Consider the following 284,311-nt stretch of genomic DNA (forward strand, 5'->3'; position numbering starts at 1 on the left):
TCACTGGTGCCTGTGAGCTGAGAAGTGCCAGTTAATGTACTGGCCTCCCTCGCCTCTCTGGGGGAGCCCCCGGCTCCCGGGCAGGGCAACAATGCTTCGGCCATGGGGCAGCAGGTGCTGCTGCCATGCAGGGCTCAATACACAGCTTGTGGGTGATTAGTGAAGGACAGGTTCTTGCTTTATTTTTTCTTTTTCTTTAAAATGTCCCCTTTCACCACAAAGGTTTAAAGCCAGTCCCGTTAACCCTTTTCAGCTGCCAGCTCTGTTAGCTGCAGTAGGACACAGTGGGGATCGCATCTCCTGCAGGGTCAGCAGGCACCCCACCTACCCCTTTTCTCACTCACACAGCTAAGGAAGGCTCAGATTGTCTCCTGAGGAAGAGGCAGCTGGCAGGAGCCTTGGGAGATGAGGACCAGCACAGGCCTGAGGCAGCCCATGGCCATGAACTAGGCTCTACCTGAGCCAAGGTGTGGGGGAGCATCCTGGTCACCAAGCCACCCTTCCCTGGTGCTGTCATCTATGCTGAGGGTCTGCTGTAAGGTAGGAGGACCATCGCTGTGTGCTCAGAGAAAAGGTGGGAAGGATGGTAAGGCTGATCTTGCTGGAAGAGGAGATTGGGTATGTCTGGTTGCATGTTTTTCATGGCAGTAAAAAAAGAAATGAGGGAGGTCCCCTGAGACAGGAGCCCAGGGCATCAGCAGGACCATGAACACTGGTCCTCATTGTCCCCTCTACGGTAAGCACAGCTTGCTCCCCCCTCCAGTCCCTCCTCCTCGCCAGGGCGGGCACCGTGGCCTCTCCATCCTGGTGGTTTCTTCCAGCCCTGTTGATGTTGTATTCTAGAGTGGTGTCGAAATGAGAGAGTGAAAGAAAAATGTTCATGTCAGAAGCGTTTCTGTGCTTTATGTACAATCAGTAGCGTTGCTACTCGCTTCTAAACCTTTTCTATCCTTTTGTGCTCAAAGCCATCATTAAAGCTTCCTGAGAAATTAGTCACTCTTCGGAACTTGTGCCTGGTCCAGGTTTTGCCTTTGGGTTTGGTTTTGCGAGCAGTCTGAGCCCTCCTCCCCCAAAAGGGCTGATTCAAAAGCAGCCGCTTCCTCCGTGACAAGGTGAAGCAGAGTCGCAGCCCGCGGGCGCGCCGGGCTCTGTGCGGCAGTCTGGACCGGGGCTCTTCACCACGCCGGTGTCGCGCCTGCTGCCGCCGTTAGGGTCAGCTTCCCCCAAGAGAAGAAGAAACGCCCCGGCCGGGCTGAGCTCTCCCCGTCGCCCCGGCGCTCTGCCCCTGGCTTCGTCCGCCGGGCGCGGGGGGCAGCGCGGCCGCACCCACGCGCAGCTGAGTTACAGCGCTGGCCGCGAGGAGCGCGCGAGGCCGGTGGCAGCGCGAGCGAGAGGAAGGTGAACTCGGCACCGAAACTCCGGCGCGGGAGAAGGCCTCGGCTGCGGGGAGAGCCGAGGCCGCCGTGCCGGTTCTCCCCTCCCGGCCGGAGCGCCGCGGTGCCGCGTTTCTCCTCCCACCGCGCCGCAGCCCCCCGCGGGGCCGCGGCGGCTCCCGCCGAGGGCCCCGGCGAGCGGCGCGGGCCCGGCTGGCTGCGCGCGGGGGCGGGGGCTGGAGCTGGGCCGCGGCGGCCGCGGGCGGGGGTTTTTGCGGAGCTTTCGGCACCACCCGCAGGGGCCGCGCGCCCACTCCGCCCCGCTCCCCGCGCGCGGAGGGCGCGTGAGCCGGCGGCGGGCGGCGATTGGCTGCGAGGCGCGCCCCGGGGGCCGCCGGGCCGCGGCCGCCCGCCGAGCGCCATTCACTGCGCTGCCCGCCCGCACGCGCCGAGCCTCATTCACAAAAAACTTCATTCATAAAAGCGGCGGCGGCGGCTCGGGCGCTGCGGGGCTGCTGCCCCGCGGCTCTGCGGGAAAGAGCGCCGTAGGCGCGGGGGCGTTCGGCTGTTTCTGCGTTATGGTGCCGGAGGACTTTCCAGCGGGAATCGGCGCGACTGTCGCCGCGAGCTGCCGGCGCTCCCCGGCCCTTTCGTTGCCACAGCCGCTCCGTGCCTGACCGCCGGCAGGAGCCCCGCAGCGCAGGGATGCACTTCTCCCTCTCCATCGGGGCCGCCGCCGATGGCAATGCAGAGAGCCGGGCGCCTGGCGGGGTTCGTGCCGCTCTGAAAATGCGGTTGAGCTTGTAGCTCTTCCCCGGCTTCGCGTGGAACATGCCTCCGCTTTCGCCGCAGCCGGGACGCCGCGGTTAACGGTGCTACAGCTGGGAGTCTCCAGAGCTGGGCGCGATTCAGTGCCCGGCTTGAGGCAGGATGAAGGCAGGTTTGGATAGCGGCTGTGCAGCTTAAGCTGCTCTACCGCTGATGTGCTTTCCTGTGTGCTGCTTTTATTACTGCTTACAAAATACCAGCTGTCCGTGCAGTTTTAAACCTCGTCTGCTGAAGAAAGTAAACCACTTGAGAGGGAGTCAGCAAAAATATCCTATAGGTTTCCGTTTTTAAAATTGTTTGACTTGCTTGATTTCCATATAATTTATCTACAAGAGCCGATTTATGCAAGACTATCCAGTTACAGAACTGCCAAGGCTATGAGAGAACGCAGCCAGCAGAGCCTTGGTGGACATATCCTGTATGTAGGGTTATTCAGATATCCAGGAATGCTGCACAGGGCTAAGTACAGCCGATTCAGGAATGATTCTATAACATCCCTAGATGAAGGTACGCAAAATACATCCTTAAACATCAAAGGTTCCTCCTCCTCTTCCCATTCTTCAACACCTAATTTACTGACAGAAGATGTCTCCTTGGGGCCACAGGACACCTGCACCACCCTGTGCACGCTGATCCCCCGGATGGCTAACATTAAACTTGCCAACCCATCGAATCTGCCGGGGCTGAAAAGCTTCTGCTTGGGAACGAAAGAGGTGCCAAGAATGAAACTCACGGAGTGCGTTACCATCCCGAGCAGCCCAACCTCACCTGAGATCAGCTGCCTCTCGGCTTCTTATCCACAGCCTGATCTGGACAAGCTGGCCTTAACCCCAAAGCTGGCGGGCGACTGTGCCGTGCGGGGAGCTGAGGAGGCCGCTCCTGCGGGTAGGCAGGACAGGAGCCTCCCACACAGCGGTGAAATTGTGGGGGAGCCGGGGACGACCTACGGCCTGCGGGTGAGTACTTGTTACAGGGTTTCCATTCTCTGACAAAGCAAACCACGCAGGTGGCTGCAGGGTGATTGCTGTGTTCCCGTTCCTGGAGCCGGTGCCCCAAAACCACTGACTTATCCCATATATTTCGCATCTCCTGACGTACATAGGGCTGTGGTGTCGAACTGAGGGAGTTAAAAGGACCACAGCTGTTCCCAGAAATAACATAACATCCGTTTCCAAAAGACTATCTCTAGACTCTCTGAGGAGTGCAGCTGAGCTGCAATTCAAACAGGGGTTGCTCTGGCCTGAAATGCAGGTTGGAGGGAGAAGGAGGCCGACTAAAAGGGCTTCGCATCCCTCACAGAGCAGCTCCCAAGCACTAGGTGCAAGCTGGCCCATGCTGCTGACATGCTTGTCACAGAGGGCGTGGGAGAGATGCTGGGACCGCTGCTGCTGCCCGGAGCACCTCTCCCCGCGCCTCCCGCCCTGGGCGGTGAGCGGGTAGGATGCAAAAGCTGTCCTCCTCCTTTGATGCTAATAGGTCTGTGTCTGATTTTCTTGGTAAAGATGATGTACGGAAAACCCTGCTTCTTTCTTCAGAAGACACCCTGAAATAGCCTGTCAGGATATTTTTCATGTTTTGGTGGGTGGGTTGGTGTGTATCGTCTTCTAATTAGCAGCAGAACACCATGCCTCCTGGGCTCGGTGCCTTCACTCCCTCCACCTCTGCCACACTTGGGACCTTTCTAATTTTCTCTTCCTCTCTAGACTTTACATTTCTGTGGCCAGATGTCACCATTTGCTAGCCGTTGCTTCCTTCTCTACGCTCTGAACCTCTAACCCTGTACATTTTAGTGCTTATGCAAAAACTGCCTGCTGCTTGCATTGGAAGGATCCAGTGCAGACCACGGGGAAATGTCAGAGAAAGCAATCTAAACATGCTTCGGAAATACTCATGTAATGGCCAACGGCTCCTGTAGCTCTTGCAGCCCTGACGTGCCTGTCCCTGACGTGCAAGGAGCAAGCTTTACAAGGGGTTATTAACCAGCATCTATTCCTCCTGGTGGGCTGCAGGCAGGATGCTAGGAGCGTGTGTGTGTGTCTAAGCTCTCGGTTTGGTGTACAGGAGGTATCAAAATGTGCCCTAAGGAGTAAAAAAGCCATAAGCCATGCAAAATTTGTGTCTCACATGTGATGTTTTGCAAGCAGGAAAGTCTAAAGAAAGGTGCAAGGCCAAGAAAAATCCATCAATCCCTTTCCAAATGCAGCAGGAGGGCAGGTGAGTCAGAGGGGAGAGGAGCAACAAGGGGAAATAGCCACGTTCACCTTTCCCCAAGCAGGAACGAGTTGCCTGCCTGGCGTCCAGCAGCGGTGCCACAGCTGGTTGGATGGAATGGTGGCTGAAAGGTGATGGTGTCCCAGCACGGCACTGGCTGCTGTGAGCGGAGCCGCAGGAGGCCCCAGGACGTTCTCCCAGGGTGCAGCAGGTGGAGGGAGGGGACACGCTATTTCATCGTGCTGATATGTGTCCTTTTATGTTTACATTTCTTTCAATGGTAGTACTAACGTGAACAGTTGAGGTTTTGATACCAGCAAGCTGCTCAGATAGATGAATGAGCATGCAGAGTGTGACTTACAGTGACAGTGCATGGGCCACCGCTGCTCCAGGTGCTACGCTTTCAGCCAGCCCAGCGGAAAGGCCTGCACTGGTGGATGGCGTCGTGATGCCCAGCGCCCGCCGCACGGGACCTGCCTCATCTGCTGCCGTTTGAGCAGCGCCCCGTGCGGCAGAGCTCGTGATTAAGGCTTTGAGGTACCTGTAAAGATTGAAATACTGAAATGCTAATGACAGAGGCAAACTTAAAGAATTCAGCTTCTGAGATGGGGAGGAGACGATGAAGCACAGGGGGAATTTCCTGGGTTTCTGTTGTGGCCCAGGGTTGAGAGAGGCACCGAGGTGTCACCCGCTGGGGAGCACATGAGCAAGAAAGTCAGAGAGCAAAGAACGAACAACTTGACAGAAAGGTTACGTGAAGCAGGGAAGCGCTCGCCCCCTCCTGCTGCTCCCCAGGTTGTATTTCCAGTATATTTTTCTGCTGGTCCTTCTGGAAGTCAGGGCATTTCATGGGGAATCTCTCTGCAGGGGGGTTGCTGGCGGGAGCCTCGCAGCGCAATGGGGAGACGTTGTTTCCCTGCATCTCTCCTGCATCTTCCGCTACCGTTGCTCCCGCGGCTGTGGCCCTGCAGGAGCCAGCCCCAGGAGAGCTGCAAGGGCATTGCTGATGTGCGTCAAAATGTGTCCTGGCCAAAACTCTTGGTGTTTGTTTTTTCAACCAGGCCCTTTAATAACAAGCAGGTTGGTAAATAAGCAGCCTGGGGGTTTTGGAGCCTCAGCATCAGAGCACGGGCAAGGAGCTCATTTCCCGCTGGGAAGCGGCCAGGGGCGCCGGGCTGCAGTGCGGCGGGAGTGTGGCACGGAGGGGTGGTCTCACCCGGAGGCAAAGCGGGGCCGGGAGGCTGAGGGGCCGGGCAGCTGCAGGAGCTGCTCCCAATCCTTACTCCAATCCTTACCCCATCCTCCCAATCCTTACCCTCTTTACCCTGGCCCTCGCCCTCCCTCCTGTGGCGTTCGGAGACATCCGCTATCCCCACGCAGCTTCTGGTGCCCTGTTAGGGTACCGGATCATTGGGCTCTCCCCAGAGGCCATTTTGGGAGGCAGGTCAGGTCCATGAGGAAGGTCAGGTCCATGTTACGGTGACTCCTGCTGCCGGAGATCTTTGGCCTTAAAAGCTTAATCGGAGTCTGAAGAGGATTTGGCATTTACGTGGCGAGGATCTGCAATTACTTTAGAAAGGCAATAAAATGGTGAAGGAATGAAGTGACTTAGGGCAGAAGCTGTCCCCTGTGGACTGGAGTGAGGCTGGAATTGTCTTTCTGGGGTTGCTTTAAGAAGAGGCCATGCCGGGCTCCTGGCGTCTCCCTGGGAGGTGGCTGCGGCTGCGTGTGGCTGGGGGTGACAGGTCACCTGTGTCGTGGCCATGTGTCACCTGGGCTCTGGTGAGGAAGCAGAGACCCATAACAGCACCCGTTCCCTCATGCGACCCACAAAGAGCCCAAGTATTACTCTTTTAATAGGAGCCTGGGCAGCTCTGATTCCCACGCTGTTATTTTTCAAAACATGCTTTGTACGCAGTTTGCTGCAGGATTTACAAGGTGGATATTTACCCTGTCCTTGTTCCTGTTCCGCCCGTTACGTGCCTTCCCACAACACAGCCCACCGGGAGCTGCGGCTGCCTCTGTACAGTGCCCACAGCGGCCGCGGCACTCGCGTCTCCCACCGGTGTTCATTATGGCTGCGACGAGGCTGAGGAACATTCCAAGAGGCGCTCGCCGTCCTTGCTCTTGCTCGTCGGGGCGTGCCAGGGACGTGGCTGCTCCTCAGCAGGAGCATAAGATACGGCGCTCAGCACTGATCCGCACCAGTGGCCCCTCTCAGACCAGTGAGAACCGGCAAGATGCTGCTACTGGTCCTAACATGGAGTAAGGCTCTGTGGCTGAGCTTCCATCGATAATGCACGAGTCTTTGAGAGGTGATGTTCACATTAGTAAATAAGTGTGCTATTTAAGTAAAATATGGAAGGGAAACGCTATTGCCAGATATTTTAAAGTATAATAATATTGTAGTGATATAATATGGTACAGGGTATTTGCAGCATCCTTTGTCATGAAGGATGGATATGTTGAAGTTTTACCAATATATAGTTTGGCAGATTGATACAGATATATATATTTATTCAGTTGCTAGTCTCTAGAGTAAAAGGAACTTGACTACTGCTAATGTAGGACTTCAGAACGGCGTGAAGAATGTCCTGACAGAGCGCACGGGGGCACCTGTCCCTGCACAGTCCTGCTTTCGTCCACGGAGGGTGCAACAGGGCGGCTTGGGGAACCTGCTCCCTGGCTCTGTGCGGGAGGGGGGTTCCGGGCAGCCCTTTGCCGGTCCCCAGAAGCTGCCAGTGCCCCTTCCGTGCTCAGGGCAGGGAAAGAATTGTGGCGTTTCAGCTGCAGCCACTTCCCTGGCACGCGGCACCCTGACACCACACCCGGAGAGCTGCTCTGCGTCGCCCACCGTAAATAAATACCTACACGTGCGCGTGCAGCTGGGGCCCTCGCAGGAAGGAGGTGGGCTCTGGCGATTCGTGGCCTCAGCGCCGCAGCTGTGGGTTGTGAGCCGGGGGCTCGGGGCTGCAGGGTGCTGGGGCGGCGCTTGCTCCCCCGAGCACGGGGGTTGTGGCAGCCCCGCAGCACCCGCTGGCGCGTGCCCCGTCCCACGGGGCTGCCCCTCTCCGCAGCCGGCACCGCCTCGGAGGCCGATGCTTTTCTCTGGGTAACTGCTTCTTAACAGAAACCCGCGTGTTTTTAGGCCATTTGCCTTGTCACAACCGGGAGCACGGGGACAGGGCAGTTTGACCCAATCCTGTTGGAGCCCTGGCCTGAGTGCTGCAGAAAGAGGATTTTCAGCACAAAACTATAAAGAAAAGGAAAATGTGTGTGTGTGTCTGTGTCATACACACGTGTGTGTGTCTATGTGTGTTTATGTAAATTTACAAACTTTTCTTTGTTTTTTTTTCTCAAAATTTATTTAAAAATTGAAAACCCATAAATGAAGGAATCACATTTGCCAGGAAAATTTCCATTTAGCAAAAGCCGTTCTTCGTCACAAAAAGCCACGGCTCGTTGCCCCTTGGGGAAGAGGCTGTGCTGCGTGGGCATGAGGAGCGGGAGAGGCCAAGGGCCTTTCTGTCCGTCTGCACCACTGCTGCTACTGGGAGTAAGATGAGAGCAGGGCAAGCACGTGAGGAGAGTTAGGCCAGCACTGACAAACCACTAGTGGAGGTTTTTTGTGCTTAATGGTTTTTAATGGTGAAGGTGTCCAGTCTGTTTTCCAGCCTGTTCCGCCTGGGTTTTGTGCTCTCTCGCACGTGCCCTGGGGGTACCCATGCCTGCCGTGGGCTGCCTTTGTCTCTCTGCTCCCCGCAGCGGGACACGGGAGAGCGGCTCCGCCGGCCTCGCTTTCCGCTGGGGAAGGGGTTGGTGTTTGCTGGAGGCAGCTGGCGCGGCTCAGGCTGAGGACTGAGCCGGTTGAATCTGCTCAGGGTGCAAACCCGGGTGAAAGCTCTTCCTTAGCAGCCCGACTGGCGGCTGCAAACGGCGTTTTGTAGCACCGACCCTAGTCTGGTAAAACGCTGCTGCGTGGTGCAGGACGAGCAGCCGAGCCGACCGCCTGCTCGGCAGCGTGGTGCAACCTGTGAGCCGACGGGAACGCGGCGCTGCTGCCCGGGTGGCTGCGGCGGTCTCCGCTTTCCAGGGGACGAGAGGTTTTTCAGCGCCAAAGTCACCGCAGGCAGCGTCTAAGGAAGGGCTGAGAAAACTTCCCCACCAAAATTACAGTGATCCTTCCCCGCATCCCTGGCTGGCTCCCGGCGCTGTCCGTGGAGGGAGGCTGGCGTTTCACCTTCCTGCCAGGGCAAAAGCGGGGGGATCTCAAATCAGCTGCTGCAACACGTGGGACTGTCCCCAAGCCCGGCAGCCTGCCACAGGGAGGGCAGCGCTGCGGCTCTTACTGGCAAAAGTGGTTTTTTCTCGGTGTAAAAAGCAAAGGCCTGTCTCCTTATACCTCCAGTGCCATCTCTCTGCCCCGTGCTGGTGGCTGCTGCTTGCTTCTGCCCAGCCCACCGCGGCTGTCGCAAGCTAGAGGCACGTTATTTAAGCAAATCAAAGTGAAGCTCTCCTGGTGCTCTGCAGCCACCTGCCCTGTGCGACAGAGAGGCACGGCCCTCCCGGCGGCAGCACCCACCCCGGGCAGCCCTTGCCTGCAAGGAAAGAGGGTGGTGGGAAGCTCAGAAGTGGTATTTGCCTCACTTCAAAAGCACCTTGTTAAAGCAGTGCTGGGAAGAGAAATGCTTCCACGGGAGTCAGCTCCCCGCCGTGCTCATGTGCACACAGCACTGCTGCTTGTGGAGGGTTTCTGCCCCGGCACCTGTGCTGTTTTTAGGGGATTTGAACCTAGTCTCACATATGTTTGGGCAGAGGCTGTTCAGCGGCAGCATGTTACCTGACTGCCTCTGCGAGCAAATCCTGTCCCTTGGATTCATTGTTAGTTGGCCGTGGGGTCTGTAGGAGCTGCTCTTGGCATTACGTGTGAATTAATGCCTGTTAACTAATAGGTAAAATTGCAAGGCTGCAGCTGTGGTGTTTAATTAGGAGCTCTGTGTGCCGCTCCCCGTATCACTCCTGCGGGTGAATCACTGGCTGTCGTTCAGGCTGGAGCGGGAGCCACTAACTGCGTTACGGCAGGGAATGAAATGAGACGTGGGTCTGGATTAGAGCGTGCCTGAAAAGCTTATTCACATGGGCCCTGCCTGGTGCCTTCGCATCTCCTCCCACACAGTCCCTCATCCTGTTTGCAGTCACTCTCCGTCATCTCTTGTTAATAGATGTGGAAAGACGTGTGCATCCCCAGTAAAAGCCCTCCTCCCCCCCACCTCCCTGCCATGCCGGTGGTGCGGGGGAACCGCGACCAGTCCCAGAGCACCCTTTGGGTTGAGACACCGAGAGATGAGGTGCGCCCGGTGCCGATGCCCTCCCCAGGGAGATGGGGAGCAGCTTTGCGCGCGTCGCCATCAGAGGAGCCGTCCCCTTTCCAGCAGAGGCCAGCCCGTCTCTCCTCTCCCTGGCGAGAGCTCTCCTTTCTGCTGCCGACACATCAGCGCGTTCAGCATACGCTTGTATTGGCGACGTCAAGTCTTTAGCGCTCGGCTTGTTTCAGTGTTGGCATTTTATTTTTCTCTAGGTAGCTGAATTCTGCAGTTATACTTGTGCTTGTTGCCCCGGGCTGGTTACAGCACCCTTGTGCCTCCGTCCAACTTCCCCTTAGCAGCTCAGTGAAGCCGTGCTGTGCTTCTCTTTGCGGGGCTTTGGAAGATGAACCCCCTTCCTTGGACACCACCTGTGAACCCTTGACACCGCTATCGCCATGTCCCAAGACCGCCTGGCAGAGGGCTTGGGCTCCTGGCGGGGCAGGTGGGTCTTGTCACACCGGGGCCACGCCGGGGCGAGGGCTGCACGCCGCTGTGGGTGGGCGCTGGCGGCGGCTGCCCTGCCGATGCTTCAGCGTAAGCCTCCCTGCAGCAGGAAGGCGGGAGCTGACCTCGAGCCAGCATCCCCAGACGAGCCCGCTGGCTCTTTGTGGGAGCTGCTGTTTGGCATACGCAGGACGGGGAGTCGGGGCACCACCTGAACTGGAGTCCGGGCACAGGAGAAGCCTCCGAGGCAGGCGCTGCCCTTGTCTCCTGCCTTCCCCTTTCCCTCCTACACTGGTCGTGCTGCTCGTTGGACTCTGCTATGGAGGGGTTAATGTCTTCCTTGTTTATTTATTAATTCTTTTTTCTTCCTCAGAGAGTGTCTTCTGTTTTCTTGAACAGGTTTCTGGTATCCCATTGTCCTTTTACGTGCTCTGTGGGCTTCTCCCCAGCTCTGTGATCCCAACTTCCTCTACCCCAGTCCCGCAGCGTCCCCCAGCCCAGCGCTCTGCGGGTTCTCTGTACCCTCCTACTGAGATGTGAAGGTTCAGCCATTACTGACTGTGCTGGTTTAGATAACCAACGGCAGCTAAAATAAAGGAGAGATGCAGTGAGGTGCCATGTTAATGCACTTCCCTACTCAGGCTTTTAAAGAAGAAAAAAAAAAAAAAAGGTCTTTTGTGAATCATTGATAAGTTCAGCTTCACTCAGGGTCACTTATGCAAAAACCTAATATTGATTTTTCATCTTTGCTTAGAGTAGCTTCCCACGCATCTGTTCAGGATGCAATGGGGACTCACTTAGCAGCAGATGACTCACCTACTCCTCTAAATCTTTCTTTTCTCAAGGATATAGGAGCAGCCAACCAGCTCACAGGGTGCTTGGCCTTATCCTGTGGGATCAGAGGTCTCCGCTGTGCTACGAGCTGGGGCTCCAGACGTATTTTCCATGTTTTCTTTGTTCCCATTAAGCAGGAATATCTTTAACAAGTAAGATAGCTGTCAGAGTCCTTTACAAAGTCATTAAATGTTCATTAGGGAAGCAGTTCTGCTAACCCTTCAGATTCTTATTGATGTCCTTCCAGGGCTCTGACCTAATTCTGGAGTTCTCCCAAGGGTTACATTGCTATCTGGAAAGAAACCAAAATAGGGATAATACAATTGTTGTGGAATCCCTGCTTGACTGCGCACATACGTTCTCTTTTTAATACACACATTCATTTCTGAAAGTCTCCAAAGCTGAACCAGATACCTAAATCTAACCCCCTCTGAGTGGCCCAAGCAGAAAAATCAATTCACAGGCAAAGCGAAGAAGAGGAGGTAAATACAGTTCCTTTCTCTGGACAGAGAGTGCTTCCTCCATCCATTCAGAACAAGAGGACAGAGCACGCACGTCCCTGCCTGGGATTTCCAGGCTGTCTGCTGTATCCCAGAGGCTTTGCCTGTCTGCAGGAGAGGTCTGCGCAGGCAGGCTGTCGCTGAAGCCCACAGGCGCTGTGTGAGCGCTGCTGGATGCTTCCGAAAGCCCTTTTCTCTCTGGGAGAGTTCGTTGTGGAACAAGGGATGCAAACTGGGAGACCCAGCCCTATGCCAGCCTTGTGAAATGGAGACGTCAGAGTGCTTCAACAGCAGAGAGATGGATATCGACAGAAATGCTGAAAGAATTAGTAAGATCTGTTTTGGGAGAGGTAAGCTCAGTGGATAGACTTGGCCTAGCGCACTTCATTGAGAGGAAAACATTCCATAGGTTTGTACAGAACATCAAAAGGAGTCTATGGGCTGACACGCCATCACAGTCTTGTGTTTCTGAAAATTAGTCCTGTGCAAATCCCAGACAAGTATAGAAAAGAAAAGCCCCCAGCTCTGCCTGATACAACAGAAGTATGGGAGTCAGCCTCTAATTTAAAGCAGGTCAGTTTATAGTGCAGGCTTTTAAGAGCTGTTGCTATGAGCTGGGATTGCAACTCTACCTCCTTCATCTTCTGCAGAGGTTATTTGTCATCAGATGTGCAGCAGCGTGGAGCCAGTGGTTTTCCTCGAGCCCAGAAATGCCTCCCGCTGCTCTGAAGGGACATTCAGCTCTTCTGCGCGGGGGCTCTGAGTGCGTCGGTCCTGTCTGGCTTCCAGGGCCCCTCTGCTCCCGGGGAGTTGCCCTCCAACATTCATGTGTTCCTCCCAGTGCAGTGCCACAGGCTAATTAGCGAGAATAAGCAGAATTGGAAAAAAGGAGTTACTGGATTTTGTGTCCCCAGAGGGCTTTACCTTTTTTTTTAATGCTGCCTTGTTGAAGCCACTGGCATCTTTATTGCTCTTCTCTACACTTTTCAGTAAAATGTGATCGCTTTGGGAAGCAGATTTAGGATGGTTGATTTGATTTTCCATTTAGGCTGTGGTTCTGCATACACTTGATGGACTGAAATCACATTTGCTTCCTTCTGTGATCCTCCTCTTACCTGTTGGCTAGCTATTAACAAAGCCCCCCTTTCTCCCTGTCTCTCTCTTTTCCCTAGTACATGGGCTGTATCGAAGTGCTGCAGTCCATGAGGTCCCTGGACTTCGGCACACGGACGCAAGTCACCAGGTAGGTGGAATCAGACTAAAATTCAGCCCAAGAATGAAACGGCTGAGCGCTAATTTCTGTATAAAGCCAAGGGTGCGTGCCAAGCTCCAAGACAATTTTGAATAGGCGTTTGCATGTTTTGTTTTGTTTTTCCCAAGCGATGATTTGAATTACTTGATCGTTACAATAGGCTATTTGCACTGGAAAATGAATTGTTTCAGCCACAGACCTAATTTCCCTCCCAGTTCTTGTTCTGGATGCAGACGGCCTCCCCCTGCAGCCGCAGCACTGTACGGACTCCCCAGCTAGCTGGGCACGGGCAGCAGCCGGGCCAGGCACGCCGGCTCAGCGCCGCGGGAGCAGCTCACCCAAGGCGCAGGGTGAGTTTGCCGGTGCTGCCGCAGCCGCGGGTGGCCGAGGGGGCGAGCCTGGCTGCTCGCGGGCCCCTCTGCCGCGCTGCTTCACGGCCGGCGCGGGGAGTGCCATCGGTCCCTCAACCTAGCAAGGTCGTCTGATGAATTTTTATCAGACGAGTGACATCGCTCGGCCCCACCTGCACCAAGGCCAGGCTCAGCTGGAAGCAGAGTCACAAGGAAAACATGTTGAAATACAACCATTTCCAGCTGGACTGCAGCACTAAGTTTGCAGGCTGCAAATCAGAAAAAGATGGATATTTTGCTCTCGGCTACAACTGAATGTGGTTTAAACGTGAAATATTTTGTGGTCTTTTGAAAAGCTTGCAACCTCTCTTGCAGATTGCTGCCCATCGCTGGGCGTACATGATTAACATATGCGCCCGTGGGGCTGTTGAAACGTCCTGTCAGGAGCAAAAAAGCCCAGTTTTATTTTTACCTTTATTCTTACAAGTCTGTCAGTACAGGAGCGTTTGGGTTTTCAAAATAAGCACCCTCTTTCCAGCTCAGAGTGCTGCATGCTGCTTGGATGCACTATGGTCCAGCAGCCAGGGCTAGTGCTCCGCCGGGCAGCCCCAGCAGCCACCCGGCATCCCAGCACCTCCAAAGGCTTTCTGGAGAGCTGGGTTGGTGCAGAGTGTTTTGGCCCAGCCTTGAACATGTTCCCTTCTCCCCTCAGCTATTTTTCTGGCATGGTTCATGCTGAGGGTGCCAGGAGGGTGGCTGAGGCTTCCTGTGTCTGCTCAACTCTTCCTTCCTGCCGGCGGATGATTTACAGATGCTCTTTTGCTTCCTCAAGTGTTTGTATGAAAGAAATCCTGGAGAAAGGAAAGGAACGTGAAGAGATAAGTGTTACAATTCTACCTATTGGCTCCCAGACTTATCAGCTAAAAGGAAGAAACTGAAAAACTGGAGTCCTTGAATGTCTATATACTGCACTCGAAAGCTGCCCGATTTGTTTTATATTCAAAATCAGTGGTTGTTGACATCGACAATCTGCGTAAGCGTGCACTCACCCAGTTCCTGCATGTGTATATGAAGAAGTACGTGAGATGGTACATATATATTCTCTCAGCCTAGTCGTTTATCGATCAAAAAGAGCCCCGTAGTACGCTTAACCCAAAGCAGTCCGCCCGGTGCCTTCAGACCAAGCCACTGTATTCAGCAGCCTCGGCCAGAGAGCGAGGTTGTCTCCTGTTGGCAAGACACAGAGTACGTATGCTGCTAGGCTTAGAAAACAGAGCTTTGGATGGTTTGGAAACTAATGAATATGAATTACTGTGTGACAAGAGCTTGCCAACTTAAATTTGGCCCAAATAGTGAGGTTTTGTTAACCAGAGCTATGTGAAAACTTAACAATGGAAATATTTCCATCACCTAAAAAAAATGCCACTGCTGACCTTAACGGGCTCTTTTGTGCATGAGAAATTCAAAACTTAAACTGTTTGCAAACCGAATACTGTAGTGCTGAGCTCATGCATGCAAACTTTAAAGTTCAATCGATTACAAGCTGACTGGAGTGAAGATAACATTGATGATCCCCTGATTGTTCTCCCGGGGGACCAAGTTTATAGACGGCATGTACAATGCACCAGCCGAGAAGCTGTTGGAAATGATCCCATTTTAATCATCTCTGTTATTTATACTGGGGGTAAAAAATATTTTTACTCCGATGGCATTTTACTGAACAGAGAGGCATCTTCTGTTTTAAAGTGATGTAGGAGGGGTCTCTAATTATGTCTGCTCCCTGCCTTGCTTTATGTGTATTTGCATTGTTAGTCTCCTGATCTCTAAAATTAAAGATATTATTTACCTATCTCACATGAATGTTGGAAAGATCAACAAACTCATGTTTGCCAAAGTGCCATAAGGAGTCAAAAGAGATCAGCGTGGAGGATTTATTTTCTAGTTTCTTGCTGGACTTGCATTTTCAGTTACTTAACAGCGAAAGGCAAAAGTGGCCTCTCCAGCACTATGAATGACCATGGGGTGCGGAGATGCTGTACGGTCATCGGGCCAAATGACTGCAGCGTAGCAAGGGAAGGGCCAGGCACTGAGGTGCGTTTTACCCTTGGCCCTCGGCGGCTGTGCTGTGAGGAGGTTGGCAGAGGAGATTTCGCTGCAGCGATTTTCTCTTCCAGCTCTCTGCTGTTGCCCACCTGTGACCCAACTCACACGCTCTTAGGACATCCCTCCCATTTTGCAGAAATCTGTGATCCCAAACTCCATGTAGACGACAAGAGTAACGTTAAGAAATAACAATAAGGGTAACAGGTTCCTCTGCTTGAGAGGCTTTGTATTTTTTTGAATGGTCACCCATAAATGTGCTGTGCTTGCTGTTCTTGATACACAACGTGTTTGGGCTGCTGCCCTTGTGCTGTGGCAGGTCCTGCCTTTGCTGGACGCTGATGTGCACTTGCCTTGTCCAGCCCTTCAGTTCTTTTCCTCTTACACGTCTCCCAGATCTGTTAAATCGAGCTTATTATTAGTCATTGTATTTGGGTATTTATGGGAAAAGGGATTCTGTATCTCAGATTGGGGCATTAACTTGCAGACTTGAACATGGTCAGGCAGTGAAGGGCGAAGGGCGTCTGAAACGCGCTGCTGGGGAGGGCTGGTGGAAGAAGGCTGACTTTGTTTGGAAGATTAATTTCAACTTTGTTGAGCCACACAATCCCTTTCTGTTAGATAGTGTAGGCAGAGCCCTAGATGCTTAAAAGCAAATCTTCAACAGCATGCTTACTTGCTGACATCAGCCCCTCTCTCGTCTTTTACTCTCGCCTGGGGGAACAATGAACAAAGCGGCTCACTGTTACTGCCAGCACGTCGCTCCCCTGCATGCCCTCGGAGGAGCGAGGAGGAGTATCTGCCGTGGGTTTCGCTCCAGAGGTACAGACCCAGAGAAAACCTGTAGACTGTACAGCTGAGCTGACCTAAAGGCTTATGGATGCCAAAAATGGGGCAGTCCTTGTCACTCCCTCCTGCCCCAGCGCTCGCTGAGCCCTTGCCAAGTGGCTGCTAACCCGGCGGGCCGAGGGAGCAGCGCCCTGCGGGGCTGACGGGCTGCACCAGACTTTTTTGGGAGAAAGCAAAAATTTTGCTGTGCCACTGGCTCCCGCAGCACTCAGCCGCGCGGGGGCCGTGGCAGCGTACCGGTTCAGTGCATCTCAGCCCGGGAGGTGGGGAGCTGCCTGCAGCCGTGTGCTCGGGAGCCTCGGTGTCCCAGCTGAAGAGGAATGGTCCTGCTTCCCAGTCCCACCTCCTAGGTCCCACAGAGGTGTCCAGCAGAGAAACCCCTGGGAAACTGCCGCTGCAATGGATGGGCATCTGCGGGGGCCAGGAGCGGGACCTCTGCCTCTGCGGTAGGTCTGCTGCTGGAGACAGCCTGGGGACCAAAGTGCTTCAGACTAATATTTTTCAGGATGGTGAAAAAAGCTGACCCAAATCTCTTCCATTCACGACGGAAAGTGAAAACTGTCAATGAAACAATGAGCAGTTTATGTAATCGTGTGGGCACCGCAGGACCGAAAGAGTGGCTCCACTTCAAATGGCAGAAGATGCCTGAGGAGTTGAGGAGCAAGGTTTTCTTTGCCTTAAACTGCAAGAACAATTTAAATCCCTCACAGCTCTTCCGATTTCATTCTGTGGCTCTCAGGGTTGAGAAGAGCTGCTGCAGAGTACGCAAGTGGAGTTATCTCATTTAGGGTGATTTAAAAGAAAAATAAAAAGAACCCTGAAGTCTTTTGCTTTGGGATGAATGACAAGGAGGAGAGAAAGAAAAAGCAGCAACATGACTGCAATAGCAAGGCCACATTTTCTGCTACTGCCTCAGATTTGGAAGACATCAAACAGACGTGCAAATGCCAGAACCCGTAAGGTTGCACATTCATCCGGGAACAAGGCGATTAACTGCGCAAGCTATGCACAGGTATCTGCCGTCCGGCAGATCTAAAAGCAGAGACTTGCCCGAGCAACTCTTGGAAAATGAATGGCTGTAAGAATGAATTAATAGCAGATTTCCAGGAAGAAAGCACAGATACAGTAAATCCTATTTCAGTTTATCGTGGACGTATCCACGGTTTCTTTTCTTCCTTATGTACGGTGCAGTTTCTAGTTCAGGTCCGCCTGCCCCGTGGCAATGACTGAAGGTTAGAAGCGTGCAGTTGCAGCAGCAAGGCGTTACCAAACTGCCGCTTTTCACACCTTTAAAATAATATTTGAGAAGGTTTGTTAGGTCACCTGGAAAACCACCCAGAGGTATGCAGCAAGAAACGTCTGTGGGAAGATGATTTCCCCTACCAAAGAGAGGTAATAGAGACTGTGAAGTAGAAATGATTTGCCTACTTTTTGGTTCCTGTTTGCTGGACAAGTTTTCTTCCATTGCTGGCAACTTTGCCTACAACTCCTTATTCTACATGGGCTGCCTGAAGTGTGCGAGGACTCATTTGTCACCAGAATAGACGACTCTCCTGTTTTTCCAATTTTTTTCTGTATCTGGTTTTCTTTCTAGGTAGAGCTAGACTTGAAGGCTCCAAGTAGCCTTAATGTCTTGGCTCTGATTTTAATTTCCTTTAATATTGAATGAGAAGATGAGCTCTCATTTTCCAAGCTGATTATTGTAATCTGCAAGATCATCCTGCAGGATGCCTTTCCCTTTTTTTTTTTTTTTATTATTTTGTTTTTAGTTTTGGCCTTTCTGCTAGCAACAGCTAAATAAAACAGGAGCCAAACAAGAAGGATATCAGGAATTTGCATCAAAAGCATATTTTCAGCTGTGTGAGGGGAAGTGCTTTGCTTTAAAAGGCTAAAAAAAAAAGGCAATGTTTAAAAGGCTGTGTTTCTGACCCACCTTGCCTAGCTCACGATGAGTCTCCTCTTCTTCCCTGCTATTTTCACTCAGAACTTACTAATTATGATTTTATTATTTTGCCACGGGTGAGTCTCCATTCGTTTGACAGTCTCCAGGCTGAGTTCCTCAGGATGGTCTCTGACATGAAGACTCGATGCAGCATCACGGATCTTCAGTGCTTTAAGCATGAAGCCCATCAGCGTAGCAGCCTCCGTGGGGCACTGAGCAGAGGGCAGCAGCGATGCTGCGGTTCACTGCTGCTGTGCTGGCTTTATGTGCGGTCTGGTCTGCTCCCCGGGCACGATGCAGGGTCGGGGGGGACCACGCTCCCTACCGCGGCACCTCTGCTTCGTGGGACATATCTGGCTGGAGCCTCTCGCTCTTCTGTGGTCCCCTGAGATCTTTTAGCCTTTCTGAACCAAAGCTTTCTCAGGAAATGAAGGCCGGTGGCATGTTCCTCCCACGCACATGCCAGGATCTGAAAACAGATAAACTTTCCTGACTAGCTCCTTTCCTAATTAGCTCTTCGGATAATAATACAATAACATAAACAAATAATTATAATAACTCCCTTCCGCTTAAGAACAAAACAAAACCCCAACCCTCGAAAGCCCAAGCCTGAATTCAGTTGTGAGAGAAAGGCTGAGGCTACAGCCGCAACATGAAATCCCCCAAGACGAGAACCGACACTGAGAGGGTGTGGGGGCCGGCGGCACAGCTCGCCCCGCAGCCCCGCGGCACAGGGCCAGGGCAGCTGGAGGGGTCGGGGGCTGTGGTTCGGACCGGGATGTCCAGGTGAGGTTGAGGAAACTTGCTAAGCACATCCCAGCCTAGTAAGTCACCAATTTTCCGTTGACTTCGAAGCCGTAAGTAGCGGTCAGGGAAAGCCGGCGGCTGCCAGCAGAAGGGTTTTTTCCAGCTGCTGTGCTAAGCTGCATCAGGGCAGCCAAGTGCTCCACCACATGTCCAAACCGGTCACCTGCCGGAGCATGTGTCAGAATTTTCTTTGTTCAAGTGTGGAGAACAAGCACAGCACACCACTCTGTTATATTAAGTGTGTAATTTAGTTGTCCTTGATATAGACCGATAAACACTGTGGGTGCTTTATGCCTTACCCTTCTGCTCCTCTAACTGAGGGGCGCCTGCAGAGAATAGCGGGTGGCTGGGAAAGGGCGTCTTACTTTGGGAAGTACCTGCCAGAGACGGTAAGAGAGGAACTGAGACCTCAGATTTGAAAAAGAACTGGAGAAGCTGATTACACTCCCTTTCTCCACCCCCACTTTTTTTTTTTTTTTCTTTTTTTTAAAAAAAGAAACCCCAAACACCAGAAGGGCAATCAGGGCACCCAGCTGGGCTCACTCTCAGCAAGAGACCTATTAACTGTACTGAGAAAAAGGATTTGAAGGCATTAGAATGTTTGAGTTTCTTGTGATCAGTTGATGTTTTTTTTTTAAAAAAACACATTTTCGTTAGGTGACTCTGATGTGTTTTATGAAGAAAAAGAGTCAACCCAAACCAGACTGCTGAATCGTTGTATTTTGTTAAATAGGAGTGTTTTTTTAATAGTGGGAGGAAAGAAGAAAGAAAAACAGCTGTGAAAGACCTTGCAGAAGTGTTTATAAGTGGGATGATAAAAATACATTGCAGGGTTGCTGGCCCTGTTACAGATGATGCGTGTGAAATGATCCAACAGTTTGTGCTGTGTTTTTCTATTTGCAGGGAAGCAATAAGCCGACTCTGTGAAGCTGTATCGGGTACCAATGGAGCTATAAAAAAGCGGAAGGTAAATGCTGTTTTAGCTGAACGATTAATTTTCTATACCTGCTTTTGATAAGCTGGATATGCGATTCCCTAACAGGTTTCAGTCCATGCGGCAGTTAGTGCACGTTAATCCATCTGAACTCGGTATAACATGAAAGAGTGCTTGCAGCAGGGTGTTTAGCCTGCTCGGTTTGGGGCTGAGGCTGTGCCATACCTTATTTTCTTCAGGATTAATGCTTTGCGCAGAGTTCCTGCTCCTACCAGCCTCTGAAGTGCTCAGTGCTTTCCAAGTTTTAGATTCTGGCTGGTAAAATGTAGGAAGCCCTTTTGATAGCAAAAGGGAGCTTGTTCCCCGGAGGATTACCTGGTTGTTATTTATATATAAAAAATTAAACAATGGCAGTGTTTAATGGGTCTATCATTTATTTAGTAACTGGCATGCAGTGAGGGGCAGTGTTAGTGGCTGCTGTTGGGTCTTCCCCAGTGGACGTTACTGATTTCTTTCTCTAACTGTGGGGCTCGGGAGGAATGAACATGCTCCTGAAAAATGAATACATGAGAGAATTTCTTGATTTACTTGGAAACTCTTCTTCCCTAGGAAAAGAAGCAGAGTTCGGCAGGAAAAATTACACCTTCTGAATTACTGAGCCAGCTATAACATTTAGCTCGCTGGGATCTTGCTTTAAAACTCTTTTCCCATTATTGACGTAAAAAACATGCCTGCAAGTATTGTATTCAAAACTGGTGTTTGTTAGAAGATCTGTTTGCATTTGATCAAGCCATTATCCTTTCTCCTTTGCAATTCTCAATAAGATATCGTAAAATCTCCTTGACTTTGATACGTTTCTGCCCCTGACAGACTCGGCTGACAGCCTCTTTTGTTTCTTTGTTCAAAGCCTCCAATGAAGTTTCTGTCTTCTGTACTTGGCAAAAGTAACCTCCAGTTTTCTGGCGTGAATATAAAGCTGACCATTTCAACCAGCAGCCTCACTTTGATTAATGTTGACACGCAGCAGGTAGGACACATCTGAATCGGTGTCCTTTTCTCCATACTACTGTATTCTTCTCCTTTCGTGGCTTCTGAAGGAAACGGCTGGGCGCTTCGCAGGGAAGTGGCACCCTTTAGTCTCCTGGTGTGTGCCTGGTAAAGCTGAATTACATGATGCCGCTGAATTTAAAAATGAGAGCACTTGGGAGGAATTGGACATGTGGCACATGTCCTTCTTGTTTATGATGGTGTCTTCCATGGGGAAAGATCCTTAAGCACTTGGCAAACTGTTTCTCTGTGTGTATCTGCCTGTACGGTGCCTAATAAACAAGGCGCTAGTGCTGACTGGAGTTTGTGAGAAGTCCTAGGGGAAAAAAATAGATATAAACAATGAGTCAGAGCTTGGCTTTGGTGTCGTCCAGAGCTATTTTACATCTGGGCAGTATATGTGCATAATCAGTTATACCATGCAAAACCTCTGGGCTCCATCGAGATGTGTTCCCGAGAGCCTGGATCTGCCCTGGAACTGGGGTGTGCTCCCTTCTTGGCAGTTGTGATGAGGAACTTTGTGCTGCTCACCTAACTCCTCCGTCAGCTGGTGGCTTCGGTTCGCAGCATGACCTCGCCTGGGGCCGGCAGCGGCTTTTGCTCTAAGCTGGAGCAGTGGAACATCAAGGAGGTAGTTTTGGCTCACTGGCTCTGAGGAATCATTGCGCTGAGCTGATGCCGTGCTGAGGATCAAGCAGCTCTTGGGGGGTTGCCTGCAGCACAGAGGTCTCCTGCCCCTCTGTGCTCGGAGGGGTAAGGGTTTATGGCACCAGGCTTCCCTTTCTTTCAGGTACAGCAGCAAAGGGCTTCCCTGCAGCAGGTGAAACTCTGGGGGTTGGCAGCTACAGTATGGCCCTTTTAATCCGTTCCTGTTTGCTGGCTGGACAGATCTCCTTCCAAGTGCATACATGGGTGTGCTGGGCACTGTCTTGAAATTCTTTCTAGGTCTCTCATTACTAGACCTTTGCAAATGGAAAATCCTATTTATTCTAGTCTTGACTGACACCATGTTCCATTGTGTGCACACCTGCATAATCTATTGTACTTGATTTTATAATAAAGAACAGTTTGTCTCCAGAGATGACGTAGTGTTTGAACCAAGAAAAGTTGATGCCTGATCTGGCTAGTGAAATTTCTACCAGGTAACAGTTTGGTGCTAGTGGTGAGAGAGAATATGATGAGAGTATCAGTGGGGGCCATTTGTAAAAACATCACCATTACATACGCCAGGCATTTAAATAAAATTGTTGGTAATTTTAAATGAGGTAATATCTCAAGACTTTGTAAATGCATCCAGTGCCTCCAGTTACTCCCCTCTCAAAGTCTCATTTAGCTTCGTACTGACCAGGTTAGAAGTTGATGGTTGAATTCATTCTGAAAACTCTTTAAGGAAGATTACTCAGGCATCTAGACATTACTAAACATGAATGGGTAGTCTCAAAAATATTCCTATTTTTATCTTCTTCCTTCACAAATGATATGTGCATGTATTAATGGATTGGGTTGTCATGAACTTAATTGCTTAATCTGTGAAGATATGTGCTCTGCTGTTTTCTAAATGTGTGGCACATGAGCATGTTTAACTAGTTTGTCATGCGTTTCAGATTATTGCCAACCATCACATGCAGTCCATCTCATTTGCTTCTGGAGGTGACCCAGTAAGTATTGATTTATAAGATATACTTCCACAGGTATAATGAAATTATTATGAGAATAAAAGTACCTGCAAATACTTTACTTCATGCCTTCCTACCCATAAGCACTAACAGACTACACTGCATTTCTGGATTATGACCAGTAATTTAAGAAAACTGGGGGACTGAGATTGGAAAGGAACCGTGAATAGAAACTCGGCATATCTTTGATAGATACGTATAGTTAACTTTCCTGTTGCCCATCAGTGAGCCTCAGTTCATTCAAAAGCCCTCAGGCTTGGGGATCTAAAAATGGGAACCTATTAACACAGGAATTGCATCAGTTCTGTGGTCCCTGTAATCCATTACCTGTCACAAAAGTGGTCAGCACTGGCACCTCTAAATTTTTAGATGAATTTTGAGTCAAACAAACAGCTCCTATGAGACAGATGTGGCATAGCTGCCTTCTTCCTGCAGATAGGGTTTTTTCTCCTAGTGTCATAGTCGTGAAGTCATTGATCTTTTCAAGCAAGAGGTTTCCATCCTCTTCTGAATACTTTATTGCAGTGATTGTAAGCAAGGAATTTGTCGTCCATAAACATGCCCTATTCCTTCATTGAATCTAAGCAAGCCCAGCCCTTGCCAGCGTTCTGAATTGCACACTGTGGTATGAAAATGGTATTTTTTTGAATCAGATTTGAATTTTTTGCCCTTCAATTTTGTTAAATGTCTGCCTGTTTCTTGTGTTACGAAACAGGGAAAAGAGAAAGCTCTGGGTCATGCTCTTGGTAACACCGGGGTGGAGGCCAGATCCAGCTTTGACTGGAAAATGACAGATCTGCCCCTTCGGATTTAGGAGCAGGCGAGGGAAAATAACTGGGAGCGGGCCCCGTGTGGCTGACACAACTTCTCTGGAGCGCCGTGTGGGTGCGGTAAGGGCGCAGCTGCGCTGCTCCGCGCAGAGGCGCTGCCGGCGCGCTGGAGCTGCCGGGGCCGGGCAGCGCGGGGCGGCAGTACGTGCCGTGTGGGCGGCTCGGTGCCGCCGGTCCCGCGCCCGGGGGTACCGGCCTGGTTCCGAAGTGCTACATCCTTACAGATCCCGTTGATAGCTTGAGGCGTTCTGAGAGTCTGAGGAGTTCAAGTTTCACCGCCGGGTGCCTGTGCTACCCTGCTACACCGTGCTGTACGATACAGTCCGTGGGCTTTGCAGACCCACATTTCCAGGTAGCTCCGAGTGCCGGCGCGCCGCCGTGCTGAGCATCACAGTGCTTCATTCCCCAGTTCCAGTTTTCTTGATAGTTAAACAATTTAAGTATGTCCTTAAGCTGTCTTGGTTTTGAAGTATGTACCATGTCCTAGATGCTGACTGTCTACTTTATGTAACATTTCCAGTTTGGAAAATTCAGGGATGTGTTTTCAGACCTCTGCTCAGTGAACTGGATGAGTAATTCTCCAGGGCTTGTCCACATTTTTCAGTGGGGTTTTTTTGTTTTTTTTTTTTAATATTATTATCCTGCTTTGGTCTCGTACAGTGATCCCATCAGACCTCACAGGCTACACAGGGCTGGGTTTGGTGAGTGCTTGATGGCAGGACCACCAGGAGCTGTGCTTGGACACAGATCTGCTGCAGGAAATGGGTTTGCTGGTGCAGCTGGTGACGCTTTCCTTACTCACAGAATATGTAAAATGGAGGTCTTGCTCAGTGGTGGTAACTATAAATCTACTGGCCTTTCACATAAGGGGCAATTTTAGCAGCTTGTTCAGGTAGTTTTTCTAAAATTCCCTTTACATTTAAAATGGGAGATGGTTTCCACAGGACATGCCTCTCCACCTGCCCCCATGTTGAGGGTCTACACGCAGTTCGGTGTTGCTCTGCACTGTTAAGGAGTAGCAATATTCTGCCCAAGAATAAAGCCTATTTGGGCTTTATTTTAAAGCAAAGTCGTCCATGCAAGTACATAAATATTACAAAGATATAAAAATAGCAGGTACTGCTCCAGTTACTTTAGTTTCTAGTTGCTCTCTAGATCTAATTATTTTTAAAGTGTATCCTAAAATATTTATGAACTTTAAGAAAAACCTGAGAGGAAGGAAATTGAGCCCACTAAATGCATAGGAAATATTTAGCTTGCTTTGTTTTAATGATATTAACTTTGGAGATTTAAAAAAAAATATCTAGGACAAGTTATGCTGGCCCTAAGATCTGCCTCTCGTGTCATTCTTTGTGAATTATTAAATGACTGTTCTTGTGCATATTGCAAATGGGGGCCTTGTTTCCTGCCAGCTGATTGCATCTGCCCTCAAGAGAGCCATGCCTTTAAGCTGCAAATTGCATTTTCCCCATCCCACCTTAAAGAGCCAAAATAACAAAATGCATCTTTAATTATTAAGAGAATGTTATTCATTACCTCACCATTTTTACTACAACACTGAATTATCACGCAGCTCTTTGCTTTTGCAGTATGCTAGAAATGTTAATTTTTTTATTCCAGTTCCTTTTTCAGTTTTCACTAGAAAAAGTGAGGATTATTTCAGTGTTGGCTGACAAGAGAATCTGAAACAGACAACTGATTATCCTGAGGTTGTCTGACCTCAGCAGCAGCCTTGAGGTGCAGAGTAATTTAACCTGATCATAGCTGGACTAAAATCAGGCAGCAGTGATTGAGATCAGATGCCTATTGTATTCTGCAATATTTTAAAGATCAACTTTTCTCTAAGACGCCTTCAAAACTCAATCTTCACGCTACAAATGGCAAATACTCTGACTTGCCCTTTGTAGTATTTTGGCAGTATTTTATCTTCCACTGATATTGATAAGGACTGTCCCAGCTAAAAGGTGTGACCGGCAGTCACGCAGCCCTAGTGCGCTACGCAGGGGAGGCTTCGAGCTCTGTGGGAGCAGCGGAAAAGAGCAGCATTGCTTGCTGGTGAGGCACCGGCTGTGTTTCTACTGCTGTTGCAGGGCTTGGAATTGAAAACACAGTTTATTGAAGACCCGAGGAATGCCAAATGGTCTAGTGCATTTATTACAAGAAAAAGATTCCATGACAATTGCTGTATCAATAGCCACCAGTGTGCCACTCATCCTTCCTTTAGCCAGCTTTGCTAGCAGCTCTGGTTGTTTTCCCTGAAAGAAGCATGCTTTTTAAAGCTAAAAATATATCTCTTTATACTCAGTTGCTTTGCTATGGTGGTAGCGTTGTTCATCATGATAAAGACATTTGTTGTTTTCTTTCTTATAGGATGCAAAAGACTACGTTGCCTATGTAGCAAAAGATCCTGTTAATCAGAGAGGTATGGAAACAATTCTCAGATTGTTATACGTGTTTATATGATTGCTTTATCTGTACCAAGGAATTGTTTGAGTTTAGCTGTTCAGTAGCTTTCTTATATTAAATATTCTGTACAATTCCTGACCTCCCTGTATGGATATGGGTGATGGTATGCAGGCTGTGGCTTTAAACATCATATTCTTTGTGCAACAAAGTGAGAATCTGCAGATCAGGCTAGAACTGTACTAGCTGCTGGCTCCAGGCAGGGGTAGGAGCCTTCCCAAGCCAGCCTGGCCTGGGGAGGAAGGGCAGAGCCTGGCAAGGGGGGCAGCTGCCCGGCTCTGGGACAACTTCCAGGGGAAAGGCAGTGAATAAACCTCCTCATCTAACCCAGACTCCCGGGAATGTTGCTGGAAGGCAGAGAGGGGTATATACTCGTACACTCGCAGGTGTGTGAGACCTTCTCTCCTCTGGAGGTTAACCCGGGGATAAGATCCCTTTCCATCACTCTTACTATCTGCCTGCAGTACAAGAAAGACTGGCCTTTGGCTGCTGCTTTCATGCCAGACTGCTCTCAGAGCAACACCGCTGATGGCTATGAAGTTGCTATAGTGGCAGCTCACGAAGAGAGCTCACTCTAAGGTGTGGCGGATGGCTCAGAAAATTGAGATGTTCTCTGGAGAAGCTGGGATGCAGCAGTTACAGCCTGGCCTGCCACCTCTCTGTGGCTCTATCACCGCTGTTTTGACTAACTTGGGGCATCTTGTGAGCTCATCAGTAAGTCCTGGTACTGATGCTGGGATGTGCAGAACTCCCGTACCCCGGCAGCCCGCAGGCAGGGCTGGCAGCCGGCCCCGCACCATGAGTGCTCCCTGATGGTGGCTCGCGGAGGGCAGAGCCGGCCCTGGGCACAGGGCACTCGCCGCTGGAGGGACTTTCCTGAGGTTGTGTGCGAGAACAAGGACTGGTGGCAGGAGCATGGTCTTGCCCTGAGGAAGCCCTGCCCCAGGCTGCCGGAGCCACCCATACTTGTGCTTTCATGCCGTTCCACATGAAAACCGCGCAGTGGCGGGGCTGGTTTTCTCCCCTGCTTCTGCTTACTGCCAGGCAGCGGGGGGAAAGGGGATACAGGAACAGTCCATGCTGGAAACATAAATGGAGAGTTTCTTTTATTGAGGTATAAGTTGATAGTATGATTTCAAAATACCTAGAGCAATTTCCTTAACACGTCAAAAATCTCAGTCTGTGTGATGTCCTAAAGCTATCTAGACGCATAATTTCATGCCCAGCTTTTCTGCTGTAAGCAATATAACTTGTGTCTCTCTCTTCTGTATGAAGTGCATTTACTTTAATTAAAGTAAGGTGTCTCTTTGCAGCATGCCACATACTGGAATGTCCCAATGGGATGGCACAGGAGGTGATAAACACCATAGGGCAGGCTTTTGAGCTCCGGTTCAAACAGTACCTGAGGAACCCATCTAGCCTCGTTACGTCTAATGAAAGGTCAGCACATTCTCAGTCACGTGAATGGTGGTTTCCTTCTCTTTAGTACTTTTCAGGAAAAATATACTCCAAAGAGTGATCCGTAAGATGTTTTGGATATGCTTTCTGGACATATGCTGCATGTACAAAGTATAATAGACTAAAATTAGCTTATTCCAGTAAACTCCATTGATTTCCATGACATTTGTGCAGGTGCGTAACACAGATTTTAGCTGTATTGTTCCTTAGCTAAAACAGCCTTAAGTCATGTAAGTTGAACAAATGTTCAAATTACTCTGCCCAAGTAAGTTCAGCTCTATAAATACTGCGCACTCACACACGCCGAGCTCAGGTCTGACCCATGCCAAGTTGCAGCTTGCTGCCGCTGTGGAAAATGTGTGGTGGGGCAAAAAAGCCATTGTAATTCACCTTTCTGCTGTTCTGCTCATGTCCTGGTAGCGGCCTCAGATTCCACCTGGTGTGACTTTTTTCAGTACATGAGGCTGATGTAACACAGCCACTGCTTGACATTTTAAAGTATGAAGCCCTGTCCTCTGCACGTGCTCAAAATATAGGGCCTGGATTAATTTCTGGACCGCAATCCCCCACTGCAATTACGCTTTTTCCATTGCACTGAGGACACTATTCTTGCTCTAATTTATGTCCCTCCTCACAGGTTAACCTTGCCTATTTTTCTCAGTCTTTTCTTTCCTGTGACGCCGAATTTGATTGCTTTCTACCTCCCACGAGTAGGTAAAGCCATAGCATCGCTTAACTGCGTCCTGAGCACCGGCAGCCGCTGTGCAGGCAGTGTTACTGGGACAGTGCCTGATGCAATGCAACAGAACTGGTTTTATTACATAACAGCAGTTTATATTTATTTCATTGTACATAGTGGTTCTTGCCATTCCACTGCTAATACTGGTCTGTTTTCCCTGGGGACAATAACCAGAGGAAGAGCCTTTCCTATGAAACTCTGCTAGGTTATGACACAAGTAAATCAGGGCAAGGAGAAATGGAAGAGGCTAATTAGATTCCCTCCTTGAGCCTAACCCACAGCCAGCCTCGGAGAACAGTCCTCAGGCAGAGAAATCGGATATTGCTGCGTGAATGAGTCAGTCACTTCCAAACCACTATGAATCACATAATCAAGTACTTGCACTGCCTATCACATAATCAACTACTTGAACTTTATCTTTTTCCTGCTGGAGGCTTTTTATCCAATTATATTCTTGTTAAACAGAGAACTAAGATTTGAGATGAGCTTTTTATTTCGGGACCGGAGACAGTGCAGGAAGCACCTAGCCGTTTTGCAGTGTATCAGCTGTACATTTAAACTATCATTATTCTGGTTTAGCTCAAGGAAAACATTGGGTGCTCTCCTTCCTGTCATTCACTGTTTTTTTTTCTGAAAAAAGCTGAAACAGAACAGTTTTTGATTGTGGTTTTTGATTGATTATGGTTATTAAAATCAGGGCACATTCCACTCAGGAAAAGTACTTTTTTTTTTTTTTAAGCAATATTTGATTTTCTAAAACAGTTGCAGACTTGTCTAACTAAATGCCATGAGGTTTTAATTTTCTCTTGTAAGTGTTTTGCCCCCAGCCCCCCAGCAACCTCTAGGTTTATACAGTTGAGACAAGCAGACAGAGGAATTGGTTTTATGGTCTACATTTTGGACACCTTAATGAACGATGCATTGGCACTCTTCTCTTAAACTTTCAGTAGGTGGCTCTTATATTTTCAAGTCAAAGAAAAGGGAGCTGGGCTGCCTGGTGCTAAGAAAATTACTGTACCTCCCTGCATCCCAAACTGTGATGGGTTCATTTTTAATTCAAGAAAAAGTAACTGGAAGGATAAACAGCCCTGAAAGTTCAGGCCCAAAGCCCTTTACAGCCTCCATATGGCTAATCTGTGTAGTGTGCGATGCACAAACACTGGGGACGTTTTCCTACACTAGAAAGCAGTTGATTACATCAGTTGCTTTTTTTTTTTTCTTCATATTTTTTCAGTGAGGCAGCAAATGCTAATGCGTCAGCTGGGAATTCACAGGAGAAGGAGGATCATGAATATTACAATGAAATTCCAGGGAAAGAGCCTCCCACTGGTGGAGTGTTAGACATGCGAATGAAAATGCAAACAGACCAAAGGGCTAACTGTCTTATACAATCCAAAAAACAGTATTGCTTGGTAAGTACATAATTTTCTGGGATAACTATTTGCTGCCTGTTATGGGACTGAATAATGAAGTGTTACTGTGGTGTAAAGCATGGCATTAACATCAGAACCGGGTCCTGATTATCTTGGGAAAGGGTTTTTTAGGCTAGATTTAATGATGCTTAGTACATAATTGAATCCCAAAGCACTTTCTGAATATTAACTGGTTTGTCCTCAGAGTACTTTTAGGAGACCAAGTAATATCCCCTTGTTCACTCGTTAGCTGTGAGAAGAAAATGGATACAGATTTAAATGGCTTGTCTGAGAGAACATCTGCAAAATCTGGGACCTCCTGGCTCCTGATTCTGTGATCTGATAAATATTTCATCCTGTCCATTATGCTCTACAACCTACGCATACCACATTAATTGATTGCAATATATGTACAACATTAATTACCCTTGGAGTGTTTCAAGAGGCTCTGTTAAATCAGCCACAGCAGCAAAAGATGCATCTATCTGTGGCTCTTGTCTGGGATGGTGGGGATTAAAAAAAAAATGATCAGTCAGGGAGTAAAACCAGCCGAGTTCAGACTGGCTGCACAGACTTCAAAGCCTGCTGTGGAAGTTCTTGGAAACACTGCCGTTTCCCCACCCTGGGAAGCAGGCACCACCGCTTTCCCCAGAGGGAGCGCACTCAGACGTGCCCACTGGAATCCAGTTGGTGCTGTCTAAAAAGTTGCTGCTCCCAAGTGTTACTTGTGTCTGGTGGCAACTGCTCCCAGGTTCCTGTGCTACTGCTCCGTCCATTTTTTGCTTTATTAAACTCAACCGTACTCCACATGTCGGCTCTGGGCCTGATGGTCTCTCTCTCCCCAACAGTTATCTAAAAATGTGTTTGACTATATCGTGAGTTTGCATTTGAAACTCGCCAGAGGCGTTGCAGGGAGTTACCCTACATGCAAATGCCTTTTTTCCATGGGGTGTTACTTGTTTTTCCTTTCAGTTCTGATGACCTTCTAGTGCTACTCACACAGCTTGGTGACCATTTCACTTTCAAACCATGATGTCTGTGGTTATTTCTCCTTGTTTTTATTGAAAGGAACATTTATAAGAAAATCTGAACTTTATTACCTAGGAGTTATACTGTATATATTAAACCTTAGATACATAACTGGGCAGTTAGCAGTCTCTGTGGGGTTGGAGTATGTCCAGACATGACGCCCTGTAGAAAGAAGAGTACCAGCATGGAATATTATTTGAGGAAATAGGAATTTTTTGGTGAAGAAGATATGTTTAGTTACCTGTATCCCAACTCACTGGTGCATGGATGTTTTAAAGTTACCTGAGGTTTCTAAGGGACTACTTTACATGACTGTTTTTACAATTTTTCTACAGACAGGCAGCCCGACATTCATCAATATATATGAAAATTGTCCAGAAGAAAACAAAACCGTGGGTATGTACTCTGTTTTTCTTCTCATGCATATGCAGAATTACCCAAGGCAGACTGCCTGGAAGAGCTACCCCTTGGCTTTCAATACAATGGTGAACAGGGTGAAAGTGGGTCATTTCTAGTTCCCTAGATGAAGGGCAGAAAAAAAGCCTTACAGCTTTTCTAAAGGCCGCTAATCTATCTTCATGTCTGCTGGCAGACTTACTCATTTTACTTGTCATGATACTGTACAGTAGCTCTTCGGTTTTTTCATTTTCTTTCATACTCTTTGTTGTTTTATTCCTTTTCATACCCTTTGAAAAATGAAGATACTTCGTTGCTTATCAGTCTCTGAAAATACCCCTTAGCCCTACAAGTGCTTGATGAGACCCAAACCATCAGCACTGGGTGGTTGTTCCAGCACAGCCTGTGCCCTTGGTTCCAGTGTCACTGGCTTAGTGTGACTGCCTTCCCCTGCCTTGGCTGGCTTTGTGCCCAAGATCAATTTGCCTTTAGCAAAACCTGCTCTCTGGGACCCTGGGAGATCAGCAGCCTCCATCTCTTTCTGGACTTCCCTTGCCACAGCTGATGCCCTGAGCACGCTTCCTCAGCTCATCTCTTTCATGGCACAAAAAGGTCCTTTTTGAATTCCCACCTGCACTGCTCTAAAGTGATCGATTACACTGCCTGCAGGGGATAGTTCAGTTTCTTGTGTTATTTCTGATTTAAGGAAACGAGAATCAAATGGTTTCTACAAAGAGTGGGTGAACAAATAAAAGAATGAATGAATAGGTCTATGAATAAAATGTTTGCTAAAGAGCAAAAATATGCGTGCTATTTGGCTAGCTGAAGTGCTATTATTTTCATAGGCTGCAGGGGATATTCTGTTAGCCTGTTCCTAGGCTTGGATCCTAACCTGACAGATGTGGCTTTGGATCTCCAGGCCAACCTCCTCTATCTTCCCTGCTCCACCAGAATAGCAAGATAGAGAATTGTTCAGCTTCCCACAAGCCTTTTTTGTGGTGCAGAGGGGAAGGAAAGGGTTTTGCAACAAACAACATATACAGCTTGTGTTTCTGTAGAGTCATATGTATTAATTTCTTTTCAGTCAGTGGAGGATTTGCTGCTGACATTGATTGAAGCAGAATTGAACCAGTGAGGAACATTTTTGAAAACTTTCATTCTAACTCCTTTCGGATAGTGTACCTTGTGCCTTCTAGACATAAGGGAAAATGAGTTCATCTGCCAATTTTTCTTTTCCTTCTGAATTACTTTAGTGGGATATATAAGAACAACAATGTTCCTATTTCAGCTTTTACGGTTATTTTACCTTGAGATTAAAAAAAAAAAAAAAAAGGAAATTGAGCATACTATATACTAATTGCAGGTAACTGTGGTGAAAGATCACAGAAGACAAAAAAAGAGGCAACACTATTGAAGGCTGCCTACAAAACAGATCTTTTTGATGATCCGTGTTACATCAACACACAGACCCTGCAGTCTGCAGTCTGTACAGCCCGCGGTACAGCAACAACACAGATCCATGGGAGCCCACTGCGTCAGGCCAGTAGGTTCCCATTGCAATACCGTATCTTTCTAAGCTTTGAAAAGAGGGGATCTTGTCATCTGTGTGCATGGAGAAAGATTTTGGTTTCCCCGCAAGAAACATAGAAAAGATGGGGAGAAGAAATCCTTCCTGGTTGTGTTTTGTTTTGTAGTTGAATTTAAGACAATGGGGATTAAAGAGTAAAAGTAGTGATGGTAAGCAAGCAGGGTAACCTTTTATCTTCTGTAGTTGATTGATGACAATAAATAGTGTTCCGCAGGTAATAATAAGCAAGTCTTTAAAATGATATAAAAGCTTGGGAAGGCACCATACCTCAAGGAAGAGGGTTCTCCTGTACGCTCACGATCTAACCACTCCAAGGTGGAAGTGGCTTCAGATGCCTTTGCTTCACAGGCAGTAGCAGGCAAGGTCAAAGTGGGATTGTTATGACCATCTTTTCTCAATTCTTGCATAAGTGACTATTGAATCTCATCCAGTAATTTCTAAATCAAACTGATCAGTACTATCTATTAAATGTATGTCAAATTAAGTCTTGATTTACAGACTCAAAGTGGTGGATATCCATTAGATGACTATATAGTTGCTACTGATTGTCCTCATTATTGAAAATACTTTATTTATTAGCTTTGCCTTTTATGACTTCCCACCAAGTGTTTTCTCTATCAGAGTTGGCTCCACACAAGAAAGTGGGCAAAGGACTGGAGAGAACCGCAGTAAAGGAAATCAGTGACCATTGAGATGTTTCCAACCCGGGGCTGTATTATGCACTAAAAGGAACTGGCTATATCCTGAGGAGCCTTAGGTTGCACAATTCCATTGAAGAAGTGGTATCCTCTTATTTTCCTTAGAAAAATCCTGCCTGTGAATCATTTGCAGTCTGACTGGCTATATCCCAAACCACCCAGTTTTGTTAGTACATTCAGTAATTGTTCATTTTTTTCACAGCAGATGCATCATGCTGTAGTCCTTCCCTTCTGGCTACGTTGGCCATGTTGTCTTACATTCCTGCACATAGCTGGATCCACTCAACATAACTCTCCCAATGATCCGTGACAATCTCTTCAGAGCTTGTTAAGGAAGAAGGAAAAACTAGATCTTAAAGTGGCTAAAAAAGAACAAAAATCTTGTTTTTACAGGGAAGGTTTGACTTTTTAATACAATCAAAGAAATACAAACCCAAAACAGTAGAGTATCTGAAAAATTCCCGTTTCCAATCCCTGTTGCCTAGTAACTCAAGGCTTTCCCATCTAAGGTATGGGAGGAGATTGTGTGATAATTTTACCTAATGCACTGAAAGGTTGTGAGCATTCATGTGTGCATGTTATTACAGTCTGTAAGGTTGGTTTGATCACAGCTTCAAGACTGAACCATTTGAATTTTTTTTAAAAGCTATAAAAAATACCGTCTCGCATCTTTCTAGGATGAAGTTCTAGGTGAAGTGTCCAATACATTCCCTTTCATTTAATTTTAGAGTTACCAGAAGCTGTTCAGCAGAGTGCCACAAGCAACACAGCTGGTCTTTGTGTTCTGCCACAAATAAAGCAACAGCTAAAGAATGAAGACTGTTACCATGGCAAATTAAACAGGAAAGCAGCAGAGAGCCTCTTAGTCAATGATGGGGATTTTCTGGTGCGAGAGAGCACAACGTCACCTGGTCAGTACGTCCTCAGTGGACTTCAGGGAGGGCAAGCAAAGCATCTGCTCTTGGTGGATCCTGAGGGCAAGGTATGAGCTTTTCATACACTGAAATTTCAGGGCTGCTCAGGTATTTCAGTCGAAATGCATTCCAGGAAGTGGAACCGATCTGATTCCATCTGGGTTAATTTAAATTTTGCCATTGACTTCAGTAGGTTTGAAAGTTCAATTCAAGAACCTCTAAGAACTGAAGTACCATGGAAATAGAAGTGAGGTACTTAAATATTGTTGTTAGTCTGGGTGGTGATAACTAGTGTATACACACCCTTTGAGTTGTTATTATATTGCTAGAAAAATAACCCTAATGTTGAAGAATTAATTTGATTAGTAACACACTTCTGGATACAGAAAAGGTAGAGCTGGTTTGTTGTCACTTCGATTCTGCTTGCTTCTGCTCAAGTCTAGAGGAGTATTCTTGAGTGACATCTCTTAGAGGAGAGAGTAAATCAGAGAAGTAATCATCAGTGGGATTTAGGGAAAAATGTATCTTCTGTGGAGAAAAAAAAAAAAAGGCTTACTTCATTCCCTGTAGCAGAATCAGCCCAGCTGTACATACAGTCTCTTTAACTTGGTCCTCTGCTTTTCATGTCGGCTAACAGCAAGTCAAAAGATAGGTCTGAATTACTGTCTACAGCCTAATGATCCTGCTCTAGTGAGTTGTGTGGCTTAGATGCCTTTTGACTTGAATGTGCTAGGCTCCTGTCCAACCAGTTATAAGCACAATCTAACTGTAAATATATTCTTCTGCTTCTCATTAGGTGAGAACCAAAGACCATATATTTGATAGCGTGGGTCATCTTATTCAGTATCACATGGAAAATAATTTGCCAATCATCTCTTCTGGAAGTGAAGTGAGCTTGAAGCAGCCTGTAAGGAAAGAAAGTAATGTGGGACACATGCAATATCACAAATAATCCCTTGGATCTCACAAATCCCAAGACAATTCATGTCTGAAACCTGAAAACTCTGTACCGAGAACTTTCTATTATGAAGACAATTCAAAAAAGTATAGACTGCACTTTCTGCTGCTGTTCCAGAAGCTACCCTTTTGTGTGTGTATGTATGAATATATGTATATGTGTATATCTATGTAGATCTATAGAGATCAACAAGCATAGTTATATAGATATATATAATCTTAACGAAATTACACCTTCAGAGTGTGAGATTCATTTGTGAGAAGGTATTTTAGACATGCACAAATGTCACTTCTGAGGTCATACTGAATCAGTAACTATTTAAAAGCACAATGAAACCTCTACATGCAAAAGCTCACTTGAACTAACTGCTGGAACATTAGTATGTGCCTTTTAGCATAGAAATATTGGAAACCAATATTATTTATACTGAATTAGTTTTGGGTGGTTAAACAAACATGTCTAAGCTTTTAACTATTTGCCAAAACAAATACAATTTGAATATTACTAAAAAATGTCATCTGCTTTCAATAGACACTAACAATTTCATTTTGCTTGTAACGGCACTTTACTAGCAAATAATGTTTGGCATGAATAGCATTCACAATACAGAAAGGTTGTCCAGTTTCTTAATAACTTTTTATCACTGTCTGACTACGCAAAGATTTGAGATTATGCAACATTTACAAAGTTGAAATGAATATATGTAATATAATTTTGGAATAGAACTTGTTAAAGGACAAGCATGCTAGATCCTAATATTTTTATCTTGCATATGATTTTACTATTATTACCAATTAATACTGGAGACATCTCTTTTTAATGGTAGGCTAAATATATTTTCATTGATTACATAGTTGTTTACAAAGTAGAGAAGCTGAACAAAACTAATGATACATTTTGAGAGAAAACTATTTAAAAGACTGTTTGAACTTTGCATGTGGTCTTATTCAGTGTTCTTTCCAAAACAAGATACGGTTTCCCCTTCTTCATGTAGAGTCCATTTGTTCCTAAACATGGAAAAAAATCTTTTAAAGGAAACCTATGAATTGTTTTGCCACAATAAATACTCTAAATATGAACAATCCTATATTCAGAGTGAACAGTGATTTCTTGGGTTTCCCGTTGAAGAAACAGTGATTTAATGGATGGAAGTGTTCACTGGAAGTGTTCAAAAAATGTGTGTATGTGGTGCTTTGGGACATGGCTTAGGGTGCATGGTGGTGTTGGGTTAATGGCTGGACCTGATGATCTCAAAAGTCCCTTCCAACGTTAATGATTCTGTGATTCTTTAATAAGTAACTGCAGAAAGGCAGGGGGGTGGGGGTTGGGGAATGAGCTGGTAGTCCAGGTGATGGCCTGAAAAAGTCATCCCTTTTAAGATAAGCAATGTCTTCTGGCATGAGCAGGGACATTATCTCTGTCTCCCAGCCCACCAGCTCAGTTCCATAAGGCAGACTATTGTTGTGGAGTTCAGCAGTTGCTGGAAGACTTTACTATACAAAATACATTCTGTTCTTTTGCCTGTGTTCCTGTTAAATGGGACACTATAGTAAGAGCTCTTTTATGTAGAAAACAAGAGGGGTCATATACACATAAAGTTATTGAAGACATAAGCTCTTTGGAGGGGAAAATATGAGGTAAAGAGCCACACAGAGCTGACTATAATTTTTTTTTCCTTATCCTCAGCTAATAGGCATAAAATGTATTTCATTCTTGATAATAACATGATTAAAATACTCAATTACATATACTGAAGCAGCGAGAAGCTTTAAAACATTAGCAGTTGATTTTCTTGCTAATAGTCTGGCATTATTGATACCTCAAGCCTTCAGACTAGAAGCTCAAGCTTACGTCTGTTCTATCCTATGCAAGGTTTTCACATGTGAAAAAGGCCTCCAGCAAGAGTTCATGCTCAAGCTTTGTGCCACTGCAAGGGTAGCTGGCAAGAAACTGTAACCAGAATATTAAATCCCTGCATAGTATCCTTTCTATTCTCACGTCTTACCAAACTTCATAACGTGCTTGACATGAGTTTATTGAGCAAACAATCAAGCAAAAATAGCTGCTACTTGTGGCATGTCAAGGGGAGAGAAAGACCTGCATAGGGTGGTTTTGATTATTGCATCAAACCTGGGTTTTATGACAGGTCATAGAAGGCAAATGAGCAGAACTCCATCTCTATTTTTAGTACAAATCAAAGCTACTCAGGACTAGAATAATAGTGTTTGGAGTTGTAGTAATATGAGATCAAATTTGTATGACTTTGCCAGTTAAGATACTGATTTGGGGACTTTCTTCACTTTACCAATGCATAAAAACATCCAGAGCCAGTGTGTGATGTTTGGATCACAGTATGTCACAGTCTAAGTCTCCCTCTTTGAATATCGCCAACTTAAAACAGAAGACCAAAATCTTTGTTTTGTTGCTCCTGCATGTTTTGTATGTGTCTGAAGCAAAACTGTGAAGGAAAAATGGAAGAAAAGGGAGATAATTGGGTGCTAGTGCAATAAACAAGTATCTCAAAATCTCTTGATGTAAGAGAAAGCAAATCCAACTAATTACAGGTACAATTCAGACACAACACATCCATGCATTACAGAAAACAGGCATTTTCCTAGAACAAATTACATCCAGTCGTCTGGAACTTGGTTTTTAATTTCTAATATTTGTATGCCTTCACATAGTTATTAATGCTGCCTTTAGCCTCTATGGACCAGCCATCTCCTGTAAAGTACACTATCATATCCCGTGTGGAAGTCTTAGAAGAAGTAACTATGCTTGCGTAAAGTTATCTGAATTTTGGGAAGTTTTCCAAAAATACTGTTCTTAAGAAAGTTAATATGAATTATCAGGCACATTTAGACTTTTTCTTTTTTAATATTTCATGCCTGTGAAAATGCTGGGGAGAATTGGTTAATCTATGTTCTAATGGTTACTAGAAACCCCTAGGAAAAATAGCAAATTTTGCCTATAATGTCACATTTACAAGGCATAGCATGTTCATTCTTCTTCAAAGCTCCTAGAAATTTCACTGAAACACGTAAACACATGTATCTGCTTGCTTCTATCAATAAAAATGTTATAAAAAATGACCCAAGCGCTTCTCTCCTACCACAGCTTCCATTTTCTGCTGCTAGGGCGGGCAGGCAGCATTATTACTGCTGGGGCCAAGTGTCACCAGATGGAGCTATTACATGTCTTCCTCATCTCTGAACAAACGTTCATTGTTTGAAAAACCTTTCTGATTTTTTTTTTTTTTTAATGTTTACTACAGGCAACTCTGTGGAAGAAGTTTGTTTGCTCAGAGAAACGTTTAATTTTTTACACAGATTAAAGCAAGCCCTTGAAGCACAGATGCTCCTTGAGCACTGGGCACCCTGAAGTAGGCCGCCCGCGTGTGGCCTGGCCACCTTCCTGTGCTCCCATGGGGCTTCACTAGGCAAAGGCCGAGTCCCCCTGAGGGGTTTCTCATGTGCAGCTCAGCCTGGGGCTTCGGGCATTGTGCGCCATCACCCCTCTGCCAGCATGGGTGCAGTGCGAGGATGAAGTGACAGGCCACATGCAGCTCCCTCTGGGGCGGCTCATGGGTGAGGAAAAGGGCTGTAACTCGTGACAATCCCCTCCAGTGATGGTGCTGCTCTAAAATGAGTTGCTTGTGCCGTCCTGTCAGCTTTCATCATGACGCTGTCGTAAGGTCCAGCCCCTAGTCACATGACGTCATCCCGTCGGGCTGTGACCTCACGAGGGCAGCTCTCCGACACCATCACGCGTTGCCAGGTAACCGCCACGTCTCGCTGCGAGATGGCGCCTCCGCCACCTGCGCCGAACCACCCCCTTCGCCCGCCCTGCGCGCGCACTCGGAACGTCGGGGAGACCCCGCCCCTCCACAACACGGCTACAGCCATTGGTCGACCGCTTAGCCAATCAGCTAGCCAGGCATATTCCCGCTGCCATGCGCGCCTGCTTTCGAACAGTCAGTGGAGGCGGGTTTGCAGCGCCGCCGAGCGCGACTAAGGCGGGGCGAGCGCGTTCCGCCCCAACGCTTTCATGCGCGGCGAGGAGATGCTGCGGCCGCCGGTTGGCGCCCGCAGCTGTCAGTCACGGCGGCGGGCGCCGGGGTCCGTTGTCATGCGGAAGAGCAGCGGGCGCGCCTTTGTTGTGCCTGGGGGAGGCGGGCAGCCGCGGCGCCCGGCGGCTCAGGTGAGTCTCGGTGCTCGGGATCGCGCTCTGCCTTCTCCTCCTCTTCCTGCCCCGCAGAGGCCGGGGCGAAGCTGCCGAAGGAGTCCCCGGCGGGAGGTGCTTCCCCGGCCGCTCTCTGAATAACGGCAGCAGTCGTCCCCGCCAGGTGTCAGCCCGGCGGGGGCGGCTGAGAAGCTCACCCCGCGCGCCCTGTGGCGACGCGCGCTCCTCGGTCTTCCTCCCCCCCCGCCCCGCTCTCCGTGACGGGTTGCGTGTCGTGCGGCTGAGAACCGGCCTGTGTCCTTCCGCCCGGATTCCGCAGCTCGTGGGGCTAGGAATGGCTTTACGGAAAGGGGAGGGGGCGAGCGGGCGGGAGTGTACCGCTGGTGCGGGTTTGGCGGAAGATGGCTGAGCTGCTTCAGCATTGTTCTGTGAGAGGGATTGCAGACGGTCACGCTGGCCTGGTATTTTAGAGGGTGCACCGAGACAGGTACTTGTGGTGTTAGGAGTCCTGCGGACTGTACTAGAGACTTTCCTTGAATATCAGCGGGCAAACAGGTCCTTTAGACGTAACGAAGTAAATGGCATTATGTCTTTTAACTTGGGAATAATGCTCTTGTAAAGCTTACTTTATACTGAGTGAAGACTTCAGCATGTGCTTCACCTGTGTGTGCAAAGAATGTGCCACTCTGTAAAATTTTCATCAATCATTTCCAGTTCATAACTGCCTGCCAGGAGTATCTTTTCATCAGGGAGTAACTTATTTTGCAACCAGATGTGGGCCAGCACTTACACACTGTAGCTTACTATGAACTCACTGCTCAGGGTAGACAAGTCCTTGGGAGAGTGAGTCTCCTCATTAAGCAGTTAAATCTGGAACAGACATGATACTTTTCCTATTTCTGTATTTTTCTTATCAGAGCTATTATCCAGATGCGCAAGCAACAGCGTACTTTCAGTATTTAGTACAAAATATAATTAGTTTCTAGAAATAAATGAAGCAAGATTTAAAAGTGCACATAACTGTCAACATGCGTCGCAGCATAGGTATACCATAGAGTGTTAGAATTTGAAGGAAATAATGTCTGGTTGTAACTGAACTTGAATAATTTCATAATGTCAGCATATGAAAAGCCCAAATAATTTGTTTTAAATGCTAAATTATTAGAAACAAGTAACACGGGATATACTGAGAAACAAAAGCTTAAGTGAACTATATAGATAATGTGCAATGTTTGTTTCAAAAAGTAGGTGGGGTTTTTTTGTGTGTCTGTGTGTAGCTACTTAATTCAGGAAGCAAGGGTGGTACTTATTGGTTCCCCCCACTTTTACTCATGTGTGATGTTTTCCTGTCTTGTGATAGGTTTTGCTGGATACTCAAAAACATTATTAGAAAACAATGTCCCTTGACTTTGATAGTGGAGCTCTACAAACTCAACATGAAGATGAAGACTATGACCAAGAGGATTATGCAAGAGAACAGGAGGTGAAAAAGAACAAGCTATTTAATCTGAACACTTCTGTATCTAGCTTCTTCCCATTTTTCTCTTTTAAGTGTGTTGTTTTTTTTTTAAAAAAGGTTTTATGCTGCCTTTGATAAGAGCAGAATAGAGTGCAGACTGTGATTTGTAAGAGTGGCATAAAAAGTAAAGAGAAGCTGACATCCTGCGTCTTAAGAGCCTTGCAATATCATATGTAGCACCTGGAAGACTGTTCACTGCTTGCCTGTGCAGTAGATCAAATTCAAAAGGCTGATGTCATCTATGTCTTCTATTTCTTGACAACTTTTTTACTTATTACGCATACTTAGAAAGCAAGAGCTCTCTTTCACTTGAAAATTTGGTTAGCTTAGGAAAGAATGAGGAGTAATTTATAATCTGTATTTTAAAATTTGGATTATAAATTACATACTTTAATCTCTAGAAAAATATACTCAAATGTCTTGGGGTTTTCTTTGGAGCTGAAATGCTTTGGTTGTTTCTGTTCTTTCTGTTTCATAAAGACAATTGACGAAACGTGTTTAATGTGCATGTGCATAGTGATTTCCTACAGGTTGATAAATCATGTTCATGTCAGGTGACCTCCCCAATATATACTTCAGGGATCACTCTCTAGAGTGTAGGTAAAGACAAATGTTAACAAAAATGTGTAGTAGAATAATATCTGTTCAACTTGGAAAGCTGCTATTTCAACCACTGTAGGGAATCTGATGTCTCTTCAATATTTATCTGGGTAGAAAGTTTTTGTGCTTGTGCAAGAGAGCAAGTAGTAAAATAGTTGTAGGGCTATGACAGTGAGTGAGTTAGAGAGTGCATAAATAGGGTTGTAAGTTCAGAGTGTTGAGGAGAACATCTTTTCTGAGAAGCTGGGGGACTGTTTAGCCTGGAGAAGAAAAGGCTTAGGGACAATCTCATCAATGTGTATAAATACCTGAAGGGAGGATGTAAAGACGATAGAGCTAGGCTTTTTTTAGTGGTGCCCAGTGACAGGACAAGAGGCAATGGGCACAAATGAAGCAGCCTCTTTGAAATAAGTGATAATTGTTGTAGGTCATGCACCTTTGAACTGGTGCAAGGTGGGGTTCACGTAACTACATGTTGTAGATATTTTGGTGGGATGTGACTTTTAGCCTGCTAAAAGGAGGCTGAAACAGGCTGTGCTGTGTTCCCAGGTTAAAACATAATCCAAGACTTTCTGCATTAGTTTAAGATTTCAGCCACAGCAAGTCAGGTGTTTTTGTCTTGAAAATTGGGGAGATCTACATGGTAGGAGATTACTTTGACACTAACTTAAGAATTGGGTAACCCTGACCCATATTTGGAGGCCTGTGCTAGCTAACCTGGTGGGCTGAGCTCCGTTTAAACACGAACTCTGGTGGTGACGTTCTGTGAACTGCATATGCGCTGTTTTCTCTTGACTTTAAGTTTCCAAAGCAGTGCAAGACCAGCAAAGCCTATGGTGCTTGAGTATGTCCTTGTTTGCAAGTAGGGCAAAGGAAAGGAGATCTTTAGGGAATGATGCTGCCTTTCCTTTCCTGCTTCATGGATCTGGGATATAATAAATGTAGAGAGTGCTCTAATGATAGGGAAGCTTCTTCATGTCACTAGTGAATTTCTAGGAACAAACCTTTGGTGCTCTGTTGGTCCGTGGACATTTAGAAAAGTTATCCTCCTTGCCTGTCCTTTGATCTTGGAGAGCATCTAAAATAACATTTGAGAAAACATGGTATCTTTAAGATAAATGTTTTGTAGATGATAGTTTTTGTTGTTTTTTTTTTTTAACAAAGACAAGCTACTACAGTTTTTTAGCATGGGGCAGCTAATGTTTCTGATCTTATTAACACATGCTTTGAGAGTTTGGAGAAAAACTTTGTTGGGGTTCAGAAACTGTAATGACTTTGAATATATTGTGTAGTTCTCAAGTTACTTAATAAAAAAAAGGAGTGCATAGCTCAGATATACAAGAAGCCCGGTATGTGGCCCCATATCAAAGCCTCTGAAAACTGGAAGAGGTGGTACATTCTATATGGGAATCATTACAACAAGCAAGTTCAGGAGTATTTTGATTGTGTGGGGTTGTTTGGGGTTTTTTTTTGTGTGTGGTGCTTTTTGTTTATTTGTTTGGGGTTTTTTGTGGCACAACTATATTTCCTGAATTAAAAGTGGTGGTATTTTTGTCTGTTCATGTCCAGTTGCTTGGTGACTTCATCTGAACACACGAGCAGAACACTAACCATTGCAGTGATGACTTCTTGCATCTAATAATACTGTTTGGCACGCCCTTATCTGGATTTCAATGCAGACTCCTCAGAAAGAGCATGTTTTGAATGTCCAGTACATCTCTTGCCTGGGGTTTAGGGAGGAGAAACCTTGGCATGATTAGTTTGCAAATCATTCTTCAGAAGTAGGCTGTCCTGGGACATGTCTATCTGGTGGCGTTTCCCTTAACCTTTTTTTTGGTGCAGCTCTTTTCTTAACAAGAGTTTACCAGAAAAATCGTTCCTTTGGTACTCTAGTCTGTTAAGCATTCTGTGGTGCAAGTCTCTGTGTGAATTCCAGTGTTGTGAACTTTTCAATGGAGGAAGTAAAACAGGTTTTTGTACAAGTGGCCTATTTTGCCTGTCTCTGTCTTTTTGGACTGAACTTGTATGCATTGTTTTAAAAAGCATATAATGACTGTTGGTTGTTCTGTTTCAGTTGCAACAACTATTGACAGACCTTCCCCATGATATGCTGGAGGACAGTGGAGACCAGCTCTCTAGCTATTCAGACTGTAGCATTCATGAGACTGAAGAGCAGTAAGACATTTTGTACCACTTCTTATTATTTATGTTGTGCTTTTGAGAATAGAGCAAAATCTAAGCTGATGAGGTGTATAAAAGCAACCCAAGTAAACGGGGACATGTAGTGCAGTTCACAGTACAGTTTGTGTTCCGTGAGAAACAAACTAGGTCCCACTTAAATTAACAAAGATGTGGCTTGTTTTGTTTTGTTTTTTCCTGAAGTTCTAAGTACATAGTTAAGCTGCTTGTCTTTCTCTAGATCACATGAGCCTGGGAAGCATGATGGAAGGTGGAATGATCATCCATTGATAAGTGATCATCAAAATGTAAGCTTGTATGAGCAGTGACGAACAAGCAGTTCTTACTGATTACGTAATAACATGCTAAATATTATTTATATTCATCAGAGAAATACTTTTCATGTAGGTGACATGTTTAGCTATTCATTTATTCATTTGAAGCATTACTAACTTGAGGGCTGGTAACACCAGAAAAAGGGGGGTGGGGTGGAGGGAAATCTGCGTTTTGAGAGCGTGATTTTAAACGTCTTATCGATTCATAGGGTTATGAACAAGGACAAAATCTGTACCCTGAACAATTCTTGCGTGACCAGCAAAATGATCATATTGAAAAACATGGAAAGAATTGGAATGGCCTACACAACGATGAAGAGAAGAAACATTTATACGATGTTAAAGAAGATTACTGCGGCCAGAATGGTCAAGAGGATCCTGATGATGTGTATCTTGGTAGAGATGGGCTTAATGCTCCAAGTTGCTACCAACAGAACAATGTGTTTCATCTTCCTGAAAACTTCAGGCCTTATGCAAATGGCCATAAACCAGAATTTAACAATCAGCAAAGTAAAATAATAAATTTTCAAGATGCTCCAACAGAACATCTTAAGGTACTTCAGAAGCTGATGCATTTTTCTGTGTCTTGGAAAATTTTCACAGGTCTTTAACCATTGGTAGTAAATGAATGTGATTTGCTTTAAGTGTATGCTTACTCTATTGTTGACACTTCACTGCTCTCCTAAAGTGGAAGCTTTCATGAAAATTTCTATCACACTCAAATGGTGTGCTGGATTGGACTCCAAAATGAAGAGCTACTTGAGCTCTTCTTAATGTCAACCTGTAAAATGAAAAATATTTTCATTGAACAAGACTACAGTTGTAGTTTTAATCTATTTCCTCTTATGTATATACTGTCACAACAGCAATTTGTTGCATCTGATGTTGTCAGTGGCCAATCACCAGAATCTTACAAAGTGACTTATAAACCATACCAAAATGGCATTCATCAAAAAATTCCAGTAATCCAAGAAGGAACCAGAAGAAATGAAGTGTTTGAAGATTTGCAAAATGAGTTCTTGGGCAAAGATGAAAGTAAGTGTTTGCTGTTTAGGCTTGGAATAAGCTTGTGTGAAAAGTCCACTGGAAATCAGAAACAGAAAACCTGTTGATTTCAGATGTTTTTTAGTAAGAGGACAACTAAGAGTACATTGATGTTTATGATCTTTTATTTTGCTCTAAGCTTACATTGGGATACCCTACTTTTTTTTTTTTTTTCCCCACTATCTAGAAATCAGGTTTTTTTGATCAGGGTATTTGAGTTTCAGGCTATTAAAAATGTAGTTTTGACTGGTAGGACTGAACAAAATTGTTGCTGATGGTTTGATCTCAAGTCTTGCTGGAGCTTTGTATTGTTTGTAATACTGGAAAATAGTGACTTGCTGTACCTTAGGAAACATACTTTGCTTTATGCCACATTGGACTTTTCTGTTAGGTATGTTTCAGACAGAACTACTTTGAAATGTTAGACACTTTGAAAATTATATTATAGTTGCCACAAGACTGTGTGTGAATTCACAGCATGCAAGCCTTTATCTGGGCTTGCTGTTAGGTTTGAATTGCATTGATAGTTCCTACAATTCTTCCACTGTTGCTACCAGAGCAACTTGGGTGATGTGAATCAAACATGGATTAAAAAATGATGTGATTTTGTGAACCAACAGTGGATTTGGCACTGTATGAAAGAAGTATGTTGGGGCAAGAATTACTTATGACCATGACTTACTTGGTTAGTTGACTGTGCTGACTTATCTGTATGCTATTTGAAATTTGGCAGATTCTTCAGAAAATATGCAGATTCTTCAACTTCAAGTTTTAAGTAAAGCAAGAGAAAGACAACTGGAAGAACTTAATGAAAAGCTAGAAAAGAGTGCACAGCAGATTAGGTATTTGAACCATCAGCTTTCAATGGTCAAAGGTAAAATGTTTTTTGTATGGATTTCTAATTCTTAAATTTTATTCGTATCTAGCAATGTTTTTATTCTGAAACTTTGATTTAAGTAGTGTCTCTGCAGGTATTGGTCATATTTATAAACTTGATTTGGCATTATGTGGACCTCACCCTCTCCCCACCAGCATTGTTTCAAAGAAAATTCTCTGGATTAGTGCCTGACTGCATAACTGTCTTAGCTTTTACTGCATTCTCAAAACGACCATTTTATTCCAGAGTCCCCATGTGCCAGGCATTAAAAATGTATAGAAAAGTGACAAGTTTGCTGAAGTAGTGTGTTAAAAGTAAAAAAAGAAATAAATTTAAAAAAAAAAACCACAAACAAACCCCACTAGGAGAACTGTACATCTATGGAAAAAAACCTTTTTTTTTTTTGGTGCTACCTGGTTTAACAAGCCATTTCCTGGACTGTATGAAGAGAGGACCTCTTCCAAAATGATCAAAGCTATAGTGGAGACTGGTGGTTGTTGTGATATCCCTTTTCTTATAGGAGCAAGCAAAAAAGAGTAATGAGCTTAGAGAATTAAGAATATAGATAGAATGCAAAAGGACCAAGGGAGAGAGAAAACTTCATCTGTCAACCATTTTGCTGTGTCTTGGCTGTTCTTCCAGGGGAATTATTTTGTTTGTCCCCTTAAGTGGTGTAAGGGATGATGCTAGTTCCTAGTGCTGACAGAACGGGGCTTGTTTCTGCTAGTGTTCTGAAGGTACAATGTATTGGAGTGCTTCCAGCTATTGGAGGGAGAAAGTGGTTACTGGATGGAGACTGACTGACTGTTTTTGCTCTGCTTGTTGCCCACAGTATGAGACACAGGGCTCATAGTGAATGGTTCTGAAGATCAGGGGTACTGAACAGTCATGTTCCATGAAGTTGTTGGGTGGCTGGCCATGTTTCTCACACAATTATTATGTCTCTCTCTTAAGATGAAAAGGATGGTTTGGTTGTTAGTCTCCATGAGTCTCAAAAACTCTATCAGAATGGAAAGGAACGGGAAGTGCAGCTTGAAGGTCAAATAAAGGCCCTTGAAACTCAAATTCAGACTCTTACTACCAATGAGGAGCAGGTACTATGAACATTTTAAAACTATTTATTGTGGAAGATCTCTATGTTATTTGTGGTGCATTTGCATTAAACATAGATGCTAGTCTCTTGAAACACTGTTGATGATCATTGCAGAAGCTGAATATACGATGAATGAATAAGATGCACTGACGGAAAATAGTTTGTATTAAAATCCAGGCATTGTCTGCACTCTTCTAGCAAGTCTTGCACAAAAAAATTGAACTGACATCTAGAATATTGGAGCAAAAGTAAAATATATGTAACCGGGAGCTACTCTAATACTGTTCCTACAGATACTGAAGAAATCCAAAGTGGCAGAGGTAGCCATGGAAAGCATGCAGAAGCAGCTGTTAGAACTTCAGCGATCAGATGCCCTTCAGCGAGCTAGAGAACAACATGAGGCCATTATTTCAGCACTCAAGCAGAAATATGAAAAGCAAGTATTATCATTAGAGCAGAAACTTGATACTACAAAATCTGCACTCCAAGAGCAGGTGAGAAATTATTGTACTGGAGTACTGTACTGGAGAGGCTGTAGAGCCCCCCATGTTTCCTAAACTGCCCTTCTTGACCTGTAATTCTAATAACTCCTTTTGGAAGCTGCTAAGTAAATGGAAGGGAAATTCTACATAAGTCTCAATAATATGAAGCCTATGTGGTATGTTTTTATAAACATCTCCAGGCAGCTGTGAGCTCAGATTGCATGTTTGTACATAGCGGATGCAGAGGAAGCAAGGATTCATTGTCTTACTTTCTCTCCTGAGCTTTTATTTTCTGCACAATCTTTTTTGAAAGAGTAGTGGCAAATAAATATGTGAAAGAAAAGAACTAATTGAGAAATTATGCTATACTTTTGCTGCAAGAAAACCTGTTTATTAAACAGTCTATTGCCAAGCTCTAGTCTCAAAACGATCAAGGACTCCTAACCACTGAATAGTCACTTTATTTTAGAAGTACACATTTAAAAGGGGCAGAAGGCTGGCTTTAAGATGAAGTTTGGTATGGATTGTGTCATGGTTATAGAGCTTACTAAAATTTTTCTACCTTATGTGTAATAAAAGCCCATGACACTATTAGAAGTATTGAAGTAATGTAGTCTAGGCAGGCCTTAATAAATTGTCCTCTTCTTTCACATAAAGGAAATAGAGTTAAATTTCTTTAGGTCTGTAATTCTTGTCTCAGCATAAATATGCATTAAAAATAAATTAGTTGTATGTTTGAAAGGGTAACTAGCACTTGCTTGTAAACAAGAATGCACTGCTAAATTTCTGTCTTGGTACCACGAAAAAGCTTGTACAGCTTTGTCTCTATTGCAAAAAAAAGGTTTGTTTTTTTTATGGTAGTATGTTTGGGGTATTTAGAGAGACGTCTGCTGAGAGAAAATAGAAAAGACATAAAGATGAGGTACTGTGCCTCCTAGATCTGTGTAGATAACTGTAAGCAATGCCATATGAAGGTCAACCTTGTATATCATGTGAAAAAAACCTAGAGCTCTTTTTTTACAGAGCACTGGCACATGCTAGCTTGGCTTAAGCTCACGAGTTAAACTCAGGCTTAATACAAATAATGTGAAGGCTTGATTTTTCTGTAACAGACTAACTGTTTGTGATTAATTACAGGGGATAATCTGACAGGCTGAAAACTAACTGCTCTAGGAAATACAAAACAACTCACATCCATGTATGTGTATATATGAGTGTACTTACTGCCGCCTAGTGAAAACTTAACTTTGATGTTGTAAGAGATGACTTGTCAGCCCAGGATAGCATTTGATCTGTGGTGGATTTAGCTAGCCTCTGCTCCTTTAGGTATCTGATGGATTCTTTTTCTCCTGTGCCTTGTATGTATTGACTTTTTCTATACCTGAAACTGTCCCAGGTGGCTAGATGTTTGTAACATGAGTAAAAATAATCTCTCTTCCTAGAAAGAGCTTTGCAAGAATCTAGGAGAGCATGTTAAACAACTTGAAAAAATGCTGGAAGAAACCAAATGCGAAAAAACTGAAATAATAAATCGACTGACAAGAAGCCTAGAAGAAAGCCAAAAGCAGTGTGCAAATTTATTGCAAACAGGTCAGCCTTCTAATACTACCATATCTTTCCTTGCAGAAACGGCTTCAGGTTTTTGAAGTATGAAATTGCACATCTGTGTTCCTATTGAAATGGAATCTACATCAAGCTAAATGGATACTAGACCATCTCTTATGCAATGCATTAGTCAGACTTAAATGAAGTTTAGTTAAGTCTAGACTGAAGTGTAGAAAACAATAACAATAAAATAAAAACCAAGCACTACCCCCACCCCCCAAAAAAAACCAAGCCAAAACATCCCCACCAAAACCCCAAACAACAGTGATTAAACTATTTTTAGATGTATTTTGTGCTTTGTAAACTTAGTTTTGGTCTAAATAACAGTCTTTGAGCACACTAATTTTTGTGTTAGGCATTTGACTTCAGTTACCATTTAAATTTACCATTTGTGGCTGGACGCTGGTTCTTGGAAACCTGCATCAGTAGGAATAGCACGTGAACTATTCTGCTCTTTGTGTTGATTTGTGCCTACCTTTACACATTGAAATCTTTTAATAGTAATGTATGTCTTTTCATAGAATCCAAACATCTTAACTATACGAAATGTCTGTCTTCCTGGATCCTAATTTATGAGTATGTTCTGTTTGAGAACTGTGGTAGTCTGGAAGAAAAATCTCTCTAGAGAGAGCCTAAATGTCAGGATAGAGAAGGAGAAAAACCTTATTCAATCTGTATTATGTAGTAAATACGTAGGATATTTGTGATAGGATATTTAAAGAGAGTGCAACTGACAAAACTGACTGAAGAAATGATGTGATTTTTCTGTGCTATATTCATCAAATCCCTTAAAGCAGTAATAAATTGGCAAACTGATAAAGCTAAACTTTTCACCTGGGGAGGTGGGGAAGGTAGCCTGTTTTCCAAGGTGGTCCTGTTTCTGCTAAACAACTGGCACAATCGCACAATGTCACTTTTTGCTTCTGGTGAGCTACAAGGAAAGCAAACATTTGGCACATCTTGCTCCTAATGATATTTATTTTAAAGCTACTATTAAAAAATCTTTAAAAAAAATAAAGCCACCATAGTTCCCAAACTTTAAAACAAACTGGAGTTTAAATTTGAGACCTGTAGTAACCTTTACCTGCTAAGTTCAGGCAGAAATATTCTTGCCTTCATTATTTGTTTTTCTATTAGTGATCTCAAGGAGATACAAAGAGAGAATAATGCCTTCACCAGAATCAACATTGCTCTTTTTACCAGTGATCTTTCTTCAGATTGCATATTATTTCTTGCATATTTGACTTGTTCTTTCTCTTCCTTTTCTTTCCTGCAATAGGCTCAATGCAGGAGACAAATCAGTTACGGTTTCAATTGCAACAAGCTCAATCTGCGCACATGATAAGCAATAACATGAACAAGGCTTTGCAGGTTGGTTAATTTTATTAAATATTTTACTGTTTTGATATTAGGAGGGCAGGCATTACGGCTAAGAGGTTGGTAGTTGAAGATCTTCATTTGTTGGGGAAATAAGCACATCTCCTTTCACTACTTCATGTCAGTGTTGCATGTTGGACTTTTTTTCTTCTTTTTTTCTTTTTTCCTCATTAAAACAGTAGGGTATCTGTATTGGCACAAATCTGGTATCATACATCTATCTAACCTGCTTATGGAAAAAGAAGAATGTAAATTATATGTGCTGGGAATCTCATAACTTAATTAGACTATAGGGATAGTTGGAGATAACTATGTTCTGAAATTTACCTTTTGTCAGCAAAGGGGAATGCTAGAGGGTCCTCTCTAAGATACAAGTGAAAGTCTGTGTTTCCCATTCAGCTCATATACTTGACATGAATGTATCATCTTGGAAACTATGAATCCTAATAAGTACTAGAGTAATAGTCTGTTTTTCCAGTTACGTACTTTTCTGTTGTCATCCATTTTACTACACAAGGGCAGCAGGAAAGAAGAGCAGCAAAAGAAATTATACTTAATTCATATATGAGCTGTAATAAGAACACGAGATTATACGAAGCAACAGAAAATGTTCCCTAACTAATTTGTAGTTTTAACATATGCTTTGCTAGAGGTATCAAAAATAATAGTATAAATAAAACTAATGCCAAATGATTCGAGTAAATACAGCTAAATTACAACTGCATTTAGAAAGAATAGCTCTGTGCATTTGTTTTCTTTGGAAGAGTTATCATGGGCATGATGTGTTTGGTTGGAGTCTCTCTGCTCAGCATAATTTTTTTTCTATCTTTTCCTTTAAGGAAGAACTAATGGAACTGAAGGAAGAAATAGCTTTGTATGAATCTGCTGCCAAGCTTGGAGTATTTTTGAATGATGTAGGTGGAGAGCTGCCTACGAACCTGGGTGATTCCTATGTAGATTTGGGAATTAAAAAAATCACCGTGAAGAAACCAAGGTTCTTCAGGTATTGAGTGATTCTTGCTGAAATAAAAATTTAAAATCCTCAAGAAATTAAACAAGTGATGTGTAAAAGATGGTCTTACTGCATGAACATATAGCTTTTTGGTAGCTATTTGAAATACTGCTTGTATTGCCAGGTAATCTGGGAAACGGGAAACTGAACTAATACAGTAAATTGAATGCCTCGTTGCTGCTTAATAAGTCTTCAGATTTTATAGGGACTATGTTGCTGTTCCTTGGATTGTATGGATTATATGCATGGATGCCGCCTTGCTCAAAGATTCCACAGTCATTTAATGCTAAAGCTGTCTTTTAAAACAACCAATTGAGTTGTCTGAAAATACCTCACATCATGTGAGAATGAATCTTTTGGGGAAACAGCTGAATGAACAAGTTTTTTCTGTACATTAATTGCAACTTGTTGAAAAAGCATATGGCTTTTGTATTCATGTTCTCTCATTCTTTTTACTGTTACTTCTCTGTACCTTTCAGAAATGTTTTTGCCTTTTAAATACTGAACTGGTTATGTCTTCCCTAATAGTGCAATACAGAACAGAGACGTGGATAAAGAGCTCTCTAAAGATGAAATTATCGTAGAATTAAAAGCTGAGCTGGAACGTTTATTGAGCAGTAATAAAATGAAGAGAAACCAGATTACTCAATTACAAAATGATCTTAAAGATTGTCAGAAGACATTAGAGGAATACAAGCAGTTGTTGAAAGCAGAAAAAGCTTCAAAAGAGTCAGAGGTTTGTTCTTTTACACTTTTTTTAAAAACTAGTGATGCACTGGATTTTGGTGAACGAAACCGACATTTAAACTTATGAAAATAGACCAAAGAATTTAATCACAGATGAGTATTCATAGTAACTAAGTAAATCTATCATTGATCTTAAGGGAAGTATTGTTGTTTGGGTGATACCTTGTTTTGTGTCTTTGGTGAAAAAAGAAACTGAGTAGTAGAACTTGGGCAACATACGTGTTATTAGGTGAGTTCTGGTATGATGGCTTCCTTGCTTGAGAGCACTTAATGGCCACTCTGCTTTTTTCAGAACTAAATTTCGTTGGAGGAAGTAGGTTTTCTTTAGCCAAAAAAACCTTGTAATTTCTCTGAGAAAGGTGATAGTATCATTAGGTTGTACAAATGGAACATTAAACACTGCCTTCAAGAGGGCCTTCACAATGTAATTTGATCAACAAGGAGTCTCTTTGTTATTGCATCTCTCTTCACCCCATTATTACCTTTCCTCTATAAATTGATCAGACCTATAACATCTGCTTTTGTAATGTATACATTGATCTGGATGTGGGATAGGAATATAATAGGCTTGAGAAGTGTGCTTTCTGTTGGATGATAGTCATTCAGCTTGCAAACGCGTCAGCTGCGTGCTTCTTTAAACCTTCATGATGCTATGAGTTTCAACAATTCATGTAGAATAACAGTGATGCTGTTATGCCTTGCACTGCAATGATTTATTTTGGTTTTTTTTCCCTCAGTACAATTTTGATTGGACAGCTTTTAACTTTTTTTAAGCATCAACTTCTAAATCATGTATATCTCGAAAGATATCATCTTAATTTTGTTTATTTTTAGCCTGTCAAAAATCTGAATGACATTTTGGTGCCCAGTCCTTCAGTTTCTGATAATCTTAAGGACGAAGTTCTGAGACTCAGAAAGGCTAATGAAACTTTGCTACATGAAGTTGAGGTGAGACAGAGATGCTGCTTATCACGACAAAAGAAACCCCCACAAACCACTCCCTGTGCTAAAACCTGCAATTAGAAAAGGTTCTTTACAACCCACCTATTACTTGACCCTTGTTTGTCCAGAACCATACTTCAACTATTGAAGAATTGAAGGAAAATGAGGAAAAACTGAAAAGCTTAAATCAAGATCTCTGTTGTCAGATGAGAAAGATGGTTCAGGATTTTGATCAGGATAAACAAGAAGCCATTGACAGGCAAGTCTGTTAAGTCTGTTTAGTTCTATTTGTGGACTTTTAGCCTGCATAATCTTGTACCAGCCACCTCGTACAAGGGGAGGTCAACATTATAAAGCTATTTCTTACTGAAGTTGAATGCTGTTTAAAAGGAGGGGGAGGAAAAACTAGGTAGTTTTTTCTGTTCTTGAAATTGTAGATGTGAAAGAACTTATCAGCAACATCATGAGGATACAAAAGCACGTTTTGAGAAAGACCTGATGGAGAGGTATGCTGCAGAAAAGCAGCAGCTTATTCAAACTTATGAAGAGACAATCTCGCAGTTAAAGTAAGACCACTTTTTCCACTTTTACTGAAACTTTCACATTTCCTGTCTGGCCTTCAGTGCTAGTTATGCTTTTTTTAAAACAGACTTGCTGTCCTGTGAGTGTAAAGACTAACTGATAATAAATGATCTGTCCTGTGAAGGGCTAACATAGAGGAACTGAACAGAGAGATGACTGCAGTGAAGGAATGTTACATTGGAGTCTGTGGGGAGAAGGACACCTTGGAAGCTACTTTAAGGCAGAAATTTGAGCAACATCAGCAGCTGAAAGAGGAGAAGGTACTAATGGAAATACCTATAGACAATACCATTTCAGACTGTTTTTTTTAAGATGCAATATGCATAAGTGTATTTAATTTCTTAGTTGTTTGGGGAAGATACTTGGAAGAGATGCAGCTATATAACAAAGTTAATACATGTGACCTGTGGGTTGTTAAATTAACCTGCTGTTGTGTCCTGCAGCTTAAAGTATTGCCGAGGTAGCCCCTTTCCAATAATTATTCACTTTCATGTAGTCAACTTTCATAATTTTGACTCTTGAGGACTGCTCAATCAGCAGTGTGAGGTTTTACATTCATGAGACACTTTCCAGAAAATTGAATGACAATACAAAATTTCTTCTCACTATATAAAACTGATGTGAATTTACTGTGTTTTTTTAAGTAATTCTATTGATTAAAAACTTTGCTTTTCTGAAGATATCAGTGTGAAATGACTAAAGCAAGTCAACTCTCTTGCTGAGCAAGTACAATAAAGAGGTGCAGCTCAAAGTGTGCTGGGAATAAAGATGCTTGATAAGAAAACTTATTCTAGAGCAGTAGTCTATAATAACCTCTGATACCATACCTTAAAACACCTCCTTTGGAGATCTGAATCTCTAGTCCAGGTGTCATCAGTAAGATCAGTGCACAGGCTCTTCAGAGTTAATCATATATCCCATGTGTTCTCATCACTTTGTACCAGGGCAGTTTGCTATGCTTTGGTGAATACTTTAATTTTTTTTTTCTTTGCTTAGCTCAAGAAACAGCTACTAGAAGAAAAAGAAGACTCTCTTAACCTTCTGAGGGCTAAGCTTGAAGAGGAACACAGCAATTCTATGATAGCAGCAAAGAGGCAGTGGCTGGAAGAAAAAGAACAGCAGGTTGAACAAGAAGTTGCATTAGCCAAAGTTCGCTGGGAGAAGGAAGAAAAAGAGGTGTGGAACTGCAAATTTTTTGGTTTTTTTGTTGGCTTGTTTATTTTCAGGAAGAGAACTTGTATGCAGATAGACTTCTGCACTGTTATTCTGACATTTGAGGTGGCTTATAAGGATCTGTCATTTTAGGAGCCTCTGAAGAAGTCAGTAGGTATTACAGATGCTTAAGATCATAGAATCATGGAATCTTTGGGTTGGAAAGGACCTTTTAAAGGTCATCTAGTCCACGTCCCCATGTAGTGAGCAGGGACTTCTTCAACTAGATCAGGTTGCTCAGAGCCCCGTCCAACCTGACCGTCAACATTTCCAGGGATGGGGCATCTACCACCTCTTTGGGCAACCTGGGCCAGTGTTTCCTGATTGTGAAAAATTTCTTCCTTACGTCTAGTTTAAATCCACCCTCTTTTAGTTTAAAACCATTACCCCTTGTCCTATTGCAGCAGGCCCTGCTAAAAAGTCTGTCTCCGTCTTTCTTATAAGCCCCCTTTAGGTACTGGAAGGCTGCAAGAAGGTCTCCCTGGAGCCTTCTCTTCTCCAGGCTGAACAACCCCAACTCTTTCAGCCTGTCTTCATAAACCCTAAACTTGTAAAGTAACATGCAGAATGTCCTAAATGTCACAGCTAGTAATATGCTGGAGTTTTCCACCCTGATCCCTGGGTGGGTGGTTATGCTTTCTATTGTTTCATTCAGTTATCACATGAAAGTCCTTTGTGTATCCTATCCCATAGAAGCAAGCTGTGATGAGTTACCAAACTCTCTCCTCTCGGAGCATGGTTTTGTTCTTTTCCTGTTAGGGCAGATTATTGGTGTAAACAGAGTTTTGTTTGTTAAATACCAGTGAAATTCTAGTTATTTGGACACTGGGGAGATTTTCTTAAAAAATATTTTTTTCCTTAGAATAAAGAACAAGTCCTTGCAAAAATAGGAAGAGAATGGCAAAGTAGGCTGGAAGAAACGAGAACAACTGTAGTTGAATGTAATGACTGCAGCAGCCAAACTGACCAAATAACAGTCGTGGATGAAGTTTCAACTAAAGAGTTAGAAGGGATTGTTGAAGACCAGAGGCTGCAGCTCCAGAAGGCTCTGAGAGAAAACATGGCCTCTGAAGAGGCCTTAAGAGAATTTGAAATAGAACTGGAAAACAAATACTGTAAAAAGCTTGCCAGCCAGGTAACAAATAGTTGTTCTGTCTGCCTGGAGCCTGTAAAACTGCCATGTGCAACTAAGTCACCAAAAAAAAAGTGTTCTCTTCCACTAACTTTCTCTTAAGCTCAGTAGTTATTTGCCATGTGAGAAATTTCTGAAGAAGCTGTAGCATGTAGCTTGTTTTTTCTGGCTGTTAGTTTTTCACACGGTTGGACAAGTTTTGCAGGAGTTTTGAACAGAACTGAGCAACACTGACTTAAATTTGTTTTTCTTAACAAAATGGTTAAAACAATGAATATTAATTTATATCTCATTTTTGCATCAAGAAATGCATTAGATGCTGCTGGTCTGATTCTTTTAATTTCTGTAAACATATGCAATCCAAACTGAAGTGTGTTCTTTCATTGCTATATAAAACTAATAATAAAAATGTATTTGGTGGTGGTGACTGAAGTAAGTTTTTTTTTTTTTTTTAACCTGCTTATCGGTAGATGCAGCTTTAACCCAAGCTCATGCCAGGTGGCTGCAAGAATTAACAGATCTCAAAGAGTACAAAGTAAATCTAAAGGTAGAACAAGAAAAATGGGAAAAAGAACACAAAGAGACTGCAGCAAAGCAGGTAGCCCAAAATACTCGTATATGTGTATTGATAAACAGTTCAGTTTTCCAGATCCCATATATGGGAGTAATGAATGTAGACATAGGCAGGGAATCATTAAGGGAAGATGTTTATAGTGTGCTCTGGTTCTGATCCATTTTTTTGCCTATCTAGGTTTATATTTTTATGAACTTGAAAATAATTTCCAATAGATTGGTAATGACCCAGGGTTATATTTTACATTTATATAAATTTATGTATATATTTATAATGACTGTGTTATGTATTCACCAGTTAGCCCTAGTTCTCTCAGCTGCTGAAGAGAAATGGAAGAAAGAATATGACAATACAGAGAAATCTGGACCAAGAATGAAAGAACTTGAAGAAAAGATAATTTCTCTCAAGAAGGAATTGGAGCTAAAAAAAGAAGAAATCCCTGCAGCTATCAAAGCAGAACTAGCAAAAGCCCGTGCTCAGTGGAACAAAGAAAAGCAAGAAGAAATCCTGCAGATACAAGAGCAAAATGAGAGAGACTACCGATCATTCTTAGACGAGCATAGAAACAGAATTAAAGAGGTACTTGCAACAGCAAAGGAGGATCTTGCAAAGCAGAAGAATGATTTCTCCATTCAGAAAGAGGCAGAAATAAAGATGTTACTAGACCAAAAGCGGCAAGAATGGGAGGCTCAGGAAACAAAGAGACTGCAGGATGAAATTATTCGGCATGAGGAGAAGACTCTGGTTGAGCTTGAGCACTTGTTGAGTGAAATCCATGAAGAACTAGTCAAGTGCACACACAAGCAGCATTCTTGGAAGGATAAGTGTTTTGATGCTCATGTTCAATTAAACCGTCAACGTAAAGACAAACTAAAGGCTTGCTTACAAAAGGCTTACACAACCACAGTTTACACAATTTTGGAGAAGAAAGAGCGAGAATGGAAAGAGGTAATATTTTTGTAAATTGTAACTGCCAACCAGAAAAGGGATTTGAGAAGTCAGACTCATACCTGTTTTCTCCCAATATAAGATATCCATGAAATCCTGAGAATTGGAGAATCCAACATTTGTGTTCATTGATAACAACAGTCCTTCAAAGCTGTGAGTGAGGGATAAATCTAGCATTAGCAAGCGAAGAGGGAAGGGATGGGTGTAGCTTTGACACCTTCAATCTTTAAAGAGAAAGCGAGGTTGGGAGTGTCGTTCTTTAATGCCAAGATTCATAAATTAAGGAGATGAATCAACCATCTTAAGTTTGGGAGCCTGTTGAAGGCTCCTTGTCACCTCTTAGGTGGGTTCTGTCATTAGGGCCCACCTTAGATTTTTTTTTTTTTTTTTGTATAGCTGCTTTTGTTTTTCTGAGAAATTTAGCAGTTTGTAATAGTGATTGTGGATTATACTACTTCCCCCCGCCCCCCCCCCCTACAAATAAAGATGAAAACAGTAAATCCTTTTTGCAAATGATCTGTAGTAGATCAATTTATTCAGTACTATCTCGGGAATAATAGTCTTGCTTAACTTGTATTGTGGCTCTAAGGAAATCCTTTTCAATGTGCCTGCCTAAATGAGGAAAGACATCCTACCTTCTCTTAGAGGATTCTAGAGGACAGTAGAATTCTGTACAAAAGCTTCTGTTATTTTGGCAGATTCCTCTTTTTGCAACGTTTATGTTTGTAGTAAGTTTTTGATTATGGGGAGTATCCTACCAGAAATGCCATTGCCACCCAGCATTTAGCAGCTGGGGAATTATCCAAGAATAGGATAGAGAAAGAAACTGGTTTTTTTTTAAGAAAAGGTGGGATGGGAGGAAGTAAGTATGAAGTGATTTCTCATGAAAATGTTCCCCACTTTTGTTTTGTTTTTAGTGGTAATATGTTTCTGCTCAGAAAGTGGCCCTTCAAAGTTTGCTTGTCATGAGTTATCTTCATGACAGGAAAGAGAATTGGAAGGTTTTTCTATGCCTGATGCATCTTCTGTAATAGATATGAATGTCTCTTGGTAAACTGCTTTTACTGTGCCTTTGAACTTCAAAACGTTGCTTGGTTTGAACCACCTTATCTAGTGAAGTCTTTGTAATTTTTTAGTAATGTCTTCTTTTGTTATGGTAGCATAACAATAAACAAAGGAGTTACATTTTTTCTAGGTGATGTTCCTGTCCCTCTACTACCCATATCTGTGCAGAAACTCTAAATGGGTCCAACCCCTTTTTCTGCTGGATATGCCTTTTAAAAAAGTTAGCTTCAACTATTCAACGACACTGTATAGTTCTGCAATGTTAAAGGCTACTGACATTTCCAAAATAAAACTCAAGATAGCCAGGTACTGCTGTTGCAGTGAATTGCACTAAGTAAAACTTCTATATGCTAGAATACACATTCTCCTTACAGTTTGAGCTTCAGTCTGCAGTTTTATTGCAGGTTTAAAGCACCTGCGTTACAATTACTAATGCTACTTGGTGGACAGGGTTGCTTGTTTTTTAGCACAACATGCTACTAATCTACTTCAAGATAGTGTGGAATACTTTTTCTGTTATGTGTTAGGTTTTCAGGAAGTGTTTTTTTCAATTGCAGAAATATGAAGAGCTAATGACTCATGTAAATAAAGAAGCATACTCTTGTCTGCAATGTGGTGAAGGAGAAACGGGGGACATGGCAAGACCTCCTGTGTACGATACTGGGCACCAAGCAGAAGCACAAAGGAGGCTAAGACCACAGCTGCCCTTGCAGGGGACTGGAACAGACAAAGGTATTGGGTTTGTTTTTAATCTGGCAAATTGTGTATGATCAAATTAAGCTTGTTAGTAGAGTCTTTAATAGCCGATGTCTTATTGATGACATGCAAAGTTAGTGAGTATTTGGGTGATAGAGGAAGATGCAGTTCTTCTGACTGTAAGGTTGCTTAATGTTGTGCAAGCTTGTACTATGTTAGTCACAAACCGTGCAACAAATGGTACTGGTCTTCAGCTTACTGATTTAATGCTAGGCTTTGAAGTTTAATTTTATTAAATGCTAGTAGCTTTCTGCTCTTCAAAGCTGTTCTCCAGGAGTAAAGAAACAGCTGCTATATCTGCTCTAGGTGTAAATACTCTTTGGGGGTTGTGGTCATGAATACAAATACCTTTTGTGTATAGCAGCTCATAGGCAAGTCAGTGTTGATCATGATGAGCAGGGTATGGTCTAAACTATGTCTTGTAAATGGATATACCAAATCAGAGCTTTTTAAAATTGAATTATACTACTTGCTCTTGATGTTAGACAAGAAAAGGAACTCTTCATTCATGTAAAAAATTGTTGTGTCAAGAATTATACTTCACCTGGTGTGGTACTTTTTTTTCTGATTCTTTTGATCAATAATGTAGTTAAAAAAATGAATCCCTGGGTGATGTTTCTCTTTTGCCTTTCCGTCCCTTACGCCTGCAGTATATACTTGAGCATTGTAGCTCTTCCCAAAACTGTCACATGTACTATAGCAAAGCTGGAGACAGTGTAGCTGGGGAAAAACTTCATGGGAGGCACAGAAATCTCTCTGGGACTTTCTGTTTAGTTTGAGCTCTTATGCAACCGAAAAACATAAAGTAAGAAAACCCAAGAGAGTCTTTGGCTTTATGCCTATAGTGTGGCTTGAATTCCTTCAACATCAAAATAACAAACCATCTATTAGCACAAAACAATACAAGCAGTACAGCTCTTCTGTCTCTAGAGCTCCCTGTCCTGGCTAGAGAGAGCAGCCGTTGCTCTCCTGGAAGTAGCCCAGTCTTTGTGAGTTTCTTGACTCAGCCGCATGTGAGGCTTCCCAGCTGGGAGAGTCTCCTTCAGCTGACTCCAAAAGATCCTGCTTGGTTGTTGGTGTTGGGTGTGTTTTGGTTTTGGGGTTTTTTTTGTTGTTGTTGTGGTTTTTTTCCAGTAACGAAAAAAATTCAACCAACAAGTCTCATATTGCTGACCGAAGATTCAAATCATCATGGGTGGGAGTGCATTGAGGCTGTGAGGGCTCAACAACTTGATAGATGCTGCTGCACCTTCTATAACAGGTTCCAGCTGCTTGTCATTATTTTAATTAGACTAAGGTGTGTTATGCTTTCCAGCAAGAGACTTAAGTAGAGCACTGGAAATAGTAAAGTTGGACTTGATTTCCCCCCCCCCCCCCCCGGCCCCGCCTTGGTCCCATGGTTGATGTATAACTTTTAGGAATTACTATTGCAGGTCAGAAATGTACAAAAAGGAACCTTGGGTCTCGGGTAGATTTTTGCTGCGAACACTGCTACCAGGAGCTTGAAAAAAGAGAGGCTGTGTGCCAGGACTTGAAAAGAGAGCTAGAGATAGCTCACAAAAATATTCAGCTTGCTGTGAAGGAACATGAAGCTAAGTCAGAGAAAATCCAAGGTTAGGATTGTTAGTGACCTAAAGAAAACTTGGAATGACTCTGCCTTGCTGGCTGCATAGGTCTTTTTCATCTGTTGCAACATTTAGTTTTCAGTGGATGGAATGGGTGTGTGTGCATACCTAAAATAACAAAACAAACCCCTCACAACAAAAAACCCCCACAAACTGACCTTCCCCCCCCTCCCAGAGACCTGCCCCCACCTTGGCTTTAAACATTACGTACTGCTTTAGTACTCTTTCATCTGTATCAGGAAAAGAATAGAGGAAAAAAAGAACAGAGGAAAACAAAAAAGTTTTCTTATACTTTCCTGCAGATAATAGATTGAAGCTGTAGTTCTGTTTGTTTTCTTTTGTAAACCTCGAAGTGGGTTTTAAGTAGGCTTTATTTAGTCTCTTTGCCTTTTTAAATCAAGATGTTTTTTCCTTTGTATCACTTTGAAACGAGAAATACAGGACAGATGACTGAGAAACGGTCTCTAGTTCTTAAATCTCTCTTTCCTATGTGACAGCTTTCTCTATCAATGATGGACATGAAATATCCATGCTGTTCTTAAAGGAGTCACTGAAAGGAAGGCTTCTGCCTCTAGTATGAAAGCTAATTCTGATGGGAAAAAAGATAGTGCAAATTAACTTGCTTGAGATTCCTCCATTGTAGGAGACTGCTTCTCATTCAGTAGTGGTGTTATCCAGTACTCTTGTTTAATGCACATGCCACTGGCTATGGGGTAGTGTTGTTTTGTTGTGATTGCCTTCTCTTTGCAGTACAGCATCTTATTTTGGCATTCTCCATATCCCTGTCACCACCTATGGACAGACTGATAGTGCTTAGTGGTAAAACCTTCCTGAGACTTGGCCATCAGTGGGGTGCATTTTTTTCCTTTTTCTTTTTTTTCTGTTTTTAATGGAAAGTCTCAGTTGCCTGCTCTAATAAATTTTGTGCTCAGTGAGGATGAGTAAAATGCTACATGTTTGTAAGGTTTTTGCCTGCTTGCAGATGTGTGAGCAAGACCAGATGGGTAAGTTGCATGGATTTGTGTAATATTATTTCTGTGCTATTTTGTCAACAACGATATAGCATGTAAACTTCCTTGGGGACTGGAGGAATGATTGAAGGATAATAGGAGGTTTGTTAATGAAAACAGGCTACTGCTGTCACCAAAGTCATCACAGATATAGCTCTCAACTGCTCAAAATGAGATATGGACCACAAATGAGGATCTCTGAAGGTCATGAACTGCTTCTCTCTGTATTCCAGGATGGCTGGTTGCTTTTTGCTTTTCTGCACATCATCTTAGAGAAGGAAGAACGCCAAACTTGGCTGTGTCTTTCCCAGGTCTCAGGTCCTCATATTCAATCCATGAAAGCCTTGATCCTTCCAGAAGGAAGACTTGTCTTTAAGACATGCCCTCCATTGTGTCATGACGGTCTTTGTTTTCTTTAGGCCATGGCTCATGTGAGAACTTCTGTGGCTGGGTATGGTGGAGGTATCTCCAGCATTCAATGTAGGTGTCCAGTTCATGTTGGTTTTCTTTCCTAAAATAGGAAAGCTAGTAATCTAATGTTGATTTTTACGGCTCTATCCAAGTTTATCCATCAGTTCTTCAAGTTGTGGTAAATACCTGTACCGTTTTTTAAAATAATCATTTGCTTAGGTTAGATTACATAGCTAATAAATAGGTTTTCAAGTTCTTTAACTTTAAAGTCCACAGGTGGACTATCTGTATGCCATGATCAACAGTCTTCAGTATCATCTTGACTTCCTACACTTTGGGCTTTTTCAGCTCCACTGTCTTCTCATTCTCTTTGGTGACTCATTATATATTTATACACTGCTTAGTAGTGTTGGGCAGACCTCAGCATAGAAGTCCAGCCTTCTTCTGTAATATTGGCTTTTGGCTATTAAAAAACACACAAAACAAAGCCAAAAAACCAACAACCACCAAGTTTTATCTTCTATGTCTCCACCTCAAAGAAGGCACAACTGCTAACCCACAAATTAATGATTCTTTTCCAGTGTTTGTCAGAACAATCCTTGTTACTTTTTTTAATTACACATCCTTTCTCTAAGTGTACTCGCGGTATCTCTAAAGCTTTGCCTCCAGCATAGTGTTAGTAATAGCATATGAAGACTTTAAGCTTATTTAGTTACTGCATGAGATTACTTTTATATTCAGGCTTCACTGAAGTGTATTGTGATTGATTCCTATGTACTTGTTACTGCAACAGCTATACATTAGCTGATGATGCTTTGTGACATTAGACTCTTATACCAGAGAGCAGTTTATGTAATAACTTCTGTTGAACTCAACTTGAATTTAGAGAAGTGCAGTGAATTATGGCTCATCGCTTTTTTTTTAATAGAAAATGAGAAGGTTCTAGAAGCTCTAACTGCAGAAAACTCTGAGATGAAGACTAAACTGAAAGAACTGGAAACATCACAAAGGTATGTAAAAAATGTAAACAAGCTGATTATTTTTTTTTTTTTAGTAAGATGTAAGTTGTTTTTCTTGTGCAGTGTGACTTAACATGCATTTTCAGGTCCCTGTCAAAGGGAGGCATCTCAAAACCTTGTCCATCCTCTGACTCCGTGAAAGGCCTGGAAGAAATGCGTGCCCAGTACATTAAAGCTGTGAGCAAGATTAAGAGTAAGTACTAAAGTCTTAGCTAAAAAGTTAGGACAGAAAAATAATTTACTGTGTCACTTCCTCCTCCTTCAGCCAACTTCCACAGGAATCTGACAGCCAAGTTGCATGAGAAGTAAATTTTTCCTTCTTACTAGAGTGAATGTGAGAAATGGAATTGTCACCAGAATCTTAAACAAGATTAATTGCGATTGGTGAAGGCTTGTTATGCCATCTTTGCTTTGTTGACTGTATTATGGCTTTTAAAGTGGTAAAGTGTATTTTGAGAACTGATCTTTTTTCTCCAGCAAACTATCCACCTACCCTGCAACTTGTCCTGAGGGATAATCTGCTTTTCTCTTGTGCTGTATCCTGCCTTCTGACTTTATCAGCAGCCTTCTGGCTGAGGAGAGAGGGTTAAGTGTAGCGCTAGGTCTTACTTGAGTGCAGCAGGTCCCCGAATGCCAGCTGCACTGCCATCAAAGGATTCCTAGACCTGCATTTTACCCACCAACATTCCTCCCAAATCCCTGTGCCTAGTGTTTTCTATTGCTGCTTAAGATGCAGGATCAGACAACTAAATTCCTGTCTGATGCTTCATATTGACTTGCTGTGGTCTTCAGTGGCACTTGTCCAGTAGGCAACACTTGGCATAAGGATTTGCATGGAATGTTGGCAGGTAAATCCAGGCCCTTGCTGACTTGCTCCAGGTCTGCTAGACAATCTCAGTTTGTGGTGTTGGCTTTTTCCCCATCCTGGGGGAAAACTGGCACTAATGAAGTGTGTTTGTAGGTGATATGCTTTGTTATATCCGTGAAAGTAAGGAGCGAGCTGCTGAAATGATTAAAGTGGAGGTTTTAAGAGAGCGCCAAGAAACTGCACGGAAAATGCGCAAATACTATTTGACATGCCTTCAACAACTTCTTACTGATAATGGGAAACATGAAGGGTAAGTTCAAGTGTTTTTGGAAATTACTGTTGGTTTTGAAAGAGGTGTGTAGATGTCAGTCTGGTGTTTGTCCACCTTGGAGCAAACAGTGTCTGACCTGAACTCTTGCCATTCTGCTCAGATTGGTGTGGGGTCACTGCTGAGCAGTCTGGCATACTATCTTTTCAGTATTCTTTGACTGTCGCTAACATTACCTTTAAGTAAAACACAGAGTTGAAAAGGAATTACCTTTTAAACTTTATTTTCCCCCATGTTCTGCAATTCTTGGCAGAGCTGAAAAGAAAATAATGAATGCTGCCAGTAAGCTTGCTACCATGGCTAAAGGACTTGAAACACCTCTTCGACACATTCCCCAAAGCAAATCTACCCGCTCAGGTATGTTCGATTCTATAGTTGTTCTCTTCGTGATCATATTGATTTAAGGCATGTAGTAATGAAAATGCAGACGGAAGGTGAAGTACTATTTATTTATAAGCTTGCTAGTAGAAATGTAAATATAAGCTGCTTATTTTGACAATGCTTACATTTCCTTATTTAACAAAAGAAAAAATAGAATCAAACAAAAGAACCTTCCAGCATTAACACTTCCTTCAATTAATCTATTTCCTTCCCTCCTCTCCTAGCTCTGCTATTAAATTCTGATCTACCACCTGGAGCTGAGTACTCAAAAAGAGACTGCATGCTTCAGACTAGGTCAAACCATATGGAAAACAAATCATGTGGCAAAAGCATTACTGAAAAAGCCAGTGATAAAGTTGTTGAGAGGCATGTACCACGTGACTTGAGACAACAGTTTGATGCAATGCAGACTGAAACTCAACAGATGCTTCATGAAACAGTGACTTCAAATATTCAGAATGTGAATAATTCTAAAAATCTGGATGGTGCTTCAAGAGATACTCTGACAGAGTTTTATCCAAATGAAGATGGAAGAAGAGAAAAATATGGCCCCATCGTAAATGTAGACAAAGGACTCTTGTGTGCTGCTAGTAATATAGCATATCAGAATACTCCTCCATCTGCTTTTCAAGTAACGTTAGAAAATATACATGCATCCAGCTTTACAAATGGCCACACCATTTCTGGCCCAACTCATATGCTTAAAAGCAAGAATGAAAGAATGGTCTTGAAAGAGGATAAATGTGTCCAGTCATGTGGAAAATGGAAAACTAAATCTAAAAGAACTCAGGAACTTGATTTTCAAGAAACTCCAGAAAGAGATGAAAGAAGCTGCAGTGAATGGAGTTCTGTGAATGGAAGCTTGCATCTGGATCATAGTGATAGGCCTCTCTTGTATCCTGAACAAAAAGCCAGTACTAATGTGCAAGCACAGGCTGCATGCTGTGAAGAGTTTCCTCACATCAGGTCATTTTCTCCTGCAGATGAAAATGTTGTTGCTTCTTGGAGAGACATTTCTAATGGCAATGGCAAGATTCTCAGAACAAAAAGCAGCACTAAAATTTATGGTAGAGGCCACCTGATAACAGGCCCAGAACATACTTCATTCCTCAACTCTGACAAATCAAATTCTGCTGTCACACAGCTCAATGCGTCGCCAGATTCAAATGTAGGAAAATGCAACACATGCTTGGAAAAAAATGGTGTGGGTTCCCCAGCCTCTTCAGCAAGATAGTGGTTTTGATAGCCCACTTTCTAACTTGAACCAATACCAGCAATTCCTTGTTTGAAGGAAGAAAAGATAACTCTATATTTAAATAAAAGTGTGAGGATTGGGGAAAACCTGTTCTACTGTGTCATTTTCATGATCAATATTACGCAATTTGAATGTTACGCAAAGAAATTCTACAAAGTTACTTGAAATATTAATGCAGACTTTTGTCTACCTTTGTAGTCACACTTTCATAATTGTTTATAGTGTATTATATATAAATTTATTAAATAGAATCTATTTTTATATTAAGTTTAGCTTGCAGTGCAGTGTTTATTTAAAATGACACTATTGTAACTTGTGGTAATCTTTTTAAATGGTTATGAAAATTCCTTCAGAGCTCAATGAGAGGTGTGTTAGGATTTGTTTGAACTAAGTATTTTAATTGACTCTTCCATTTTGAAGGACTGCCTGTAATCCTCTGTGTGCGCCCCCATAATAAAAGCAAAACTACTTGCATTTTTTTCATTTAATTAGTGTAACAAATCATATTTCAACTATTCTTCCCTTTGGTACAGCAAAAAATAGCTTGTACTGGGCAGAAGAAAGGTATGCATTACAATAACCATGTTTTGCAGGTGTTCCTTAAATAGCATAGGTTATCAATGTAAGCTGAAGATGTAGTAATGTTCCTCCTGATGCTTAGTAAGCTTGTATTTTAAAGGCCTGCTCATGTTTAGAAGAGAATTATGAAATGTATCTTTTTTCCTAGACTTTTTGCTTTGCCTTGGGATGGCATTTCATTTCTAGTGATCCTGTGAGGAGAAGAGGCATTTTGCTGCTTGCTTACACAGGGTGTGAATAAATCATACTTGCTGCAATTAATAGTATGGTTATGGGCCAGCAATTCACTTCAACAGTAATACAGAAATGTAAACAAAAAGGTTTTGCTTGCTATTATTCTGTGGTATTTGAAAGAAGAAAAAAGACTGAATATTCTCTCAGATTATGCATATGCCTTTCATATGTAACAACATTTAACTGCTGTACGGATGCTCATTTGGTCTTTCAGAGTTGAACAGCACAGTATAGTCTGAGAATCTTTTACCATTTTCCTCTTAAAAAATTGAAAAGTTTTAACAGAAATATGAAGAAAAATATGTTTAACTTCCTCTACAAAAATGTCCTGCCTCTTTATATTTCAGGCCAACTGAAATTCTGCACGGCAGAATGCGTTACAGCTTTTGGTACACAGGACTGGTTTGTGACTCAAGACTCTCTCAGGCAATCTAATGAGACTTCTGAATTTCTTGGTGGCCTTTAATGTTGCCCATAAATCCAACCCCACTTCTCTTTAGTGAAGGTGGGGTTTGTCATCGTCAGTGGGAGCAAACTGAGGCCACGAGAGACCGCTTGTGCCTAAACAAACATGGGCAGTGGTTAAGTTCAAGGGCCGAATTCCGAGCTCTTAGCTGAGGAAATAGTTGTGGCCTTGTCTGCAGGGGAAAGTTTTTACTAGCTGTCCTCTAAGCCCATGGAGGCCTTTTTTTTAGTGATGAGTGGCTTTTTTTGGTTAGCTTAAACATGTTCCCAAATTGCACAAGGTAAAACAGAAGCACATTTATTCCTGTGTGAGAGGTACTTGTACAAGTGTTTAAACCAATACATCAGATTAATTCCTTGGGCTAGTTCGGAAACCTTCCCCAGATGAAGAAAGCCTGCATCTGTAAAAGTAAACATGCAGCTGCTCTGTAGGACATCCCTGACCGTTCAGACAGAGCAGCTGAGGACCAATTGCCTCATTGGTGTGGACCAAACATACTTTTCCAAGTAATCCTTCATTTGAGATGGGTTTGAGAGCTTCTCTGTAGTTGTTCCCCAAAATGCCGTGGTCAGTGCCAATGTGCAAACTGCTTTTAAAATTCTCCTAAAATATAACTTTTTACAGTACACTTAATTTTATTTCTGTCACCTTGTTCAATGTTGCTTGTATGCATAACTCTTACTGGCATTTCTCTGTAGCTTTAAAAAAAATTTCTGTGTTTAAGAGCTCGGTGGCTTCAGTGCAGAATGAAGTACTTAATTATGCTAGTTCTGCTAACGCTTTGAACAGCTGATGATTTTTGCATATTTAATTTAGAAGCTGGGGTCCCATACTGATGAGAAAGGATCTTCCACATTACTGACTGCTCTGGAGAAAGCCGAGGGTGCAGCAGATCCCAGCTACAGTGAGGAAACCAGGGGAGTTTTCTTCAGCAGGCTCCATGGCCTGACGTGAGAAAAGATTCTCTTGTGGGTGTCCTTCCTCTCTTAGGGAGCAGGAAAATTTTACGACGATTGGGCCAAAGAGGGGAGGGGAAATCTTTCCAATCCCAGCTAATAAGAGGAAGACTATTTAAATGTGGGCATTAGGTGCCCAATTAGATTTGCTTGCTGTTTTACTCATATCCCATCATGGTGCTGGGCAACTTCAGTGACCAAAATTGCAATGCATGTGAGAATGTAGATGTAGGTAGAGATTCAGTTAAAATCCTTGCTCACTTCATGTTTATTGTGTGTCTTGTTGCACTGACAACTCCAGAGAGCTCCAGAGCTGCGGAGGGGATTTTCAGTTTTCCTTAATGAGAATCAACTGCAGAGGCCTGGAGGGAAGATCCATACCCAAACAACAGCAATCATTCCCTGGTGAGTAAAGTTTGAGCAACAAGGAGATATTTAGCCCAAGAATCAACAACTAGTCAAACGCATCCCTCAGCCTTCCTTCTAACGTCAGTAGGAAAGAATGAAGCAATAACAGGCTAGCATAGGGGGTGGCAGCTCCTGAAACTGGACAGCCAACACCAGTCGGAAAGGGGGATGTAGTGTTGCAATATGTGTGGTTGCACTTGTACAGTTGAGCCAAGATTGTAACAGAGCCACTAAATGAATCTCTTAAAATAAGTTTGCTATGTATTTTTACCCACTAGATTATACTGCTGAAAGAACTTACCTGTTTTATTCAAGGATTCATTACCTGCTGTTAATGTCTTTCTGATTCAGATGACTCCTTGCATTAATACTGCATTTATGGTATAGGAGCCAGATCTAATTTTATTCTAGTGATGTTGCAGTTTGGCACTATTTAGCTTAAATTTTGTTTAACCACACCCCCGCCCCCATCCCCAAAGTGGCAGAATGCAGTGGTACTCTTTTCCTTGCTGTATTTTTGTTCTTTATATTTTCTTTAGCTGATTTATCTTGCAGGTATAGTATGTCTGTACATTTACATTCCTGCTTAGAACAACCTCTTTGTAAAAATGTGTCATTCTATTTCATCCTAAAATATCAATATGATAGAAGCTATTTCCAAGATGGCTTTTTCATACTGTGTTTAAATGGTAATTAAAATTTACATTTTATGTGCATATTAAACATCTTTGATATAGTTAATTGTGCATAAGATGCTTATACATGATGTGCAGAACAGGAATGCACAGGATTTGTGTAACTCATGTTTTGAGTAATTAATACATTCATTATTCATCTCATTCTAGTGTGTTAGCTTGTCTCTTCAGTAGTCTCTTTCAGCTGGAATGAGCAACACGTGTAGCTATTAATGAAAAATAAGAATAAGTCTTGCAAAAACTAGATTTAAATTCCCGTGTTTTTTATTTTTGGTAGACACATATGCACATCTGAAACTTTGTCTCCTATCACAGCAAGGTGCTGTGCACAAGAATAGTTATATGAGTAGGAACTGAGGCCATGAGAGGTTAGGTAGCTTGTTCAGAAAGTTATGAAGCCTGAACAGGGAATTAAAACTAGGTCTTCTAAATCCTAGGCTAGTACTTCAGCCACTAAATTACTTTTTCTTTCTACTTGATGGCTTTGCTGTGCTTTTACACTGCTTTGATTTGTCATCTCTCCTAGTCTGGTTTATAGCCTTGTACTTTTTTTAATTCCTTTTGTCTTTACATTGGTCAGTTTTCTTTTCTCTGACTTTGCTCTTAACCCCCCCCCCTTCTTTTATGTCATACTTAAAATCTACTATTTTCCTCTTTTGTTTTCTTTCACTTGAGTAACACCGCTTCTTTCCATCTTTGTTGCGTAAGTCAGCTTTTAAGATGCATAGGTCTGTTGTGTGCAACTGTGGAAATAGTCCCAAGGACAGCAAAAGTTAAATGGGGGGGAAAAAAAAGACCCAACAGTCTTGGTCCTTCTATGCTTGACAGTTTTCAGACTGGGTCAAGTGGTTGTCTGTTCTTCTGCAGAATTACTACCATCTTTGCAGAACACCCTATCTGTGATTGTGAAAGCCTTTCAAGACTGCTGTGATTAAATCCAACTTCTGAGAGTGTAATCTGTGGATATGCAACTAAGGAGAGCTCTGGCTTGCTTGCATTCCCAGGCTTTCCTTAACACCTTTGGAATTTCGTATCTTGTTACCCCCTTACCTCTTACTAAGAGGTAAGTTACAAAGTAACTTTATATTGTGTATTCTAGAATATATATATTGTATCTGGTATTACAAAGTACCAACTTTGTAGTTGGTACTTTCCACAGGAGTTCGGAGATCTACTTATAGTGTCCCTTTTCCCATAAAATCTCAAGCTGGGTATACTTCCCAGAAGTATTGAGATACAGTCACATATATATTTTTCAGTCATTCATCCTTAAAATTTGCTGTCAGAGCCATTCTTCTGCTGTTGGAACTGTGTTCTCATGTTTCCCTTTGTTCTGTGGGAGCTGCTAAGACTTCCCATTGAAATTTATTTTAAAAGTTTGCTCTTTTGTGCAGATTCATTGCACAGTCTTGTCTCCCACAGTGTGGACGGGTTACAATGGAGATGATGGTAACCTGGCAGTGATACAGGAGCACATTACTTGCAGCTGTAGTGAGATTTCACCCAGCATTCTGATGCAGAGTGCTTCACACTTCCAAATTAATCATGCTTCTCTCTCTGTTCTTGTTGCTTGGGTAAATATTTCACTGTTGTGTAGACTTGGGCAATGATCTATGAGAACCAAGGTTCTTGTTTTCTTGCCTCTTGTACATGCTTACCTATCAAGCAAGCTTTTCAGTTCAGTGCCTTTTACACACTTGATAAAATGAGTCTGTTTCCATCATGTAGCGTTGCTTCTTTGTAAATCTGCATACAAGTAAAGAAATTCATGTCTATTGCCAAGTGTTCTGGCTGAATGCCATCCCTGGTATTCTGGCTTCATCCAGATGACGAATGTTCCCTGTCAGCCTGCAGCCTAGTGAGAGGGGACAATGGTACAGAAATACTGTAATTATTTAATCAACTTTGCTTAGAATGTTAAGTAAATGCAATTCTGTAATACTCTGGTTTTACTATAGCTGTTAATTAACGCGTGCAAATGCAATTTGTACAGCAAAACCAAGTAGAGGAAACATTCACTTTTAAGTTACTTGACTCCCCTCTAGTGGTCTTATACCATATGTACTTTTATATAACACTTTTCATCACAATAGATTTAAGGATGGTGTTCATACTCTGTAAAAAACAAAAGTCTACTGGTAACTTCTCCTTCCTTCTGCTCATCTTCTCTTTCAATAGAGAAACCAGTTCAGTGACTGGGATTCTTGCCAATGTAACTCTCTAAACAAAACCGTTCTTTATATGTTGACTTTAAAGGCCAAACTGCACCCACAGCTTTAAAATCAGTACGTACAGAAATGTTTTAAAGTTGTGTACTAAACATTTATCTTCTGTACTCTCAAACCTGTTCATAAGGGGTGTTTTAGTGTCAATGTCAATGTTGACTCAAGCTGCAGCCAAGCCTGTAGAAACATCAGCAGAACCCAGTCAGATCTGTACTGCTGCTATATGGTCATTCTGTGGGACATGCCAGTTTTGGTGCATGTCTAACACTGTTTGGGCCTGTGCAAGTTATGAGAGAGCTTGCAAGCTATGCAAGTATGGAGACTGTCAAATGACTGGGCTCCTCCTTTAAGCTTGGCCATTTTGTGTAGGATGTGGCTTCCACTAGCTGGAGAACAGATGAGAACCTACAGGATCAGAATGGAAACTTCTACTCTTCCAGTAATACCCAGGTTCTTTGCTCAAGTTAGTGATGCAATCAACACTGTACAGGGGTGCAGCACAGGCTTAATCTAGCAATAGTTAATGTGTAAGTTCTTGGCTAAATTTTTCTTTGCCTCCTGGAGTCTGTATTTTAAAGGTTTTGAAATGACTTGTTAATACAGTACCCTTGCAGAAGATAGGATACCTCATAAGATGCTTGTCTCCTTTTTTCTTTTTCTGCTCAGAGAAAGGACAGATAGAGGATTCACTCTAGAAGCTAGCTGCTCTTTTCAAACTATCCACTTGTAACTTTTCCATTTTCTTCTGGAATGGCTTGGACTAATATTTGGAAGAAAAGAAAGAGGAATAGGGTAGGTATAGAGTCAATAAAGAAAATGTTGACAATTTTCCATTTGAAAATACAGTTCTCTTAAAATACTTCACAGAATTGTGTTTGTCATCATATTTAGTTATGGAAGAAAAATTGAAATATTCCAAGACTCAAAACATTTTAATACTATTTGAGTGGGACTTCTTGTTTTAAAATGAGTCTTCGTTTGTAAACTTTTGCAACTCTAAAAAGTCAAAATTGAAATGTAACAGTTTAGAAGATCCAAACCCTGCCTTTTTTCTGCATGATTTTTCTTTTGCGGAAAACTTAAGTATCTCAGTTTGCTTCCAAGCTGGAAACAGACCAAATGTGAGAAGTAAAATCCCTCATAAAAGGTAACTTCTGTCTTCCTGCAGTGCTCTTACAAGAGATTATTTCCCTCAGTGATGCATATTATAATAACCAGTAGCTGGGGACACTATTTCCAATGTTTCTTGAGATTGTTCCCTTTAGGTCATTAGCAGATAGTTCTAATAAACATGAGCTGAGCCAGTAGAGGCTTTGACTCTATTTATCATTGCGGATGTCTGAGCAGTCCCTGTGGGAAGTTGTGACCAATTCATCAGCCAGGGAGTTTAACTTGTTCTTAACTGTTCTCTTGAACAGCAGTATCAACAGTCAGACTAAATCAGAATCATTCACATGTACACATGTAGGAAGCAGGTATGATATGTAATGTTGAAATAAAATTATCTGTACAGCTGTAAAAGCACACAAGCAGGCAGCTGGTACAGTTTCTTTACTCAAATGAGCTGGCTGGCCCTCCCTTTGTGAGTGCATGGGCATGGGTAGGGAAGTATCCGCTGCTGCTTGGGGTGTCCAGCCTGACACCTGGCAATTCTGCAGGTGGACCCATCCCAGCTCTGCCACTCCAGTACTGCAATGTGTGCACTGGAGCTTGATAGTTGAAACAAATTTCCCTGCCTCCTTTGGTGGTATTGCTGCTGTTATTCTCTGCAGGTGCAGTTTGTACTGCATCAAATCTGTGTAGTAGTCCCACAACCTTGCAATTTTGGGCATGCATATGCTCCAGTACCTTTCTCCAAGAAGCACATGTGGCTATTTAAGAGCTCTGCAGCTTAACACGTGAGTCAAAATAGGACTTCTGGGTTCTTGTGCTTAGAAGAACAGGGAACTTGTCCAGTATGGATTCAGACTCAATGATTCTAGGTCTCCAAAACAGAGAAAATCTATTGAAACACTGTGCCCCAGTAGAAGTATCAGAGAGAAAGTGATTGAACAGATCCCAATATGAAGCTCATGATCCCTGTAACCCTACTTGTTAGAGCATAGAATCACAGAGTGGTTGAGGTTGGCAAGGAGGTCCAGAGGTTATCTGGTCCAACACCCCCTGCCCAAGCAGGACCACCTAGAGCCAGTTGCCCAAGGTTTTGCATATCTCCAAGGACGGAGACTCCACAACCTCTATGGCACAACCTGTTCCAGCGCTCAGTCACCTTCACAGATCTCCGTAATAATTCAGTAAGGTTACATATGGGCTAAGAACATACCTGTTGGGTATGTGTGAGGTAAGGCAGGTTCCTTTTACTTTGTTGGGCCCACTTAGATTTAGTGAATGAGTTCCTATTAGATTCACAGAATGGTTGAAGCTGGTAGCTTCCAACAGCTTATGCTTTATTCCTACAACTTCTGCCTTTTAGATCAGCATACTTGCTACCCCTGAAGTATGTATTAAGCTGTTCTTAAATTTAGATGGGGAGAGCAGGGAGGATGGGGAGGAAACAATCGTGGGGAAAAATCTACTGCCATTACTTCAGCTCACAGTAGCAACAGTGAAAGAAGAGGAAGAAATGTATGATCATGTCAAGCAGTTCCTGTGAATTGCCATATGTGACATGGTACTCTAAAACACTGCTAGATGTCAGCTCTTCATTTCTGTTAGGAAGCTCACTGTTGTTACTACTAGAAGTAATGATATGACTGGTAAGAAATATTTGCTAAAATCCCTAACAGCCCCCTCCCCTCCCCCCCCCATTATTCTCATCCCTTTTTGTAGTTTCAGAAGAATGAGATTGTTGACAAGGAAAACAGATCTTAAAAATTACTATACAGGGGGGCTGGGACTAGGTGACCTTTAAAGGTCCTTTCCAACCCAAACTATTCTATGATTCTATATCCAAAAGCTGTAAGATCTAGTTATGGGTCTAGAACTTAATAAATTAAGTTATAGAGTCATCCTAGACGTACTGCTTACTGCGTATGTTTCTGCCTTGCTGTCAGAATGTATTTCCACCACTGCTACAGTTTGCCTAGACCTGGGGTCAAATGGCAATGGCTAATTGTCTGGAGCTTGCTTTCTGTGCTGTTAGTATAGTGCAATAGGGCCACAGTTTCACTTGGGGTTTCTGAGAGCTTCTGGAATATGAACAACTTTATAAATTAAATCACCACACTCTCTGCTGACTGCTTTCTTGCAGAAGTGCTGGCAACGGTGGAACATATTTTGCTCATCATCTGAAGAACAGCGACTTCTGCACCTGGCAGCTGTCAGACAGCGTTTTCTTGAAACAAGGCTGTCTGCTGATAGCTCGGGAGTAGGGTTGAACAGTGCAGACTCACATCGGTTTATAGCTGGGATTTGCAGATTAGCAAGCTGTTGTACTTCCCAGCATCTTCCTGGGCTAAATCCCACCTGCATTCTGCATGAGTGGAAGAAGTTCCTCAGACTCTCTTTCTACTCTGGTCCTTCAATCACAGTTAACCAACTGCAGAATTTAGTTCCAAATGTGTTAGAAGAGCTTACTTCTCCAGCATGGGATTTGATTAAGCACAGGGCTAACCTTTCCCATATTATGGGGTTTAGCCAGTGGGATAAGTGATAATATTTTGTTTAAAATATTTTAAACTTATTTATTCTCCCCTTTTTTTTTTTCCCTTGCAAATGGTATTATACAGTTTTTGACCACAGGAAGATGAAGGACAGCTTGTGAAACAAACCTGTCAAAGCAGGGTAAGTAGCTACCAGGCTTCTGTAACCCTTAAAATGCAGTTTATGATACCACTGGAGGGGAGAGGGAGAGGTGGAAACCAAACCCCCAAAAATTCCACAGAAAAGGCTACTAAGATTTCAAGTGCTGAGATGCCCTAGAAAAAGCATCTTTTTCCAGGATTCCATGGGGAATGACCGTTGTCAGCATACGCATAATCAGTGATCTACTGAACTCATATAATGGTGTAGTTGTTTTTGTAACACATGCAGCTCTGAATATGTCACTGTTGAACATGTGCATTACAGCATGATACATATGTGAATTCTAAAGACTTACTTTTTACACGTTGGAGTAAATTCCAAAAGCAATAATTTCTTGTTTTAGACAACACTGCCAAGATTTCTCTTTGTTTCACTGGACAGGACTCTGAATATTTAGTCAGCAGGACTGCAACAGACTTGTTGCTGTTTTGCTGTTTGTGACAAAAACTCAGGTAGGTGAAGAGCTTTGTGTATGGACCAAAGAATGCAGAGGGTTGCATGTTTTGAAAAGGAGGAAAGACTTTGTAGTCAATTGTATAGAAGGAATTGTTTCCAGTTCTCCATAAGGCACTAGAAGCCATGTGATATGCTGTTTTCAGAAACTTGACTGACCTAGCTTACCTTAACTGATGGAACAGCGTTCACCACACTGAAGTCAGGGCATGCTCTGAAGTCCACTGAAATAAGTGGAGGGGAAAAAAATTATCTCAGGCTTTGGACCAGGCTTGTAGTGCCAAAGGAAGTTTCTCCAGATCATTGCAGTTCAGGGAAACTCTGTTTTCCCAATAGTTTATCATAAAACGCGTCCAGACTGGAGCCTCTGAAAGATTTCCTTATCTTGAAAAGGCAGCATGAATCTCCTTATTTACATCACCCACCCACTGTTTCATCCATAAAATTAGACTTCCTTCCTTTTAGTGATGAACAGGAGTGGGAAAAGTCAGCCTTACTATATATCCATATATCTATAGATAGATAGATATAGATGTGCTTTTTCCCAAGCATCTCCTGCCCATGAGTATTTTTCCTTGGCTCTCCCTTACGGGTGTCAGATGACATTTCCTCTGCTGACTGTGTGCCTCTTCGACCTCTGTTCTTATTCGTCTGAAGTTATGTGGTATTTTCTTTGGTATTGAAAGGAGTTCACAAAACTAAAACCAGTTTTCAACATTTTTATTTAAAATTTGTAAAGTGTCAAAACCTGTCCCTTTAGAAAATAAATGTAGCACATCAATCTCTTCTGAACTCCACCCCATTCATCACAGTAATAGCAATTTTGGGTGGATCTGGTGTTGATAATTTGCAAACCATTAGGAATGCTTTAGAGGCAGTATTTTTTTTTAAAAAAGCTTTAAAGATTTTTCTTTCAACGTTAGAATTGCTTCCCCCATTTAAATTGTAATCTGAATAATTTGTACTAGAAACACTGATAAAAGTTACACTTCAGATGTTCTAAGTAATAAACTTTAAATTATCCCTCTATCTTAATTCTCCTTGTAGGTAAGAAAAAAAAGGCTTTTAAACACAAAAACCAACCCCTCCCAAACCAAAACCAAACATACAGAGCTTTCTTCCTGTCCTTTCTTATTCCCACTTTGAGCCACAGTATTTGGAATGTATTGCAACTTCCTACTCAAATAGCTTCCTTAAGTTCATTTGGTTACTTGTAAAATGAATGTATTTTTGAATTAACTGCAATTATTATTTCCTTTTCCTTATAAAGAAAAGCAACCTGATAATTTGCATTATTTATATGGTTTATAGCTATTTGTTTTAGGACACAATCAGCTTGGTGTGAGTTGAACCAATACGTAAATGAAAAGGGTCTAATAATAAAACAAAATAATCTTAAAATTAATAGGAAGTTTCCTATGGACTTCTATGGGCTGAATATATCCAGGTAACAATACTAGAAGTGCAAGACGCAATATATTAAAGATGTACACATTACTAAATGGATCATGTTCTGTCCAGCGTGGTGTATAAAAGACCTTGCATCTGACGGGCATTTTGAGGCAATGAAGACTGGCTGCTGAAACTTAAGAACCTGATAAAACAACCCCCCAGTGATTCTTGGTAAGTAAATTTTAATACTTTCAACAGATGAGGGAGGGGAGAAATAAAAATCCCCAACTGATTTTAAACCCAGTAAGAAATCACAGACTGAAGATGAGATTGTCTCATTTGACTTACTGGTATCTAGAAAACCTGAGGAAATGAAGTCAGCTTTTGGAAAGTTACTGAATAAAGGGAAGTGCAGATCAGAGCTGTACTGAACTATCCACTGGCTGGAGACTGATCACTATCCTACCCAAGTCAGCACTGCACCCTTGCCGTGAAGGTGGCCAACTGCATATGGGGCTGTATTAGCAGGAGCGTAACCAGGTGGTGGAGGGAGGTGATTCTTCCCCTCCTTTGGTACTTGAGAAACTGCATCTGCAGTATTGTATCCGGCTCGGGGCACCCTTCTACAAAAAAAAACAACCAAAAACTCAAAAACTATACCCAAAAACATTGACACCTGGAGCGAGCCTGGCAGAGGGCCACCAGGATGGTTAGGGGCTAAAAGCAAGGCTCTGTCTGAGGAGAGGGTTCATTCAAACTTAAGCAGCAAAGGTTAAGGAGGATCTTACTGCTGTCTCCAGGGTATAGAGGAGATAGCACCTGACTCTTCTGGGTGGTGAGCAGTGGTAGGGTGAGAGGCAACAAACACATGTTCTAACAAGGGAAATTCATACGAAGTATTAAGAAAAATTAATCACAATGGGGATTGTAAAACAATGGAGTAGGTTACTCCAGAAATGTGAGTGTCCATCCTTGGAGATATTCAGAACTCAGCTGCATAGGGCCTGAGCAGCCTACTCTTAAGTTGATCCTGCTCTGAGCAGGGGACTGGACCAAATGACCCCCACAAGTCCCTTCCAGCTTAAATTCATCATTGATTCTACAAGAGCTGTATGCAATGCTCTCATAGTGTTATTTCTCAAAGGAAGGGCCTTGCAAATGGAATGTGGTGGGTTCAGAGTCTAATCCCTGGTCTCTTATTACCTATTTTATTATTTCAACTGCATCATGGGGCAACTCCCTATCAACCAGACATCTCATAGCTAGAGGAACACTGGGATGGAAAGCAGAGGCAGAGACACCCAATCCCTTGCTGACACAATGTTTGAAGGAATGTAGGGCCTGATTCAGCTGTCTTTGTTTGAGTCAGTAGGGAGTTCTGCATAAATGAGAGCTACAAGAAGAGGCTCCTAGTTACTGATTTCCACTCACTTGGAATGTACTAATTCTAATAAAATGTTGTATCTGTTTTGCTCAATGTCTTAGACTGAAAAGTCACACAGCAGTTGGCATTTCATGCTAAGCCATAAAATTATTTCACTTTGCTTCTGAGCCTACAGGTGGGATTTAAGTGGTCACCTGGGACAAACGTAAGATTGAGGAAACTCTGCTTTGAACTGTTACTCTGGCAAAGTTCCCATTAAATTTGACAGGGTTATAGCTGACAAAGTAGTAGTGTATATATTTCCTTTTCTTGCACTAAGGCTGGATTATTTTTTTATATTTAAATCAAAGAAACAATTGCTGTTGTTAAAGTTTAGGTTTTCTAGCTGTACACATAGAATTAAATATCTCAAGGTATGTATTATATTAGACTGGGATATTTTTTTTATTTTCCATTCCACTGTGTTTTAGTTGTATTTCTATTCAACACTAGTCTTACAAAAGGTAGGTTGTGCTTCCCCTTCCTGGAGGACAGAATAGAAGTAATAGCTTGTCTTATGCTTTAGTTATCTTTTATTTAGGACCCCCATGAATAACTCCATTAATGTCATCTCATGTGTCTTTAGTAAATGCAGATATAGTGTAACAGTTTCACTCTTTCGGTAAGGATTGGTTTAAAATGAGACCTAGTTTTAGAAAAGAAAATAGCTATGAATGTGGTACAGAACTTTCCTAAAAATAGTACTGAGAAGGGGGTGTCTGAATTAGGACATTTGAGTTTCCTCATGCTTTCTTTGTAGCAGATACTGAAGAATCCAAGTGTGTTAGAGGAGTAAGAACATCCGTTTCATTCAGACATCAGTAAGGACAAATGCCATTACTGTTTGACTTCTACAGTGTTTGGTGGGGTGATATAAAAATTAGCCTTGTTCTTGTAAATTAAAGGGATTGTTTTGTTAAAAATAACATAAATTCTACACTAAGACTATTCCATACAGGCATAAATAGGAGAGACATGTTCTGAATCTGTATAAATTGTAATAGTTTTATGGTCATCTAGGATACAACTGCGATAATATATTGGAATTTCCTCAGAAGCACATAGGCCCCTAATGTCTGAGCCAAGAGAGACCATCTTTTAATTCTTAAAATATTACAGAAATATTACCTCAACACTTTGCACAGTATCATAAATTATGGAATTATATGCTAATGTAGGATTGGATTTCCTCTTTCATCATTATGAACTCAGCTGACAGATGAAAACTTCAAATAAAAATGAAGTAAAAGTCTTAAGTGAAACTTGTCTCCCAAAAGCTATCACTAATGGATTTCATACCTAGTTACCACAGCTTGTCTGACCAAACAGCATTAAGAAAAAAGGGTGATAGTTTGTTTTATTTTGAGTTACCTGATATTTTTTTTTTTAGGTTTAAACCAGTTAATTGGTTGTCTGGATGTAATTACTCTTTGTGCTTGTAATGTACTTAAAAAAAAAAAAAAATACACACACCAAAACTTTCCCACACTATTTGTTTTCATTGGCATAATAAAGGCTTTCATAATAAAGAAATATGTAAGACGAACACACTTATTTTTGCTCACTTGGGTTGGTGTAAATTTACAGATCAAAAAATACAATTATTGCAAAAGTTCATATAAATTGAAATAAAAAACCTAATTGAAATAAACTCTCAACTCTATCACAGTACTTCCATGTGGTAAGATTTTTTTGTTTGTTTGCAACAACGAAAAACAATTTAATTGTCTAAAATACGAAAATTCTGATAAGCATCCTACAGAAGGAAGAGGGAAGAATGTTTGTGTAAGATGAAGAGGACCAGCTTTGTAAAGGCCAGGAAGGAGGGAGACCAGTACTTCACATCACTGCTGCCGATAACAAAGATCGTCAGCACTGAAAACTTCAGTTCAGTGTTTTTATGAAAATCAAATAGCAGGACAAACAGGTATTTCCCTGACAATCAGTTAAATTTTAATAATTTAGCCACTGTATAAAATTATTTATGTACATTATGTTGATAAGCATAGGGAGGTGCACAAAGGTATGGCTAGCTAGGAGCATGTCTTCATTTTATTAAAGTATGTCTGTGTGTATAGTTAAGTAAATATTTAGAATCATTGCTTCCAAGCTTGATACCTAACTGCAAAAGGTAGTCTGTCTTCTCTATCATTCCCTGATATAACTAATCTACCTATAATTATCTTCTCCTGATTTTGGGCCCTGCTACCACAATCCATGCCATCTACATCTTCCAAGATACAGCTATAAGATGCTCAAAATCATCTGGAAGAACCAACATTGTGGAAAAATAGTTGCTTATGTGTTACGGCAAATCCCTCTATGGATGTAGCAGTGATGTTATATACCTTGTTTTTGGTGTCTTTTAATTCTAGGTTTAATTCCAGTGTTTGATAGAGGAGCTAAAATATCACTGAGCTTCTGCATCTCAGTTAATCCAAGAGTTCAGCTTTTTGTTTGTCATGGGAGACGCTGACCAACTGGATCATCAGAATTGCTTCTTTGTTTTGTTTTGTGTGTGTTTTTTTTTTTTCTTGAGTGAAACTTCTGAGTGGATGACAAGTGTTTTGGAGGCCGTATAGGAATCTTTTTGGCTAGATGTTCTTTAGAGTCCAAATGTTTGTAAAGTCTCAAGCTCAAGCTACCCTCATTAGTAGCTTTGTTCAGCAGCAGAGAGCAAAAATTGTTTAAGTCTTTTGCTTGTGACAAGGTATTTTTTCTAGTGGTTTGAGAACCCAGTGGGCACTATTTTAAAGTTGTCAACAGTTTAAGTACTTCTAATATATAAGCATATTCTTTAAAATGACACACCAGAAGTTGATGATGTGCTAGACACTTCACTAGATTAATTAACAGACAGCCCACATATCATATAACATTACTTCATATAGTGTAATCCACATTTCTGCAACCATGCAAGATACCAAATAATACATCATAAAGTATCCTAGAAGATATGAGAAAATCATCCCATTAACCTGAGATACAGACCAGATATTTTTCTGGTAGCTCATCCAGAAAATTAAAGTGGTTGAAACAGAAAATGTTGAAACCGAAAGAATGTTTGAGTAAATAGTAAACCAGAATTCCTCTCATAACTTAATCTTGTTTACTGGTAAATTCTATCTTCACATTATAAACATAATCAGTAAATATCTGACAACATTTTTGCAGTAGTTTGGTTTAAACATATTTACCTTTTATATTCATTAAATAAATGTTTAGATTTTGCTGTACACATAGCTGAGAGTGAAGGAAGAGAATTGTATATCAAGGTACTGCATGCCCTGGATTTCTTAATAGCAGGGACAGTTACTACCACCTTTATGCTGGTCTGTTTTCTTTTTGAGCAAATTTAATTTGCCACTGCAAAAGAAACACAAAATCCTTTACACAATACTATATTGTCTCTTCAACAAGCATAGGCATAAAAAAAAAAAATAAATCTTTGTCTGCTTATGTGGCAGACAACCAAGAAAAACTTTGGAAAAATCAAATTCCTATTTATCACTCTGGATTGTAGCAGGAAAATCAACATTTCACATTTATCAAAACCCCTAATTTCTATTTCTGTGGTGCAAACTGCGAATCAGTACTACTCTGCATGCAGAATTCAAGTTACTTCTCTTGATTGATTTTGTACAAGTCACAAAATAGTGGTATAAGGTTTGGGTTGCTGTTGTCTTGGGCCTTGTTCAGACATACTGAAGAGCCATACTCTGAATCCCGTTACGTATTTCTTGTGCCGGTATCTTGCAGTATTTCGCTGTACATTTACATTCTACCTGTATTTTAAGTGTCTGTCTGAATGTTTTCGTGTTAAACTGTTAAACAGTGACATTGGAATGGTCAAAATCAAATGACTGTTTTGTAATTTGCAGAATCTGCCCCTTTCCTTGATGAAAATCATCCAAAATTATTAGAATGGTGTTATTGTGGTGAGCACACACAAATACAGCCTTTCCTGTACTAGTTTAAATTCTTTTATATACATTTGGATGGGTAATGCATATTTATATGCATTATATAAAAACTAGTACAAACAATTCAAACTATAGATTTCAAATAGCATCTACCTTATTTTGTGTCACTGTTCCATTTCATATATAAACAGAGATCGGTAGTAGGAAATCTTACATGCTACTTCCTTTTTCCTAATACTGTGTAATATGCATTTATCTTTGGGCAGGGTGCTTTGGCAGCTGCTGTGGGTGGGTGGTCAGCTGCTTGCTTATCAAATCGTGCAGCTGAGCTTTTGCAATGTCAATTCAGTAATGCAGAACCATTCACCATCAGTACCTGCCTGAAAATCACTGAAAAATGAAAATACCTGGAACTTTGGCCAGAAAATCCCACACTTCTGCCAAAATATTTGTAAGTGAGGAGCAGCAGAATGCATAAATATAACTTACTAATAGTTTTGCTTTTTTTGTTTTTGTATTTTCTCTTTATGTTGAAATGGGGTAATCCTGATACAGAGCTACTTGACTGGAGTATATAATCTGGACTCCTATTAAAACTTTCTACCTTTCAAGGGTTGGTAGTGGTTTGCTCTTCTTCAGGATTTCTAAGTATAAGTAAAAACGGCAGGGCTTTTTTTTTCCCTTTCCTTGATAAGGGCGAGACAGGCGGTTGTTCTGGATCTGGCTCTCGAGAGGTAGGCGTACGCACAGAAGAGCTCGGTGTGTCGGTGTCCGTGCCATGCCAGTTGCTAGAAAGTGCACGATTCATTCTGCAGCAGCCTCTAAGGTAAAGCCAGCATCGTTGAGTTTTTCCTTATAAGGGAAATAGAGCCTATTATGTTTTTTTCTTGAACCAATACAGAGATGCAAAGCGCTACACCTCTAAGACATACGTGTATTTTTTAGACGGAGGCACAGGCATCCCCTTCCTTCAGCTCCCCCCCATCCTCCGTTACACGCTTACGCCGCTGCTAAGCGCTACGCCTGGCCCAGGCGCTAATGCTTCTGCCTCCGCCTCCGCGGGGGACCGCGGGCTGCCCTGCACGCGCCAGGGAGCACCCCGGGGCAGAGCATCCCCCTAACCCGGGCCAGAAACAGCCCCAGCCGGCCGCTTGCCGCACGTGCCCCTCCCGCCGCAGCAGCTCCGCGTACGACCGAGCGGCCCCGGAGCCCCCGGGGTGGCGGTTCGGGGTGGGGGGACGCTTTTATTCACCTCTCTCTCGCGAGAGAGTCGTGCGCGGGCGGTACTTGAAGAGGAGGGGGGGAGAGAGGAGGGGAAAAAGGAGGAGGAGGAGGAGGAGGGAAGGAGGGAGGGGGCAGCTGGAGCCGCAGCTGGAGCAGCGGTGGGTGCAGCGGCCGCAGCTGGAACAGCAGCAGGAACGGCGGCCGGCGGCGGCGGCTCCAGCGGGTGCGCGCCCCTCGCAGCGGGCTTCTCCCGGGGAGGGCGGGCCGGGCGCGGGGCTCCCAGCCCGCGGCGCGCCCCGGCCGGGCACCGCGCTCCAGGCACCACGGTACCCGGCCCGGGGAGCCGGGGAGGGTTCACGCCCGGGAGACGCTCCCAGCCCCGGAGCGGCTCCGGGAGCGGTGGCGGCGGCCGCGGGCTGTACGCGGAGGGTGCGGGAGCGGGAGCCCCCGCGGATGTTGGTGGAGGGAAGGTAGAGTCCGCGCGGCTCCGGGCAGCCCCTCGCCGTCCCCCGCGGCCGCCGCCTCCTGCGGGCGGGCGAACGCCGGGCTGGCCGGGGGCCGACGGCGGCGGGGGGCGCGGGGCGGCCGCGCCCGCGTCTCCTCGGTCCCTAACCCCCACTTTCCTCCCCTCTTCTTTCCTCGCAGCTCGCCCCGGAGAGGCTGGTCGGAGACCGGGCGGCGGGAACCGGCGGACTTGGGCGGCGGAGGGGAGGCGGCGGCCGCTCACAGCCCGGGGGCTCGGGGGACGCGATGTGGCGGGGGCGGCTGCTGGGGATCGCCCTGGGAGTTGCCGTGCTGTGGGCGTCCCAGGTGGGCGCCGCCGCCGCCGCCGGGCACGCCGAAGGGGCGAGCGCCAAGGAGAGCCGGGCCAGCCGGGCCAAGAGGCGAGGGCAGGGCGGCGGCGGGCACGACGCACTCAAAGGGTAGGTCCCGCGGCGCGGGGAGCGGGAGTAGCTCTGCCTCTGTGTGCGTGTGCCTGTCCCTATCACTTGCCCCGTTGCGGTGGGCGCTGGCGGGGTGGGAGAGCTCTTCCCCCGTGGGGCTGCCCCTGCCGAGGGCAGGCTGGGCCGGGGGCGCCGGGCACGGCCCGCAGCATCCCGCCGCCCTCCCACGACCCCCCCGGCTGCCCGCGGGCAGGTTGCTGGGGTCCCTTGCGTGCTGCAGCCTTACTTCGCCTTTGGGTGGATGATGCTTGGCGAGGATGAGCCGCTGCAGCTCGGAGGTTGCTAATTTACCTTCTGGAATGACCTGGATAAAGGCGCTCCGCCGGCTTGCGCGTTCCTCCCGCGTCCCGTACGTCTGCTTTCCATAAAGCCGAACAGCGACGAGGCCCGGAGTCCTTTCCGTTAGCCGTCCTCTTCCATCTCCGCCTTAAACCTTTTGCGGTGTGCGTCTTCTCTTGCGCTCAAGTAGACTGTCTCTGCTCCTCTGGTGTTCCTTGTGACGGTACGGGGGAAGAATACGGATGATTCTTTGGTATCAGAGTGTCTTTGGTATCTAGTACTAGAATGAGTGAGACCAAGCATACAAGAGTTTGAAATCATTATGAAACGTTGTGGTACATGCTTAGCAGAGCGGTTTTTTAAAGGGTAAATCTGTGTCAGGCAAACTGTTTTCCAAATTCTAATGGAACACCTTTCCAGTGCAAAAATAATTGTTAAGTCAGCTGAAAGGTATTGCGTGTGTGTGTGTGCAGTTGAAAATTTAGTTCACTGAAAAGCTTGCACTATGGGAAGAAAAAAGAGGTCTCCTTTTTCAGGTGTTCCAATGTATCTTTTCAGCCCAGCCAGATTTTTCACTCATTAGGTAGAGGGCAAACGTAGCAAAAATTATATGGAGATAGTTATGCTTCAGTAAGAGATACAAGACATTTTCTTTATCTTCTGGATTTCCTCAAAAAGGAGCTATTAAAATTCTAGTTTTAGAGGCCTTGATGAATATGCTTGAATTTCTTATCTTCCTCATACTTCTAATAGTACTTTTTATTTATGTTCAGATTTGCAATCTTGGCTTTTTTTTTATGCTTGCCTGATTGGAGAAGGTTTATATTTTAGGGCCCCATGCTGCAAAAATGGATGCAAGCTATCACCATTGTTTTTCAAGGATCTGATTTTGTAGGGTGAGACTCGCTTATTTCATTTCCTTATGCCTCGTCACAAGAGAAACAGTTGGACAAAGTAGATCCTTCCTGTGACAAAAACTATTCTAGGAGGTGAGGAGGACATACAGCAAAGTTTTTAGGACTAATTGCAAGCCATAAAAGATGATAAGGAAAAATTTACCAGAAAGAGCCTTTATTCTTCAGGATGCTGTAATAAACTTTCTCATTATAGAGCTCTGGGTTAATAACTGACAATTTTCTGGTCAGTGGGACAGAATATGCCATCTAGTACATGTGTGCTGACTTGATGGGAGTTAGAGGAATGATAGCTGAGGTTGAAATTTCTTTGATGAATGTAACTTGCTCTAAAGCTGTGCTTCTTAGACAGTAATAATAGTGCATTAACAGATGATCTTTCACATGTTAATTATTTTTGGAATCTAAAATGGTTTAGGGTAAGTATGTAGTCTTACGAGTTGATTCTTATGTCCAACTGAAGCCTTCAATTGATTGTGTGGTTGCATATCTAATGAGTAACCTGCAAATCTAGAGATAATGGCAATATCAATTTTAGATATTTTATGTCTTGCTCAATTATTTGAAATACTCCAAATCTGAATGAGTGCCCTTGGGAAGCAGGCTCTTAACAGTAATTTGCCAGATGATCTGAGATACAGTAAAGACAAAACAAATTATTAGCTTGGTTGCTGGTTAGACCTTTTTCTGTAACTCTCATTTGAGGCTGAGTGTAGAGTTCCCAAATTTCTTGGAGGAGATTGTTAACATGCAGTCATCTTTATCACTGTTGGGTGAATCCTGCTGGATATTTCCAGTTTAGAAATTGTGAGCACTTCCCTAGGTGTGGTACTGTACTGTACAATATGAATAAAAAGAATTGTCATTTTAACAGACAAGGTTGGAACTAGTTCTTTGGAAAGCCAGATGGAAAACATATTTTGAATGTACAGGAACTGTATATACATTAGACAAGGAGAATTCATTGTTATTGAAGGGCTAAAACACTAAAAATATGCTTTTACAAGAAGACATACTATTTTTTTAACTTGTTCATCAGTACAAACACATTTGGGAATCTGAGAGTTGTAATACAAGTCATAACAGATGCTGGGAAACTTTATTTTCATGTTATTGTAGTTGACCAAGACTTTTTTTTCTTCTTTTTGCAGTGAACTCTTGCTCCTGTTGTAGGAGCACAGGGATACATTTTTAGAGAAAATCCTTTACCTTTGGATTTTTTGTGTGTTTGAGTATAATGACTATTGAAAGTCTTTATCATTTAATATTGAGGTTATTCTCTGTGTCATTACTGGTCTTTTATGTTAAAATGAAGAAGCCTAAGATCTGTTTCAATTCTTATAATTTTTCCTACTTCACATTTTTTACTGCAAGCTGTTGATTGCAGGAGATACTTGCTTTTGTCCTTGTGACCTTTGCCTCATTTTTTAAGCCAGTGAGCTGTCCGAACATATAACATGATTCAAGAAGTATATTTTAACTTTAATAGTTATAAATTGTGTGGAGATGCCTCGTATGTACTCATTTCAAGACTTTAAACTTGCTGCTTATGTAGTTTGAATTGGTCTAGCTACGAAGGCATTAGCAATGAAGTTCTTGTAATGCCATCTGTGTTTGGTCTAAGGCAACGTGTGTTTATGCGCTGGTGCCTCTAAGTGATCAGAAAGCAATCAGAATAAAGGCAGTAATTACTTCAAAATATAACTAGGTTCTCCATTCGTGGAACTGTTGCTGGAATCCGTTGTGATTCAGCAAGGTAAAATAATAAGCTGTTACTGAGACACTTTTATCCTCTGGATCCCCAAAACTTTAACACAGATGTTACTGTATTGAATTATAAGGCATCAAGCCATTATCCTTTAATCCATATCCCTTAAACACCTATGAACGTAGCATCAGCTTCTGAAGAAATAAAACCTACAAAACTGGCCATGAATATGACCAATATATGCTCAAAGTCAACCATTTATATATGTTTCAATCATTACAATATAAAGTAATAAATATTATACTGGTGATTTGATTGGTACTTGACTGAATACAAGAAGTATTGTGCTTAGCAATCTTAGAATTAATTAGGATTTCTCATTTTCTGATCATGCTAGACAAAAATCTTAAACTCTAATGAGGATCAGTCAGTTCTTAAAAATATTTTAAGCAATGTTTATCGTGTTTATCAATCTCTTCTCAGTATAATGGCCAAAGAAAGCAATTGTTTGCCTAACAAATAGCTTGGCAGAAATTTTAAAAGAACTAAAATCTCTTTAAGATAGCTGAATTGTGACAAGACTGTAATTGAGACACTAATTAAATGCATTTGTGCAAGAATAATTTAATTTCTTTCATTTTTTTAAAGTTGAAATGATAGTGAATATTGCAGAACAGAAATTTGGCTCCAAAATGATTCATAAAACTCTTGGATTAAAGCTGTTCAACAGGGGATTGAGGTTTTTTGGACCAATTTCTTTTGGTCATCTCAAATGAAGTCCACAGGTTTACTGATACGCTTACTTGAGTAAACTCAGTTGGATTCAACCCTTTTTATGCATCACTGCTCCCTGAAATAAAATAAATCTTATAAATCTATAACATAATTCTAGTATTCAACTATATAATTAAGGCTTCTGGTTTTCGTTTTAAACCAATATTTACCACTAAAAGCCTGCTGAAGAAAAGCAGACTTTCCATACCAGTAAATATTGGTTTATACTGAAAAACCTCAAACATTTTTCTTACCACTTTTGGCCTGCACACCTCTAGCCAGCTGCTGGTGCCACACCTTGCCAGTGTCACTCTGTGAGCAACAGGCACCATGAATACTTGGGAATAAAAACCTTATTTAAAAATATATGCAAGTTGCTGTAATACCTGATGTGCCGGAGCACTCACTTGACTTCCAGGCGGCATGGCCAACCTCCTTCCAGTCCTCTGTGCCTTACGGGGTAAGGCCTGTAGGAGGATGAAGAACTTCTATGCCAGTGCGTCCTGATGCAAAACCTGAAGTCCTTAGGAACTGTTTAGATTCTGCACCTCTCTGAATTTATTTGCCAGTGGCTGTGGTACTATTTTTTTGCTATTACATTATCCTTGGAAATCTAATTCGAGAGTGAAGTGAGTTCATAGATCTTGGCGCTGTGTCTCATGTACTGGTTCCTTTCTGTCAGTAGGACTGTATGATGCGATTTGAGGTAGGTGTGACTTTCTCTGGGGAGGAGGATGTGTGGATGAGGAGTAGGGAAAGCAGACGGAACCAAGCAAGAAGCCAGCACAGAATCTGTTCTGTGGCTGGTACTAGCTGTTACTAACACTTGCTGAAGGGCTAATATTTAAAGCGGAATAACATATTATTTTCAGTTTTGATCATACAGATGCCTTCGCCTGGCTGCCACAATAGGTTTTAGTTACATTTTGGAATATACTAGTTTAAATACTATATGTGAATTTTTAAATGCATTTAATGAAAGCTCTCTGACAATAGCCTGCACTGGATTGCTTTATCCAGAGCCAGCAGCAGGGCAAAGCTCCCATGCTAGCATTCTTATTACAGTTCTGTGTTGTTCTTCAGCCTGAAGAAAAACAGTAAAAAGTAAATAATCTTCAGGCCTACGTAGTCCTTGTGCTCTGCTTAGATTTTCAAATCCTGTCATTTGGACACCATCTTTTTAAAAGTCATGGCCTTAATCCCAATTCTGGTTTATGATTTATGGGGATAGACTTCTGGGCCTGCGTAGTTCATAGCGCAAAATTGGGACTCAATTAATTTGGGGTATGCCAGTGAAAAACCATCCTGTGGTTAAAACTTTTGGTGGGTACTGCCATAGGCTCCCTTTCACCGCTTGGCACCGCTTTGCCAAAGTGACATGGTGAAGATCAGGAGGGCAAGGTTGGATGTAGTTCTGTTTTTTTTTTTCCTTCTCTCTTTCCTCCCCTGCTTCCCCCTCACTCTCCCCCCACCCCGCTTTCTCTCCCCCTCCCCGCTTGCCCCCCCCTTTTTTTTTTTCCTTCATGCTCTTTTTTTTTTTCTCTCTGTCTAGTCTATCTTTCTTCATAGCTCTTAGCTATATCAGGCTGGCCTGATATTGTGACCCAGATGCTGCAGGAGGGGTCCACTTTGTGTCCCATCGTAGGAAGGTACCTTGCTATCCTCCATCTGGAGGGGTCCTGTGTAAGGCTGATTGTGGCTATGACTTAATTGCTTGGCAGGTGAGAAACACATTTATGCTATAGCTCTTACTCAGAAAACAACAGATGTCATGGATTGTGCTTTGTTTCTTTCCTTGTGTTCCAGGTAATCATTTTCTTACATGGGTATGTGATGGAATTGTGTAATCTTTTGTGCGCTGTTGTCTTTCTGGAGACTTTCTCATCTCAGTTGGTTGGTGTTTAGGTGAACTTTTACTAAGGGGGGACAGGTGGTGTTCAGTCTTTAGAAACTGGAAGCATAAAGTGTTGGGGGGAAGAGGAGCACCTGCAGAGCGCGTATCTGGTTGCAGCAGGGTACAGTAATTTGCAGGTTGCAGTGCGGCTTTCCAGAGAGGATTGTTTGGAGGAGGCAGAAGAAGCCTCCGGCACGTGGCTGGGATGCTAACCACAGCTGAACTTTCCTCAGTCAAGAGCTTGCTTAAGGTTTATAAAAGTAGACTTCTCCCCTGTTGTTAGCCGGCACTGGACACATTTTGTGTTCAGTGGTGGTTCCCCAAGTTGTTCACCAATTTCAGTCTGAACGGGGTGTGTTTGCTGCTCTATGTGCAACTTCGTGCTGCTGTGCCAGAGCCTTTGGGGCTACACTGGGCTTGAGGATGCAGACCTGAAGTAAGCATAGGGCTGCTCTTGGTTTATTTGGGAGCGGTGGGAGGATCACTGGGTTAGGGTTTGGCAGGGACAGTCCATCTGTCTGCTTCATTTACAGTGATCCTTATTGAATAAAATTGCAGCTTCTGTTTTCCCGTATGCTTATTTTCCTTTCCTGTGGTGTGTTGTTCAGCAGTGCTGCTCACTTAGGACGGTCTTTATCATTGTCATTCATCTTCCACCCTGCAAACTTGAATGTTTTGTATATGAACTTCAATACAAGTTTTGACAAGGGTCACTTTAGATACGTTCATGGACACAGCAGCCTGTGATTATTAGAATAGTACTACCCGAAACGCAAGACCCAAACTATTTAGCCACAGGGATCACGAGGAAAACTTGTTCTTGATAGAAGTGTAGTAGACATTGCCTCGTAGGAGGACATCTCTGCTTAAACAAGACTTTAGGAGCTAGGGATCTTTGAATGTGTACATATGGAAACAGTAAGAAATTAATCATTAGCTTTTTTGCTTTGCAATAAGATCACCTTCCATCTCATTCCTCTTCTTCACCTCCCTGCTGAACCCTAAAGACGAAGAGGGTATAGATGCGTGTGTTTCACTTTGGTCTTACTCCCCAGACTCAGTAAATAGTTTTTGGAACAATTGTGGTCTGGAGTGTTTCTGATTACCATCGCACTGTGCTGGAAAATATATTTGTAGCTCTTCGGTCTTTTATTGTGGATGTCTCCTTTGGTTGTTTTCTCATCCATTCTGACTTTCCCACTTCAGTTTTCTTTCTTTATTTCTAAAAAGGATTGCAGACCTGCTGAACAGCCTCATGCATGCTAAGGTTGATATGCACATAGAGGCATAAGAAGAATAATTTTCTTTTTTTGTGACAGTTTAGTAAAATTGGGCTCTTCTTTGGAAGGTACATTGGGAAGTAATATTTAGCCTGTTAAATTAAAACCTGTGCCTTCTGGTTTTGCTTATAGATCTTCACTGAAGTGTGAAGGAGTTCTAGCTTTTATCTGGAAGAATATTTTGAATGTTGACTTGCTGGAGAATCTGTTGTTTTCCTTTCTACTTCTCATTTTATGAAATGATTCATGACCATTAAAGCCTCAGAAATACCAAATGAAAGCCACAGTTCTTTTGTCTACAGTCTTAATCATTTTCATCCTCTTTTTCAAGCTTCCCTCTCTCTTATGTTTTGCTGGAGGACATCAGAATATCCAGTGATGTTCAGCTGAGGTTTCAAACTAAAATTTGTTTCCTTTCAGGAACATTTTTTCTTCCTCTCTCTTTTTTTCCTTCTTTGTTTTTCCCTCTGATATTTCATCTTTTTCTCTTCCTTCTATCAGAGTAAATGACCAGAGACAAGGTGGCTAAAGACTAGAGACAAGGTGAACTAAAACAGTGGGATCTGTACGAACAGGGTTTTTCTGTTGCCTTATGGCAGACATGCAGGTAGCTGGCCTTTTGAAAACACAGTGTCACTGTCCCAGCAAGGAGGGAGGCAGAGGGTAGGATACAGTGTGTTGTGAAGGGAGGAGGAGAAACGCTGCTATCTTACCTAAAATAAATCTTCCAGTAGCCTAAGGGAGGGCCCTTTAAAATGCAGGTTAATGGCATAACGCCTAAGGGTGTTAACCAACAAGTATTGTTACAGGTGTCAGGTTTATGAGACTCCCTAAATGCCTGGATTTGCTCCAAGGTGGGGGACAGTGAGTAGCACCAGTTCATTTAACAGGCTCTGCGAGAGCCTTGATAAGGGGCTGGCTAGCCTTGGGGCTTGGCTGGCCAGTGTGCCCCATGCCGGTCCTTGCGCAGCTGCTCCGCTCAGCATGGTGAGGGCTGGCGGAGGTCCTGAGCTTGCTTGTGTGCTTTCTTTTGGGAGATGTTGGAGGTCTACCCCCATCAATAGCAGGTACATGGTGAGTGTGGGCAGTGGTATGGGAGGTGTAACCTGGTCTCTCCCTATTCCCCCGTTAGAAGTGACGTCTGGAGAGCTAAGCACTGCCCTAGCCCACAGTTACATTTTCTTCCCATGGGGTGATATCTAGGGTAGAAAGGCTATGATTTTTTGTCCCCTGAACGTACCTTTTTTTTTTTTTTTTTTTTTTTTTTTCTATAAGAAAGTACCTGCTGGATCCCTCCTGTTTACCAGCCATGCTTGTCTGGCCCAGAAGATAGTTTTTTGTGGTGGCATACTTGTACTTTACATGTCTTATACAGCCCTGTAGATTGGGTGTTAAACTGGACCCAGTGACATTCTCAAGTGGAACAATGAGGCAGTACGTGCCAGGAACGCGTCTGTCCCTGGCCATGAATGAGAACAATGCCTGGCTGTCAGGTTAGATGAGTCTGTCCCTGCAAAAGACATGGTCAGATTTTCAGAGCAAGTGCGGAATAATTCACTTAATGTCAAATGCTGTTGTTGGATTGCTGTATTTAGCTGTCACAGTGTGATGGAAGTTAGGGTTAGAAAAGTGTTCGGTGTTGCTGCAGGGAACTTGCATGTAATTTTGAACTCTTGACTTGCACATAGGCTGCAGCCAAAGACACCCGTAGAGCTGCTCAGCATGTTATTTTTTTAGTTGAACTGAGCCAGGATTCTGGGACAGCGGTATCCTTACTGTCAGAGTGAGAAATAGTTATCATATTAGGCTCTCTGCATGGCACAAACATCCAGGCTCACTTATTGTATGATAAAAATGAGTACATCGGATGCAATCCTTTGTGTGTAAAAACCATTTTGCTTAAAAATGCATGCTTATCCTTTATAGGATAAGAGAAGCTAAATTTTATGTTTGCTTTCAGAGGATAGCATTGTTTCCTAGATTTTCCTTTTATATGATTGAAATAAATAGCTTCAAGAGTCCTCTTAATAATCTTCACTGAATGAAGAAAAAGGGCACAGTGGCTAAAAACATCCCGTTTTCTAATGCTTGGCTAAACAACAGAGAAGCAATCCCTGTTTAAAGTATTTGGGGTACCTGGAAATGAGGCTTATGCATGTTAAATGCAGACCTGTGTCTGTGTTTTTTGCTCTATCCCATCCACATAGTTAAGTTTCTCAGTTTGTGGATGTGCTCACTGGTAGCGATGAGGTCGAAGGACAACCAGGCTGCTTGGCTGGGCTCTCATCTGCAGAGTGGTATGTGGCAGGTGGCTTGGGAAGGCTGCCCATCACATGCTGGGGCTGTTAGCTGCTGCATCCCGTTGGGAACCGGACCTTCCCTTTACGGTTCTCCTTTGCCTGCTGCTCCTTGGAGGAGGGGGCAGGTGCCAGCACAGCAAAAGGAGGTGCTTTCGGTATTGAACTCTACTTTGTGCACCTCGTACCTGGCTTCTGTCATTTAGGTGCGGAGGGACCTCGGAAGGCCATGTGGTCCAACCCCTGCTCAGAGCAGGGTGAACTTAAATCCGATTGCTCGCGGCCATGTCCACTCAGGTTTGGTGTATCTCTAACAATGGAAATTCTTGGTTTGGTGGGAAAGCTGAGTAAAGCTCCAGTGAAGTCAGCAGGGCTGGGCCACTCTGTGCTTTCAGCATTCATTCTGAGATGCTGAGGAGTTTAGAAAGGTATATAAAGCTGTTTTACAACAAAATGTATAGATTGGATTATGTGTGTCTGGAAAACGGCTAGTAAAAGCTATTCCTCTTCACATTCTGGAGCCTTAGCTACTATTTCTTAGTACGTTGGTTATATTCAGACTTGGACAACCACATTTTTTAAGACCAGCCTACCATTTTTTCAGATGCAGTTTGTCATTCTTTTTAACTCCCAGTGCAAACATGGAAGCAAAACATGGAAGCACCACTCCAGTTGTGTGTGGAAATGATCAGCAAATAATTCTGGGTACAGTTTTAGTTTTAGCAGGTAGCACTGTTACCCCCATAAGAAGAAAAATAGGCAAAAGCTTTTTCTAAAAATAGCCATTGGCTGATGATGTTGCTTTAAATTGTATCTCTTCTGCCAGAAACTTGGGTCCCTACTTTATGTTAAACATATGCTAGTTGGTGCAGCCAAATAGTTAATAAGTCCTTCATTAAATGTGTTCTTGCAAGGAAAAATCCCTATGTATCTTCCTAGGGAGAGGAAAAGTGAGTTGAGAGAGCGATTAGAAACCCTCCCCGGTATCCCTGCATCTCACCTCAGCTGTAACTGGTGATCAGCTGGCTCTTTTGCTCTCTCGGCTGCTCTCTGCCCACTCTGTCTGGTCTCTCTGTCTAACTTATTCGAGACCCACGCTTTGGGTTTCATTCGGCCTGGGTTACGCCAGCGTTGGCCGGTGCACGGCACTGCTGCTGACAAAATTTCTGCCTGAAGCCTTGCTCACAGCAGTGCCAGAAACTCCTCCTCCCATGGGAGCTGCAGATGGGCAACACTTTCTTCGGGAGAGGGCTGTAATTTCCTCGAGGGGTCACAGGCAGGGCAGAGCGGGCATGTACAGAATTAACGCCCTCCCGGGCAGGCTGCAGCACGGGGCTCCGGCTGTCTCTCTGCTGGGGCTCTGGAGAGGACAGCCACAACGCTGGAGGTGCCCCTGCTGCTCCTGGGCTGGGCGGTGTCTCCCGCTGACAGCTTCACGCAGGGCTTTTGAACACCTCGCTTGCTTCTCTAGCTGTCATGTACCCTCACTGCCTGGTTCTGTCTGATAGGAAGGCACTGACAAGCTTAGCTTGATTTGCTTCCCATCATTTGACGTTTGTGTGTCTACTCTACAAATCCGCCCCTAGTAGCTGGGAATCGTGTGCAATTCGGGAGAGCCAGGCAGTTGTTCGTCCTTGCTGAGACGGGGCACTGGGAGCAGGGGTAGCAAGGGAGGGATGGACCCAGCTGGTCCGATCATGAGACGACGCAGTGTTGCCCCGTGGAGAAAGGAGAGCGTTTGCTTGAGCACGCGTGACAGGCAGAGGCTGTGCTGCAGCCCGAGCCCGGGGGTAGCACAGCGCTGGCCTGGGGCAGGACGGCGTGTGTCCATCCGAAGGAGCTGATGCTGCAGCCCTGCCCGGGCTCCATCCCCACGCGGGTGGAAAGGACAGACAAAGCTTTACTTTGTAATGGGGGTGGAGGTTCCTGGTGGTTGTTCCCGAAGAAGAGTATCTTCTAGTTTGGTGCATGCAGATGCTGTCAGCCAGACCTGTCGCTGAAGCGTTAGTTATCGGAATTTCCAGATGAACTTTTTCTCCTCTCTGCTGTTCTAAGACTTTTCTAGTTCATGACTAATGTCTTTTGATAATTATTCAACTCATTTTGCTACTGAATTTGTACTTGCATGTCATTAGTCGAAGACATAATTTCTTGTTTATTTTGGACATCTTTGATAAAACTCTGGGCATCAGTCATACTGTGTCTCAGCACCATGCTGTTACAGAGATTATTCTAGACTTTACAAGGTGATAAGTGACTCTAAAATAAAATGAAAGACTTGTCTTTTTAAAATTGCAATGAGAACAGCTTTGTTCCTGAGATACTCTCTCCCTCTCAGGGCTGTGGAGTAAAAGGAAGGTGCTGTGGGCACCACAGGCAGCTTCAGCTGTATAGGTGCATTTTTGCTTATTTTACCATTACAAATCAGGTTTTATAACTGAACTCTCTTTGTAGTGCTGTTCAGGAAAACAGTTTTATAAGAATATAAAATGCTTCTTTAGTATTCATAGCCTATAATATCAGCAGGAAAATATGCTCTATTGAACACAACAGTGGGTAACTGTTTAAAGTAAGTGCCACGATAGAGCCTTTACAATTTGATCGATGGTTTTCATGATTTTATGTGAGGTAAATTGTTATTCCCTTGAATACTTTATGTATTTATTTTTGAGGATTTGTTGCTGTAGCGTCTGATCAACTCATAAATATCAACGAATTTAACCTTCAAAATTAATTATTTTTAAAGACATTTTACAGATAGGCACAAGTAAAGAACACCCTCTCCCAAAGAAGTAGAGCTCAGACATACAGGTTTCTTTTACAAGCTAGACAGCAGCTCTCTGATGAAAAAGTGTTCCACTGGAAAATGCACTTGTCAGGCTCAAAATGTTCCATGGAAGTGCAGTTTGATGACTTTTGTTTTCTTTTTTTTTTTTTTTTTTTTCTTTTAAGCTGAGCATGCTGCGTCTGAGTTGGAGCTCCTTGGGTGTATGGCTTAGCCTACCCTGTGGACAGCCTCAAGGCTCTCAGAGTCTCTGACTTCATGGTTGCTGGTGCATCTAGGTTTTCCAGATCCCCATTTTGGAAACAGATTTTAAAAATTGGGTTTTCCCATGGCACAAAAATCTGCTCCTGCCTCTTAACTTGGACCAGATGGTCCCCAAAGCTGTGTACTTGCCGAGACTGAAATTTGACGGAGTAGCTAAACATCGCTTTATGGTCAGCTGTTTATAGATTCTTACCAACCCGGATCGGAAATGGGTGGTTTATGCCTGTAGGTTGTAACAGGTAGCAACAAACCCATTCTGTCTGTCTTAATAAGTTCCATTATTTCTTCTGACTGGAGAAGGTGAAAAGCAATCTCACTTGTCTGCTTGCCAGTCTTACTTGGCAGATGCTCGTGGAGCAACATTTGGCATTGATGAACAGGGAACTCTAGGAAAGTTACATGGTTATAGCCCTGCAGGGAAGTAGCTGACATTACTAAAACTGAATACATTGGAATTATGTGAATAAGACTTTGAGTCTGTAACACCAGTTGCAGGAAAGGAAAAGGGCCCTGCAAAAAGTCCAATTGTGTTGCTCACATTCACCTCGGTTACCACTTTGTAATTTTCCAGAACCAGTGAAAGGTAATGGTAGTAGTTTGCTTTGACTTAAGCAGTTTCTGGCCAAGCACTTAATGAAAAGACTAGATGTCACTGAAGTTGGTGTAATCAGAATACTTGCAATTGCATTAATAATGCAGATCGCTAAATAAATACACTATAAAAGTCTTGTTAGTTAGAAAATGTGCATAAATAAATGTTTGTATGTATCCAGATTGTTTGTCTTAAGTTGCCTCATTATATGAGGTAACTGTTGTTTACTTAGACATTGCAATACTAGGGACGAAGAACTTTCTGAAAGACCAAGGACAAAATAATAATAGAAAACCCTTCCTAAAACAAGAAACACTTTAAATCTGTCTCTAGTCTGTAAAGAGTATTTCAATAAAGCAGTTTCTAGGAAGTACTAGTTTATAGCTAGCTTTAGTTGCGTTAATCTGTTGAGTAATTGCTCACAATATTAATAGAGGTTGTAAAATTTTCCTCTGGTAAGATTATTAAACATACAACAAAAGGAGGCACATTTTCCCATTTTTTAAGCTATTCTTACTAGCTTTACTTGCATGGATAGATGCATTAAATAAATAGGACAAGTTAGATTAAAAAAAAAATTATTGTCAGTGAGTGGCATAGAACTTTTTCAACTTTTCTATTTTTACCGATAATATCACAATAGGAATGGTGTCATGTCGTGTCAGGTTTCATTGCAAATTCTAGTGATACAGTTATTGGAAAGGATAGATAGGAATAGGAAGAGAGGAGTAGGTTGGAAAGAAAAATTCCTATCGATCCCTCATTTAAGAAGTGCAGTAGGCAGTAGACACTTCATTTCACAGGACTCTATGTGTCTCCATGCACCCACATCCTTGATTTCTTTGATAGTAGGTCATTTTTTGCTAATGAAGCATTTACATATTTTGGCTCATTTGTTTGGCTAGTGTCATGGTTGGCATGTTTCACTCATACATACATACATAGTTTTGCTCATGGACAAAAGAGGGAACAGTAGTAGTGCTTTAGAGTAAAGAAGAGAAAGCGACATGAAGCTTAAAAATTGTCATTCAAAGGTCATTAGATTTCCTCTGTATTCACTAGTGATGATGGGAGTGATCCCTCATGTTGTATTTAAATGGGAGTTTTGCTGTATGCTACTTTTCCAGATATGAGTGATATAAGACAAGTTTTCCCCATTCTGTTCTTGTTGTTCAGATGTTACTGATTTGATTTTGTGTTTATAATGCAATCTTCAATTTGTAAAAGCGTATGTTACCTAAAAACCCCAACAACCGAAGGCATACAGTTCTGCTTAAAACATACAACACTTCTAGATTTAATTAGTGATTTACTTTTTCCGTTTTTATGTCTCTACTTTTAAAACATATTTCTGAGTAAAAATACGAATTCGTCCTTTTTTTTCCCCAGACCAAATGTGTGTGGATCACGTTACAATGCTTACTGTTGCCCTGGATGGAAAACTTTACCTGGTGGAAACCAATGCATAGTCCGTAAGTTAATCCAGTCATATGTTATGACTGAGGTTTATCTTTGTCCCTCGCTGTCAGGCTATTTTTAATTGTACACCAGAACTGAAATGTGTTTCTATATGGTTTCAATAGCAGCTGTACATCATTTCTTTACCATTTTAAATATATTAAGGTAATATACAAAGTTTTGTGGGCTGCAATACAGTGATGTGATACCAGTATTTAACAAAGGATTAATCTCATCCACATGTTCTGTTTAAGTCTGCGGTAAAGGGATCCAAGGGGTGTGTGGACTCTCAGGAGCGAGTAGCTGTGGAATATGTTAATCTATTTAAGTAAGTGGAAGGAGGCAACATCATTGGGACAGCAAGTACATTTGCTGTGCTTGTTTGGACCATATCCCTGAAATACATATGTAGGGATATAAATACATACATACATACAAGATAGTGCTGTCTGCATATTCATGTGTAATGGTACGATGTACCAGGAATAATCATTAAAGGCACTTTGCCTAAGGCTGATAAGACCCTCTCCAGAGATACTGAGGCAACATGCTATCAGATGGGAATTACTGTGCTTGTGTGTGTCTGGTGCAGAAATAAAGGGAGCATTTTAATGCTGCCTCAGTGCCATCCTTCTTCCAAGAGTAGTCTTTGGTAAAAGGGACCACAGTTCCACTTTTCCAAGGAAATCTCCCTATATGTAGTGTGGCCGGTGGCATGTTCTCAGACCTTTTCATAAGAGATTGTGAACGTCTAGGTTTTAGCTGTCCCCTATAGAGTTGTGGATGAACAGGAGGAACAGTTTCAGAATCCGTTGTTTGCAATTTAACAAGTTTGTAGGTATTTATGTTGTGGTACCAAATGCATATTATCTATTGGGTGTTTTTTATGTGTTTGGGGTTTTTGAAGCATGTTTTAATGGCATTTATGTTTTCTTTACAGCAATCTGCAGACATTCCTGTGGGGATGGATTTTGCTCTAGACCAAACATGTGCACATGCCCAAATGGTCAGATAGCCCCCTCCTGTGGTTCAAAATCAAGTAAGTATTTCTTCTGTGTTTGATATTACTGTCTTGAGTTTGTGAAGCTACTAAGGTATGTGAGATAGTTCAGTGGTCAATATTTAAGACGAATAACCTCTGAGTCACCAGATGTACTTTTACCACAGGAAAGAAAGCGTAGCCTCCTGTGATGAAACTGAAGAATGACTCAGAGACTAGCTATTGGGGACACTCTTTTTTTGCCAAATTAAAACCAATTTAGTTTTCTTGGAAACTGTATTCATTTGTCACTGTGTAACACTAATTCCAGTCTTTCTTGCATTCTGGAAAATACCTTATCTCTATTCAACACTAGACATGCACAAATACAAAGCATAAAAGTTGTAATGATGGAGACATGACTGTTGACAATTGGCTGAATTTGACTTGCTTTGTAGTTCTGCTCTCATTTTGTGGGTTACTAAGCCAGACACTGTGCTGTGTTTTATACACGTAGGCCTACACGTATTATAGTATTTCCTTGCCAGGCTCAGTACATACCTTCTGTATCTAATATTGCTGACCTTATTCAGGTGATACTTCTGTATGTGCTAGAGGTATACAGAGGTGGTCAAGGTTTTAACGTGGAACATCCTTTCATCAGAAAAAAACAGATCCTTTGGAAATGAAACTTTTCAGGGAGATGATTTTTCCTGGAAAGGTTTGGATTTCATGTTTTCAAGGAAGGTTCACCAGATCCAGAAAAAAATAAGTAAAATTAAATTAATTCAATGAACCAGATAGCTCAATGGCTAATCATGGGTAGAGTGTCTGATATGAAGTAGGATTTTGCTTGGGATAATGTCTAGGTTCATACCTGAGATGCCAGCTCTAATCTTCACTGTATTCTTATTTGAGTATGGTGCTTGTCTCTTAGAATGTAGATTTTGATTTTTATATAAAATGTGAATTTTCTGGGAAGAATTTTGGGGGAAACTGATTCCCACAAATACCCCTAACTATCTGAACAACATACTAACTGAAGTCAGTGGGGGATGCAGTCGGCTAAGGCCTGTAATACTATGCAAAATTGTCATCCTTTTAATTCTGAATACCTTTTCAGACTCAGTGTGTGGTCTGCTTTGCCCCTGTATTTTTTACCTTACCATTTTTTTGCTTTCCTAGTTGATAAGAGTTTTTCCACATAACTGACCACTTCAGCTTGTAGCTTTAGCATCCTTTTCATGCAATAACAGTGGAAAAACAATAACAACTGTGGAATGTAATGGAATGGCATGTACTAAAATGGTAAATATTGTTCTTTGTAGTTCAGCCCCTTTCTCAGGCTCCTGTGATGTCTGTTAGGGAGAGGCCAGCGTGAGGAGAGTATAGAGCTATGGAGCTCCCAGAGAGTAGTGAAAGGAGGAAGGGTGCAAAATGCTGCACAAATGTGTGTGGTGGTGTGTTCCTGCCTCAGTTTGTAGCTACTGTTTTACCAGGTGCATACGCCTTAATCCTGTAAGCCAGTAAAGGAAAGTATGACCTTCTCCCAAGACCCTCCAGGATACAGAAGGAGAGATATATCCCTACATCTGTTACATGTTTTGGCACCTTCGTAAAAGGCAGGAACGAGTGGGCCTAAGTATTACCTCATTTTTTTCTTAGGCCACACTAAAGTATTTTATGAGTCAAGACTTAAAAGAAAAGTAGAGTATGAGTAAAGTTACAGTTCTTCTTGTGGTTCTTTTTCTCAAATACTCCACCATTGTTCTCCATAGTTTTAGCCTTCATTGGAGTTGCACAGATAAATGGGTGCAGAAGGTCTTTACTATAGTTTTTAATCAAGCAGCTTCTAAAGCCTGTTTTGGTTGTTGACAATTACTTCTCCTAGGTATGAATATTCTACTAATCATAACTGTAAATTAGTGCTGATACTATTTTCCTTACATTGCTATATAGGTTTGTGCACTTTTAAATGTTGCTTTTCTGTATATGGTATAAGTATTAACACTTTACAAATAGACTTATCAGTTGGCTTTAAAAGCTATTGTTTATATTTTGTTTAGTCAGTGCAATAATTTAAGATACATTTTGTGTGTGTGATCACATCACCTTTATTAAAACAAACCAATTCTAAAAGCAAAAGTGTCTTGAGTTGTAGAGAGAAGAGACTCGACTGCCTTTGTGCACTCTTGTGTAAAAATGTTTATGACCCAGCATCTCATTAGGACTTATAGAACATACATTTTCTGTAAGTCATTTGCACTGTTGGCCACTGTAGACAAAATCCATGAATACATATTTACACAATAGACCACGATGACTTAGATGTGTTATTAGGAAACAAAGTAAACATAAACGTAAAAAATACTGTTTGACATCAAAAGGTTACTGTCAACTCTCATTGGTAACAGTTGATATTTTCTCAGAATGTGCATTCATGAAACCTTATTTTAATTACACATTTTACCAAATGAGAAAAACCTCTTATTAAAACAATAAATAAAAAATCAAAAGTGGATGATAGATGTTTGTCACATTCAAAATACAAATAACAAATATGAGTGAAAATACCATGATTTCTCAGAATTAAATGTATGGCTTCTGATATACAAGATGTGTATGAGTTGTCTTTTGGATATTTTAAGCTATGTGTGTCTTTACTACTTAAGAAATCAGTAGTGCGCACAGGTTTTTATAGCATGTACAACCCAGAAACTGAATTCATGGTGGCTCTTAATAAACTGGTTGTCTGCTGGAATAAAATAATTAATGCAGAGTGGAAAGCATGTGGATTGGAAAGCAAACCAAAGCCTTCAAGTTTGATTCTTACACAGGTCAGTTGTTGGGACTTCTCTGGTTACGAGTCAGCTTTAGGAATCTGATTCGTGGTTCAAAAGATCAACCGCTGGTTTTCTCAGCAGGGATTTTCATGACATCAATGAACTTGCTGGCTGAGTAGTGGTTATTTCTGTGTAATTAGTGAATTTTTGGGTATGCTTACAGTAGGCTTGCAGATAAGATTGCCATGTGTGGAGGCATCCCCCCGGTGGCTCTGACATTGCAGGTGCACATGTGGGGAGGTGTCCTACACCCTGTGCTGCACCAGCTCTGTGGTGGCTGCTCTGCTGCTACCTCCCAAACCCCCCAGGCCATGGCTGCTTTAGCCTTGTCTGTTCGTGCTGCAGCCATGCTCCTGTTTGTGCTGCAGACGTATCCTACGATCCTGCCGTGCTGTTGGAGTGGCTGCCCTGCCCCTGTGGGAGCAGGGGGGTGAATGAGGAGGACAGTCTCTCCTTCAGCATCGGGCACCCCCCGCTGCCGCGAGGGTTATGTGTCAGGCGTACCTCTGAGCTCAGCCACTGGGATTGCTTCCATCCTGTGTTAGAATGGCTTGGGCTGGCCTGAGCAGGGAAGGCATTTGCTGATGGGGCTGTCTCTGAAGGAAGGGAGCCGTGGCTGAGGCAGCGGGAGCTGGTGGGGACGAGTGTCTGTGCCTCCTGGCAGGCTGATTACGCCACCTGGGTGCAAAATGGGGCCTGCCCCACTCCCCCCGCCAGCAGCTTCAGTGGCACCAGCCGATGACCAAGGTCTTCCTCAGAGACTGCGTGCTGCGGGGGTGGTAGGCCGGGGCCTGGGCCCTTGGTTTTGTGCCCTGGGATCCCACTCCTCAGGGCAGTGTGGAAGATGTCCGTTCAACGGCAGTGAAACCTGGAGCTCAGCTCCTTCCTTCATATTCTGCTGTGCTCAGAGGTGGTAAAAGGCCTTGAATTTTAAACATTTCCAGAGTCTTCCAAGGCGGCTGTGAGTTTTCTCAGCACCCCGTGCAGGGCTGCAGGCCCGTGTCCCATCCTGGCGCCAGCTGCCATCTCTCTCCTGAGTCAGTCACTCGATAGAGAAAGCACGCTGAGCATCTGGGATGCGATGAGACCGTCATTCCTTGTTTACAGCTCCTGGCAGGCAGAGGCCTGCGTCATGCACGGCCGGGGTTGGGAGTGTTTCCTCGGCAGTGGCACAGAGAGATGAGAGGCAGCCTCTCCTCTCCGTGCCCTCCGGCCGGCCCTGCAGAGCGCGCTCGGCCTGAGGTGCTGGGCGAGCAGCTCCGCTGGCTTTCCCACCTGAGGACTGCAGACCCTCACACCTTATGTTTTTTGGGATCACAGAGCAGATGGCACGTGTGTTACCTTTTGGCTGCTTGGTGAGCCTCGGAACGTTCCATGAGTGGTTGTGGTGTGATTGTGCTCTTGGTGTGAGGAAGTCTTTACTCAGTTTTGTTGAGAATTTATGAAGAAAGTCAGGAACTGTTAAGCTTAAGCGTGTGGCTTGTTGTTTCACTTTGATAAACAATGTTGCCCACCCACCGCCCCCCCGCCACGAAGTGTGTGTCGATGTGTTTGGTCTCACTGGCTCTTTTGCAGGTGTATAAAGCTATGTTGCTGCAGTTACTCCTGTTTTGACTTCAGAAGTTTCCAGTGCAGACTGTTTACAAATTGGACCTGAAAGAGAACAGTAATTGATTAAAAGCAATAATTTATTAATGATGTTAACATTTCCTGTGCATGCCAAGATAAGGCAAAGCTTTATGCATTGTTTACTAGCCTTATGGTAATTCCTGTGCTTTTTCTTTGAGTTTCTGTCAGTGTGATACCTTGCAACAGGTTATTTAATTTACTGGAATATCTCTGCTGACATTAATGGAATTGTTGATAATAGCTGAGAAAAGAGACTCTGGACCTGCATTAATATGCTACTTTTCAAAAATGCAATCTTAAAATCATCATCTGAGCTCCAGACAGCCTTTGCATGTGTTTGTATAAACTTTTGCAAGGGTAGTATTTCAGAATAGTCTGTATGATTTTGGAAACACTATTTTCAACATTCCCTCAAAAGAGGGCAGAAAATAAATAATAGTTTACTGACTGAATGTCACTGATTTTATTGCATGGTAGTGAGGGAGAAAGCTCACTGATTTGAATGGCTCAGTTTATTAAAGATGACTGGGTGTCCCAGCAGTCTCCCATAATGATTTTAGTTTAAAAAAGAAGAAGAAATATTTTACCTTGGAGAAGTTCCTTTAAGAAGCAGTAAGACAAATTATGGAAACTTTTTGTGTGTGTGTGATGTGCAAAACCACTCCTTATCCCAAAATGGGGAAATATACTTTACTTTTACTTGAACAAATAATATGAAAATCATCATATAAGCTACTGTTAACCTTTTTATCTCAAATGTAGTTCAAACTATTTAAATGGCTTTGGTCTTCATGTGGGAATGGAAATTAGCTCTTGGCATAGCTTGCTCTAATTGAAATCAGTTTGTGGTTTTTAAGTTCCTTCCCTGCTTGACAGATGATATCATTTCCTATGCTTTTTGTAATCCCCTCTGTTTTTCTAAGATTGTATAAAGCTAAGTTGAACTACACATTTTAAAGTAACTATACACCTTTTTCTGACCTACTTAGGACATTGTCCAAAAATCTTCACCAGATATTCAGTCTGTATTTGCAGACAGTTTTACTTTTTGTTGAGGAATGTTAGTACATTTTTGTTGCCTGAAGTACTGAAGTACATCCAAAGTAGAACAAAGATGTATCGTAACTATTAGACACATAAGAAGTGTAAGATACAGTTTTTACTTTTATAATTGAAGAATTAAGAGTACCAGTGTTCTATGTTAGATTGTTTTAAATCCTTTCTCCAATTGCATGTTTAACTTCTGCTCTGTGGATTCACATTGCTATAGAAGGCAATACAGTTAAAATTATTATTTCTACTTGAAAATAAAAATAAAATTCCATTCACATACTTCTGAACTGTAAAAAGCCAAATGATGCTTAAGGGCTTTGTGCAACAGGAAAAATTCAGTGGTCGGCATGGTACCTGTTAGCAACAGGCTCTGGTGGGGCATGCAATTTCTATTTTTCAGTCCTGAGCATTTCAGACAACATAGTGTAGGTATCCAGTGCTCCATCACAATCTACTGAGATGCTGATCTGCCTGTAATCCTATCTGGGGAGGAGCCTTTCATGTGGTTCCTGTTAAGAGGGAAACCATTTCCCGGCAGTTTACTGGAGTGCCTGCCCCGATTCACAGCTGTGTTGGACAGTGGGACCTGCAAGGAAGATTTCACTTTGTCGGGAGGTCTGCCCGCTTCTCCATGCCTGATGAAGAGTCTGACATACTTTAAGTTGTTCCTAACCTCTAGTTAAAAATATGTATTTGTCCTTACTACTAGAAAAACATAGCACAGACTTGTACTTTACTGGCATGGGACTTAAGCTACATATTAACCATTATAAATCGTGGGGCTGTGGCTGAGGAGAGCATGCTGCTGCTCCCCTGCCTCTGCTTCTTGCAGGGGAAGGTTTTTGGCTCTGGGGAAATGCTGTCTGTGAGCTCCGCAGCCCCCAAGCACAGCAGCTGGCAGCAGCTTTACTTGGGGATGGGGTGAACCCACAGATGGCGTACAGAACGAAATCGCTCTGTAATTTTTCCTTTCCATGAAAGAAGTCCTACCTGGGCAGATCAGCTTCTGGTATTGCATGTGTTGGCACAAGCGGGCTGTCTTCAGGAGCTTCCTTATGTGCTTCCCTTTAATATTTCCCTCCCCCACTGCCCAGATGATAAGACTCTCTTTCTTCTTGGTGGTAACTTCTAGAAATTTAGTACTTTTACTGATGGCTTTTTCTCTTCATTGCAGACTAGGAGACAAATTCTGTGGATTTATGCTCGTATGAAATGCCTTTGACTTCAGTGAATAATGATGATATCGAATTCTTGCACTATGTCCTATATTCCTTAGGAACTGTAAATCAATATTGTTTTCTGTACTGCCGTTTTAAGTATCTGTCCTAAAATATGCATCCTTGGTTTCTAATACTGGCTTCTACTTCATAGAATCAATGCCTAAAAAAAAAAATACAAATCTCTTAGCAGATTGTTTTTCTGACTGGTTTTATTTAACTAAGGAAAATCTTTTTTCCTTTCAAGTACAACACTGTAACATCCGGTGCATGAATGGAGGTAGCTGCAGTGATGACCATTGCCTCTGTCAGAAGGGATATACAGGAACGCATTGTGGACAGCGTAAGTACACTTTTATTAATGCAGATACTGTGTACAGTTAAGTAATTCTGGGATGTGTGGACTGGGCACCGTTCAGCACTAAATTTCAACTGATGTTGAACTTGTTTTTGATCAGGTACAGTGGAATTTTACAGGAAAACACATGACACTGTAATGAATGCCGAGTGAATTCTTTCTGATCAGGACTATTAAAATAAACATCATGTGAATTCATAATAATTGGATATAACTTGATCCTGTAGTTCTCACACTACCATAATTCCCATTGACCTCCAGGGCTTTCCACTCACTAGAGCAATAGGCCATACATTTAGAATTTACGTGGGATTCAGTTTTCATCTTATAGACAAAATCAAGCTTTTTAATACAAAGCCTTGTTTTAATTTCAGGAGTTTACTTTAGACTTAGCTTGTATGCTTTAGGAATTTTGCTCATTTTGTTGTTGTCTTATTAAAGAGTTGACCAACATATTTTTGATTTCCTCAATCAATCCTGAGCCAACAACATTCCTGGATCTGCTGCTTGAAATCTCTCCCAAACTGACTCTGGTGGTCTCTTGTTCTTCTTGGCTGGAAAGCTGTGAAGAAACTGAAATAAGGATGTAGACACTGCTTTTAAGCAAGACTGTCATGTTCACTGCTATCTAGTGAACTATTGGTCTGACAGAGAAAATGTGTTTAGCTTATTTAATGAAAACCTTTTGTGCTCTGTCAAAATCAATGGCACACTCTACGTGAACTTCAGTGAGACCAGGAATTTACCCTAATAATCTGGAAGAGGATCACATGGTGAACAGATTAAGAATTGTATTTCTGCCTTCTCTGTGAAATATCAAGTGGATAAAAGAGGATAAATGGAAACCTTCTTTCTACTGAAGTGAATGTGAAATGGAACAAAGAATAACATTACTCAATGAGCATCAAATTGTATTTCAAAGCCCTTTTTTCATGTGAATGTTATAATTTCTGATCATTTTTGAGAGCAACTGCTTTTGGAGTTTATGATGAGGAAAATTGGGTTCTGAATCTAGTGACAGCATCGTACAGGGGAAGAATATCTTGGATTAACAGTACAAATAGGTATTGATTACATTTTGCTATCCTAGTTGATAGCATGAATTATTTAACATCAGCAAACAGCCTTTTAATACTGGATTGTTTTTCTATTATGGTAGAGGAAAAATTTCATTTTAAAATTTGCTTCTGAATAGGAAAATTTCTGAGGATTTTGAGATGAAATTTTCTTCTGCACCTTCTATCTGCAGTCTCTACTATTTCAGTGTTTCTTTGCCGAAACTTTCAAAGAGATGTTATTTTGAAGCCATCTCAAAGAGAAAGGCTCTGAGAGGTCAGAAAAGCTGTGATTGTTCCTGTGTTTATATTATGCTCCCTTGACAAGATGAATTTGTGATGCTTGAGGCCAGGAAGTAGGAAAAGATCTTAAGTAGATTCTGGAAAATAAAGTATTCTGTCCTGTTATGTTTACCATTTTTACTGGTTTACCTGAGCTGGTCAAGTACATACCTTCATGTCTTTCTGGAAGTAGCTCAATAAAGATTACTTTTGCCTTCTTTCTGATACAGCTGTCTGTGAAAATGGATGTCTAAATGGAGGCAGATGTGTGGCTCCGAATCGATGTGCTTGCACATATGGCTTTACTGGACCTCAGTGTGAAAGAGGTATGTGCCCTAAAACAGTGGGAAAAAATTGATGTTCAAACTTGCTTAATAGTAACTTAAAAATACTTACGAAGTACTTAGACAGCAATAAAATATTGCTATTTATGAATAAGGTAAAATATAATTAACGTTCTTGTAGAATGCAATGTACAGAAGCTTTACTGAAAGGAAAACTCCAGTCTAAGGAAGATGTGGAGATATTAATTCTGGAATAACACAAATTAAAATGGTAACAACTTTCCTGAATGACACTTTTAATAAGAAAGAAAACTTTAGCATTGTTTTAAAAAGAAACATTCAATCTTACCTGCCTTTGATTTTTATATATCACAAGCATTGTTTGGTATGATATTAATGGTTAGTTCTTTAGTTCACAGTAGGTTTACTAAGTGTCGTTTTCTTTTCCTGGGGCAAAAATCCCCATTTATTTACTCTAACAGTAGGGTTGTTGAGACATTACCTATTCCAATCTATAGTTGAATCGATTTGGTTTGTTTTTGTTTGTCTCAATACTGGAAACGAATTTTAAGTAGCATTTTTAGCAATATGTGAGCTTCATAAGGTTAGAGACCAGGATGAAACACACATGCAGCTGATTAAGGCCCTTCTTTTTTTTTACTTTTTTGCTATGAAAATGCTCCAATGGAAGGGGTGGCAAATAAAAAATATGGATAAGTGTTTTTACTCAAACTTTGATTCAGATTCAAAGTCATCAGAAAAACTTTTTTTATCTCTGATACATTTACTTACCAATGATAAGCAGCATCTTGCCTCTGTCTTTGGCATGTTTTGTTTAGGCAGAGTTTATTCAATTCTTCTTTTCATTTTGTATAGATTTATTGTTACCAATTTTAGCTTTTTATTTGCGTATCTATAGTGATAATCACAGCTGTTTCCAGATGAAAACACGGCTATACCAACTGTCTTATCTGGTATATGGATTTTTTTCAGGGTTATTAAACCAGTTTAATGGTTCATTTGAGAGAGAGAGAGTGAACAGTGTTCAGGTGTAATCCTTCTGTTGCATTTTGTAATATTAAAACCAAAACATTTTCATTTGGTAGAGATATCAATTGATCTGTTTAGTTGGAAATTCATACACAATACTCATGCAATACGTTGCGTTATATATCTATGAACCCGGGACAGAATAGACATCAATAACCTGATTTTGGGCTTGTGTGTAGGGGATGTGCTTAGCACATGAAATTTCTGTCAGTGAGCATGTCAGATGATCACTGCTGTCGGTGCTGCCCCTGGAGTAATGGTTGTCTTTTTTATATGGGCAGCATAGGTGGGTGATGCAGAACAACAAATCTTAGGGAACCAAAGCTTTTCATTCTGTGCTGGAACACACAGTAGGATGAAGCAGTTATTTCCCGCACTCCGTACGGCAGATAAATTGCTGTGTTGGCACTGTGTGAAGTCTTGCCGGTTGTCCACTCAGATGCTGGAAAAGTAGTTCAAACTGATGATGAAGTTTTTCTGAAGATTGGAAAGTAGCTGTGTTCTAAATCTTGGGGTCTCACTGCTGGAGAGGAGTAAGAGGAATGGAAAATTAGGTTAAAAATCCTAAAGCATGAAGAAAGTCTTTATAGGTAAAGAATATACTGAATATTACTGCAAAGGCTTTGAATTTCAAGCAGTGGCTGCTTGTTCTCCACAGGTGAAGGGTTTGAGCCTTCTGAAGTACAAGTTCAGAAGAAGATTGTTCAATACTGCTTTTCTGTTGCCTGATCTGGGACCAGTTTGACTCCACCTCATTAGGGCAAGTTTCAAGGCTGAGGCCTGTCCCTCAGGGCTCCTGCCTTGTGTTGGGTGGAGTGAGAAGCTGGTGACACAGAGCCATTTGAGCCAAATCATGCCGTCATGAAATCCACACATGTTACTGAGCACAATTGAGGTGGAAGTCTGTAACTTTTATGCCTTGTCCATAGGCAATTTTTACTTAGAACACGTGTTTGATTCTATAGTTATCAATAAAAAAGAAAATAGACATTAATGAGCTGTAGTATTTCTGGCTAATGCTCACTGCAGTATTGAGGCCAAATGATAGTCATATCTTCCTAGAAAACCTCTGAAATTTGGCTTCTTTCACAGAGATTTCCTGCAGCCTCTCTACCTAGCTGAGCTAATATGTTCCCCTCCTCTAGAAAGGGTGTGGTGTTTTTTGGTCCCAGAATCACATTATGCCATCAGAAGAACTTTTTCTGAAGATAACTTTAAAAGTATAAGCTAATGTTGGTCTTAGTCAGAATAACTTGCATTGTTCAACACATGCACCTGTGTGGTCATTAGGGAATTGTCTGGCTGCATATGATTTTACACATCTGTCAGCTAAGTAAGAGGTCCATATTTTGAGCCTAGCTTTGGAAAGTTATGTGGATTTGTGACACTCCCTGGTGGGCTTCTGATGTATATGTGGATGGATATTATCCACTAAATTGACAAGATTTGTGCCTTGTAGAGTAAAACTGTCTTTATTAGAAAGTAAAAAAAAGGAGGGGAAAAAAAGAACAAAACCAAACCAAAGCATCCTTATGCATGGGGGTGGGGTGAGGGGAGGAAATTAAAAGAGAAATAGTCTCTTAAACTATCCCATTTTGGGGGAAGCAGGAGAGGCAGATTGTTTTGAAAATACCCTGTCTGGATATAAATGTAATGTGAAGTGATAGGGTTTTGTGGCATGCACATTCTCCATCTGTTTGGCTGTGGTTTGACTTGTAGGTCATGCCATGCCACACACTAACAGTGATGTAAGTAATTTACTGCTGTGTATCATGCAGTGCTTTTCTCTACAAGCATCAACTAATAGTAACAGTCACAAGAGTGTTTGTGGCACGTATGTCACAGACCAAAGAATATTCCAACCTTTGCTGCGTGTGTCATGGTTTAGAACTGAATAAAACAATGTTGAAGCAACCAAATTCATGCGGGTTATTCCAATAATCTGATATGGAAAACAATTAAAATGTTGCAGGTGGTTGTGGCAAAGTTAAAGCCAGTTTCATACCTCCAGAGGCAAGTTGTGTAGTTCTGTGTCTACTGTTTTAAGTAGGTTTATCATACTTGTATGATAAGTCCATATTTGTAATACAGATTAGCCCCATTGGTATTACTTCAGTAAATGCTGACCGTATGGTTGTTAATGAAGATCTGCAAGACTTCTGCGAAAGTTGATACCTTCAGTATATGCACAATGAAAGGGCTTTATCTAGTGAAAGACCTGCTGCTTTCACAGTGCAGCAAACTCCATCGAATTTGTGGCATGAGTATTTTTATGTATTTATTCAGTCATTCTTTGAGAGGGTAGCAGCTGGCCTTGGACAGTTTTGGCATACAAATTGCTTTTTGTGTGTCTAAGAAGTGTTAATGATGGTATAAAACACTATAAACATGAGCAAAAGGAATTTTTAGATTCATTATTATCAATGGAGTTCCTCTTCATGTTCTGGGAGTGTATAGCATGTCACTGGTGAGATACACTTCATCAGAGCTGTATTGGTAACTGTAGCATGGTCAAAAGAGGTGCACATGTATCATTAACTCCTCAGTTGTTGCATATGGTGTTTGGTGTGTTTCTAGAGCAGGGGAAGCTCTTGGGCATACTGTCAAGTATATGCAGGTGTATCATAAGTACAACAGACCTGGCTTTTCTGTGGGATAATGTTCATCAAAAAGGTGAATTTGACATAAGCTAAACAGTAAAAGTGTAGTGGAGTTGGAAATGCTTCCCAGAGCAATTTGAGACACATCTAAAATACATAGTCCAGAAGGGAAAATATTTCATGGATATTGGCTCAGTTAAAATTTGAGCTTCAAGGATTCCTTCTGGAAGGTGCTGAGTTCTCTGGCTGGGATCCAGTGATGGGCTTTGACATGCATTTAAATTCAAACCTGAGATGTCAATATGCTTAAAATTATGCAAGTGCTTAAGGGCCTTGCTAGATTTTGGCCCAAGCTTTCAGAGTCAGTTAAGATCTGAGAGGTGCACTCAGCTTTTAGCATATATAGTCATATTATTAATTAAACGAAATCACAGGTAACAGAAAATGAAGATGCAAGCAAAGCAAAATTTCTACTGCTTAAAATCTAGACGCCATCTTTATGCTATCCGACTTTTAATGCTGAATAACTTGAGAGAGTTACATATTTTGCAGTTCGTTTTACAGTCGCTGAAGAGATTGAGAGCAGAGACTTAGTTTCTTCCCCTGAGGATGATTCAGAACATCGACAGCTCTTTATTGTCTGTGAAAGAGCATACGGGGGATTTACTGGCTATGTGAGATGCCCACGTTTGGGTCATGTGAAAACATCCCTGTGTCATGCACTTTATGGAAGTCCAGAGGAAAAAGTGATGTTAGAAGCTCAGAGAGATCAGACATCCCTATCAGATTTGGTAGAACTGTGTCCTCCAAACTTGTGCATAAAAGCTTCATTGACTCTTTGAATCTATTTCTCTTTGGACATTTGGATGATTATGCTTTGAGGGTGACTTCTATATTATATAAAATCATACATTGTTATTATCCCTGTATTGCAAAAATGCAATGAAATGTCGTTTTCTTTTTCTGTCCGGGTCCATTTAGAGGAACACAGTGGAAGCTTAGAATGTGTTACAGCTCTGTTTGTTTATTTGAATGCTTATGACAACATCAGGGGCTCAATCCTGCTGCATTTTGGAGTTTTGCCACTCAACTTTGCGTAGGAGCAGAATTGGGCCTGATGTAGTTCAAATATTAGAAAAGTACCACGTGTGTTTTGTTTTTTTCTGGACTCAGAATATGAGCAAATGATTGCTTTTTCTTCAAACAGAGTCGTTTCTGTACTGCTCTTTTCATGGCAGGAATTTTTGCATAATTTTTAATTATATTTGGCCATTATTAAAAGTTCCCAGAATTAATGCCATATGTAAAAATATCTTTCCCAGAGCCTCTCTATGAAAGCGCAGCCACTGAAAGTGGTCGAGAATAGTGTAGTGCTGTGTATATTTTTTTTCTCTCTAAATATTACAACGGGTAGAATGTTTTCACAAAGAGGACACTGCACCCCTTAGTGTGCCCCGTCTCTGGTATTTAGTCTAAATGGAAAGTAAATAACAAAGTGTAGATAGCAGTAAAAGTATGTTCCCAAAGCCTTATGTTGCATTTAAAGTAGTATTGCAGCATATGGTAGCTGGCAAACATTTGAATAAACTCGATTTCTGTAGCTGTCTTCCAAGAAACACATCTGTTGACATAGACGTGTAGTTTCTGCAGCCCTGTAACATGAATGCATGTTCAGTATTATAGCAGCAAACTAAAGGATGGCTAAGCTTGAAGACCTGGAAGAAGGATTCTTGCACGTCATTTTCCCCCTGAAAAATTATGAAAAATGGCTTCAGGCTGAGGATAAATACAGGCAGTCACAGAGGTGACATTTTACTATCCTTAAAATAATTTTAATACATGTTGCCACCCTTGATGTCTTTCAGTTTTAAAACAAAAAATCAGTATCAGTTCTTGGATTATCTTTTCTGTAAAAGATGTTGAGATAAATGGATGAGAACTCTTTTAATTTTTAAAATTGAAGCTGCAGCTTAATGGTGGAGAAGTCAGCCTCTGCAGAATAACTATGTGTCATTTAAGATGGTTTATAATACTTAGCAATATAATCAATAGATCTCTGGATCAGAACTCAATACTAAGCTCAGTCTGTTATTTAATACCAAACAGCATTTTTAGGATCTTGTGTATGTGAAGGCTTTAATCCATTGTTCTGCTCCTTGCAAATAGACCCTCTAACTTGGTCCTGTGTCTCTTGCTCTATAATTTGTGCATCTCAAAATATCACATAGCAAGTTTTAAAATGTTTCTTCAGGTATATAAAGCTTAATCAAGATCCATAAATGATTCAGTACATATGGGCTTAGGTCTCTTGTGAGATGTGAGGGCTCCAACTTTTGTATGCGAAGCTGAACGTTTACGTTTTGTTCCAAATTGAGTTTTGATTTCAGTCAGACAAATCCAAATCCAAAGTTTTCATTCAATTCTTTGGCAGCCCTTTCTGTATTTCCATGCGTTCTTGATTGGCTGCTAAGGGCACTGACCTTTAGATGTGCAGTAAGGTATTATTTGGACTTTGTTTTGTTTTGATTTCATTTTAGTTGTAGCAGTGGAGATACATACAAATTTAATCACAAATTGAGGAGCTTATGTTTTGATGTAAATTATAATACAAACATTTGAATTAAATAGCTGCATTGGTCTAATCTGTAAGATTTGATTCTTGCATACAGGACATTGAAGGGACTCATGAGAATCACTGAGATCATTGTCCTGGTACTGCAGACAGCTTTGTTGTTGAACCTGACGCCTGCCTCCAGGTGTGCTGGCAGCCTGTGGCACGTGTTTGCTGTGCAAGAAATTCAGTTCTGCTTTCATTGCAGACGGGCTGAACCTTGCGCTGGCTTTGCTCACGTGTGGGACTTGCAATCTGCCTTGTAGTGTCTTAAGAAATGAAGAGTGGAGGCCTATGCTTTGATCGAGAGGTTTTGTTGAAGTTATATACACAAAGAGATGTCTATGTATGTTTGGTTATGGGACGTTACATTAATACAGATATGACTTTTATATACACAGTGCAGGCAGTTGAAAGATATAACTTCCCTGAATGGCCTGCACTGCCCAATCTGTGCTCTGTGGAGCTCCAGGGAGAGCTGGGAAGAATCTGCCTAATGTGTTGTATCATGAAAGTCAGATTTTTTTGTGTGTGTGTGCGGAAAGATTGAGTCAGCTTTTATTGATTTTGGTTGTCATTGCAGCACGATGTTGCATTTGAGGCCTTCAGAATGAGTGTCTTCAAGCTGTTCTTACTCTCTCAGTACCATTGTAACATGCCCATTTTTCTAATTTCAGCTATCTGCCATTTCCTGGATCACTTCAAAACTTGTAGAACATAATAGCTGATAACAACTAATTTCTCATGGAGCTTTCCATAGAAAAGGTGCTTTTGAAACGGTGACTCCTCGAGTTGAATATGGTACAGGGAGTAAGCTGACAACTCATCTAACAGTGCCCACTTAGACATTTATGGAGAAGAATGTTCCTTTTTCTCTGGGCTGCAATATATTTTGATACAACAAAGCACAGCTACCTGAAATCCTTTCATCTGTTACAGTGAAAACAAGTGTTTTCCTTATGAATCACTCTGAAGTATTATATGAATATTTCCCATTTATGCCTTTTTTCCTTATTGACCTGGTAAGCTGCAAATTTTTGTTACAGTTGCAACAGAAAAAAAATCAAGTATCAGTATGTAGGATACCTCAGTCGAGTTTGTGTTATGGACTCCATTTTTTCTTTCTGTGTTTGCTTTTTCAAGTGATCTAAAACTTTCATGATGGTCAGTTCTAACAAAGAAAAGAGAACCACTTTTAAAACATCATAGATCATGCCCAATGCAAGGATAAACTGAGAAGGGCATTTCCAAGTAAAACAATTCTTTTATGTAGGTCAGCTGCAAAATATTAATGAAAATGCATCTTAAGCAGAGGTGCTCAAAATGGTCAGTGCAACTGCTTTGTCACATGTAAATTTCCTTGCAACATATTTGTAACAGACCTGATGAAATCTCTGTAAAAATCAAAGCTTTTCTAAAGTAAACTTACATTTAGAAAGATATCTCATATCCTATCTCAGCATAAAAGTTGGAAAAAGTTATAGGAATAACTACCTAAGAGCAGCTGTAAGGAGAGTCACATTCACACTTCCAATTGGCCTTGAGGAGTTCCCAAATAATGACTGAGTCGTTTTTTTTTTTTTTTTTTTTTTGGTCAGTGACAGCTTGTACGGTTTGGCACTCTAGAGAAATGCTGTAGGAAAAGAAAAGAGGCCTAAGTAAGGTCTGAGAAGAAAGGAGCCCTAAGAGAAAGATCACTCTCCAAATTCTCCTCTGCTGTAAAACAGAGCCTAGCTTTGCACTCCTTAACCAGAAAAAACTCCTTTTGGAAAAAGGCAGAATTTCGTTATGTAAAGAATCCAATATTCAGTATTTCTCTTTGTAGGAAGATGTATAAAGGCTAGGGATAAGTAATTAAAAAAAAGGCATAAAAGTTATTAGAAGTGTGTGTGTGTAGACACATATACACATATGGGTTTATATTTCAAGAACAGAAATATGAAACCTTGTAAACACCTGATTTTTGATTGTCAGTCTTATACATTTACTGTGTGTCTATTGTGGGCATTACCCAGGCTAAACTAGCACAGATAGGTTAACATAACTGCAGTCTGCTGTGCTATAGTCTTAATTTCTTTTCATGGTGGTGTAATTGAGATTACAGGTTCCATTCTGAAGGGGTGGCCTCTGCACTGTTTTCCTTGATCCTGAATGTTTAACTTAGTCTGTGTGACTCAGTTTTTAAAATGCATTTAACTCAAGTAAGCCTGGCTTACCAAATGATCTTCGTCATGTTTTATAATGGGCTCTTCTCATCATTTATGTTTTTTGCAAAGTTTACCCAGTGATCACCAGGAGTTTCAGTACTGTCCCCATTTCCTCCTTACTCCTTGCGTCTGCTGTGACCCTCTAATGCTGCTTCTTCCAACGCAGAGGTGCTGAGAGTCATAGGAAAATAGGAGCTTAGCAGACACCTGTATGCTCGCAGTTCCTGCCTCCTTGGGAAAGTGGTGGCTGGTGGCTGATGCCTTCATCCTGCACCACTATACACAGCATGGGACAAAGCCCTTGCTCTGCTGTGCTGAAGCAGAAGGGTCCTTGCTGGCATTGCAGCAGTGGTAATAAATTCAGTGATATTTTGTTAGACTTAACCATTTTCTTTCTTGTTTCTGTATACACAGCAATGTCTTAGTGCTCTTTGGTCTCAAGATTAAGCCATCAGTTTTTGCCGTAAGTCCTTTTACATTGGTCCCACTGCTTACAATGGCTCCACTGAGTCTATTGATAGATGAGTTTTCAGCAGAGCTGGGGAAATCAGTTTATCTCCAGCAAAAACAGGCAGTGCACTAAAACGCACGTCTACTGTTTAGTGGAGTGACTCCTGCCTATCAAAGAATGTATTTACTGTTTTTTAAAAAAAGAACCATAAGGATTACAGGGGAGAGAGGATAATTTCTAACAGTATTTCAGCTTGCAGAATCGCTTAGAGCAGAAAGGACCTGTTGAGATCATCTAGTCAAACCCCCCTGCTCAAGCAGATCAGCTAGAGCAGGTTGCCCAGGACTGTGTATAGCCACCTTCTGGAAAATGTGTTAAAATATATGTTAGCCTGTGATTTGTAACACCTCCAGCTGTATCATTCAGACCTGCTAGCCATTTAAGGAAGATCCAGTGCTAACGTTGTCAAAGCATTCATAATCCTGGATGTTTTGCGTTTTTTCTTATTTGTGTGCTCTACTATCCAGAGGCTGTTTGTCCTGTGGCAGCGATTGATTGAGTGCTGTGAAATGAAAGCACATGTTATACTGATAATTTCTAGTGTACTTGCCTAATAAAATTCTAAAAATGGAATAGTTAGTTTAAAAATATAAAATAAGCATGCAAAAGTGGTTCATGGGGTGTGGGATAGGGAATGGTTGTAACTCCTAGTAACACTAGTAACTACAGACACACTGTTAGGGGAATTTTCCTATTTGCACTTGACACTGGCTGTACTTAATCTGTTTATTACTTAAAACAAAAAGATGGGGAGATCCATTAGGTACTTGACTGGTAATTTCACCTGATTTAGAAGGAAACTGGGTCCATCAGTGATGGGAGATTTTAGGGTCGCAAAAGCTCCTATGTCTGCTTAAGTTTCTGGGAGCTACAGCAAGAAACAAATCAGTAAACATACAGTGGAAAGTGCTGTGCACTTTCTTTAAAGTGCAATTGAGATGAATCTTAGTGAGACACCTTGAACTGCTTCTTCAAGGGCCATGGGACTACTCTCTGTGCTGGAATAATATGTCCGGATGTCTTCGTTCATTTGAGCGGTACAGTGACGGAATACTGCTTGAGCTTGAAATGTTTATAAGAGGTAGTAGTAAAGCCAGCAAGCAATGAATTATAATTGTCCTGCTGGGATATGATGAAAGCCTTTATGAGAATCTCCATATCCCATTGGGACAGTATGGGTGGTAACTTGGAGAGATTCGTAAAATGGTAGTATGACAGCTTTACAGTCAGATTAATACAGGCTTCAAAAGAAACCACAGGGTCAAAAATGACTTCCAGACTACAGGCTTTAAAGGCAAAAAGATCTACCATTGAAATGGGCAGTTAAAAAAGAGGTGATACATAACTGTGAAAGGACAGGCAATGTTAGGTTACTTGGGCTCTAATAACCTTTAAAATAAGATACAATTTAATGATGCAGATACTCTGTCTGAAATTGAATTGCACCACATGGTGTGAATTATTTCAGTTACTTGATTCTTGAGGTGAGGAGTAAAGGAGTAATAAGAGGACAATCTGAGGGTTTTAAATAAGGAGAATGTAATGTTTTGATACACTGAAATTGGGTAGACCTATAGGGGCTCATAAAGAAAAAGCAAGAGAAGCAGGTGAGGGGGAAAGATAGGCAAGAAGATGTCAGAGGGGATCTAGCCAAATAGTTTTCACACGTTGCAGGAAGAGAGTGTTGAAAGCAGGTTGAGAAGTTTAGACTGCTGCTTGGGCAGGGGAAGCCCAGCGGAGATGTGCATTCCATTCATCTGAACGGCTCTTCTAGTAAAAACATTGCTAGACACAAACACAGTCCAGGAATGGCAAATGATGAATGACTTTGCAAGCTATCTTGCTGGGTATTTAATCTGTGTGGTTATCTAAATAATTTGAAATGCTTCTCTTGGCCTGAGCCAGGCTGGGCAAAATGAAGTGCCATGCACTAAACCTTGTGCTATTTCAGCTCTCAGGTCCCAGCAGGAACCTAACAAGATATGGCTCCATGAAAGGTGATACTATATTAAACTAACAGTACAAGTTGTATCAAACTCAGTTCCAAATTCAATACAAAAAGTCGTGTTTTTAGAAGGCATTTTAAATCTAGTACTAGCACTTCAGTCACTTGCTGATGTCAGTACAAAAAAAATGCTTTGTACAGCTGCTGACTGCAAGGAAGATGAGAGGTTAAATTGGGTTAGCGGAAATGAAAGACGTGCAATGGAAGAAGTATTGGTATCAGAATGTTTATGGAATTTGTCATTGAATAACAGAAGTGTTTAAATTGGAGCACCAATTTAAAGCGTTCCTTTTAATAATTTTTTTCCACATTTATGTGAAATTTAAATTATTTACAAAGGTGTATGAGGAAATATTAATTTCTTCCCCTCTTAGGGAAAAAAAAGTAAAGATGATGGCAAATCCATCTTGGTCTCTCACTGTTCAAGCCTTCTTAAGCTAGGGCCTGAGCCACCAGTGTATATTAGAATAATTCTGCTATTCTTACTACAGTTGATTACAGTGCTCTGTTATAAAGGGTGGAGGCACTTGGTTGTTCTCCAGAGAAAGTGAGTAATAATTGACCTAATGTACAGAGCACATGAATAACATATTCTTTCGGTAAGAAATTTATGTTTTACAGGGTGTGCTAGAGTTCACATCCCTTTTTCACATCTTCCAAAAGATTTTAAAATACTCAGCTGCTCTATTAAATTTCTAATTCAACAAATACTCAAATACAAAGTATGCATTAGATAAAGCTCTTGAGTTGAATCCAAACATTGAAAAATCTTTTAATCTGCCTTGAAAACAGCTGTTTAGAATTTTGAATAGAAATAAAAACTTCCTTCAGCCTATGTTGTTGATGTCTGCTTCAGTCTGAAGTTGGGAGGAATTTCTCTTTGTTACTTTGATGCAAAGTCTTGCTGCCGTTGCAGTGATTTGGCTATCCCCAAAGCATACCAGGAGTGATATCCTGGTCCTGTTTGAAATAAATGGTAACGCTTCCTTTGAATTCAATATAATGGAGGATGGACTTATACAGAAGACTTGAGATAATGTTGACACTTCAGTTGTAGTTGTCTGGAGTGCAGCTACAGGAGCTCTCGTTGACATCTCCTGCTACTGAGGGACTGCCACTGTTCTTGATTTCCTGCTGAAGGAATTCTTGATATGAGAATTAGTGTCAGAAATAATTTAAACAAATTAGATGGGTTTTGTGTGTGTGCACAGGCAACTTCTATTCCTTGTTCATAAATACTTGGGTAATCTTATAAAATGTTATGTAGTGGCTCTGCATTAAATACTACAAATGAAATTTTTAGGCAATTTCCCATTGTATCCAAGGAAATACCAAAGAGTTCAAGATGGCTAACGTTACAATGAACATCAAAAGCAGTAATGATTTGCCACTTATTATAAACTGTTGCCAAAACCCTGCAGGGAATGGTTTACACTTATTTACAACTCTTCGTTTTTCTGTGTCCAGAGGGTAGATTATACATGCATTTCACACACACACACATGCACGCGTATCGGTTGTATATTCAAACATTTGGGCAGTATTTTAGACTCAGAGGTAGAAGTCTTATGTTGTTCAGAGAAATGAAGCCTGGATGAAACTTCTCAGTAACTATGGAAGTGATCCAAAGCCTACTCATGTTGAAGAAAGGGATGCCCAAAGACTTGGGTGGGCTTTGAATCAGAAGTCAGAGCTGACATGATCAGATCTTGTCAGCTAGGTTTCAAGAAGTTGTGCAAGGTTATTGAGAAAGCAGTTAGCTCTGTGCTGTGTTGCCACACAATACTATCAATCAGTAGTTTTGGATAAAAGTAAGAAGTGCTTAAAGGCATAGGCCACAAATATGAATGTGTTCTAGCAAAGACGACTGTTATCTGTGGCTGTAGGGTATGGCAAATACCATTATATGGAATGGTATTTATCTAAGAACAATTTGGGATTTCAAGATGATGAATAAGAAATATTCTAGTAGAGTAAACAGCAAACAAAATACGTATAACCTCTTTCAGTTTTATAGTGTAGTGTGCTTTTTCTTTTGGGCTTATGTGCTGCATGCATAATCTTTCATGTGATATTCACATTTCTAAAGTGTTTCTTGAATGCAGGTGTGTTAATGTACATTGGTTAACACACAGAGACATTTGTCCGCATGTGCTCCAATAGCCTTTGTTGAAACTTAAGTAGCCCTTTTAAATCCAAAGGAGATCTTTGCATTCATTTTAGTTGGATTTAAGTTACGCTCAAATTTGAGCAGATGTGGAAGAGTTTTGGGCCTGCCTTTTTCCATGAGATGATGTCTTTGTGCTGTTTTTTTGTTTGGTGGTTGTTTTAGTTTGATTTGGTTTGTTTGGGTTTTTTAAAGTAGCCAGTATTGTGTGCACTTTGCAGCAGTGATATTCATGCAGAGGCATCCTGTGTAGATGGAGTACCCAGGATGCCAGTGACACACTACACCTCTTTCAAAGCAGAATGAGATCACAGGCAGCAGGCTTGCTGCCTGGCAGAGAAGCAGCCTGATGCTCATGTGAAAAATAAGCAAGATCACTTTTGTGAACAGGGCTTTTCATCAGCTGTTTAAAAGTTGCTGATCCAATTTCATGTTCCTAATTAAATGAAATGGGGGAAAGAAAGATCAGCGTGATGGCAGGCAAGAGTTTCAATCTAGTGGTTATCTCATTTCAAACGTGTGGGATAAATTACATTATAATTTAGGTTTATAGTATATTCGAGCACTATATACAAAGTTTGTATGTAAGAGCAGTTTAACCACTGCAAGCTTATGTTATTTTATAAGACTAAACTATTTGATGCTTTACAAACATTTTTCTAATGTGAATGTTATTTATCACAAGTGTAGTTGAAACCTGAAGATTAATTATTAAAATAGATGTTTAGGCACTTTCCTAATAAGAAGGATGTGGATAAACGACATTATTTCTGGGATAAATCTTACTTACCTTTTGCATGTAGTGCAAAATACCTCTGATAATCAGGAGGAAGTTTGCTTTTCCACTGAAGTGTCTTAAATTATGAGCTTTCTACTGTTTTATGAGAAATTTTTTAAAGCCACCTAAAAGTTTTCCCTCAGTGCTGGTTTACAAGCAGCTGAAACTTTAGACACCACTCCGAACAGTCTGTTGTTCCATTAACATTGCTGGGAGTGATGCAAATGTGTAATGGTGACCACCTAGATTCCTAAATGTACCTGTTCTATTAAAAATTAAAAGAAAATATTTCCTATATTTTTAAGTACAAGTTTAAACTGGCACTGTAATTGCTAAACCATTCAGCTTAGATGCCAGAGCTCCCACAGAGGAACTTTAAACTGCATTATGCCTTAATCCATACACTCACCCCTCTTAATACTTTGCTACTCCCCAGCAGTCGATGGGAGGTCCCTCCTGCTTCCCTTCCTCTCTCTACTCTTACCAGTTGCGGGAGCCCCAAGGTGCTCCCTGTCATGTACCATTCTTTTGCACTCAGTCCCAAGCAGAAGTTGACTTCTAATACCTAAAGTATCCTCTGTCTCAGCTGTGAATCTGCTTTTGGCTCGAGGGGGCTAGGGGACTTGCATTGGACTACTAGCTCCCTAACAGCTTAATACTTCATTCAAAGCCTGATGAAGTTAAAAAGGAAAAAGAGTTTTAGTGGTGTGGATCAGACCCTATAACCAGAAGGGTAAGATAAGCATTGAGACATTGCTCACACATGGATTACCTCACTTCTGTTCTTTCTGTGAGTCCTGATTTATTGACAAGACCACCTCTTAACCTCAGTACCTGCTTCATATGATGCCAAGTTACAGCAGGAAGACTTGTTGGGAAGATGAAAATGAACAGGATGTGCTTAACAGTCTGGTGACTGTGAAATGGAGCTTGTTCTTCTCAGAAATAATTTAAATCTTTATCTTTCACTGCTCATTTATTTTCTTTTTTTGAAAGATGAATATTAAATTTAAGGATGGGAACACTCTTAGGCCTTGCCATGCTTTATTCTGCTTCAATCGATTGTCCAATTGTTCTTTCAGTGTAAAAAATACTTCAGAAGACACAACAAGTATTTACTATGTATTAGAAATCCATTAGCTACAGTTTTAATTTTTTTCTTATTCAATACACTTAACTTTATTTCTTTGAGATTGATAGATAGGAGCTGCCTAATTTAACAAACTAGTAGTATGTTGTCAGTGCTGGATTAGGCCATTCTTCTTGTGGTTTGTAACCCCCTTTTTTATCTCATATCCTCATTTATCACTGGCCTGGTGTTTGTTTTTCCTGATTTAGGGTTATGACATTGAACTGTACAATTAATATTGGGGTGCATAATTTGTACCTTACCAGCTTGAAAATATCGAAGTAGAAAAAGAATATGGAAATCAACTCTACAGATGAGAGGAAAACATATTTTAGGAAAATCAATGGTTAATATCTGCAATTTGTGTAATCATTGTATATTCATATTTGGTTACCCAGTGCTAGCTAGCGGATAATATTTCAGAGTGCATAGCCAGGTGGAACACTGTGGTCTACTGTGTCAGTGAGATGCTTATCACATTGCTGTGACATTTTTGGCCATGTTTTTGCTTCTTGGAGCATGAAGGCGAGTGCTGCTAATGCCTTTTCCCCCACTGCAAAGTGTGGTGCTTGCTGCAGATCACCCCGCTCCCGGGTCGGGCAGGGACTGCTCCCACTCTACTTGATATGTGGATTCCTCTCCTGGATGGCTTTGCCTGTCTGGCTACTCGCTTCTAGTTGGCTCTCTGGACCTCCTTTTTAACTAGTTAGTTGGCCAGCCTGTCCTGGCAGACCTCCCTCTCCTGGTTGGCTGGTGGAACTCTCAGGCTGGCCGGCCTTTTCGTTCCCTTCCCCTTCCTTTTCTCCCCTTCTCACACATGGTGTCTGCTGGCTCTCACTGTTTATCGCTCCATGTCTCTGTGCCTCCCACTCATTTGTTAGATTTGCTTTGATCCATCCTGTCTTTGCTGCCTTCCTGTTTTTCTTCCCTCTGCTCTTTTGCTGTTTTACTTCTTTGTATCCTTGTTTCCTTCACACTTGTTCCCTGAAGGCTTTCTGCTCTGGCTTTCCGCTACCTACGGGCAGCATGCATCTTTTCCAGAGCTTGCTGTCCTACTGTTGGCTGTTCATCTGATCTAGCAACCACATTATTTGAAACAGTTACTAAAAGAACAGTGATTAGTGTTACAGGTTGGTGAAACAGTTATGTTTATCACTTTTTGTTTTCTATAGGCATTTTGTAAGTTGCTTTATAAATCTAGTCTGTGTTTATGTAGAAATGCCTGTGATAAATTCCCAACTGGAGCACATCGTTGCGCTTCTGTGTCATCTTTCCCATAATTGTGGATTATCAAGTATCTCTGTATTCTCTGTAACTCACTGTCATCTCCCTTAGGACTCTTAGAAATGTCACAACTCACTGTTTTAATCCAGACATCACAGTTACAACTATAGTCTCACAAACAGTTCATTATGTTAGTGTGGAATAAGTACTTTTGGGTGATCACAATGATGGGAAAGGCAGGGAAAATCCATGGCAGTTGAAAATTATTGCTGAAGACCCTGTGAGAGAAGGCATAAAATTCTGTGGCCATTCTTCTCCTACTTGTTTCAATCTTTGTTCCAGAGTCCTTATTCAGACACAGTTCCTGCTGATGCTAATTGAAGTTTTGTCTGAGTTAGGACTAGAGAAACGGATCTCTGTTGTTAGATGCTATAGTGTACCTGATGTCACCTGTAGTTAAAAAAAAAAAAACCCATAAATATCTATGCTTTTTGTTCCCGCTTTGTTCAAACCTAGTTTCTAAGCACTTCTTTTGCTCTTTCTCTCCACGCAGCCAACATTTTCATTCTCCCTAATGATGTGATACCTAATATCATAAATCACTCTAAATACTGGTTAGCAATTCAGTCCCTAATAGTAACCCCACAGCCTTGTCAATTGGAAAATACTCTCATCCCCCCATATGTGTTTTCTCCTTTCATGATAGAAATATGAATCCAACGTGAGAGGGCATTGTTCTCATGTAGCAGCCCATTCCTTTGAAGTGAGTATCAGGGAGGGGGGTTATATCAGGTTTGCCTTTGACAAGCTGTGGGCTGACATGCCAAGGTTAGAGGGACAGGGTGCTAGTGAGGGCCCTAGCCTGTTGCTCTGGTATGTGCTGGCTACACTGGAGCACACTTGAAGTCTTACGGAGATGAGCCAGAGGCTCCTGAGGTGATAGGAGCCAACAGAGAAGTACCAGTGAAATACCTCAAAGGAATTAAGGGGTGTTCTTCTAAGAAGGTGACACGGCTGACAGCCCAGCTGAAGTGCCTCTACACCAATGCATGCAGCATGGGCAACAAACAGGAGGAGTTGGAAGCCACCGTGCTGCTGTAATGCTACGACCAAGTTGCCATTACTGAAACTTGGTGGGATGAATCCCATGACTGGCTGTTGATGGCTACAAGCTGTTCAGAAGGGGCAGGTGAGGAAGGAGGGGCAGAAGGGGTTTTCCTCTACATCAAGAAATGGATAGCGTGCAAAGAGCTGTCTCTGAACAATAGCCATGAGCAGGTTGAAAGTTTATGGGTAAGAACTGGAGACTGAGGCAACAAAGAGAACCTTGTGGTTGCTGTCTCCTACAGGCTGCCTGATCGAGGGGAGCCTATTGACAAAGCCTTCTTACTCCAGCTACAGGAGGAACTGCATTTGCAGGCTCTAGTTCTGCTGGGGGACTTCAACCACCCTGATATCTGCTGGAAAAGTAGCATGGCGAGCTGTAGGCAATCCAGGAGACTCCTGAAATGCATTGAGGATAACTTCTTAAGCGAGGTAATAGACAGACTTGCCAGAGGGGATGCGATACTGGACCTGATGGTCACCAACACAAGTGAGTTAATTGGTGACATCAAGATTGGAGGCAGCCTGGGCTTGGCAAGGGATGCAATGAATAATAAGAAGGGCTTCTAAAGGTATGTCAGCCAGAAAAGGAAGGTCAAAAAAAGCATACCCCCCCTGATGAGCAAGACTGGCAAACTGGTAACAACGGATGAGAAGGCTGAGGTTCAACAGCTTCTCTCAACAACTTCTTTGCCTCAGTCTTCACTGGCAACCTCTCTTCTCACACCTCTCGAGTGGATGGACTTCAAGGCAGGGACTGGGGGAGCGAAGTCCCTCCCACTGGAAGAGAAGATCAGGTTCATGACCACCTGAGAAACCTGAATATACATAAGTCTATGGGACCTGACAAGATACATCCCAGAATCCTGAGGGAATTCGCTGATGTAGTTGCCAAGCCACTCTCCATGATATTTGGGAAGTCATGGAAGTCAGGTTGAAGTCCCTCGAGACTGGAAAAGGGTAACATTGCACCCGTTTTTAAACAGGATAGAAAGGAGGATCCTGTGAACTACTGACCTGTCAGCCTCACCACTGCACCTGGGAAGATCATGGAACAGATCCTCCTAGAAGCTATGCTAAGGCAGAAGAGGGAGGTGATTTGAGACAGCCAGCACAGCTTCACCAAGGGCAAGTCCTTCCTGACCAACCTGGTGGCCTTCTGTGATGGAGTGACTACATCAGTGGACAAGGGAAGAGCTACCAATGTCGTCTGTCTGGACTTCTCTAAGGCCTTTGACGCGGACCTCCACAGCATCCTTCTCTAAATTGGAGAGAGATGGATTTGAGTGGACTGTTCAGTGGATGAGGAATTGGTTGGGTGGTCACATCCAGAGGGTAGTGGTCAATGGCTCAATGTCCAGATAGAGATTGGTGACAAGTGGTATCCATCAGAGGTCTGTACTGGGATCAGTACTGTTTAATATCTTCATCAGTGACATAGACAGTGGGATCGAGTGCACCCTCAGCAGGTTTGCAGATGACACCAAGCTGAATGGTGCGGTTGACACGCCTGAGGGACGGGATGCCATCCAGAGGGACCTGGACAAGCTCGAGGAATGGGCCGGGGTGAACCTCATGAGGTTCAACAAGGCCAAGTGCAGGGTCCTGCACCTGTGCCGGGGCAATTCCCTGGTACCAATGAGGGGGATGAAGGGGAAGGACCTTGTACCAAGAAGGAATTGGGGGCACTGGTTGATGAAAAGCTGGACAGGAGTTGGCAATGTGCGCTCACAGCCCAGAAGGCCAACCGTATCCTGGGCTGCATCCAAAGCAGCGTGGCCAGCAGATCAAGGGAGATGATTCTGCCCCTCTACTCCGCTCTGGTGAGACCTCACTTGGAGTCTGGTGTCCAGCTCTGGAGCCCTCAGCACAGGAAAGACATGGACCTGTTGGAGAGGGTCCAGAGGATGCCACAAAAATGATCAGAGGGCTGGAGCACCTCTCCTGTGAGGACAGGCTGAGAGAGTTGGGGTTGTTCAGCCTGGAGAAGAGAAGGCTCCAGGGAGACCTTCTTGCAGCCTTCCGGTACCTAAAGGGGGCCTACAAGAAAGATGGGGACAGGCTTTTTAGCAAGGCCTGCTGCGATAGGACAAGGGGTAATGGTTTTAAACTAAAAGAGAGTGGATTTAAACTAGATGTAAGGAAGAATTTTTTCACAATGAGGGTGGTGAAACACTGTCCCAGGTTGCCCAGAGAGGTGGTAGATGCCCCATCCCTGGAAACACTGAAGGTCAGGTTGGACGGGGCTCTGAGCAACCTGGTCTAGTTGAAGATGTCCCTGCTCACTGCAGGAGACGTGGACTAGATTACTTTTAGAGGTCCCCTCCAACCCAAACTGTTCTATGATTTGTCCTCCTCTAGGATTTTAAAAGTTTTTGGATTGCTTTTACACATGTATCCAGTATAGATATATTTCTGCATAAAAAATGGTTCATAGCATCTATTGAGTTGGAAAATTAATTAGACGACCTAATTGATTGTGCATGAGTTCCTCTGTGGAATGTGTTTTGCTGCAGTTGCACTCGCCCAGCACAGAAAATCTCAGGAGCTAATTGCTCAGGTCTTTTACTAGAAACTGACCATTAATTGAACATTAAAAAAAACCCCCAAACTTCAAGGGTCTTAACACAAAAAAATATTACATAAAAGATCTTTTCTCGTGTTATTACAGTAATGCCAAGAGACCCAAACTCAGCTTGAGGCTCCCTTTATCATTCACAAAATACACAAGCCCGTGTCCCAGAGGCTGTGTAGTCTGAAGAGGAAAAAGCCCAACAGCATCCAGAAGTATTGGCAGCCCCACCTTACATGTGGGGAGCTAATATACAGGGAGGTTAACTCACTTGTGTAAGGGCGTACAGGGAGTCTGTAGCGGAGTCTGAAACTGAACCCAGGTCATCTCAGTCCCAGCCAAGCGTCTCTACCACAAAATTACCCCTCCTCTTCAGTATGTCAGTGCAGAAAGTAGGCCAAAAAGCAGTTTCCATCCTTTTCTACACAGCATTTTGTAAGGCTGTGAAGTATTATGTATTAGACAGGCATCTGGATCAACAGCAGTTTCTGCAGATACTTTTATCTGTAAACAGAAGCAAAGCCTGTAAGGGCTTTGTAAACTTTACATAAATTATTATTTTATCTATAAATAGCGTAGTTAAATCTATAAATACTATACTTAATTACAAGTCATTTGAATGACTTTTTAAGAATGGAAAATGTATTTAAAGGACTTCTGTGGTTCTCTAATTTTCAAATGTTTTATGTTCTGGTACTACTCATCTATCATGATGCGTTAGCAGTGATGCGTAGCTACGCCAGGCTATCTAGTGTGTTACACATGCAGTGTAAACTGAGAAAGGGAGGCTCGGGTCATGTGACAGGCTAACACATCCATGTTACTCAAAGGCTAAGTACTCATATGTTGGGAGTTAGTTGTAGGTCAGCAAACTGCAAGCCTCATCTGACTGATTCCTATTATGTTGAGTATTTATCTTTGGAGAATCTCTGGATAGCCAGAGTATAATGAAACTTCTACTTTAATCCTTTGTATCCCAAATGGAAGAGAAAAGAAAAAAGTGCAAGTATGTGCGGAAACATATACACGTATAGCCATCATCCTCCTTCAACTGGGATCTCCCATTTTTGTATGACATCAGCATTACTGTGTTGAACTAGGCCAGAGCTGTTTGTTCCCCTCACTTCCCTAGTTCAGAGACACCGGGCTCATTTACTGAACCGCTGATTCCTTTCTCCCACATCCCCCAAATAAAAATTACTTACCTGGTTCTCACTAACATATTCTGCAGCAGCACTTTTATGAACTCCATTAATTGAAACCATTAATTCTGGATGATCCATGCATATACACAGATAAATTTCAGTGATTGTCATAGCAAAAAATAAAAAAAATCAGCTTTGAAGGACCACTGGGCTTTATTCAGCATGGAGGTGAGAGAAACCTTGTTTTTCAACCCAGATGAGTGAGAAATCATCCAAAACTGTGCGGCGATCAGTGTAATGGACCGTTCAGTACAAACTGCGGTTTCCAAGATTCTGATGCTATTCCCTTTGAGCACATAATTAGTAAAATACAATTGCAGTGTGTCACTTTTGGTTGAGCCAGTATGGCTTAGCTTTTGGAAAGAGGCCTCTGAATCTGGGTGGATCTCTCTCTTCCTCTCACACCCCTAACGCTGGCTGCTTTCTGCGTGTGGGTGTGTGCATGCACAGTCACACGCAATGGGATTCCCCCACTGAATTGTCATTCTCTCAAAGTCAACAAGTCTAACCCTTTACTTGTAACTGAGACCTGGTCTTCATGCTGGATGTCCATGTCTGGGCACCTACCAAACCAAAAAGTCCTATCTGATAGGGAGGAAACAGAAATCTGTTAGGATTTCAGTCTCAGAGCTTGAACGTTCATGTTCGAAGCACTCAGGATGGTGACTGTTTCCCAAGTTTTAATGATTTGCCCCATCTGTGGAGGCAAATGAAATCTTAGGACCTGACATTCCCATCAAGAAGTAGAAGACATGCCAGTTTTCTAGTGCTGAGGTACAAATAGATCTGCAATACCTGTTGCACTAAAATAATGTATACACAGCAAGTGTGATGAATAAGAAAAGGCCAAAGGCATCAGCACAGATGCTATTAAAAAGTTAAGAAATGTTAAACAGTATGGTAAGAATGTGGAGTTGCTTGCGTTTTGAGTAAACGCACAAAAAGTTTCCCGTGTTTGCCTAGAGTATTCATGGTAATTCAGAGTCTTTTAGAAAGACTTGCAATTGTTCTCATCAATATCTTAAGTCAAAAAATAAAATGTGCTCTTGTGCTCTTCATTACATTACTACAGTAAAGTCAGTAAAGACCTTTTGCTCTTCTTGCCTGCATCATGCAAGTAAGAAGAGAACTTGACCCTAAGTTCAGTAATTGTGGATTCATATCTTCTTTCCTTTTTTTCTGTTTTAAGATACTTCATTATAATTAGTTCTGTACTCTCTTGCTGCTTGGGAAAATCAGTCTTTTGATGTGGTTTTAACAAATAGTATTTAATTGACCTAATTGTCCTAAATAGTTTCTATGATCTTTATATTAAAGACGTGATGGATGCAGAAAGTCCTCTGTCACTTGAGGCCAGTCATTCTTGGATTTTGGGGGACATCCACCTGTAAGTCCTAAGGAAAGAGAAGACTCCTTCAGCCAAGTGGTCAATGAAGACATGAATGACCTTAAAGAAATGGGTTTACTTTTTAAAATTAAATACTAATATATCCGATGTTCATTGTCTTTTTCCAATAAATATAGAAGTCTAGAAGCTCTGTGAGTTATCTTAGATTTTCTGAAGATTATTCACAGTTAGAAATAGAGCAATTTCATGCTTTAGTAAATGTTACAGGAAAGTTGTTAAAGAGGAGAACCCTAGACTCACTGAAAACTTGTAAAATCCAAAGAAGATCAGAATAATAGTAACTGACAACTAGGGTCCATAGTAATATCTCCAGAATTGTAAAAAAAAATTAAGAGTAATGAAACACATGAGTGTTAGCATCTCATGTGCTTTATATGGTTAGGTATAGTACATATATTTAATAAAATTATACTTGCTTAATTGAAAACACTTGCGAGTCAAGGTTAGATTATTTGCCTTCTTGGAAAGAGATGTTTCCTACTTCTAGCAATAGGTATTGAATACATGAGATAATTCCAGAATTACAACATTTCAACAGAGATACCATAAGACTTATTCAGAGTTAAGTAGTGCATGTTACTACTGTGCTTATTTTTGGACCACAGTCTTAATGCAAATCCCATATATGTGGTTATGCAAAATGAGCCAGATTCTGGTCATGATTACACTGATGTACACACAGAGTGATGCCACAGTTTCATTGAGGAAAGAATCTGACCTGTAACACAGAGGGTTGCATGGTATTTCAATTAAGTAGATGTGTTTCACCATAGAGTTAGAGGTGAGATATTAGTGTCTGAAGCAATTTTTGTACCTTATTGACTTAAATTTGTAACACTTCCTGAGATTTTTCAGGGGGTTATTGTGCAGACATGGAATTAAATAATTGTTAAAATACTTCTGTGAAGATCAAAATGTTGTCATTATTTTTCAGATATTTTTTGTGTCTTTTTAGCTAGCTGTTTACAACATGAAACTCTGTGTTAGAACCTTATTCAGAAAGAATAGCATTGGTTATTCCAAAGTCTTCAGGCTAGTAAAAAAAAAAAAATTCAGTATTTACATCATATCAATTCTGTGATCACTAAAATAATATAACTAAAAATACATGTATATGCGAAGTATTGAGAATACAAAAAACTGGGCAAGTGCCTGGCTGAAGAAATTTGGTCAGGGAACCTGTGCCGTGTGGAGAAGAGTCTTCATGGGAGTAGAAGCTGCAGGCCCCTTGCTTTCATTCGGTAGAAGTTTTGCACCGCCAGAACTTTTCAGGAGTGCTGGTCCTTTTGGGTTATGGCAAAGAGGGAGCTTGCTTAGGACAAGCCAGATGATTCCTGGCAGCTGTTATGAAGTAGTAAGAAGAAATTGTTGATTTCTTTAATTACCTTGTTAAAGGGGTGCCAGGACTTTAGAAGTTCTGCATTCTGTTAGGACCACAGAAGTTACTTGTCCATGTGTCATTATGATAATACATACTTACCAACACCCAAAACATCGTTATTACATTTACTGCCTTCCTTTAAATGATCCACACTGAAAGAGAGTTGACTTCTCACCATTCCTGCTGTATGTTTATTCACTGTATTTCACTTAGCTGGAGCAGGGAAATTGGCTTCCTTCCTTCCTCTCACCTCCCCTTTTTATTTATAACCCTTTTTCAGTTCTGGACTGACTTTCATTCCAGTGCTCTGCAGTTGTCTTGTGTTTCATGACACTGCAGAGAAACATTTATATTTTAGAAAAAAAAAGGTTATTTCTAATTTATTGTACCACTCCCTCCCCTTTTTAAATGTGAGCACTATCTCTTTAAATCCTGTGTGTTGGATTGTCTGAAAGCATTTTCCCTTTGGATGTTGGTCTATTTAATATACTGTAAGTCATTAGGATCTATTTTTCTTACACAGTTTGCACTACTTTTGGATAGTCTCAGTTATTTTATAGTCAGTGTCTTCTGGAGCCAAAGAGAAGAAATACACAGAGCTTGTCTACTAGCTTTGTCTTTACCTTGCTATTTAATAGTTAATACTTTGTGGTATGTTAAGAGTTTCTATAACGTGGCACTTCTTAAGAACTCCTTTAAAAAGTAGTAATAAACTTCAGCCAACGTGTTCTTTTTAAGTGAAACTTCCAGAGTTCTTCAACTGAATCCATTCTCCTTAATAATCATCTGGTCTTGACAATAAATATGTCACCAAAGTTAGTTACTTTTTTGCAAAAAGAGAGATGGAAATCAACTCAGAATTTTATTTCATTGTTGCTACCCTGTGAAAGAAATTGGAAAAATTAAAATCTGCAAAGAAATGTTCCTTTGTAGCTTATGCAGAAAAGTAGGGTGGGTTAGAGTTTGTCAGGTAACTGATTATTCAGAAATGAGAAGTTATTCTGCATTTAGCTGCATTGCTTACTGTTTTCTTCATCATGGAAAAGAATAAAATGTGGTAACAATTTTCTGTATTTGGACTGCTGCCGCACATAATTGGGAACAACAGAGCTAAAGCCTTGATTTTGGTGAAATGCTTAGTCTGCGTGTTGGATTAAAATGTGTGCAACAAATCACTCCGATTCTATAATAATTTTTTAAACATTATTTTTTTATTTTATTGCTGTTATGTTATTACTTTTCAGTTACAGACTGCGAGAACTGGGTCAGTTGCAAGAACAAAATTGGCATGAAAATAGTTGTATTATTTGTTCTCGAATGGATTGCCAAAATACTTTTGAAAGTGATCAGCCTGAATTGTTCTGTACATCAAATGTAACTGATAATATTAGTCTCACATGGTTAGTAAGCTCTTATTTAAAGTCCTGTTCTTTAACCAGTATCCTAGGAAGACTAGATGATACTTGCTAGATAGACATGTTAAACAGATCATCTGTGCTGAAATGGATTTGTGAAGCAGCTTACGGAATGGAAAATAAATTTAGGCTGAAGTGTGCCAACAAGTCAATATATGAGAACAATTTGCAACAAGCAAAGGTGGGGAAGACATGCAGAAATGGGGTCATCAGAATCATGAATTAGAGGATAATGTTCCTGGGGCTGGAGGCAGTGAGGCAGTAACTAACTTTTGTGGCTGACTGATACAGAATAAAGAGTTATGATACCAGTGCAAGTTATTTATTGCAAGTGTTAGATATGCTTCCATGGATATTTTTTACTCTTTTTAAAATGAGAGGCAGCTTGGAGCTGTGATCTGTCCGCAGCACAGCTGTGGTATTTTGAGACATTGCTGCTGCCAGATTTATACCCATGCCAGAAATAGTGCCTGAATGGTTTTACTCCGAGTCCCCAGTTCCAGTGACATCTTAGCCCTAGCCAGTGTTAAATCTCAGCAATTTGAGCTCTGTGCTGTACTGTGTGCTGAAGCAGCTGGGAAGGGATCTTGGTAATATGTGAAGCCATCTCTGGCACTAGAAGGGAGCAGACAGAAAGTGGCATGATCATAATTTCTTCACATACCACAGCTAAACCTACCAAACCTCATTGGTAAGAAGTGTTAGACATCGTAGGAAATACGTTTTAAAATATTTACAAAGTTTTGTTTTCTTTCTTTCTGAACACCCTCTGATATCTTTGCCATGTACTTTCCAATGATGACACATGGGGATCTGCCTGGGGTGAGTAATGGTGTCTGGCTGGGGGGAGGAGAGGACAGAGAGTGCTTAACAGTGAGTAATTATTTAAAGAAATGGCCCATATGGAAAAAAGAGTGTTGTGATTGGATGCATTTATCAACTGGCATTTCAGTGTTACCTGTGGATGGAGAATTACTGTGTCTGACTTTTTAAATGGTTGGAAGTCAGTGTATTGAGCTAACATGGGAATGTTGTGTTGTGTGTCTGGTCTTGATTCAGTCTGTGAAGCAAGTTGTGTGACATGTCCCCTATTAGGAAAGGTGGAGGTAAATAATAGCTATCCCATGGATTCCTGAGCATGGTCATTCACTTTTCTGACCAGCCCTGAAAAAGCCACAAAGTCCTGTATGCAAACACAATTTCATGATAGCTACACGCAACTGAAAGGGACGTTTTGCGGGTGAAAATTGCGTTAGGATGACACATTGCCCTTCCTTATTTTTCTGGTATAGTGACACACACAGGTTTGTGTTAATCTTTTGGGAGGGGTATGTGTGTAAAGCATGTTGTTTGTTCCCTCTGTCCTTATCAGGAGATTTTAGTATGTCTGAAAATACATGGAATCACTTTGAAGGCCATTTGGAAATTGAGCCTCAAATGCTAAACCTTTGTGTTCTGTAACTCCCTGTGCTATGGTGGTGCTTACTGCTACAGTCAGCTTGGTCATGCCGTGCTCCTGTGTCAGTTCTGATACTCTCTGTAATTCTTGGAATTTCACTGCAAAAATTCTCATTTCAGGCACAGCAGATCCTATCTCCTGAAATGAGGCACATGCTGTTTTTCTTCATCATCTTGAAATGTATTTCTACCTTCTCTGAAGAGAGTTAAATCATTGAAGTATACATTGAAGTGAATGTTTCATTGAAGCGAAACAGAATGATGGAAGCTGTGTTTTTCCGTTAACAGTATAGTTGTATAGTGAGTGGTATTGTATGGTTTCCAATCCTGTTAAGAAACATGGCTTTCTCAAAGAAGTAAAATTTTAAGAGTTGGCATTTCTTACTTTATCCATGCTGCCATTGTGTCACCATTTATTTCAAATTTTAGATCAGGATATCTGATAGACATTTCTTCCATTCCTTGTTTGTAAACTCAGGAAAAGTGATTGTTTTGTTTGTGCAAGTAGACCTGAATCAGCTTATGTAAATATGATTGTACGTGTGTATTTTTAGGATGCATTTAAGATTTTTCATTCATGGCTCAGTGAAAGCTAATTTTCTTAAAACACTGTCTTTATCCCTGTTCCAGAAACATAATTGGCTTGATGTCATTCTCGTATCATTCTTACTGTTGACATTTGAGTTGATACGTCCAGAGTTCCCTTCTCCGCCATTAATTTTACCCATATATAAGTGTCTAGCCACTAGACATTTTTGGAAACTCCTTTGGAAATCCCATCATCTGTTTTTCTAATCCTAATCCTACTTTTTCTAAAAGTTGTGTTCAGGGTAGATTTTCCCCCTCTGTAAGAGAGATGTGATATCTTTTCTTACATATAGCATTCTCAGCACCTGCCATTCCAGGCCAGGGAAAGATGGAAGCTTGATTTCCCATACTGTTCCTGCACCCGACTGCAGAGTGCTGCATTTTAATTTACCTAGTATTTTCCTCTGCTTGTAACTGCACAGTTACTAGTTCTCTTACCATTTAAAATTCCTGTTTGTACTTCAAGAATGCCATTGAACAACAGAATTGCTATAAAATTCTTTTTTTTTTTCCATTAGAAATACACATTTTGGATGCTAGAGAAAAAAGAGTTGAAATTTGCCCCAAGTCATGTACCATATTGAAAGGATTCTGCTACTTGAAACTCAGACCACCAGCCTTTTAGCTAGCGTTATTCTTTGGCTGTGTGAGATCAGTTTCCAAAAGAGCATTCTCAGGTACAACCGGTTGTGATTCTCTTTTCTGATGGCCGGCCAAGCACGGGCTATCAAGTGTAGTGGGTTACACGTGAGGAGCACTGACGAGGCTTTGCAGACACAAAACTGTGTTTCTGCCTTGTGCAGTCTCGCTTCCAATGTTCCTCTTTTATCCCCAGTTGGTAAAAAAAAAAGTAACCAACCAACCAACCACCCAAACAGCAGAAACAAAAATGCTGCTAGGCAGGAAAGTAAGTTGTAATAAAGATCAGCTTTAAGGTACTTCACTTGCCTTGGAGCCCTTTCTGACCTTTCTTTCATTATTTGTATAATAATGGAATATTCCTTTCTCTCCCTTTTCCCCTGTACTAAAGAAAGGGAAAGTTGCCAGTTTGCGTTGCTGAGAGTGGTTTCAGTTACACAGCAGTCTTGGCTGGATTTGGGGGTTCATGCAGAATTTACCCATGTGAAGTGCTAACAGCTAGGAGGAATGTTTACTTTCTCTAAGCAATGTTCTGGGTTTGCTGCTCGGCCAGCGTGCAGCACCAGGTACTGTGTGAGCTGTGCATGCTGTGTGCTGACAACTGGAAAAACAGCACTCATTTTATCATTGCCCATTTCTTTATCATGGCAGGAGATGGCATTTTCTCGTTTTCAGTAACGGAATCTTGATCATGATAAGGTAAACACTGGCTTGCTAGGGTCCCATCCTTTGATCTCTGCACCCGTTCAGTTTCCATTTATTTTAACGGGGGTGGAGGAGTGTGTCAGCCTCCCTAACAGGTGGTTATCAGTCTGCAAAATCAGGCTGTTAATTTGAAACATCAAGAGCTCTTTACAGAAGATGTATAAGGAATGAATCTTGGAGGAAAGAGTGACCAGAATTTCAATCAGCATCCTTGCACTAGCATAATTGTTTAATCTGGGTTCCATTAGTTCAAAAAATTTTTAAACTGTATTTTTATATTAAAAACTACATTGTGCTTGAAAACAAAATGAGGTTAACATGCATTGAGGACTTAAGATACGTATCTTGTGGCAAAAGACTTGCGTTACCGTGGTGCTCGGAGTCTCTTTGGTGCTGTCCAGCATTACTTGGAACAATTACCATTATTTATTGCTGTGCTTGGTTTTGATCAAAGCCTGCCAGTACTACATATTTCAGCAGCCTCTCTGGTGCTTTTAGGAACATAAAGGATCTTTTGAGAAGATAACTAAAATTATTTGATGATTGTGGCTGAAACAGGAATGAGCTCTAGGTCAAACTGCTGCTTGATTCTTCTCTGCAGACTTAATAAGCTGGAATCTTGCGTGGTGTAAACAAGCCTCATTGCTCTTTCTGACAGTGTATGAACTTAATGTGGTCTTACGGTTTCTGCCATCTTCTCAGTCGTCTGAGGCTCCCTGTGGAATTATTCCTTATCAAGACAGCTAAAAAATATGTGAAGAAGCAGACAAAGTTGTTAGATAACCGTGACTAATGCCTTACTGAAGGCTGCTTCCACGTGCTGAAATTTGCATTAGAAATGCATTTGAATTATCAGTTGCATATCTTTAAAAAGTCATTTTACTAAAATAATGTCAAGTCTCAACATTCTTCAGTTAAAGTGAAATTACCTCTGGGGAAAAAACACAAACAAACTGTGTAATAACTATTCTGGGTATATTTTCTCCTTTTCTCTCTTTTCGACTCCTGACTGATCGCTTGGAACCTTGTGTTTGAGTAATCGCAAATGACACGAACGTATAAGGAAATCTTGTTTTTATAAAATAAAGATTGGTGTTTTAAGCTCATATCCCAAGTCAGTGCCTTGTAGCATAGACCCTAGGGTTTGCTGCATCTTGTGAAATCAGCGTAATTCATAAAACAAAACACCTTCAAGGACAATGGTGTAACTCAAGGAAATCTCTTTACGTGTGATACCATTCTCTTTTTGTTTTGCTATCATGTTAGTGGAAACCCATTTCCTTCTCGTAGGCCTTCATCTTGTAACGTATCAAAAAATCTTAAACTCACTATTAAGAATGCTTTAATTTTAGGGCTTTTTTTATTAAGCCTCTGTATAAAAAAACTGGACTTGAAGTGTGGATTTCTCTGTGGCCACAGATTGGTGTGTACATCTAAACGATCTTTTTCTTATGCATTTTCTGACCCTTAGAATTTTCCATTAAGTACGCAAAAGAAAATCTTACTTGTGAAAAGCTGAAAGATTGTATTTGAGAAAATAGAAGGAAAGCTGTACTCAGCAGAAAACTGAGTATTAAGAATAAAATTTATGAAGGCGAAAGATTAGGTGAAAGTAAAGTCTATAATTGTCCACACCAAAGTGCTACGAACTTGGATAATAACAAATAGGAGCTGGTTTTGCTTGGTTTTGAGTGCATATTTGACCTACTTATTGTTACTGAAACCTTGTGGAAAGATTTGTACGATTATAAAGTTAACTTCATTGGGTTCACCATATTTCTAAGTCATATTAGCCACTGCTAAGTCATTTATAGCTTGAAAGCAAACAATTGTAAATGCTGATCCATTCATAGTCTACCATAAAATACAAGATGGGTTATTCACTGCTGTCTGACACGTGGTTCCCGCTGCGACAGAGAACAAAATTACTCCTTTTTAAACTGTCTATATATAAACAGCGTAGGGACAATCTACAATGAGGGATTTCATTGTGAGGAGGTACACTGGAGATTTCCTGTTGCTGACACAAAACTGTGGTGTTTCTAAAGAAATTGTCATCTATTGTTTTAATATTAGGAGTTTTAATATTGGGGGGGTTGCATACGGTAAAGAAGATAGCTCTCTTAGCTCTCTTCGATCTAACGTGATATCCTTTCTGAGAAGATCATGTTAAAGATAATAGTAACAATATAGCAGTATTGTATAGGTTACAGGACTTCTGTAGGCCATTTTATTTATTACATCAAAGAGTGGCTTGATCAATCAGCAGAATTATAGCATATGGACACAGCATCCCTGGCCTGCAATGAAGATTAGTTAAATGATAGGTTTCAAGGTGCACCTGATGTGGGGAGATGGGTCAGATGGGAAAGGCATCTGTTCTTACTTCTGTCCTATTTAGCACTTTTTATCAATGGTTTAGTGGAAACATTATTGTTAAGAAAGTTTGAAAGTGGCACGAAAATTGGAGGAATTTATAATATCATGACTATAAGGCAGAGTGGATTACTTAGTGACCTTGGCTGAGGCACCTGGTAACTATTTCAGTACAGATAAACATCAGGTTCATAATTTGCTGGCTATGTTTACAGGATGCTGGACTCTGTCCTGGTGCACCATAAGAGAAAAACATTTTAGGGTCACTTGTGAAGAATTAACTGGAGTGTGCACCCCGGATGTACAGGAGACAGCAGGAGTTGGCAGTACCACTGTTTGGTTGTTGCCCTTGGAGAAAAGAACAAAATAGAGCCTACTAGTGTTTTATTAACATCTTAGCTTAATTCTGTCTGTTGGCTAAGTGGCCTGTCCTACCATAAACAAGTCATAGCAGATGTGTTCCACATGCCCTCCATTCAGCTGTAGGCAAAGCTTACCCGCATATCTGGTACAGCAATGTCTGAATAACAGTGAAAACTGTCCTCAAAAAATTTCCTGCTGTATTCTCTTCCCTTGAGACTCATTTGAGAGCAACACTTGTGGAAATAAACATATCCTAACTCTTTTATAAGTATTAGTTTAATTAATGCACTCAATATTTAAAACTATCTGATGAAAAGGCCTCCCAAAGCATATTGCTAAAGACTAAACCATGCAGTAAAGGGGACCTGCAGAATGTTAGGTATATAATACTCCTGGTAAAATAGTCACAACGTGTTTATAGAGCTGCTTATTTTCACTGGATTTGAATGAAAAGAAAACTTGAGAAAAATCCTCTGCAGAACACTGCTAAGTAAAGTTGTTGGGTTGGTGGGCAACTTATGTGCAGACGACACCTAAATGTGCTGTTGTTTTGCTTTATTACCAGTTTTGTTGTGCATTTTTATTGTGATGCTAATTAGGTTTCCTGTCTTTGGTGCAGATTACAGAACTGGCCCTTGCTTCACTTTGATAACCAACCAGATGTGCCAGGGACAGCTCAGTGGAATAGTCTGCACAAAAACCCTTTGCTGTGCAACAGTTGGGAGAGCATGGGGCCACCCCTGTGAAATGTGTCCTGCCCAGCCACATCCCTGCCGCCGAGGCTTCATTCCAAACATTCGAACTGGGGCCTGTCAAGGTAAGTTAGGAGCAAAGCTTCCCCGAAAAGCTGCTGAAATTGTTAGTGGATTAATCTTAATTGAGTTACACTGCTGTGAATAACCTGTCCTAAGCCATTCTCAGCTATATGTGTGAAGAATGGAAAAACATTGTCAGATGCATTACTTCATGATTCAGTGAGTGCCTGATGTTCAAGTGAGTACATTAGTAACTTGGGTCATGTGAGAGCAGCCAGCATCTTAATGAATTTCTCACTGCCAGCAGCCCTTTCTCTTCATTCTGTAATGGTGTTTTTCTGAGTGTACCACTCAGTCATTCCATGGAGGAATTTATTCTGTTTCAAAAAGCACTCAAAACATGCAAAAATGAATCCGTGGCAATATTGTTCCATTTATCCGGTGTGAGACTTTTTCACTAAAATTTGTTGATTTTGGATTCATCTTGAGTGTCTTATCTCTTGAGCTATACTGCTTCGACCTGGAAAAAAGTGCATGTCGTGCCATTTGAAATGCCCTATTATATATTTTATACAATTTTGGAAATGCGTTTGCATTTGTTTCAAATTGTAAAATCCACCCAGATGTTGCTTACTTCTTTCAGAGCATGCCTTTACCATAGAAAGTCCTTACACTGCTTTTGGCTTTTATTCTAATACTTCCAGCTGTATAAATTCTTTTATTGTCTGGATGTCTGGCAGGAAACAGGAGAAAGTTAACAGGGGCAGCTATGTATTAAACTGATGTGGATTATACATTCCCAGGACTGTATCTTTGGGGCTAGCTTATTTCAATCTGTCTAACATTTTCTAATAAGTTACAATATTTTTGAAAATAGGGCATATAAAAGTTATAAATCTATGAGTAATTTTATTTAATCATGAAATTCCTATGAAGGACTTGAAGGCATTCCATTGCATTAAAAATGTAGATATCCTCTGTCACAGGCCAAGTCCTGGCTGGTGCCTGCAGACAGGCATGATGAACTTCGAGATGAGCATGATTGTGTATGCCACACAATGTGCACATATTTTGACCTCAGCCATTCTGTTGCCCCTCTCACTGTAAAGGTCAGAACTAAACTGTGCAGAAATCTGTGAACCAAGGTTCTGGTCACTTCTGAAATATTATGTGCATAAATATGTGGCCCACACCCCTGAACTCATGTCACACCTAGTTATATCCCTCTTGTTTGTGTCACGGAAAAGCTGCAGGGACCTCTCTAATCGGTTTGTGCAGTTCGGAGTAAGGCTACTTCTGCTTACTGCACATTTCTTAGCATGCAGCTACATTTATGCTAATCTGTATGCGGTGCCAACACAGTTTTGGCCCTGTATGTTTGACTTGTACTTTCCAGTTTTCCCTTCTCTTGTAATGTGTTCATAATTTCAACAGATCTGCTGTGGAACCACATATTAGCTTTATTTTTCATGCAATTGTACTAAATCCAGTCCTTTTGAAATCAGATAACACCCATTCAGACCTGAGACATTTCAGGGATTTCACATCCATATTCAATCTAAATAAAGGAAAGCAGGTTAAATAAAATCCAGGTTCTCTGAAGAGAAAAAGGAACCATTATTATTGTGTGGAGAAGTCAGAAAAAATAAAACGGAGAGGTGGGCAAGTTTACTTTAAAAAGTAAATAGAATATCGCTGCCCACAGTTTGGCTTTGTCTGTCTGGCCGAAAGTTAAATTAATATCACAGCTGAGATTTTTAAAGATACAAAGGAGGAAAGTGAAAGCCAAAAGGTGGGATTTTGAAACAGACATCGTGACTCAGGAGCATGACTTCTATTTTTTAATTAATTTTTTTTTAAAGTCAGTACAGTGCCATGAAGTCTGGCTGATTACTGTTATTAAAGCACAGCATATCGCTGTAGCTCGTGTCTCGGCAGCAATGTGGCTGTGACGAGGGTGCTGAGGCTGTGCCCGTTCTGCGTGCCTCCCAGCACAGCGGCTAGCTCAGGCACAGCACTGCTCTGGCTCTGCTGCTGCACCCCCGACCCCGTTCGGTCAGCCTGGGGATCTTTACATAATGCTCTGCGATGTGGTACGGATATGCCCCTTGGCGTTCCTGAAGCTTCCTTCTTGTGACTCCCAGGGAAATTGCCTCTTGGCCTTTTGTACAGACATAATACTTTGCTTTTCAGACTACAAGACACATTACAGCTGGCTCTCTGGGATTTATAAACGGAGATTTGAAGGCGTCATCTCCTTTAGCCTGTGTCTCTGTCTTGAAACCGATCCTAGCGTGAAGCCCAAGAATTCAAGAAATCAGGTTTTACCAGCAGCAGTTGGTACTCCTTGGAGAAATGGGGGAAGCGCAGGCATTTGGGTTGGAGAGTGGCGTGTGCTCTGTTGGCTCCTGAAGGACAGGGAGCAGCAGACACAGGGCAGCCCCTGGAGACTGTGAGCCAGACCTCCACTGTCTCCTACTGCGATGCCACTCCTCCTTTAGTCTCTTTTCTGTAGCCGTTACTAAGACGTAGCAACACTTCTGCAGCTAAGTGACGACGCACATGTTGTTGGGCAAAAGTAGCTGTGAGGCCAAAAACTGGGGCCTCTTGAAAATGTTTGTCTTGAGCTCCCTAGTTAGCCTGTGGTATTATCTTTGTTTTTGCATTTTCCTGAGTGAAAAAATTAAAAGCAAAGAGAGGGAAATAAAGGGAAAAAAACTTCCAAATTTATGAATGTCTAAGTAGGTCATTAATAATTCCTCCTGGGACATTAATCATGGCTATGAAACTCTTTGACTCAAATCCTAACCATAGCATAAGGTCATTGGTGCTGATCTTACTGGAGTGACAAGTTAATTATTTCCATCAATAATGACTATGCAGATCCCCATGCCTCTCTGTGAGGCCCTCTCCATGCATGTTGCACGCTGCTCCTCCGTGGCTCCTGCATCTCTGCGCTGGTGGGCTATGCACCCTGTGGAGTTGCCAAGATTTTCAAAGGGGCAAGTGATTGTCGGTGTCCAGCTTCAGATACTTTAAAGGAACCTGGGTTTTAGCAGGCTGTGTTCTCTGCACACGATTCCCCAGATGTTTTGGAAAAACAAAGCAATAGCAGTTAGATGTTTAATTTCTGTAACAATAATAACCATGTGATTTCTTGCAGAAAATATTTAGAGTACTGTACTTAATCATACTTTGCATAGAGTAATTACAAAATTAGTGTCTGTCTTTGCAAGCAAGTATCATAATATTATGATGGGTGAAGGATGGATTTAGGCATATTTACTTTAATTTCTGTGTAGACAAATGATTATGACTGTTCTTGAGAAATGAATTAAAAGTGGATGTTTCTTCCTTTTTTACATGATAGATGTGGATGAATGCCAAGCCATCCCTGGGATCTGTCAAGGGGGAAATTGCATTAATACTGTTGGATCTTTTGAGTGCAAATGCCCAGCTGGACACAAGTTTAATGAAGTGACACAAAAATGTGACGGTAAGAACTTTTAGAACTTTCTTCTGAAAGTAAAGGCGGGGAGGAAGTTCTCCTTTTTGGGGCTCACTTTGTTTAGAAGTTTGTAACAAACTTTCTAGTCTCTTTTGCCTTGAATATGCAAATAGCATTCTTCACAACATATATGAATGATGGTCCTTTCTCCTTCTAAACCAGACAATCTTAAATATTGGCCCTGCAGCTTTTTTTAACCTTTTACTCATGTAACATTTTACAGACTTAAAGGTACATCTGAAACAAATTAAACATTAAAACTAAAAATACTTTTTAACCGATATGTTGCTTTAGAAATGCTTGAGGCCCATATCTCTGTGTGGATATTTTAATCAAGAAGTGTGTATGACTGGAAGGTTCAACACATTCCCACCTCCTCAGGTAAACGGTGTTTAACATTAGTGGGAGCTCGACAATGATGAGTGAAGACTGCAGGACTATGCTCTAAACTACTCCTTACAGTTGCAGGTGTTAAAGGAGGGCAAACATTTTACCTGTCCTTATTAGCTGTCCTATTTTATAAGTACAACAGGTGCTAGATATTAGTGTGAAAATTTGCAGTGTGTGATTATGGAATCTTGCTGATTTTTAACTATGATTTGATAGTATTTTTCTCTATATAATATAATATAATAATCAGGCATAGATCTCTCCTTTGCTTTAAGAGAATTTTGGATAAATAAGGAACATAGTACTAAAATGTGTCATTTGCACAGTTTTTATTCATCTTCTTTACTGTGAAGTCCAGATAATTTTTAAACTCTTACAACTGATTCTCCTTTCAGTCATTGGACAAAAATTAAATTAATTTGAGCAGACAAGTTTCATAAGTGGTTAGTGATTTTGAAGCGCCAACTTTCAATATCATAAAGGTGTGTGACTGTGACAATAGTGTGCGTGCACCACCCTTTCCTGCAGCAGGTGCCTTTAAGGAAGCACTCAAATTTTTAAAATCATTTTGGAAGAATTACGACTTACCCCTTCAAAAGAAAATTCCCTATTTCAAGCAAAACTTTATAATTTAATTGCCAGTTAGGGAAAGCAATTTCAGAAGAGTTTGTACACAGCATGGTTTTTATATTGCCTGCCAGTTGTTTTGGCAGAAAGTAACCCAACTTTAGGGTAGAACATTGCAAGTGTTTCCTTCTGTGGATGAGGTACTAAGAACATGGTGAATAGGAAAGACTGAACCTGTGTTTTGTTAAGTGTTAGTACGTCAAAAACTGAGAACTATAGGCTTGCATAGGCTGCATTGTATAAACATTCCTATGGTATTTTTTGATTGCTGAATCATATTAAAAAGAAACGAACAAAAAAACACAAAGGACAAAAAAACACAAACCACCACCACCTTCAGAGCCTGCACTTGGTAATAGTCGAGCAACTGGACCCAAGAACCTGGGATAGCTTGGTTCGTTCCCAAATCTTGCCACAAATTTCCTGCCCCATCTTGTGAAATCCTTTTCACGTGATTGCCTGGCTGCAAAGATAGGATGAAGTTCCTTTCTTCAGTTCCACACATGTAAATTTTTGAACCTCAGCAGATGGAGACTTACTTTTGGTACATCTTTGTATTTTATGTACCAAGTAATTTTAGTTAAAGCTGTGTAGGTATTAATACAGTAGCAACTTTATACCAGCAGCCATGAAATAGGATAGTGATTCAACAGTTAAGAGCATAGTCATGTAACAACAGAATATCCATTCTGCTTTTTTAAATTATCCCTTTGAGTTTTAAGTTGTAATCTCCAATATAAGAGAAGTATTTGCTTTATAGTTATTAACTGTAGCTGATTCTAATACATAATAATTAACATCTGATCATGTGCTTGGTTTAACTACTATCCAGCAAATAGGATCTCTGGCAGCTGTAATGTGTCCTTGGTCACTGATTTAGTAGAACTCGGAGCTACCTGCTGAATTACCAGTACTGGTTTTCCAGTGGGTCCTCATTAAAGTAAGATCATGGTAGAAATCATCAGGTACAGTGGGACAATGCAACAAGATGGGAAATGAGGTGTGTTGGTCGAAGTTCTCATTATTAGCATAGCTGGTAGAAAACTGTGTTTTAAGTGTTACATCATTTCACTGCTTCATATCACTGTTCCTCATACAGTTGCATTAATGCTGAGGTAAATACTTTTTTGTGGTGACTGGGGGGAGTAATTTTTCCCGGAGTGACATTTATATCTGTGAGTACATCGAGTATACTCACCTTTATAAAACTTGCATATTAACAATGATGATGTTGCTTATGTGCATGTCCGCACTAATATAAATAGTGAAATACTGTTTGGGTTAGGCTCAACCCTAAAATAAAGAGTGATGATTTTGCTTCTAAAAAGGTCGGACTCTATATAAACAGTGGCAACACTGACTTTAAGATAAACGTTGGTGAATTTGAGTCAGAAAATGCTTGAATCTGATCCATTTACGACTGCATTTTTCTCTGTTAATTAAGGGCTCTATTTAGACAAAAGCTCAATTTCCACATTTTTTGTCACTCAGACTTCTGGGGCTCCTGTGGAGTGTAATCCTGGAGCAGAAGCCAGAAGTCTCTTAGCAGTGTTCCCAAGGCACTCGGACTTGAGGCTTTGGCAACACCCTTGAAGTAGCACTGAACAAAAAGTCACACCCCTCTCACACACCCAAGCAAGGAATGCAACCCACATCACGACAGCTAGAAAGATGCTGGGGAGGAATGTGTGCACAGGGGGCCCAAGGCCCCGCGCCACTTAGGATGGGTTGGTCTGCGAGGTCTGGTTATCTGTGTGCTACCTCAGTCCCTCCACTCCTTTCCTGCAAAGGCGAGGGGCCGCACAAGTATTAGAGCATCCGGTCCTTTACCTAGGGGAAGAGGAATAATTTTTGTATTACTGAATTTTTGTATTACTGTCTTCAGAGGAGAAGTAGAACAGGGATCCTCTCTACTTGCTAAAACACTCATTAATGGTCCTGTGGGACTTTGGGTGTTCCCCCATCTGTTGAGGCCAAATTCCAATTTAGGCGTTACATTTAAATTCCTCCAATCGTTTTTAATGACTATGGTATTATTCACTCCTTGCCTTGGCGTGTTGGGTGGTGTTGCAGTATTTCATCTCAGAAATTTTTGTGGTTGGTGAAATCATTATTACAGCCATGTGTCTATCTGTTTGTAGATCTCTGGAGGAGAGGTTGGATAGAGTCCTGCGATGCCATTTTTTCTGGCTGTGTTCTCCCTGTCGGGAGAGCAGCGGGGTGACTGTACATGGCTGTGACAGGCAGTTGTCATTGATCACTCTAGAGAATAACCTCCCTTTTTGCTCTGCTTTGCTGGTTCTTCTTGTAGGTACCATGGAAAAAGGCGAGCTGTTTTTAAGCTCAGCTGGACTCCAGGTTCCTAGAAGGCGAGAGCAGCGCTAAGTAGATACAGCTGCATTGTTAAGACAGTCACTGGAAACCAGGGGGAAAGTAACTACACATCACAGGCAGGCTACTTATGGTAATTAAGGAGCAGTTGGGGCTGGCATAGGTTGTTATTCACATGACTGTAGATAACAAAGTCCTAGCTGTGGAAGAAACCATTCAAGTTCCCTCTATTCAAGTGTGCAGCTATGATCAGGTATAAGAATATTTTTGTTAGGTTTTTTTCTGCAACCTTTGAAAATTTTTCTGCATTGGATCTGTGATGATGATTTAGTATATGGATTGAGATTTGTTACTGAAGAAAATCATGATAGGGGCTTTTATTTTAAAATCACTGACAAAATTTAAGGGCAACTGTGGACATTGCCTGACTTCTGCAGTAGATATTTCAGTTACTGCCTAGAAATCTGTTGAAACTTCAGAACATTCACTTAGTGGAGAAAGCCAGGAATGGTAATTTTTGTTGCCTGCAGTCATCCTGCTTTAAGCTATAATCCTGTCAGATTGCATTAGTTAAACAGTGCCTAGCTGCTCCATGCTTTTATATGGGGGATTTCCAAGAAAAACCCAAGTGCAGTAAGAAGGATGGGCAATTCAGTAGGTGCTACACTTCCCTTTGAGTCAGTATTGAACCGTTGCCACAGTATGTGCCAAGGAGACGCTGTGCTGCTGGAGATACCATGAGACATAATGGTTAAGCTCCTGATCGCTATGGTCATTACAGGTCCTGTGACAGTTTCTTAATTGTAGTGTGCAGAATTCAAACTGGAGGGGTTACAGTTTACTCACAGTTAGTAAATCTCCTTTGCAGTTTAAGATTTTCATCCATCACTATTAAGCAGTAAAACAAACTCTCTGGCATTTTGCAATTTACAGATACAATATTTTCTTAGGTTCTGTTTCACTTGTGTTCATAAGATGCCTAACAAAAGATCCTGATTCGGAACTGCTGATTATGCCCCTCGTACATTAGTTAGGAGGGGTCTCAGACCACACTGAATTGGATTGTTAATACTAATTATAAAATACCTATTCTCATGCCAGAGCTAATTTAGTTAACCTGCCTCTGCTTCTCTTTTTGCCTTGAAGATATTGATGAATGCAGCACCATTCCTGGAATTTGTGACGGAGGAGAGTGTTCAAACACAGTTAGCAGTTACTTCTGCAAGTGTCCTCCAGGGTTTTATACAGCTCCTGATGGCTTAAAGTGCATAGGTGAGTAGAATCCTGTAATTAATAAGACAGTAGGTGTCATGAGCATTCATGAATATATAAAATGGGTAACAGTGTACCAGAAACATATTTCAGCTTGGATCTTGAAATCCTTCTTTTACATAGAAGTACATCATGTGCCTATATATGTATTCTTAAATTAGTTTTCCATTTGCAAGATATGTTTCCTCTTATCCTCTTTGTTGTGACCTTCCCGCTCATTTTTCTTACTCCAGGTTTTCTGTTAGGACATATTTGTTGCCTTAAAATAGGCAGAACTTGTTTAACACCCCTCCGTGATACTCTTGCTCTCATGTTTGTCTTTGATTTAGTCCATTCAGTTATCTTCAGCAGTCATTTAGAAAAGCTAATATACTTGAGAAAGAAGGTAATCACCCCAAACGTTTTTTTTTTCCTTATTCCAAGTATTATGACCTTAATGCAGATATTTTTCATTAAAGGAAGTAGTGTCATAAGCTGGGTGTGGGACACTTGTATCTGCTTTCATGATGTTGATGATTTGGCAGTGCTGTTCTTTCAGATTTTCACTGTGGCAGAGCAGAACCTATCTTCCAAAGGCCAGACCAGGAACCAAAGGACTGTGTGAATTAAATGACTGCCACTGCAGTGCCAAAGCCATGAAAGAATAGTGTTAGCACTTATTGCTTCTGGGAAGCACACAGCCTGCTCTGAGGCTGGTCAAGTATTCAATTAATTTTTTTTTCCCCTCATTTTTACGCAGTAATTTTTCTTTCACTGGCAGTGCTGAATTTCGAGCAATTATTGTCATTTGAGAATCAAATGAAAGGTTTATTTCCTCAGTCTTGGCTTGTTTATTTAAAGGCTCATACACAGTGCCAGCACTGGGGTTCAAGAGAGCACCCTGTATTTAATACCTTTGGTAGAAAACCATTTGGGAAAAAAATGAAAAAAAAAAAGAATAACATCACAGACAAAAGTACTAAATGGTATTAACTTCCCCAAGAGATCTGGAAGTAGTTTGACTTATGATTCATTTTGAATGGTGCCATTCTATTTCTGCAGGTTGTGAGAAATAAACTATATTTCTTCCATTATCAAGAACAGCATTTGTTAGATTGGATCCATACTGTACACTTAAAATGCCAGTGGGAGTTGTTTTTATTGCGTCAGATTAATAGCTCCTAAATGGCTGTGGATCATTAAATCATTGATTGCTGCTTGTACTTCATATTTATGAAGGAGATTCACCTCTCTATAAGAAAAATTTTTAGAGATGCACAACTTCCATGTGCTTTTTATAGTTACTGCTCAGTCAGGACTGCCCAACGTTCACACACATGTTATATTCCTGCAGTTTTCCAGCCTTTTCAATCCACTGTATTTGTAGGCTGAAATAGTTCAGCTAAAGAATTGGGTATTTAAATGACGGCAGGCTGTGTTAAGTAATATGCCAGACTACGGGCCATCATTAAAATTTCAGCTTTGTGTCCAAGGCAAAACGTGCTAAATGGGAAGTGCTGTTAATTATCTGCAGATATTTTGGATTCGTGTCTAATATGCAGACTGCATACTTGCCATATTAACAAGGACAGAGCCCAAATCTGTATTTGAGCTGGGCAAAACATGTAATCTTGATTTAATTACAACATGCCTGTCTTAAGTGAAAAGCATTAGCTGAACGTGTTGGTTCTGTTAGAGATGAGGAAGTGCTTCTGGGAAATGTATCCCTTATGGGACTCAAAATGAGCTGCACTGGAGTCAAACATCCAAAGGAAGAACTGGGAGTTCCATTATTACAAACCTTGAAAATTAGAATAGGCAAACCAAAGATAATAACTCCTAGAGCTGAAGAGCAGAAACAAGAGCAGGACATCTCAACTCAAGTACATGAAGAGTGCTGTGAAGAAAGCTATCCCATACTTCCAGCTAGTATAAATTTGTTTGGTCGGTGTTACTTTTCAATGGCTTTTTCTTTTTTTTTAGAGAGGCATATTTTTCTTGAAAGTTATTTTCATGGTGATTTTTTGCCTTTTCAAAATACTGTATTTTTTAGTGAAAAATTTTAAAATATTAAAAGCTGAAACAGTAAAAAAGTTGTTTACTGCTGTTCTTGCCCTTATTAGTGTGTTTTACCATTTGGAACAGAAAATGAAAGAGGAAAAAATTCACTTCTGATTAGGAATATGGAGAGATTTGGCATTTTTCTCACAAACTTACTGTCTTTTTCTGAAAATGATGTGGCTTTTGGATAAGCTCTTACCCCTGTAGGTAGACAAAGATGCTAGCTGTGTCTTTATCTTTTCATGGCACATTGTGTGCTTGCACAGATCCCGTGTAGATCCTTTTCCACTTCTGCCCATTACTGCTTTTAAATGTTTCAAAACTATAACAGATGCAGCAGGGAACAGTTTGCATCAGAGCTTTATTTGATATTTTAAATGGTAGGTTAAGGAGTGTATGTGTTTGGCAGTTTAGTTGGGTACCAGGAGAAAATGGAGGACCAGTAATAGAACTGAGTAGATTTTTTTTCTCCATTTCAGATTCCCATTGTATGATAATATGGGTGAACTAACTAAAGTTTGGAAGCAAAGGCCAACTGACTCTTTTAGCTGTACTGCCAGTAATATCCGCGTTCAGGGTTCCAGCTAATAAAAGGCAGAACCATCACAGACTCTTTCAACGTATCACTATATATCAATTTCCTCAAAATAATAAGAAACTTCCCTGCTTTTTTTTCTATCCACTAAAATAGCTAGTAAACTTTGGAAAGCACTGTTACAAGACATATGAATCCACCATGCCCTGGATAGCTGAGATGCTATTTCTTTAGGGAATGATGTCTGCTATTATAAGGTTCTATCTGCAGCTTTTTCCTTTACATTATGACAGCAAATGTTCATGTCTTTTAGAAACAAATTTGGTCTGTTTTTTCGTGGGGCATCAAATCACACCACAGCTTATACTGAGTTTGCCATGATGTGACATATCGTGATACGATTGCTCAGCACTTCAGATTGTATCACAAGATTTATTTATTTATTTATCTAGCTATCTATTTATTTATTAAATTTCGCTCCCATCCACATTTTCCCACCCTTCTCTAAGCTGGGGGATCTCTGTGCAATGTTGTTAATGCTGAGTGTATGAAATCTGGGACGTGCTCACCCTTTTCAGACAGGAAGCCAGTTCATCTCCATACACAGTGTGATGGCACCAGTTAAAGCTGTGTTGCTCTTTCTTGCCTGCAAGCCTATATCCTGTCAAATCACTACATGCTTCAGCTGGGGAAGCCATGACTAATGAGAAATGAATGAATGCTTTGAGAGCTGCAATGCTGTGAGTTTATTGCTGTACATCAGTGGTTTTCAAATCAAAGCTTAAATGGAATTAACCTGGTACTATCTTTAATAGAGATGACACTATAATTTTTCTTGAGAGGCACAGAAGCATGTTTTATTATGTACTGAATACACGGTTCTATTCTATTTTTGCCTCCATTAATTCATTGCTGTTCCATATTTCACTTTAGCTTTCTCACAGGAGGTGTTTACACCTGAATCCAGAGCAGTCCAAATATTATCTAGATTTTTCTTTTTTTTTTTCCTTTTGTTTTCTGATTGTTGTAATGTTGCAAGTGCTATGTCATTGATAAAGTAATCAACCAAGAAAAATGGGACCTTTCCCTTTTGTGAAAGTCACATTCCTCATTGGACTGATGATTATGTATCTATTTCTCTCGGTAGATGTGCGACCTGGATACTGCTTCTCTTCTCTGACCAACGGGCGCTGCAGCAGCCAGCTCCCCCAGCCTTTGTCCAAAATGCAGTGTTGCTGTGACAGCGGCCGATGCTGGTCTTCTGGTGCAGCCACCGCTCCTGAAATGTGCCCGATCAGATCCACCGGTATGAATCCACCTGCATTCTTATGAGTGTGGTTGAACACTGAATTAGGCAGTGATTTTCTTTTATCAGTATAGTTGAGGCTGGAGGGCACCTTGGGAGATATTTAGTCCACCCCCCCCTGCTCAGAGCAGAGCCTCCTATGGAGGTTGCTCAGGACCCGCAGGAGGGTAGGGCAAGCAGACATAAGCAAAGGATTTTATCTGTTGCTAATTAGTGTTTTGTAGCCTGGTTATTCTGATCATACCTGATTCAGATTTTTTTTTCAACATCCTCTTGAGGCTCAAGTCACTTCCTCCAGAGCCTTCTATTAGATCCCTATTCCCTCGGCAGTTTCGTTCTCATTGGAAAACTGGGGTTTCCTTCCTCTTATGTCTAGCTTTCTGAGGTGCCATTTATTTCCTGAAGTTTGACACAGAACATGATTTCTGTCTACTACCAAAATGTGCTGTACTTTATCGCCTCCCCGTGTATTGAGATCCCCAGATAATGTGAGATTTGAATTTAGAGAAAATGGTAAAAGGGTTGTGAAACTAACTGTGAGGGAGTGGCAGTTTTTGTGATTGTTTAGGACTGGAGACCTAATGAAATGCTTTAGAAGAGAAGAATACAAGAAACTTAAGGATTGATGGGGGGAGTTCAAGGGAGGTGCAGCGTTTAGGGAGGAATGGGGGTCATAACACTATAGCGGTGTAACTCTGAAGAAATTGTCAGAGGTCATGTGTGGGAGTGTTTATTATTCTTGTTTTTAATCCTTTGAGTGAAACTGCATAATACTGGAGCAGAGATCTATGATCAGAACTCTTGGAAGACTCTTCCTGGTTCTGTCACTATCTCATTAATAATATTTAAACATGTTAAATGTCCAAGACTGGATAGAATAATGCTAACAAATTAGTGTAATCTATTGATGCTTATCTGAAATAGGAAGACAAGGAGAAAGATTTCAGTCTTAACACAGTCCCTGTTTTCTTTACATACTTTCTAATTATTCATATCTAACTGGTGAATAAACTGGATGGAAAAGTGAAGTAATTTGGCCAAGGCCACAGACTGAGACATGGTGGAGAAGGAGCTAGAACCCAGGACTTCCTGACTCATAAATCCATGCAAGGTCTTCCAGACCATGGTTACATGCCACTTTTTTTTCTTTTTTTTCCTCCTGACTTGGATATAAATTGAGACTATAAATTACTTTTTGAAAAGTGCTTTAAAATTCTTTGAAAAGCCTTACATGTATGTAAGGTATTGCTGTCATTATTTAATCAAGTTCAGTTATTCCTGAATGTATCCTGAGAAAGCACGATGAGGAATTTAGAACTGTCAGTGGCCCAAAGTCTCTCCTACTCTGAAATGGAAATTTACTGCATATAAAGTGGAGCACTAGCTGCATAATGTAACCAAGTGGTTGTATTTTCAATGTGGGATGCAGACCCAGATGTTACTATAAAATAGACTGTTTATTGCTAGAAATTACACATGGAGATTAAAGTTGCAATAAAAAAGGCTTGCACTGTATTTCTTTGCATAACACGGCAATAATTGTTTATGTGGAATGACAGGGTTTACCATTGACACTATAAATACTCTAAAAGTGGTATCTCAGGCATCCAGCCGTGTGTATGTTTGATTCTCACCTCAGCGTCCCTTCATGTGTGCTAATTCCATTCAACCAATGGGCAGCCCCAAGGCCATGACTTCTTTTTGCACTGAAGGTCTAGGCTTCTGGTGGATTGGCTTTGGATAATTGGTTATTACCAATCTAGAGTAAAAAAGAAATACAGTATCGTTTCTTTCACAAAGACTGATCAAGAGAATTGACTGCTAAAGCCACCGCCATTAGCAAACATTTGCATATTGTAATTTGAGTATGCACATACAGAAACACTATTTCTTCTGAATGTCGCTGTTTTATCACAGGTAGACCAGTGATCGAGAGTAGATTCAGCTTACAAATGAATATGCAAAATAGAAAGCTAGGAAAAAAAACAAATAAACAAAATACAATACATAATACAATAAAATCTTCTTGGTAATGATTTAAAGATTAAAATCACTCTTAAGGTATAATAGAGGGAAATGCAGTGACACATGAAACAAATTGATCACCTAAGGGCATTAAAGTAAGTGCAGAGATGATGATGAGGAAAAGTAGAACTTTAGGCTACCATGTTTATTTAACAAATCCTCAGCGATTCAGGAAGAGCTTCTAATGTGTTTTACAGGTGGAAATAGAAGTGAGATGAAAGTGTTGAAGGCTGAAATATCCAGCTTAGTTCTCCCAACACTGAATTTATTTTTCAGTTCTCATTTTTTATATTGTTTCAGGAATTCATGCATCTCTGTAGGATTTTGTTTTCATTATATAATTCCTCTCTCCTGTTGTGCCATAGGCTTTAAAATTTTGAAGTTCAAAGATACTGGCTGCATAGAATAGTTATTTGTGTACATGTGAATTGTGGACATGAATTAGGTCAGCTGGAAGTGTAGTCTTTAATTGTGATAGTCTGTATTCATTCTTTGGATCGCAAATTCCAAACCCACACTTCCCAAAGACAAAAGAGTCAGGGGCAGGAGGAAAAGTGGGGCAGTAGGGCAGATGCCACTAATAGAGATAAACAATAGGAGAATGCATAACACTCGGCATAAACTGTGCTTACAGCAAAATAGATCATTTTCCCATCATCTGAGGAGGATGAGCTCTGTGTAGATCTGACTCAGTTTCTCTTTGTCTATGCTCCTTAGACTGCACCTCATTTGGTTTCACTTTTATTGGCAAACTTCATTTTCACAGGGAAATAGTGTTAGTGTATTCATTCTCTAATTGGTTTTACCTCATTGCTTATATTTCTTTGTTTTAGGAAGTTAACTTTTAAGAAATCCAGTTGAAACTGGGCTTTTTTCCCTGTTCAGTATTTTTCTAACTCTGTGGCAAGCTTTGTATTAAATTAACTTGGGATCAAGTCCAAAAGTCCTTCTTTAGGTAAACTTCCCACTGAGTTAATCAAAGATTTTGACTGAAAGAAGACTAAGTAGATTAAGGTCAGGTCCCCACCTCACTGTTCAATTTCATATTCAGAATGTCAGTTATGTTATCTTTTTATTAGCAGTCTTCTGACAAGTAGTATTGACATCCTCCTATGGATGAATGACTCAATTCACAGAACAAAGCTTGTTACTATGAAGAAAACATATAGGCTCAGATTTTCCAGATTATTTAAGGTTTAGTTATTGCTAACATGAAACACTGCAAAAAGGGGGAGAGTTGGATTAAATGGAAAGGCTACAAGAGTCTGAAACAGCATTCATTTTTCATGTTTCAGATGAGTATCGCAAATTGTGCACAGTAGCTGCTCTGCTGCCAGCAAGACCTGACCTTCCTCCAGGCCGTCCTGACGTCATCCCTCCACCACTCCTTCCTGGTGTTTACCCTCCTCAACAGCCAGAAATCGTCTATCCATCTCGGGCTCCACCACCTCATGGTAAGAAAGAAATAATAAACTTTCCCTGCACCATTTGGATTTAGCTTCTTTAAAAACATGCATTTCTCAGGAGCAATGTGCGCCCTTCAGCTGTTGGTATCTTTTGCTTACTTTATGTGGATGTATTGGCCCTGGATATCCTTCTAATCATAGCCTGGTTACCGTGCATGTTACAGGAAGTGTACCTCATTGGTAGTGTTTTCTCCATTAAGACAGGCTTCAAAAATTACTTCCTCACTGTCTGTACTGAGGCCCACGTATTGTAGTGGTTACATTACTGTTATTTTAAGGCTATTGTGAACTTTGCTGTGTGTCAACAAAGGGGAGTATGAATAACTCTTCGATTAGGTTGTAATAGTTACTTGCATTAAAGAGCTTGGCTGGGTGAAAGCAGTTTATTTCAGGTTGTTTTCCTGTCATGCTTTCCTCACTCTTGCTTGGTCAGGTAGAAAACGTACCGATAAAAATGCCAGTCTGCTGGACCTTGAGGCTGACCCAATGCGAAGAAAGAACTTTTTCAGTGGTTCGCACGGATAGGTTAGTTTTCTCTAGAGCAAGGAGGAAGCCAGAGTAGAATACCAGTATATTTTTATTCTGTCCCTTGCTCATGGAATTTACTACATGCCCATATAGTCTGCAGTAGTCATGTGCCACCTGAAATCATTCGGCATAGCCACATACTCTTTTGCAAGTAATCACAAGCTCATTTTGCCCATGCTCTGTGCAGATGCAAACAGGCTCCACTTGCACTGGCACCAGCTGAAAGTATTTAGTCTTGGTTCAGCACCAAGCTGAGCTAATAAGCCTAAGAGGCAACGTATGTTAACTCAGCACTGACGTAGCTGCATAGCTTCTGGTCAGCTGGGAGCACAGACAGAGCCAGCTCATGTCTGCCTGCCAAAGACCATATAGGCATACCTTCCAGGGTTGTCCCTGCTCTCCTCTCACTCTGCTGTCTGTGAAAATGGAGATAACTGAACCAGTCTGCCTGCTCTTTGCTACTGTAGGCTTTTAATAGGGTCCTTACAGTGCCACATACTCACTTTACCACTAGGTATGAGCAGACTCACTCCTCTTTTGTTCTGCAAAAGAGGAAAATGGGATCAGACTTGCCACAATTAAAAAAATCAGTGGTTGCTATCTGTTTTCAGACAAACCTCTGTAAGAGTCAAAGTGCCATTTACTCTCTCACAGTGCTGATTTTACGATGTAATTCACATTATGATGGAAGGTAAATGTTGACCGTTAATGGAAAATGCTGGGCAAGTTGCAGGTTACCAGAAATTATTATGATGAACTACTAAATTATTTTTCCAACCCTGTTATTTCAGTGATCTTGCCGGTGAACTTCACTGACTATTGCCAACTGTTCCGACACCTCTGCCTTAATGGGCGCTGTATTCCCACTCCTGGGAGCTACCGCTGCGAGTGCAACAAAGGATTCCAACTGGATGTTAGAGGGGAATGCATTGGTATGTGGTTTTCTGCTGTAAATCACAGATGGGAATTTTGCTTTAAAGAAAAAAAATTATTTTCTACACAATGTAATAACTCTGAGTTCTTAAATAAAACATCCCCCCTCCATAAAAACCCCAAAAGCAACAGTAAATAGACTTCCAAGAACTAATTGCTTTCAACTGCAAAATTATTTTTACAGCAGTTTTGCCTTTAAGACAATGTTTAACAAATCATGTAACTTGCCACAAAATTGTACAGAAGTTCTTATTTTACTAACCTGTGACTATAATATGTTTATTCATGATTGAAAATGACCTCTTTAAAATGCTACCAGCTCATTGAGTATGCAAGAGACCTATTCTTAAAAAAAAAAACCCCAACCAGTCATGATCTCAGGCTTAGTAAGATTTAGAAGTCCTCTTTCAGCTCATCAGGAATATCTTGTTGGGCTCTTAAGGCCTTTAATTTTGGAACTCAGCAAGAGCTTGATGATAGGAGCAAGGATTAGCTGTCTCTTACATGCAAAATCTGTGTCTCCAGTGGGGCTGGGAATGTGGAGGTGTGGGATTGAGCGTATGCAATATCCTGTCTTGTTGAATACTCCTTTTTCCCAGCTCTGGCTTAGCTTAGAACATGGGATCCTTTTACTGGGTATTCAGTGGTGTCCCCTTTCCTTTCAGCTTGAAGCACACAATTTCTCCAAGTACGAAACAATAAAATACCCCTACAGACCTGAATAACTTTCAACCAATGTCTTAATAAAAATATATTGTCTGTGTTTTGCAGATGTTGATGAATGTGAAAAGAATCCATGCATCAGTGGAGACTGTGTGAACACCCAGGGATCCTACATATGCCAGTGTCGTATAGGATATCAGAGCACGCCAACTAGAACAGAGTGCCGAGGTAAATTATGTTTTTACAGCCATATCTGTACTATTGTATACATACCAGGAGGGAGAACAGTTTTAAAGCAAAATTTAACAGCTGTGTTAAATATGAGGGCTTTTTAAAAAAAATAAATCAGATATGGTAGTAAAAATTATTAACCTGCCTGAGGTGGCTGTTCACAGACTGGGTTATGAAGAAAGATGTTTTGTCTTGTGCTGAAAGTATCTTGGCACCATTTGTGGCTTTGAAGTGGAAGAGACATCTTTTCTCTCTCTTTTTTTTTTTTTTTAAACTATTGAGACATTTTTTTGTGAGGATCTCAAGGACAATTAAAGGACAATTAAGCATCCCTTCTTTGGAGCAATCATTTACCTGTAAAAGACTGTTAAAAGGCTAAGAAATGTGGGGGGAAAGATAGGTCTTCCAGTGGGTAAATACAAGACTACAGTGCCTGTGTGTTGTCCCTGCCCACTGTCAGAGAAAGAATTAAATATAAATTACAGCAATGAAGACTTAAATAAGGTATGGAAAACTAGAGAAGCACTGGGAAGGTGTAGATGGGGAAGCTGTAGAAACCCCATTATTGGTGTCTTCAAAGACTAGGCTTAACAGTAGTCCTGATGGTCTTCATCCTGTCTTCCTATGAGAGTGGGGAATGTGTAGTTCCACCGTGGTCAGCCCTCTGTCAGGGTTCTGTGGCTCCCAGACTGTCTTGGGGTGGGAATTTGACTGTAAAGGTGGATACAGTCCTTTATAGTTAAATCATAATGAGAGACTTCTGGCAAGAGAATGAATGACTGCTTTGACACTCTGTAAGAAAAGAAGCATCTGAATAAAACAGGATGTTTGAATGCTCAGAGTCCCAGCTTGTCTTCTTATTTTCCTTTCTGCACTAAGAGAAGGGTTCCTTGAGCATACACATATTCTGAAGCACAGAGTTTCTAAAAAGCCAGAAGAAAGCTATCTGTATTAGTGTGCAATTTTTTTTTTCTTCCCTTTGTGAATCAGAAAGGTATTTGTGGTGCAGAAGCTTACTCCAATCCAGGAGGACATGCAGAGCCAGCACGACTGCTGCATGTTGCTGAGAGTATTTGACCTAATTGCTGCCAAACAGCCATGTTGCGGAAGCATCTTCATAGTTCAGCTGACTAGTGGTGAAGGAGTGCTGAAGTGGAGTCTCAGCGGTGATGAATTTACTCATGAGTCATTTTTGTCACACGCTTTTAATTTGACTGATTCATTACACAAACACATGGTTGTCAGAAGCCCAGTAGCTTAATGGCATTAAAGTGTGGTCACTTAGCAGTTCCTTTGCAGTCTATGGGAACTGTGCTTGCTTGACAGGCAGTTCAGAAGATGCTATGATGTGCAGAATCTTTGTTTTCTGAAGGAATTTTTAGGACCAGTTTAGGGAAAAGGAAAAGACTAGTGGGGTGCCTCTGGCAAAATATGCATGTAGCACTGGTGCCTGCCAAAATTAGCATTTGCTGTAAAGTTACTTTGCATGACTACTTTGTATGTTGAGGTTTTCTTTTTTACATACACAAATGTGACTGTGCTGATACGCTTTTGCAAATGTATTCCTTGCATCTAGTCTTGGAAACGAAGTCTCCACAATGACGAGATGTTTTTCTATTCCTTACTCTGAGGTTCCAGGGGAGATTCTTTTTCTGCATGATGAGTCTGATAGGTGACTGATTAAACACTGCAGTCTGCATCACAAGCTACTGATTCAACTGTTACTAGGACCCCTTTTAATTCTAGTAGCAGTTTGGCTGAATGAATATCTTAACCGGAGACACAGATGAATAAGGTCACATTATGATTAGTGATCGAAACAAAAAATGCTTTTCAATTGCAGAAGAGGGGGTGTAAAATGGACCTCAAAAAAGGTGAAATTTTATGATGATTAGCTATGAATGTATGGGAGTCAAAACTTTAATAGCTAAGTGCTTCCTATAATCTACCCTATATTACTGAGAGGGAGAGGTCAGACCTTACATGGAGATGGCAGCAATTACGGACATCTCAGCGAGAGGGGAGCTTTGATTTTTGCAAGTTTCTCTGAGGGTGGAAAAAATAATCCACAATGTTATTTCATAATTTGAAGATTAGAAATGTAACATAAACTAGTGGTAGGTCTCTGGTCACTGTGTGTACGTAAAGAACAAGAAAATTCTGTGCTAATTTTCTGCACAATGATTTGGATGGCATCAGACGCGTAAAAGTACAAATCCTAAGGAACTCTAAAAACTAAAAGGTCAGAAATATCTTGAGATGCTGTAGCATTTCTGCCTGTCCTAAGGAAGGAAGCTGATGGAATAGCTGAAGCCAGGCTCAAGTACAACCGAGTGCCGCAAACGTGGAGGGAAAGGGACTGAGCAGAGAGAAAACTCACTTTTATGCATTGCTGATCGCTGATGCTTGTTTATCAAATGAGACGAGGTTTATCAAGCCTGTATGCTTTTGCTGGAAGTCAAGAGGGCTGCAAGCTGCCACTGCAGTGAGCTGTCACTTGAGCAGCTCTTGCCTCTGCTGGCCTGGTTGCTTACTTGCAGAACAGTTATTTTCAGGGATTTCTTAGCACCTTCCCAAAAGTACTGCACTGCTAAAAAGGCAAATACAGGTTCACAGTTTCAAGAGGGATCAGTTTCCCCTCAGATGGGTGTCTAGAGAGCAGGGGCATTTGGACGGACACCCTGTGCTCCGCTTCTTCCTCAAGTGCAGCAAGGTACTCCTGTGGAGAGGATCTGGGGAAGGGCACCACCAGGATATTTGGGAAGACAGCGTGGTTGCTCGATAGATAGGTCTGCATGGGCTGCTTGTGATCTCTGTGAGCAGAGTCCCCTGTGTGCAGGAATCTCTGGGAGATGATCCAGGCCTTGATGGAGAACACTGAGCAATCTGAAAAATGTCTAGACAGTCTGTCTCAGCATCTCCTCTCCCCTCATTTGGAGGAGAGGGAGAGCTGCCAGCCTCGTGTGATATCACTATTCAGGTCCTCCAAAGCACTTGCCAAGCACCTCCTGCAGAGAGAGGGAAATGAGGAGCTGATGTTTGAAATATAAAATAAGCAGGAGAAATATCTTCTGAGGTGGGAAAGTCTGGAACTTTCCTGTTATCTTACAAAGCAGCAGCAAAAGACAAGCTTCCCTGTCTTTCCTTCAGTAGTTAGCTATTGTTAAGTTAAACTTCAGTAAAAATATTTTCATGATGAACAGAAATGCAAGAAAACAATTGAAAGGGTCTGATTCTTGTTTGAGCAAGCTGCAGGGTAATGTTCACTGAAATTCTTTCACAGCAACTTGAAATTTCAAGCTGATGAACATTTTCCATCCCCATAATGTTTGGTTATGGAAATCAAAATAAATGATTTTTCAGGTGAATATAGTTTCCTTGTAGGGTTAAAAACCTAGGGGGAGGTGAAATGGAAAAAATTACTCGAGTATAAAAAAGAAAAAACCCAAAATGTTATTTTTCTTTTTGGTTGGCTTTCAGACATTGACGAATGTTTACAGAATGGTCGTATCTGTAATAATGGACGATGCATAAATACAGATGGCAGTTTTCACTGTGTGTGTAATGCTGGCTTTCAAGTGGCAGCTGATGGGAAAAACTGTGAAGGTAAGACTTTTCTGAAGTTATGCCCTATCAGTAATTACAGTTGGAAGAGGTTATTCACGTCAATGAAAAAGAAAACGACCTCTGGTTTGGGGGGAAGGAACAAGGAATCAAATTTCTAAATACCTTTTGCTGTATCTGGGAGGGCAAGTAAACTGTCTTTTGCAGCCAGTTCTGGAGCCTTGGCTTGGCAATCCTCAACGGGTTGTCTGTCCAGCAGGAGAAATAGCACATACCACTATCGCAAATTGCAGTTTCTTTGGTGGGAGTGGTACGTTTTAAAACGGAGCACAAGTCACATGCTGCCTGATTTTACTGTGTGTTTAACAGCATGCTTTATGGGAACTTACTGGGTGACTAGCAATGTGTTTTATGTAAATGTAGTCTGGTCTGACCCATAAAAACTGTTTTAAGAAAAATTTGTAAACATAATTGATGTGTTCCTACCTCCCAGACCTTTAGTAAAGGGGGGAAAAAGAAGAATGTTCTTTATCATGCTTCCCAAGGTCCTTGGGAGGGTTCCCAATGATCTATTCATACGTTAAAGGAATTTCAAGCACTGTTCTTAGAAACATTTTTGGCAGAATATTATCTCAGTGATTCAGCTCAAAGACTTAATGCCAAAATTCCTGGTTGGGATAGATACATGATTTTTTTTTTTTAAATCATAAATTATTTTTGTCTGACTTAGCCTGTAAGTAAAAAGAAAACACACCATGTCTAGAAGTGTAATTTCTGTCCAAGACAGCTGCAATATTAAGGAAAATAGCATGATTCCGAATATATTGTAATGTCATTATGATCCAGTGATTTTATGTGCTAGTAGTGATTCTGTTAATCCTTCGTAGAGACAGACATTTTAAGACTCTGTTTTTCCTGACTCTTTTTTAGATACAGTTTAGCACTATAAGCTGCTTTTTAAATATCTTATTATGGAACTATATTGACTAAATATATTTGGAAATGAATATATTTTGGAAAAAAACTCAAATCCGATTTCTTCCTTTCCCACCAAATACCATGTGCTAATAGTAATAAGAACCAGGACATCAGCAGTCTGGTAAAACATTTTTAATTCCATTGCGTATGTTGCCAGAATGTCTGTTGCATCCACTTATGAAACAGTTTCATCTCTGGCACTGTAATGCATTGAGTTTTGTTCTTAGGAGTACATGTGCACACACACTAATCAGTAAAGACCATGGCATTGTGCCATACGTTAATGTAACTCTGCATAGTCCTTTAGATGAAACTGGTAAATAGTCCTGATGTTTTTGGATGTAACGTCCAAAACTGATTTCATTTGCACCAGGACAAAATAAAGACTAAGAGGATATAAAAGCTTACTCAAATCAAGCACAGAATTCTGTCCTTTTTTTCTTTTTTTTTTTTGATCGTGTGAGTAACTGTGCAGGGTTCAGAATAGCAGTGTCTCAGACCTCCACCTTTTCCTATTTGAATCCTTCATCCTATGCCATTAGGTCAGAAGGTGAATAATGCCAGTAGGAAGTTGTGAGCTTATGATTAGTAAGTACCCTCCTATGTGACCTGTCATGCTGAATCCAGGGAAGGAGTAGGCTTTCTTTTAAATACAAGTTGATTATGAAAGTGCCCACAGAATGCATGCTTGAACACAGTGCTGGGAATTCTCCCACATCATAAATCTTAGACTCATCCAATGGAGGTTACACAAGTTTTCACTCCAAACACAAATGCCCACTCCTCCCCTTTCAGGTGTTCTTAGTAACATAAAATTATGTTCACCATTCCAGTGGGAGCCTGCTTCTAACCTAGCTTCTATTTACATCAAGATTGCAAGCCCTCTTCGATTACATACCTTTCTCACTTTTTTATGTTTTTTACCAACTGGGAGTTCTTAAACTGTCCAGTTTCTCATCTGTTTTTCATTCTCTTTGCTCTTTTTGGATGCATACCTTTATGTGTTAATGGTTCATTATGAAAAAACGGAGTCATTGCTTTGACACATCCTCTAGGACAGTGCGGTATGTCCCATCGTATGTTTCTGATTATCATACACCTCTGACAACTGAGAAAGAAATTAAGGTTCATTTTTTGGATATAACTAGTAAGAGTTCTTTTACTTAAACTTTATGAGCATTATGTCTATTATGTACATTTTCAGATATGGATGAATGCAGCATAAGGAACATGTGCCTCAATGGGATGTGCATCAATGAAGATGGCAGTTTTAAATGCATTTGTAAACCAGGGTTCCAGTTAGCGTCAGATGGACGCTATTGCAGAGGTGAGCACAATAAATTACGGTTTCCCAAAGCTTGTGAGTCACACCCCTCTGGTAGTTTCAAGAATCTCCTTATTTCCATACAGTGATCCTTGAGGACAAGAAATACTGGGCAGAGCTCTTGTCAGATATGCTTTTTTAATCAGCTAGAATGATTTGTCATTGTGCAAGACAGTACTCTGTCTTCTCCACAGTGTTGAGCAACTGCCCTAACCAGCCAGTGGGAAGTATTCTTTGATCAAGGACCGTGTGATCTGACACAGTTAAACTCCATGTTTTTTTGCCTATGAGATCTTCTGCACTTTGGCTCTAGTATATCTCACTTTTTGTGTTTGGCATTTTAAAGTTTTCTGCCTTTGGCCACCCAAAAATCCTGGCTTATTGCCACCTTTGGGTTTTTCTCCCAGTCGTGCCTGGGTGTTCCTAGTCAATACAGCATCTCCAAGAAGTGCCCAGCACCCCATGTGACCAAGGTGCAGAGATGAGCAATACAGCAAGATTGTCTTTTCGATTTGCTTCACTCGCTCAGCAATACACGCTGTGGGAGACACTGCAGCGGTCTGGTTGCTAGTTATGTCCTCATAGTTTCTGTTCAGTCCTGTTAGGAAATGGAAGTTTTGTGTGTATAAATCGCCATGTTTCAACAAGTTTTATAGGCACAAAGCAGAAGTCAAAATAAGGAATAAAATAAGTGCTGGGCCAAGTTACTTACGGTTTTTGTTTGGAAAAATTTAAAATCTTTTAACTCTTGGAATCAAGGCAGAAGAAGTGCTTGCTTACACTTTGGCAAATTTTAAAAATGTCACACTGAATTACACAGCAGCATCTTCCTGTGGACCCATAACAAAAGTAAATATTTGAATAAATAATTTGGTTTTGAGTTACTGACATGAAAGGTCATGTCAGTAAAACATTAATTTGGATCCTGTTGCTTCTTGAATGCTGTACCAGTCTTAGATCTCAACTATGTGGTGTCTCGACTTAGACTTCAGATCCAAACCAGGCCAATAAATCCAGTAAAACATCCAGAACTTCTCTTGCATTTGATGACTTTTGCACTAGGTATGCAGGACAGGGCTACCCAGCCTTCAGGTGGGGGAATCGTGTATTTCTAATGAGAGATGACACCATTCTCGCTTTGTAATAGGGTGGTTTTGACTGGGAGAATTTAGTAGTTTCTCAAATTAACAACGTGCAGATCAATACAAGTGCCTCCTTAGTTTAATAGCTACTGTCTGTGTTGGCTGAAGCCTTCACACACTTAGAGCAATCAGCTTTATTTCCGTTCCTACCTGTTTTCCAATTGGTAGGTGTATGTCTGTGCTTTGCCAAAGCTTATTTTCTAGCTTGTCCGTGTGTGGGATGGCAGCAAGACTCGGTCTCAGACTTCGCAGGGAAGAACTCTATGCCCATCAGGCCTTGGCACATCAGCCAGTTGTTCCCAAAGACCACTGGCTGCTCTCTGTGTTGTTAGCAGGAATGTGGCTCACTGATGCAAGCTCAGCCCAAGTGCTTGTCTTGATTTTTGCCTTGAGCATCTTCTGGTATTTTTCCTTTTTTTTCTTTTTTTCTTTTTTTTTTTTTTTTTTTTTTACATCAGTCTGTGCACTGAAATGCCATCCAAGAAGATGGTATGTAAATTGCCTCAGACTACTTAAAAACCAATGATACTCAACTTCACAGCCTCTGTTACATGCCTCCTGGCTAAGCAGGAGTTTGGATACAGCCAAAAAGGGGTTTCTGGCCCTAGAGAAATGTTACTTCTGTGCATCAAAGGAAGAATATTTGAAAATTATCCAAAATTGCAGGCAACTCGACTGATTCCTACTGAAAGTTGGAACAGATCTTATAGTAAAATGAAGGATTTCTCCCACTGCTTTTCAACACTTACAGTAAGCCTTGTTCTCTATGAATGAGCATGCAAACATTCATTACGTGTTAAAATTGCTATTAGGTCAAAATCAAACCAGATTTTGAGACCTTGACACCCAAATTACACTTTTCCCAACTTCATATTCGTCTCCTTTCTTCCACTTGCCCAAAGTATCATGAAATAATTCCCAGGAATGTAGTGGCTAGAGAGAGCACAACTCTCTGGTAGATGTCTCCAGTCATGTTAGTAAGCGTTTAAAAGATTAACCTTTAATAATGTCTTTTCCTGTACATTTTAATGTTTATCCTTATCGAGTCCCTTCTGTACACACCACATGTACAGAGTAAATAACTTCTGTCCTACAGAATGGTTAGCCGTTGAAACACTCATTGTTCACACTGTATATCTTGAATTTGTGAAGTGAATGGATTAAGATCTTGCACAAGCATAAAGACTAAACTCATGCTTGCACATGCAGTTAGTGCTCGTGCACATTGGGAATGTGTGTATGCACAAACTGACATTTCTGCAGCAAATTGGCTACCTGCCTGAGCAATTTTGATATGGAGTTGAACATGTGTTTTTGCCAAACTCTTTAGGGGATCAACAAAGGAATATAAGAATTGCAGTGTGCAAAACATTGTTCCTATAAACATCTCATTTGATGCACTCTAGGCTGAATTTTGAACTATGAAGAAGAATTTCTAACCCAAAGTAATTGACATTTAGTTCCATAAAACTGGAATTTAAGTGTAAGTACAGGACATATGCTTGGCTGTCTGGTAAAAAATTCCACACAGACTTTATGAAGTAACATGCCAAAAAAGAATGTTACACCGTAGTCTTGTGTATTCCCTGCAATTCAAGACATACTAAACTTACTGATCATTAGCTTCTTTTACTGATGGTTTGCTGATAATTTTTCAGAAACCATTACATCAGGCAGGCAGAGGTTTAAAGCATTATTTCTGTTCCATACATTGTTTTGTCTTTAGACGAAACAGGAATTCCCCAAATTGAAAGCTATTGCAAGGCAACTGAAAGTGGCAGTTCAGTAGTCTGAGTAAATTTTTCCTGGTTAAAATTAGAGGACTTAGTGTACCCAGCTGGCACTACTGAGCAAGCTAAGCAGAAAAGGCAAAAACTCATTGGACATGGAGAACGAGTCCATTAGTTGGTTTTCCAGAACCAGGTTGAGGAGGTATTCTGGCAAAAGTTAGAAAAACAAGTATTTTTGAAGTTGTCCAAGTGGTGACTTTTACCACAGAAGAGAGCAGAGCCTTGTCAGGGTTAGAAATTTGGACTTTATGCCTATGTGTGCAGTTGATGTATTGGGTGGAATCTCAGCCCTGGTAAAAGCAGAGGCTTTTTACCCTATCTTCACTGGAACCAGGTTTTCAGCTGATGTGCGCGATTCTAAGTGACCCACTTTAACTTTCTATAAAACATCTATAACGGTATTTTCAACATGTTTGTTAAATCAGTGCAAAAGAAAATGGATTGCACATTTCACCAATTACTAGCTTACAAAATCTTTTTTAAAAATGAACTACAGGAAAAGGAAAGAAAGTTACTTAGCCTTTTTGTTTCTATAAGTAACCTTAAAAAAGGAAAGTTAATTTTTTGGTTTTTGTTTTTTTCTTTTTTTTAAGGAGAACTTGTATTAGTCAAAGGACTTCAGTGTTGTCTAACAAAATAACTGTCTACACTGTTAAATAGTATGGGCACATTTTGAAGTCCCAACTGTTTTTCCTTACACTGAGTAAGGACTAGATTTAAAGTGGGAAAAGCATTTAAGATTTGTCTGAAATGGAACAAAAGATTGCAGGATGAAGTAGAAATGAATTGAGCCCATGTACTTAAATATAACTTCTATTTTAAAATGCAGTTTGAAAAAGGAATCTTGGATCATACAAGCCATGTTTTATGCCAAACAACACAAACTAAGTAAAACACAGAGGTGTTTCACTCTCAATTTGCCCTTTTAAGGTCAGAAAAAAGGAAATTGTCACACACGCTGTCTCTTGTATATATTATGGAGAGTTGTTACGAAGTGATTATTTTATAAAGGTTATACATACTTCCAAACAATATTTTAAACACTCCTTTTTTAATCACTTGTAAAATAATGGCATGTTCTCTGTGTATAGAGAATGATCTTACTATTAAGAAGATACACAGCCTATATAATTCTTTTTACTAATTTAACATCCCTTTGTGATAGTCTAATATTATAAGGCTTCATTCTTGTATTTCATTGCTAAGGGCCTTATTGTTCAATGTACCATTGTTGGGCAAAGAGGGTAGCTGGTGCTCAGCAATTGCTCAGGGCTCAAATCATTAACAAATTCCTTTCAAGACTGGAGTGCGGTCTGTCCATTGAAAGTTTATAAAATGGGCTGTAATGAGCATCCAATAGGAAAACCCAATTGTCATGCAGATCACCAGAGAGACACTACGTGCGGGCAGGGTCTGACTGTGGACATTCAGATGTGCTTCCAAAAACTGAACCCGCAGCAGGAGGAAGGGAAATTCTTTGGTGGCTCTGTGAAGGCACCTCGTAGTGGGGGTGAAAGATTCAATTTGCTATCTGGACTGGTTTCTTAGAGCATGAACTAACTGTTAACACAGAAAGGGAATGCCCTGTCACACACTACAGAAGTCCTTTGTCTTAGCAGTCACAGTTTCCTTCTTCCTCTGATTATGTTTTGCCTGAATGACCCTTAAATTGGAATATGTACCTCTTAGGAGCAAGTTAGGAAAATGTAGTCCCTTTTTGCTCTCCAAGGAGGGCAAAATTGTTTTGTTCTCTTTTATTTCTCCTGAATTTTACATTTTCTTCTTCCATTTCCCAGAGTGAATTAATCATTATTCTTAATAAAATCTTTACTTGACCTAGTTTCCATTTACACTGTATTTTTCTATAGGAAACATTGAAAATAAGCCGCACAAATGCAAGTTGCAGCCAGGCATTGAACACTATGTAATTTAATTTCTAATAAAGCCCATTCTGTTCTCCCACAGACATCGATGAGTGTGAGACAGCTGGAATATGCATGAACGGGCGCTGTGTGAACACTGATGGCTCTTTCAGATGTGAATGCTTCCCTGGCCTTGCAGTAGGACTGGATGGACGTGTTTGTGTCGGTAAGACAAGCTTAATGTGTGGTGACTCGCAATTAACCAATGTTAAGGCATTAATGATAGACTGATGGACACATCAAGCTTGAGTGTACAATTTACCATTTTTTCATGGATTGGTGGGTGGTAGTTATAGTGGATACTAATAGCTCTGGGATATTTACTGTAATAGCCCATTTTGCTCTTTTTTCTTTTCCTTTGCATTTAAAGAGAAAAAAATGGGCCAGATCACAAGGTCAGGTAGACTATACAGCATAGTGCTGTTGAAGGTAAGTAGTGCTTTATCAGTTTTGAGTAGGTGAGAATTTGCCCCATTTCTGTCGAAGTAAAATTCTTAATTTGTCACTAAGCTTAAAGATTTAATTATTCTTTCACCTCTTTTTAAAGTGGGACATACATATTTTTTCACTTCTGGCTGTTTCTCTACAAGCGAAAGATGTTTGAGGTGTTTGATTTTAAAATTCTAATGTGTCTGACAGCCATTAGGGGCCAGTTTTTAAAAAGTGAGAAATGTCACCCCTGGACCCGAAAAGATAAATATTTTAAGTCTTACGCACTGGAATAGCATTACTGATTTTTTCTTTGTTTTTTACAAGCCAAGAAAGATTATTTTTTCTTAACAACAGCACATTTTGTGATCTTTCCCTTATGCAAGTTTTTTTCCTCATTCTGCCTTTTTTCAGGTATAAAATGAAAACAAAAGCATTACTGTGGCCTTAGTGGGCTTAATCCAGGGTGTTGCAGTAGTGGTGATTTTAGCTTTGATACGAATCAGAGACAACTAACAAGGTTGGGAGGAGGAGACAAAATACTTGTTAAAATCAAATCAGTCCTCTAACTCTGAGAATAAAGTAAACAGCACAGAGGTTTTTTTGGAAGTTTTGAGATGTACTTGGTTCTAGCTCCGAAATCTTGCTGCTGGGCCTGTCAAGTTACAAGCGAGTAATGTCTCTGTCACATAGCAGAAGCTTTGTCCCTTTTCCCCATGGCTTCTTGCTAGTTCAAGGTTAAGTATTGATTGTTCTCCTAGTAGTTCACTAACGCATGTTAAGTCATTAAATGCAGTAACTAATTTGTATGTCTGAACTCTTAGGAGCATGAGGAAGAAGAATTTCCTGTCCTGAGTAGAGTGAGGGTATAGGTGGCTGAAAAGCATAGGGAAATGGTGAAAGATGTTTTCTTTTGACAGCTGTTTTACAATGTTTATGACACCAAAGACAGATTTAATACTTGTTGTAATTTATGGAAGTATAGTTGGCTATGGCAGGATTAAGAGATATCTTTCCTCAGATACACATATGCGAAGTACGTGCTATGGTGGCTACAAGAGAGGACAATGCGTGAGACCGTTAACTGGTGCAGTTACAAAATCAGAATGCTGTTGTGCCAGCACTGACTATGCCTTTGGGGAGCCATGTCAGCCCTGCCCAGCGCAAAATTCAGGTACGGCATATTTACTGGTACATGTTCTAATCTAAGCTTTATGTTGACAATCTGTTTTTAGAAGGGTAAAATACAGTTTTGTATTAACATTGCGCCCTAAATCAGGAGGATTAAATTGTCATATAACATGTTACATATTTTAAGCAATCTGCTATTCTGCATGTTGGAGGAGTACAGGGGAGAATTTTTTGAGGCAACAGTAAATGTCAATATATGGGTCCAGAGTTGTTACGTGCATTAAAAAACAGATTTTCCAACAACAAACTCTGGTAGATGTGGATAACAAAAAGTATAATTTTGACCTCAAGTTATTCATGGAAGTATCTTGAGTAATTCATATATTCAAATCCTTATGTACATCTGTCCGTCAGATGTTTGCTGCCTGAATTCTATATCCTTGAAGTGATCTGAAATTGTTTATACAATAACTAGCCTTTCGACAGTCAGTGCAAAAACAAACATCCGGTTAAGTTGGTTGAGAGTACTTGAGTATCTCACCAAAATCCCTACCAAGCAAAGTTGTCTGGGACATAACTTCTCTCTAGCAAGAAAGCAATCCTAATCAATCTCATGGGCAGAATCTGCTTCTAGGAAAGTGCTTCTTCCAAGACGACTGTGCTGACAAAGTCCTTGTCATGAAGCCAGTAAATAGAGAGACCCTGGTTTCTTAGAGGTGACTGACTGCAGGGAGATCGTTTGAAGCCCAACTTTGTTGAGTGATTCTTTTCACTTAGCAAATTTGTTGTTGAATGTAAACAAAATATGCCATTTGATATGTAGTTCAAAAGCATCTCATACTAACATGGTATCTGCTTTGTAGGCAAAAATAATTCTGGATTTATTTTTTAAATCTCAGTTCTAACTGATAGCTTTATGAAAAGCATTAGGGAAACAAAAACAGTTGGAGCAAATTAGACTGGTTGAGCTGATGTGAGCTCTTCAGCAGGAACTTGCTGACTACCATTTTATAACATGCTGTATTATTTAGAATAGCAAAACACCACGGAAATTTTACCAGAATAGGAAGCAGCCTTTCCAGCAGCCTCTGCTGATACCAGTGGGTCCTTCTTACTGTACAGTAGAGTTGATATCTTTTGTAAATCTTGGATTCTGTATCATTGACTTCTGTTTTATATTTTAATTACTTTAGCAGAACATTTACATATATGGAGGCTATTTTTCCTGTGTTATTTTGCCCACCTCTTCAATTAAAAAAAAAAAGTCAGTTTATTCTGTTAATTGTTCTGAACTCAAAGGAAGAACTTGAATCCAGCGGTAATTGAGACATTTTAGATACTTTGATACATATTTTAATTATTTTTTTTGAGGATAAGAGATCCTTGATCTGCTCTGAACTCATGAAGGCACTACTGCTAAACGGAGTTAAATATGCACTAGATTTCTAGGAGAACTTTTTCTGTTTCCTGGTCACTTTGAATACGCACGTTGAGCAAGAGCTTGGACATGTGAGTTCTGGAGAATCTTGCTGTGAATGTGTTATGGTTCATTTGTGTAGGAGGACCAGCATGAAGTTTATGTCTGTTCCTAAAGCCTCAGTTCACCATGTGAAGTTTTTACTCATCCATCTTCATGAGCAGATGCAAACTCTGAATCTGCTAAAATGTTCCACAGGTTCAGAACATGGTGAGGCAGTTAAAGTTTTTAGAATAATTGAAAGGCATCTTATTTCATTTGGAGTAATTATCTGGCATATTGTAAATGATGATGCTGAAAGCAATAAGCTAAGAAAGAATATTCTAGTAAGTATTTTAATATTTTTCTAGCTGAATATCAGGCTCTGTGCAGCAGTGGAACTGGCATGACTGCAGGAGGAAATGGTAAGATCACCTAATGTAATTTAAGCTATAGCAGTTCTGGATAAAAGTGTTACCTTGATATCCTTGATTTGTTAGATGTGCTGGTGGGGATGATGGCAGGGAGGCTTACTCAAATGGCTGCTTGCAACACATTAGAATAATTTCGGATGAAATGAGGGGAGCATGCCATTTCACCAGTGTGCCCTCTGGTTTATGCCATGGAACATGTGTGAGTGCTATTATAAAAGAATGTCAAATTTGTGAGAAGTGTTGTTAGCTATATGACTTAGAAATCATACATGTAAGTCATATTTGCACATTTCAACTGAATTCATCCTGAAGAATAAAGCCATGTTGAACACTGAGCTGCCTTACATGTTTTCATCTGCCAAAAAGGCCAGGCTGACAGAGTTTGGTCAATTACAGAGAAGGAGCAAATGATTCCAATAAAAGCTTTGTAGTCATAGAACTGTGAAACTGCAAACTCTTCAGTCAGTCAATGGTCACTGGTACATTTGCTGGCAGTAGAGAGGGAAAAGCATTCAGAAGGAAAGGATGCTCATGCTTTGGAGAGTGATGACATCTGGAAATCCTATGAATCAGGATATACTGAGGGGTATTAGTACATGTGCATCTCTAAATGTAAGGCCCCAGGTTAATATCCCAATTTTTATCTACAATTGCAAGTTTTTAAATGTCTGTAGGCTAGAGGTGGTCTTAAATCAATGTGAAAGGGATGCTTCTTTTCTCAAGTGTGAATATTTAGGGGTGAATTCCCTAATCAGAACTACATGATTATAAATATGGAGCAGTCAATGTTAGTAATGTTGAAAATATATCTTTTTCTAATTTGGAGAATTAACCACCACAAACCCTCAACAAATGACTGATTTTTTTGGTCTTGTTTTTTTTACTTTTATGTAGATATCAATGAGTGCTTACTGGATACCGATCTCTGTCCAAATGGAAGGTGTGAGAATCTGCACGGAACATACAAATGTATTTGTAACCCTGGATATGAAGTGGATTCAACTGGGAAAAACTGCATTGGTATGAAATGTCCCATTTTTCATTTTGAAGTTTGAGGCTTGTTTTTATCCTCCTTCACCTTTTTTCTTCAGTGTTTCATCAGATATTTTGTCTGATATTTCTCAATGTTTCTGCTGAGTTCTTGTTTTAATTTCAGTGCTCTGCAATGCTCATAAAATCTTCCACTGCGGGGCTGTAAGGGACCATTGCCATCAGTGATTCAAATTACTGGCAACCAGGCGATAAACATCCAGCTCAGTTAAGTCCGCTGAACATGCACTCTGCAGTACCAATATTTCTCAAAATCAAAAGAAGCCAGATCCTGCCATTACAATGCACCACAGGAAGGATCTAGCATCACCATTGTGCTAGGTGCCTCCAAGAGCAGGGGTTTTAAGCAAAACTCCCAATTGATCATACGAAGATAAGCATCCCATATGCTACAGAAGGCTTATATGGTTTCTCCCAACTCTGACTTTGGGAAAACTCCCTTTCAACTTTCAGACAGGGCTATTGGTTTAACTGTGTTAAGTGCACTGGCCAGACACAGGAAAATTTATTGTCATTGGAAGCACCAGCAGAATCTCATGGCATGGTGTCTCTAGTTAGGGCTGATTTCCTTTGCTGTACAACTGAAAAAAATGTAAAGTCAAATCTTTCATTACAGAAAAGGTGAAATAAATTGTTCTTGCTCCTTAGAGGTGACCAGTGGAAGCACTGTGGCATGGGGTAGTAAGTAGCAGTCCAGTCTCTTCTCACTCTATCTGGGATATAAAGAAGACCCATCAGATGCCTGCAGACTCCTGTTACACGTCTTAATTCTAGCAATTCTCTTGATCCATTGCATGGTCCCATTGAAAGCCCATAACTTAAACTCCTTTAGATTCCTTTCTTCCACTCCTGCATTGGTGCATTGTTCCAGACCTCCTTTGCACAACTGATTAGACATTTCTTCTGGTTTCCTGTTAAAATTTATTTGTGACCATTTTATTTATCAGTTGATGTTGTAACTAACATTATCCTTTGACTTAGCACCATGTCCACAGTTATCCCCAAAGTATTTATAAAGAATCATCATATCCTTTCTCAAGCCTTGTTGGCTAAACTCTCCAAATCCACACTTTCAGTCTTTTCATAAAAGCAGAGGCTGCAGCCTTCTCTTGAACAGGACTGATCTGACCAGTATACAGTGTTCTGATGAGGTCTGACCAGTGCCTTGTGTAGTGTTGCCAGCAATTCTCCATTGCCCCTGGGAATATCCTGCCTAAATTGCTTCTAGAGCGCATTAGTCTTTTCTCAAGTGTTATACTTTGCAATCAAAGTCAATGTCTAATTGGGAGTTACATCCAGAGTTTTCTCTTCGCGATATCCTTCAACTGATGAGTTCTGGTTTATAGCATGTTATTGTTATTGGTCCCTAATTGCAAGGTTTGGAACATTGGTGATTGTATTTCATCTTATTTCTCTCATTCACATTGTCAAGATTAATTTAGTCTTGCATGATTCTCTGTATTTGTAATAACTTCCAGCTTGGTGTTGTCCACAGTTTTTGATCCTATTCATTTTTTATTTCTACATTGCAATGAATATTTTGTAGGGCCAGTCCCAAGACTGATCCCTGAAAGGCATTGCTAATATCCTCTCTCCATCATGATTACTCCCCTTTTTAATATCCCCTGCTATAACTTCTCCTTCAGCCAGCTCTGGAACCACCTTAAAGTTCTTAAATTCCTTCCCGTTATCTCCATCTTACAAAATAATTTTATTTGGGTTCTGTATTCTCTACTTAAACCTAAATAGCTTAAGTCATCTGTGTTATCCCAGTCTAAACTATCCACTATCTTATTTAAAAAAAAAAAAAAAAAAAAAGAATTGATCTATCTTTGATAAAAGTCATGCTGTAATTCATCCCTTTTTCCCACTTGTTTCTTTGACTTTAATTATCCATGACCCATTTCAGTGTCTGCCCATAGCTTATGGCATCCATTCTCTTCTCCCCATCCATCTGTGAGTTTTCCAGCTGCACCCCAGCCCACCCTGTTGCAGCCCACATCCATGCTCCATCACAGCTGTTTCCCATTCTTCCATAATATTCCACCTGGCCCTCTCTCAATTTTTCAGAACTCCTGTGAAGCTTCCCACACGGTCTGTTTTATGCTGCAAATCTCCCTGCTTTTTCTAGCACTTTTGCTGTTCCCAGCTGCTGTGCTGACCCTCTGAGTCTTCCCAACTTCTCTCAACACTTTCTGAGGCCTCTCTGACTGAGCCAATTGTTCCTGTCTGCTCTTGGGGTCTCTCCTGGTCTTCACCTGCCATTCATGGCCCATTTCCACCTTCTTGCAACTTCTCTCTAGTGACCACAGCTCTTCCAAAGATTTCCTAAGGGCTCTTGAAATTTAGTGCTAGCATTTCTAGTTAAATTTTTCATCTCTGAAGCAAGTGTAGACTTATATTGGCCTTGTTAACCGTAACATCTAAGACAGTTCAGAGTCAGCTTGGAAAAACTGGTGATTTAAAGACCAGGATGACCAGCAAACCTTTCCAAACCAATCCTCTCCTCATTTCTTTCATGACTATGGGGGCTGCTGTGGAGGGAATCAGAGGCTGCATAGACATATTCCACAATATAGGCAACATAAAACTGTGATTCCCAGCTTTATTTTGAACCATGGTGTGGCTGTCACATATTATGAATATGTATAGAAAGGAAGTACAATCTCTTATAAAAGCAAAGCAGCCTTACTAAAGAATAAAGCTCAGGAAAAAGTCAACAAAAATGTACAGAGAAGGTTTGTTCTGTTTTTTTGTGTTTTCTTTTTTGTTTGTTTGTTTGTTTTCATTTTTCCCTATTTAGAAAACAAAATTAAAATGATAATTTATTGCTAAGTAATATTTGTTTGGTTTGAATTCATATAACAATTAATGTTTCCATTATTTTTTCCATAACTCGTGTTTCCATGAGTTTTCATGAAGAAGGATGGTGCAGTAAGTGGGATCTTTAGTGTTAGTTTATTTGGAATAGTCATTTCCATTTGAAACCATTCTGAGCCTGTTGTCTACTAAAAGAATCTAGAAATCTTTTTATTATCTTTGTAAAACAGTGCAAGTCATGTGTGTGGGTATTCTCTCTCTCTCCCCTTTGTCTCCTCCTTCTCTCCACAGACACAAAATCTAATGAAATGCCGCTGCTGAGAGGGAGATTCTGTCCTGGCATCAATTCCAGAAATGTTTTCTTTCTTAAAAAGTTCTTGATTTTCATTACAGACATTGATGAATGTGCACTAAACATGCTGCTTTGTGACAATGGGCAATGCAGAAATACCCCTGGAAGTTTCACCTGCACCTGTCCAAAAGGATTTGTATACACTCCTGACCTAAAGACATGTGAAGGTAATTGGTAACACTCCATTTCATCCTGGTTTTATTCCTTTAGATTGTTCTCAGATTATGCCGGAAATACTTTGAACCTTGATGAGGACATAATGCGTAGAACTAATGTGTAGAACATAAAGAAATTATAGGGGGAAGTAGGGGAATAAGGAGAGACAAGGCCAGAATGAAAGCATCAGATAACCTCATGGAATGGCCTGTATTAGGTCTGTACTGGCACTTGCCTTATTGACTACTGCCAGTGGGCCCACACTGTGCTAAGGGTGAGAAAAACTTGAGAATAACTAAGTTTTATAAATCTGTTATCTTGTGTGGAGAACAGATGCAGATGGCTCCTGGTTTGAACCCTTTTTGAGCCACAGACAGGATGTGTATCAGATCATTTAAACAACACAGTCCATCACCACAAAGCAAGGCAATAGTTGGATATCACTGAAAAATAAGATGCTGCTTCCAAGTTCGGTTTTTTAATGTTCTAACATGTTAGTATGTCTTTAGGACACATGCATCATTAGACTATGGTGAAGAGTTTCATAATAGAAAAACAGAATATCAGGAAAACTGGTCATGAGGAAATCTTCTTCCATTTTTCCCTAAGCTGAAACAGGCCATATGTATTTTTGTTAACTCTTCCTGGTACTAACAGTAGTGTGTTTCTCTTCTAGATATTGATGAGTGTGAATCTAACCCCTGCGTTAATGGGGTGTGCAAAAACACACCTGGCTCTTTCGCTTGTGAATGTTCTCCTGAAAGTACTTTGGATACAACCAGAACCATCTGCATAGGTATTTATTCTTCTGAAGATTTTATGTTTGCTGGTTGAAAATGTCCAATGACATACAAATGTTGTACACCAAGTTTAGGAAATATTTAAAAATAACTTGTGTAGATAAATTTAGTGGAAACTGTTACAGAAACAGTGTCAAGAAACTGTTTTCACCATTACTGTGGGCACATAAAGCATGACCAGCACTTGGGAGCCTGGGGTGCTTCCATGTCAAATTTGAGAGAGAGATGAAATTTTTTGGTAACAAATACAGAAATGCTAAGACTTGCTTCTTCAGGACTATGCTCACCCACTTCATCCATCCTGCCAGAGGGGTGGACATGTTCTCATTGAGATCTGTTCTCTGGAAAGGCCAGTTTTCTATTTGAGATGGAGAATGAGTAAGTCGTGTACAGTCCAGACCAGCTCAAGAGTAGCCATGGACAATGCTGTGACTCAGATACTCTGTCGACTCGTAATTTCATCCCTTAGCTGTTCTGGAGGGACAGTAATTTATAGCTGTTGCCTAGTCAGTGAGGAAAACTGTGGAACTATAGCTCTGTCTGATCCTTAGCGATCTCCTGCCGCTCCCTATATGGAAAGATGAGATATCTGGGCTGGGGGTTCTAACAGATTAATGGAAGATCTAGAAAGGATTCATATCTACCCCGTACTTCTGCATGTGCCTCTAATCTCAGTCGTAATAAATACAATGACTTGTATTGATACAGATATTGAATTATGTTATTCCCTGTTAAGGTCAATAATCATAAACTAGGATTTGCAAGGGCTCTGTGCTGTGATGATTTCAGACTATAGTCCAGTATAGAGAAGGATAAATTACGAGTTTTTAAAATAAATTCAGGTCTGATGTGGTAAGTTATAACGAAAGGATTGTTATTCTTCATGGTTAAATTCCAGTGTGTTTGCAAATATATTAATGTATAATGCTGAACAATCTGCATGACAATACATTGGTGTTTTTTCCAAACAGAAACTGTTAAGGGTACCTGTTGGCAGAACATAGTAGACGGAAGATGTGAAATAAATATCAACGGAGCAACTCTGAAGTCACAGTGCTGTTCCTCACTAGGTGCTGCTTGGGGAAGCCCTTGTACACCATGTGAACGAGGTAACGCTGTTCATTTTCCTCAGGAACCTAGGATTTTTCCTGTTCTGGAGTTGGTCCAGATTATTGTCACAGAAGTTTGGGCACAGGCTAGCCAAATAATTTTACTTGTTCTATTATCAAGCACTCATTCCTTATTCAGTCTGAAAAAGAGAAGTCTTAATATTAGAGAGGTAGCATGTAGCTATAGAAGGTTCTAACTCTGGATTTTATAGTAAACATTTTACAAGTTTAAATTCTGAAGGGAAGGGACCACACCTACAGTCGTAACTTGCAGCATTACTTTGGTGTGGTTTGTCATGATTGGTGATCTAGAGTTCCTAATGATGTAGCAATAGATCCATGTTCCCCAGAGCTCCCAAGAAAATGTTTGCAACAAATGGATCTTTGATGTGGTAATGGAGGGCGGAAAGGGAGTAGCCCTTGTTACTATACTCTGTAGATTAACTGATGACCTAGAGACTCATACAGTTGATCAAGAAATGGATTGAGGTCTCTTCATATTTACTTGATAACTAGACTGAACTGTGGGATGAGCTGGGAACCCAGGACGAGCTGATGAATGCAGAAATGTGTGTGGGTTGTTATTTCTATATGCTGAAAGCTGCTAGTTTGCTCAAATATTTAGTTAAATTTATCCTGTATATCTTAGCAGAATTCATCCTCATCCATCCGTGGTAAATATGGCTGTAATGTGCTGTGGTCAAGTTAAATGAATTATTGATTTGAATGAAGCAGGAATCATATAACCACTTTTGGGTTAGCTAGCTAAGACACGTGGGAAGCAAAAGAGCATAATGGCTGACACTCTATGTAGTTTATGTAGTTGCCCCATCTTATCTCTGTATTATTTCAGAAAATACTGAGATACTGTCTAAGCACTCAGACTTCTCATAGCAATAAACTCTAGATAATATTTCACATGATCAATTTTATACAATAAGTTAATGGTGAGTTTTGGACTGTAGCGTTCTAAAAGTTCACTTTTGTTTGTTTTACAGACCCAATATGTCAAAAGGGATATTCAAGAATAAGAGGAACATTGTGTGAAGGTATTTATTGTTGCCTTAACATAAATCACAGCTTGAATAAAAAAATGCCAGTGTTTTGATTTAAGCGGTTAATTTAGCATAGAGGAACACTATGCCAAATTCTTACCTCGTGTAGTTCCATTGACTTCATTAGAGTTATGTCAGGGATGAATTTGGTTTCAGTTTGTTTAACATTCCTACATACTCACAGTTTATCTCAAAGTACACAGTTGCAAATGTAGTGTCTACCAGTATAAGAAGATGGTTCTTGCTCTTCAAATACTGTTAACTGAGTAACCTATTTGGGTAAAGTATGAATCTTATATATGTTATAAAACATGGCATTACTGAGACAGTGGTATGACAAGCCATTACTATGTTTTAGGAAAAGAATGTTTAAAGACTATATTTCACATGAAAGTGTTTTGGTTTCTTTTTCTTAACGTTGGATGTCTTCCATGCAACATTTTATGAAATCAGACATGTTCCAAAGCATAGTTTCATTGTCTTATTGGGGGGGGGGAGGCATTGGGACACAGTTAAACTTTGATTAAAGAAAAGGTTGAAGACTTTATAAATGTTTAGCTTTTTGCTTTCTATGTGATGACTCTATACTATTCTGTGAGAATTGAAAGTCCCACCCTATTTCATCTTCATTTGAATTGATTTGAAGCACTGGCAAAGTACTGCATATTTCCATAATATGCAGAAGCTCAGAGAGTCTCAAACTGCTGTGGGTCATCCTGACTGACAACATCTGACATGACACGGCAGTTAAAATATTTTTTAAAAATTGCTCCCATATGTAGCTTCCATAAAGAAACGTTGTTTTTTCCCTTAACAAAAAATAAAATGAAAAATAAAACAAACAAAAAAGAGGAACACCCTCACACATATTTTTTGCTTTCCAAATGATGACTGAATACCTTGGCACGTCTGTGCTGCAGACCCACTGTACATAACTTATCTGACCTCAGCAACACTTTCTGGAGTGTGTAAGTAAAAGAAAAGGAAAAAAAAAAAGTGGCCCCACCTATCTCTCTTCACAAGGAAAGTCTTAGAACATTTTCAACATTGCTGGGATGGAAAGTTTATCCTTCCAAGATGTAGACATAACTGTTTTCAGCATTTCCTTTACCAGCATTTCAGATTACATCCATTACATGCTTTAATCTTCTCATTTCAGTGGGACCTGGATAGCCCCAGATTTTTCAGAGTAGTTTCCCTTGCTTTTAACATACTGAAGCCTTATTTGGGTTTCAACAAATGTAAGCATTTTTCAAGATGGGAAGATCTCTAGGAAATTTACTGGCAAGAGACAGGACAAGGGAGTAAGTTTGGTTCCCAAACGGTGATACTCAGTTCTCCCATACGCAGCCCATGCAAAATGAGTAATGGACCTTGTGCAAGGAAATAAGCAAGCTAAATTGGCAGTGTTCCGCTAGTTTACGGGTGAGCCCTGGAGTTGTCAGCTGGAATATAGCTCACAGGCCGTGAACTGTGTTTCAGTGGTTTCTAATAGCCCACTGGCTTTTCTTCCTGCTTTCCAGTCAGTATGGGCCTTTTATTTATAATAGCTGTTCAAGGGCAGAGGCCACTGTGTCCTCCCCATGTTCGTCCTCCACCCTGCTCCATGCAGTCTGAGAGGTGCAGAGTCTGTTCATACCAGGAGTTTTGTCTGGAGGCCTAGCGAGTCCAGCCTACCCACTTCTTGATTACTCTATACATGAGTGTTCAGCTATAGATTATCAGAGTCGTTCTTTGCTCATTTCTTGTTCTTATCCTCTCCTGTCTTACATATTGTCATGCTTCATCGTGTGCCATGTTTAGTGCTGGAGGCCTTTGCCTAAAGGCAGTTGTGAACCATATGCTTTTCACAAAGGACACTGGTGGGAGGACCCCACAGTTAGATTACTAAATATTTATTTATGCTCAGGCCAAGCTAACAGTGATGATCAAATTATCCTTACACAAAAGTGCTAAATTTGCCACTTAAACATAGAAATATAATCTTTACTTAATGAAGTTAAGATCTGTGTGTTTATTTTAACCTATATAAAGTTACTAATTGCTGACAAGGTCAGAGGGCTGGATTTCAAACAGTGTTGTAGTTTCCAGACATGCAGAGGTGTGCCTGATAAGACACAAATATTAAAAATACAAAGATTTTAAAAAACATTAGAAAAATACAGCATAACTTAATCTCATTGGAATAATGCATAATCTCATTATGCACTTACCTTTGTCTTTGCCCATTTGCTTCAAAAATCTGGCCCACGATGAGTATGAAAATTTATATAATTTTTAAACGTCCCTCCTTTCTTTTTTTGTTACATTTTAGTTTGTTTTCAGTATATGTAGGAACGGCAAATAGCAATGCATTATTTCTAATCATCAACAGTTTTCTGTAATTAATTGATTCTGGCTGACTTGCATAGGAAATCCCAAATATTTGGAATTTTGTCAGGCCATGTAAACTGCTGTGGTTTTGTATTTTATCCTAAAAAACAAACTTTAGAACGTTCTTTTTTTTCTGATTTGTTCATGTTTAGTATGCTAGTGATTACTTTTATTCACATTTTGTTTGGAAATAGATGTAAATGAATGTGAGGTGTTTCCTGGAGTCTGTACAAATGGGCAATGTGTCAATACCTTGGGATCGTTTGTTTGCCAGTGCCCCAGTGGAATGACTTTAGATGCTTCTGGACGGACATGTCTTGGTAGGTATTAATTGCATTTACAGGTCTACTAAGGAAGGGCAAATCTATGTGGTGAGCAATGTTTGCACTGCGTGTTTTCTTAGAACTAAAGGAAATTATTTTTGTCCACATAAGTAATTTTCAAATTTAAATCAGTCAGGGACATGGACTTAGTTCAGCTGCAATATGAACATATTCCAATGGTAGTAGCTAAAGCCCATCACCATCTGCTAGCTGGTGAAGAGCATTGATAATAGTTCTAGATTGTTCATCTGACAAATCCCTACAGATCATCTGTGCTCTTCGCACTCTCCATCAGCAGCCCCAGTGAAATCACCAAGGTTGGAAGCAAGGGGGGACCATTGTGGGCCAGGACTCAGGCATCTGAGGAGGGACGGGGTGTTCCTAGCCGCACAATACACCTTAATGGAGGGTGCAGCAGAATGGCAAAGTTTTGTATGCTGTCCATCCAAAGCACCTTTGTCCCTTTCTGACAGTAAATGCCTAAGATTGGTCTCAGAACAAGGGATAGCTTGTAGTAATTAAAAGGCCTTAGGTAGGTATGGTAAGCTGGGATGCTTAAAATCCTCTTCTGATCCAAAATTTACTTCAGGTGTTGAGCACCATTTTTCAGAATGGTGCTTTAAACTTACTTCAATTCTTAATTTCTGAGTTCAGCATTAGTATTTTGCTGTTAGAAATTATGCATTGTGCTTGGTACGCTCCTCTGAGTCCACAAAAACATGGAGCAAACTGTCTTGTGAAGGAATTCTGGAAAAGCATTCCTTTGTGGTGAACTAAATTTTCTTTCTCTCTCAACATACTGTTCAATTGCCCAACAGACATTCGCTTGGAGAGTTGCTACCTGCAGCATGAAGATGAGCAGTGCACCTCACAAATACCAGGCCGACACCGAATGGATGCTTGCTGCTGTTCAGTGGGGGCAGCGTGGGGCTTTGAGTGTGAGGAGTGCCCTCTGAAGGGATCACCTGAATTTGAAGCTCTTTGTCCAAGAGGATCTGGGTTCTCTACAAAGATAGAAATAACTGGGAAGCCTTTCTCTAAAGGTATGTGATCTGTTTGTGGTTCATTGCCAGCAGATCCTGCTGGCTCTTCCTTTTACTGTTTCCTCAGACAGCTCCTGTGGTCTTGAAGATTTCACTGGTGGTCAGGCACTTCACTCACCTTAAGCCATATTTGAAAATCCAATTAGACTTCATGGAAATTAAGGCCAGAATAAAACACAAGATAATTCAGTCTGTGTCACAGGCCATGAAATACCATACAATACTGCAGCCTCAAAACACTAAATTTGTGTCTCAGTAGAGAGGTTAAATTGTGCCTGACTTTTCCTCCTGTGTTGCATCCAATGGCACTTTTGGCTGATGGAATAGCTTTGAAAACCTGGCATCTCATGGTACAAGAACTGGAACAAACTTAGCAGTCAGCTTTGGATGTGTTGAAAGACCAATCCTTCTTAGCTGTGCAGGGTGCAATAACTTTAAATCTACTGTGGAGCAAGCAAGGGAGGGTGAATAATTTTGCGAGTTTCTTGTGGAGCTATTTGGAGAAGTAGAGGAAAAGTGTTTTCCAGGGTGATAGCTCAAATCAGCAGAGTTTAATTTACTGTAAACTAAGTCTTGTCATGACTGTTGTTGGTAAACTTGCAGCATTAAATGGGAATCATACAGTGACACCCTAGCATCATGTGCTGACAGCCATCTTTCCAGGGTTACCGATGAGGTTAAGCTGGACAATGTCAGAAGCACAAATGGATGTGAACATGTTTATAAAGCAAGCCAGTTACCCAAAAACTAAACATTCTGAAGTCTGAAAGGAGGGGAAACTATATATCAATGACAATTGCTGCTGTTAGTTTCAGCCTTAGTTTTATAAACAGTTACTAAGCCATTAATTATCCATAAAGAAAAGTGACATGTGCTTTTATTTATGCTTGTTATGTTTTCTGTGACTCATGGAAGTCACATTTTTTTCTCAGAAACCAGAAGACAGAGTGGTTCTTTTGGAAGCTCCCTGTGCCCTTATAGGTTTGATCCTCTGTCCACTGAAATCTTACTGTTGACTTCAGTGAGCTACAGATCAGATCCTGCAGGACAAAGGAGAGACTAATACCATTTTATGGCAGAAAGTGCTCTTGACTGCCAGGAGCACTGGACTGCCAAGAGGACTGGAACTGCCCGGTGCAGAGTGTCTACATTGTTGGTTAGGTGGAAGTCAGTATCAGTTCATGTAGTGTGGTCTACAATTTTCCCCAAAGGAGGGGTCATTATCACAAGGAAGGACGAGCTCTAAAGTCGACATTGTTCTTTTGTGCGCTGTTTTTTATGAAGTGAAAACATCATATGTCCTTACTGTTTCATTTTTAGATATCAATGAATGTAAAATGGTTCCCAGTCTTTGTACCCATGGAAAATGCAGAAATACCATTGGCAGCTTTAAGTGTAGATGTGACAGTGGATTTGCCCTTGATTCTGAAGAGAGGAATTGCACAGGTAAACTGCATGGATGTCTCTCCCATAATTTTGATTTGAAAAGGAAAAGCTGAACTCCTGGAAAATACTGTGTGTTTTGTGTTACAGATATTGATGAATGCCGCATCTCTCCCGATCTTTGTGGCCAAGGCATCTGTGTCAATACTCCTGGAGACTTCGAATGTGAATGTTTTGAAGGCTATGAAAGTGGATTTATGATGATGAAAAACTGCATGGGTATGTTTTTTATAGACCAGAGATGTGCTAATATGCTATGCATGGTGTTTGTTTGGGTTTTTTTTAAGGTTTGATTGCACATGGGTTTAGGTCCCTCTTATTTCATGAGTCTTATTAAAGCTCACTTTAACTTGATTTCCACCCCAGATGTGAATTGCTGTTTCTGCAGGATGCCGAAGCATAAATGAGCAAGGGTCAGGATTTTAGGATGTTAAATTTATCCTTGTAATCCCCATTTTGCTAAGTGGAACGCCATCCTGAACTTTGAAGTTAGAGTAGTTTAAAATTTAAAAGAAGCCTTTTTTGAATTTATTTTTTTAGCTGCACTGTGGTGTAGGGGATGACTAGCTGTAGGAAAGGCTGCAGAGCTGATCCAGGCAGACAGAGCTGTGATGGCTACCAGACTGAGGGGAGGGATGGCCTGCCGCTGTGGCAGTGCTGGCCCCTGCAGTGATGTGCCTTCCCTTCTCCCCACAGACATCGATGAGTGTCAGCGCAATCCCCTTCTTTGCCGAGGCGGCACCTGCATCAACACAGAGGGAAGTTTTCGGTGTGATTGTCCTCCAGGCCATCAGATATCACCAAATATCTCTGCATGTATAGGTGAGACATGCAGGCAAAATCAATATTGTGCACAGCTTTTTATACTGCTCTTGTGCTGCACGTGCATTTACAATGTTTGCTTTAGTATCATTTTCATTCAGACCTAAAATGTGTTCCTCGTTTTCTTTTGCAACAGACATAAATGAATGTGACCTAAGCACCAGCCTGTGCCGAAATGGGCATTGTGTCAACCTGATTGGAAAGTATCAGTGTGCTTGCAACCCTGGATATCAGTCCACACCTGACAAGTTGTACTGTGTTGGTAAGGTCAAAATCCACACGGGATCTCTAGTGAATAAGGGAAAATAAAACACAAGTAATTGTTTCATTTTTAGTAGTTGTATAAAGACATTTTTAACTGTGATTGAAAAATCTAGTACAGTCTGTCAAAGTAGTATGCAAAAAACCCTAAAATGTGCACATCCATTGCTTGCGAGGAATGAATGAAGTTACAGCAATGCTAAAATTAATTTTCAGCTTATTTTTCTAGCTTACAGCTTATTTTCTCTAGTAAATCAATCATGTTGCGTAAAATAGCATACTATTTTAAATGGCCTAGGACTTCAGACTTTGATCGTTAAAAGGGAGTACCTTGTTAAATCCCAGGTTCTATATTTTATTAAAAATCAGCTTTCCTGACAGACTGTAAAGTAGAATTGTGGTTCAATTTCATTTTTCCTAATTTGGTCCGCAGTTGTCTCAAATACAGGGCCTTCCCAGTAACTGTTTCCTTAAAGCCACATTTTGTAAATGACATTTAGCTTGTCATGCATTGTGCACTCTTTTATATGCATACATTTTATTGTGCCACAGAAATACATGAAAAATCCACTGGCTTTAATTCTGCCTAGCAGAGAATTTTTTCTCTTGACCCTTACAAAAACTTTGTTGCCTTGGTGATACTGTGGTAACCCAACAGTGGTATTTTTATATGTAGAAAGACAATTGCAGAGGTATTTATATATGCAGTCAGATAATATCTCTGCCTCCCTGGTTTGCCTGACATCCATCCCAATGCCTGTGCAAACACCTGAATGTTCAAGGAGTGTGTAGATATCAAGTATAGATTCTGGATTGATGCTGTTCTGGAAAGCTGACTCGAAGTGTATCCTTGAAATGTGCTTTAAAGTAAAAGGTACTGTGGGTTTTAACGTTAATTTTCTCCTTTTTAGATATTGATGAGTGCAGTATAATGAATGGTGGCTGTGAGAACTTCTGTACAAACTCAGAGGGCAGCTATGAATGTAGCTGTAAACAAGGCTTTGCACTCATGCCAGACCACAGGACGTGTACTGGTAAGGGAGATTTTGGGAATGTTTCTGCTGGGAGGGTTTATTTCAATAGTTTAAAAATGGAGCTTCTTTTTAGAGATTAAAGCTATTGTAGCAAATGTACTATAATAACAAAAAGTAATTAATGCATGGAAATTAGTATCAGAAATTGGACAAGTACAGACTGAATTGCTTTGAAGGGAATCGATTCTTCATAATTTCAGGAAGTGTACAAGTTGATTCTGAGTTTGGTAACAAAAAGCTAATCTTTTCAGTAGGAGTGAAATTTTCTCCCTTAAGGTATTACGTTAGATGCAAATACAAAATGTGTTGAAGTCGATGGAAAGAATCATCATAAACATAATCCAAAATGCTCTGCATGTGTACTGTATGGTCATATTGGAGAGAGAATGCTAGAAAAGGAGCTGGTTGCCCTGTTCGGTCATTGTTTGGTATCTGCTCTTAAGCAAGGAAGAAAATTCCTGGTTTTAATTCTTTGTTTAGTCAAATGCAAGTATGCTGCATTACTTCAAAATTGAATGACTTTCAGACAAACTGAAATCTGAATAGTATGAGTCTGTCATAGGAAGCAGCTCTCTTGCACTCTGAACAGGGTTTGCGAGAAAATTTTCAGAGTTCTGTAATGGCTGAATAGGTGTTCTCCTTTGGGAGGCTGGGAGTCATAATCCCAGTGAGTGAATTGTCCAGTAAGTGAATTGTATTCAATGATTTCCACATAGGTTACTGGAAAGATAATTCTATCCTGCCCTTCTCTTACTTCTTGCTGCATGACCACTGGCCCACTGAGGCATGTGAATATTTGCCAGCTGTTTGCCAGTTCCATCCAAGAGCTCCTTGAAGAGCATGAGAAATACAACAGGGTTAATCCCTTGGAATAGAATTGCCTTTATAGTTGAAAAAATGGAGAATTTTTTATACTGGATTAATAGAGAGAGCTCACATTTAGAATTTGTAAATATTTGTAGACCTCTGACCAGGGTCTCAATCACCCTGAGGCCACTCACTACCATTCCAAAGGATAAAAGAGCCTTAAAGCATAGTTAAATGCAGTTTGCACCCCCGTTGTAGTTTACACTATCAGAAAGATGTAAAGTAGCCAATCTTCAGCAAGCATCGGACCCTTGTTCAAAAAAAGGAATCGACTAGAAAAAGTGCAAATTTGACTGACCCTGAAATTAAGTATTTCAAAACCTAAAATATCTAGATTAGAAATAGTTTGCTTTAGGTCAAGTTTCTAGAAAAGGCAAGTTCATACAAAAACTTGCCCAAACATTCGTGTTTGGGGCACTTTTTCAATGTAAAAATAAAACCAGTTGATGAAAATTGTCCCTCAGCCAAAATCTAAACCCAAGTGACAGGATTAGAGGGACATGACAGGTAAGGGAAGTGGCAGGGGGAGCAGGGGTCTCTGAGCCACTTTTCTGTTTTCATCTTCTTGGCTTGACTGGGGACCGAATGACCCAAGTGTATACTTCGACAGTCTTAGGGATCTCAAGTCTACTGGCTAGAAACAGTTCTGTGCTTTACTCCTGCTTGCCCTTAGCCCCCCAAAGACATCTTTACACCCAAAACCAAAGCAGATCATTTAGAGCACCATTCTGTATATTAAACTAAAAACTTTGGAATAGAAAACTTAGCATCTTTGCCTTCTCAAAATTAAAAAGGGAGGAGGCAATTGCCTTTCCTGCAGGGAAGGGATTTTTTTGTCCACATGTTAACTTGACTGTAAACTTGTCCATAGAAGTTTGTAGGCAGATCTTACCTCGGTGAAGAATAAAAAAGCATCTGATACTAGTTGTGAATTTTTCCATATTTATATACAGCCTTGACTCTGAAAAACAGAATTTCATTCATAGGCCAGCCATTTTTATACTCTCCTCTGAGAAAGACCTGAATGTAATAGTGAACACATAAGAAGATTTAAATAGCAGAAACACCAGACACCTTTGGATGTCAAGTCAAACTCCGCCTAAGAAAATATCTAGAGATATCGCTTGAAGCGATATTAATTACATATATAAATATCTGGTAAATATCTAAAATCCACATGCTGAAATTTTGCCTCTGCCCAAACTGAGTGAAAAACAAGAAAAAAAATATTTTGTGACTTTTTTACTCATTGCACTGAATATCTGGTTTTACTGTGCTAGATGTTTGTGCATGGTACAAGGTTTAGTAGCAAAGTGACCTGACTATGTGAAACACCTATTTTACATTTTCAGTTTGTTCTCTGTGTGAACATGTCTTTTATCTTTAACATCACACAAAGCTGGAAGCCATTACAGAGTATATTTCTTGATAATTGAGCTGGTAAGAATGCTGTTCAGTTCAGTAGTAGGTCATGTTTGAATTGGTGAGGTTATGCATAAATAATCAGCTCAATTAGGAGAAACAACAGGTTCTTTGTCAGCTGATTTTCCCCCAACTGTGAAATCAGTACAGTGACAGGTTAGTAAATAAAGTTCTTTATTTCTTTCATTATTATCCCCATTTCTAGAGCTTAATTTTGCATGTTAATTCAAATTCCATTCCAAATTAACATTTCCAGGCTAATGTCCATGCCAACATTATTTGCTTGTTAAGATGAACAGGGACTGGTCAGCCTTCTTCCTTGCAGAAGTTGTGTATCCACACAAGCCCTAGCTGCTAGAAATACAGAAGAATAATGAACATAATATTTTAAGTTAAAGTGAGTTCATTTTCTGCAGCTGCATAATTACTGCAATCCACAATAGACTGGTCTGATAATGAGTTACACCCTTTCTCTTGGAGGGGGTTCCTGAATCTTGTCCTTTTTGTGCTGATTTTTTTCCCATGGTATCACTAGGCAGAGTTTCTGATTTTTGCTCTTGCTGGTCTATGTTGGTGCTGACACAGGGAGATTCTAGGGATTTTTACAAGGAACATTAATATAACCAGAGGGACTCTGAAAGATTCCAGACCTTAGGATGGCTGCATTAATACAAAAAAGCGTCTGCTTCTGCAGCTTGGTCCCAATCAGTGATGGTCGATTTTATTAATTGAGAAAATAATTTGTATGCTAGACGATGTAACTATATGGCTGGCCTGGCCAGTCAGCTGAAATGCTAAAAAAACCCTTAAGACCTCGTAGTGAAATAAATGTATGCACTGTAATTATTCCCATCATGAGTTTGACTCTGTGTTTCCAGTTTGTCAGCACCCTTGAGACCTGTAGAGGTATTCTGCATGCACGATGGCTTTTTTAAGCTCTGTAAAGTCCGATATTTTTGTCACTGAATTTGACTTCAGAGCTCCCATTGACCTCAACAATGATGGATTGTATCCAAGAATCTCCAACTGTATGTGGCCATGTGGTGTGACAAAGGTTCTGTATTTTTTTTTCTCTCAGTGACTTTTCTACCTACAAAGTTAGTTCCTGTTCCTGTTGGAGTCAAAGGAGAATGTTTGCCACTGACTTTAGCTGGAGATAAGGAGCTTACTCATCAGGACAAATGTGCAATGTACCGTTCAGTTATTTGCAAGGATTCAATCACATTTATCAGAGCATTAAAATGTTAGTTGCATTGCATAAAGATAGCATATTTTAATCTGATTTTTCCCTGTAGACATTGATGAATGTGAAGACAATCCTAACATCTGTGATGGAGGCCAGTGTACAAACATCCCAGGAGAATACAGGTGTCTTTGCTATGATGGATTCATGGCATCTGAAGACATGAAGACTTGCATAGGTAAGTGAAAGTACATTACTTTCCAATCTGCATTAACTAGGGAAGAATTATTTATTAAGGCACTATTTCCAAGGAGGCAGACAATGATATTTAAAGAGTATTGGTCTTATGCCCTAATTTTGGCCACCTGACCATAGGACCAGCCCCATTACCCAAGCTATGTTTATCAAATGCAGATGTCATCTCTGGATATCCCTGTAGATTGGGATGCAAACATGATGATCTATAGTGTTGTGTCTTTGGGTCCTCTTCCAGTGAGGATTTTACGCAGCTCAGATGAAAGAGTGCTTGCAGAATGGAAGTGCTGGTGGATGGTGACTTGGAAAATTTCTAGCAAGATAAATCACCAGTGCTGATTTAAACTTCTCTCTAAGACAAAACTATGTTCAAGTGCTGTACCTTGGTAGAAGAAAGTCATGAAACAGTGTATCTCCAAAACCAAATTTTCACATTTAAATTAAAAATCTGGAGCATATTTGAGGAGAAATGTTTGTACAAAACTAGATAATGTATGCATGCAGATATAAATGTATATGCACACACATACGTATACATAGAAAGCATCAATAAAGAGTTGTCATTCTTTGCATAATATGCTGAATCTTAGTCTCTATTTTTAAGGAAAGTTCTAATTAAAGGTATGTTAATACACATATGGCAGTATAGCAGTGTTAAACCAGACCTGGAAATGTTTGCTAAGTAAGGAATAACTAACCTAAGCAATTTTGTCTTTGTATACGTAGACCCATTTTTGTCCTAAAACGTCATATCTCAAGAGATTTTGCCACTTATTTTTGAAGAATTCTATTTAATAAATCTTAATTCATGGGTTTTTTAGATGTTAATGAGTGTGATCTGCATCCAAACATCTGTCTGAGTGGAACCTGTGAGAATACAAAAGGTTCATTTATCTGCCATTGTGATATGGGATATTCAGGCAAGAAAGGCACAACTGGTTGCACAGGTATGTTTTAAGGTTATGATTAACTTTTAGTTAAACTCATGAGTCTGCACACCCTTTTGTCTAGTGTTCAAAACCTCCTCTCACTGTGCTTCTTTTCACTTATTTGTGCTCTTACCCAAGTTTGCTGAGCTTGTGTTCTGCTGAATGTCAGTGGTGCAGCATTCAGCCTGATGCTGCTTAAGCTGAAACGAGTGACAGAGTGTCCACTGGGAACAAAATTGGGCTTGTTACTGCATTGTTGTTGGTCTAAGAGAACAGAAAATGCCACTGCCTGTAACTTGACAGACTACCGAGGACCTCAGTGCATTTGAGAAGTTAATTGTATACTACACATGCAAATAACAAGTATCTGTTCCAAGCATTATTTTGGCAAACACGGGTGGCTTGAAATATGTGCTAAAATGTATTTTCAGGTTTTGCAAAGTGGTAACAATACAGCTACTTAACTACATTGTATCAGCAGAATCAGAATTTGCATTATTTCCTGTATTGTCAACGAACAGAAATGAGATTGAAGCATACAGGGTCCAAGGGCATGATATGAATAATCCTAGAGCTGGTGTCTCAAGCCAAGGTGTTGAGAGTCTTAGGCTTTGCCCAAATATGAGTGCAAACATATGTTTAATATAATTTTTAATGTAGGCTTAGGGTAAACACATTTCTGGCAATCTTTTCGAGACTTATTCTTAGCCTGCCTTTATTGTACAGAGTTAATAATATACTTCTGTAAGTGCCCCAAATATATGAAGCTGTTTTTTTACAGCTCTCATAGAACAATCTGAGAGCTGGAGTTGTACTTTGCATATTGGACCATGGATGAATAGTTGTGCATTAGTAACAGCTGCCTTTGACTTACATATGAACTGACTTAAATCCAAGAAATCCCTAATTGTACCCTGTAGACCAACATTTCAATGTTCTTTGTTTCTGTGCTAAATTATATGAAGATCTTTAATACTGTAGACCTGAAAACCCTCATGCTGATCAGTTACACATGGCGCAGCTATCACTCTCAGCATAATGAGTGATGGTCAGGAGCAGTCAGGGAAGATGAAGCAACTAGTAGAAGCAGAAGACAGAGAAAGGTCATGGAGGCAGGAGAAGAATCTGAGGTATGGCTTCTGGGGAAGAGCCTGGAAGTAGCCACCATTTTGGCAGCATGTGATGCAGGGTAGTGGCAAATGTCCCAAGCAATCCTTTTTTGTTAACAGAGAGGCAGGGAAATCCCTCCCTCCTGGTGCCGGCCAAGCCTAGCCTCTGGATGGACACTGTCTGTTGTGTGGTGTTTCCCATGGCCTCACACGTCTTTATTTTTCCCTCAGCCCATCCTCTGCTGCTTTTGGCTATATGCTGATGCTCCAGGGAGGATGGCACTTACCAGAAAAAAACCACCAGGACACCTTAATTGCAACAGATGCTGTAGGGGCTCAGTAATTTGAAAGAGGCTGGTGGTCTAAGACAAAAAGGTGAAGTATCAGTTATGCTGATACAGCTGAGATGAGGCCATCTTAAAATAAATAAAATAACCAAAATCTTTTGGATTTAAATAAGAAAAGGGAAGAAGCGGAGCAGGAACTTTCTAGGTTCCTTTCCGGCTGAAGAAACGTGGATACAGGTCCCATTGTGACTACAGTGTGCAGATTCTCACCTTGTGGTTTTTAAAGAGTCTGATTTACTTGCGGAGACCTTTGAATTCCCCACCTCATGTTTGCATAGCATTAGAGCAGAGCTGAAGTTCCCAGGCTCAGGTACCAGAGACCATGAGAGCATCCTTCAAGTCTTCTTCTGGAGGGACCTTGCCAACAGCACCTTGACACAAGGATTCAATTCTTGTCTTACAGACAGATCAAAATCATCCACAGTTTTTAGGAGCTCCTGTGGAAAAAAAATTACAAAAATGTGTACAACACTTTGAATGGGTGGTTCTCTGTTTCATGAGAACAACTAAATAACGTCCTCTGGGTTCCATTACAGTTTTGTCTAAATATTTCAGCTCCCTTGCCATTACTGATTGTTTCCATTTTAACAAATAAACATGGTTTTTTCCCCAATCATTTAACAGTATTCAGAATCCACCCACTGACTTACATTCCCATCCCACACAGATGTTAGTTCCCCGCTCCTTGGTTCTCAGTAAGAATGTGGAGAGTTTAGTAACAAAAATAGAATTTTAAAAAATTATGTGAAAATATACATTTTAGATGCAGGTGTCTTAGGCAAACTGCTACAAATGGTTTAATTTCCATTCACAAGGCAAACTGTGGCAAGACTGACTTAGAGCAGTTCATTGTAGATTTTTCTAGGCAGGCAATGGTACGTAGCCACTAGAGGAAAGATTGCAAGTATTTCCCCTATCCCAGTTCCAGACTGCCCAGTTTTATGACAAATATCTTGTCTCTGCTTTTTTCTGTCAATAAAGTATACATGTACTTGTGCAGAGATGAAATCCTGTATTGGCACTTGTATTTGTATTTTGTGATTCATCACCACTCTGGAGTATTGCCTGTAAATTTGCAATATTTCACTGTTGATGTAGAGCCTTAGATTTACTTGCTCTGGTATTTCAGAGAGGAACAAATTCTTCTCTGACTCTTGCCCATCCATCTTTGCCAGTTACAGCTGTGTGTGCGGACCTCCTGTTTGCTCCTGGTGGAGCTGTGCTAGCACAGGCTTAGGGTGCTCTTCACAAAGTTAAACTGAATGAGGTGAACTTGGTGACAGAAGTTGCCAGAGGTGGTCATCAGATCAAAAAAAGATGTGCTTTAAAAATCAGCTGGGTTTCTCCACAGCAGGCTCAAGGAGTTGAAGGACTGAGACCAGGCTCTGACTCTGCGGGGACCATGCTGGTGCCATTTGGAGAAAGACTAGTGGAAGATGTTCAGCTGTGGCCTTGGTGTAGGGTGTGAGGCTAGAGAGTTTGGTCTTGAACATTACTTGCTGTCATCCAGCAGTGATGATGATAGTGGATAAAGGAGGATTGAGTGCACACTGCATACCTGCCTGGCTGACAATAACATAGTTATAAAGAGAAGGACACCTGATACGGTGAAAGGAAGAGGTGAGCCCTGTCATTTACCCTCAGAAATGGGTCCATAATGTTTTGTGACTTGTATATTGTGCTTGCCTCTCTCCCCTGCCTTTGACTTCTGGCCATTAATAATACATTGTGTTTCAGTCTCGATGGCACAAGAGAGTTCTTGTATCAGTGAAACAAATACATTTCCCGTTATGAATCTGGGAGCTGGCTGTGTCAGGCCAAATACCAGAAGGCAGTATTATTAAGATGCTGCCCGCCAAATGGGGATATTACAGAAGGAGTGTTTTGTGAGTAGGCATCTGTCCAGCAATAACATGCTGTGCCCCAGGCTGATGACGTAAGGATGTATAGCAGGCAAGAACTGAGCTGCCCCATGTGAAACTCCCAAGAGGTGCTTACAGTGCAGTATGCTGAATAAAACCCAAGAGTGATTCTGAAAGATAAAACAATTTTACAGGTATAGACGTCAGAATAGGGGACCTTTTCCATATCTTTTCCTACTTGAGTGAGCACTAAGTTGAAATTCACAGTCTTCTCCCTCTTAAAAGCCATCCCTTATACCTACCTGATTACACGGGCAGCGACCCACGAGGAGGAAATGCATTGTGACTTCCGCGAGACAACTGGCCCTGTGGGAATTGGGCCCAGGCTTGAAATACCAGTGAAACGTCAGCGCGATAAAATGCACAGATATGCAGAGAATGCCAAAAAAATTAAGAAGTCAGAAAATGCTTAGGGGATTTGCATAATTCCTGACAACCAGTACTGATTTGTAGGTGGAGACTGAATTAAATTCACACTTTGCTAAGGATCCTTATAGACTATTGAAGCCGTGATGAAACTTAACAGAAAATGTAAATGGCACACAGAACCTTGAGCATTTCATGGCCTGTGATGAACGTGTGAATTTTCGTGAGTTAATGTTACTCTTATTCTGTTCAAATGCAGAGGAGTGACTTGGGTGTTTCCAGAGCATAGGTGAGAGTACGGTGACATATCCCCATGCTTCTCTTTGGCTGAGTTACATGATCCACTTCCAGACTGTGTAGGGATGCGCCTTGCAGATACTGGCTAGCTGTTTCGTTCCTTTGGTTGCCACGTTTGCAAGCATAGTGCCAACATGACAGGTATATATGACGTGTATTTTTGCTGCACATCGTCGGCCCTAAAAATTTGCGCCTCTGTGATTAATGGGAGAGACGCTTTATTAATTGCCAAAGGCTTGAGGGAAAAAATATTTGTCCAGAGGAGAGAACTGAAGGAGCCAACAAAATAGAGTGACTGACAGTTTTTCTTCCCCAGAGTGCTTGGGATTGTTATGATGTCAGATCTGCATATTATTTATCATGCGTATTCTCATCTGTTGTAGGCAGACAACTCCCTTAGTATTAGTGGAAGTTGTGCAATTACAAAGCTGAGAACATGTGTGCAGCAGGACTGGGGCACAATGGGACCGGCTAAGGATGCAGTGTCAGTCTCAGATTGGAATGTCTTTATTTTCCTTGGCTTGTCACGGCCTCATACTGGAGGCAGAAGGAGAAGGTTGATATAAATCAGTGACTCACTCCTTTACTCTTTAGTGAAAATCCCCCTGAAGTCAATGGGAATAGGCTATCATTGTGTGAAACGCTGACTTGAGTAGTGTCCTCCTGTGTGCTCTTTGGGTCATGATACCTTTACTCAGACTGAGTAATGCCTTTCTCTTCAAACAATTGTATGAAAATAGTTGGGAGTATTTGAAGAGTGTAGTACTATTTGTAGTGCCATGCAGACAGCACAATCTGGACTCTTGCTCTTATTGAAGATACTTATGTTGAGTTAATTTTTCCCCTACAGAGCTCAACTTCTTTTTGTTTCATTCTGTGAAGTCATAATTCAATACTTATGGCAACATAAATCCATATTAAGCTCCAGTATAAGCAGGCATAAATTCCATTGATTTCATTGCCCCATTTACACAGGACTGTGTTTGGTCTGAGATCTCTTTTGCCTTGGAAATAATTGCAATGCAATAAATTTAGGCTTATAACTCAGCTGTGCAATGAAAGGAGAGAATAGGGATTATAGCAAAGCAACATCTGAGTTAAACACAGATAGCTTTGAAAATAAGTAAAATCTGGGACAAAGCCAGCTTTCATTTAAGTATCTGAGAACCTTCCATGCATCAATGAAATAAGCCCTGAAACATCCCTGTAAAGGTAGGTGGTATTAGAAAATATATTTTTCATTCCCTATTTTGATCTTTACCCAGGCAAAAAGCATTGAAATCTATTGAATTTTTTCCTGGAAAAAAGCTGAAAAGGATTTCAGGATTTTGTTCAAAGCAAGTGGAATGGCATTTCAGTGGATGATCTCTGAGAAAGCTGATCCCATTATAAATACCCATGTTTGGATATAGATTTGTGCTCGCAACTTTCATCCTGCAGAAGATTCCAAGCTTTTTGGAGTGTGTGTCAAACAGCTGACGAGGGAACAAGTGTCCAGTGCAAGGGCACCAGTGTCACAGTGCTGCTGTTCCGCCAAGAGATGTTAATGGGGGCTTTCAGGTGCAAAGCGTTAGCAGGTCAGCGTGAGGTGGGTTGGGATCAAGTTCACAGTCTCTTTATGTAGAGTTAAAAATTTGGTTTAGCTTGCCTTAAATTTGAGCCTGAGCATGACTTCATTGCGGTGTAGATGTTGCATGAAAGTTTCTGTTTGTGTTTGCTGGTGGTTTAAAAAAATTCTTGGCAGAAATCTCTCCACTGATGATGTTTTCTGTGTTGTTTTGTTGTGCTCCGCAGGGTATAAGGAAGCATGTGATTGTTTGTATGTTTCAAAGCATCAAATAATCAAATATAGTGCAATCTTAATGTTAGCAGTGGTTTAATAGTTTGGGTTTTAAAATCATGTGAAGGTTAAAATATAGAGTGTTTGCCTCAGCTTTTTTATGTCAATGTATATTGTAGCTGACCTCTCGAAATTCCTTCTAGTCGTTCCCTTCAGTCCAAGCCAAAATGAGGTTTTTTTCTGGCCACCCTTAGGATTTTTGACAGACACTAGCTTCCTGTTCAGGGTGATGTTATCTTCATATGAGTTTCTGCACATGCTAAAGGCAAATATGCTCTGAGATTATCTGCTTCGACCCTTTTTTTTAAGTTTTAGAAAGTAAGTGTCCATTTGCATGTTTTCAGGCTTGTTGGTGCAGTCAACATTCGTTAATAGTAGATTCCAGCTGCCAGATTTAGATCTATATCTAGCCTTCAGCATTCAAATTATGGGAATACTCATGTCTGGGGTTTTGATTCAGAGTGATGCCTCATTTAGAAGAAACCCAGAAAGTATTGGATGTAATTCCACTATACAGACTTAAAAAAACCAACCAAACAAAAAAACCCCACAAAACCAAACAAACAAAAAAAACCCCAAACCAACAATGGGTTTGGGTAATTTCTGGACTTGAGTATTTAATTGTAGGATGACAGACTTATGTTGTCTGCTTCCGAGTCACATGTAGCCTTTGTGAAAAGATAAAATATATTTACAGGGCATAGAGGAAGGACACAGCCTTTTTGTCTAAAGAAGGATGGACAGAAAAACCTAAGAAAGGGTTACAAAGGAAATGGTTAAGATGTGTAAGAAAATACCTGCCAGTTTTGTTTTAGTTGCCAGTAATAATTTCTGAAAACTTTGCCTTTGAGTTTATACATTCTCCAAGTACTTACATGGGGCATTAATATTGTTTTGTGACAAGGAAGAATGGAGTTCAGTTTGTTTTTTTCTGTCTATACATTTTGACATTGCCAGAGAATACTGAAGACTGAAAATAAGGTGAAAATAGCAAGTACTGAAATAGGATGTGCTGGGACAAATACATATGTTGAAGATTGGATGACTTGCTGCCTGGCATCTCCAAGGATGCTGTCTTTTTTCCACTGTGTTAGGTTTCCCAAGTTCTTAATAAACTGCATGCCTGATGAGCTTTGTGTCCATCAGCTATCACATTAAATACAGTGGTACAGCCTGTCCTCCACTTTCTGCACAGACTCTGGCAAAGCAGAGCCTGGCTTCGTTAACTGCCTAGTGATAATCCTAGGAGGACTTTGCAGGTGGTGCCCAGCTGGTGTTCATCAGCATCCTTGCAGACCTGGTGAGGGCTGTGAGGGTGCTGCATTCCAGGAGTCCCTGGGCAGCAGAGCTGGCTCTGCGACCTTTTAGCAGACCATGAAGTGTAGAGCCACCCGAGTCACGCTTTGCAGACTCCAGGATGGGCAGATGGGAAAACTTTCTTCTCTCCCTCAGTCGTGTTAAGGTGTGGTCAAAATGCAAGCCAGTACATTGTAGTGGTATCTCTCTATTGTCAGGAGAGCACCAGGTCTTCACACCAGCTCTTAGTCATCAAATTTGACTTATAACCTATTGCAAAGCTGCTTGTCAAACATACATCCCAAGATGCTGAACACCTGCTAGTCCTCTTTTTCACAAAGGCTGTGGCCTCGAATGCTTTCTGGGCGCACCAGTCAGAAAAAGAAGGAAAACGCGAGTTTACTGTTTTTCTTCTTGAATATAAAAGTTATCAGGCTTTGGAGTGAACTGCAAAAGTACTGCTTTATATGCCTATCAGAAAAATAGTAGGACAGCACATGTTTGAAATATGCTACATGCTTCTCTGCTTTTCTTTCTTGTGATTTTATTTCTCTTCTGCTTCATTTTTAAATGTCATATTATAAAGAAATGCAGGCTTGCTTTCATGTTCACATTGTCTTGAGAAATTCTGGTTATCTGTTATCTGGATGTGAGAAAGTTTGATCTATGAGCTCTTCAAGCATTTCTGTGTTTTTACAGATATCAATGAGTGTGAAATTGGAGCCCATAACTGCGATAGACACGCTATATGTACAAACACAGCAGGAAGTTTCAAATGTAGCTGCAGCCCTGGCTGGATTGGAAACGGTATCAAGTGCACAGGTGAGGGTCATATGCATTTGTATTTATTTGTAAGGTCAGACCAAAACTGGGTCTTAGCAATTCTGAAAAAAACAATACCACGCCTACAAATTGAGAAGACAAATGGTTATCAAGCTTGTTAGGTCAATTTGACATGATCTGTTGGAGGACACGTTCTTCGCCACGGTAATTGTGAAATTAGCATTATGTTTGGCTTGTGAGATGGTGAAAACAGACTGGACCACGGAGAGAGATGCTGTGCCCTTGAGGGCAGCTGATGGGGGGCAGCGAGAGGTCTCCTGGTGCTCCCCGTGAAAACATGATACAGGTCTTAGTTTTGAGAGTGCCCTGCAGCTTCCTCATTCACAGTTACCTTGTCAGACTTCTTTGTTGGGCTGCAAATAAGCTGTGCCTGCTTTTCCAGTGAGATGACCCCATATATGTGTGGGTTTTATTATAGAAGATTATTTAAAGTAGAGCTTCTGTGTGCCATACGTTATTTAAAGTTTGTATTCATGGTGTGTTTTTTTAAACTAATGTTGTTTTTTTCTGTTGGTTTTTTTTTTTCTTTTTTATTATTTTAAAGACCTGGATGAGTGCTCCAATGGAACCCACATGTGCAGCCCACATGCTGACTGCAAGAATACAATGGGCTCTTACCGCTGCCTGTGTAAAGAAGGTTATACTGGGGATGGCTTCACTTGTACAGGTGAGCTTTCTTAGGAAGGCATTGGATCACCTCCGGTGGTCACTTGCAACCTAAGTTAGTCTACGATTCAATGCACAAAAAGAGCTTTTAAACATTTGAAATTATTCTCTAGTATGTCGTCTTCCATTGTCTTCTACTTCACCTAAGTTGCCATAACTTGAAAGAAATACTGTGTATTGTACCTAGTCTAAAGCAGTCACTTCTTCCACTTGATAAAATTCAAGTTTTCATTGAGATTTTCTTGTAATTTGGAGTGGATGACGAAATTATTAAAACAATGCTTGATCAGATAATTTGGCTAGTTAGTAAACCAGTCATTGGCTACCCACCTTAGTATTTAAATGATAGGGCACATGCATTAAAATTATTTCATAAAATTGCTTAAAAGTGTTTGTTCTTTCCACAAGTGAGTATGTGCTGTCTGGCCTCTTCACTGCATCATCCTGAGATGGTGTCAGGATACAGTGCTGACATGTAGAATGATGAAAGTAGCTGCTTCTGAAGCCTCGTTTTATAAACTGTGATTATAAGACATTGCTAGAGAGATGTTTCCCACTCACACTTCAGTCTTCTGCTTTAAAGAAAAGATTAGCTCCTGTAAGCTTAGTCATCAGGAGCCCTGCTATTACACTAAGGATATTGGTGTTGCTGGTGATGCTACGTGGAGAGTGACCCTGTTTGGAATAAAGCCATGTGATAGCTGGTGGGACAGGTCTTTAGCTGGTGCAAATTGGCAGCACTCTATCAACTACAGCAGGTTTTTATGGCATCTGAGAATCTGGCTCAGCAGGTTTAAGGCTGAATTTGAATCATTCCAAATTATAAATGGACTCTCAGATTGTGTTTAATTCTCTCCCTATAATTTACTCTTGAATCTGATTGAACTTCCTTAGTGGCCTTCATAACCCAGTGCTTTTTGTTAATTTCCTATATGATGATTTCCGGGAGTCTATAAATCAGATCTTTCAAATGGAGTGCTTACGGAGTTTCTGCATTCAGTAGAACTTTTTTTTTTTTTTTTAATTTGGATACTTTATTGTTCATGGATTCAAGAGGTGGCTGGGGCTCAAACTAGGGCATGCAAGTGTTCTGTAGGCCCTATGCCAAAGCATGCAGCATTCACCCTGCTAGGTACTACCTTTCATTTGCCAGCCATGGACTTTTACAAGGTCACACTGCCAGCGAGACTCTGTTGGAACAAGGAGGGCATATATACATTTTTGTGATGTATAAAATTGAAGCTAGAGAGTAAGGGCCACAGTCTATCTGAAGGGCAGTGTAGTCCGGTAGCAAGGCTGTTTTTCTCAGCAGCTGTTAACCTGCAGTTTAATTTTGATAGTTATTTTCACCTCAGTGCCACTTTTGGTCAATGCTTTGTATGTTTGGCATGGAGACTGCCTATTACCGTATGTTTGCTCATTGCACAGTAAACCTCTTTTTTCAATTGCTGCCTCTAGGCTTTGCTGTAATAGAAACAATAACAATAATAAAATTCACGTGCTCATTCTGAGTCTAAATTTGACCCTGTGTACTGCCTCCAATTATTAGTAACTGTAGCTACTTTAGGAGTCTGTGCCTCTCTCTGATTTTCCTTTTGATTAGAAGCTGTATTGTCAATATGCCAGAAATATACCAAGCTGTTATGTGTAACAGCCTCTGCACATAAATAGATTGCACTTTATTCTGCAGGTGTTCAGAGCTAATAGAATAATTAAAATCCTCGGAACACTGCATGCTTCAGCTGAAACAAATGTCAGTGAGAAAGCCATGTTTATTTGTAAACCTGCAATTTCTCTTGCTTTTACAGACCTCGATGAATGCTCAGAAAACTTGAATCTCTGTGAAAATGGGCAGTGCCTCAATGCCCCTGGAGGATATCGCTGTGAATGTGATATGGGATTTTTGCCAAGTCCAGATGGGAAGGCATGTGAAGGTAATTCTCTGTAAGCTTTAAACAACACTCAACAAATTCTGCCTTAATAGTATTTTATGTTTGAAAAATTTTACAGTTGGTTGCAGTTGTGGTTGTATTGAGAACTGCATGAAAATTGCCAATAGTAGTTGCTTTTTTTTCAGTTTATACGTTTTTTATGGGCCTCTAGGTGTTCATCTACCTATTGTATATAGAGAGAACAGTTTTTTGGGGCCTCTCTTATGACATTATTTGTGGATCTGATTGGTGGTCCAAATGGCGCTGTCAGCTGCGATTTCACCTCAGTCATTTGTACCCAGTTCTTCATTTTATGAAACTTTTAAACAGAAAAAGTTGTTACTTTTGCCTTGGTGTATATGAAGCTGAAAAACACTGATTTGCTAGCTAATACAATGAACTTGCTTTGAGGGCGTCTGTGAGGTGTAGAATCAGAGTTTGAAGCCTTGCAGAAAGTTTATACGACCACCAAAAAAAAGCAATCCCATGAGTCTCTGTTCAGTTTTGAAAGTGAGTTGTCAGTTAACTGTTTACAGCTTGTTCATAAGAGATTTGCATATGCAAAGATTCACAAATATGAAGTAATAAACATGTTACCAACATGATTAAGGTCATGTATTTGATTGTAACATTTGAAATCCTCAGTTGATGTAACACTAATCGGTTAAGTCAGTCAAGAAGCAGCAGACATATCATCTGACACAGTAATAACTCATAGTAACTGGTATTTGATGGAGTTCATAAGTACATCACTATAAATAGGATTTTTCCCCTGAAAAGTGTTCTGTGTATTTTTTTTTAGTAATCTACCAAGAGAAGTAATTTATGAGAGTGAATTTTTGTGTAAATAAAACAATATTAAGTTTCATAATGTTTCATGAAACTATTTACTTTCAAACCTTTTAGCTAACTTCAAATAGCTTATATAGAGCCTAGCTTCTGTTGCTAAAACAGACTTTCCTTGATGTCTCAGATGTGTACACTAAATGCAGTATTTTAAGGTCCTTTGTAAACACATACTTTTTATTGTATCAAATTGGTTGTTCTTTGTGCAATGCATATGGCATTCAGTAAATACTGAATCAGATGCAATGATTTGGACAAAAAGCACAAAAGTGGGTCTGCTTGACAAACTTGAGATCTGTCAAATGCAGAATCCTGAAGATGAGCATCAAGTTCACCTTTGGGCACAAGCTTTTCCTTTGCTGATGTCCAGCTTTCTGCAGATGACTGCTGATTTAGAATAAACTTCATTTTTTTAAAGCATATCTCCTGCCATATTTAATTTTGCTACTTGTCACATTAGCCCACTAATAAGCTCAGATTGTTTCTGACATGGCCTCCAGAGACACTGGAAAGAGCCGTTTGCCCCCCCAAAATGTTATGGGTTAGATTCCTTAAGCTCCAAACGTACATCTTGCATGTTACTTCTGCTGGTCTTACATGGTGTGCAGGAGCAGTTTGCTTCCAGGTCCATGTTTTCTGAACCTTTCAGCAGTTCTCTGTCGATATCTTAAAAAGATAAGGAAAACTCAGATTTTTCCTCTCCTGTTCCTCTGTCAGATATTGATGAGTGCTCGCTTCCTAACATCTGTGTCTACGGTACTTGTCATAACCTCCCTGGACTTTTCCGATGCGAGTGTGAAGTGGGCTACGAGTTGGACAGAAGTGGTGGTAACTGCACAGGTAAAGATAATTTGGAACACCACGCTTATTAATTTTCTGTTAGTGTCATGGTCAGCTCCTTAGGAAATTCTTTTAAAAAGCTATACAAATCAGACTGAATATAGGAAAATATAGACTTCCCTACTGTATAACATAGGATTCTCCTTCTTGCCTTTTCTACACTTCTCTTTCCCCTCCTTTGTCAACCTCTGATATCCTATTGGCTTAGGAGAAGAAGGGAAAAAGCAGAGCAGAGATAACCCCTCTGTCTGTCCACATGTCCCAGGTGGAGATGTGTTGTGCCTTCTAGTTTCCATTCACAGTACTGGATGGTAAGCTAAGACTTTGTTGTGTATTTTTCCCTTAAGTATATTTTTAGTACTTTATGTGAATTTTGGTTCATAGATTGGTTTTCCAGGAAAAACTTCCCCGCCTGCGCCTCCCCCCCCGCAAATGATGAATTCATCTCAGACTACTGTTCTTCTAAAATATGTATGTATTTTTTAGAGCTTTCTGGAGATCAGTATCTCATAACTAATAGATTTGTGGTGGTCAGCATATACCTGGTATACTGATGGTTTGCACTGTCCTCGAGTATTTGCTTACCAAATGCTGTTTTTTCTTGCAGATGTTAATGAATGTGCAGATCCCACAACCTGCATTAGTGGCACATGTGTCAATACTGCTGGTAGTTACACCTGTGAGTGTCCTCCTGATTTTGAGCTGAATCCCACCCGAGTTGGATGCGTTGGTAAGAGAGCACTCCTTATGTTATTTACAAGTGAAGTTGCACAGAGCGGGTGCAAGGCTAACTGCTTCCGAATAAAGTCCCAGGTCACAGAAAGGGACTGGAACAGGCTCTCCAACTCCCACTCGGCTGCCCCGGCTTAGAAGTTGTAACAGTGCAGTCGTAGTATGTCCACAGCAATGTAGCATGCCAGCAGTGCCTGTCTGCCAGAACCAAGCCCTTGGGGCTTGTTACAGCTGTCCACAATTTACAGCAGGCATGAGACAATTTTAAATTTCAACAAGCCTAAACCAACATCCAGCTGGCCCCAAGATGGCAGGCGAATGAAGTTGCGGCATAAAGCCACCCATGCTCTTGGAGCATTGAGCGCAGCTTGGCTAGGTGCAGCTTCATGACTGATGGAAATGCTCTTGCGTTAGGCTCCAACTGCTTAGTAATCCTCTGGTACTTTTTAGCTTTTGTTTGTTTAAGAGGGTGTAGGAATGCCTCTCAAATTCAAATGTATTTGAAATTCCTAACATGTAGTAGATGCCTTCATGCTTGTTAACCTCAAGGAGAGGAGAGAGCAGTGGGTTTCTGGAACTGGAAGGATGTACAAATGCGGATGAAAACGTGAATCAAAATGAGAAAAGCCCTGGCTGAACTGCCCTTAAACATGCTGAATAAATTCCCTACTTTGTGAGAAGTCCAACAAAGTCAAGGGATGGGGCACCACTGTCCTATCTAAGTGGGAAAAGCTGGACCCTCCTGGACAACACAAGTTACTTTCTTTGGCTGTCCTACAAGAAATGAGAGCCATCTTGAAAGTATCCCTCATCCTGAGATGATGTGTTGTGTTCTCCTCTCTCATAAGATGTATTTGTCATTATGTGCATTCTGAATAGATACACGATCTGGCAACTGTTATCTGGACATTAAAACTCGTGGAGATAATGGTGGCACCTTCTGCAGCAATGAGATTGGAGTGGGTGTTTCCAAGGCCTCCTGTTGCTGCTCCCTGGGCAAAGCTTGGGGAGTTCCCTGTGAACATTGCCCACTTGTGAACACAAGTAAGTCAGCTTTCCCGGGTTAAACACAACAATACAATGTGTTTGTTGGATTTTTTTTTTTCTAATTTAGCCAGGTAACTCAAGTACTGGTGTTATCATTTATTGTGTACATGCAGGGGACAGGTTTCCACCAGTCTTAACCAAAAACTACTAGTCTTTCAGAAAGATTATTTAGTCAGAATATTGTTATCACTTCTGTTACACAAAAAACTACATAGCAGTTGATGTTACAGAGTAAAATCTAAATGTTTCTGTCTGGTTACGTTCATAGAATCATAGAATCTTTGGGTTGGAAGGGACCTTTAAAGGTCATCTAGTCCAACCTCCCTGCAAGTGAGCAGGGGCATCATGAAATAGATCAGGTTGCTCAGAGCCTTAATGTTACCTGTAATAATTTCATTCCTTTTCAAAAATAATTGTGCTGAAAATGCTTTTACTATTTTGTTTTCAGCTGAATATAAGGTTCTTTGCCCTGGAGGGGAAGGTTTCCGACCAAACCCTATTACAGTTATATTAGAAGGTACTATTTACATTTTCCTATATTTACATGTGTAAAACTATGAAAGTCTTCAGTGAGTGTTGTTTTTCTTGGAAAAGCATGCATGAAATGTTTGTGGGTTTGTTTGAACAGATATTGATGAATGTCAAGAACTGCCTGGACTTTGCCAAGGAGGAAAATGTATTAATACATTTGGTAGCTTCCAGTGCCAGTGTCCATCAGGGTACTATTTGAATGAAGACACTCGAGTGTGCGATGGTACGTAGCCTTCACTTAACTAGTCTTCTGCTTTTATTCTTAGAAAATTATGGCACATGCATATGCAGAAGAATTAACCTGTCCTTGAAAAGAAACATAACCAGACCAAGCAGTGTAAAGCTTAAGGGTGGGAAAATTGGAACAAGCTGAAGTCTTGCATTGAGAAAGAGAAAATTCTTTCTTGACCATGTTGAAATATATGCAAATCCTTGTTTAAAATGATCAGATTTTGATTAAAACCAGAAAACCCAACAATTTTTTTTTTAAGTAAAACATAATTTACTAACCAGCTATAAAAAATAGCTGTTTGGTAATGGGTAATGAGTAAGCAGTCAGATAAAGAGCAAACTTGCCCCCTGAGTCTCCTGGGCTGGTTACAGTGTGTCCATGCCTTTTTTCCACTGCTTATTTTCTCTCCTGCTGATCTCAATTTCCAATTGAAAATATCAGTTGTACTGCAAAACATTTTCCTTTGCCTAGCACAGTCAGTAGTACATGTTCATCACATTACATACAAACTGTCAGGTTGTACTGGATATAAAGCTTTAAGCAACCCATCAAGTCCTTAAATTTCCCATTGCCCAGGCTGTCTTCAGCCTTCCAGACTGTTAATAATGTTGATATAGTGCCTATGATATGCCAAACACTGCAGAAATACAAAAGATTCAGGTCCTAAACTAAGGCTGAACCAAGGCTTCATCCATATGCTACTTATGTAGTTCCAACAAATGTTAAAGAGGAGATCTGACTCTATATTTTGCCTTAGTGGTGTGTCAAAGATACTCTAAAATGGTAAGGCTAGTGAAATACTTTTGAACTTTTAGGAACTGAGGTATTTTGAGAGTGGTGTTGTGTTTGGGTTTGGGGTTTTTTAAACAAAGGTTGAAGTCCCTAGATGAAGTAAACATGACATATTGTTTTGGGAAGCTCAGTCACTTTCCACAAACAGACCCAAACCATCCAATCAGTCTATTTTAGCATCATCAGTTACTGAGACGGTCACTCCACAGGGAACAGCTTTGATTCTTGTCCTGATCTGGGAATCCAGAATGGATGAGATCCTCAAATACTATTTTTGTGCAACAGATGCAAAACCCAAATTGCTGTCTCTGAGCTGCCTAGGCATATCAGAGTTCCCATCTTTTCATCACAGCCAGACTTCCCATGGCCACCTGTGCCACCACTTCCTGCTCTGTGTGGGCTTCACTCCACCATGACCTTGCTCAGAGCCCCTTCAGCTTGCCTCCACCAGTACCTTCCTACCTTAGACATTTTCGTTCTCAGAAGCCGAATGAGAAAGCTGCTGTGGCCACTCAGTGCCTTTTTGTTTTCTTCTAGATGTGAATGAGTGTGATACACCTGGCATTTGTGGACCTGGCACATGTTACAATACTGTTGGGAACTACACCTGCATCTGTCCTCCTGATTACATGCAAGTCAATGGAGGAAACAACTGCATGGGTATGGTTTATTTTAAAGCTTTATCTTAGTGCTTTACTGGGGCACTACTTTGGGCCAGGGCTTTACTGGGCACAAATCAGAACTGTTACTCTGAATTTAGTTATACAAGAATTAACTCAATGAAAGATCAAGCTTCTTTCATTAATTTTATTAAATAAAGCAAGCCAGATTACTTTTAATGCAGATCTTTCAGTACCTCGTTAGAATTTCTCCCTTAACTTGGTATTTTCTCTGCTCATCCTTTCCAAGTTTCACTTCAGCTTTAAAAGCTTCTACATGTGAAACACTACTAAAAATACTCAGACTTCACAGAGTCAAGTCACAAGCTGTGTACAGTTCTTAGAGGGAGCCATGAACAAGCTCATGTTTTTCAGTGTTGGGTAAAACGCCAATATTGAATCCTTTGATGAGTCTGATCAGTATTACAGCCATTTTGGTTGCTCTTGCATATTTGTATTGCAAACACTTTTCATACTTTTAGAATAATCTTCTAGGGACAAGCTGTTCTGTAGGATTCTACAGTGCTGCAGCATCTACTTGACAAGGGTCTAAAAAGTACATATTTGAAGGAGGTATCTCCTAAACCCTTCAAGTAGATCATCTTCTGTAAGAGTTGCTAATGCATTGCCTTGGGTTTTTCTTTATTTTCACAGATATGAGAAGAAGTCTGTGTTACAGAAATTACTATGCTGACAATCAGACCTGTGATGGTGAGCTGCTCTTTAATATGACCAAGAAAATGTGCTGCTGTTCGTACAACATTGGACGTGCGTGGAATAAGCCCTGTGAACAGTGTCCTATCCCAAGCACTGGTATGTTTTTGTATTGCAAAGCTATTTGAAAGCCTTGGTAACATCGTAATTACTTTTAGTGGGTGTAATATTGTTAGAGATGCTATGTCTTTATCTACTCTTGTGTGTCTAAAATGAAGGGGTTAATTACTTTTTTTGGCTTGAATGTGATCAGCTCTAGTCACAGTGAAGGCATATGTTGAGTGGCTTGTTCATGCTGCTGGGCCATGCCTCCTTTGTGACAGTTTCCCTGTCTGGGAGACTTCATGGTCTATATTGGTTAATATGTCTCTTTGCAAATGCTTGCTGATCCAGTGTTGAGGCACTGACCAAGGCTTTATTGGCATTGCGCCAACAGATATGGTGTCTGCTGTACTGTGCTTCAACTGCCTTTATGGTAGCCATGGGTTTACGGGGGTACCTTGGTGTCCTCTGAGAATGATCTATGTCAAGCAGCTAATTGTAAAATATAGGAGTTTCTGGGCTGATTGTACGGGCATACAGGACTCCTTCTGTACTGGGTAAGACTCTGCAGGATTGAGCCCAGGACATCCCACTGTTGTTCAAGGTGATTTGCTTCACAGAATCACAGAACAAACTTCCTAGACACTTATTTTGAATAACTTCCAACTTACATTTCAGGTTTTTAAAAGTCAAATCTGGACTTGTATGCAACAACTGTAATGCAGAGAGAAGCATATGCAAAGCAAAACCACCTTGTGATCCCAAGCCCTCTACATCTTTTTATTTGCTAATTTCAATGGCCTTTGAATGAGAACCCAAGTGCATACTAAGCACATCACATGGTGAGCCTCAGGGAAGGGTCTGCATACCTCTGTGTGCCCTGCAGGTGCTGAAAGAGTAGAAGAAGAATTTTCTTGGGCAAAGGAGGTAATGAATTTTTGACTTGTTGATTAATTCCAAATACTATAATTGCTGCTTTGTTTTCCTGTTGCAGATGAATTCTCCACACTCTGTGGAAGTCAAAGGCCTGGCTTCTTCATTGATATTTATACAGGATTACCAGTTGGTGAGTTGTAATTTCTATTTTGAACTAAATTCCATGCTACCTCTGCCCAGGGAAGAGGGGAGTTTGTTTTCCCACTTACTTTTTTCATGGAAGGAATAGCGACTGGACAGTGTAATGGAGTTCAACCCTCCATTTACATCCGAGCCTGCAAACTTTCTGCCTAGCTCCTCCTAGCTGGCAGCAATGATAATTGCTGCTTGTAATCAAGGCAACATAAAGCTCCAAAGAAACTGTAATCAGGCCTACATGAGTAGGGCACAGATACTAAGAATAAGAGGTCTGGGAGTAAGGCCAACCAGCATTTGGTCTGAGAGGAATTAGGAGTCCTTCCCTCAAACTAAAGCAGAGATTTAATCTGACATTTCACATCAGTCCCCCTGTGTATTGATTTGACACAAGAATCCTTTTTTCTGCTCAGCTGGAATATTTCTCACATATGTTATTGTGTGCAACATTTGAATTATGAGTAACAAGTTGCAAAACAAAAAGAGGGAGAGAATGAGGAATTCTAAGACAAGGAGTTAAGTAAATCCCTAATGGGACTCCCTTTTGTTTTTATTCACAGAAAAATTAAGAAGCAGATAATGTGCCCTTTAACAAACAGAGGCAGCATATAGGCAGTAATTAGGTGCATTAGCATTAAGCTGTTGCTGTGATGCAGTGTTCAGCGTGTTAGATGGAAATACTTCTAGTAAAGTGGGCAATGTAATTTTAAAGAAGTTACAAGAATGTACAGTATTTATTGTGTACCAGGTCGTTTCTTAGAAGCACAGTTCCCCCTTCTAGCTATTAGCATTATCCCAAATTGTTGCCAAGTCTACTTAAGGCCATTCATCAGTGTCAGCAGGGTGACCTTGAATCATGCTAACATGCACAGGTAAAAGCTGCATCTGTAGCAGTTCACATGTGTGCCAGGAGTGTGCAGTCTGCTCTGTCTGCTCTGCCACGTCACAGAGCAATGCACGTTCAGGAGCTGACTGAAACAGAAAGGCCACCCCACAGAGGCCACCGGTACATCCCAGTGCATGCAGCACTGTGGTGAGACTGATGCACATACAGCTTTATGCCATGCGAATCACAGGTTCTCCCTGCTGCTTTGGGATCTTGGCAGGTCTCACTAGCTTGTAGCACTCAACCTGCTGCTTTTGCACAGGAGTTGCTCATGTCCCTTGCATCTGTAGGCACAGCGCACTAGGACAAGGTAGTGCCCACTCTGGAGGGGCAGTGCTCTGTGCACCCTATAATATTTGGTTACAGTCCTTACATGATGTTACTCTTCTGTTTGGATTAAAGTTCTATGTGTTGACTCCAGGTGGTTGTTTCAGAGGCAGAAGTGGTTCTACTTTTCCTCATCCCTTATATAATCAGAGGACTCAGAATTACAGAATCTAATATAGGAAATGAAGGGTTTGATCCAGCAGCAAAACAAAAGAAACAACGTTATCTGATGGAAACTCACGTTGGCTGACAATTTCCCACCATATTCTGTGTCTGATGTACATGTGGCAGTTTTTACTAAAGGAGGGGCTTTGGAGGAGTCTCTGAATTCTTTCATGTTGTCAGAATATTAAAGGTGTGTAACTTTAAGGACCAATATGCAAGACATAAAATCGTAATAGCAGCTGAGTTTTTGTGCTGCCAAAATCCATTACTTAACCCAGGTGTATATAGCACATTGACAAACCCTGGCTGCCTGGCTTAATCAGTCTAATTAATAGCATGTTGGTAGCACTTCAGATGTTACCTGACATTGGCATTTTCAAACTGTTGTATAAAAACATGAAAGTCTTTTCAGCTTAGCAAGGGTAAAACAGTGCAAAACTAATTCTGACAAGTTTTTGCATTCAGTCATGCTTTTTTGTATTAAACCAAATACAGTTACATTCTCTCTGGCTCTTCCCAATAACTCCACAGTAACACTCGGGAAGATGAGAAGGTTCATCAGGGCTGTGGGTGGGAATCGTGAGTAAAGACCTGTGCTACCCTCTGCATTCCTATGTGGCAGGATATATCTTGGCTACATTGAAGAGTCAGAACCTGAGGAAATAGGAAGTACCTACATTTCCACAGTTTGGAATGACTCTGTCTATTGCAGTTAGGAATATTCTGATGCTCAAATTATACATTTGCTAATTCTCTGAAGGATAGATGCATAAGGACATATTCTGTAGCAGATTTCATGAAGTGCTGTTTACAAGTATTTTTTAAAAAATGCTTCTTCCAGATATTGATGAATGCAGAGAGATCCCTGGAGTGTGTGAAAATGGGATCTGTATAAACATGGTTGGCAGCTTCCGATGCGAGTGTCCTGTGGGTTTCTTCTACAACGACAAGCTGCTGATCTGTGAAGGTAGAGTGCTGATCTCATTCAGAGAAATGGGATTTAACCAGCTGGCAATCCAGACACTGGCAAATCTGATATACTTGCAAGTTGTCCTTAATGAGGAGGAAATTCTGGTATCAGTGTAATAAGTCTATGTTAATTAAGACATTTGGAATTCTTTTGCGTAGAAAATACCAGATTTTCCATGAGACATCTAAGGCCTTGAAGGAGCATGAGTCAGCAGTCACGGGAAGAAACATTGTTTTCACATTTGACAGTAAAGCCAAGAAAAGAGTAGTACTCTTGAGTCAGATCATGAGCACAATTTTTTTTAATTCCAAGATTTTTTTTTCTAATGGAACAAAGGTTTCTGTAAATAGCATAAACACATGATATTTTTTTCCAGTTTAAATATTTCCTACCATTGTATTAGTCAATTTAATGGAGAAACTGAAGACAGCAGTATGAGTTAAACAGGAATGATTTTTACAGATGGAGTATGTGGGTTTGGGATCATTTCAGGGAGATACCTAAATGTGACCAAATATCTACTTTCATCAATATATTTATTTTTCAGAATTAGGAATAAATTTCTATATTTAGGTAAGGTAATACTCTTCACACTAAAAACAAAGCGGTTTTGACGTCTTTCTAGTGCCAGCTTACCTTAACAATCAAATTCCCTTTTTGTGTTGACAGATATTGATGAATGCCAAAATGGACCAGTGTGTCAGCAAAACGCAGAATGTGTCAACACAGCTGGTAGCTACCGTTGTGACTGTAAACCTGGCTACAGGTTCACATCAACTGGCCGCTGCATGGGTGAGTACTTCTGGCTTGTTTGTGCGAGGGACTGCAAAAAGTAGTAGATTTTAAAAGATACCAAAAAAAAGCAGAACTCCTCTTCAGAAAGATGGTATACCAGGAGATGATCTGGTCTCCAAGAACCCTCCTCTTCTAGCCTTTTAGGGCATCGCATAAACATTCTGGTAATTCCCAGAAGACTAATGGGCCCATCCCACAGAGACGTAGATGAGAGCTAGTCACCTGAGTGGGTGTTTGTCTTACACGTCATTCTACGAACTGCAAACATTTTTCTTTAGCCTATGTCATGTCTAGGGAGGGAAGACCGATTGATTCTCTACCTTTCAACTAAGTGTTTTCTGACACTGAAAATTCAGTTACGATCTGGACAAGGACCTTCTCCTGCATAAATTCTTTGATTTTCATTATAATTTGCTACATGTGTTTTAGGAATTTATTTGCCACTTGTATTTTTACAAATAAATCACTCCTTGCTGGGGTCTCTGCTGATAAGATGGTGGACTTATCATATGCTAGGCCATATTCAATAACTAACGTAAAAAGTTTATTGTTAAACTTCCTAACTTTTATGTAGATATAAACAGGCCCTTGAACATTATTTTTAAATACTCACTGAGTGGGACTACAGTTCTCTAATCTATTTGTTCTTTCTTCTAATATTGTAGTCCAGAGAGGTATTCATGTTATCTTGATTACTTGAAGAATTGCAGAGATTTTAAAGATTGCTCTGAGCCAAGCAGCTGTAAATATTACATACATTTCTGAACAAAATAATAATTACAAAGGAAGCTGGTAACATTTTCCTTGGGTTTTTGCTTCTGAGTACTTCAGTTTTAGGAAATGTTCTTTTCCCTGCAGTGCAGTTTTTCATTGTTTCATGTGACCCTTGAGGGAAAAGGGTGTAGGGGCAACCAGAACACTACTATGAGAACTAAAACTTTGTTTTGTTAGGCTATGCAGTGGCACATGTAAATATTCAATATGTTCCTAATGTTGTTATGGGTTCGTTACAGCAGTACAGGAAGAGCCAGGGAAGGTTCTGATACGGGTTACAATACCCAACGTGAATTGGCACAGACAGTAATACTTCCCTGTATTTTGCTCTTATTTTATATTTAGTGAAAATAAAGTTACACAATTAGAGTCAAAATAAAAGTGGTTGATAAAGTACTTGATCCAGCAAAGGAAGGAAATTCCCAACCGCTCTGCTGAGAGCAAAGAGTGCTAAGCAGCTTGCAGTGTTGGATCAGTCATGCTACTGCATGGAAAATGATCACACCCCAATAGTTTATATGTTATTGAATCAAAACTGATGTATCACAGCCACTAGTACTATGAGTACTGCATTTATCTTACTATCAAAATAGCATTCTTCTGGTGCTATTTCTTGTGGTATAATAAATAATTTTTTCGTATAAACTCATTTTTGGTACTTAAGACAATTCTGCCTCACAATTTTTTAAAGTTACAATGTTCTCTGTTTACTCCAAAAGAAGTGAATTTTCCCTGGGACTTTAATTCACTATTCATTGGCCCACAGAGCACCAAAGAGACTCATAGTTTTTCTTTTGTCTCTACTCTCCTAAGCTGAGAAGGAGTTTTTAAGACAGCACGTTATCCAGCATTGGTTTCCTTTCTGCCTCCTTTAGACTCTAATTAGCAGCAGTGTCATTAATAGCATTGGTCCTCAGTGAACACCCATCCAAAGTTACTAATGGCCCCATTTGATGCACAGTAATCCTGAGGATGGGGACTATTGGGAATGTACTAAGTAGAGTGTAAGAGAAGGGGCGGTAGAGGCAGGAAATCAAGATTTAGTACATGAAGTTCTTTGCAATTAGGAACAACTTGACTCTTAGTTTTGTAACGAGCTGGGGATGATTTGGTAAGAAACTGCGTCTGTTTTGCTTAGATTGCATGTAAAAGATAATTACTGAACACTAAAATCTAATAATTTCTAATACAAGCTTATGGCAGCTTCTCAGTTCCCACATTTTGGAGCTGCAGCAGACAAAATGCCAAGAAGCATGTTGAATCAGACCAGCTCATGTTGGTGATGAGGTCAACAGATAGACCTCATTTGATTCATGTTTCTGATTTGGTATGGAAGAAGATGTGCTGGACAGCACGTTTTGTTCTTTGACATTTTGTTTCACTGACTATTGATAAAATCCTGGATTCTGCCTGAAAGCGTTCATAACAAGAGCAGCAGGAAGCAGTCAGCTGTTGAACTAGTGTAATAGATGCCCTGCTGTTGTAAGGCAGCATATCACACACTGGCAGGATAGCTTTCCCCATCTCTTTCTGCAGAATTGTGCAGTTGGGTGTTTGCTGTTGTTGGCAGAATATTTTCTGACTCCTTACAGCAGTAGCTTCTCTTGCTATTTGAGCTTTGTCTGGTTTACAGGATCATCACATTGCACGAGGCATGGATGCTAAAACGCATATCTATACATGTGCCCATTTTATCTTTGCACAATGAGTAGATAAAAATGCATTTTATCTCTCTGTAAGCTTAGTGAGAAAAGTGTGGGATTCGTCTCCCTTTCTGTTTTGTGTGATTTATATGTGGCTTTCATATCTGCTGCATAGTTGATGTATAGCACTTACAAATCTCCCCATACAATTTAATGTCATTAATTCTGCTTTTCAAAGCCATGGCAATATGCTTTCCCTCCAGCAAGAATTTGTTTGGTAAATACAATTTTTACGCTAAATCTTTTTCAACTCCACAAATGTTGGACAAGGTAATTTACAAGCACATAGCCCCTTTTCTGAGATTTACTTAGTAATGCTTTTGTCATTAATAAATTAAAAATACTATCTTAAATTAGGGCCATGCATTGGATTCTAACTATCATGCTTGCTGCTAGTGCATCTTTCCAGCCCTGTAGTTTAGAGGCCTTAACTTTCACTGTGCTTTTTTTTTTTCAGATCGGAATGAATGTCAAGAAATTCCTAATATCTGTAGCCACGGGCAGTGTATTGACACTGTTGGAAGTTTCTACTGCATTTGTCACAATGGATTCAAGACCAATGATGACAGAACAATGTGTATAGGCAAGTATATCAAATTAAGCTGTACTTAGGCTTCTAGTAAGATAGTTATTAAGTCTATCCTCTCTGTCATAAGGAGTTGCATTACAAGAACTGAGATTGTTAGCCATTTACCATCAGGTAAAGGTGCAAAAACACCATAGCTGGCAATTAGGAAGCTGATAAGAACGAAGAACATGTCATTACAGTAGAGTGAATCTTTTAAAAATACATATCCTGTCTAAAGAACTGATAGTGCTTTAATTTTTCAGGAAAATGTTCCATTCTTCTTAGAATTTTCTGAAGCATTTTGTCTCATTTATTCCTTTAGGCAAGAAATTTAATAGATTAATATTGCAATGCAGCAATTGTATACAGCCTGCTTCTTAACAGCGGAACTGAAGGGTAGCTTTCTTGCCAGAAAAGTGCCCTTTTCAGAAACAGTCATCTTCATAAAGAAGGAAATTCTGTATTTAATCTCTTCACAGCTGTTAGTGTAGTCAACAGTCTCAGTCTGTTGCCTGAGAAAGATGAGGAGATTTCAGAAAACTTATGGTTAAAGATAGCTTAGAATTCCTTTGGGAAGGGTGAGGTAGGAGCCACAGTAAGATAAATGATTGTTGGACCCTTGATTATTTTTGTAATTGTTAATATCAAGTATATAAACCTGTGTAAAATCTTCTTTTTGGGAGATACAACAATCTTTTTCCCCTCTATTCACTCTGTTGGCAGTGGATTATTTCTCTTGCCTGTGAGATAGCTACAGGCTTTCCTTTCCCCATCAGTGATTAAAATTCTTGCTGCTTGTTTTTTCTCCTTTGTAGATATTAATGAGTGTGAGAGAGATGCTTGTGGCAATGGAACGTGCAGAAACACGATTGGCTCTTTCAACTGCCGCTGCAATTTAGGGTTCATCCTCTCACACAACAATGACTGCATAGGTAAGGAGTACTGAGACTTTCTACTTCTAATGACAGTACCATTAGTACCATCTTCTCTATTGAGTTAGGGTGGTACCTTGCGTGGTCTGCATGATCAAAGACAAAAACTTATTTCTTCAGTCTGAAAAGACCTCTTTGATTATGCACTCCTCACTTTTCTATAGCCAAATGTTTGCATGTGGTATATGCTATTCCTTTTTTCATTCTTGCTTTGATGATTTTACAACATAGACCAATATTGGTATTTTCCCCTCACTTGCTTTTGAAACAGGGGATTATTTATGTACTATCAGTTACTGTGCCGATATAGTGGAAACAGAAATCTCACCTGCCCAATTTCACTTGTTGCAGGTGTTTGTTACACATCTTTCAATGTTATTTTTCTTAGATGTGGACGAGTGTGCAAGTGGAAATGGAATGCTGTGCAGGAACGGTCAGTGTGTGAACACGATCGGGTCCTTCCAGTGTCTTTGCAATGATGGCTATGAGGTGGCTCTGGATGGCAGGACTTGTGTTGGTGAGTGCTTTCTTTCAGGGTAGTAAAAAAGTGCAGCAAACCTTGAGGAGATATTCTTAATAAAACAGTAGAAGAGGTCAGAAAGAACTGTCACGCTGTCATCATTATACGTAGCAGCAGAAAACAATGACAACACGATGAGAAGAGGACATTTCTCCTCCTCCTAGGAAGTTCCACCATCAGTTTGATGGAATCAAAATTAAAGCAGCCTCAGCCACAGATTTATTGAGATAACAGCAATTATCTCAAATAAATTGTCTTTCTGTTCCTTTAGATGTCAATGAGTGTGCACTGGAGCCTGGAAAATGCTCACCAGGCACATGTCAGAACTTGGATGGGTCGTTCAGATGTATCTGTCCTCCTGGCTATGTCCTGCAGAATGACAAATGTGAAGGTGTGTATAGAACAATCCTTCTGTCCTGTTTCCTAGTTAATCACAGTTGTTACCGCTTTCCTCTGCATCTAAACATGAGTAATGTTTAGTCTTATGTGGCAGTGTACAGTTCTGAACTGTAGCCACTAGTAAGTCACTTCCCAGGAAAAGTTTCACCAACTTTTCTTTGAACCAGAACTACCTGATCTGATCTGATCTCAAGAAAAATCTAGTCTCAGCCTGTTTGGTTGATAGTACATTGCTGAGGTTTGCCCACTGCATGAGGATGTGAAAACTATCCCTAGATTTTGCACCTGGATTTTGTTCCTCTTTCTGTCTGTTCCTTTTTGTTTGACCTTTTTGTTTTTCAAATCTATTGAATATCAGTGGTGATGTAAGGTTACATTTTATGTAGAACAGCTGCCAGTGTAGACATTTTTATTTCTCATCTCTTTAATTACTTTTCTTACAGACATTGATGAGTGTGTGGAACAGCCAGAAATTTGTGCCCTGGGCACATGCAGCAACACTCCAGGCAGTTTCAAATGTCTCTGTCCAGAAGGCTTTGTGTTGTCTTCCACAGGAAGGCGATGCCAAGGTAAGTTCATTCCTATTTTCTGGCATTTCAAAATTTGTTTGCTGTTTTATAAACAGCCTTATTAGCTGCCTGTTTCTAATATAATGAGGAGACTCTGGAGTCAAACAGTGTTTTTCACAAGGAGACATGATAATTCTGTAGTTGGGGCCAGGTTTTGTCTTGCTCTAACATCTGTTTGTCATTAAAGAGAACATTGCAATAAAAGGGGGGAAGATAATGCTAAATGTAGCAGGTTAAGTGAGGAAATTATGTTGCCCTGCGGCCCTTTCTTGCACCCCTGGAAGAAACATTGAGGCTACCTGGATTCTGTATAGACTGTGACATGTCTGACATGGAGGAGTGTGAACACAGGCAGGAGACTACTGCAGTGCCCTGCTAAAGGCAGCATTTCCAGGAATAGGGCTGTTCTTAGCACTTATCAAATTCTCCATAATACTTGTTATATGCTATTCCTCTCCACAGATGTGTGGATGGGAAAGAGATTGATGGAAAAAGTTTGCAGTGTTTTATGGACAATAAGTACCTGTCTGCATAGAAAAGTCTGAAGTGTCTTTTGGCTTTTAGATTACTGCATACACTGTTCAGAGCCTACACATGGGCGGTAAGGCAGACATCAGATGCTAAAAGCTGAACATCTAGTAATGAAAAGCCACAGGTTAGTTTATTTTGTGGATAAAGAACAAGCACAGCAAATTAGGGAGTGAGTTATTTTAAAGACTTTGGAAATTACTAAATAGATACATCATTAAATGTCCTATACACAGTGTGCACAGTGGGAACCACTGATGAGTAAGACCTTTATAAGGACCTCTAGTTATGCTTGGCACAGAACGGTGATGCTTGTTGACACCATAGTGAGTTCTTCACTTCACAGTGGGCTAAATGAAACTGTGGTTTTGGTAAAAATGAATCCAACCTGCAGTAAATGTTCATCCAAGTCTCCAAACCACCATGCAGTTTGGCACAGTTACTTCACTCAATTTCAAGAAAGCAGTACGACTGTTTTAGCTGTGCATTTTTAGCTTATATAAATGAAGTTTCTTCAGTCTGAGGGTATTGTTCTCTTCAGGTAAGGAAAAAAAAATCACAAAAAACCCCCAAGAAACAAGATCATAAAAAAGAATGCAACCTAATGTTCTCCTGTATGAAAACAAACCACTGCTTCACATATAATGTCAGAGGAAAATGCACACTTTTGTGTATGAACTTTAAGTGTGCTTCTCCCCATTCCCTGAAGACGACTGTTGTTTTTTTTCAAGTGCGTCAGGCCAAATAAAGTTTTGTTTAAAACTTCCCATTACCTAGGAGTTTTGTAAAATCTGGACATTGCCCAGCATTGATGCTGAATGAGTAGCTGCTTCCCCAACTGCCCTGTTGCTGTCCCTTTGCTAACGCAGGGAGCTGCCAGCTCTCTGCCTGCTGGATGCTTGTGGTCTGTGATCTCAGCTCTGCTCCAGCATGCTGGTTCCCCAGCTTAAGGGAGTAAAACGTAGTGCCACTGGGTCAGTTTTCTTTGTTTGTGTGTACCTCAGGGAAGATTGAGGCAGGAAAGTGCTATTGAAAATTGCCTCTCATTTTAACACTGCACAGTATTATCATTGCAAGTTGATTAAAATCTCTTGACTCAAGTGATTCTTACTAATAATGAAATATAAATAAATTAAGCCAATATTCATTTTTTACAAAGAGGAGTGAGGATAAGAGGGGGGAGTACAGCCCTTCCATCTCTGCTGGACAAAAGAGAAAAAACCCTCCTTTTCCATGACTGAAGTAGGACACTGTATCCCATAGTTTTCCCTTAACTGTGGTCAAGAGCTCCGCTCCCTCTTTGGGTCTTCCTCAGACAGAGACAATAATGGTCCTTCTTGATAGTCTTAGATGGAAGTTGGGTGTTTTGTTGGGGGGACCTCCTGTAATTTTGCAATTAACACCTCTAAATGAAGACTGTACCAAAGTAGCTGCTCATAACAAGTTTTTCTCTATGCAGATCTGAGAGTAAGTTACTGCTTTACCAAATTTGAAGATGGAAAATGTTCTGTGCCAAAGTCCCGAAACCACTCCAAACAAGAGTGTTGCTGCGCCTTGAAGGGACAGGGATGGGGAGATCCCTGTGAACTCTGCCCAGAGGAAGCAGATGGTACGTTATTGACTAGGTTACTTTACTGTCATGATAGCCTCTCAGAACTGAACAAAAATTGGGATTGTTAGAAGAAAGAATTAGGAAAAATAATTTTCCAGAGGTGTTTAACCCTAAAAATTGTCATTGCTCTGTCATTGCAAAGTAGATGCCATTGCAGTCTCAAAAAAACATATTCCTTGCATAGTCCAGTCTCAAGCATATTCCTTGTTTGCTTATAGGTTTGTTAGTATGATCAGGTGCTGAGTATTTTGCTCTGGAGGTGTTATGTACTGAAAGCAGAACGTAGTAGGTCCTTGACGGGCTCAAAGTGGAAATACCTGCAAAATACAAATGGAATACATCTAGTTGTAATAAATATAAGAAGGGTTGCCATAAACATGAACTCTAATTTAAAAAAAAAACCAACAAAAGAGTCAAACTAGATCCACATCTGAATCACCCTGTTATGCTTTGTGACTACATTTTGTTATTAAAAAAATCTAAATCCATACGAGTGACTTGCAGAAATAGCAGGGAATGACAAAACACAGGCTTTGATGAAGGAAAGCCTCCCTGGACTGTTGCTAAAGAAACACTTTCCTTTGTTAATATCCTTTGTAAGACTGAGTAACTAGGCATCAAGCAAGTCAACACGCCTTTATACAATCATGGTGCAATTTGCTGAACGGACTTTAATTCATGCTGACAAATGTGGTTAACAGCATTACTGGTTTCAGCAATACATTAATACAGTTCATTTCATTAATAAGTCATGTAGATGTTTTGCAGACAATCCTCACAAAAGCTAAGGGAAGAAAAGAGAATCGGATGTGCCAGTTGCAATAGCCTGTTCCTCCTAGGCTTATTGCCTGTGCATGTTTCGTTCTGTTGCTCTGGAGTATTTGAACCAAAGTCGCTTGGAAACGTGTGGTATACATCACAGCATTTCCTTGAATTGTCAGCACTTGTATTTTTGACAGTCCATACTGTTCTCAAAGGATGATATCAAGGCTATTTTTCTCATCTTTTAAAAAAGAAAGAGCTTTAAGATGTCTGAGTCTGGGAAATTTGTGTCTTGACATGTCATGGACAGTGGAATTGTTTCTTTTGAAAAAAACCCCAAAAACTCGGTTGTTATCTCATGCGTGTTCTCCATCATCTGCTATCTGAATGGGGGCTGGTAAGCTCAAGCACCTGTGCCACCTGAGCCTCCTCCTGAAGGCTTGAGTGACGGGCAGGTTTTGTGCTGCTCCGCTGCACAGGGCTGAGTTTCCCACCCAGAGGCTAGAAGTGTGCCAGACACTGTTGCTTTCGATGCAGGTGTGCACCTCCATTTAGTTCTATTTTGTTCGACCTCAGGAAAGATCAGCTAAAGTATTTCCACTGAAGAAAGCACAACATTTGTCATGTCTATGATTGTATTGTACTGCTGCACTGTAAACCTCTTTGCAGCCTACTGAATTTGCAAAAGAAAAAGTGAAATCTCGTTAAGCGTCTGTGATATTCTGGACATGGTTAGTAGAGAATATGCTCAACAGCGTCTTGAGATGGTTTGAATTACAGTCTTGTGTCCATCCATCTGCTCAAGATACAGTTTAGAGGGGAGAGGTAGAAGGTTAGTTTCAGTTGCAAGACTTGTATTTTTTGTGTGTGTGTCAGACCGAAAACTAGAGGAGTTTCTGAAGCTGAAGGGCCTTTATGATTACATGCATCCTTGTTGTATTTTGGTCCACTGGAGTGGAAATTTGTGATTTCTTATTTATTCTAATAACAAGAATATACCAGGTGATTTGCACAGGTAAGGAAGTACATGCTTTCTGCAACAAAAATAGTGAATGACTTGTTCTCAAAAGATTTACATCATCTTTAAATTTTCAAAAATCACACAGAAAACCGTGTGGGTTTGGAATCTGGGTGGTGACTTCACTCTAAACTGAAACCAGAAATTATACTCTCAGCCTACCTATAATGAAATTATTACTTACTCTAGAACTAGAGATTGGCATACTTTAAGGAGCTACTAACTAGTGACTACAGATTAAATTTTGTCGTCTTCAGGCAATGTAGAAGATCTTTCAGTTATGGCAGAAAAGGATGTGGTCACTAATATTGATACTTCTAAAAGGGAAATATTGCATTAGTTTGCTTCTTAAAGGAAGTTAAAGAATGCTAATTATTCACTGGATTTTACATACATATATATAAGATCAAATTAAATGTAAACTGAGCATATGGTTTTAACATGAATGTAAGATTAAATTATAAGTTCATACATTTACATGCTGTATTTCTGGATCTGAATATGAGTAGGATGAATTGGTATCAATGGTTACTTGTGTAGCTTACGGGGTAATGCTGATTGCCAAGATAGAGTTTAACATATGGCTTGATTTTTGTTTGGTTTTGTTTTGTTTTTTTTTTTACAGAGGCGTTCAGACAGATTTGTCCATTTGGAATTGGCATCCTTGTTGGACCTGGTGACGCAAGACTGGGTAAGTGTCTGAACTGCATGATGCTGTTGTTGCATTAGTATGCCGTTTTCTACTCATAAGACATTCTCCCCATCAATTGAGAATAACACCTTGGCAACTATTTCCAAAAGCCATGAGTTATGGAAACTTCTATTTTTTTTTTTTTTCAATTATTTATACCAATTTTAAATTCAAGCTTGACTATCTCATATCAGAAATTAAACTTCTTTTAGGGTAGCATTATTCGGCTTTTTAATTTATGCTGAGCAGACTTGCTAGGAAACTTATGCAGAATCTAGAGAATGGATCGCATAGCATACCTGTCTTTTCTTATACAATATATGTAACCTGTTTATGGTAAATGGTTTTAATCCTCCAGAAGTGCAAACCACAGTTTCCCAGATGCCTTCAGTACATTCTGTTCTCTCCCAAGACAAACAGCACTTCAGCTTTATTGGCAAAAGTTTTCATTTAAGGAGCGCTGGATGACTACTGCTTTTCGTATCTGCTCCTTTCCCTGTAGCCCCAGTTGGAGAGGTTTTTTTTTTTATCTGACATTTAGAATCAGTTTCTTTTATGCATTCTAAAAGCTGGCCTGTAAGAAAAATTCTGTGCCCTCATCCTAATATATCAAATTCAAATATTAGTAATTTTTTGTGATCTCAGGAATACTTCTCACCAGAACAGCACTTGTTCTTTGAGAGAAATCTAAAAGCACGTGAAGTCATTTGCACTTACTGTGTTTTTTGTATTTCTGGTTAAGATGTGGATGAGTGCCTTGATCCAGATAACTGTAAATTTGGGCAGTGTATCAACACAGATGGGTCTTTCCGCTGTGAATGTCCGTATGGTTACATCCTACAAGGAGCTCAATGTGTGGGTGAGTATAGCTGTTTCATCTTCCATTTTAAAGAATCTCCTGAACTGCTAAGTATGGCATTAAGGAGTAGTGGGTTTATATTATTCTAATGTTGTCGAGTCTCCATCCCTGCTGGTGCCTAAAACCTGCCAGGGCAGGGCCTGAGCAATCTGCTCCAGGTTGGTCCTACTGTAGCTGGGTGTTTGGCCCAGATAACCTCTAGCGATCACAAAGTATGCTAGGACACTGTGACTCTAATTCAGTGATTTAAATGAGTCCTTGGATTTTGTAGTTTTGTAATTTTTTGGTTGTACTTCAACAGCGTAGATTTTATACCTTTTTTGAGTTGAGTATAACCATGTATGCTTGCCTTGATTTAACTGCTTGCAGATACTGATGAGTGTGCTGTTGGAAACCCGTGTGGTAATGGAACTTGCAGGAACGTGGTCGGAGGTTTTGAATGCACCTGCGTTGAGGGGTTTGAGCCTGGACCGATGATGACCTGTGAAGGTGAGACTCCCATGTGTTAAGGACTGTCATTGTAGTTGTATGCTGAAACAGTTTCCTGATTTTGGAAACAATTGAGTAAACCAGCTTAAAAAGAAAAATATGGACATTTGAAACAATGCATCTTTCTCTGAAACAGAAAAATAAGTTCCTCCTTCCTGTATCCACCTTGAACTGTGGTTGGGTGAACAGGCTTTCAGGTAGTATCTGCTAAGGGACTGTCCAGAGGAGAGCATGTTTGGTTACAGTCTCTCCAGAATAGTCCCCAGAAATGCTGCTTATTGTTTGTATGGCTTTTGGTTACCTCCTAGATGACCCTTGAGTGAAGAGAGTCATTGTGGATGATGAAAATAGAAAATGGGATGCTTGAGTTTGTTAGGGAGGAAACAGGGAACAAAACAGAAATTTAAATACAGTACTAGACAATTACCATGGTACCCCTATGCTGGTTATTTTTGATGCTTTGGTCTCTCATTTAAAAAATAAAAAATTGAAAATGCACAAAGAAGGGAGGAGTAAGGAAGATCAGAGTTACAGAAGGGATATGCAGAAAATTAATTAGACTAGAATTTTTCAGTGTGGAAAATGTGTTTGAAGAGATACATGATTTAAATTTATAAAGCCACATAAAAATGTAAAGGTAACAAAAATAAAGGGAATATGGTAGACAAACCAAAGCAAACATTTTTATATGTATAGTACTTAAGTTGTGGAACTCTCTGCTGCAGAATATTAGCGAGGCCACAAGTATAAATAGACTCAGAAAGAGATTGTACAAATTTATGTAGGAATCCATCAGTGGAAATTAAGCCGGATTGTTTGGTTGTGACTTTTGGCAGTGGAAGTCCTTAAACTGAGAGGCTGTATCAGGGGAAAGATCTCTGTATGCATGGTGTGGGGTTTTTTTTAATACTCTTCTCCTCCTGTTACAACCAGAGAGAGGAGAATGTCCTAGGACATTCTGACACTCTCTTTTGACCTGACACAGCTGTTCTTAAATTATCTGCCACAATCTGTTTGTTTGCAAGCCCATACAAAAGAATGCTTCTATTTTTGCATCAGCTTGCATTAGTTTTATGTTGGAGCTTCATTTACTTCCCTGTGGAATTTGGGTGAAAGCTCGAATTGCAGAGGAGGAGTTAGCAGAGTGCATAAACATCATTATATAGCAGTAATTACTTAAGTAGCCCAGAGCATATCTAAATGAACTTCAAACTACTATTTCTAATAAGGTTATTGTTTTATGGAATTCTGTGTACGAAGAAGTTGAATTAGTGCATCTAGAATTTAAAAATAACCAGTCATAAAAACTGAGCCTAGATGTGGAAAAAGATACAGTTTTAACTCAGTATTTTGGCAGCATGGATCTGGAAATTATTTCCATTGGCGATATTGAAACTTCAGGTAGCTGTGCAAACATCCTGGCATGTCTGGTGCTCGTTCCTAGATAGAAATCCATAATGATTAGAACCATGGGTCCCCAACTATTAAAATTCATCCCTCAGTAAACTGTGATCTGTGGTATTGCCCGTATACCTAAAACCTGTGCACTTAAGTCCACTGAATTTTACAAAAACGTGTTTCACTTCCCCCATGGTCTTTGTTGCTCCAAATCCAGACGTCAACGAGTGCATTCAGAACCCTCTGCTCTGTGCTTTCCGCTGTGTGAACACTTTTGGATCCTACGAATGCAAGTGTCCTGCGGGGTATGTTCTGCGAGAGGACCGGAGAATGTGCAGAGGTAAAGCTCCTACCAGACTCTCACAGTTACAAGATAATGATTACAAGTACCTGCAGGGGTAGGGCTCTGACTCACTGCACTATTGGGCCAGAGTTTTAATCCCAGGAAGTAACTGAGTCAGAAAGAATTTGGGATGAAATTCTATGGTTTGCATTATGCAGTTGATTGTATTATCCCTGTCCTGCCCATAAACTTATACATCTGCATAAAGTGAGGTCATATCAGATGATACGGTTTTGTCTTGCCCTGAAAATGGGCATTTGGGAGAAATCAATTTGCTCTAAGCTAGTATATCTTATGTTAGTTTAGCACAATAAAAGTATGCATAGAGTTTGATTACGATTGAAATTCCAAAGTCAGAATTTACTCTTGCGAATTTCCAGGATCATGACTCTATATAATGAAATCTAAACCTTGTGTTTTAGATCAGAATGAGTGTGAAGAAGGAATTCACGACTGTGACTCAAAACAGATGGAGTGCAAAAACTTAATTGGCACCTATATGTGTATCTGTGGACCAGGTTATCAGCGCAGACCAGATGGGGAAGGCTGTATAGGTAAGTGACGCTGAAGTGTCGAAGCTCTTGAAACACACAGTTCCTCATCAGAGCTGAAAATTGTGGATTTAACAAAATGTTAAGGAACTCGGAGGAAGGATTACACAGCTAGCTGTGTAATGGATCTACAGGTGCTATACACACTTTGCTGTTCAGGTGTGCACACATGTGGGCAGCAAGTAGAAAATCTGGATGTGGCTGTCTTTACAATCAGTTCATACTGCTGCTGCTGAATTGCTCTGAGTGAAGAAAACAGTGAATTGGGCTTGTTTATCTCCGTTGGCATGAATGAGAGCAGATCTGAATTGTTTTTAAACTCTGGATGGCATTCAGAAGTTCAGCTAGAACTATGAAAAATTTTGAAAACCAGTGAGGTATATATTGCAGAGAAAACGCAGTAACAAAATATATAGTATTGTGAACGAGATGGTCATCTTTCCTCTGAAAACTGTACAAAAGAGACTTTTTATTAAAAAAAAAAAGATATTATGCAAGTTTAACCAGGCAGAATGTATAGCTCAAGAACTTGGTACAAACTTTATCCTGCATTAATCCACTTAATAGACTTGATTTTTGTTATGTTTCAAAAACACAGATGAGAATGAATGTCAGACCAAACCTGGGATCTGCGAGAATGGCCGTTGTGTAAACACAGTGGGAAGTTACAGATGCGAATGCAACGAGGGATTCACTGTCAGTGATGCCCAGAACGAATGCCTTGGTAAGTTGCACATTAACACTAACGAACTATCGCTTTGATAGCAGAGGCTTAAACTTAGAAATGTGTAGTGAGTAAATGTGCTCTTGAATTTACATGCCTTCGGGAAGGGGCCTTTGTAAGTAGTTGCCCTCCTGTAAGTTCATTCTTCCTGTGCTAACCATATGCCCGCTTCAGTCAGTCCGGTTGGTTGACTTGCTATGAAAGCTTACTGTTCAGTGGTTTCAGTCAGCCAGTAATTGCTCTGCCTCTTCTTTGGTCCTGATTCTCAGCCAATCCTTTTTCTCTTGGTTCAAACAGAAACATAGGTTTTTATAAGCGTAACGTGTCTTCCACCTTTTGCTAAATTTCCTGTTGTCTTTGTTTCCCTTAGACATCATGCTCTCTTTCTTACTGCTGGTAGTCTTTCACTCTCAGTTCCACAGTTCCAGGGTGAAGTATGCTCTTTCTTTTATATTTCTGACTAAATTCCTAATATCTCATGACCCTCTGGAGGTCGTCACCATTAGGATTCTCTGTGATGCATAATTTGTCTTCCAGACAACAGGGAGGGCTACTGCTTCACTGAAGTCTTACAAAGTATGTGTCAAATCGGATCAAGCAACAGGAACTCTGTCACCAAGTCTGAATGCTGCTGTGATGGAGGCCGAGGCTGGGGGCAAAACTGCGAGGTCTGCCCCTTCCCAGGCACCGTGGCCTTCAAGAAGCTTTGCCCTCATGGCCGAGGATACATGTCTAATGGAGCAGGTACTGACTTTTCTATTAAAGGGCCTCTTACACAATGTCAAATTCAGTGACAAATCATCAACTCTTTCTTTTTGTGTATTTGAACACTGTGAGATCCTAAATACTTTGGTTATGTCGAAATTTTCTCAGAATTTTCATGTTGAGAGAGTACAGTCCTTTGGGAGAAGTGTGTATCGTCAAAGGCATCCACCCCAACTTGGCAGATACTTATTTTGCATGCTGGTTGACTGACATGCAGTCGAATGGGAATTTGCACTCTCACATTTGAGTGTGTTATAGGTACAGATTAAGAGCTATTTGTGTACATGAAATCAAAGTGATGTTTGATTTATGGACGCTAATATATGATCAGTTCTGGTTGTTTGCTTCCACTTAAGGCTTGTTCATTGCATTTGAAAGTTAGATTAATGCTCCATTCTGTATTTTTCCACTTAATATTTCTCCTTAATCCGTGCGATATTTCATTATTTTATGTAATTTTTTTATTTTATGTAAGGTGTGGGGTTTTTTTCATGTCAGGTCACAAGAATCTATTGAAGCTGTATAAAAAGTCAGTTCTTGTTCCATTGTGAGCTAACCTTCATTTAATTGCAGATATTGATGAGTGCAAAGTTATTCATGATGTCTGCCGTAATGGGGAATGCATCAATGAGAGGGGATCTTATCGTTGTCATTGCAACCTTGGCTATACTACAGATATAACTGGCACTCTTTGCATAGGTAGGTTTTTCATTATGGTGTATGTGTATAAAGTTTATTACTAAGAGATGACTTGAAGAAGGAAATACAGAAATTTTGAAAAATCAGAAAAGAAAATGTAATTCATTAGAATGCTTTGGGGATTTTGATTTCCTTCTGATAATCTCCTGAGCATTTTCAAAAACACTATCACAAATCTTGTTGTCAGCACTGAGGTATCCGGTTTTGCTTCTTCTAGATCTGAATGAATGTAATGAGTCCCCAAAACCATGCAATTTCATCTGCAAAAACACAGAGGGGAGCTTCCAGTGTTCATGTCCGAAAGGGTACATCCTGCAAGAAGATGGGAGAAGCTGCAAAGGTAAAAATGAAGAAAAGAATTAACTGCAGAAACTCTGTGTTTCACAGGCAAATACCAATCCAAGGACATTTAAATGATGTAAATCTGTCTCCTTGACCCATGAGAGTATTTCCACTGAAGGCAGTGGAAGTAGCCTGCACAGATGGAGCTGGTGTTTCAGTTAGTTCTTTGATAATCTGGATGAGCAGTAGATCCACAGGGATTTTTGCAGGCTGATGGCAGCTGATCTTAAAAGACTTTGTAACCAATAGTATATATGATTGGTCTTATTTTGGTAAGCGTGTTGGTTTAAGTCGTACTTTTCAGTGATAAATGTATCTTAATGGATGCAAAGATGAGTATGGTTTGCAGTGCATTGTCCAGCATCAGCAGAGTTTTAACCTACCACTTCTGCAGCGTGCTGAATAAGGAACAGCAGTGCAGGAGAGATTTTGAAATGTTCATTATAATTTCATTTATTTATGTATCTTGGTAGCAAAGATCTGACTGAAACCACACAAGTTAGAGCTGCAGTTCTAAACTTGGCATGGGAAATGGCAGTGTACTTTGTCATTAGCATTTAAATATTTCTTTTGGAGTAATAGCATGCTTCAGTGCAATACCATTTTGTGATCTGCCACTGCTTCTCATGAAGATGGTGACTTCCCATTTATTGACTGCAGTGAGAGCAGACATTTATTATATAACAGCATCTTTCTGACAGATCAGAGTGGTGTCTGTAATCCAGTGGTAGCACAGACACTAGCGTAGCTCCAAAGCCACATTCATTACGTGTGGGGAGGAACTGGTAGCCAGCGTGGAAAGTGAGACATAGATTCAAAAGGCTTTATTGGATACATTATTTATTCGTAATCACTTCTCTCTAAGGCCAGCTGAACTGCCAGGTCCTCCACAGCGAACATAAGTGAAAGATGTTTTCTTGGTTTTTTTAGATCTTGATGAGTGTGCAACAAAGCAGCACAACTGCCAGTTCCTTTGTGTCAACACTATTGGAGGTTTCACTTGTAAATGTCCTCCTGGATTCACTCAGCACCATACAGCTTGCATTGGTAAGTGATGTAAGAATGTAGACACAGATTTGGGATTTATTACTGACTCTTATTCCAGAAGCAAAGTAGCAAGGAGGTGAAATTTGCTTCCTGAGAAATCAAATGGAAGCATAGGCCAGGTTCTGATCCAAGTCCCACCAGAGCAGAAGATGCAAAGAGGCCCTCCCTCCTGCCTTCCCTTGTTTTCATAATCTCTGTCTTTGAATTTTGCACTTGCAAGAAGCAGGCAGTAAAAAAAACAATTTGTAATTCTTGCCTCACCCTTTCTTACCCATTGAGCACAAAAATAGTTATATTTCTGTTCTTGCAGTGCATTGCAGGACCTGCATTAGAGATCGTGTCAAGGCTTCTTGAAACAATAAGCATGACATGTACATTTCTGCAGTTGTCTTTAAACACATACCCATTATGTCTGTGGAAATGTTAAACTAAAAGTAATTCCTGCAAAACACTCTTTCTGCTCTGTAAGTTGGATCCTGCTTGTGGCAGTCTGATGATCCTGTGATATTGGTGTGAATTTGGGGGTTTTTGAAGACTAGAACATCAAACTCCATATTCTTGGTGAAGAAAAGGAGTGTTTCCCTCCCATAGGTGTTGTTAGTGTTTTCAAATGAAAAAGAAGTTAATGTAAGCTCTACTTCTGTAGTGCAAAGTGAAGAACGGACAGGGCAGTAAGAGAGCTGCGTTACTGATGTTTCTTTACCTCTTGTCACGAACTGCTCATTGTTAACATTGCTAAATGATCATCTTCACAGCAAGGAATAAAAAGTAACGCTCAGGCTTTGGTTTCCTTCAGATAATAATGAGTGTGCTACTGAAATCAATCTCTGTGGGGCGAAGGGCATTTGCCAGAATACACCAGGAAGTTTTGTTTGTGAGTGTCAACGTGGCTTCTCACTCGACCAAACCGGGCTTAGCTGTGAAGGTAGGTACAACATATGGTGCATTTAATTTGGCCTTCTCTTGCTTTCCTTCATCTTCTCTCAGCCATACCCTCCCCAAGGAGGGACCTATGGAATAAGCACCAAAACCTATGGAGTAAGCATGTCTAGATTGAAGTGGAATGGGGTGTGGAAATTTAGCAACAAGGCAGTATTTCTCTCCATGGGCCTGAATAAATAGGTATATTGCAGGATGCTAAAGAGCTGGAGAGATACTTTCTGAGGAGACTTCAATTTAGCCTGGAATGTCTTAGTTTAAGCATCATAAGTTCAGTGAACTTCTGTTGAATCCTGTATGGATTTCTGAGGGACTCACCAAGGACAGGAGGCCTCGCATCTCCAAGGGGACCTTGAAAGAGAGGGTTCAAGGGCTGCAGACTTGACAGACTCTAGACTGCCTCTAGAGACTTCTTCTGGGGTAGAGTTTAGTTTGCTTTGAAAAGAGATATCCTGGGATTCCTGGGTTGGATGCTTGGGTAAAAGCAAGGGATTGTCTTCTGTGGAGCTGGGAGCCTTCGGAAAGCCTTGGGAGTCCCATATACAAATGGTTTTCTGCTCTCTGCTCCATAGCAGAATGCAAAAACTCTGAAAATCATGGCTGAACTTGAGCTTTCAGTGGTTTTCAGCCCTTTGTTACTTGCTATGGAGCCAGATATCCAAACCTGAAAGGCCCGAAGTGGTCTCCCAGCACTGGTCAGGTTTTTTGAAGATCCTGAAATATGCCTCTGTATATATGACATATGAATATATATGATTATTTGTAATATACTTTTCAAATGTAGCATAATTTGAGCTTCTCTCCCAAAACTCAGAGTCTATCTCATCTTTTTAGATGTTGATGAATGTGATGGAAACCACCGGTGTCAGCATGGCTGCCAAAATATAATTGGAGGATACAGGTGTAGCTGCCCACAAGGATATCTCCAGCATTACCAATGGAACCAATGCGTTGGCAAGTCACTTTTTAAAATTCATACATTAAAATGCATGTTAACTTTGTTAGCAGCAAAAAGTGAAGGGCAATGGTGCAGTTTGTGGTATTTTCTTTTTCTGATTTTAATTTAATAAGTTCGTCGGAGTTTCATTACAAATGTGTGCTCCTGTGAAAGGCAGAGTGGATATGAAGCACCCAGCAGCCAATGTCCTGGTTTGACAAGTGTTTAAGCACAAAATTATCCTTGAGGGTGATAGAAATTGTATTGACTTTGAGGGAACATGTAGCTTGTGTAGTTTGTCATCTGAACAAAGGAAGTCTTACTCAGCCATGCAACAGTCTCTGCTCAGACACAGGTAAAATTAAACTTCTGGCCCAAAGCATCTAAAATTCTATTGAAATCCTACTTGATCTGTGCTTTTATCATTCTTACAACACCTACAGGAAGGTGTTCTCTTCTCTTTACAAAATTAACCATTTGTCATATTTGAGCACAGCTGCTGCTATCTGTCTAAAGATGCTTCCTTGCAGCTTTGGGATACAGTTTATAACAAGTGCTTACAAGACAATTCTGGTTATAAATAAATAAATCCTAGTGCTCTTTATTTATGTTAAGAAGTAAATACACTGGTGAATTAAAATGTTTATTTCTTCCCTGTCTGAACTTTGGTTCTGGCCCAAGTCTCTGAGCTCTCGTAGACGGGGCTGCATGTGCAGAGCATTGATGCTGGATATGACTTGAGCAGACAGAACTGAGTCCTCTGCAAAAGTCATGGAAAAAGTCTCTCTACATTTCAGCAGTGTAGCATGTAGCATATTCAAACAAGAGAAACATGAATCATTTTTCCTCTAGTGACAGTTACCTACGTTTTTAGCCACATTTAATGGGCTTCATAACAGCTAGTCTTGGGTGGATACCCAGAGATGTGTTTGACCACCTCTTTGAGAACAAAGGGCTTCATAACTCTTTGATTGGCTTGCTTTGCTTTCAGAAGCATAAAAATGCCTTTGCCTTGTTATCACTGTGGTGCTCTGGGGAGGTCTCTTCTTTTAATTAAGCTTAGCAAACCTCCTGACATTTTATGCAATCCTTGCTGTGACATTTGGTTGCTGTGTGCTCCAGTACTCTATGCCTGTTCCATACAAGAGAACAAGGAGGGACCACAAACACATGGTGGTTTTGAATATTAATTAAACTAGCAGATTTTAGGATTAAATTAGAATTTAATCTGCAGGAGGGTAAAAAGCCAGCACTACCAGGTCTGGCTGCTGGAGGATATTGTAGAGTGTGAAAAAGTGCAAATCTCAGTTTTGCAAAATGTCTTGGCTGTTTCCAAGTCTTCCTGGGTGATAGCATTTAACTAAGTGTATTTCCAAATTGGGTGTACACTTTTACTCCAGCTTTTGAGCCCATGGACTACTGTTTAGATTTTATGCAGGGAATATTGGTTTCAAAATGCACAGGCACTGGTATTTCACTCGCTGAAGGAAAGACTTCAACTTTGGCACCACAAATACTGATCACCAGAAACATCACCAGAGAAAATTACACTGAGCCACAACTGGGGAAGGACTCCGCTGGCATTTCCACCTTCCTGGACATGGGACAGTCCAGGCAGGAACCCAAAACTACAGGGAAGGAGGCTTGGTTTCCTCCGTCCTCATGGCATCTCTCCTTCCTGCTGAAGCTGAGCATGACAGAGCTGCGTGTTGCAGAGCACAGAGCATGGGAGAGCAAGGCTGGTGCCTGACAGCACAGCTCGTGCAGTCCCGTAACTGGTTTTTTCACTTTTCTTCACATTTTTTCTTCCAACAATCACCCAGAATACGTGAACTAACCTCAGTAGTGTCCACACTTTTGCCGCTGTGGAGCAAGGCAAACTGAGTGTATCTCTTCTTGGTGCAGTAACTTTCTGTGGCCCAAACGTACATTTATGATGTTGACCTAATTGTTGTGTTAGGTATGACATATGTTGAAACATTGCTCTAAGTTAATGGCAAAGTTCCTACAGGCTTCGGTGACACAGAATTCAGCCCCAGGTTTTAATACCTTGTGGTGTCCACATGTTCTCATTTTAATGTCTGTAACCGTATATGCTTAAGATACTTATCTAGATCTCCTGGGCGTACCACAGGGGAAGAATCCATGCAATAGGTTTTTCCGTGACAATTCCTTCATATTCCTTGGCAATCCCAACTCTGCAAACAGTCTGTGTCTTTTTTAGCTTACTTAATGAAGCGTTCAGGGACTTTTGATGTTGCTGCAACACATATTTAGATAATCACTGAAGAATGCTTTGGTTCCTCCCATGTCTTGTGCTGTGTGTGACTGCATCCCCTGCCCAGGCAATTCTATAGTGCACCATGCTGTAAATCAGGCTGCAAGAAGTAAAGGCATTGCTTTTAAACAAAGAACGAACAGACACATTTTTTGGAAAAAGACGATAATGTTCTGAATTAGTACTTACTCTCCTGTAACCTGGATGCTTAGGTCAGAGATGTTGCTCTATGCTTTACATTTTATCTATATAGTGTCCAGATGGCATTTCTTATGCATGTGCACACATATGTAATGTGCGTGTGCAGTTGCTTTATTGCAGAAAACAGGGAACAATAGCATTCAGAACACTTCAAAGCAATTTCCCACATCAGACAAAAAAATCAGACCAGCTACATTTAAAAAAACAGCCATTTACAGTAAACAAACCTGAACTGACCTTGCATTCCCTCAGTGCCACCACTTGGGAAGTTTGGAAGAGGGCTGGCTCAGAACATGGCAGTCTTTTGTATCTACAGCTGCTTTTATTTTTGCTCTACTACTTGTTCCTGTACCTTACCTGTACCTCACATTTAAATGTGTGTAGGGAGGAATTTTCAGTGCCTGGAAAATGTGTCGTAGCTTGATTCCTCACTCCTTTTCCTTTAATGTTGAATAGTGTTATGAGCATGGGATTAGTGGACCAGATTGTTGGCTCTACAAAGTTTTATTCTTCTCAGCTGTTTCTGGAACAAAAATAATATTTCCTCCTCGGTTCTCCAGAGCATGAGCTGATGTGGCATGAAACATCTTCTGTAGAGTAGCCCAAATGTTGCTCTGTTGTATGGTTGTAGTCATCTCCTAGCGACCGCTGCCCTAGCCAAGGGTGAGGCCGAGCCCTGTTCTCCATTTCCGTCTGTCTGATGCGGCAGCATGTTTAGCAACAGTCAAGCACGATCTTTCTGAAGGGGTAGGTTGGGCTAGACCTGAGAGTTCAAGTTAACGTGTGGTATGTTCTGCTTCTTTTCCAGATGAAAATGAATGTCTCAGTGCACACATTTGTGGAGGAGCATCTTGCCACAATACTTTGGGAAGCTATAAATGTATGTGCCCTACCGGATTTCAGTATGAACAGTTTAGTGGAGGTTGCCAAGATATCAATGAATGCGGTTCTGCACAAGCCCCATGCAGTTATGGTTGTTCAAATACTGAAGGTGGCTATGTCTGTGGATGTCCACCTGGTTACTTCAGAATAGGACAAGGGTAAGGGATTCTCATTTTAAACTAACAAACATCAAGGGGACATAATCTGCTCCTTTCTCCGTAGTGTGAAGCAGCAGAACCGGGGGGATTGTCACCAGTGAAAGAGGGATAGGATTGTGGAGGTGCTCAAGAGTTGAGCTGATTTTGGAGATGAGGGAGGGGAAAGGTAACCAAGGGAAGGGGGCAATGTGGTTTTAACGCTTAATGAAATTTGGTCAGGGCTGCCGGGTTCAATCATCTCTTTTAAGCTACTGCTTTCATCTCTCTCCTGCACACCCCAGCAGCTAGCCAAGCTGTCTGAGCTTGCCACTTGGGAGCTCACAACCCTCGCTGTGATTTGTGGTGTTATCACTTGTCTTTAAAAAAAAACCAAAAAACAAAAAACCGACCCCCCACCAGCTCCAAAGACAAATGACATTATACAAGTGGCTTTACCCACTGGTTGGAATAACAATTCTTTATGCTGATACCTTCTTTTATGTTTCATATTCTTCTGTGTTCCAAGTGAACCGTTCTTTGAATAAATGTCTGCTTTCTCAAGCAAAAGAATTTTCACTTGCCCCAGTGGGAGTGTTAGGGGTGTGCATCATGCAGGACCAAGCAACTCAAATGGAAGACAGAAAGATTGCGGCTTAAATTTTAGAAGTGGCTAAAAGCTTTAGCATACATTATGAAAGACCTGACTTCTCAGATTTTTCAGCAGTTTCTGAAAGTTGGTCTCTTTTAATGTGTTCCAAACTGCGTGAGAGAAATTACTAACAACTTCTCAGAGCTTAAGCTTGTGTTTTTTAAACTGTTAAATATTGGCAGGTCTCTCTTAGGCAAAGCCTCATGGAGCCAGGTTCTTGAAATCACTTGTGATTCAGTGAGAATTTTGCCTGTTGACTTCAGCAGGCATTTTTCCTAGGAAATGAGTGCAACATAATTGCCTTATTATTTGTATTCACAGCCCCCCAAATTCAGCTTCTGATAAGATCTATGTCTCACTGGAATTAATTTCTAATTTCTTCCTTCCTCAGACACTGTGTTTCTGGAGTGGGGCTAGGCAAAGGTCAAGGACAAGAGCTGTCACTCAGTGGAGAAGTAGACGACAACTCCCTCTCTCCAGAAGCTTGTTATGAATGTAAAATCAATGGCTATCCCAAGAGAGGAAGGAAGCGCAGAAGCACTAATGAAACTGCAAATGAAGCAGAGGTAATTGGCTCTTTTTGGGGGAAAGGGTTTGCAGTTGTTTTATGAAAGTCAGTTCAGAAGGACATGTGCCAAGAGACAAGCCCACAGGAAAAACGTACACCCCAAACAAAGTAGACCAAAGAGCTGGTTTTGCATGTCAAGTAGTCTGGCAGGGGAACTTTCTCAAGTTGTTCACTGTCACTAGGCTCTGAAGCCCCTGCATACCTAACATCTGTCACATCAAACACTAAAATAAATGCCCATCCAGCTGTCTAGGGAGCACCCCACTCACCAGCAAAGCAGGCTTTTGATGTCAGAGGACAGTGGGTGCATAAAACATGTGTGATCATGTGGCCAGAAAGGCAGGACACATTGGTCGGGGTGGATGTGGACCCTGCCAAGCAGCGCCAAGTTGTGTGTCTGGGCTGGAGCCCTCTCCGAAGCAACACAGAGCTCTGGACACAAACACCTCATGTGGAGGGAGTCCAGGGCTGCAGCCCTTGCTGGGGCTTGTCCAGACCCTTGCAGTCAGTCAACCAGGTTGCCATCCTGGGTCTGAGGCTGCCGGCGAGGCCGTGCACGGTGCTCACCACCGGCCCAGGAGCAGAACAGGAGGCACAGCTTCGTTTGTCATTACTAAGAAGTCGCTGGGGACAGAGGCTGGTTTCTGTTTCCCTCCGAGTGGGGTAATGGTGTCAGTGAAACACTTGTCACCTGTTGTGATGCTCACACAATTCTCCTTCCTAGCTGTTGCCATGGGCATTTTTTATTAACCAAGCATTAATAAGTGGTTTCAGCACTTATATTTACATAAAAACTGTTCTGCTGTGTGACAAGTCTTGTCTTTATGCAAAGGATAGGCATCTATTTTCACTTATCCTTGGGGGAGATATTTTCCTGTAGTCCTTAGCAAACGTTTTTCAAAAAAGCACTAAGGTCGGTCCTTCACCGAATTCCCTCTGCCGCGGTTGCTTCTGAATTGGTCGCAACAGTGAGACACAATGGGATGGAGGTGGTTGTAATTCCATTTGTTCTTCAGCTGGGCTTCCAGCACCACACCACCCAATATGAGTGCAGCAGTCGTGGTAGAAGCATGATCCTGTAATGATTAATGTTACCGCAGCCCCTTTTGCGCAAAATTCAAACTCCTTCCATTACCTGGGGAGTCCCACATTGGCTTATTTCAACTTCTTGTAATGCAAAGTCAGAATTGCCCAGTCTGGTCATCCAATCCAATGTCCGGCACAAGTGACTGGATTTAAAGCTTACTGTTGACATTAATTATATACAGACTTCAGCAAACTGTAAACAGCTTGTAGAAGAAGTGTCACCAAGTCCACAGTCATTTGACTTCTCACTTCTTCATCCAGTCTAAGATGACAGTGATGTTACAGGTGAAGGGATCTGCTCTGACCTGGCCAAAGAACCAGCAGGTCACGGCAGGTCTCTAGACTCTGCAAGTATTTGTCACTCAGCGGAAAGTATGTGTCTGGGTGTGCAGACGTGTGTGTTGCATTCTAAATATAGCCAAGAGACACTGAATGGTCTTGTAAAATGTTCCCACACTGTCACTACCCTGAGCTAAACGTCACCTGTGCTCTCTGCTCACATGCACGTGCCGAAGAGCTTGCTTTTCCATGCGCAAATACAGGGGATTCAGGAGTGTGTTAGCTGTTTCTGTTAGTCACTCAGCGCGTGGCGCTCTGCTAATACGGGAAGACAGGAAGTGCTTTTGCCCAGAAGAGTGTGGATGTCTGATTTTGGGCAGAGTGGGGTCGTAAACTGCATTTCCCCAGCATGTTTCAGTACACCCTCTGATTAGCACTGGATTGGTCTCAGAGGTAACGTAGAGCTTCCCTTGCTTTCCACATGAAAATGTGCTGTCTGAAACATTACCGTTCTGCTGCTGCCACGTGACTCATGCAGAGGGGACTCGGGGGAAGCCCAGTTGCCATCACTCGGAGGCAAGGGGCGATGCTGCTTTTCCAGCACCCGCTGCGCCTGCCGGCCGCCCCAGCTCTACACCCAAACAAAGTGAATCTTGCAAAGCAGAAAGCTCCCCCCTAAATGATGTGCTCTGCTCTGCACACCGTTGTTCACGTTAGCTTGTGGTTCCCCTGATGGAGAGGAGGAGTGTGCCTTTGCTGCTCCCTTTGTAAGAGACTTGTAGCAGACTCCAAGCACAAAGAGGCTTTGTCAGGCAGCGAGACCCACACGCAGAAACTTCCAGTGCATGTCTCAGGCTGCCCTCACCCACGCAGTGACAGTGACAAAGAGTGTGCTTTATCCTGACATGTCCTAGGCCCATAGTAGTGGATTTGACAGCTGATATCACAGAACCTCCTTTTAAAAAATACTTCATTAATAATGAATGAGCTGGGTAAGCAATACATAGACATAGGTGCATGTGAAACGCTCTGTGAAAAAGCCAACTAACGTTGTTTGTTCTTGGGCAGGATCAGCAAGAACTGGAGCCGCCAATCAGTCTTGCCAGCTGGGATGTTGAGAAAGCAGCAGTCTTCTCCATCAACATCTCGGATCTCAGTAACAAAGATCGCATCCTAGAACTGCTTCCTGCCCTCACAACACTGACAAACCACAACCGATATTTAATTGACTCCGGAAATGAAGATGGTTTCTTTAGAATCAATAAGAAGGACGGGATAAGTTACCTTCATTTCACAAAGAAGAAGCCAGTGCCTGGAAACTATTCATTACAAATCAGTAGTATTCCACTCTATAAAAAGAAGGAACTTAACCAGCTTGAAGAGAAACATGACAAAGACTACCTCAGTGGTGAGCTGGGAGATAACCTGAAAATGAAAATTCAGATATTGCTTCATTAATTCATCAACCAAAGACCAAATAATTAAACCAAAGATAGATAGGTAGGACTGAATATTCCTCCCAATCAGATTCTCCATATCATAGGTACAGTCTTCCATGAGTACATTTGTATGAACGAGCACTATTACATTATTACATAAACAAGGTACAGGATGAATACCCTAGCTGAAAACAACCACTTTCTCAGGCTTTTAAGTGTAGCTGAGCTACCTTGATATGTTGAATCTTGAAAACTGGGACTTTTATCATTGGAAGTTGGCCACTGATGCTGAGACACGTCATCATGTCAGCAGAGGTACAAGAATGTGCTCTCAACTGATGGACAGCTCTATTTTTGTAATTCTTAAACTTCGCTTCTCCAACTACAACTTACTAGGTCAGCCATTTATGATATCCATTTGGTGCTAGTAAATTTTCAACCTAGATTTATAAATGCACTGTAATATTTACACAACTTAGAAGCCAAAATTGCCATTATTCAGTCTAAATACTTCAATCAACCAAAGTTAGCTCAGTAGTTTATCTCAGTTATGCCTATAATACATTACATGTAAATTAAGTGTGTGTATACTGTAATCATGCTATTTTTATCAATGAAGCATTTGTAAACTAGATTAATAATACCCTTAATGTGAGGGTTTGTAATGGTGCTTATAAGACCAACTACTTGTTAACTGTATACACAAACCTGATGATAAAGTTTCTGTGACTTGCCAAAATGCACTGAGGTCAGTAGGGACCATTAAACATTCTCAAAAGTCAGATGACAATCAGTGCCATCCTACACCATGACATTATGTAACGTGTCAGGAGTACCCATAGTCATTCATATCAACAAGGGCTCAATGTCATAAATGTCACAATAAAACAGTTTTTTTTTTAGTTTATTCTGTGGCCTTGTGTTCTTGCTACAAGTGTGATAAACTGAACTCTTACGTTTCAGGCATTGTTGGTAGGGTTGGTTGTATATCCGTGTGCACAGGTGATTTCTTCTTGAAGGCGTGCTGCTGCCACGTGCTCATTCTTCATGCAAAGGAAGAACGGAAGAAACACAGAAACCTTCAAAATCTCAACAGCAGTGGACCTCTGCCAAATTATTATGTGACTCCAGAAAGCAAGTTAGAACATTTCCAATGACTTGACCTGAATAACCCTGTCGATAAGTAACTTTGATAGCCAAAACATGCAGAAGTGGATGTTAAATCATTCTACAGAAAACACATTTAATTAATTTGAAAACTCTTGTTTGCTAAAACTGCCTTGACCTAAGATATTCCACTCTTTTACCCCCACTTCAACAGCTATTGTCAAATAATCTAAGACTGACAACAAAGGGATAATCCAGTACCAAAAGCCGTCACAAGTTATAGCCGGGTTTTAACAGAAATGAATTATTTGATGACGTGGGTGTTCTTGTATACGCAAGTGCTGTGGTGTACCTTTTAGCAGCAGCAGAACATTGTACTGAGGTGCGACACTATAAAACCTGGAAGAAAAAATGAAGCAAGCGGTGTTGCCGAAACTGCTGGTTGGACAGCACTGTAGTTGATAGAGGGAACATATATTGAGCTATAATAGCTTTGGAAGGGAAATGTACTGTAATAATTCACCCCAAATTGTATTATTTTCTGTAATTAGATTTCAGCTCTCTTTGATTTTTCTGCATAACAAATATGACTATATAAAAAGAGGCTTGTGCACAGGGTTACTTCGATATTTTTAATAGACCATGTCTGGATTTTATTTATTAGTGTGCCAAAATGTTGAACAGTGTATTTTTTCCATATGTTGCGTAACTATGGTGAAATCAGAACTTTACAGTTGTAAATGGCACTCTTACTTCAGCAGGTCGGGAGTGATTTTTCGTGCCAGTGGCAGCGTGCAAGATCGTGTGGTTTACAGTTAAGTGTACAGTTTGAGTATTTTCCCTCCAGCCCTTAGACACTGAGAGGAACTGAGAAGAGTGATTTCAGAAAGAGCTGTCAAGGACTCTGTCCAGAAGAGTCAGTTTAGCATTTAGGCTGCTGTTATAGTAACACCTTATCATGCCAAAGGAGCCTTGATTGTTTTCCAGCAGCCCCAGCATTGCCTACGCAGTTCTGCAAATCACCTTTGTTACGCTGCAGAAACAAGAACTCTTGACAGCATCTCTTTTAATGATTTAAAAATGGAAAGCCCGGTCTTGCTGTATAGATCTGCACATAAAAACTCATTTTCTTGTGCAATTATTCATCTGTCTCTTTGCAGCAGTGCCCTTTAACTGGTATGCCATTTTTGCCTGTCCGTTTTAGTTGCTGTATGTGTACAATTATTTACATTAGTTTGAATTTCTGCAGTTTCCTTAGAGTCTCAGTGAAGCACAAAGGCATAATAACGTTGTGTGAGACCTGCAACTAAAAAGTGGTTTGTAACCTACAGTGTGATTTAACATAATTTCCTGTATTCGATTTGGCGGTGGGATCCCAGAATGACTCTAAACACTAGACAGACTGAAGTAGAGGTCGTTCTGAATGTGTATCCTTTTGCAATTAAAGGATATTTTTCAAATTCAAGGAAATGGTGAAATCTTTAATTCTGTGAAATAACTGTGTGGCTTCCCTCCATTGCGATTGTGCCTATGACTCAGCATAGATGCATGCATGGATAATAAATACAATTTTTGGTTAACAGAGTTTAACAAAGGCAGCTTGTTATTGTACGTACCAAATCATTCTCTTGTTGTGTGTTGTAATAGTATCTTGTAAACTTGACAGCTGATGTGTATTTTGGCAGAACGTGACTGTTTCCACAGTCACCCTTTTAAGCTGAGTTTCAAAGGACCCAAAGTGTTTGCTTTCTTACAGCAGGTCCCAACGGGTCATCCTCAGGTTTTCTCTAAGATAAATATTCTATGCTGTGATTCAAGTTCAGCTTTGTGCTTCTTTGGAAGAGCTAATCTGGTCAAGACTTCTCAGCACAGACAGGCCTGAGCTGTTTGGAGAGCAAGACGCCATGGCTGTTGCCTAACGGCTTCCTATGCCTTCCTGGGCCTGCGCTTGGGCACCGCCAGTCTGCCGGCAGCACCACGACAGGTAAGTGCAGGACGCGGTGGCCTGCGTCAGACCTGCCGCTCTAGGCCGAGCCGGGATGGTGGCACTGGCAGCGCAAAAGCCGCCTCACCCCTTTTAAAAATTGACATTTGCTGTGAAGGAATTTTTAGGATTCCCCCTTTAAGCTGATGCTGTACCTGAACCACTAAAGCCTGGCAGTACTGCTGTGCATCTGATGATCAGGATTTCTGCCCAATGAGCAAGGTTAACAGCTTGCTTTGTGCTGCAGTGCTGCTACTTTCTGAGTAGGCACCAGATGAGGAGACGGCTTCTCTTCCTTCAGCTTCGCTGCTGTGACAGGAAAATCCTGTATTTTGAGGTACAGAGTGGAAGCCAGGGTTCAGCAGCTGGCGAGGCCAGGGCTGCCTGCGGTGCTGCAGGAGCTGTGTACCCCGCTCGGTGTCCCCCAGCTGCCCCGCGCTGGGCAGGACAGGAGCTAGTGGGACACACCAGCTTCCCAAAGCTGGGACATCTGGGCCCCGGATCTTGCCTACTTCACTCTCTCCCCGGAGCAAGTCTTTAAGCTCTTCTGCTTTGGTTGGCTTCGCGCTTGCAGGAGTGGCCAGCAGCACAGGCCAAGGTACGATGTACAGCAGGTTAATCCAGTAGATGCAAGTTGGTAGTGTCTGACCAGCATATTCGCCCAGAGTAAGCCCGCAAATTATCACAATCTTGGCAGAATACCGCTCGGCTAAAACCCTTCTGTTCCAAAAATCCCAGAGCTTCTAATTGTTGCCTGTGGCTTCAGCCTGTCAGGTGCCTGCAGGAACGTGTGCAGCGCCTGTGCGAGCTCCTGCGGCTACGGGGCTGTGCGGAGGGGCTCTGCCTGCAAACTGCGCAGCAGCAGCAGGGTCCGGGGCCTCATGTTAACCTGCGGGATCACGCTGGTTCTGGATCCTGCCAAAACTTAAGACGTGACGAGCAGACAGCTGTAATTTGGGGCAAAATAAGCCATCCCTTACACTAATGAAAATGCAAATGATTGCAGAAGTTGCAGTAGTAGCAAGAGGGAAAGAAAAGGGGAGAGGGGAGAATGCTGCCATTGTTCAGTGGCCCAAACACCCCGACGCACGTGGCTTCTGCTTCACTCGCAGATGCTGGTCCTGCGCCAGCCCTGGTGCCTTGTGCTCCTCCTGGGCTGTCGCTCGCAGGCCCCCGTGCAGGCCCTGCAGCGGCCAGCGGCCGTCCCCGCAGAGGGGGATGCGCCGCCGCTGCTTTCAGAGCAGGCAGAGGCACTGCTGGTGCTGGGAAGGTGGCGGTGGTCGGCAGCAGGGTTCTGTGGTGCTGCCACATTCAGTCCACACTTTGCCGAGGTCCTTGGTGCCCCCGGAGAGACTTCGAGGGTGATGCCTGGTCCCTCTGGAGTGGGCTGCGTGCTTTGGTTGGCCTGAAGATGAGACCATCTTCCCGTGCAGCAAAAAACCTTGAAGATGCTGATGACTTCAGCTCTGACAAATTCCAACGATCTACTGCTGCTGTCCTTAAAACTTGCCAAATATTTCACACCCTTGTAACAAATGCTTTTGAGGAATATCGCGCCAGAGCCAACTCCTCCGTTACAAGCTTCCCATTGAGTTCAGCAGAGGAACCTCCGAGGCCAGAGAGGTCACCAAAGTGTTTTTGTATTTCAGGCTCTCTTTACTTCTAACACACCCCTGCACAGCGCAGCGATGGCAGGAAGCGGCCGTGGAGGCCGGGGCTGCCTGACCAGCAAGGATCGTTCTGGCAAAGCTGGGCTGCAGCCCCGTGTTGGTGCCGGCCAGTCCAGCGTGTGCCGTTGCTGCTTGTCAGCATACAGCTGAGTCCTCAGCCTGCTTGGGCACACGTTCGTGTGTACATGTAGAAACGTACATGTTTTTTTCTGAAGAGTCTAGACGGATAACTGTATCTCGATGCTTCTAGGCTAAAGTCACACTGTGCTAAACCTTTGCTAAGCACCCAGGAAGGGCTTTTTCTCCTTCCCTCTCTTGGGCTGGACCCTTCCCTCGCACGCAGTGGCCGCGCAGGCCCAGCCTTCACCCCGGCTCGGCTCTCACATCTGCGGGTTGGTTTCTCTATGAGTTTTTCTACGGCTCCCAGGGCTCTAGGATGCGAGTGCCATGCAGACACACGCATTGAGCCTCCCTACACCCTTGTGAGGTCAGGTTGTGTTTGTCATCCTTGTTTTACAGGGCTGGAACCGAAAACCAGATATTTTAGTTTGGGAGAGCCCACAGGCCATGGCCGCTCTGCCAGGAGCAGCCCCCAAGTACCGAGGTGTCCCTGGAGAGGACAAGGAGCCACATGGGCTCATCGGCCATGACAGCGCCGGCAGGCATGAGGCCATGGGAAGTGCCCCTCTGCACTAAAACGCGTGCCAGACAGAGCCTGGTGGAGCCCTGGCTGCTCCCTGCACTCTTCAGAGAGCTGGGGGCACGGCACCATGCCCTAGCACTCATCCCCTGGGGTGGCTGTCCCTAGGTACCTACAGCCACCCCACACAGGATGCTGCCACCACAGATGCAGCAGCATCAGTTTAAAAAAAAATAAAAATAAAACAAATAGAGTGACAGTCCCCAGTAGTTTTCTGCTGGAAAAAAAGATTTTGGGTAAGTATCCAGGTCAGCAGGCTGCGTGGAGATAATGAAAAGCGACACTGCTGGTGAGCAGGACCTGGGCTCTGCCAGCTTCCCCGGCTTGTCTCTGAGGCTGCTGGATGAACCAGCCAGGAAAACAGGGCTACTGCTTAGTTTTCTTTGGAGGTCGATTCTTTATTCCTATCATTCCTGTGTGAGGTGCTTCAGGGTGATCTTTTTTGTGTGTGTCTGTGACAACCCAGGAGAAATTTTTTTTAAGCCGCCCGTGCTTAAAAAAAATTTCTGTGACTGTAGCTGTAGTGCAGTACATTATTCAGCCAGTAAGCTCGGACAGGTAGGAAAGCTGTCTGGACTTTCTCACTTCGCAGTGTTGTGTGTATGCTTGCAGGTCTGTATAAATGTGTTGTTATTGCAATCATAATAAATACTAGAGCCGTGAGAAATGTCTGTAACCGAACCCAAACCAGGTGAAACTCCCCTGGTTTTGTGTTTCATTACAAACTCAAGACTCAGGCCAGGTTTGTCGAGGTTCGTGAACCTCTCTCTGAAGCTGGGCTCAGTTTCAAGCAATCCTGGACCAAGTTTCAGGCAAATCTGGGCCAAGTCTTGAGTAAATTTGGAACAAATTTTAGGTGTATAAGAGATGATTTATGATTTTAGGTTGAAACCATACAAACCATGGACTCTTTGCTTGGTTTCAACCCGTAACCAGGAAATGTTGGCACTTTGGCTGAGTTTCACTTTGATTTTGAATTTTGACCGTAAAAACAAAACAACCAGAGCAAAGAGGTGAGTCCCGAGAGCAAACCACACAGAAACTGGTTCACAGGGTGGGAGCCCAAAGCCCCGCACTGCACTGAGCACACGCCTGTGATGCTGCACCAGCAGCAGGGGGGCTGTCCCCCACCGCAGGTGCCGCTGTGCAGGTCCAGCCAGCAGTCTGACATGGCTTGTGCTGCCCCAGTAAATCCTCCAAATAATTAAGCCTTCCCCAAACTCCTAGTTTGAAGTTGCATGTGCAATTTCCAAGCTTGGGGTGCACTGTCTTTAGGTTTGGCTTGTGCAACAAAGATCCAGTCCATACTGCGTGTTTGCATTTTGAGGGGTAAATTCAGCTAAGGCATCTACACAAGCGAACAAGGCCCATGGTCCTCATCCCCATATTGCATTTAAACATGGCTCACATCCAAGCACATGGTGGGAAATGGACTTTCCACCTGAATTGCTGAGATTCCGAGTGACGTGGTGCCAGTTCTCCAGCCTAGAGGTGCGCAACAGGGTTACAGGTCTCGGCTTGCCAGTGCTGCCAGCTCTGCCATGGCACAGATACCTTAAAGATGGAAAAGAGCTGAAAACACTTCTCATGCAGATTTCTTTAGATTCATTCAGGCACTTTAAAGGGATCTCCAGACATAACCTTGTCTTTTTAAATAAAAAAATATATAACATCATTAAAGCCCTGGATCATGAGATCCGTTTTGCGCCAAACATAAACTGTAGATGGAAAATATTTGAGCAGGAGCTGGCTTCATCTACCCGGCAAAATATGAACAGCTGAACTGGGAATATAAGTGCTGAGTCCAGGGAAGGTGATAGCACAAGTTGCTGCTGCTTTGAGAAACACATGATAGGAGGGATGGGCAGGAAGAGAGGAGGAAGGTGCCAGCACAGAGCAGACGAGGAATATGAAGGGAACCGCACTGTCAGTCTGTATTCACATCAGTGCAAAGCTGAAACAACAGGAAACTGGGAGAGAGGAGAAAGGGAATGAGCAACTCGGCAGTGCTGGCTCTGCAGGGCAGCTGCTCAAGAAGACTTTTCAACGTGAATCAACAGCCGTCTGCTGTTGCGGTAGCCAGCTCCACAAGGCTACCAGCCTAAATGCAAAGCCTTCTCCATCAGCTGACACTCCTGAGCCAACCAGCACCTCAAGAACGACTGTAAAGCTGTCTACAGGACTTCGGCTGGTAAGAAGTTACCAAATAAACCAAACAGAAAAAACCCAAGGCCCATCAGGACCAGATCATCATGAGACCTCAGAAAGTACTGAGCGTAGATTTATAAGCCCTTAAAGACAATTCCTCACTTATCGAATTTAAAAAAAGGTAACAGACCAAGAAAAAATTTATCAGATTTCCCATTCCACGTGTTTAAATTGTACTTGCCAAAGGCATAAATCCCCTTCACTGAAAGCTTTACGCTATCAGGCTCTTGCCTCCAATTTTCAAATCCACTCCTGTAAAAGATGTCCTGGTACTTTTTCAAGATCTCGATGTCCTCGCCATGACAAAGGATGTAAAGCTCCAAGATCCTCTGTCTGTTAGTAGAGCTCTTACATCAAAGCACCACAGAGCCGAGATGCTGCCACGTGTTAGACCAGCAGTGGTTCCTACTCTTGGGGTACAGCTGTGGCGTGATACATCACGAGGCCAGAGCTGGAGAATCCGAAGCAGAGACTCAGGCCATGAGAGCTGCTGTATGGCACAGCAAAGCCTGGGTGCGGGACGGGCGGAGGTCCTGAGGAGACCTGGTCTTTATTTGTAAATCATGTATCATATCGGTGTTGTGTGGATTAAGACTGAAAGCAGCACCCAGCACTGAAACGAAAGGGAGAAAAAAAGGCTAAAATATATCCACAACACATGTTCTCAGAGCAAAGACAAGATGCTGCATATCAGGAAGCAGAACTGCATTTCAAAAGTTCACTCTTCAGCTAAGCCAGCTCCGTGTGAACTTGCCTGTTATGAATTTGCCCTGTAATTTGATTATGTCATTTAGGAGACTGAATTTATTAAAGGTCATGTTGTCACCCATACATATGCCTACTACGCACTCCTATATCCTAAAATATGCTGGGAACAAGAGTGTTTTCTGCTCCACAGTGACAACACAGATAAAACCATGGGAGGAAATTGTGGGTCCCAGCGTGACCACCAGGCCCAGGTTGAAGGCCAAGTCTGGCAGGAGTTGCACAGCCCTGTGGTGAAAAAGACCAATTATTTGTGTTGGGCCCATTTGTGCTAACAAAGAGCAGTCTTGAGTTCCCCACAGACCAGCCTGGAATTCATTTAAAAAATAGAGAATTGGTAAAGAATTTATGCAGGGGGACCTCTCCACCAGCCTCCTGACCGTTAACTACCTCATGTCCTGCATCATCTCTAACCAGGAGCCGTCCTACGAGAGAAGCAGCTGAACGTTGTGCTTTGAGCACCAGGTGGGAAGGCAGGGTGGCAGAGGCAGAAATGCCGGCTTTGATGTCAGCTGAACCCCCATCCCTGCAAAATCTGCGAGTAACCTAACTGCACTGGCTGCGAGCCTCAGCAGTGCCGCCAGCCCGCCCGGGCCCGGCCGTAGCCCAGTCTTCGTATCTCCTGCAACAACAAAGCCCTGAAATGATAACTAGTTGTTCTGCCACCTCTGGGCTGCTGTGATCTGTGCTGAAGTTGCCGCTTTGTAGCACACGCTGGTTCAAGCAGAGTCACACCTCCACGGTACTTGTCGGCTACTTGTCCAGACGGAGCAACGTACCACGAGGTGTTCATACATCTGCTCCAGAGAGAGAGCGCTCGTGCAGAGAGACCAGCTACTCATTACATTAATGCAGAAATAGCATTTTCAAGGCAGCAGTAGTGTAAAGGCAAGTAAAGCACCTCTACCTGCTGGAAAGAAAATGCGTATTAATGCACAGAATTACATTCTATGTGGGCGTGGGTCCTGATACTAGTTGTTGCCCCCTTTTCTTTCCTTGGAAATGAGAACAAAAGTGAAAGCCAACAGTTATTTTGTGTCCGATTAGTCTAGATTTAATCAGATCTACCCTTCTTGGGTAGATACCTTTAGCAGCAAGTAGGTTTGGAAGGTCACTCTGCATATGCTTCACTGCTCCAAAAATATGTCAACAAACTGATCTCTCATGACCCAGGGTCCTGCTTAGAATAGTTGGATTATGTTTATAAAGTGAAATAAGAAAGATGATGGTTGATCAGAGTAATATAAACTATGGCATGGAAAATGAATTTTGAATGAAATACATAGATAAATCATTTATCCTCACCAATACCCTCTCTATGTTTCTTATCCCAGTAATTGAGACCATGTGTTGTGCTGCAAACAATAACTATGGGAAATTACTCATGATTCTTCCTTCATAAACTTGGGAAATGAAAGTGATGGGAAGTATGATCATCTTAATTTTTTTTTTTATGTTAACAGCTCTAAATTATTAGGGTGGGAAGAAAATGTCAATAGAACATAAAAGTGCTTTGTATAGTGTTCACATTTGCTCATACTTTCAAATCCACTGTGGCTTATTAGTTCATGGGAAAAATGACAAAAAGGAATAAAACCCAGAAAATGAATCCAGTATCAACATCTTGCCTCTATAGTAACAGAGAAATTGTAACTTGTGGGTAAAAAGTGACAATATGAGGAAATGTTTGTTGGGCAATTGTGGTGATTAACCCCCTCCTTCACCCAGTACCTCCAGCTTCCCGACAGCCTGACACATTCCTACAGATTAAAGAGTGCCCGTTGCTCTGTGCTGCTCCTTGTATTAAAAGCCTGGAACTAGTGGGGCCCTTAACCTCTGTTTCAAGAGTTTATTGCTCAGCTGTAAAAATTCTCCCAGGGCTGAAACTTGACAGAAAAATGTCTCCGCCTGGGAGGAGTTTCTGTTCTGAGTTTGGTTTGAATTAGTTCAGCCCGTTTCCACTTGCACGAGGACAATGGAGCAGGATTCCCTCTCTCTCCTTCTTTTTTTCTTCTTTTTTTCTTTTTAAACAAAGTGAATATCGTGCCAGGGCAGTACACATGGCAGGCAGCACTCAGACCATAGCCCTCTCTGCAGCTGTGGCACAGGGTCAGTGCTGGCCGCTGCAGCAGCTTCCCTGCCCTGGAATGGGCCAGATTTCGTCCCTTTGCTTGCGCAGATGCTGGCTCCGATGGTGGCTTGTGCCGTCTCTGCGCCAAGGCTGCCGAGGGCCAGCTTGGCCATGGTACAAGCCGGGAAAGTCCGTCCTGGCTGCTATTGCTCGAGGGACCAGCTCGCTGCAATGCAGAACCACCCGGACCACACCTCCGTGGGGCTTTGGGCTCTTCCCAGGGCTGGATGGCGTGCATGCCTGTCCTCCCGTGGCGGAGGCACAAGTCGGCCCCGCTCGGCCCCAGGCTTGCAGTGGAGAATGGGGTGGTAGGTTTCACGAATAAAGGGCTCGGCCCAGGGAAGCAGCTCTCTGCAGGCCTTGGCCTGAGCCAGGGGATTCATTTCTAGAAGCAAGAGTACTAGATCTATTACACGTCTGCATGGGCTGCCCGCGGGGCTGGTAAATCCATTGTAACAGTCAGCGCTTTATGAATGAAGTCCGGCCCCACCAAAGTCAATGGCAAAACTCTCACTGATTTCACTGGAACCTGATTTTACCCTGAAACCTCAAAGCGCCCCTGGGATCTCACCCGTGCTCAGCACAGCCATCCACAGCTCCGGCAGGGGAAAGGAAGCAGAGAGCAGAGAAGGGCCCTGGTGCTCCCTCAGCTGAGCCTGGGTCCTGCTCAGACAGATGTGCTGAGAATATCGCTTTGGCAATACCGACCGGCCTGGGTGTAAGATAGGTGTCGTGCAGCTGAAGTGGCTGACGGAGATACTTTGGCACAGACGCAGGACTTTATATGTCAGTGGAGTTTTGCCCTGAGCTCTCAGAGGGCCAGAACATAAGTAACAAACAAATAAAAATTTCTATGGACGGAGAGATGTCCCACCCATCCAGGACTGCCTTGACCCTGTGCCAGTAATCCAGCCTCCACAGTCACTTCTCTGCGTGCATTTAACTGACTGAACAGCTACTTGATATCATCCAAAACCGCTTATAAAATTAAATGTTGTTAAACGTAAGGGCAGACTTGCCAACACTTATTTCAATAATGATGCTACGCTTGCCACTCCACAGATCTGACCTGTCACTTGAGAACTCAAATGACCCATAATTTAACATGTTTTATCCACCTATAAATTCAGGCAGGTTCATTAGCTGGACCTGGCACACTCTGTCATATTCTGTCAAACTCTTTTACAACCATTTAATTGCTTCCTGCTCATACACTTTCCCATCACCCCAGCACATATGACCCCTGGTGACAACATTTTCCCATCTACCTGAGTAAATGAACATGTAAGATCAACATCTTATTCCAGAAAGCAGACCTAAGGAAGTAAATTGCTGTTATTTAACAGCTATTTCACTGGTTTCTTCTTGCTTTGCCAACTCCCCCATACCTTACCTTTTGCAAAGCTGACAAAAAGGTTTTCTCCATTTTTTGATTCAAGCAACTTTTTTTCTTTAACAGCTACTTTAGAGTCACCCTCCTATTGATCAAAGGTGAGCTCATCTTTAAACTACACTGTGGGATTTCTGATATATGGAGCTCTTTCAACACTGATATTGGGGTGGGAATTCAAATCTGAAGTAAGAGCAGTCTGGTACCCTAAAGGCATGGCTTGTATGTAGATTTTTTTGATGTCTAGGAAGAGCCAAGGTTCAATCAGGTTTAGTCCCCACATGGACAGAGCATCATTAGCAGCTCCTTCCCATTCGCTGCAGTCTAATAAAGGTGAAGCTCATGCTGCATCCTTCCATCTGGGTAGCAACTAATCCAGCCTCTCCTTCACTGCCTGCTTTCCTGAAAGGCGTATGTGAGCTCAGCAGCTGTTAGACATTTACTGCTTGGTTCAGTTTGGCTGAAGCTGACCAGTGGCTTTGCACTTCTACTAGAAGACACTTAGGCACATATAGAGAGAAAGCAACTGTGAGTATTAAAGTTAGCTCATGGCTTACAGTCACTGTGAAAAAGTTCAGCTGTACACCACTTGATACAATATCAATCGATGCTGTACGAGGGATTCCTTTCCACTCATTCCTCTCATTATAGAAGCTAATTAGGAAAGTGTTTCTTGCCTTTTTTTAACCTAAAGTGCTGTAAATGTCTCTTTTAAAAAAAAAAAAAGGTCCTTTGACCACCTTGTGCTGTGATACCACAGAGGTTTTTACTTAGAACCAAAAATGTATCAGATTGGACTCTGAAAATCAATCCATTATTTTTATTTCCCATTTTGCTCCTTTGAATGCACAGAGTTTCTTTCTGCTTTTTACCGTCATTTCACAGATTGCTTCCTGACATTACATGGCACCAGAATCGTTGCTCTAGGGAATGAAATGGTGCCCAAAAGTATGCCACCTAGCCTAGCATGTGAACTCCTCCATCCTTTCCCATAGTACGTGGTCCCTTCAGGTCAGAAGAAGCAGGTGGCATAAAGCCAAATTTCTTTTCAGGAAGGACAGAAATAGAAACTGATTTTCTTTAACTCTCAGTACTGCATGGTCTAGTATAAGCACCGCAAAAGGCACTTGCTGCTTCTCCTTTGCAGAGCTGACAGGAAGAGACCCTGTGTCTGCAATCAGCTCTGGGACTTGATTTGACTTTTTAGTCTCATCCGATCTTCAGGATATGAAGACAGAAAATGGTTGACATCTAGGAAAGGGTGAGCTGTGCTTATGGCACTTGGAGTTTGAGGAGCTTAAATAACTAAACGGTTTATTTTGAGCAGCTGTATGAAATAGACCTTGCTGGTAGCTCTGAAGTCTAGAGATAACTGCAAAGTGGGAGAGTCTCAGGCATTAAATAGAAAGAAACATATTCTATGAAGTCTGTAGGAAGTACATGCAACCCTTGTGGTCCTATCATCTCTGCCTGATTTGGGAAGCTGAATGTGCTTATTTGCTCATCTCAAGCAATAAAATTCTCTTTGTCCCACAGAGTGGTAGTCCAGTGGTGTTAAAAAGTTACCACTTCAAAAATGAATTCATTTTTTTACAGATGCCAATAAGATGAGCTGTAGCTGTAGACTGAATAAAGTAATTTTAGATCGAAGTATGATAACCATTTTCAGATGGATAAGATAAAATAATGTAGTGAATACAACAGCTAGCTGGAGACATAACAGTGCTAGGACTAAATTCTTCACTGATTACTATGCAAGTCAAATACTAAGAAAGACTTGCTGGTATTGCAATATCCAGAGAAGGATCATCTACTGTAAAATAACCTCCTAGATTAGATCTTATGGTCTAACATTTATAAACCTCTTTCAGAAAGCAGTTTGTTATAGAGAGGATTAGCAGTCCTAGCAGAGGGTGGGCAGACTTTCAATGAACTCTCCCTGCAAGTTTCCAGTCAATGAATTCAGGCTGTCTTTCGTATTGTCTGGTATATTCAGCATGGTACCTACAGGGTTTTTTTTTTAATTTTGTAGTGCAAATCTTCCCTTCTCTTGGTACAAAAAAATCTTTATATAACCTTGGTAAATTGCATAAGCAAGAAATGGCTGTTAACAGCTGCAAATGTGCTGTGGGCAATTAAAGGTAGTTAGCAGGAGACTGGCTGGTGTAAACAGCTGCAGCCAATAATTCCAGCCTGTTCTCATTCCCCTACTTTCTGAGGATTCGTAGTATTGTTGAGCTGGTGTGTTCAGGATTTTGAGCTACTGAAGCAGATGTAAGTAGGTCCTGTTTTCTTCTAGTCTAAGCTGTTATAGCTGGAGCAAAGTCTCATTTTGCAGGTTATGAACCAGTTTGATTGCTAAAAGACTGAGAAATAAGCAATGAGTCATGTGAAGCCTAAGTTCAAAGAGCAACTCAAAAGACCTTTCTAGCTTAGAAAAAGACTAATGTGATCTTCTAAGACTGAAATTATTTCTCAGGAAAAGCTTCGTTTTATCAGTGAGGCATGTGAGAGGACAGGAATTGCTCTTGATCACTGCTGCTGTTTGGTTTATGTGCTGAAAACACCAAGTGAGATGGAGTGATAGCCAACCTGAGAATGATGTTCCTCGGTCACACTAAGACAAGCAATACTCTGCAGTGCCGAGTCCCAGTTGCTCTCCCTGTCCTTGGCCTGTTCCCCACAGCTAGGGAAGTACCAGTGGTACAGACTTCACTGACAGATTTCAGAGGGCCCTAATGTTTAGATACATCACTGCAAATTAAATGTCGCAGATTCCCTTTTCTTTTTGTACTGTGCATGGCTGCCAGATGGAGATTTAGCACTTATTTGTGTGTTGATAATTAAAATGTTTGTGATACTAAAGGACAAATCACCCTCCCCTGGAAATTAAACACTCATGCTACAACCTCCTGATCCTCAGTGAGTATTGAATTAGTCAATTTGTGGCTAGCCCTGTAACTTGATAGCAGCGAATTATGTAGTTATATGGGAACTCTGTTTTTTGGAACAGGCTGATGTTCCCAAGCTTAGGCCCAACACTGCTAGGGTGTGTCATCTGTGTGAGGCACTTAGCGGAAAGAAAAAGCTGTGAAGCCACAATCTCTAGTGCTTTCTAGAGGACAAAATATAACAGCAATATTACACTAAGGTAAGAATGGGAACAAACAGAACTATTTCTCCATCAAGAATTCTTCTCCGTAGTGAGAGACGGATTGGTTAAGCAGGCTTTCAGGTGACATTATGTTCAATTACCTGTTTTACTAATTACTATTTTAGATTTAGACATAAGTCTGAGAGTGGATTTGTGCTGACCAAATGTCCTTGTCTGTACCTTCAACTTCATGCTTGAAAGTTTTACAGAACCCCATATATGTGGGATAATGAGTGAAAGAAACTAATCCTAACTTGTGGCAGAAGTAAGTCATAGTTCTCATGTCCACTTACAATTGTGCAGGATTTGTTCTACTGCTGGATTAAGGGTAACTACCAGAATCTTAACCCAACATCCCCATGTCAGTCCAGACTGAAGGAAGGAGAGGGATGACATCTGAGGGCCTAAGACTCAAAACATTTCTATTCATTCACTCTAAAAATAGTTTTATTGTTAAATTCCAGTCTGAATGCCACTGACTTCAGCAGTCAGTCTCCCACTGTATTTTTGAAAATCGCAGCTACCTTACTGGGCAGTACTTACATAACAGCTGAGTGCTTCTTCATGCTTTCTAATGCGTTCAAACTTCAAATTTACTCTGGAAATTAGAGAGAAAACTAGATGGTGATAGAGCCAAGTAATAATCTGCTGAAGTCATAAGAAACATTCAAAAAGATAACAACATGCCTTTTAAAAATAGCAACTTATTTGTTACTAAGTGCCGGATTCTGCTCTGCCTCACATACCTGTGCAGTTTGATTCACTAAGTATCAGGGATGCTGGCCTGGGGGGACTGCTCTCATCTCCAGAGACGGTTTCTCTACGGGGCTGTTCTGCAGCAGATGGAAAGGTCTGTAATCTAAGATACCTTCCTAAGCCATATAGCAGGATGTGTTTCTGGGGGGGAGTGCCCCCGAATTCCAAGAGATATAATGGTGTTGGGGGTTTTTTATTTTATACAATAGCAAAAGAGATGGCTTTAATCTTATGCTTATTGATGTAAGCAAACACATACACTTTGTAAGAAGTGTTTGGATTATTGTATGGCTGTGTCCAAGGCTATCATATCAAACATGTTTTTTGTAGCCAACATTCTTGTCCAAAAACCCACCCAAAACTTTACTGTATGAGGTATGAAGCAATAATGGGACCCGCTGATTCATCATTTGATGAAACCAGGAGTGCCCAGTATTGCCCAACAGAAGGTTACATAGGGCCTTAATGAAGTGTTTCTCTTGCCTAAAAGGGAACAGATGTAGCCAACCTCATGAGAAACAGAGCTGTGACCTGCTGTGAGTTCCCACTGGGCAAAGTTTCCTTCAGATCTGAGAAGTTGCTCCAGATGAGTCAGAATATTCCTCTGGTACCGCCATGCCTCCACATGCTAGATTTCCAGATTCAGATCTGGGTTGCCATAGGCTACATTCTACCACATTTCATTAGTTTAGTTACTGTATTGGCAAAGTGTCTATAGACTTTGCAAACTGTTGGAAACCTGACTGCTAGCTGAGGAGCTCTGCTCTATGGAATGACAGAAATTATTCACAGACTGGTTCTGCCCTAGAGGCTGGAGGTGTGTTTCACATGGATAATCAAGCCTTGTTACCTTGCCCAAGTTTTGGATGACAAGAGAGATTGCAAATCTTCCTGCTGTCCTTTGAGGTATAACTAACTGCATTTGCCCCAGAAATAACTCCAGTGGCAACAGGGTAATGTAGAAAGTCTGGTCTTTTGACTGAAGAATAAATGTGACTAAGTGGCTCTTGTGAGCTCATACCAATCTTAACATAAGGATGTGCTGTAGCGAAGAGGAAGTAGGCTTCCTATAGTAACAGACTAGGTGAAGAATAGAGAAGAAATACCAACATGTTTGTTGCTGACTGAGGATTTCTAGATGAATCTGCATCTCCTAATGAACTAAAGTCTTCAGGCCAGGTCAGACATGGGAACTTATAAATCACACACAGAATCACACACACAGAATCACTAGGTTGGAAAGGACCTTTAAGATCATCAAGTCCAACCATTAATCCAGAACCACCATGTCCCCTAAACCATGTCCTGAAGCGCCACATCCACACGTTTTTTGAACACTTCCAGGGATGGCGACTCCACCACCTCCCTGGGCAGCCTGTTCCAATGCCTGACCACTCTCTCAGTGAAGAAATTTTTCCTAATATCCAATCTAAACCTCCCCTGGCGCAACTTGAGGCCATTTCCTCTTGTCCTATCACTAGTTACTTGGGAGAAGAGACCAACACCCTCGTCGCCACAGCCCCCTTTCAGGTAGTTGTAGAGAGCGATAAGGTCTCCCCTCAGCCTCCTCTTCTCCAGACTAAACAACCCCAGTTCCCTCAGCCGCTCCTCATAAGACTTGTGCTCCAGACCCCTCACCAGCTTCGTTGCCCGTCTCTGGACACGCTCCAGCACCTCAACATCCTTCTTGTAGTGAGGGGCCCAAAACTGAACACAGTATTCAAGGTGCGGCCTCACCAGTGCCGAGTACAGGGGCACAATCACTTCCCTACTCCTGCTGGCCACACTATTCCTGATACAGGCCAGGACGCTGTTGGCCTTCTTGGCCACCTGGGCACACTGCCGGCTCATATTCAGCCGGCTGTCAACCAGCACCCCCAGGTCCCTTTCTGCCGGGCTGCTCTCCAGCCACTCCTCCCCAAGCCTGTAGCGTTGCATGGGGTTGTTGTGGCCAAAGTGCAGGACCCTGCACTTGGCCTTATTAAACCTCATACAGTTGGCCTCTGCCCATCGATCCAGCCTGTCCAGATCCAAACAATATCTTGGGTAAACAGTACAGTAAGTGGTTATGTACCGTATTTCTTCTGCATTGAAGTAAGCAGCATGCTGACATCCATTGCAGTTACTATATATTGATACAAGTGTTTCAGGGAATCCTCATGTTAAGGGCTGGAATAAACCCAACCAGCATGATGGGGCATGTTCCCATTGGCATTCTTGTTGCCTGTCACCTCATACTAGAGTTAGTGGTGTTAAGTTATTCTGAGTACCAAACCAGATCTTTATTAAAGCTTCCAGGAAAGCAACAACACTGTGGATGTCAACAGACCCTTCAGCATCAAAGCCACAGAATAAAATTATAGATGGAAAAGACCCGTTAGGTCATCTACTCAACCCATCAGCCAATGCAGGATTGTTCTCTGTGGTGTGCTTTTTCCCTTCTTTGTCTGCATCAAGCCAAAGGAGTTTCCACAGCTGCCCTGGGGAGACTATGACATAGCTGACTAGTTCTTGCCCTTAGGAATAACTTTAAGCCTGTGAAATAACAGAAGCATTCTAAGTTTCATTTTGATGGAGAGAAGGAACTCTGAGAGAGGGACCCTGAGTCTTATGACTATACTGTATCTCAGATGTAATTCTATATTAATCACTTCTTGTATACAGATCATATGAGGCTAACAGTGTGTCCCACCCCACAGCTGTCTCTTTCAGTAATTATTCCTTAGACAGATTTTGTCATCTTTCAGTAGTAAGTAGTGCACAAACCCTGAACAATTGCATTTCATTTGGCAAACATTCAGAATCTGCCCTAACTAGTGTTTGAAGTGTTCTGTCCGACTCTCGCTCCTTTTAATTGTGCCAAAGTTCTTTGGCAATTAATGATCTGATGTCCCAGAAACCCATAAAAATTAATTCCAACATATTTTCTTTAGGTGAATTAAAAACACTCAACAGATATTTACTAAAAACAATTGCATTTATAGATAGAGGACTCTTGACAGCTATTGATTTAAGACTTCCAAATGTTTTCATTCAAATCCCTTGGACACCTATTATTGATCAATCATAACTTTTGACATCTTGATCGCTTGCAAGGAAATGCTGCTGGCTAAATATATGAACGTGCTTTTTTACCTTGGGTATTGGGCATTAACAAACATGAATCCAATTATTTTTTTCAGAGGGAATAAAATACTTCCATAGCTATTAAAACATGCAATCCTCTGACTTTTGTTGAAGATCTATGTGCACAGATCTGTTGAAGTTCACTATGGAGATAGTTTTAAAGCAATGCCAGTACCTGTAGTGTTCTGATGAGGGCTGTATCGATTTCACAGTTCTCAGCCACTGAAAATTATATTTAGTATGCAGGGTAACTTTAAAATATTAGTTGTAGAGCTATGGAAGGCCACGATTAGTACCATTTTATGATTGTTTGAGTTGTGCTTCACACAATGAGCGAGGATTCAGAAGAAGCCTTTGTCTGACTGCCACTTTGGCTATGGGGAAAGGGGGGAAATTTGAATACCCAGCATGTCTTTGTTAGCCATTGGATGTAATTTTCTTTTGTTTAGCATTTGTACAGTGGTCTGTGTAATGTAGGAATATAATAAAGCTTTGCCAGCAACAGACAAGCTGGCAGGGAAGATGACCAGCCTGGCTGAACAGGGAGCTTTTGCTGGGACTCAGGCAAAAGAGGAGTGTTTATCACCTTTGGAAGAAGGGGCAGGCAACTCAAGAAGAGTACACGGATCTTGTTAGGTCAAGCAGAGACAAAATTAGAAAGGAAAAAGCCCAGCTAGAACTCAGTCTGCCCATGGTTGTAAAGGATAGCAAAAAATGAGAGCCACAGAGAATCTCCATCCCTTACTGGATATGGAGGGGAACACTGTCACCAAGGATGAGGATAAGGCTGAGGTACTTAATGCCTTCTTTGCTTCAGTCTGTAATAGCCAGACCAGGTACCCGCAGAGTATTCAGCTCCCTGAGCTGGAAGACAGGGATGGAGAGCACAATAACCTGCCCATAATGCAGCAGAAAACAGTTAAGGACCTGCTATGCCACCTGGACACCCACAAGTCTATGAGGCCTGATGGGATCCACCATCAGAGGGAGCTGGTGGAGGACCTTGTCAAGCCACTCTCCATCATTTATCGGCAGTCCTGGTTAACAGGGGAGGTCCCAGAAGACTGGAGGCTTGCCAATGTGACGCCCATCTACAAGAAAGGCCGGAAGGAGGATCCTGGGAACTACAGGCCTGTCAGCCTGACCTCTGTACCGGGGAAGATTATGGAGCGGTTCGTCTTGAGGGTGCTCACAGGCCATGTGCAGGACAACCAAGGGATCAGGCCCAGCCAGCACGGGTTCATGAAAGGCAGGTCCTGCTTGACCAACCTGATCTCCTTCTATGACCAGGTGACCCGCCTAGTGGATGAGGACATTGTCTACCTGGACTTTAATAAAGCCTTTGACAGCGTCTCCCACAGCATTCTCCTGGAGAAACTGGCGGCTCGTGGCTTAGACAGGTTTACTCTTCGCTGGGTGAGGAACTGGCTGGATGGCCGAGCCCAGAGAGTTGTGGTGAATGGCGCTAAATCCGGCTGGTGGCTGGTCACAAGTGGTGCTCCCCAGGGCTCGGTCCTGGGCCCGGTCTTGTTCAATATCTTTATTGATGACCTGGATGAGGGGATCGAGTGCTCCCTCAGTAAGTTTGCAGATGACACCAAGTTGGGTGGGAGTGTTGATCTGCTGGAAGGTAGCAGGGCTCTGCAGAGGGATCTGGACAGGCTGGATCAATGGGCTGAGGTCAATTATATGAGGTTTAACAAAGCCAAGTGCCGGGTCCTGCACTTCAGTCACAACAACCCCATGCAACGCTACAGGCTTGGGGAGGAGTGGCTGGAGAGCTGCCCGTCGGAAAAGGACCTGGGTGTGCTGGTTGACAGCCGGCTGAGTATGAGCTGGCAGTGTGCCCAGGTGGCCAAGAAGGCCAACAGCATCCTGGCCTGTATCAGAAATAGTGTGGCCAGCAGGAGTAGGGAAGTGATTGTACTCCTGTACTAGGCACTGGTGAGGCCACACCTTGAATACTGTGTTCAGTTTTGGGCCCCTCACTACAAGAAGGATGTTGAGGTGCTTGAGCGTGTCCAAAGAAGGGCAACGAAGCTGGTGAGGGGTCTGGAGCACAAGTCTTACGAAGAGCAGCTGAGGGAACTGGGGTTGTTTAGTCTGGAGAAGAGGAGGCTGAGGGGAGACCCTAAGGAATCATAAGATAGGAGTTAAGCCTTAGCTTTCTTCACATCTACTCTATTTGCAGAGTCATAGTATTTGCAATAACCCCGTTTCATTCCTAACCTGGGTTAGTACCAACAACATAGTGTCATGATTAACAGTCCTACCACAGCCAGACTGCCCTGGTTTCAATGTTGCATTGTTTTTGCTGATCTGTGGCTCTAGGGGAGCTCGGTGTTTTCCAACAGCTGGAACATAATGCAAGCTGGAGGAGTAACCCATTTTCTGGGCAGATGTTGCTAGCACACTGCTTTATCAGTGCACGTTGTTGTGCACCAGCCCAACACTGGGATAAAGTTGACTCTTCCAGACAACCATGGCTGTGGCTTTGCACGAATTTCTTTAGCCTGACTGCCAGCTTAAACTGACTCTACCCCTCTCCTCATCCAGCTGTTCTATTATTTTGGCAGTTACTCAATATTTCTTGGAATAATTGCAAATGACTAATAATTTTTCATTTAGCTTGTATGCAATCCTGGCATCAGTGATCATTTGCATGCTTTAATACACACATAGCCGTGCCTCCAACACACGTTCTGGACAGTTGAATAGCAAACTTGATGAGTATGGGGACAGAGGTGGAGTCGAATTTGTTATTATTGTTATTAATGTAGGTTCTCATAGTTTTAAAATAAACTTTATTAGCAGAAAATAATGATGTAAAAATACAAAGGTAGGTCCTGGTGCCCAGGAGCAGAGAGGACTGAAAAATCCAGAATCCTGGTGTAGGAGTGAAACTACTCAGAAGTGCCTGAGCTGGGTTTTTCTGCTCAGTCTAGGCTGTCTCATAAATGCTAAGCATCTCAAAGGTCATCCAAATAAAAAGTAAATGCAAACAGAAGCTACTTCTCCCACACAGCAGACTTCCAGCCTGCTCAAGATACAATGGTGAAAGCTTGCCTGTTTTCACTATTAGTCAGTCTTACTCAGATGGCATTTGGGAAAGTTATGGACAGCAGTCTGGAGGCTGCGTGCAGGTACCCTGGGATGGGACACAATTTATGTCATGCTTCCAGAAATGTGAAGCCCTCTTTAAAGCCTTTCTCAGTTAGAAACTGATAACAAGGTGTACAGTGCTGCTTGGGTGAGGAATGATGTTCTGACAAAAATACCAGTAACTTGCTGCCTCCCTGGAGCAGCAGTTTGGTTTTTGATTTGGTAGCAGTATTCCAGGCAGTGAGGTTTATCCATTTTTTCCTGGATAACCTCTATTAGTTTAATTGATATGATTAATATTAAAAAAACAACTAAACAAACAAAAAAAGCCACCCCAAAACCAAAGAAACTCACCAAGATGATAAAGTGGGAGGTCTCAGTCCATTCTGACTCAGCTGTCTCCTTCTCTTCATGTCCAGGGAGGGCAATGAGTTCTCTATTGCTGGATCCATGATTTCCTGGCATTGTCACAACTCCTTTTTCAGTTTTCTCACACTGCTAATGCCTTAATGCAAGTTGAGAAGAAAGGTAAGACAAGGATTGAAATATCATACTTTCTCCCCAGACAAAAGACATCCTCCTTTTCTTTGACTGCCGGCTTATGTATTGCTATGATACAGTGTCATGGGATAGGCTGGACTAAAAAAAAATTATTCTTGCAGAATTTAAATGGCTTGAATTACCTGTAATGCTGACAGTTTGGCTCACTGTCAGCAGTAACTTCTCCATGGAAGCGTAGGAAAGCGAGACTGGTGTTTTGTGTTTGCTGCTGTGAAAACCTGACAAGTGGGATTCCTTAATGCTGTCCTGCACCCTAAGGAAGGGTACCTGTAATTTGGCAGTGACCAGAGTGCAAACCTAGAGCAAGCAGGAAGGCTGTGGTCAGGACTGAGGTGTGTTAGCAAGGTGGCACTGGATACTACTTGCTGCTGTGCTTGCTAGACATGGCTCAGTTAGCTTAGCTGCAAAGGAAAGGGGAAGATTTCTTCCACTCGGAGACATAGTTGTTTTGTATTGGTCACTTGGTCAACCTTTTGGACTAGGAATCCATAAGCTGCAAAATACTCATGTTAAAAGAATCTGGCCAAAGATATATACATTCATGACTGTTTTTTCTTTTTCCTTTTACAAAACAAAACCAAATTCTTTTGCTGTAATCAATAGTAGTCAAAAGATAACTTTCTTCAGTTCCAGGGTATCAGCTTTAAATGCTAAGGCTACAAGCAATATTAACTGACACAAAACTCTCATTTCTGTTACAAAATTTACTAAAAAATGTTTCCTCAAAAGGAAAACATTTTTGTGACATAATGAAAAAACATCGAAGTCTAAGGGGAAACAAGTAAGTGTGCATATACAGCTCACATGATAATTTAAGCATATTTTACATATTAAAACACAGTAGTTACTTTCTGGACGAGGGTTCTCTAATTATAAAATTAATCTGTTAGGTTTTCAGACTTGGCAGGGTAAAAGGTTTTCTTGCTGTGTTCTAATAGAGTTGGGAAAAAGCATCACTTTGGTGGTAAAGAGCTAAATAACCACACAGTTAATGGAGAAAAAGTTTAGGAAAGTAAGTATGTTAATTCACTTCAGACCTGATCCTGCAACCTTTAACCATGCAATGACATTATTTGCCCAGCAGCAGACCCGAATTTACACTTCGCAGAATCACATCCTAGCTGAGGTATTTGAGGCCAAATATCTGTTAGCGAGGGAAGCACCCTGTGTGCCAGTTCTAGAAACCAGTAAGGCAGTACAGTCTGCCCTATATTTTTGGACTTTTGGTACCTTACATAACTAGGTGCAAAATACTTATTTTTATTTCTGATTCTTTTCTTTGGAAGTGCAGTCATGTGCAATCACGTGGAATAAGTGTGCTGATAATTTTCCTTCAGAAATTGTAATGGTTAGCAATGTGGACACTTTTCTTTTTAGGCAGAAACCATGAGGCACTGAAGCAAGCATTCACTTTTCTTGCACTTGAGGTCACAAATTTATGCGAGTCAAAAATGTTGGGCCTGCCAAAAACATCATGCTACACTCCACCAAATAAAAGGACACTGTTATTCTTACAAGGAAAGGTTTGACAGGACAGGAAATAGGCAGGGTCATAGAAGTTTACTTAATACCAAAACTTATTTAACCATCTTTAAGCCAAAATACAAAGATAGTTATTTAAAAAAAAAAAAAAGAAGGCGGCGGGGGGGGAGGGAAGACAAATGCAGGAGCACCGGACTGTGCTATTACAGGAGTAGCAACCAATACAGAAACTAGGGAACCTTAATAAAAATTCAAATAATTCAGGTTACTATGTGTCACCTGCCTCTATTGGGTTAATACATATTAAGTAAGTTTTAATTTATGTCCTGAACTTGCAGCAAGAGGCATCTGATTTGAAGAATCCAATGCAGAGTTTACCAAGCTATATACTACTTTCATTACAATGCAATCCTTAAGTAGACTGCATTCCACTTAAGGAATGGAAGAAGGGGGAGTAAGAAGAGAGTGAATATGAAAGATAGGAAAAATGTTGCTGTTCATTACAATTTTCCATTTTTGTTGAAACACAGCAGGAGAGCAAAGCCACAGGCTTCTCTGCTGCTTTTGCATGCCAGGAGGGATTATGCAAACACTGCAACCACCCAAATCTTATTTAAATTATAGTCATTGTTCCCCCTTTTAATGGTTATACTTTTGCCTGCTTTCACTCAAATATTGCTGCATCTTGCTTTCTGCCAACACAGTCCCAATGGGAGTCATCAACTCTTAATTACTGATGAACAGATCTTTGAAAAATATCTCTGGAAAAAAAGTGGAAAAGAAAGCAAACTTTAAGTGCCATCTAGTGGCTGACCTACTAAAAAACGTTAAATCTAAAAAATTCTTAACATGCCACAGAGTAATATAACTGTAGCTGAACTGAGGAAGTAGTGTTTATATTCACAACCACTAAAGACCAGGCTAATATTTCAGGGAACTAAGAAAAGGACTAAAGATCAATGGTATCATTACCATAATTGTTCTTTTAAGATTTTTGTCTGTAAGTGGAAAGTTCAAATGGTAGGAATTGTATAGTATAGTGATCACCTGTTCCTTCAAGACCCTCATCAGCTTATCAACTTCTACCTTGCTAAGGAAATACAAGTTGTCACATGTATTTCAGTCCAAATCAGAAAATAGAACCCAAACCATGGGGGGGTGGATCTGGCGCCAAGTATTCGAATTCAAAAGTTATCATTCTCCTCCAAATTCACCTGGGGTTGAAGGCCAGATTTTTTTCTCTATTTGTAACAAGTCGAATCCATTTCAAAAAGAAGTGAAGCAGATTATTAGTTAGTAATGTCCTTTTCCTTTCCCTGCAGGGAAAAGCCATTTTCTGCTGTAGATGAGAATTCCCAAAAATTATTTTCCATTATAAAAGCTCCATGTTCCATTCACACAGAGGACATTCCATAAGATCATTCCCCAAGCTTTAGGTAACTCCTCTTGGAGAGAACCTGTCCCTTCTCCAACAGTAGTTGACAGTCTAAACTTAAATAGCTTCATCTGAACCTGTTCAGTGATAATGGAGAACAGCCCAACATAATTTTTATTTAATGTAATTTTCATTTCAGGTTTTTTGCAAATAGCATTATATTTTGGACTTGCTTTGGAGCTTTACCTCTCTTCAGTTTCATACCTATAGTGAGCCCTGGGGATCACACCTCAGTGACAGGTTCGGGAGACATGAATCTGTCTAGACAGAAGACCTATGCATGTTAGTGTCTAGCGCCTCGTGAGGTTACTCGCACGAGCATGTTGTTCAGTCAAGGACACAGCCAGTTTTTCACTGAATTACAAAACTAATTTACAACTAGTTAATTTAGGCAGAAGGATAGATCTCAGATAAAGTAATGAACAAGATCAACATGTTTCCCAGTCCCCTCTTCCTTTTTCTAATATAAAAATTTTTAAACATCGATTCTTATTTAGAACAGGATTAAATGTGCTAATTAAAGCTTAAAATGTACCATTATAAAGAGGGAAAATTCTTGAAGAAGTGCCAAACTATCTTCTTCCCCTTGCTTATAGGGAGACGGTTAGTTTTATGAGTAAGAGCCAAGGGAAGTTAAAAACTAGCTTCTGCAACAGATACTGTTCTGTGCCTCCTGTGTATGTTTGCCAGATCTCTATACCACAGAAGTATTTTATCTTAGTAATGTTAATGGAAAAAGGGAACATTAAAATAATTTGGAGGGTATTGCTTTTCATACTAATGAAACTGTGGACTTCCTTTAAAAAAATAATGTAGGCAAGTATGGTTTGAACCAGAAAGTAGCAAATACTCTTGTCAGAATTTTCTACTCACTACCTATAGAAGAAGTTTCTAGAGGTTTCAATACAGGCCCTAGTCTGCAGTAGGAAGTATCAACTTAAGAACTTGCAGTACATTGGTATGTAACTCTTGTCACCTGGTTAAAAGTATTTGTCTTTATCTATAGATTTGCTACTCATATTGACGCAAAACCCCAACACTATAAAAGGAATTATCAGAATTTGTTACCCTAGTGCAATAGTTTGATGCACGGGCAGGAGTTCAATGTAGGGGTGAGTCTGAAAGCACTTCTGTTGTTTCAGATAGTCAGCCTTTTCCGAGGTCCTGCTGGGAAGAGCCCTGCAGTAATCTTAAACTCATTACATGCTTCTCTAGGTAAGTATTGAGAAATGATGAAAAGGAACTCCACTATACCAATTTTCAAAATAAGTGATCCCTTTTTGGTCACAACACTTAGAAAAAGGTCTGTATGTTGACAGCTTACGGCAGGCATGGATTTGTAAATTTCACATACGTTTCTACATAAATTTGTAAACTTACGTTTCTTCCTCCTGTCTGAGAGCTTCCAAGATAGTGCTTTTTCTAGCAAATACTATTCCTTCTCATCTCAGAATCTGGGGTATTCATATTACTTTCAAAAATGGAAATTAGATTCATTTCCAACACGTACAACAAATGATAAGTATCAACAAAACTCCAACTTTTTCCTTGTAGATTGCTGTTCCAAGCAAGATCATCTGGTAGTATCTTTTAAGAACAACTTGCATCAGTGTATGCCCTGATGGTTCTTTGCTTTGGGGGGTGAGGACGGAAGAAAAGAGGAGCAGCAAAACTTGCTCTGAACTTACAGTCCATGAAAAGAAAAAAGCTTTACATGAAAGGACTGTAATTATTTTAAGACCTTTAAATAGCCTAGGTAATTGAAGTTCCTTGTTGGCAAGGTATAGAAAGGAAGAAACTTAGTGTCAAGATCAGCTTTTCTAATTCATTTAAAACTTCATTGGTATAATGTGCTTCTTGCTTACAATAGGCTTTTGCACGAAAGCCTGCTTATGAATGTCTGGGTACACAGCTCTAAGTACAGTGTTGTGACAAGGGTGTAGGGGAAAAAAAAACAACAGGGACTGATAAGCATGTAATGTACATGGCAGGAAAGACTTCTATCCTAGTCAAAGATTAATGCACTTACTGTTTCAGCACTGCCAAGTCAATGTAATGACTATCCTATGGTTGAAGGAATCCAAATGCTGTCATATTACATTTCCAGCTCCTTGGGGAAGGGGAGGGGCAAAATGTATAAAATGTGAAATGTTTTGGGCCTACTTCACTGTAAGTGGTTAGTCCTAGACAAGGACATGAAACAAATACCAACAGGATTATTATGATCTGAGACTACCAAGGAGAATAATGCTGTGAACATCTTAGGCCCTTTTGTAGACTACCTCTCCTCTGCTGAAACAATACTTAAAGTATTTCATACCTGTGACCTTTCAGCTAAGAAAATCTAAAAAGAGAATACAGACACCTGCAGAGAAAAAAAAAAAAATTGAAAGCCTCACAGCCTTTTCTAATTCTTTTTTTGTGAAGTTACAAAATACTCAAGGTTCTTTCCTTTTTGTCCTTTTTCTTGTGTGCATGCTCTTTTACCTGAAAGCTTTTCAGTCATTTAAGAGACTCCCCCACTTAAAGAAACAATCAGATTCAGGACAGATTCCAAAAGGGTTTTATGTTAACTGGAAATGGCCTCAAGTTGTGCCAGGGGAGGTTTAGATTGGATATTAGGAAAAATTTCTTCACTGACAGGGTGGTCAAGCATTGGAACAGGCCGCCCAGGGAGGTGGTGGAGTCGCCATCTCTGGAAGTGTTCAAAAAATGTGTGGATGTGGCACTTCAGGACATGGTTTAGGGAACATGGTTTAGGGGACATGGTGGCGCTGGATTGATGGTTGGACTTGATGATCTTGAAGGTCCTTTCCAACCTTAGTGATTCTGTGGTCAAAATAGAACTGAAAAAAACAATTCGTGCACTGCTTCAATAATTCAGAATCTTTCTTCCATACAATAACTTACTGATGAATTTGTCAACACATATTTCCACAGCATATTTCATAGCATTTATTTACTATATAGAAGTTATTTTCAGATGAGTTGTGTTATTTGGCTCAAACACTGTATTGCCTGCTCTTTTAATAGAGAGTTGAAAAATTTCCTGTTTGAGCATCAGCTAAGGATCAAAGATAGAACTTCAGCTTTGAACAGAAACACAGGTTGTACAAGATGCAATATTAAATACCTTTGCCTTATTCTAATTTAGAGGTCAGAGTGGGACGTCATATTGATACATGTATTATCACTGATTCTATATGAAATATGCTCTCCGCATGAAATACTGAACTACATGGAAGATAGGTTTCAGAAGATTACCACAAACTGGCAAGGGAACAATCAGTCATTTTAGTTCAGGTGAGCAAAATAAAATCAAATCATTAAGTTATTTTTAAAATTTATTAATCAGCACATAAACAATGAGTTCTTACTACTGAGAACCGAACATCTAAAAAGAAAAAAAAATACATCAACTAATCATTCAAGTCAGTCATGCACATGTCCCCACAATGCAGATGAATTCACTGCATGTAAAAATAGACAGGACAGATACACAGAAGTCTGTATAAAACTTGAAGGCGTTCATGTACTCAAATCCCACTTCTAATTCAAGTGAAAATTTAGAAATAGCGTAACAAAAAAAGCATATTCAAATAATTTTCAGTTCTTTCCAGTAGAACCAAAGCCACCTTCGCCACGTTCTGTATCATCTAGAGCCTGAAAGACATCAATTATAAGTTGGTTTAGTGTCTTAACTTGCCTTTTGTTTCTATACAACAGATATTGTCTGTCATACGTTTACTCATAACAATAGCTATAATTGAGAAACTAAACCAAAAAATGAGACATTTTAGAATACCTTTTTTGTACAAGTTTAAACAAATCCCACATTTTGAGACAACTGTTTCTAGTACATACTGAAGTGTTTCTCAAGTACCTGTTAACTCTGAAAACTTTAAAAAAAAAAAAAAAATCCACTTAAATGCATACAAAGCATCAAGATTTTTATTCAGGTAGCATTTAACCATGCAGCTTTAAACGCTGAAAGTAGTTTTAAAGCAAAGTATTTACCTATGCCATAAATTTCAACTTACATAGAACTATCTTAAACTATTAATTATTGAAAATAGCAGAAGTGTCTCCTTTTGGCAACTTACTTCAACTTCTTCAAGCTCAGGATAGCAAATGCGTTCACAGATGAGCTGGGCAATCCTATCTCCTTTTTTAACTGCAATGAAGTTAAAATATTATTAGTTTCTTCAAAAAAAGTGAACAATCAATACAAAGTTTAGACAGTCCCCTTTCAAGGGTATCAGAATGTACTAAAATGTACACACTTATTTGAAACCTAGTTAAGCAGACGTTAATAGCCCCAGAAAAATACAGGCTAAGATAAACTTGTGCTTAGGCCTTTTAATGTGAAGTTTCAGCAGCAATACCAGCTCAAGGCATCTCCCCTCATTCCTACTGCTATACTGTGGCATCTTAAGTGTCATTATGCATAAATACTGCAGAAATGGAGAGACAGGTATATGTATAATGTGGCTCCTTTTCTGAACTTGACCCAGGAACTGATTTCTCGGGGCAGGGGAAAAACCCAAACTGATAAAAGAAAAACAAAATTTCTGATTAGTACCCAGTCTGGTTCACAGAACTGCCATAAGAAGCTTGTGCTGTGATGTTACAGAAAAGGCCACAAAAACACTGGCAATATTGTAGCTGGTCCCTGAAGCTTAAAACTGACTGTTTGCAGAGAGACAGCATGATTAATGAAAATCATATCTTTAATACTCATATTTCCCAGGATCATAGAGAGGTGTTTATCTCAAATATTGCTCAGCTAGCTCGTTTTTTCTGCAGAGCAAGAAAGAAACTTAATACAAAGCTGCGCTTCAGTACAGCTTATGACTCTAAAGCTTAGCTAAGCAGGGGTGTGTGTTTGTTTGTTTTGGTTGGTGGTGGTGGTAGTGTGGTTTTGGGTCATTTTTCATGTTTCCTTGACAGGACAGTGCTAAGTTTCCATGTTTTTGTTAATTGCAAGAAGAAAAGTGTTCTCAGCTAATTCTAACTCTTCATAGACTTTTAAAGAAAAAGTGGTTTCTCATTTCCAGTTAAATGGCTGAAAACAGGCTCTGCCAACCTTAATACTTACCTTCAAAAGTCTCCTTGCCAAAATTGAAGAGTACCACACCAACATTTCCCCTGTAATCTTCATCAATAACACCAGCTGTCACAAGAAAGAATTAAGAGGGATAACCAGTTAATAAATGTTGTCAGTAGATTAGATAAATAGATTAGATAACGTTTGGATTAGCAGATTGTTGCAGTACCTCACATTGACATCCTTTATACTAGTCAGGCACAGTTAAACAATATATATGAAAACACTTAAATATCTAAAAATGCTAATCAATCTTGCAAAAAGAACTGAAAAACACCACCACGTATCAAGAAGTGTTTTACCACTGAACTACTAATTTTAGTTGTAACACCCTATCTGAAATCAAGACAGCTGTACCAAATTCAGGCTCCATTTGTTCTGCTAACTTCAGCTCTTTGAGTGTCAAGCTGAAATCTTTTCTTAACTCTAACACTTTATTTGAGAGCTATGGATTTGCACAGATCCAAACCCCATATCTCAGGGTAATGGAATTAAAGCTTTAAGGAATAGATTGTCATTCAGCTATACTGAAGTGTAAATACTGTAGAACAAGCTTGCTCTTATATTTTATATAACTGTATTAACTACATAGTTCAGGAGATTATCTACCAATACACATTAAAATAATCACATTATCCTTCTTTGGGGTTTTTCTCTCAGATACAGGAAACATATTTCCCATGGAAAAACTGGAGTTTGGTCTTCCTTGTGGACCAAAGTGTATGTTTTGAAATCTACTTGCAGAAGTAATTCAAATACTAAAATTACATGTCATTCCAAGACATTCCAAGACTCATATATACAAAGTACTACCTTTAGAGATTATAAACACCAGAGGAAAATTGTAGGATGACTATACCTTGAAGTTTTAATGTTGAACCACAACATACACACTTAAAAATAGAAAACTGAGGTGTGTTTGCTTAGTTCCTTCAGCTGTGTGAAAATATTGCAGTACATATGGTCCATAGTTACTGTACAATCTCTGCACCAGTTCTTGCATGAAAAAGGTGTATATATACAGCTCTCTCTCCTGTGTAATGTTACGGGTTAGTCCAAATCACATTTCTGAACAGCTTCCTAATTAAGGTGCTAGTAACACTGGGAGTATCCCAGTTCTGAAAATTCAGAAAACATGCAGTTCTCAAGTTAACTCACTGGTATTTAACTGCATTCAATTGCTTAAAGGGACACTAATTACAGAGCACTGTCAAAAGTAACAGTGAACAAGACATTGGGGTTGCTGTGCATGAATCAAACAGCATATGCTGTTTTCCAGAATCAAAAAAATTATTTTAAAAAAATCTTGAATGTAGCATTCAGTTCAGTTGATTTGGAGAGCTTGAGGTACCAAAGCTACATGCACACATCTTGTACTGTTTATTTGGTTTAGGTTAGACCAGCTTTCAGAAAGTCAACTACACATCAGTTAAATTGAGAATCACAGTGCATCGCTTTTATTGGTGATCACAGAGCTTTCTTGCACAATTTCTACCACAGTTCAATGTTGCAATTCAACACTTAAAATACTAAAAATCAATTTTGTTTATAAGCAAAAAAGGCTGAACTATAAAATAACATGAAAATTTTGCCTTCTTCTAGCCAAGTACTATTTCTTTCCCCTTTTTAAAATACCAGATAATCTAGAGCATTTACATAATTGCTAAACCAGGAGTGACATAAAGCATTAGCAAAGAGTGCTACACAAATAATTTGCTTTGTTTTATACAATAGTGGACACTGAGTTCATACTACATAGATGCATTACAAAGAGATTCAACGAACTTGTAACGGCAGCACAAATAACTTCAAGTATCACTCAAGTTCTGCAGTCAGTTGCCCATTAATTTGGTGTATTTGGTCACATGAGTCAATCAGCTGGAGAGCTGAAAGCCAGAACTCACATTTGGCACATAAAATTATGTACATATGCTCATAGATGCATATAAAAAGATCATTAGCTATTTGGATAAATTCTTAGTTTGACAAACCATTCTCAAAAATTGTACTTGATGTATTGGTTAACTGCCAATGAAGCTTTTTAATCTACCAGGCATTACTGCTACTTTCTGGCAGAGGGGAAAAAAAAAAAAAAAGTATCTAAAACTTAGCTTGTAATGGAGTAACTGGAGCTTAATGGCACATTTTGACCATCTATTTGACTACTGCTATAGACTGGCTCTCTAGGATTTGAAAGCTATATGATAACTAAATATGGAAAAGGCTGACGAAGATTTCTGTGGCTAAACTGAAGTCAGCAACACTGAAAACTTAAGTCACTTGTATTATTCACTAGAGGGGAAAAAAAAAACCCTCACTAAAACACTCTAATTCTCTAAGCTTAGCTATAAAGTAAACACCTTGTAATGGTTCTACAGATTGTATTGGATGTGTTTTCCAGCAGACAAGAATTGCACTTTCTGCACATTTCTGGGTGAAATCTTTCCATAGGATGCACAGAAGAAGAGCAGGCTGCTTCTTTAAAAGCTTACCCAACACAAACAGAACTTGCAATTAGAGTTGAAGTTATGTATTAAGAAAATAACATTTAAAAATATGTTTTCTGTCCAAAACGATTAGTCTAATGCTGTGCTGAAACACTGTCAAAGCCATGATAACTTCAAATTCTGTTAAAGGCACAGTTGGGTAAAGATTTTGTGAAATGAATTCCCTACCAATCATTTTCTCTTTAAACGTATTCTACTTCTGTTGACATAGTCTTACTGAGTTTAACCACTGTGTGGATTTTGAGTTTAAACTATTCTAGCTGTATCAAAGAACATATGATCTTTGGAAGATACAGAAAAATAGATCCAGGAAGACCTGGTCAGTTTTCCTTCTGTATAGGGTCACAAACTCACTCTGTGTAACCGGGTGTACTGGCAATACACATTAACATCCTTGGCATTCTGCTGTTCCGGAACAGCAAGTTGCAATAATTATATACACTGCTGAGGACTAAGGCACTTTTCTCAATTATGTGTATTGGATGGAAATAATCTAAGTAATTTTTGGAAAAATCATGCACTGGAATTGGCAGTCTGACATTCTGTCTTACTCTGTCAGAAGTTTGGCATGTCACTTGTTGGGAGAGCATCCACACCTAGCAGATGTGAATTCTGAACATATTGTCGCATGATCCCAATTTCCCCCCCTGACCCTTAGGACTTCTGGCACTGTATTTTTACTTAAATGGATAATGCCCTCATTGTGACAAAAGTACTTCTGGAGGACAAGTTAAAATTAGCTAACAATTATTTTGGTTTTGTTTTCCTTTAAATAAGAAGTCCTCTACTAACTGTCAGTAATAGTTTTTACTCATGGTTTGTCAACCGTCAGCTTTTTTTAAACCTGAACATGGGTCATCCTGCTAAGCACTCCTGGTTTTCTGCTGGTATTTCCTAGTTTAACTTTCAAATTGGACAGACTGTTACAGAGCATATGTATTTTTTCATATAAACAACAAAATGGTTTTAGAAGTGTTGCTTTAAAAGAACCACACCATAGCAGACCACATATACTACAGAGAGTCATAGGGGTGTCTAGAAACTTTGATTCCCATCTTAGTGCTCTTTTGTATGTTACCCAGCAAAAAAAAACCTTAAATGTAACAGACATGCAAGAATCAATTTTTATTTAAGACAAAGCCTGAACGACACAAAGCTGGCACAGATCACAGAATCATTAAGGTTGGAAAAGATCTTTACGATCACCATGTCCAACCATCGATCCAACACCACCATGCCCACTAAACCATATCCCAAAGTGCCACTCTACACATTTTTTGAACACTTCCAGTGATGTTGACTCCACCACCTCCCTGGGCAGCCTGTTCCAATGCTTGACCACTCTCTCCATAAAGAAATTTTTCATAATATCTAGTCTAAGATGCTCCCCTTTGCTCAGATGCTCCCCTTTAACCTCTGATATCAGAACTGTATCACAGGCACAGCCAGACAGAATAAAGTCGTTCTGCAGCAGCTCTAAATTATATTGGGAATTGCTTTGCTTTTTGGCTGGCATCACAAAGAGAAGGATGCCTAGTAACCCTTCCCCACCTTTAGAACCAAGCCTACAAGCAAGTAAAGGCTGAGTACCACTGTTTTAAGTAGTCTCTCTTGTTCAACACTGGGGGGCAACACAAATAACAAACCAACAAAACCCAAAAACCTAGCAAAGAAGAAAAGGCCTCAACTTTTCAGTACACTTTTCTTGTCAACTTCTATTATGATTCAAACTATAATGAGCTTGCAAAAAATGCGCTCCCTTGGCTCCCCGAGCACTTTTGAAGATACCCATTAGATGCATATTCTTTATGTCGTTACATCAGAAACATAGGCTTTGGTTCTTTTACTAAAATCTATTGCCAGAAAAACAATTGCTTAGGGTTTTAGGAGGCAGAAAACATTTTATTTAACTTAGAACTGTGTTCCTGTACAATTAGAACAACATAATACACATTTAGTGCTAGTTAAATTGCTGTGGTTACAGCTGTGCTCAGAGTAACTCCATAATAATCTTAGCAGTGAGGAAAACTGTGCAATGTAGATGCCATTTTACAATACTTAAGAGAATCTGCCTGTGCTCCAGTTAGCCCCACTGCAAAACTGGAATTGAACATTTACTTCATGTTGCAGTTATAGGTATATGGCAAAAAGACAGTGAGGCTCTCATAAAGGCTTCTGATTATAGGTATGCCTATAATAAAGTTTTTGAAGAGGTATCTCTGAATTTCTAACCAAAATTAAACAAAAGCTCAAAATATTTTTAAAAAACACCCTGTTATTCAAAACAAGTCTGTTGGTAGTACTGAACAAAAAAACCTAAACAGTAAAGACTTGTAGAAAGTGGGATTTTAGTTTTATTTCTGTTTCAAAAGGCTATCAATTTTTAAGTCAATGTACAATGTTATAAATTTAAATTTCATTTGCTTTACATAATTTATTATATTTTCATCAGCAAGAGTAAACTAAAGCTCTTTTAATCCTAATAATCAGTTCTACCCACAGTAATGGTGTATTCCAGTGCTTTCAATCATTCCTTTTGAATATCATTACTATATATTCTCTGTGTAACATATGCTATTGATTTAATTCATTCAGATCTTACACTCTTACACACTGAAAAGAATCACACATAGATTTTTAGTCAAAATGGAGAAAGCAGAATGTAAAAAGTAGTCTTTAAAGCCTAAACCAAGAAATACTCGTATGCCAGGCATTGCCTACAAAAGTACAATACGGTTGTTATTTAAAAAAAAATCAGTAATTTTTTAATGATTTAGCAGGTTTTAAAAAAATTATGCTAGCCTGGCTCTGAGTTATCTCCTTTTGCCAGACTACTAATGAAGCGATAATTACTTACTTACACATATTACAGTGTGAAATTAAGGCACTCCTGCAATCAAGATTTATAAAGTCTTAGTAAAAAGAACAAAAATCTTACCACCAACATCTATGAAGTGCTTTGCTGCTAAACCAGAACGCGGTGCTAGAAAACAAGAATTTTTTTGTCAATATAATAATTTGTTTCTTTTAAAACTCTTACACAGTATTTATAGGTTAGGTAGTGTGTTTGCACAGACACATAGCAGCAAGAACTGTTTCCACAGTCTTTCTAAAATAAAAATGATTTTACAGGAACTCCTGTGTTAACGTATATATTAAACAAAACAACAGCTGCTACAGGCTACAATAAATTGCAACCTTTAAGTGAGAAAAGCATATCTTTTTTTACACCACCAATTTCAGACTAGGTATCTCAAAGGAAGGTGGCTGGAGCACACAATGACTATCTATCTCAGTTTATTTCAAACCAGTGGTAGCCACCAAAAATAATCTCAAAAGACTATCAGATCAATCCATTCAGGTTACGATGGAAAACAGTATTTGGCAAGCACTTTACTAAGAAATACTATACACAAATAAAGTCAATGATGTGCAGGGTGGTTTTGTTTTTTGGTTTTGTTTTTTTTTTTAAGCTTACCTTAGCCTGCTTTTAATGAGGTGCTAAAATGTTACCCTGTTCTAAATTTTTTTTTGTCTGGGATAAGAGAAATGCACATGCACTCCCCTTTTAGATGAAAGGACATGGCAAACTCTGATCACGCTCTTCCCCAGTGGAGTGGCTACTGCTTTTTTCCACTTTGAGAATTCATACATAATTTAGAAAAAGAATGCAAAAAACATAACAAAATACCTTGTAGAGGTTCTCTCAAGTATTCTGTCACGAAACGTAGTCAAATTCTACTACACTAGTACTCTTACTTCAGGGTTAATTTTTAAACATCCAGGGGTGTATTTTCTGTATGTCCATTACCTACTTGTCTCTGCAATTCGAATTCTGAAACTGCAGAGAAATAACAAACTATTGCATAGCCTATAAAGTCGTGTGTAGATTATGAAAATTTTTCCTAATCATCTTTTTGTCATTTGACATACACCAAACCTCGTATGTATTTGACAAGAAATGTCTGTTACAAAGCTTAATAAATCGCACAGCCATTTAACACCTTTTTTGTGTAAGCTAGTTCTGAAAGCTTTAGGCAGAATTTAAATGTGAAGATGGTGTCAAACCTGTTCTGCAATGGCTCTGCAACCTATTTATAGCCTGTTTACTTACCTACTCGGCCATAGCACCCAGAAGGAAGTGCAATCTGAATGTCTGTTTTCACTACAGCCTTTTCCATGGGTGGTATCACACAGTCATAGGCACTACATTAAAGAAAGAAACACGAGTTTATATAGGATGCTTTGAAAATATTTTTCTGTCTGTGTCTTTAATTCTGTACAGCAGCGCACACGGCTTCCAGCTAGAAACATTATCAAACTGCCACAACTTCCTTTGGCAGGCAGCACCCAACAGCCAAGAGGAAAGCAGAAAAGCATGAGCTCTGGCAAGGGAGGACCCACATGCACTACCATTCTTCTACTTTTGATAGGAAGGCACCACCTAGTCAACTCTGGCACCAACAGCAACTCGGGCTGATGTGCCAAGCCTGACTTTTGGACAACGGCTGCATTGCTACCTAAGGAAATCGGTGCCGCAGCGTGACGACGCAGATCTCGGGAAATGAGAGAGGGATGGAGGAGCAAGGGAGCTAACGAACAGGCCAGCTCTGGCTTCTTCTACAGGGCTGGCGAGCCTCTCCGGGGGGCTCTGCTCAGCAAGACGGCCTGCCTCTCGAGGGCCCTCTCAGCCGCCGGAGCCCCAACCCAGGGGCTCGCCGAGCGGGCGGTAGCGCCTCTCCCCGACAGCAAACGGGCCGCGGCGTGGAGTGGGCCCCTCCCCTGGGTGGGGTACCCTCACCTGTATAGATCGTAGCCCGCAGCCCGAGCAGAGCCCCTGGAAGGGGCTGAGGCGTTCTCGGACAGCTTAGTGAAGCGGAGCCGCGCGATTGGCTCCCCGGGCACCGAGCCTTTCTGCCGCTTGCTGGGGGATGGCTGCAGGACGGCCTCGGAGGAGGGCATCGCTGAACGGGGACGGGAAGGCGAGAGAGACCTGCTGTCAGGGGGGCAATAGAGAAAAGCCCGCGCAAACCGGCACGGCCCACTGAAGGCGGAAACAGAGGGGGAAATCGCTCCATCCCCGTCCGCTCTCTGCGCGCTGCACCCTCGCCACCCCTCCCTGGTGAGAATGGCCTCGCCCGGCTCCTCCTCAGGGCCCAACTCCCCAAGCCCACACTGAGGGGTGTCTTGTGGCGCAGGTTCTCGCCCTACGGCGTCGGGTGGGATTCGCTGGTTGCGGCGCCTCGTCGCTCTTCCTAGTCACGACTGGGCGACCCGCGAGGAGTAGAGTCCATGGCAAGGGCGGCCCCCGAGGGGTATAGGGCAGGGCGCGGCCGGGCCGCGGTGCAACTGGGCAGCGTATGCTTCCCCCCACCGCCCTCTTACTGCGCCCGCGGGGGTGCAGGAGCCGCCTCAGGCGCCGGGCCAGCATAACGGCGTCGCTGTGTGGCGAGCGTGCCGCCCTCTGGCTGCCCGGCGCTCCCCGCCGCTGTCCGGCGGTAACGGGCTTTTGGAGCGCAGGCGGAGGGCGGCGGCGCCCCCTCTCCCCTACCCGGGTCTACCTGCCATGTGGCGTGCCGCGGCCCCTCCGCCGCCGGCCCGGCGCCGCGGGCCTCTGCGGAACACGGCGGTGGCGGTGCCGTGGAGCGGCGGGCGGACCCCCCGGGGCGCGCGGCGTTGCCGGGGGACGTGATTGCGGCTGCACGGCGGGCGGAGCCGTCGGCTGTCGCGTCCTTCTGCAAGTAGCCGCTCTCCTCCCTCCGTAAATGTCAGGCGATGTCAGAAGCATTTGCTTTATGAAAGGAAAAGAGCTGCTCCGTGTGGAGGCTGTAGAGAGGAAAAACTATCAGTGCTCTGCCTGCCTTGTCCTTCTGTCTCGGAGCAGAATACTTCCATGATTTCACCGTCTTTGATTTTGATATTTTCCTCTTGCCATCCCATCTGTGAAAGACTTCCCTAATTCCCCCTAGTTCTGCGTGCTGTGGGCTGACGAGTACCCATCGGATTCATGGTTGCAAAACTTGCACTTGGCCACTCTGATGGACGTATTTTTCTCTGTGCAAAATAGCACCTTTTTTTTTCGTTAAAAAGACCAAAGTGTATGTGATTGTTTCCTTGCTATGTTAACATTTTTTAAGTGCAGCCAGGTGGCAGTGAAACCATTGCTACACATTGCAGTCCAATTATGAAAAATATTTTTAAGAATGTCGGAATTTGAGGTTTTATTTATTGCTGTTCAGCACTTTCAGTACGCACTGTTTGAATGACAATGTGTATGTATCATAGACCTATGTGAAAAGGCTACTTAGAATATTTCATGACTTTTCTGATTGACATTTTTAAGAATTTAAGTTGTATCAAAATGAATATCTAATTATCAATGGTTATTTCTACAGGCAGAACTTTATAGAGGTTACAACAGCTTCCTGCATTGTAGTGTAGAAAAGGACTAATTTTATGAATGGCTTGGCTCAGTGAGGCAGGCTGGATTCTACACTACGTCTAAGGTAGCTTGAAAGTCCATGAATAATAGATAGGAGGACTTATCCAAAGATGTTATCGAGGAGAAAGGTCTCAACCAAGTGACATTTTTTTACAAGGAAAAAAAAAACCCCTGTGCTTAAAGTCTGCACAAGTTTGCCTTGGTCCTGGGAATGTGCTTTTTGCTCTGTAGATTGTCACTTGGTCAATATTCTTGCATTCTTCTTTGCTGATTGCACTGCTCTCCATTTGGCATTTCCTCCTGACTTTGAAAAACAATAGATAAACTGAAATTATCTGCCTTTTACCTAGATCGAGAGTAGGAGGGGAGGCTGCCTTGCTGTACACAGAGAAACATAGGGGTTCTTTCAGGGATAATAATCCATAAAATTCTCCTCACTGAAGTTTTGATGTTAGAATGAGCATAATTAGAAAAAAATTGTGGCTTTAAAAGAGAGATTCCCCACCCCAGTCTCACTTAGAACAGCTGTCTCTCTCTCAGTGATTAAGGCTTGTAATTTAAAAGGCTGCTGTGAGGGTGTTTATTTATAATTAAGCTCTATTTTTGATCATATGTTTTGCTGTACAGTGTGGGGGGCTGTGGAATTTTGCCATGGCTTTTTACTCTGTTCCAGCACAACCTTAGTGCTTTATTTTGTTTGAAACTGAATTTCCTCTGATTAAATTCCAGCAATGGCATGACTGTGGGTTATTGCTCTTGTTATTTGTGGAGAATGTGAGCTAAAATTTGCTATATTTGTTTGTTGTTGCACTGGCACAGCTATGTTTTCTATTTTTCCTAGCAGAGTCAAGGCCAGTGCGAGGTGTTCCCTCAGCAGTGCTGGCCATGCAGCCTTGATGGGCTACGCACCTGCCAAGGGGCCATGCCAACCAGGTACTAGAATGAATAGATATTTAAACAGTGGTCTGAAGTATGCTGAACCGCACTGTTATGAACCCTTGATTTTCCTCACCTGTAACTTGAGGGCTGAGTCACCCATTTGGCGAACAGCTGCAGCACTTTAAGTGTCTATTGCCCCTCTGGCAACAGTTACAATCAGGTAGCGGGGGAGAGAGAGCAGGATCTTGGAGTGATCCTCAGTCTCTTCGTTGAAGTCCAATGACAGTCAAAAGAGCTGAGGCAGCAGCCTGATGGAGACCACTGAACCTCAAACTGCAGAGGCTGAGGGTTACTCAAATTCTGTAATCCCAGCTTTGCTGATAAGTCAGGGGCCTCTGCCAGAGGGGAGATGGCAAACAGGTATGGGGAGTTACATGAGTCAATAATAGCTAAAACACCGTAACTGTTTGCCTCCTATCTACATCTTCAGTGCTAATTCATGTTACCTGTTGTTATATCTGTTACTTGTAGACCATTAATCAGCTGCTGAAACTGCTTTTGCCTTAAAGAAGGTGTTGAAATACCATGTGGAATCATGAAAAAGAGGGAAAGATGAGGGATGTCTGAGAAATTCTCATTTCTGAGAATGAAGTGCAGCTTGTTTGGCTAGCCAGGAAAGCTTTTTGTAGGACTTTTCAAAGATGTAATGAAAAAAGCAGAGGTTTAAGACAGGTGAAATTTACTATGGAAGCGACTGGAGCCTTGTACTTTGTGATTATGATGATTAAGTGGAGACATTCCTTTGGGTGTGATGTATGCTAGCAGCATCCTCTTTGCACAATGTGGCTTGAGCAGTTGCAGCTGTTTATCCTCAGAATGTGATACCTTTTTGGTTAGGTAGCTTTTCTACTTGTTGATTTAAAAATAAAATTAACAAACAAAACAAAAAACCCAAACCAAAACTAATCTCTGCTGGGGACTGATAAATCTAGTGAAAGGCATGTTGGAATACTGCTGTTCTGGAACACTGGATGGGGACTGCTATTACTGTTATGGAACACCATGCCCTGGGGGTGTGTGGTCAAGATGGGCAACTTGCTAGTTGTTGTAAAAAGGCTAAAAGAGAGCAAATTCTCTGAATTACAATGAAATGCCATCTTTGATACCTGCTTGAGCTCCACTAACGTTAGGAGGGAAAGGTAAGATTCACTGATGAGAGGAGCAGTAGTGGATCATTTTAACAGGCCCTTAGGCACAAGCGTAGCTATGCAGGATGCCTAGACTTTTGAAGCAAGACTCAAAATATTCTTTATTCTTGCTTCATAGCCATGGTATTTTCACATTTTAATGTCCCTGGTCACCTTATCTATGCTTGCTTTTGTTGTGGCTGATCAAATCAACCCTAGATTATATAAACCTGCAGAGCTGGTAGTGTGATATAAGATCAAAATGTGCTAGACAGCTTTAGAGCCATGTTTTTTCTAGAGATGTCAAACTTGTAATTAGAATTCAGTTATTAACATGGTGATTAAAATTCAGCAGTTCTTATATGCATAATGCATATAAAAGAGGAAGTGTCTGTTACAGAGTGGGAAAGGAGGTAGGTGGACTAACAAAATTTTGCAACTGAAGTTGCAATTTAAGGGTCCATAATTAGTATGCTCTCCAAATTGGTCGTGTATACACTTCAGAAATCATGGTGAGGAACAAGAAGCAAAAGCTCCTAGGAAACTGTTGTGTTGCAGTTGTGAATTTGTGGAAATAACACTTTCAGGGAGTTAAGCACTGTTGCATCGAGAGTTTGTGCTCCTCGTTATAAATCTGATAATGTAGTATGGATACATCTTCTAATTGACCACTGTAGTCTAAGCAGGGAGTTTTACAGTGCTGTGTATGTTAGTACTTAGTTTTTGATGGCTGTTCATTTAGAAACGTACCTCTTGGGATTTATTGTTGCAAAGACTGCAGTGATGTGTTTGTGAGAGAAAAATGCAAATAGTATTGAAAGTGCTGTTGCTAGTATATACTGTGCTCTTTTTCTTTTTGGATCTGCTTAGATCACCCAACTCAGTTTGGGCTGAGGTTCCCTGTAGGTTGAGAATTACAGTATTTGGGAATATTTAGGAAACAATCACCACTCGTACATAATTGAAGGACTTAATGCAAGTGTGTAACTCCTGCCGGTCGTTCAGTAAGAAACACACTTACAGAAGGCCTAAGTGGAGCCTCCCTAAAAGGTCTTTTTCTTTCTGTTGACTGCCTGCGTACCACATGCAGATTGTACTTGTTTGGTGTCTGAAGTGAGGTGGAAAGGATGGTGGCCATTGCAATTCTACAAAGGTGGAAGGACCTGACAGCATGTAACAAGCTCCTTTATCACTGCTAACATCACTGTGAAGGATGAGAATAATCTCCGTTTTGCAGGTGCAGAATGTGAGGTTTGGTTTGCTTAGAGCTGTGCAAGAAGCCTAGTATATCTAGGACGTAAACTCGTATATCTGTGTCATGAAGTTAAACTGCAAAATGATCCTTCAACCCGGTTGTAAATGTGTAGGAAGGAGTGAAGGAAGAACATTATGAGAAAATATTGGTATTTTGTATCCTGTCTTTAATAGATGGAGAAAATAAAAGATGGATTATTGGGCTACATTACCATGTTCTGATGAATTGCTGCTGTTGAACTTGGAAAAATATGAATATCAAATATTTGTCATTTTTGGAGATGGAGTGCTAGATCCTCTGCAAGTTAAATTCTAATAATTCAAGCAAAGATGGAATCTGAGTCCTGCTTTAAAGTAAACATTTAGTGAAATTCAGGGACCACTGGCTTTCCATGGGCTTAGATTTAAGTTGATCTCTGAAAAGGAGTTGCAGATCTACAGTAATTAAATTATCTGCATTCCTTGATGGTCTTTAATTTAAATAATGCTTACACATAGGATATAGCTTTCCCCATTAAAAAGAGAAGCTGTTTTTACTGAGAGCTGAAATGATTAAGTACTATAATGTTGCAGAATAGAAAATAGAAAAATGACATAATTTAATGGATTTCCTTTATTTTAAGCTAGTGTATAATGAATATTATTTAGAAAGTCTAAAAATAAGAGAAATATTTTATGTAAATCAAAAAATAAGGCATTCAACTCAGCTAATGGAGTTTTTGTTGTTTTCTAATCACATAAATCACTGTACATATTATCCTGAAGTATAATGACAGATTGTATTAACCCTAACATTCATAGCAAATATTGTCAGAATATTTAGTATTTCACTAATTTCTTTATGACATTTACTTACCATATTTAATTATTGCAATCATACATTCCATTCCATGTCAGAGCTTGAAAATTCATTATCAAGTCTTGTCATGTATTGTCCATATTTTTATATATTTAACCTTTTTTGTTTGTCAGTTAATTAGAAGCATTTGAATTAATATAAATTAGCAGAACAATTTAGGTAAAAGCAACTGCTCTAGGCATAAATCTTAATTTGGCAATATTATAATTA

General features: G+C 41.2%; 4 protein-coding genes across 5 annotated transcripts; 3 read left to right on the plus strand and 1 right to left on the minus strand.

The window, feature by feature from the left end:
- Positions 1 to 2,578: 2,578 nt before the first annotated feature.
- Positions 2,579 to 34,992, plus strand: SHC4 (SHC adaptor protein 4; the record flags this gene model as incomplete). The annotated part of the gene is made up of 12 exons (XM_082005359.1): positions 2,579 to 3,157; positions 12,729 to 12,799; positions 19,760 to 19,823; positions 20,698 to 20,817; positions 22,442 to 22,495; positions 25,714 to 25,765; positions 27,120 to 27,246; positions 29,238 to 29,415; positions 30,780 to 30,840; positions 32,204 to 32,383; positions 33,855 to 34,108; positions 34,837 to 34,992. 12 exons carry the CDS (start codon positions 2,579 to 2,581, stop codon positions 34,990 to 34,992), a joined length of 1,896 nt encoding a protein of 631 aa, XP_081861485.1.
- A 5,584-nt stretch (positions 34,993 to 40,576) lies between these two features.
- CEP152 (centrosomal protein 152) lies at positions 40,577 to 66,076 on the plus strand (the record flags this gene model as incomplete). The annotated part of the gene is made up of 26 exons (XM_082004879.1): positions 40,577 to 40,663; positions 43,374 to 43,474; positions 43,719 to 43,785; positions 44,022 to 44,366; positions 44,679 to 44,847; positions 45,590 to 45,730; positions 46,688 to 46,827; positions 47,120 to 47,320; positions 48,751 to 48,898; positions 50,193 to 50,284; positions 51,130 to 51,293; positions 51,831 to 52,038; positions 52,884 to 52,997; positions 53,120 to 53,250; positions 53,429 to 53,557; positions 53,698 to 53,833; positions 54,570 to 54,749; positions 55,648 to 55,930; positions 56,394 to 56,515; positions 56,789 to 57,439; positions 59,062 to 59,236; positions 63,235 to 63,316; positions 63,412 to 63,518; positions 64,287 to 64,443; positions 64,715 to 64,818; positions 65,067 to 66,076. The coding sequence occupies 26 exons, from the start codon at positions 40,577 to 40,579 to the stop codon at positions 66,074 to 66,076; spliced, it is 5,244 nt and encodes a 1,747-aa protein (XP_081861005.1).
- Positions 66,077 to 84,515: 18,439 nt separating this feature from the next.
- FBN1 (fibrillin 1) lies at positions 84,516 to 240,314 on the plus strand (the record flags this gene model as incomplete). Of its 2 annotated transcripts, none has more annotated exons than XM_082005259.1 (65): positions 84,516 to 84,802; positions 99,000 to 99,082; positions 100,009 to 100,107; positions 107,037 to 107,132; positions 108,715 to 108,810; positions 140,884 to 141,081; positions 144,390 to 144,515; positions 149,022 to 149,147; positions 152,870 to 153,028; positions 156,349 to 156,507; positions 157,839 to 157,979; positions 158,752 to 158,871; positions 162,355 to 162,480; positions 164,621 to 164,743; positions 169,638 to 169,760; positions 171,045 to 171,197; positions 172,982 to 173,035; positions 173,939 to 174,064; positions 177,308 to 177,433; positions 178,099 to 178,218; positions 179,194 to 179,331; positions 180,330 to 180,380; positions 182,954 to 183,079; positions 183,901 to 184,125; positions 185,446 to 185,571; positions 185,659 to 185,787; positions 186,265 to 186,390; positions 186,527 to 186,652; positions 187,563 to 187,685; positions 191,270 to 191,395; positions 192,234 to 192,359; positions 200,218 to 200,340; positions 200,906 to 201,028; positions 202,836 to 202,961; positions 204,522 to 204,644; positions 205,252 to 205,374; positions 206,256 to 206,420; positions 206,872 to 206,940; positions 207,052 to 207,177; positions 208,516 to 208,638; positions 209,292 to 209,450; positions 210,388 to 210,459; positions 212,684 to 212,809; positions 213,482 to 213,604; positions 216,542 to 216,667; positions 217,468 to 217,584; positions 217,973 to 218,101; positions 218,376 to 218,495; positions 218,947 to 219,072; positions 221,060 to 221,209; positions 223,618 to 223,683; positions 224,426 to 224,542; positions 224,912 to 225,031; positions 226,647 to 226,769; positions 227,195 to 227,326; positions 227,922 to 228,047; positions 228,585 to 228,791; positions 229,386 to 229,511; positions 229,729 to 229,851; positions 230,784 to 230,900; positions 231,697 to 231,825; positions 232,674 to 232,793; positions 236,064 to 236,295; positions 237,315 to 237,489; positions 239,925 to 240,314. In XM_082005259.1, the coding sequence occupies exons 1-65, from the start codon at positions 84,630 to 84,632 to the stop codon at positions 240,312 to 240,314; spliced, it is 8,601 nt and encodes a 2,866-aa protein (XP_081861385.1). In that variant the 5' UTR covers positions 84,516 to 84,629. The 2 variants fall into 2 exon arrangements, with proteins under 2 accessions (XP_081861385.1, XP_081861386.1); XM_082005260.1 differs by having other exon boundaries at positions 239,931 to 240,314.
- Positions 240,315 to 268,944: 28,630 nt separating this feature from the next.
- Positions 268,945 to 278,444, minus strand: DUT (deoxyuridine triphosphatase). The gene is made up of 6 exons (XM_082005118.1): positions 278,282 to 278,444; positions 277,595 to 277,686; positions 276,419 to 276,463; positions 270,965 to 271,039; positions 269,970 to 270,040; positions 268,945 to 269,529 (listed from the first exon to the last, which is right to left on the minus strand). Exons 1-6 carry the CDS (start codon positions 278,440 to 278,442, stop codon positions 269,473 to 269,475), a joined length of 501 nt encoding a protein of 166 aa, XP_081861244.1. The 5' UTR covers positions 278,443 to 278,444; the 3' UTR covers positions 268,945 to 269,472.
- Positions 278,445 to 284,311: the final 5,867 nt, after the last annotated feature.

The sequence above is a fragment of the Phaethon aethereus genome (assembly GCF_964289735.1).
Source record: "Phaethon aethereus genome assembly, chromosome: 12".
Taxonomy (NCBI): domain Eukaryota; kingdom Metazoa; phylum Chordata; class Aves; order Phaethontiformes; family Phaethontidae; genus Phaethon; species Phaethon aethereus.

Coding starts and splice junctions, on each gene's coding strand:
- DUT (XM_082005118.1), bottom strand. CDS start 278,442: ATGCCCTCCTCCGAGGCCGTCCTGCAGCCATCCCCCAGCAAGCGGCAG. Junction 277,687..278,281: donor GCGGGCTACGATCTATACAG/GTGAGGGTACCC, acceptor TCTTTAATGTAG/TGCCTATGACTGTGTGATAC. Junction 276,464..277,594: donor TGGGTGCTATGGCCGAGTAG/GTAAGTAAACAG, acceptor CTTGTTTTCTAG/CACCGCGTTCTGGTTTAGCA.